General features: G+C 38.6%; 3 protein-coding genes and 1 pseudogene across 6 annotated transcripts; 2 read left to right on the top strand and 2 right to left on the bottom strand.

The window, feature by feature from the left end:
• Positions 1 to 4,535: 4,535 nt before the first annotated feature.
• LOC123633506 lies at positions 4,536 to 4,654 on the top strand (annotated as a pseudogene).
• A 47,301-nt stretch (positions 4,655 to 51,955) lies between these two features.
• Positions 51,956 to 52,178, bottom strand: LOC123633116 (SNRPN upstream reading frame protein-like). Its single transcript, XM_045544107.1, is given in 2 exon segments — positions 51,956 to 52,093; positions 52,095 to 52,178. Coding segments are annotated over 2 exon segments (216 nt in total). The 3' UTR covers positions 51,956 to 51,961.
• Positions 52,179 to 55,463: 3,285 nt separating this feature from the next.
• ATG5 (autophagy related 5) lies at positions 55,464 to 183,019 on the top strand. Of its 2 annotated transcripts, XM_045544104.1 has the most exons (8): positions 55,464 to 55,737; positions 64,748 to 64,913; positions 73,006 to 73,133; positions 87,227 to 87,305; positions 100,596 to 100,758; positions 128,150 to 128,244; positions 166,628 to 166,745; positions 182,248 to 183,019. In XM_045544104.1, exons 2-8 carry the CDS (start codon positions 64,806 to 64,808, stop codon positions 182,382 to 182,384), a joined length of 828 nt encoding a protein of 275 aa, XP_045400060.1. In that variant the 5' UTR covers positions 55,464 to 55,737; positions 64,748 to 64,805; the 3' UTR covers positions 182,385 to 183,019. The 2 variants fall into 2 exon arrangements, with proteins under 2 accessions (XP_045400060.1, XP_045400061.1); XM_045544105.1 differs by lacking the exons at positions 55,464 to 55,737; positions 73,006 to 73,133.
• A 68,413-nt stretch (positions 183,020 to 251,432) lies between these two features.
• Positions 251,433 to 273,827, bottom strand: PRDM1 (PR/SET domain 1). Of its 3 annotated transcripts, XM_045544101.1 has the most exons (7): positions 273,453 to 273,827; positions 271,611 to 271,858; positions 265,028 to 265,147; positions 261,464 to 261,716; positions 255,406 to 256,514; positions 254,825 to 254,953; positions 251,433 to 254,429 (listed from the first exon to the last, which is right to left on the bottom strand). In XM_045544101.1, the coding sequence occupies exons 2-7, from the start codon at positions 271,791 to 271,793 to the stop codon at positions 253,854 to 253,856; spliced, it is 2,370 nt and encodes a 789-aa protein (XP_045400057.1). In that variant the 5' UTR covers positions 271,794 to 271,858; positions 273,453 to 273,827; the 3' UTR covers positions 251,433 to 253,853. The 3 variants fall into 3 exon arrangements, with proteins under 3 accessions (XP_045400057.1, XP_045400058.1, XP_045400059.1); XM_045544102.1 differs by lacking the exon at positions 273,453 to 273,827 and having other exon boundaries at positions 271,611 to 271,889; XM_045544103.1 differs by lacking the exons at positions 265,028 to 265,147; positions 271,611 to 271,858; positions 273,453 to 273,827 and adding an exon at positions 261,928 to 262,311.
• Between the last annotated feature and the right edge of the window lie 14,531 nt (positions 273,828 to 288,358).

Raw genomic sequence — 288,358 nt, 5'->3', positions numbered from 1 at the left:
ATCTAAAAATTGTAGATCCAGTTTAAATTAAAAATTCTGTCACTAAAGTATTAAATAGCACTATAGCAGAAATAATAGTAAACATAATTAAGCCAGTCAATGATAAAGAAATGGGGAAGAAACCATACAGTGCACAGCATGTGAAAGAATGGCAATTATAATACTCATTTTTCATTATATAAAAGCCATAGCTAGTCAGAATTTTAAGAGCTAGAATTACTCTGTAATTCCAGTTATACAGAGAGTATACAGTTATACTCTGTATAACTGGATTTTAAAAACCAGATTTTTTAAAAAAAATAGATTTTTTAGCACTAAATATTAAGATATTTTATACTATAAATATTTTAAAAGAAAACCTTTCACAAGTGTGCTATAAAATTTTCTTGCCTTCTCAAAAATGATAATTTAAACTTTTCTTGATAATTCAGGACAAACATGAATGCGATGCACAATAATTCTCTTTAGTCAATATAATGAACAAAGATGAAACTGTGGAAATAAAAACATGCTACAGATAGAGTTGGATCATTCCAAAAAATATATACTAACAGGATTCATATATAATAATATTAATAAGATCTTCTCTCTCTCCTTTAAGTAAAATATCACCACTGTGGTACCTAAGAATTGATATAGTGAGAATTCCAAGCATTATGAAACAGATTGTTACATAATTATTCCAATCACTAAGTGCACAGTATAAATATGTATTTGTTATACTCTTTTAGCATAGTTAGAGAGACATTTAGACATCGTTCAAATAATGCCTTTATGCTGAAAGGCAAAAAGACATTCCTGGTGAGCAAAAACAAAACAAAACAAAACTTCACTTAATTTCTCTTTCAAATAACCAAAAATTCTAACAGGTCTTCACAGGGCTGTCCTTTGCACGATGGTAAAGTTTATTTCTAGAAGATCTCATTGCCGTAATCCCTTTATCCTCATCTACCTGTTTTATTTTACAGAGAAAAAATTAATCTTAGATCAATGCACTGCTCAGTTTAATTTTCAAGATTTCAAGATCATGTTCCTTCCATCTGGACACCCCCCACCCTCTCTTTCCTGTGTCCCACCCTCTCCTCTCACCTCCATCCTTCTGTCCTTCTCCACTCCTGTTTCTCCTCTGCCTTCTCAGGGCCTCCCTAGTCTCTGTCCTCTGATTATTTGCCTTGTTATTTTTCTGTGCTGACACAAGAGAGATGATGAGAACTTAGACAATGAAGAGATACTAGATCAAGGGAGAAGGAGAGTCCCATTTCTGTGGCGTTGCCTTTTCCAGAGGACGAGTGGCTGTCCTCTTTCACTGTTGTGTGCATGTCACGTAGGAGGAGCGGGCTCGAGGAGTCAAGGGAAGTCTGTCCACCAGGCAAATTAAAGAAAGGGCCGGGGTAAAGAGAACCAAGCTCACTCCAGTTCCTCAGCCTTTCCCATTCCCCATCATAACTCCCGCAGCCAAACGGATTTGTCTGGACTAAATCTCATCCCATTGAGAGCCTGGTACAAGGTGGTAATCAGCTAATACGATGAACTTAGCTGAGTGCTCACAGCTGCTCAGGCTTGCTTTCCTTCTCTTCCCAGGACACACACACACACACACACACACACACACACACACACACACACGTTTTAGACAATGGGCTTCTGGAAACAGCCCCACCTTTGTGATCCAGCCAGTTGGAGTGCCTCTAATGTTGGGAGTTTGGTGTGCTGGCAGAGCTGAGGGGAGCTCTGTCCCTTGGCTTCAGTATAGTTTATATCGGGCACCAAACCCTTTGTATATTTATTTCTCCTGGGCCCAGGGACAGCCAGGCCACCCTCACTCTCTCCTCACTTTATGTGGCCAAAAAGCACTAGATGAGTAAATGGCAGTCACTTTAACATGATCACAATGTGTAATTAAACATGGAATATTTGTATATATAATGTCTATAAATGAACAATCTAAAAAGACGACAGATGATCCATTTTCTAAAATGAGCAAAATTACTTGAACAGGTACTTCACCACAAAAGGATGTCAAATGGCCAACAAATTATGAAAAGGTGTCCAACATCATTAGTCATTAGGAAAATATAAATTAAAACCACAATGAAATACATTATCAGCCATCACTGTACATCAGAATGGCTAAAATGGAAAGAACTGACAAGCAACTGGAACTCATAAAATTATGGTCGGAGTATAAATTGGTACAATTACCTTGGAAAACAGTCTGAAAGCATCTACTAAACTAAGCATATGTTGGCCCTATGTCCCAGCAATTCAAATTCTGGGTATATAGCCAACAGAAATGACTACATACTTATGTTTACCAAAAGACACATACAAGAATGTTCATAATACTGTAGTGAAAAACCGGGAACAACCTAAACATCCAGTATAATAGAATGCATAAAATAAACTATAACACAGTCACACAATGGAATATTACATAGCACTAATTATTGCTATACAAAATATGGATGACTCTCACAGATATAGTATTGAGTGAAAGAAGCTAGACACATACCATATGATTCCAATGATATGAAAATAAAAATAGCAAAATTAGTCTGTCATGAATAGAGATCAGAATAGTAATTATTTTCATGACTTGTGCAGGTGCACAAGAAAGCCTTCTGGGGTGATGGCGATGTTCTATATTTTTATCTGAGTTGTGGTTACATGTGTGTATACATATGTAAAAATAAATTAAGTTGTACATTTAATATTTTATATTTTGCTCTGTGTAAGTTATACCACAATTAGGAAGGAAGGGAGTGGAGAGGAAAGGAAAAAAGAAAGAAGAGGAGAATGCAGGGGAGGGTAGAGAAGAGGTCAGATCTATTAATTATATCATGCCTGCGTTAGACAATGTGATTTAATAAGGAAACACCGAAGAACCTATGGTAACTTCTATGGTAACATTTTCTACTTTACCACCAAGTCCTTAAAACCCAGTAATATTTCAAAACAATACAACATTTGTTCTGTGGAACAATGTTGATCAGAACATAGCTTCTTTTATAGATCCATCTGACAAATGATTCATCATAATGCTATTTGTCATTGCACAATAATAGGGTTCATGGATAAAATTAAACTACCTAGACTTAGGGATTATTTCCAATTAAAATCAGCATAGGCAAAAGAAAATAACAATTTCTCAAAAAGTTTACGTAAAAAATGTATCATCTGCCAAAAGAATAAACACCTAAACTATTTTTATAGCTGTCATGAAATAAAGTCAATATTTAATATTAATCACGTAAATTACAGCAGCTGAAAAAACCAAAACATAGCAATGCAACAGAAACCTACCTCTCATTATTGGAGTCAACTGGACTAAAATGCACTCAAAAATATAAAAAGTGATAAAAATATGCTTTTATATTATATATAAATTTATTCATAAAACCAACTACCAAAAAAACCTCTACCATATCTTTCACACACAAAAATATCCAGCTAACGTATACTGCATAAGTTATTTCAAATTTCTGCTCAAGAAAGAAAACTCACACTTTATGTCTGAGACACAGGTAAAAATTACTATTTTTCTAAAATATGACTTGCAAAGACAAACTAAAAAAAAAGTCATTTGTCAGATGATATTTTTCTCTGCACACTGATGGCTGATGCCAGAAATTACTGTTCTGCTCTAGAACTGAAGTATGTTCCCCTTTTCAAGAAGCTTCTGTTTAATATAATTTTTTTTTTTTTATTTTTGAGACAGAGTCTTCCTCTGTTGCCTGGGCTAGAGTGCTGTGGCATCAGCCTAGCTCATAGCAACCTCAAACTCCTGGGCTTAAGGGATCCTCCCACCTCAGCCTCCCAGAGTGCTAGGATTGCAGGCATGAGCCACCGTGCTTAGCCTAAAATAAAATTTTTTCACATACATCAAATTACATATTCAAAATATTTTTAAACCACAAGAGCCTTTGCTCTTAAATTGCTAATAATAAAGCTAGAAGGAAGCAATTCAATGAAACATTTGCCAAAAATTTATGAAGAATACTTAGGTTCTGGGCTGGAGATGGAGGGAGGTTTAGGGTAGAAAGAGGATCAAAGTCCCCTTCCTCACATTTAAGTGCAGGGTCAAAATACTCATTGCTCTTGCATTAGCCCCAGGGTAGTTTAGGACCCAGAAAATTTTGGAGGTGCAAAGATGAAGACGGCAAGTGTATCCATGAAGGGATTTCAGATTTCAGGGGGAGTTTTTCAACATACATGGAAAAGAAGTGCATGTAACTTTCTCCTCTGATAATGTGGCAGCAGGAGCTTGAGTTTAAATTTAGAAAAGCAGTTACAGTGCACAGTCAGGTTCATGGTGGGTGACATAACTAATCACCCAAACAAGGATCTTTTCAGAATAAAAGGTAGTGCTAGTTACAATTATGCAGAGACAACAGGCATAAACCAGGACACTTGGCCACCTTACTAGGGCCCAGTCTAGCACCTGGCACACTTATGGCTCAATGAATGCTCTAAGAGTGGCAGGCAGGCCCTGAAATAATTGGTCCAGCAGAAGGATAAAAAATCATCAGTGATCTGTCTATAGCCATACCACTCTGATTGTGCCGGATCGCATCTGATCTCCGAAGCCAAGCATCCTTGGGCCTGGTTAGTACCTGGAAGGGAGACCAACTGGGAATACCCAGTGCCATAGACTTAAAAAACAATTATGAATAAACTTTAGAATATCTGAGAATTCATCACTAACATTCATGGATGATTATAAGTAGGAAGAAAGTATCTTGAGCTATTTTTATGGGCCTTTGTGGTGGTAACCCTGTCATTTTGTTACCACAAGAAACTATAAAGCTCCTTTCTTGCATTATGCCAAGGATAGGCTGATGGAGGCCTGTCCCCAAAAAACTTTCAAGCCAGCTGGGTTAACCCAATTGTTAACCCAATCCACTGGGGTTGAGCAGGATTCTATATAGCAATAAAAAAAAACTGTGTGGGTATCAAATGTCCTATTGCATATCAAAAACCCTTACTGGGGTAGGGGTATGACAATAAAAAAGGTAACTAACACTTATTGAACAAAAAAACACAGGAGGGAAGAGGGATGGTGCCTGCAGGGGTTGCCTGTGAATAAGGAGGGATGTACAATCGCCCTATGCTTAAGGCCCCACGAGGGAAGTGAAGCCTCTCCATCTTTCCTGGGCATGAAAGGCAGGTTATAAGATTATCTTCCTTGGCTTCTTTTTCCTTCCTCACTTTTCCCAGTATTTATATTACAATGTTCTTTCCATTCAGAGTTCGAAGCATTGTATAATTCCAATGACAGTTAATCTCATTTTGGAAATTCTGATAATTCAATATGTCCTATAAATCCCTATAATTTCATACTGCCAATTTATTAATTTGCACATCAGTTCTGAGATTGCATTGTATTGGACCCTGCAGAATTGTTTTTACTAAATTATATTCCAGGTCAATATTAGGGGCTATAAGAAACATCCCCAAGAAATTTGTTGTTTAGTCTATTTTAAGAAATTGTCAATAACATTGTTCCTTAATTCATAAAATTCTCTTAGTGAGGATGCCCAGAGAGAATTTTGTTTTGAGTACAAAGAAATGTAGTAACTCTCCTGATGGGCCCATGTTTATCTTAAGGACTGAACTTAGACCTTTTCTCTTTTGCTGACAGTGTTAGAAAACTCACAGCCACATTTGACACCTAATCATACTAGTGGGTAGGCTGTCATGATCAGCTGGTTTGGCCTTATTCCTTATTAACTTGGGTTCCACCTTTGTTTTTTTTCTTTCTTGTTTTACTATATTTATAAGTCATGCTACTTTGTCATATCTTACTCCCCTGGTAAGCCCCTTGAAATCCTTACTAGTTTAAAATACAGTTACAAGAGTAGAAGGGAAGGAAACAGAGGAGACAAAAGTAGTTATTGTCTCCAAATTCCAATTTTACTTTAATCAATGTCAAAATCAACCTTGTTTCGAAATCAACCCTGTTTTAACTATGTCTCCTCTGAAAAAGACGACCCCAGGTGCCCTAGGGGAGGTCCCTGGAGGGCCAGGGGTCACAGAGGAGTCTCTGCATCCTTGTTTGGGGTCATCCTTGTTTGAACTCACACTATTTCCCATCCTAAGCAAAGGTGGCACTGACTCCTACCATCAGCAGGAAGTGTTCTGCAAGCCGCTCCTCAGCAGAGGTGCTATGCTGTGTGAGCTCATACCTGCTCTCACCTGGTACCCGCATGGCCAGCACTGCACAACTGCAGGAAGACCTGCTTTGTTAGAAATGCCGTTTATGAACAAGGAAGCTTTTCTTTTCCTTTGTGCAGAGCTGACTGGCCACACATAGGGATGGGAACCACAATGATGCCCCACGTATTTACTAATCATGAAAATTCACCAGGCCAGATAGTCATCAACTATGTGGCTCTAAGCAGTGTATTTGCTGGTTGGAACACGTAGGAGATTGAATATGAAAAACTACAGGAGGAAGTGATCTGTGGCGAACTTGTCAAATATGAACAATAGATGTGGAAATAAAGAAGTGATCAGAGGAAAAACATGTGTGACTAATTGTATGATACATTCATATCAAGCCTTGTTAGAAATCCCTTCATACCTGCACCTTTTGTCTGTTTTGTTTCGTGGTTTTTCAGGAAATAAAGTCTAGCCTTCCAAAGCTATTCCTATTATTCTAGCCTGTGTAAATTTCATTTACATAGTTACATATATAAAGGATTGGGACTTTACACCTCTGCCATATTTGGTTCTACACACTAAATGATTACTTATTTATGCAAAGGATAAGTTTGGAACATGGGTTCAAATATTTATAAAAATTATAAGTATAATATAGAGAAATGAACATTAAACTGGAGAGAGCTGGGTTCTAGCCCCAGCTCTGCTACCAGGCAGCTGGGTGCCCTTGGGAAGTACCTTTCAGGATTTCAGTCTCGTAATCCCAACTGGGCTAGATCTGTAGTTCTCCAACTTTAATGACTACCTACAGAGGTTGATTAAGATGTAGATTCCTGGGTCCTACTTCAGACCTACCAAATTTGAGGTTTTGGAGGTGAGACAGGAATCTGACTTTTTCCCCAGGTGATTTTGATTTGAATATTTAAGTAACACATTTTGAGAAACAGTAGACTATCTGACCTGTTTATATACTTTTTAAAAAATCCATAAAATTCTGGTTCCATGACTAAATCAAGTTGAATTCACAACCTTCTTTCCCAAAAAAAGCTACCTCAAGAGTCTGTCTGCCTACTTGATTACTTATCTGCCTTTCATGGACATAGAGACATAAAAAAATGATTGCAGGATTTCCCATTAGCCCTACTTGGATAACAATAATTTTGTAGTAAGCATATTACTTAATAGTAATAAAGTCATGATGCCTTAATTATAATTTTCTTTTGCAATGTGGCTAACTCAAGGACAATGATTCAACAGGTCATATTATGATTAGTAATAATTTTTTATAATAGTCACGAGTACCTGGATTATTAAAGGTATTCTGCCAGTTTTGCATACCAATAGTACAGAAACCATCTCCAAACACTTAGCTTTTAATTCTGGCATAAATATTAAAAATAAAATCTAAGTTATTAAAAATAGAAAACAAAGGTATAATTCTAACAGAGATGACATATATTTTTTCACTATCTTAAAAGCAATTGTTAGACAGATTGACTTTTAAAAGCCAACTTCATCTAAAAAGCGAAAGAGAGTTTTGACAAAACTTTGGTGATGCTGAATGAACAAAAATGTGATGCTCATGGCAAACATTCTATTTCAAAGCCCAGATGTTTTAAAATCTGTCAGAGATGCTGCTGACAGCCGGTTTGACTTTCCATAGACCCAGACAGAATTTTCTGTATCCCTTAACATACTTCTACAACACATCAGAGAATTTGCTTTCTCTATCAAAAGAAGAGTTTCCTCAAAATAAATCATATTCCACATGTAGTGTCACCCTTTGCAACACCAAGACAAAGTCCTCATGGATGCTACTCCCTTTAAAGTACTATGTCCCAGGTGTAGCCAGTAATTAGGCCCTGCAATTTTGACTACTGACCGCACGTGTACTGTCAACATGCCTTTCTGCAACGTCCGTGGCTGGCCTCCCAGATCCGAGGGTAATAAGTGCTTAGGGGCCTGCCCCTCCCTGGCTGCTACATGCCATTGCATTTAGAGGTAGACAGGAAATTGCCACAGGTGAGGAGGTCAGCTTACTGCTTCCTGGTGTACTGCTCCACTGTCCCTTAGTGGTGTTTCCTTCTAGACGTGAGTGCCTATCTATCTTCCCTTGGTGCACCATAGTCCAGTCATTTAGGTGTACTGCTCTGGCTGTACCACTGTAACCAGGTTACGGCAGATGCTGTCTGTGCCCTTCCTATATCCCACCAAGCCTGGGACAGGGGACTTCTCGCCACCTGGGGGCTTTCTGGCCAGTAGGAGCCCAGACTGCCCAAGGCAGAATGTGTCAGAGAAACAGTGCCTGCAGGAGCAGCCCTTAACCAATGACTGGCAGAACTTGGCCTCTTAATACTTCAGTTTCTCTTCCCCAAGGATGGAATAGCTCTGAATTCTACAATGGCGTCCAGAATTTCCCAAGGGGATCAACCTCCATTTACCAACAAGGGAAACCATTACTGTAATTCCCCCTTTACTGGCTGGCTTCACTTCCTCACTTCCCACTGGTATTTCCTGGATTACACCTGTACTTGAATTCTTGACATAGAGTCTGCTTCTGGCAGAAGTCACCTAAGATGCAATCTCCTTGGGAACCTTCTCTCAGTAAAACTGTCTTTCACTGGACATGGTTTTTAGCACTTAGGATTGGCTGGCATATAAATGTTGGAGATGACATTTGCCTTTGTTTGTTAATGCCCTTCAATCTCCCCAACAGCAGGTTGGAATCTATAGACAAACAACATAAAATCCGGAAAGAGACAGAAAAAGACCACTTCATTCTTCGATTGGTTCATAGTTGAAAGAACTGAGCTCCAAAAAGGTTAAAGGATTTATTTATATAAGGTAACAGCCAGGAAATGGCTGAACCTGGAACAGAATTTAGATATTTTAGTCACAAGACACTGTGCTTCAAACCTTCAAAGAAAACCGTATGCTATTTTATTAAGTCAAAAGACTACATAGAAGCCAGAAATAGAAATTTCCTGAGTCTTTTTTTTTTGCCTGAATTTTTGTCATTAATAAGGTCTTCTAGGCTTCCAGTTGGAGTGTTTGGACATATCTCAGTTTATATTGTATGATCCTATGCTAAATTAGTAAAATGATGATCAAGACACAAATGTATAAATCTTAAGAGATTCCTCAAAACAGCATTGATATGATTTATCCTTTCATGTTATGTGTCTAAATTAAGTGCATAACTTTTGCAGTTTTCTTCTTTCCCTTTGGCAATTGTCCAGGATATACAAGGTTTCTACACAGAAGGAGTGTAGAAACACCTTAACTTTGATGGCTCTCTACTTTTCACTAAGGGCAGCCCCACTGAAAAGGGTGGAAATAATTACTTATCATTACAACCAATTCAACTTCCATATGCATTAGATATTGCTGTTTATTGTACTTATGACAAATTGTCCTGCAAAAATTATAAACTAAAATATGTAATTCAGAGAACTTTAAGACAAGAACAAACCTTATGATGAAAGACTGAATTCACCCTTCTTATTATAAATGAGGAATCAAAGCCTCAAGAAAGTCAAGTGATTTCACCATATTAATAGAGCTAATAGGTAGAGATTCAAGTCTTTGGATTTCTGGTTTAGTTCTTTCCTAAAATGGTTATCATTATTAATCTTCTTTTCTGAATTCATCTCCATTATTGGAACACAGAAGAAATCCTAAAGATTGGGCTAGGAACAGCTAACATCACCTGATCACACTCTCCTCTCTCTGCTAATAAACCATCAGAGTTATTTAAGTGACTAGTCCATCCGCCCTCTGATCCACCACCAAGCTCAGAAGCTGCAGGGAACTTGGATTTCAGCTACGCTGGGCTCTTGTCTCATGCCTAAACCCTGGCTTTTGGGCTCCAGAATCTCTTAGGAATTCAAATAATGTCCTTTACAAATCACAAGTTCCCAAAGGAAATTATTGTAATGATATTTGAAATTGTTCACTATTTGAGCTTCCCAAATACATTGTGTTCAATGCTACTTGAATTTCCACTTAAAAAAAAAACCTGAACATGCATGTTAAGACATGATCATGAACAGCTCTAATCAGAAAGGTGTCCAATGGGGTAACAACGTCTGGGTTTTGCACCACTGAAGTTGTACAAGTCAGGGCATTGTCTTTGGTTATCAAACTCCAAACATGGAAATGCCCTAGAGACAAATGCATTTCAAAAGAGCATAAAGTAGGTAACAATCAAACTGAGGATTCAATGGCCAGCCATTTATTTTCTACATGGCTGGCCATTGTAGAAAATTCTACATATAGAATTTTCTTAGAAACATTATATTAAAATTTTAATATTAATAATAGTGTGACCTTTAAATACAATGTAAAAATCATTATCTTACTTTAGCAATCAAATTAATATTTTTCAACTTCTACTTTAATATCTTTTACTCCATTAATTTTACCCACGTTAACTAAAAAAAAAGGGAAGGAGGAAGAGGAAAAGAAAGAGGAGAGACATTGCAATAAATCAGTAAAGGTACAAAACATTATTTTCTTTTTCTATATTTGTGGAAATAGCATTGGCTACAGTGCAAAGAGCATTGGCTAACATTCTGGAATCCCGGGATACAGTCCTGACTCTCATTAAACAACTTCATGCATCAATTGTTTAATCTGTGAAATGGAGACAACCAACCTAACTACCTCTCAAAATTATCTGGGAAGCCCATGTGTGCTTCCTCTGTGAAATATATCGTGTCTGGAAGAGAAAGGCAACCTGGTGGCAGTGGCTGAGGAGAAAACATGGGCATGTGCATCCAGCTACGATGATCTCCACAGGTATCAGGGTGGCAGAAGACAGAGGAGAGTGGGGTAGAACAAGGAGGGAGCCCTCCTTGCTGCAGAGTGGCAGCAACAGGATCCACAGGCCCCCACACTTCCACCTCATCGCTTTGCATGGGCAAATGGATGGGAGTGCCTTGTGCCAGCTTCAGAGCAGAATTCCAGAGATGTTTCATAAATAGGTGGAGAAGGTGGGGAGGAATGGCCAGAGAAGAGATTAGAATGGGAAAAAGTAGGGAAAAGTGAATCCTGCCAGGCTATCCACTCACCTCCGAGAACACCCCAGGAAAAGAGAAAAAAACGTTCAAGCCTTCCAGAAAAGAAGTGGCAAGAGCTGAGTGAGGGAAGAGCCAAGGGGTGATGGAGCTTTCCTGTGACTGAGGCCGCCCACTCCTTGCCACGCTTTCAACTTCATTCCGAGGGAGCCTCTCAACAGCCTCGTTAAGGGCCAGGCAGGCTGGCATCATCCCCATTGCACTGAAGGATAACTTGAGGCACAAAGAATTTATGTGATTTGCCCAAAGTCACTTAATTTGTAGACAAGAAATCAAGGATTAAAATTCAAGCCCTCTCATTTCTATACCAGTAAGTTTTTGTTTTCGTCTTTTCTTTTCTGCCATTAATGCTCATTAGTTCATTATATAGGAATTATCAGTTCATTTATATAGGAATATAAAAATTAAATTAATTAAATATAAAATATATTTTATATAAAAATTAAATATAAAAATTATTAGTTCATTTTTATAGGAATATAAAATACCTATATTGGATTTTAAGTAAAGTATCCTTATTTTGTACCTGTGGCAGAATATACTAAGGGTAATTCACATTTCTAACAGTATGAAATATAATACAAATATCAAATCAAGGAAGACATTTCTTCAAATAGAAAAAAGATTATTTTAAAAAATAAAAGGACTAGAACTTTTGAGTAACCCAGTGAGTCCTGAACTAAGTCTCAATATTCTGTCAGTCAAGGATTCTTTCAGTGATGACTTGGTAAACACAGAAGACATTATCATTTGATTTAAAAGATCTGTGAAGTATTAACAGCCTCTAGTAGGTTTGTTGATCACTTTGACATTTGTTCTGAAAAATTGTAGACTCTGAAAACTGAAGGAAAATGGAATAAAGTTAACTCCTTGCTACGTGCTTTGCGTCTCGTTTAAGGACCAAAAAGGTTATTGCTCACATATGGGAGAATGCCAAAAACCTATTCAGCTCACAAAATCCTGAGAGTGCTTTCTACAAGGGTGCAGTCCTGAGCAAACATGTGGATGAAGAAGTAATACACAAGCGTATATACAGGAATGCATATATGGATACGCACACTGCCTAAGAACAGGAGGAAAGCATAAGAGGATTAGCCACAAAAGCCTAGGATGAAAGGGAAATGAAACAATTGAACTAATGATATCCAAATGAAACAAGAGAAACTGGAAACATTGGCAGGGAAGGTATCATCCTTGTTCAACACAGCACACAGAAGAATTTACGGCTCCCTTCTCTCGGTTCCAATAACAATTTGCTTATACCTCTCTAAGAGTACTTTAATTCAGTCTTTGCCATTTTTCACTAACAGCAGCTCAGACTTTAACTAATTTAACTCCCTTACCTAATTCTTAACTGTCTTTTATCCTTCTGCAGTACAAAGCCCCAAGCCTAAGCTATAACGAATAGAGCACACCACCTAGATTTAGATGCCAGCCAGGATTTCAGCAGAGAACTTGTGGTACACACAGATGACTGAAATTTGTTTCAAGAACTGACTAATAATAAAAAAAAAAAAAAGAACTGACTAATTACATTATGTGGGCAGGTAAGGGAAACCAGAAAGGAATGGTAGAGCAGTCCAGGACTCCCAAAAGCAGGCAGCCATTGCCACCCCTAAACATAGAGGCAAGGAGAGGGAGGGAGGGAGTGCTGGAATTGGCAGGATCAGAGCCATAGAAGAGGTCCACCCAGTGAAAGCTGTATCCTTCAGTGGAGTACAAAACCACCACCAAACTCCAGCCGGACCTCCTGCACCAGCACTGTCCTCCAAAGCCTCCCACTGGCTGACTCTATCTAGAAGCCAGAGGGCAAAGAGGGCAAAGAGCTTATTCTACGCAGTTCATAAATACAGCTCTCTGTATACAGAGGAGGGTAGAGAGTGGATCTGGAAGAACAAATAGAGAATTTCTAGAGACTGAGGTTTAAGATGTGGATAAAGATTTTACACAGAGATCTTCACTACAGCATTCATTATAATAATGAAAAATTAAAAGGAACCTATATATCCAGCAATAAGGGAATGAGCAAGAAAATTATTTTACTTGTTTTAATGAAGTGGGAAGATGCATATGATATAATGTTAAGTGAAAAAGTTATATGAAAATATGTACAGAAAAGGAACAGATTGTTAATAGTGCTATCCACAGATAGTAAATTTATGGATTATTTTAACTACAGTAGTCCCCTCTTATCCATGGTTTCAGTTACTTACAGTCAACTACGATCCAAAAATACTACATACAATGAGATATTTTGAGAGAGAAACAAAGGGACCAACCACATTCACATAACCTTTACTATAGTATATTGTTATCATTGTTCTAGTTTATTATTATTGTTGTTAATCTCTTACTGTGCCTAATTTATAAACTTTATCATAGATGTGTATGTATAGGAAAAAACATAATACATATAGGGTTTGGTACTATCTGAGGTTCCAGGCATCCACAGGGAATCTTGGAATGTATCTCTCTCCAACTCTAAGGGGGCATCTACTGTATATGGTAAAGCTGCCAAAATGGCCAAGGCAAATGTAGACTACATCAATAAATAAAATTAGAGTCTCAATCATAAAAGAACAGTCCCTTGGGACGTTCACTGGTCTAACCACTTCCAGAGGACTGGAGAGGACATTTAAAAAGTGCCACCAGCCAATCAAATCTTTTCAAGGAAGACAAAGTGATACTTTTGGACCTGGAATCCAACTCACGAGGGCAACACAAGAATAAACTGGGTGCATTTTATCTACTTCTTTCCACAGTTCACATCATACTTCCCCCCAACTCTTTAAACAAGGTATATAGAGAGGTCTGTGTTATTATCTTTAAAAATTTCAACCACTAAAAATATTATGCTTCCCCCACCCCAATATGTCATTCAAAATAAAAACAATTTTAAATTCTATAACAAAATTTAATATCTTGAAATAACACAGAATTTCCAGGAATATCTTGGATTTTTCTCTTCCATCCCTGCTTTGCTGATGTTGTAAGCTACATGTTTAATTTACCAAGTGGGTAATATATGTAAATACTTAGCACTAGAATGTATGTATGTGTATATATGTGTATGTATATATACACATATGCATACTTGTATCTTTAGACTTAGATATAAATATAATAGGACCATTGATTTAGAGAATTTATATACATACACCTGATCATGTATTTTCACACATACACTGACATCATCAAGTGTTCTTTGGAATTCCTCTAGCAGTAACAGTGTTGAGAACTTTCAAGAATTATAAATCCTTCATCCCCTCTGATGTCTAAATTCCTCTATCTCTCAGCCTCTGTCTTATATAAGTTTGAATTTTTCTCTTCTTTATTATAAGGGTAAGTATAGCAACTTATTATTTTAATGGTGCAGATTGCAGCTTCTCCAGAAGATAGGCGAAAGAGACTCAGTTTCCCAACAACAGAACTTGAACTGGTTTGCCAGCCCACACCCCGGGGCTGGCACATATTGAGTATCCATGTATCTTTATTTAATAAATGAATTACCTGTGCAGTTTCACTCTCACATTTGGTTGCTTTCCTTAGTGTGACAGATACGGTCACTGAGGACCATAGAGCAAGACTGCTTTGGAGAGACCTAACATCTGTGCAGTTACTTGGGTCACAAATGAAAGAAGCAAACCTGATGCTTCAGTTACCATTATCACCAGATAATTGTTTTCAAAAGTAGAGAAAGTCTATAATAAGATAGTGTGGTTTAAGATAAAGTAACAAATGTCTGGTTGTACTCTGGAAATTGAACAGTATTAACGATTATAATCATTTATGCTTTAACTACATTAAATCTAAATACCAGAGCATATGAATTTTCAATCTAGTATAATGGAAAAAGAAACATACTCTCTTCTATGACCTACTGCCATAGAAGATAATTCTGTGTATATAATGATATAGAAATTAATTAATAATTCTAAAATGTAACTTTAAAAGTCCCTCGAATACATAAAAGCCAAAATAAAATTCAATGTTGAGAGATATGGACACTGAAGACAACTTTACTAGCTCCTATAAAAACAAAGATTATTCACAAGGTTTTCTTAATCCTTTTACATCAGTCCATCTAGATCTACACCTTTCAAGCCAACTGTATCTCCTATAAATTTGGAGTTTTGGTCACGAGCATTTTCTTTCCTCTTTTGGGGCTGTGACTAAGCTTTATACAGAGTGAAAAATCCTCAACATTTTTCACCTTAGATTCCTTTATGTACTCTGTGAATCACCCCAGCAGCAGCAGTAAGACTTTGTGGTTTTTAGGCTAGATTGGAAATCAGGTGCAACAGGTTTAGTTAACACTTCAGGGTCTGACTCACTGATTCTCATTATAGAATTGTTTCAAGTCAGGGGTTCCCAGGAACACAAGGGTGTCCCATTGACTTCACAATGTGTATAGACTCTTTGTTACTGGATATTCCCCTTCTGTACAATGGGACCAGGTAGAGTGCATATAACCAAAAAGAAGAAATACTTCCTTTCTGGTTTCTTAATGGTGATGGCTATGAGAGTAAATGGATACCTACATTTCTATTGGATACTTCTATTCCTTAGCTAGCTACTTCACATGCACACACACACTCCCTCTATCAACTACTCATTCAGTGAGCTTTAGTTTTTTTCATGGTGTGGTGAAAATATTATGAGTTTTGGTCAGAAAGAACTGGGTTCAAAGATTACTAGCTAAATCACCTCTTTCAGGTTCTGTTTTCTCAATTGTAAATATGGGGGTAAAATTATCTACTTTGCAGAACTACTATGAAGATTAAATGAGAAACACTGAATATGAAAGCAATAGTCCATAATAAGTACTCAGTAATTGTTCATGCCCCTTTTCCTGTTTATATTTAACAGAAGTTCCTTATGTTTATGAATTTAGAGGACAGATTAGGAATTATCTGGCCAAAAAGATTTTATTTTCCTCCATTCCCCCATGCCATGCCCATTTTCCTCAGTAAGCATGCCCAGAACCAACTGTTGGTGCTTTTGCTCTGTGTTGATCAGTTGTTGAGTGGCAATAAGATATAAATTGGTGCTCTTCTTTATTTAACTTCTGCTGGCATTGTGAAGTAGTGGAACTGAAGCCAGTGTGCACTTACACACAGAGAAAGGCAAGCAGGAATCCTGTAGTGAACAAGGAGGTTGATGTATAAATTCCTGAGGAGCTTCTCTGTAGGAAGAAACTACATGATGATGGAGACATAGCCTTTCTTCATCTCCAACAGTTATCGCCTAGACCTAGGATTGGTTGTCTCCTTCTGGGTGGACAAAAGAACTTTTAATAAAGGTGAAAAAACAGGATAGGGTACAATTAAGTGCCAACAATGTACTAGCTACTAAGACTTCTAGGTCGAAGTACTTGAAATCTCTTGCAGGGTGAGGTTAGGAAAAATCACAAAATGCAAATTGATAAAAGTCAAAACTTTGAGCAAATGCCAGACATTCGGTTGTACTTTGCTTTTAACTTGAAAAAAATCCAAAATCTAGTTTCAGACTAGCTTGTTTAAACATGTTTATTGATTCATGGGAATACAAATGCTCTTATTGCAAATCCAAAGTATGCTCCAATGAAAGACTCCTGGTCAATCATTGAGTTCACTCCAAACAAAATTGTTTTGGATAGCCAACACAAAAGAGAAGAGTTTTGTAATGCTACCCTTGCAGTAACTACATTTTCTTATTTTGCAGATAATAACAACAACTTCGTTCATGGAAGTGAAACAGTGTGGAAGGAAGCCAACATTTGCAAGACAGTAGAGCCAAGAATGGCTGGCAAGGCCTGAGTAAGCCTCCCCTGCACAGGCTTGAAAAGAGCCCATTCTTGGGTCTGTATTTGACATACATGATAAAGGAGATGCTATATTTCAATGTGAATGTCAACAGTTGCTTCAACTATCATATCTTTTTCTAGTAGCAGATGCAAAAACAATCAAGCCATGCTTTCATGAGATATTTATGAATCCAACAGTATCATGAAAACATTTAAATGGCAAATCATAAATAAAATATATTACATGTCACAGGACCAGCATTACTTCAAGCCCTGTAAAGGGAGCTTTTGCATGGGTACAATATAATATTGATAGATTCTATCATTTTAAGTGACATTTTGCTGTTATAAAATATGGCTTGTGCAAGCTTTAAATTTTTTTTGAAAACATAAATTAAGTTATTTTTATTTAGAGTTTTTTTTTTTTTTTTTTTTTAGGTAGTAGGTGAGGTGCTAATTACAGTAGAAACTCTTAAAGTACTCAGTATGTCAGTAACCAGATGATATTGTACATATACCAGCTGAATAACTAGTAACTCAATCTAGGAATCAGACAGTCTAAGTTGTTGTTACAAAACTAGGGGAAGATTTCAAGGGGACTAGTCATCAGGAAGTTAGATGAGTCAGTTAAAAGTCCATCAAAGGTGGGTATAGACCAAGAGCAGATGTATAGTATGCAATCCAAGAGAATCCAAAAGAACAGCTAAGCAGAAATCAGAAACCTGAGTTTTAGTCCTGCTTCCTCTATCTGCCTTAACTGCAGTGAACTTTAATTTCCTCATCCTCCAAACGAGGGTGGGCTTACTTCACAGAGCCATTATGAGCCTCCAGTGGGATAAAATCTCAGCAACAGTCTATAATCCTTGATGTGTAAGATCAACATAAGTTAGAATCCGTGTTCATAGGCAGGGAATCCTCAAGGATAAATCAGGAAGTAAAACCAAAGGATTCAAATAGCAAGGCTTTAGAAACCTAAAGTTAGAACTGCCCAAGAGCAGCTTTCCACATGAACTGTTAAAGCAACTACTTGAGAAATTCTGACATCCCTACCTAGCCTGAGCAGCAACGGTAAATTTACAGGGCCACCTAGCTACCACTTATCCTGACCTTGCATTCTACTCCCTGTCCCGAGTGACAGCAGGAGGAAGGGGGTACAAACTAGGTCTACCTCTTTATAATCCTGTGTCCTGACAGAGCTTGGGCAGAAGCCCCAAACTCAGGATCTAGACACGATACTTTCATTTATAACATATACTTTTGAATTTCTGCTTTAAAATCTTTTTTCTTCCAAGATTTTAATATTATTTATAGTTCTATGAATTTATGTATTTTTCTCTCCACTATTTAACATAGAAATTGTCTAATACCAAAAATTAACTTGATTTCTCATATGTATTTTAATTTCTGTTTGTGGGATCTAGAGCCTAAATGTAGTCATTATGGGAATATAAAGAAGGCAGCATTAACCACAGTGATTACCTTGCAGTGATTAACAAGGACTCAAGACCACCAGTCAAGGAATCCCAGCCCCACTCTCATGAGCTCTGTGATGTTGGTCAAATAATCATACCCTTCTGTGCCTCATTTTTCCTCAAAATGGGGATAATAATAGTATCCATCTCTCACAGATGTTATGAATTAACTGTAGTGAGTTAATATTTGTAAAGCACTTAGAAAAGTGTCTGATATACATAATATATGTTAAACACACTGCATCTTTCAATCCAATCTTGATGGAAAACAATGTTTTCACAGACACTGAAGTTGTTATTATAAACCAGATGCTTCCTCTGTTTTCTTATCTTATACATAGCACATATTATTTTGACCCTTGGCTATAATTATAAGAGAAATAACTATTCAATGAGAGAATCCAAAGAACTAGCAGGAACTTGTACTACTGCTTATTAACTAATTTGAAAAATTAAGAGGTATATGATGGATGGTGATTTTTTTATAACTGTTGGCCAAATCTCTTGTGTGAGCTGTTGATATTAACTTTGGGATACCCTAACCCTAACTTCTAATGAATGAGACTCAGTTAGGGTTGCTAGCTTGAAATGGCACACCACAATAATAAATACAGCCAGCAGCCAACTTTCTTCATCACAGAATATTTTGCCAAGCTTAATACCAACTGACTTTCTCCCATTTAATTGCCATTTTGGGGAGGGTGAAAAACAAAAGGCACTTATTAATTCTGTTTAATTTTTCTGTGTTAGCTACAGGTGCAACCTATATTTGCCTGCAACGTGTTGGTGAGAGTTGGGGACACCACAAAAGGACTTTGATTCTCTGCCTCATTTGTATGTCCTTGGGTCTCCTGTGCTTTGTCAAAATGATCCCCTGTTATGAGGGGTCTCTGTCATTGCTCACTTCCACTGAACAGGTCAATTCAGAAGACACACAATGCTATAAAGACAGCACTAAGTCCTCTCTCTCTAGAGTGAAACCTTCTTATATATTTGAACCCATAGAGGTATTTTGATGAAACATTTGGGTTAGCCCAATGCAGTTCTGTTTTATGGGAACTGTAAATGAGCTAATGAGATGCATAAGCCATTCATTGGCCGTTCTTGCCAAACTGCCCTCAAATATTAGACAGTCATACACACTTTACCTAGAAAATTCACTTTGGGACAAATTTTTCAAGGTCCACAGAAAAGTACACAATTCAAGTTTAAAATGATCTCATTTTGACAAGATACAGCTTTTTGAATAAATAAACCACTTTTCTTCTTCATGGACATTGTTGAAACATAACTGACCCCTTAGGTGAACTCAAACTTTAAGATAGATATGTGCTTTCAATGTTCATAGTGAGATGGACATTTTGAATGCATATTGGGAGTTGGAAATTATTTCAATATCTAATATATTCACTATAGTGATTTAATCATGGACAAATAGTAAAGCAGCAACTCACTGTCCCATCTTATAAATAAGATTTCTAATCAAAAGCTAAAGAAGAAAAAAAAGTGAACCCAAGTCCCGCGAGTCTTCTAAACATCTCCAAAAGGGTTTATGTCACTCACTACCACTTGTAAGGGATTTTGTAGATCATGACTGAAAGTATGGAAACAGAGGGTAGATAAAGTGATGCAATGACAGAGATAAGTGGCAAAGAATTACTTCAGGAGAAACTTGTGTAATGTCAAGTATACAGTTTATCTTTGGCTTCCTAAGTGAGATATATTAAGACATTTAAGTCACTGAATGCATGAAGGGCCTCCTTTTGACAGACTAACATGAATATCCAGATACTCAAAGGCACTTCAAAGCTTGACAGATCTGGTTACAACTCCTGGGCTTCTGAAGTTGTTTGACTCCATTTACAAAGTAACAATGTACTTATTAATGCTCCTACCAACACTATAAAGATAATAATTACAGCTGTCACTGCCACTATCACTCCTGCCTACCAAGCACCACCTTTCCTCTATTGAGCACCTGCTTTGGGCCAGGCCCTGTGCTGGGTGCTTTACATATATAATATCCAATCCTCATGGATCCCTGTAAGGGAAGTGTGATTACCTCCGTTTTACAGGCGATGAAACCAAGGCTTAAAGAGATTAAAAACATATCTAAGTGGCAGAGGCAAATTCGAAACTGAGTCTGCCCAACACTGAAGTCTATGGTCTTTTCACTGTGGCATGCATGCAGAACTACTATTTACTGAGCATCTGTTGTCTGCTAGGCACTGGGTTAGTCATTTAAAAAATATATTTATAACTCTCATAAACAGCATTAAGAGGAAACTGAAGTTAGATCAGTGAAGTAACTTCACAAAGAGCTCACAGCTAGCAAGTGACAGAGCTAATTTTAAATCCCTGGTTTGACCAGGCACGGTGGCTCACTCCTGCAATCCTAGCACTTTGGGAGGCCGAGATGGGAGGATTGTTTGAGGCCAGGGCTTTGAGATCAGTATGGGCAACATAGCAGGACCCCATCTCTACAAAAAATAAAAAAATTAGCTGGGCATGGTGGCATGCATCTGTAGTCCTACCTATTTGTAAGGCTGAGGTGTGAGGATCACTTAAGCCCAGAAGTTCAAGGCTACAGTGAGCTATGATGAGGCCACTGCACTCCATCCTGGGCAACAGAGTGAGACTCCATCTCTAAAATAAAATAAATAAATAAATTCGTGGTTTATCATTGGTGAAACTTATAAAACTTAAAAACTAAAACTCTTGCCTTTAGCATAAGGAACATGAGGGGGGAAACCAGTATTAAATAGTTCAAATCTGACATTAGATAAAACAAAAATACGCTTATCTGGCTATGTTCTTTATGTTAGAAAATAATTAAACCTGTTTAGAGTTCTAAACACTGAACCAACCAGCCACAAAAGACTGAAAACTACAATCAATTTTAAGTTATGAAGACTCATACTCTACAGTTCCAGAATGCTTTCAAATAACATTTTAAATGATTGTTCTTTTTCTGAAGGAAAAAAAACCCCTCCAAATAACAATAGTTTATCCTTACAACATTCTAGTGATATAAATAGGGAGTAAGTTGTCTTCTTTTTATAGAAGGGAAAGGCCTTTGAGTGCAGAAAAACTAAGGGATTGTCTACAGTCCTGAAACTTGAGCCTGTTTAGCAGGAATGGAGGGAGATCTGCCTGCCCAGTAGGATGCTATGCCCTCAGCACTGGCTATACTTTCCTTACAACTGAAACAAGGTCGGCTGATTTTCAGAGGATTATGAGGCCCATCCACCACTTGAATTGGTTCTCCCACAGAGAGCATTAATTCTTGCTTCTAGGTTTGGAGTTCGATTCAGTTCCAGGGTGATCATTTTTAATTCACTGCATTTGACCTTTAGCTAAGAGCCCACTTCTAATCGATATAACACAAGTTACTATGAATAGAAAAAATAAAAAGGAATTACTATTTCCATCATACAGCAGAAAATAAACACATAAAATTACTACCCAAAAGGAGGTCTAGGCAAGATATTAGGAAGAAAAAGAGAAACAACTCCCATTTGTTAAACACTCACTATGTGCCAGCCACTGAGCACTTGACATGCATTAACTTGTTTATTTTTACAATAACTCTTATTATTTTGTGGATGAGGAAATTGTGGCACAAAAAGGTTGGTAACTTGCCCAGGATGACAGGGCTAAGTGTTACAGTAAGTAGAAGAACAGGGATTTAAACCCAAGTAGAGAACCCACACTCTGAATAAACTGTTTACAAAACAGAGTATAATTTCAAACATGATAAATGACAGTGCCACGATTGGCTGCTAAGGGAAGTCTGGCCACAGGTCCCCATGCCCTCTCTACCATACCACTGGACCCTCTGATGGCAAGAGAATAACAGACTAGACAGGAGATAGGACTGACCCAGGAGCACAACAATTCATTTTTCTACAAATAATATCATATTAACATGTTTACCAAAACCAAGCTGAGAAAAAGTAAGGGCTTATTTTAGAAAGAGGAGCAGCCATGTTCAATTTACTTTATGTAAAACAAAGAATTGATTTTTAGAATGTCTACACCAAAAGTCACAAATATTTGCAGAATACAACTATATGACATTAACTTACTTTAAGCTATCTTTGAAATGGTAAGTTTTTCTAGGAAGAGATGCTCTTCCTAGAGCTGTTTTTCCCCTATTTTTTTTTTTGCCATTTCTTCCATTATACCATTGCTTTCAAATGATGATGACAATGATGGTGATCGTTTTACATTTACTGCATTTCTACTCTGTGCCCAGAAGTGAGAAAAGGCTTTTACATTTAATCACATGAACTTTCATTTAATATTCATGACAGCCCTATAGAGTCAGTATTACCATTTCTCCATTTTACAAATGAGAAAACTGAGACTCAGAGAGAGGTGAAGTAACTTGCCCAAGGTCACAAAGCCAAGACATAAATTCATTTTTGTCTGTCTGATCTAGGACCCATGACATTAATCATATATGCCCAGCAGATAAGTATGGCCACTTGACTGTCTCCTCCTTATTTTATAGAGACAAAGGCCACAGTGAGTGCTACACATTCCAGCCAAGTTCTACCACTTGCAAGTCCTGGGCAGAAATGAATGGGCCTGGTCAGATGGCTCAAAAAAGCCACATGGGGCAAAGACTGACTGACTAGAAATCTAAGTGTGTTTTTGCCACTCTCTCTAGACCAGAAAAAGGTACACTCCTTCAGAAATAAATGAAATATTTATAAAGATTATCTAATCAGAAAAACATCCCAAAGACAGACTAGTATGTTTAGTTTTCAGAACATTTGTGAGTACAAAGTTCATCATAGTTCTGAAGGAAAGAATGAAGTTCTTCCAGACCAAACTAAAATATAAGAAGCTCAAGTAGAGAAGTAAAAGCTCCTATTATAAGTTTTAGAATAAGATGTATTTGCATTTGAATAGACTACCTATGGATGTGTATTAGTACATTTTGATGGGAAATGATGGGACTAGATCAGATAAGAAAAATTAACATGGAGGTGTTTAAAATATTTACTGAGGTAATAAGAAAAGTACTTCAATGTTGGGTACACCATTATTAAGTAACATATTTTGTTAAACTGTACAAACCATAATTAGACACAGTGTTAGAATAGATAAAAATATATTCTATTACAACTGACTACCACTGAGGATGATAAAATATGAGAAAAAAATAAAATAAAATGCCTTCTCTCAGCGCTCACACATGCTCAGATCTCCCTGAACTACTTGTGCTTCTCAGGAAAAGCCATGTTCTTCCAAGTGTCGGTGATACACGTGGTGCAGTCCCTGCCTGGAACTCATTGTTCCTCCCCTTTTCTGTGTCATTAGGCCACTTCAGCTATCCTCCTCCAGGAAGCCTCCCTGGATCTCTTCCTCTGTGCTGGCATCATACCATTTATCTCACTGTTTACTTTGTCTCCACAAGACACTAAGAATTCTTTGATGACTGAGAATTCTTATTGTTTCTCATGGTTGTATCCCAGCACTTAGCACTCAGCTAAGGTGCTCAATAAAATTTTTATTAAATGAATGAAAATAGATTGCCAAATTAAGACATTTTTAAAAAATAAAACAAAAAATATGCCTAAAATGAAAATCTTGCACAAACAATTTTATTCTGGCCCTCACAGTTCATAAGGGTGTATTTTAAAAACACATATAGAAGGCTTTACTGGACTTTGTCAATTGTCCATCACTAAAAATATTTTACACCTCTGAACCACATAAATATGCTGTTATTTCAAATTCATTGTTATTCAACTAATGCATCAATTCTGATAGTATAATTGAGTAATTATACATGTAGAATACAACCACCACAAAATCATGATAAAAATTAAAAAGCATAATGGCAATTACATTTTAAACAACTAGGTGCTCCCTGGTTTTGCCACTGGCTCCAACGGGGACAAGCCATTTACCCTTCAGTCTCAGTGTCTCCACCGACAAAATGGGGGTAACCATTCCTGCCATTTCCTCCCGCATAAGAGTGGGGATCTTCACAATAAAAGTATTATTATCAAAAGTATTATATAATCGCAAGGTGGAGTTCCTATCATCACTCATTAAGGTAACACCCCCTCACTACCCTCCTGCTCTGTTGGCAGGTTGATGGTGACTCTTGCGAAAAGTTTTTGCCAGTCAAAATAAAGGCCACATGGGTGGGCACGAGTTCCTCTCGCTTGTGCTTGGTCTGAGCCCAAAGCTGCGAGGAACCTGGTCACTCGCAGCGGCCACGACTGCTCCCCTGGGGACCCCGTTACACTCCCGCCCGGTGAAACGGCCCCGGGGCTCTTCCCTCCTCCGCGTGGGGTCCAGGGGCTCACGGGGCAGCGTAGCCGGCGCAGACGCGGGAGGAGACGGCAGGGCTCCGGCGGGGAGCTTACCTGGCCTCGCTGACAGGCGCCGGGGCTGGGTGCGGAACGAACACCCCACAGTCAGACGGCGGAGGCTGCTGCTTCTTTTTGGAGCGCCAGATGTGGAAAGTGCTGTGCTTCTTGGGGGCCCTGGACGGGCTGGAGTCCCCGGGATCGCCCTGAGGTGGCAGCGGCCGCGGCATCTTCTTGTCCTGCTCCTCCTCGGACTGCTCGGACGCTGTCCTCTCCGCCGCCCTGCCCTTGTGGAAGAACATGCCTGGGCGCCAGCTAGCCCGCCTTTCCCAGCGCGCTTTCGGACCCCGCCCCCTTGTCACCGGTGAGGGGGACGGCAAAGGGTTAGAGGCGGAGGACAGAGCGGACCGAGAGCAGCACAGCAGCCCGAGCTCCCTGGGCGGAGGCGACGGCCCGGCCCCGGCAGAGCGTCCACGCGCGGCGCGGGCGTCCAGGGGCGCGAGCCCAGGTGAGGCGCGCGCGCCGGAGCCGCAGGTAGAGCCGACGCGCCTCGGGTCCCCGGGCTGGGGGCGCGGCGGCCGCGGGGCAGCGACACCCACTGGAAACCCTGGGAACCGCGTCTCCTGACACTGCACCCCAGGCTCTGGGTGAGAAGCCAGAGCCAGGTCGGTTCTCAACAACGCCTCAGGTGTAGTTGCCATCGGTCGCCTGCGGAATTATTGGCCGCTCTATGTCTGTGACAGGCTGGCAGGGTGCGTGGCTGCTTAGCCATGAGCCCCGCGTGGAGAAGGATGGGAGAGACACATCCCGTGGCTGGGCCGCCTGGCAATTAGGACTCTTCCACTCTGGCCTGGTGGCTTGGGCAATGCCATGCGCTGGGTGGCTTCTGTTCCCGTTTGTAAACACGGGTGCCAACTCCTCTCCTCTCAAGAATCTGAATAATTAATTTATACGCGCATCTCATAAAGCACAAAAGGATTAAAAAAAAAAAAGGAGGAGGAAATTAGCTATATTCCCTAGTTCCCAAAGGGCTTAATGGATTCCTCACAGTGAATTAAATGCCAGTCCCACGAGGTACTCATCATCTGCTTTATCGTAGATGACTTTCTTTTCTCAACCTCATAGTCATGGTTAAATAACAAAGGTAACTAGTATTTAAGTAAAGGAAGTACCATGAACAATTATTTTGGGCATATTTAGAGTATAAAAAGCTCAAGAACCGAGCACTGCTTAAAAATTCAATGCAGTACAAGTTCCTCTTACACTATAATACACTATATATCCTCTTTGAAGATCCAGCTTATTCATTCATTCGCTCATTCATTCAAGGAAAATTAGTTTTTATTTACATTTTTATCAAAGTATAGCCCACGTACAGTTAAAAGTGCACAAATCATAAGGATATAACTCAAAATTTTACATATTTATGTCACTGAGGGTGCAAAATATTATAATATTTTTAATGAAGGAGAGTTAACATAGTCCTAGAAAATCCTTCTGTATGTGGCTTTTAAATATACCATTATAAAAATACAGTGTGTTCCCAAAACTTTAGAAATCTCTTTTTTTCCCTTTCAGTGCGTTTCCCCTCCCTCTTGTACAAGTTAACCATTATTCCAACCTCTTTCACCAAAGATTAATTTTGCCTTTTTTGGAACTTCATTTAAGTGGAATCACAATATGTACTCTTTTGCATCTGGTTTCCTTTACTCAATATTAGTCTGTGAAAATCATCCATACTGTTGGGTATACTGTAGCAATTTTTCATTTTTTAAAAAAATATATTTTATAGTATTTCATGATATGAATATAGTGCAATTCTTTCCACATTCTACTCTGGATGAACATTTAGGTTGTTTCCAGTTTGGGGCTATTATGAATAGAACTTATATGAACCTTCTTAGACATAAGCATTCATTTCTGAATGTATGTATATATATATCTCCTCCCCAGAAGTTCAATCTTTGAATAATAGGGTATGCATATGTTCAGCTTTAGTGAATTCTGCCAAATGGTTTTCCAAAATGGTTGTACCAATTTGTATGCCTTCTAGGAATGTTTGAAATTCCCAGTTTTTCAATATCTTCATCAACACTTAACATTAACAATCCTTTTCATTTTTGGCCATTCTGATGGGGATGTAGTGGCATTTTATTGCTGTTTTAGTTTAGATTTCCTCAAGAAACACTCATCAAATCTATTCAGTACTGTACTAATTGTGTGCCAGGCCTTGATATGGGCAAGGCAGCCACTGACAGATCCACAGATGACATACATCAAAGGGTAAGAGAATCAGTAGAGGTATGTACAAGGCATTGTGGGAGTTTGGAAAAGTTCAGCCCGGTAGTTTGGGAAGGGGAGTGGTCAGTAAAAATTTATTATAAAGGTGGCCCCTGAGTTGAACCTTAAAGGAAAAAAGGATCAGTAAGAAAAGCCAAGAAAAGGGAAAAGAGAAGAAAAGAGGAAATAAAGAAGAAATCTTTATGCACACTCAAATATTTACACGTTCAGTAACTCTGTCCTTCACTCCTGACTCTTCCAAGCAGAATTTTTCACTCCACCCCTTCTTTGTGCCACCAATGAATCAGGAACACATTTCTGTTATTATATCTTCCCATTGCATTGAAATTATTTGTTTACATTTCTGTGTCTCCTATTAGCCTGAGAGAAACTCAAGAACATTTCTCATTTATCTTTATATTTTCAAGACACAAATGTCCATTTAATTGAAGCAATTAATCAAATGAATTAGAGTACTAACACAGCGGGACACCTAGAATGTTTTAGGCACAGATCTTTGAAACCATATACTTCATAAGAACAAAGGTCATATGTCTCTTTTTCATGATTATATCCCCAATGATTAGCACAGTACATAGCAAAAAGTAGGCACTTAACATTTATTTGTTATATGAATTATTCAAGAAATTATAACTATCCATAAAAGAATAAAACACAGTACCTGAGATTAATCTAGTGAGGGAGACAGACACTTGAGTAGATATGTATAATAAAACTCGGTAAGTATTCTAACCAGCATGTTTCAGTCATTGTTTTTCACTCACTGCAAAAGCAGATCCATTCAGACTTGCTTAAGCAGTAAATTGATTTATCGAGGGACATTAGGTAGTTCATAGAATATCCGAGAGAGCCAAAGAGCCAGACTCTGAAGCCCAAGCACTCTCAGCCACCCCAGAAAGCTGTTCCGGCAACCACCACTCTCACCGTCTCTCAGCCCTAGGGCTGCATGTCAGCAGCTCTGCCACTGGCCACCCCAAGATTCAAAGTCCTGTTCACACTGATCTTGCCAGAAGATTAGTCTCCTGCCTCACCCCCCAACACACATATTGCTCACTTCTGGGGGATGAAAGAAAGTTCTATGTAGGTACATCTGCTTAGAAGAGCCTCTGTCATTTAACCGCTTCCTAGCTGCAAGAGAAATTTGAGTTTTTTTGAGTTTTACTTTAGAGAGATGGAATTCATGTGGCTAAAAATTTTCCAAACAAAGCATAAATATTCAAAGGAGGCTAAGCAGCCAAAAGTGTGAATGATGGTCACCACCGAAGGAAAGGACAAAAGGCTATGGTACACGGAAGAAATGACTAACTCTGCCTGGATGGCTCAGAGAAGTCATCAGCAGGGAGGTGACAGGTTTATGAGTTGTGGCTAATGGATAAGAATTTACCATATGGAGAAGAGAGGGTGGACAGTCCAGGAAGAGTAAACAACATAAGCCAAGGCCCAGGATTGTGAAAGGGCGTGAGTTGTTGGTGGGGAATAATTAGGTCAGTGAAGTTGTAGAAAAGGGGGATTGGGTGGGGCAGAGTGGCAGAAGATGACTTTGGTAAAATCAGGTGGGGCCAGATTGCTAAGCACTTGGTAAGTCATGCTTTTAAGGAGTTTGAACTTAGTTTTGTAGGCAATAGAGACTCAGCTTACATTATTAAGTAGAAGAGTGACATGAACAAACTTGGGTTTTATGAAGAGTACCCTGAATGGAGTGGAGTAGGGAGAAACTAGCAAGGTGAAACTATTTAGGGAGGTTAAGTAAGAGGTTGCTGCAAGAGGCCAGGTGAGAGGTGATGGGATCCCATACCAAGGCAGTGGCGTGGGGATGGAGAGGAGGAGACGGATACTGAATACGCGTAGGAGATGGAATCACCAGGACTTGTAGTGAGTAAAGAAGCAATCAAAGATAACTATGAGCCTAGGTTTCCAGGATAGGTAAATGGATGGAAGCAAAGCCATTAATTAAAAACAGGAATACAGGAGAATGATCAGGGTCTCTGGGCATGAAAGTGAATTTGGTTTTAAATATATTGAGACTTGGAGGCTATATGGGCAGAGGTTTCTAAGAATTCATTGAAAGATATGGCTGTGGAGGTCACAGGGCAGGGCTACATATGTAGATTTGGATGTCATCACTAAATAGGTGGGAGCTGATGCCATGAAATTGGATGAGATCACCCAGGACAAATGTGTAGTATAAGGATAAAAGAGAAGCAAGCAAAGATAAAACCCCAGGTAGCACATTTAGGTGTCTTGCAGGTAAGAGAGAACCTACATACAACAGAGGCCAGACAGAGCAGCTGAGGAGGTAGGAAATAATCTGGGTGGAGTACAGCCTTTTGACCAAGGTCATGTGATTTCTATCTTCAAGCTTTTGCTCAGGCTGGATCCTCTCTCTTATATGCCTTTTTTATTCCTCTCCCTCTATCCAGCAATCTGAGGTCCATTTCAAAATTTCCCTCACTTTCTAAGAGGCCAACTTTCTCCAACCTATACCATTTTTTTTCTTTCTGTAATCTTCTATGACACTTTGTCTCTGAATTTCAGTGGACATTGTGATAGATTGTAAAAATGCCCTCAATACTCTTCTCATTGAGAAGCAGACTCTATTTTCTCACTCCTTAAATCTGGGTTAACTATAAGATTTACTTTGACAAATGAAGCATTAGCAAATGTAATGCAAGCAGAACTTGAAAAGTGTTTACACATAGGAGCTTACCTCTTTGCTTCTGTTGGAATCTTGCTGCTATATGAACATGCCTAGAGTAGGCTTCTAGATGACAAGAGATGTGTGGCCAAGTCACTCGCATCAGCCCCAGCCAAAAGAACCAACGATCAGATATGAGAGTGAGGCCATTTAGGACCAGTAAGCTCCCAGATAAGCTACAAACTGGTCCCAGACACATCAAAGAGCCCATCAGAGACCAGCTGAGACCATCCTAGACCAGAAGTGCCAAGAAGAATCATAAGATACAACTAAATGGTACTGTTTTAAGGCACTAGTTTTGTCTAAAAATATTTTTTTAAAAAAAGCAATGATCTAGCCTAACATTAATAAACAGCCGACTCAATTTTGAGCACCTTTTGTATCATAACCTCAGAGATGTATAATGGAAGGAGGCAATGGAAAACTCTGAGCTACCACATAGATTCAGCTATGTTCCAGGCATTTAATAAGAAAATGCATCTTTGCTGACATTCATTACAAAGTGTCCACTTGGGTTAGATGAATTAAAAATCTATTTTAAAATAATTTCAATAGATGTAACAGAAAAGTCTTCAACTGGTCTTAATATCATAAACATTTTTATAGTACTTTTGTGATTTATTAGACAGACAGTGTTCAAATAAGACACTAAAATTTGAGGTGGTTTGTTATGCAGCAAAAGACAATAGAAAACTAATACAGATACTAGAGGATTAAACTCTGTTCTCTTCCACTGTATTATTAAGGTCAAGTCATATTCTTGAAGTCACCGAAGTACAAATTAGCTGTACTTTATAAGTCCATTGTTTGAAATGTAGAATACAATGTTTCATAGAAACAAGTTTATGTAGTGGCTGTTAGGAATCATTTTAGCATATAATGGAGCCCAAATACCTTATTTGCAATGAAAGGCCATAGAATATAATTATCACATAAATACTGCCGACTTTGTGGGCTTGCCTGAAGACATGCCGCCACCATTTGTAAAACTGTTTCTATGAAACAATATATCATGTGGTAAGAAAGGAATTCAGTAAGACCAGGAACCCATTCTCCTTGCCCACTTGCCATCAGTCAGGACCAGAAGTGCTGAGGTACCTGGGACCATGGAGAACCCATGTTCACATTCAGTTCCCTTTTCCTTGATCCTAGGGTCTCTCCTTGTGGCTTGGAACCTTCAGAGATGGTGGCCAGCCAGGCTCTAGATCCCAAGGTCACCAGACTTAGAAACAAATATTTTATTTTGAAAAAATTCAAACATACAGAAAAGTTGCCAGAATAGAACAATGAAGGAAATTCTGCTCCTGGTCATAATAGAATAGCTGGAACAGTACAGATTCTCCACCATAAACAACTAACAACTAGAGCAAAATAAATAAAAGAAAAAACTTTTTATATAGGGAAGAAATGGGCAGCACAGGACTCTAATCCATTAGAAAAGGAAAACAAATGAGGTAGGCACAGCAGCTGCCCTTGCTTTGTGCCTGCAGGCACTTTCTGGAATATATCAAAAGGTAGACGAGTCTAAGAAGAGCAAAGTTGTCTTGCTTAGTTGATGAGACAGAGATTGAATTTTGAGGAGGCTGAAGTGGCTGGATTTTGTGGGGCAGAGAATTGTAGCAGGAGATACACAGACAAAAAAAAAATCAAGAAATATGCATAGTGGTTCCTTGAGTTTGTTGCAGAATACCAATCTATGTATGAGTGAGGGGAAACTCCTTAGGAAAGAGTGAAGAGCAAACAGCAGCCAGTCAGCTGAATAATTCTCAGAGCTCACACAAGACTGGGAGATGTTCAGATTCTGACCAAGCAGGGTAATGAGCCCTCTTTGAACACTCAGGAATTCAACAGAGATTGCAGAAGGGTCACACATAAGTAGAATGGCTAACCTAACTCAGAGAAAAGGCTACTGAAAATTCACTCTAAAACAAAGAAGCTTAAAAACAGGCCTCAAAGGCATCACACTGATCCACAGATAGTTTAACAAAACAAAGCCCAAAACTTTTTGCAGGAAGACTGATTCATAAGTAACTTAAGTGCATCCCAGAAAAGCAACCCAAAACCCTTTGAAGGAAAACAACAAAATTCAGCACTCAACAAAGTATAGGGTACAATTTCCAGCATCCAATCAAAAATTACTAGACAGGCAAAAAAGCAGGAAAATTTGACCCACAAAAAAGAGAAAAATCAGTCGATAGAAACTTACCCAGAAATAACAGAGATGATGGAACCAGCAGACATAGACTTGAAACAGTTATTATAAATATGTTCAAGGATTTAAAGGAAAGCATGAACATGAGGAGATAAAGATATAAATATGATTCAAATAAAACCTCTAAAGGTAGAAATATATAACATCTGAAATAGAAAAACATCACTAGATGGAATTAACAGCAGGTTATTTGCTGCAGAAAAAATAATCAATAAACCCTAAAAGATAGCAATAAAAACTCTCCAGATAGTTTCTGTATAAAAGAAAAGATTTTTAAAAAGAAAGAAAAGAAGAGAGAAAGAGAGAGTGGGAGGGAGAGAGAGAGAAATAAAAAAATTTTTTTTGAAGAAACAATAGCAAAATTTTTCCAAATTTAATAAATAGTATAAATCCACAGATCCAGGAAACACAGTGAATTCCAAGTAGAAAAAATGGAAACAACATCATAATAATTTTTCTGACAACCAATGATAAAAAGAAAAATTTTAAAGCTGGCAATTAAAAGACATATTGTGTATGGGGGATAAGAGATAAAAGTGAATACAATTTTTTTTGGTCAGAAACTAGACAAGCTAGAAGACAATGGCATATCTTTAAAGTGCTGACAGAAAAAAAAGGCAACCTATATCCACTAAAAATATTCTTTGAAAATGAAGACAAAAATAAAGATATACTAGGACAAAATCCAACAGACCACATCCCCAGTAGACCTACACTACAAGAAATAGAAATGTTAAAGGAAGCACTTCAGCTTCAGGGAAGTGATATCAGGCAAAACTAGGTCTACATGAAAGAATGAAAAGTGCTACAAATGGCAAATACAGACAGTCCCTGACTCATGATGGTTCAACTACTCAATTTTCTGACTTTACAATGGTGCAAAAGTGATATGCATTCAGTACCAATGGTACTTCAAGTACCCATACTACTATTCTCTTTTTCACTTTCAGTATAGTATTCCATAAATCACATGAGATATTCAACACTTTATTATACAATAGGCTTTGTGTTCGATGATTTTGCCTAACTGTAGGCTCATGGTTAAGGTAGGCTATCCTATGCTATGATGTTCAGTAGATTAGGTATATTAAATGCATTTTCAACTTATGATGGTTTATTGGGACACAAACCCCATCATAAGTCTAGGAACATGTGTATATGGGTAACTACAAAAGACTTTTTCCTCATTTGTAAAGTTCTGAAAAGATAATTGGCTGTTTAGAGTAAAAATAATAACATATTGAGGCAGTTACAACATTTAAAAGTGAAATATGTGACCACAATAGCACAAAGGAAGGGAGGTGAAAAATGGGAGTATACAAAATTAGAGAAAGAGAATAGCACAATGAAGGGTACCCATGTATCTTCTCTCTAAATCATCAATTGTTAAAAATTTGCCACTTTTATCTATCTATGTATCTATCTATAATTCAACATTGAAAGTAATATGCTGACATGAGGACACATTATCCATAAATACTTCAACATGTGTCCTCCTAAGTACAAGGATAATCTCCTACATAGCACAATACAACTACTACACTCAGAAAATGTAACATTGATACAATACCATCATCTACATCCATACAAAAATATACCCAGTTGTCCATAGACCACATGCTTTGAACTCAAAATTGAGAATCTCTCCCACAAGGAAGTTCCCCACCATTAGGATTACAGTAGTTCCTCAGTGCCCATAGGAATTAGTTCCAAGACCCCCAAGGATACCAAAATCTGAGGATGTCCAAGTTCTTGATATGAAATGGTGTAGTATTTGCATATAACCTACACGTATCTTCCCATACACTTTAAATCATCTCTAGATTACTTACAATAGCTAATGCAATGTAAATGCTGCGTAAATAGTTGTTGTATTGTATTGTTTAGGCAATAATGACGAAAAAAATAGTCTGTGCATGTTCAATACAGACACAACCATTCGTTTTTTTCCCCCCCCGAATATTTTCAAGATATAGTTGATTGAATCCACAGATTCAACCCACGGACATGTAGGGCTGACTGTGTGTCTTTCACCCTCTTATCTGCACAACAAAAGAAAAACTCTTGGTTTGTTCTCATTTCTGTGAAATTTCAGGTCAGCTACTCTTTTGTGTGAATGTTTCTAAGTCAGGTGTCCATCTGTATTTATTTTTGTTACTTTTGATTTTTTTTGTGTAATTCTTGGATAAAAGTCCATCTCCCCCACAAGACTATTTTATAAGGGCAGAGATTGTTTTTCCATAGACCCAAATGTATTCCCAGAACAAAGTAAGTGCTTGACACATAGTAGGCATTCAATAAATATTTATGGAATGAATGAATAGATAAAGGGTTTAAATTGGGGAAATGCCTATATCTCCTTTATATCTCTGCATATCATTGAATTGAGCCCTCAATGAGAGTAAAATAGATCCTTGTCAAGTAAAGGAATATTCAGCATCATAGAAATGTGCTTTGAACTGTTCCTTTTGCACTTTCCTTGGACATTTAAGGAGCAGAGGAGAACTATAGGGGATACTGGATTTTATCTTCAATTCACTGCACTGAAATGCAGGAATTTGGTAACTATGGGGAGAACTATTGATATAACTGGGAAAATAGAAGAATTAATTTTACATAATTTTCATATAGCCACACAAAACTCTCATTTATTATGCACTTACTAAGTGTCAAAACTGTGCTAAATACTTTAGGGTACATTTTAAATTTTATTTATTTTTTAAAGTCAGATTTATTGAGGTATACTTGACTCAGTAAAATTCATACTTTTTAAGTGTACAATTCTGTGCATTTTGACAAGTGCACATAGTCCTGTAACTACCATCACAATCATGATGTAGAACATTTCCTTCACCCCCCCAAAAAAATTCCCTTATGTCCCTTTACACGCATTATTTAATCCTCCTAACTACCTAAGTAGGTATCCCTATTTATTATTATTCCCATTTTTGGAGAAGAAAAACTGAAGCTAAGAGCAGTTGAGTAATTTATTGAGGGTTACATATTAAATGGCAGAGCTTAGACTCCCACCAATGTCTTCCTGACTCCAAATCCCATGACTGAAGTACTTCACCATGCCATTCTTACTTTGTAGTGCTGTATTCCATTTGTTCAACATGTTATTTCTCATTTTGTTACACAATGAAATGGCTGGGGAGCTGTAACAACAGGAGAAAATTGAAATGAACATTTCAAAACTGCTAATAAAAGGGTAAATGAATTACATGATAGATTATATGTCAGATTAGAGGTGTACACTCTCTATATCACACAAGATTAAAAGCAAATAAATACATAATTCATTGATGTGGTAGTAAATATTCCAGTAGCTTGTCAGTTTTAATTTTACTTCACCACCAAGAAACCCATTAGTCTCTTGAATCTAGAAATATTCTGGGTAAAATGTGGGAATTGGTGGCTGTCTGATGTGTCAGACACAGGTGGTCCCTGTCCTCAAGCAGCTAACCATTGAGTTTTACAGATAAAACTGCTTTATGGTTTTATTTAGAGTTCTGCCATGATGGTAGCCCTAGTTGGCCCCTGGCTCTGTTTTATTCTCCCTGATTTCCAAAAACATCTCCACCAATTGTTGCTGAAAAAGCAGCATAAGCCACAGGGTCAGCCTTATAGAGCTAACATTATCACATCCTCACCTAAAGCCTCTCTGCTGTTTCAGGCTATAGGAAACAACTAATTATTTTAGTCAACACCTAAAACCTAGTCCATTTTAGAAATATGTGTTAACAATTCTCAAAACATGTATTTTATTAAAGAAGTTGTTAACACTAAGAGTGGGAAAACATTTCCATTGCACAATCTAAAATTAAATAAGTGCTTTGAGCTAATCATATATCCATATTTCACACACTTCTTTTTACCTAGACATTTGCTTGTGTTGCATAATTTTGTTGTTCTCCTATCTATATTCAATCAGACTTCTATGGACCCTGGTGATGCTATTATTACAAACATAATTGCCATTAACCAACTTTGAGTCCTAGGAGACACGCGCTAAAAATTTTCTCCTTGTTTTTTTTTTTTTACTATTTCTTAATATCATTAATATTAATTCTTTAGCAAACTTAAGAATGCCTAGAGAGAGTGATTCATTGGTTAATTATAGACAGTCCTCACTACATAAATAAGGCCTGTGTACATAGTTTAGGATTTCTCAATATGCCAACAATGTATTAGAATGATCCTGTATCATTTTTATTTTATTATATTATGGCTGCAAATTTATCCTCCAAAGGCAATATTTTTAACACAGGGAGAGTGATCTAAAGCCAAATATGGTAAATAAAGTAGATGACTCAACATATGGCTTTTTTCCAAAGGTGGGGGAATAATTAGCTGTATTTACAAAGTAATGTGAATTGTTTCTCTTGTGTGTTTAACTGGCTTCAAAGGCACCTGCAAAGAAGTTTTGCTGATGCTTTGAGTAATTACATTATTGTTCAATATGTGTGTAGTCTTCTAGTGTTTCAATTTTGAAAAAGAACAACATATTTTATGTTCCATTATGCTAGTTTAAAAATAAATCACCTGACTTTGTAGTGTTATGTTAATTAATTTAATGGTATCACTATAAAGTTAATAGAAAGTCTCCATTCAAGGAATTCATTTTAGCTATAAAGTGAATTTACTGGCAATTGGGAGTTAACACTGGAATTTTTAATAAAATACATCCTTTAGTCAATCAATAATCATTGTTCAGAGTATAGCTATGTGCTATATAGGGTCTAAAACATCCTTTAGGAGTTTAAAATTTAGTTGGACACATAAGACTAATAAATTTTACATGATTAGAGGATAAAATAAAGAAGTTGCTGCTTTAATGTGAATTTTTTTCATTAACATTAGTTTAATAGTGTAATACATAAAAACTCATGATAAACTTTAGTCTCTTTTCTTAGCCATTCCTTAGCCCACTGTTACTCCTCTTCTCTTCCCAGCTTGGCCTAAATAGCTAACGAGGACAACACTCATGCCTGATTTGCTAACACAAATTGCTCGGATGAAGTCGTGTTCTGAAACTAAGATATGATACATCTGCATACCACACAGGCTGAGCATTGCCTACTCATAGTAAATGGAGAGCATTATATAATTCTCCCAGATGAGTGAGCAAAAGAGAGGACATAATTATTATACGAAGAAATTAAAATAACAATCTTCCTTCTCATTTGTAATACTTATTAAGGTGTATGAATTAAATATTACTGAATTATTTATTCATATTTGCCCTGTTCTGAAAAAGGATTTGTGGCTGATGAGTGAAATACAGGTAACACATAAGCAATGGGCTGTGTAGGTTGATTTAGAAAAATAGAATATAATTTCATACACTGTAGTAATGGCATAACAAAGGTAGCTTAAGTGTTTAAGCAGTCAGTTTCAAATGCTGCTTAACTTACTAGTCATCGGTAACTTAAACATGGGATAATCTAGCCCATTTGTTATTAATTATACTTATTATCTAGAAGTCCTAAGTGAATCAATCAATTCAATTCAAAAGTTTGTATAATTTATTTTCTCCTACTGAATTGACATCGGCTATGATGCACCCACCCAATTATCTAAATTATGGAATGCTAGATTCAAGCCCATAGTACCAGATTTTGGACAAAGTGTCATTTTTTTTTTTTTTTTTGAGACAGAGTCTCACTTTGTTGCCCAGGCTAGAGTGAGTGCCGTGGCATCAGCCTAGCTCACAGCAACCTCAAACTCCTGGGCTCAAGCAATCCTCTTGCCTCAGCCTCCTGAATAGCTGGGACTACAGGCATGCGCCACCATGCCCGGCTAATTTTTTCTATATATATTTTTAGCTGTCCATATAATTTCTTTCTAGTTTTAGTAGAGACAGGGTCTCGCTCTTGCTCAGGCTGGTCTCGAACTCCTGACCTCAAGCGATCCACCCGCCTCGGCCTCCCAGAGCGCTAGGACTACAGGCGTGAGCCACCGCGCCCGGCCATGATTTTTAAAAGTAGAATTAAATGAGATCATATAGCAGACATGGCTAGTTGTTCACCCAATATTCATTTCTCCTTCTTCAAGATAATGCAGGAAAGTGGACCCCAAAACTGGGAACCCAGATTTGACAGAATCTTGCTATTCCTAAAAGGATTCTTAGCTACTTTTTAGTCTGAGGAGGCTGGAGTGCCGAGATGGTCTCTTTTTGTTCCTGTGCCAAAGTTCTTGTTCCTGGGGTGAGCATGTGTCTGAAATATTTAACCCTTTGAAAAGAGATCTGTGCCTTATGGGGGGTACTCAATATCCTCTCTCTTCTCCCAAGAATTTTAGGACCTGGATGGTGTTTTTGTCAGAATCTTCTCTAGTCAGGCTAGATATTAACAAGTCATCAACCTATTGTAGAAGGTGCCCTTTGGGTAGCTGCAATTCCCTTAACTCCTCTGCCAGTGCATTCCCAAATAGATGGGGGCTGTCTCTAAAGCCTTGGCATAAAATGATTCAGGTACATTGGGACATAATATGTGTGACTGGCATCCTTGGGGACTTGGGTCAGTATGGTATAAGGGTTGGGGACTATTGGATGAACTGGGACCACTGCCTCATTGACAGCCCCCAGATCCTGGACAAATTACTACTATACTTCCCACTCAGTTTCTTTACAGGGGAATGGGGGTGTCATGCAGGGATTGACAGGGCCACAACAACCCATATTTCAAAAATTTTGTTATCGGGGATTTGACACCCCACTGGGCCTCAGATCTCAAAGGATATTGTTTCTTCCATGGGTAACTAAGATTAGGTTTTCAAGTAACCTGGAGTGTGGGTACATTAACAGCTCTACCAGAAACCTCTACATCCCAAAACAGGGGTGTACTTGAGAACCGGTATGCGGTGGAAGGGAGGTCTTTATCTATGCTAAGGCAGGTACTTAGAGCTAAAGTAGTGTCCCTCGCTGGCCTGTTACTCTTTCATGAGGTTCCCCAAATTGAACTGTGGCCTGTAATTGGGACAATGAGTAGTCTCTTCCCAGCAAGGGAGTAGGACATCCAGGCATAAGTAAGAACCTGTGGGAAAATACATGGTTCCCCATGGTGCAACCAAGAGGGTGAGTAAATCTCCTGATCCTTGACTGACCATCAATCCCCATTACTGTACAGGAACAGGAGGACAGTGGCCCTGAGAAACGGGTCAGTGCAGAGAAAGCAGCTCCTGTACCCAGTAAGAACTCAATGTACTTACTTGCCACATCAAGGGTTACCCGAAGCTCTTCTGTGGAGATGATAAGGTGTCCAGCAGGAGCCGTGGGGGCCCTCAGGCCCCATCAGTCCTCCCAGCCATGAAGGGTTCAGGTGACCCAGGCCCCTTCAAGTTCCCTTTGGAGCTTGGAACAATCTGTCTTCCAATGGCCCCCCTGCTTGCAGAAGGCACACTGATTCAGGCCCAAGGACCAGCAAGTCGGGGGCTCTTGTCTGGGTATCCCAGATGCCACCAACCTCACAACATTTCTTTCAGAGGCATAACTCAGAGGTAGCAGGGAGCTTAAAGCAGCTGCTAATGATTTTGCCTTTCGAACATTTCTTTTGGTTTTCCCTGCCTCCTCTGTCCTGTCCGTATTATTGTAAACTCCAAAGGCCATGTCTAAGAGTTGGTTCACGGGGGGTTGAGGTCCTATAGCAGCCTTTTGCAGCTGTCTCCTGATGTCAGGGGCAGATTGGGAAATAAAATGCACACCCAGAAGAGCACAGCCCTCTGAGGGGCCTGGGTCTGCATTAGGACATTTTCTGATCGCCTCAACCAAGCAGCCCTGAAACAGAGCAGCATTTTCATCCCTCCCTGGAGTCACTTCCCTAACCTTGTCATAATTAACTGGCTTAACCACACAGTTTTTCATGCCTTCTATCAAATGACTTAGCATGTGGTTTCTGTGCTCAAGATCTGAGGAGCCCCTCTGATAATTCCACTGGGGGTCCAGATGTGGAACAGCATCTTTCCCCTCCACAATAAACAGCATGACCCTGATTTTGAGTGGCCACCCCATCTGCATGTTCACAGGCAGTGCCTAGAATTCTCTGTTTCTCGTCTACTGTACAGCAAGTGGACAATAATATTTGTGAGTCATGCCAAGTCAAGTCTAAACATAGGGTCAGCTTAACAAATTCCTCAATAAACCTCCCTGGATCCTCTGAAAACCAACCAAATCTTTCTTTACATAAAGCCACATCAGATATACAAAAAGGCACGTGTACTTTGCTCATCCCCCATCTCCAGTCAGCCACTTCCCACAATGGACACAGGTTTGATTTTAGAGGTTGATATTGGGCCCCACTCCTGGTAGTACTAATAGGGCCTGCGCCCCTACTTCTTCAGGCAGCAGACGATATAGATTGGGACTGGTTGGAAAAGGAGGAGGGTTCCTGATGACCCTGGCGTGGAGTCCTATGCTGGAGAACTGGCAAAACCACCCTCAGAGTCAGGAGACTGAGAAGGCTGGGGGGTGGGGAGGGGCGTTGGCCATCTGGGGGAGCAGCCAGGAGAGGATCATCTATGATGTCCAGCACAGTGTCTTGGGGCCTGAGAGTAATATGAGCCAGACACATCCTACAATTATTTCTTAAATGTGGATCTTGGTAGAGGGCAATAAAAGCCTGTACATGGGAACTTCACCCCATTTTCCCTCTCTTTTACAGATAAGTCCAATTGTAAAATTGTGTTATAGTTCAAAGAACCATTCTCGGGCCACATTTTCTGGTCTCCCGGCTTGTACTGGGCCCAGGCAGTATTGCAATAGAATGTAAGTTTCTTTCTCTTTAGACCTTAAGCTTAAATTTATCCCTGTTGCTGAGGAGGCACCCTAGTGGGGAATCCTTCAGAATACTTGCAGATGCCCCCATATCTGACCACAGTACAGTATCAACTTGATACAGGGGTCCTCCTAAGCCTAGCAAAAAACCAGTTGTCTCTTGTAGTCCCACCTTCCCCTTTCCTCTAAGAAAATGTATAATGTGATTGTTGCTAACTCCTGCAGAGAGGGCACAGGTATAGCTAACAGTGCACCACGAAGGTGAATTGTGAGATGTATGTGAGCAAAGGAATGGTGGCTGCATCCACCCATAAAGGGGATACAATTAAAAAAAAAGATGTTTTAACAAGCAAAGTATAGAAGGAGAGTTGAAAACAAGGTGACTAAAATCAGGATTTTCAGAGCACATACAGCAATGAAACCCAGAGAAGTAACTATGGTCTGAATTCCATAGTAGGCAAAGAAAGCATCCAGGAAGCGACTATGAGGGTTCCTGTACCAAAAGCTGAGGACCCCAGAACATCTGGGGGAGCGATGTCCAACAGCGATCCCAAAGGCACACACCCTAACACAAATTGGGGTCACAGAACAATATGGGGGTTGTTCAGCGGGGCTCCCCCTCCCATATAACACATTGACTGCCACACTAGAAAAAAAATTTTCCCTGGAGCCATGGTGTTTTATTAAAACAAAAGGATGCTTTCTAAGTTGTTATTTTTTATTGTTTTCTGTGTGTGAGTTATATGCAATGCAATCCACGTTTTTAGAATTAAATTGTCAATATTAATTGTAACAATGAAAACATCAAGTAAGATTTTCACAAACCAACTGCAGAACTTTGCTTTATGAGGCCCTGGGCTCAAAACTAGCCTGAGTTAATTATTAATACAACTCACATGGCAGTCAATGTGTTAAACCAGACAGGGCAATTTCCGGGAGTTGCTATGGCATTTGTAAGCTGTCCGGACACTAGTGAGAGTTCCTTTTAGCATGCTAATGTATTATAACTAGTGTTATAATGAGCAGTGAGGGTAACCTGAGGTCATTTTTTCTGTCACCATCTGGGCTCCAACTGGTTTTGGCCGGTTTCTCTATCTCCTGTTTCATCAGAAACTTTGGTTCAGGGCTTATGACTATTTGGTAAGGCCTGCTGGTTCCCTGTCTCAAGAACATTACCCTGATTCTCTTTGCGGTAAGAAATGTGTCCAACTGAAAATACTTTATTTCCCAGTCTGCTTTCCAGATAAAGGTAGTCACTTGACACAATTTTGACCAGTGAGATGTGAGTAGATGTTCCTGGATGGGGGCAGTCAGGGGAGGGTTGCCTTCTTAAATGAAATAATAAACCTTTGAGAGGAAAAAGTCCTTGGCCTCCATCCTTTCTGTCTTCTTTTCTTTTTCCTTCCTGTCACATAGATGTTATGCCAAAGAAGCCATCTTATGGCCCAGAGGATTATGGGGCAGGAAGATAAAAGCATCCTGGAACAATGATGCCATCCTGGAGCCACTACCCAAGACCTAGACTTCTTGTAATGTGAAGAAATACGTCTCTATTTTGGTTGAGTTTTCTGCCATCTGTGTTCAGATTACATAGACTATAAAGTGCCCAAAGTGAGAGCCAAAAAATGGTACCTACTATATGTGACATTTGGTAAATAGGAAATATTTTAGGAAAGCTTTAATTAACTAATAAATTAACATGAAACAAGTGAGGGATTCTAATAGCAGGGAGGTTAAAATAATGATATTATTAATAATTATTATTATAGTTAATTTTTTGAGTGCTCACCATATACTGGGCACTGTGCTGTATTTTATATATATATATTATAAATATAACATTTAAACATATATAACATGTAACATATATAACATATATAAACAAATAGCATGTTTATGTATGTTATATATGAAATATATATAATTTGGTATTATAATAACCCAAGAGGCAGCAACTATTGTTATCCCTATTTTATAGGTGAGAAGAATGAAGGATAGACAGGTTAAATCTGCCCAGGCACAATGACTCACACCTGTAATCCTAGAACTCCAGGAGGCCGTGGTGGGAGGATTGCTTGAGGTCAGGAGTTTGAGACCAGCCTGAGCAAAAGCAAGACTCCGTCTCTACCAAAAATAGAAAAAATTAGCCAGGTGTTGTGGTATGTACCTGTAGTCCCAGCTACTTGGAAGGCTGAGGCAGGAGGATAGCTTGAGTCCAGGAGTTTGAGGTTGCAATAAGCTAGGATGATGCCACTGCACTCCAGCCGGGGCAAAAGAGCATGACTCTGCCTCAAAAGAAAAAAAAGAAAGGTTAAATCATTTGTCCAAGGTTACACAGCTAATTGATGGTAGGGCTAGGCTTCATAATGTTTTGCAGTGCTTCTCCTTAATCTTCCATCCTGCCACCACCACCACTCCATACCCAGTTGACAGGATCCAGCCAAAATATAAAAGGGACAAAATAGAAATTTGACTTAGTCTAGGCATAAACAGGCAAGGAGGAGTGGACAAATAGAGTTGCCCAAAGAGGAATAGAGGAAGAAAGTGCTCACAAAACAACATCCAGTGTCAGATTAAGACATGTAGGCAAAAAAGCAATTCAGGAGCAAGTCATTATGAATAGGTTTATCTGTTAATGCCTAAATAGCTAGTATATGAGTGTAAGGAACTATAGAGAAATCTAGAAGGGAAAAGTGATGGTCTGAAACCGTGGTCAGGAGATGCAAAGATTAGATCTTCTTGACAGCAAAGAGCAGTTTATAATATTGGACTTTCATTTACACTGATGTATATGTATTAAAAGACAGTAAGTATTTGTTAATTAAAGTGTGATGGTGGCCAGGAGACTATACCTCACAGACCATGAGTGAGAGTAAATGACCAAGGTCCCAATGGCTGCACTCTGAAATTCTTGCTTCCCACATGGAGCTCCTGGCCAGTGACTGAGCGTGGAGGAGACTTTGGCTTGAGGACTCCTCAAAATTTCTTGCTGTACCTTCCTTAGGCTACACTGGCTTCCATCCTTTGCCTTCTCCTTTTAGTTTTTATTACAAAATTTTTACAGGGGTACAAATGTTTGGGTTTGCTATTGCATTTGCACCGCCCAAGTCAGAGCTACAAGCATATCCCCCCCACACCGTGCGTACTGCACCTATTAGCTGTGAATACTTTGCCTTCTCCTTCCCTCCACTGACTGTTGGCTCTCCCAGCCCCTTCTGTCTCCCTCCCACTTTCTGTCACAGGGATTTCTCCTGATAACATCTGTGCAAGTTTAATCCCATCTTGGCTTCTGCTTCTGGGAGGACCCAGACTAATGCAAGTGATAAATGACTCCTTATGAAAATGCCTCCAGTCTAGATTTCTTTCTCAAACTCTAGATCTCTTTAGATGTTACCATAAAATTCCGTAAGAATACTTCACAGGTAATCTCATCCCACCTTTTTAATAGACTTTATTTTTTACAGCAGTTTTAGGTTCACAGCAAATCTGAACAGAAGGTACAGAGATTTCCCATGTCCTCTGCCCCCACAAATGCACAGCATCCGCCATTAACATTGCCCACCAGAGTGGTATATTTGTTACAATGGATGAAACTACATTTACACATCATTATCACCTAGTATCCACAGTTTACATAAGGGTTCATTCTTGGTGTTATACAATCCATAGGTCTGGACAAATTTATAATGACAAATATTCACCATTCTAGTATCATACAGAGTAGTTTCACTGCCCTAAGAATCCTCCATGCTCTGACTGTTCATCCCTTTCTCCTCCCAAGCCCTGGCAACCACTGATGTTTTTACTGTCTTTGTAGTTTTGCCTTCTCCAGAATGTCATATACTTGGGATCATACAGTATGTAGCCTTTTCAGACAGGCTTTTTTCACTTAGCAATGTGCATTTTAGTTTCCTTAAATCTCTTTTCATGACTTTGTGGCTCATTTTTTTTCAGCACTGAAAAATATTTCATTGTCTGGATATATCCCAGTTTATTTATCCATTCACCTACTGAAGGATGTCTTGGCTGCTTCCAGTTTTGGCATTTATGAATAAAGTTGCTACAGAAATTCATGTGGACCCAAGTTTTCAACTTCTTTGTGTAGATACCAAGGGCTCCATAGAGGGGCCTCAGGGACTGCAGGGAGAGGTAAGATGGAGGCTCAGCCAGTCCCACTCTCCTTCAGCCTGAGTAGCAGCAGCACAATCATCTTGGCATTTTACATAGAGCATTCTGGGGAAAGTGCGGAAATGGATTGGAGGAAGGCCAGACTGACAAGTGTCCCAAACTAGGAGAGTGACAGTAAGAGAGGAAGAGTACGGAAGTGGACAGAATTGAGAGTCAGGAGAAAGAAAAGACAGTATTGGGGATTAAATTCTGAACAAGTCCTCATCTTTGACAGTGTTGTATCTTTGCATATTCTGTTCCTTCTGCCTAGAGCAGGGGTTCCTGACCTTATTTATCTATCCTTTTTTTTTTTTTTTTTTTGCAATAGATCTCTTAGTCTAGTAAAGCCTTTGGAGCCTTTCTTAGAATAATGTATTTAAATGCATCCACATACATATTATTACAAAGAAACCCCATTATATTAATAACACAGTTACCAAAATATTAGGAAAACAAGTTTGTGTTATATTTCTTTATTAATGCACAAAATAATAAGGTCTCACAGTGGGCCTAATATCTACTATAATTTCAAAGTAGTGATGAGTATAAATATTTCAAGGATCTGAATCAACTAAGTTGAATATATCCATGTTTCTACTGGTGACAAGTTACACGTATTGCTCATATTACTCCAGTTTGTGCCCTGAATTTATAATGGAAGGAAATGCTAACATTCAAACTGGAGGTGAGTGAAAATAAAGATGAAATTACTTTCCCATCCAAATTCTTCAAACCCCTGCATCAGAACTATGGATCCGTTGGTTAGTGCCCCTGGCCCTAACCTTCCTTGTCTACCTGCTGTGCTCTAGTCACCCCCTAAGGGTTCTCTTATACGTTGCTACTAGTTGTTCTTGAAGGTAGATTCCGATGGCAAGTTGTATATAGTTTTATTACAGCCTGTTGGGGACGGTTGCAGTCATTTGCTTATTTGTCAGTTCTCTCCCACACTGGAATGTGAGTGCCTTGTGAGCAGAAATGATTTCTGATGCATCTTAGTGTCCTGAGCGCCTTGCACAGTATTGTGCATAAAAGCCTCTTGAATGAACAAACACACTGTTCTGTGAGAACATTAATCATTTCATCAATTGCTGGCGAAGGGTGAGGGTTGTAGAAAATGATACTTTATTTGTATGGATCTTGTAGTAATGTATAAACTTCATGTTATGGTTAGTGAATGAAAAAGAATGTTAGAAAAACTGCCTAAAATAAGGCATAAACAAAATAAAGGTGCATTAGTTGTAGATAGAAATATGTGGCAAGCAGAACATGAAAGAATCTTGTTTAAAAAGAATAGATTTAATTTTGCCTTTTGCTCTCATGGCAATTCAACCGAGATTAACTGGTTCTCTATGGAGAATTTTAGATCAGGGGCCGAGAAGCAGTCTTGGACACCTGAGAGAGGTGAAGTGTCAGGCTGCCTGAAGATTGTTTTTGACTTCAGTCTCTCAATGGTTAGAAGCATGTGAGTTTAACACAAAGCCCTTCACTTGCAGGTTCACCTAATTTTGTATTTGTGAGCAGGAATGCTTTCTAAAGAGGACCTCAAATTGTATGAGCACAGAAACTCTGGTTAGAATATTAGGAAAATGTTTCAGAATAATGCCCAGCCATACTTTGTATGTGTTTATTAAATAAATAGTGTATATGTGATGAAGTTTTCTAACTTCCCGACATAAAGTATCTTACATTTGCAGAATATACTCACAACACCCCAAGAATGAACTTGATCATTGGTTTCATCCCAGCTTTTGATCATTCTTTATTTCTTTCCCTTAATACCTAAACTCTCCCTTCTCTCTCAGCCTCTTAAATCATGCTAGTCGTTTACAGCCCATGATAATAAATGAATCATGATAATAAATGAAACATGATAATGGTTATAGAGTGTTTCTGTTGTGTTGTTTAGAGAACATGAAAAGTATACCATGGCATGCTTTTAGCAATTCCTCCAAAGGAGAAAGATAATGAGGTAAGGGCTGACTATACCATCAGATCCTGGAGGTGAGAGTAGGAAAAGATAATGATTATAAAACAGGCTTTTCAAAAATTCAGCAGTTATCCACAACAGACTTTTTAAAAAGGCAAACTGAATTCCTCAATTAAAAGAAAATTAGATGTTTTAAACTATACTGCTTGTCTCTAAAATTCAAAGAGAGCCTTTAGGAATATACTGTCTCTGCCCATTCTGACAATTAGTATATGTGGACAAATTATCCTACAGAAAGGTCTTCAGCATAATAATTGTTGAAAAAACTCTCCATTAAATTTAAAGTACATTTTAAAGTAAAAAAGAGCAATCATCTAATTATTCTCCTCTGTAATTAAATATGAATTACATTTTATTTTATTTAAAAAACACATTGTACCCTGAAAAGACACAGAGGAAACTTAAATGATGCATAGTACCAGGTAAAAAAAGTTAATTTGTAAAAGCTACATACTTTATGATTCCAATTACATGACATTCTGGAAAAAGTAAAACTATGGAGACAGTAAAATGATCAATGGTTTCCAGAGGTTGTGGGGAAGGAGGGATGAATAGGCAGAGCACAGAGGATTCTCAGGGTAGTGAAACCATTTTGTATGATACTACGATAGCGGATACATGTCATTGTAAATTGTCAGAACCTATGGAATGTACAACACCAAGAGTGAATGGTAATGTAAGCCATGGACTTTAGGTGACAATGCTGTATCAACATAGGTTCATTGATTGTACTCAATTTACCACTGTGGTGCAGAATGTCAACAGTGGGGGTGGTTGTGTGTGTGTGGGGGGGGATGTGTACAGGGTATAGGGAACTCTAGGTACTTTTTGCTCCATTTTGCTGTGAACCTAAAACTACTCTAAAAAAAGAACACATTGCCCCCTCTTTCAAGTTTAGCGTCTAATAACTTAAAAGTATGAATTATATTTTTGAAAAAGAATCCATGGAACTATGGGTTTTGATACATATAACTTACAATCTATGTGTATAATATATTAACCATTAAAAACTATGAAATGATTTTTTAAGTGCCATTTTAGTTATGACTTTTGCCTTTCTGAACTTCTATGACACTTTTTCCCTTGACCACTCCCACTTGGCATTATTGCTAAACCTCTTGTGTAATGCTCTGTTTCCCACTCTAGATTGTAAGCAATTCTAAGGGAGATCTGTGACTTAGCTTCCTGTATATTCCCTCCTTCCCTGGGGAGAGGACACTTTCAGCAAAAGGAACAGGGTGAGCAAAGGCACAGGAGGATAAGACTGAGCTCAGAGGGAGACCAGGAGCCAGACAGGTGATAGGAGATGAACCTGGAAAATGAGATTTGAGTTAGATTTGGATTTTTGTTCTGTAGGCAATGAGGGTTTGTTTCTTGTAGAAACAGGGCAGGGGCATAATGAGAACTGTGCTAAAGAAGATTGCCCTAGCCGGGCGCGGTGGCTCAGGCCTGTAATCCTAGCACTCTGGGAGGCTGAGGCGGGTGGATCGTTTGAGCTCAGGAGACCAGCCTGAGCAAGAGCGAGACCCTGTCTCTACTAAAAAAAAACTAAAAAAATAGAAAGAAATTATATGGACAACTAAAAATATATACAGAAAAAATTAGCCTGGCATGGTGGTGCATGCCTGTAATCCCAGCTACTCGGGAGGCTGAGGCAGTAGGATCGCTTAAGCCCAGGAGTTTGAGATTGCTGTGAGCTAGGCTGACGCCACGCCACTCTAGCCTGGGCAGTGAGACTCTGTACAATGGATTGGCACTGGTGAGGAGAGGCATAGAAGCCTAATGAAGGACATAAAAACAACAGCTCCCATTTATCGAGAGCTCACTATGAGCCAATTCGATAAATGTTTTATGTGCATTATTCTGCTTAATCTTTACAAGTCCATGAGGCAGGACCTATCATTATCTTTAGTTTATCTAGAGGAAAATGGGGAAGGTTTGCAGAAGTTACTTACGAGCCAGGTTCCTGGGCATATGATCGGTTCAGTTGCACAGGGCCTGGCATTTGCTTTAACGCTCTGCTGTTGCCGTATCGAAATTCTTCATTGTTAAACGAAGGGTCCTCATTTTCACTTTGCACTGGACATCACAAACTATGTGGCTAGTCCTGGTCTAATAATTTTGCCTGTGGCCACACAAGTAATAGATTTTGGAGCAGGGATTTAAGAGTCCATGTCCTCAACCACTCAGCTATGCTGCACTAGCCCATGATCCAAGAACAAACCAGTGAGAGAATGTGAAGGAGAAGGGATGGATTTGAAAGAGACTGTCAGAATTAGTACTGACGAAGTTTAGAAGGTTTTGTTTTCCAAATTAAAATAATTTTGTTGTCAAAACTTTTTTAGGATTTTACAAGATCTTTTAAAATAACCAGAGATTTGCTATTGTGAAACACCTTCTGCTGTATCATTAAGGGTGCTGTTACCTGGCCTTGCTAGCTGGGGAGCCCAGAGCTTTACCTCCGGTCGACTGCGACACCTGCTGTCAACAACGTGGTATTGCAAGAATTTATTTTGCTGTTTTAGGAATCAAGCTGCTTTTTTTTTTTTTTAAATTTTTAAATTTGCCCTTAAGTTTTACACTTGCTAAATTACTTCTTTCTGTACTCATTGAAAAAAACAGATTGAAAAACTGTCTGACTAATATGCCCTAGTTTTTAATAAGAGATTTTTATAGAAAAAATTCTTATGGGAACAGTCAAATAATTGGATTCAAATATATTTTTAGAATAATATTAATTTGTAGAGTGAAAAATTAGAACCCAGATGCATAGCAGTTATGAATGTATATGTATCTCCAAAGAAAATCTGGCATATTTCTGTAATTTACTCCTACAGAATCCGTCTGTATAGACAAGTAGTAGGTAAAGAGTACTCAAGTCTCTGGAATCACAGAATCTTATGACACAATATTTTCATAAAATCCCACATTTTATCGGTAGTAGTGATATAATTACATATGGTATTGTATAGTCCACATGGTAGTCTTAGGAAAATTGTTTCAAAATTATTATTTTAAAATATATACAGGCATACCTTGGAGATACTGCAGGTTTGGTTTCAAACCATCACAATAAAGTGAGTCACACAAATTTTTTGCTTTCCCAGTGCATATGAAAGTTATGTTTACATTATTCTGTAGTCAATTAAATGTGTAATAGCATTATATATAAAATGTACATACCTTAATTCAAAATACTTTATTGCTAAAAATGCTAATGATCATGTGAGCCTTCAGCAAGTTGTAATCTTTTTGCTGGTGGAGGGACTTGCCTCAAGGTTGATGGCTGCTGACTGATGAGGGTGGTGTGGTGGTTGCTGTAGGTTGAGGAGGCTGTGGCAATTTCCTAAAATAAGACAATGAAGTTTGCCATGTTAATTGACTCTTCCTTTCATGAAAGATTTCTCTGTAGCATGAGATGCTGTTTGATCACATTTTACTCACAGTAGATGTTTTTTCAAAATGGGAGTCAATCCTCTAAAACTCTGATGCTGCTTTATCAACAAAGTTTATGGAATATTCTAAATCCTTTGTTGTCATTTCAACAATGTTCACAGCATTGTCATCAGGATTGGATTCCATCTCAGGAAACTGCTTTCTTAGCTCAGCCATAAGAAGCAACTCCTCATCCGTTCAAGTTTTATCATGAGATTGTGGCACTCCAGTCACATCTTCAGAATTGACTTCTATTAATACTATTAACTTAATAATTCTAGTTCTCTTGCCATTTCCACCACATCCACAGGGACTTCCTCCACTGAAGGCTTGAATCTCTCAAAGTTATCCATGAGGGTTGGTATCAATTTTTTCCAAACTCCTGTTAATGTTGATATTTTGACATCCTTTCATGAATCAAATATTCTTAATGGCATCAAGAATGGTGAATCCTTTCCAGATGTTTTCAATTTCCTTCATCCAAATCCATCAGAGGAATCACTGTCTATGGCAGCTATAGCCTTACAAGATGTATTTTTTAAATATAAAACTTGAAAGTCAAAACTACGCCTGGATCCATGGGCTACAGAATGCATGTTGTATAAGCACTCATGAAAACAAGATTAATCTCCTTCTACATCTCCATCAGAGCTCTTGGATGACCAAGTGAATTATCAATGAGCAATAGTCTTTTGAAAGGAATCTTTTTTTTTCTGAGTAGTAGGTCTCAACAGTGGGCTTAAACTATTCAGTAAACCATGCTGTAAACAGATGTGCTGTCATCCAGGCTTTGTTGTTCCATTTACAGAGCATAGCAGAGTAAATTTAGCATAATTCTTAAGGGCTCTAGGATTTTCAAAATGGTAAATGAGCATTGGATTCAACTTAAACTTACCAGCTGCATTAACCCCTACCAAGAAAGTCAGTGTTCTTTGATGCTTTGACACCAGGCATTGACTTCTCCTCTCTGTGAAAGTCCTAGATGGCATCGTTTTCCATTATAAGGCTATTTCATCTACATTGAAAATCTGCTGTTTAGTGTAGCCACCTTTATCACTGATCTTAGCTAGATATTCTGGATAACTTGCTGCAGTTTCTCCATCAACAATTGCCACTTTACTTTGTACTTTTATGTTATGGAGGTGGTGTCTTTCCTTACATAGCATGAGCCAACTTCTGCTAGCTTCATACTCTTCTTCTGCAGCTTTCCCACCTCTCTTAGTCTTCACAGAATTGAAGAGAGTTAGGGCCTTGTTCTGGATTAGGCTTTGGCTTAAAGGAATATTGTGGCTGGTTTAATCTTCTATCGAGACCACTCAAACTGTCTCCATATCAACAATAAGGCTGTTTTGCTTTCTTATCATTCATGTGTTCAGTGGAGTAGTGCTTTTAATTTTTTTCAAGAACAGTTAAAATTTTGTGATCTGTAAGACCTAAGGGAAGGCTATAGATAAAGGTATGATGCAGGTTCTCCTAGAAACAATGCAAGCTGAGCAGAAGCTTCAAACAATAGATGGAGCCTAGTTTTTGTTTGGAATCATCTTCCTTGTTCCAATACTGCTTTAACCACCTCTTGGTGTCTCAGCTAAGAATGCCTGTCTCAGTTCAGCCTGGAAATCCACCATAGGTGCTTGCTGCTGCTGAGAACACCTTGGGTACAACTGACACTCTTGGTTGCTCAGTCAGTCAGTCTGTCCTGCGTTTGACTTGGACTTTCACCTGTGGCACGTGCTGTTCTGCAGTACATCTCAGGTATAAGTGATCCCTTGCTTGCTCCATCGCGTCACTGACCGCTCCTCAGGCTGAGGTGTCAGGCATCTCTGGCAGCCACCCTGCTCTCACATTTATCATATTTTCAAGCAAGCGTAAAATAAAACCCATTTCTGATATTCACTATGCTAGTTAGCAAACGTGATGTGGATCAAGATGGTGATAATAGACATCTTTGTGATAGCTGCATCTGGAGTGTGTATTGCTGATGTATTGCTACCTGACCACCATTGCAGCATAGAATTCTTGGTTTGGACAACTAGAATTGGAGCTTGAACCAGCACATGCATAATATCATACTGTGTATGCTGAAGTAGGTTAAAGTACATTACAGCAATCATACGAGTAGTCCAGTTTCAGCCTGTGGAATTTCAGTTTGCTGCTTTTGATATATAGGAAGTTATCCCTGCTTTCTAGAACTTTCCATTCTAGCAGGGGAGAGGCATCATTTGAGTAAGGATAAAAGGATAGAGGAACAGAAAGATGATTGTGTTCTGGGAAGACACCACAGAGTGTGCAGCCAGATGGAAGAAGCAGTGGTGCCTTCCCCCATACAGACCATAGAACTGGGATGGAGACAGGATGTAGTGGTGATGGAGACCTTTAACTGCCAAGTGACTGCTGGAGTCCCACTCTGCTAATGGTGGTGCATCTTAGTTACTTTCAACTTCCCTTCCTGATTTTATTCATTGGAAATTCATGAAGTATTAATAGTAAAGGAAATGACTACTTTCTACATAAACTCTAAGCTGTGAGGAAGAATATAGGTTCTGGGGTGAAAATAATGGGACTCCTAGAAGAGAGCACATGTTCAGCTTAGTTTATCTTAACAAATACTTACTGAATGCCAGGCATTGTACTGAGCATTGGGGATCCAAAAAAATTACCAAGGAAACCATGAAGACCTCCAAACTCAAATTGAATGGGTCAGATAAAGCTTCCTAAATGTAAAGAAAGTCTTAAGAATGGATGGGGTATGCCAAGTTATAGGGCACAAAAGCTATCTTTTCATATCAGAAATTCTGTCTTTTAGAAGAGGAGTTAGATATTTCTGTTTTAGATTGTACATGCGGGAGGAAAGGAGAGGAACAAGGGGAGAAAGGAAGAAAACAGGGTCAATTCAGAACAGTTACAGGAAGTTTTACCTGCTAGGGTTCTTCATACATAGATCCCCTTCCCGCCAACATTTTATTGGAAAAATTTTCAAACATACAGCAAAGTTAAAAGAATTTTATAGTGAATGTCCATTGACAGTGAACTCACCACCTAGATTCTAACATTACACTTTACTGTACTTGGTTAATCACATATTTATCCATCTATCCTTCCCTCAATCCATCTTATTTTTTGGATGCATTTCGATGTTAATGGTACATACTTTTGTCTGCCACCGGCAAGATGATGCGTCTTAATCCCAGGAGCTTTCTTATGGAGGCTAATGGCTGTTTGCTGTTTGTAGAGGAGATTTCTGCATTAGGTAGGTAAAGTGCTGGGGCATTTGAACTTTTCTGACTGCTACCTTACTAAGAAATATATTTCTCATTCCTACCTACTGAAATAAAAATTTCAGGAAACAATGTTTATCCTTGTAAACTAAAAATAAATTCTAAGCCCTCAATTGACTGAACACACTCCCTCTAGACCAAGGGAACCCCACAGAAACCTGAAAAAGCAGGTTCTTGGCTAGGACGGGATGGAAGGTCAGACACTCATCATCATACTCCTTCCTTTTTGTGGTCTAGACACAACAATTTACCAGCCTTTTTGTTAAAATAGAGATCCTAGGACTGACAGAACAGACTCTTTGTGGCAATAAGATACCAAATTACAAATAGGACCTAATACCATGCCAAGCAAGGGTTATGTCATAAACCCCTACACTTAAAGAATAAACTATGTCTTAACTGCCACAAGGTTTTTCTTTTTCTCTAGCAGCTAAGCAAGTATTGGCCTTGGTGTGAGATAAGCAATATTAAAATGATTTGCAGCTCACGGTCAGACTCCCACTTCCACAAGCCATAATGACAGCTTTGATTGGAGAAGAGACTGACTTCAGTAACTTTCTCCTCCTAAGAAGACCACGGTCCAGGGACTGGTTCTGGCAGGTTTTACAGAGGCTTCACACTTGAGTGCCTTTGCGTACTGAAAAGAAGTTTTGATGTATAGGTCCAAACTGTAATACATTTAAATGTTAAGTCTTCACCCCAAAGTGAACATAGGTTGCATGTTACATGCATGTTGTTCAATATGCATGTGGCAGGACCACCTTAATGAATATTCATAGCTCCTCCTGTAACTTGTTGAATATATATACATGACCAACCTATTTAGCATAAATCCCTGCCCCAACCCCTCCTCCTTCCAAGTGCCTATCTCTGGTCTTTGCCAGAGACTCCCCTTCCCAGCCTGACAGAATGGCCACCTTGCAGGCTGTAACTGTTTAGAAGAAATAATGCTCTCCCAAATTTATAGATTGTGTGATTTTTAAGTTGACACCCTTTATGTGTGAAACATGCTGATATTTTTCTATTTTATTTCATTTAAAAAGATGCTAGTCATGATCCACTAACTCTATTTGATGATCCACCAATGGATTGCAAGTCACCATTTGAATATCATTGTACTAGTCAACTTCCAAGATTTTTCTTTTAAAAAGAATCCCGTGGCTACTACTAAAGTTTTCCTTATCTTCTCAATTATCACCTGTTTTGAGTCTCAGCACAGTACTTACTTAGGATGTATGGCTTTAGGGCATGTGTAATTAAGAGAAAAACCTTAAATGCTTGGTAAGATTTCTGGGTAGATCCAATTACATCCTTTGGGAGTAAGTTTACTTATTTTCATTAACTGTAAAATAAAGATATGCACTCTTGGATGGGTGGGAGGGTTCAGTATTCATATAGTGTTCTGTTAAATTCGGCTATTGATGCCTGGCATGGTTCTAACAAAGTTGAGAAGAGAATCAAATGAGAAAATTGATGTAAAAGCACTTTGAAAACTTATGTTTTATTAATACTGTTACGTGATACCAGGAAGAGACGGATGCTGTGATCAAGCTTTAGAGAGGTAGTGTTTCAGAATTTTTAAAATTCTCTGTTACATTAACCTCTCAAAGCACCAACGACTATGCTTTGAAGTGAGACTCCTGTGATCTCCTAGAGGTTTGGCCCCACATTCAAGCGCTCCGCTCCGTCCGCGCATGCTCAAGAGTAGCTCCGACCTCGCGGGGTTGGGCGGGACACTGAGGGCGGAGTTCGGGCCACGTGGGGTCTCGTGACGTCATCTCCGGGCGCCGAGGGTGACTGGATTTGTGGTGGGCTTCCAGGGCGCCGCGGCGCTGCAGGTTGGTTTCGCTGCATACCGGAGGGCGGAAGTGCAGCAGGACTCGGCTCCGACCTCCGCGCCGGTGCTTTCTGCGCCTGCGCGGGCTTCCCGGAGTCCTGCTCCCGCGCCTCCGCTGGGCTGTGTCAGGCAGGCAGCCTGCCCCGCCAGCCCACAGCACCGCCGGAGCCTGGGGTTCTAGCGTCTCCACCGGCGCGGGAAGCCGGAGGCAGAGCCGGCGCTTCGGGTAGGGTACTTGTGTGTGTGTCCCCCAGTGTGAGGAAATGCCTGGAGGAGGAGGGTTGGGGAGGGAGGTAGGTGTGGTAAGGAGGGGTGAGTGGCTGGCTAGAGGAGCGCTCGACGGGTTCCGATGGCGAGCGGAGGTTGTTCCTGCGGGCAGAGATGGGGTTGGCGAGACGCCGCCCCTAGAACCCTTGGGCCGGCTGGAGGGTGTGGCCTGTGCGGTCTCTCTCGGGGAGTATGTCCGTTCCTTATTAAGGTAGGAAACCTCGAATCGAATCGCAGACTCTGGAGTTCAGTTCAGGACCCACATTTTTCGAGGAACAGTTATTTAAGCCATAATTATTATATTATACGGGGCAGTTCGATTCTGTCCGAACTCGGTGAGTATTTCCTCCAGACAATTTATTTTCTTAGGGCATTTTTTAAGTGTTATTTTAATAATATTTAATGCTAACAATGCCATTTTCTGTTGGCAAAACACTTTCACATACTTCAGCTATACTTCGGATTATTTTCAAATCATACCTGAACTCGAGGAAGCTAGGAAACTGGGTTGATTCTAGATTTTTCTGAGGTGTGAGGAAACACAGCATGTCTTGAGTAATCAGAACCTAGAGACTTTTCAAACAGCCACTGAACATGCAAGGCCTTCCACAATGCAGTTGTTAAATCTCTGAGTCCTTGAGACTGTGGGTACTTGGCTCCGAACTGAACTATTTGTGAATTCCATAGAGTGAGTTGTTGGTTGAATTTTGGATTTGAAAATAAGAATGTTGGGCTAAGGGTAGTAGTTGAGAAGAATTTTACACTGGATTTAAACATGTGCTTTGATTTTCAAAGAAATGTTACTTAAAATTGGGGGAAAATGAACAGAATGGGATTGTGGATATGGGTTTTTAGAATAGTGAACACATTTCAGGTGTGGGTGTTGATTTCATTAGTTTCACAAATACTGAGTACCTGCTGTGTGCTAGGCACTGGGTAAACAGTAAACAAAAGTGAACAGTGAACAAAACAATAAAAATCTGTACCATCATGAAGTTCACTTTGGGCATGGGAGAGAAGACATTGCTACAAAATTTAAAGTTATCCCTGTCCCTTGGTGTCCTGGGGGATTGGTTCCAGGACCTCCTTGGGATACTGCAATTCTCAAATGCCCAACTCTCTGTTATAAAATGGTATAGTATTTGCATATAATCTACACACATCCTTCCTGTATACTTTGATCTCTAGATTACTTCAACTGCTTAATACAGTGAAAATGCCATGTAAATAGTTGTTTTACTGTATTTAAGGAATAATGACAAGGAAAAAAGTCTGTACATGTTCAGTACGCTTTTTTTCCTCCAAGTATTTTCCATTGTTAATGGAAACTGTTGAGAAAGAAGTATCACATTAAGAGAGACTTTATTTCCCAGAGCAGTTTGCACACCAGGGAGATATGCTCCCAGGAGAACACAGAGAGGGGTCACTCTTTATAGAAAAAGTTCCTGTCCAGGTTCCCACTCTGGTCTGCTATGTAAATGAAGGATTCAAACTTGTTTAGTTCTGATTGATTGACATTAAGATTGACTGTAGGTCACAGTCTATTAGTTAGGGCTAGGTGGCAAATGCAACTTTCTGGCAGCCCTAGGCCAGGGGAACAGACAAGTTATGAGAGTCCCAAAGTTACACTTTCTTCCAGGAATGAAGAGTACATGTGTGACCTTTAGTCAGCAGATGGCCACTTGGCTCCATTTTGAATTTAGGCCCAGTTAGCCACTCAGGATCCATCTTGAAGGACTGGCTTTTTCAAGGTTCACACCATCCATGATTGGTTGAATTCAAAGATGGAGAACCCATGGATATGGAGGACTGACTGTACATGTCAGGTGGTGAAATAAAGCAATGAAGGAGAATGGGGAATGCTGCTTATGGGGCAGGAGATGGCACTGATGGCCGTAGAAAAGTCTGTATTTGAGCAGAGACCTGAAGGTGATAAAGAAGGGTGCCATGTGGAAAGATCCATCAGAGCTACCACACAGGCTTTGAGGCAGGAGCATACCAGCTAGTTTGATTGGAAGAGAATGAGCAGTAGTAGATACTCAGGTGGGAAAATGGGACCAGGTGATTTAGGGCCTTGTAGGACTTTGTAAGAACTTTAGGTTTTATAATATTTTGAATGAGATGGGGTTTGCTTTGAATGAAGTATGGACTAAATTTATCTAACTTGTGTTTTAAAAGGATCTGTCTCATTGCTATGTTGCCTGTGTAGCAGGGGCAGAAATAGTGAGACCTTTAGTAGGCCATTGCATTTATAAAGGTCAAGGTGACTTGGATTAGGGTGGTGATAGTGGAGGTGGTGTGACATAACCAAATTCTAGACTTGTTTTCAAGCTAGAGCATTTAGGTGGAAGAAGAGTCAAGGGTTACTCCAAGGGTTATGGTCTGAGCAACTGAAGAATAGAATTGTTATTTAGTGAAATGGGAAAAACCACAGAGTAATAGGGGAGAGGAGGAAGTAAGATTTGAAATCATTTTCAGTTTTGCACATGTTAAATTTCCAAATGGAAATGTCTGTATGCAGTGGTAATATGAAATGAGTTCAGAGAAGAAGTCTGGACTGAAGTGGGAGTTGTAAATGTATAAATCATTTAAAGCCTGGAGAAAGATCTCTAAGGGAGTGGTTCAAGGACTGAGCCTGGGGCGTTTCAGCATTTAGAGGTAGAGACTTCTCACAAAAATCCTTTAATGCCCCAAGGTGAGGCTGTTCAGTATAACCTTTGTTGAGAATAACTGATCCACAGTAACAGAGTAAAAGGAAATAGAAAGCAAGATCATTAACTGAGAGAGGATGAGGAAGGAAATGTGAAAATCTGAGGGAGGAGAAAGTGTAGAATAGTGATATTGGAAAGTGGAAGAATAAACGGACTGGGGAAATGTAGGGATGCTAGGCAGTTCTCAGGGCCCAGTTTTGAGGTTTATGTTCATGAATTTAAAGGGAAACCAGCCAGCATAGATTATTATTTTTAGAGATGTTTACTCTAGTAAGTATTTGATGTTTCTAGGTAGTTGAGGATTTTGTCAATGAAAGTACTTTCAGGTAGTAGGTTAGCCTTTCTTGGTATGTAGTGGGAAACATACCATGCCATTTGTTGAATGACTGGTTAACAGATGTTGTTGGACAGAGCCTAGTCTGTCCTAAGTCCTGTTTTAGATGCAGAAAATAGAGCACTCAAGAATAGCCCCTGTACTCAAGAAGCTTACTTCTAGTAGATTGCATCATGTATTGGGATCAGTGTAGCTAAACCATTGCCTTCAGATTGGATGGATAGTGATGATGGTGTAGTGTATGTAGGAGAGGGACGTTCTTTCTAAAATAATAAAATTTGCTGAATTTAAAGCATGACTATACTGATTTGGAAGGGATTATAGGTGGAAAAGTTTCTTAAGTAGCTGGGTTTATATATTTGTGTATTTTCCCCATCATTTAACAAAAATTCCAAAGCCTACTACTATGTGGTAATTATGGTAATATTAGAAATGAGAAGACAAATGTGACTCAATTTCTGTTGTCAAGGAGGACCTCCCAGTTCAATGTGGGGAGGGACAAGAGGCAGATAAGATAAACAGATAACTGCAATACTTGATAGTACATGCTGTTAAAGGAGTAATTAGACTGGAGGCTACTTAGGCGAAAGCTTCCCAGGGAGCAGATAGTAAACTGAGTTTTAAGAGATTAAGAGTGGCCAAGAGAGGATTAAGGAGTTGGCCCAAAGAGGAAGGAAAGAGTGTTCAAGCTGAGGGGCCATGGAAACATGGGGAAACTGTGTATTAAATGCATATACCATTTATTGAATGGTTACCCTGTGATAAAACAGCCCTGTGAAAATTAGAATTTTCATTTTACAAATACAGATTTGACATTAAAGAAATAATAATTGCTTGCATTTCTTAGCACTTATGTATCCATTACTATATCAAACACTTTATAGATTCTTTTTTTCCCAGAACAACCTTGTGACTTGGGTGTTATTAATTCTATTTCACAGGTAAGGAAGTTGAGGCTTAGTGATGTCAAGTGACTTGCCTAGGCTCACATATGATATTAAAACATGTTACAATATCAGCTTTTTCATTATTTACTACTCCTCCTAACCCAAAATTTCCTGAAAAGTTGGTACATTTATTGCTCCTGCCCACTTCCTGTCTTTATTGATGCTATTTTGCTCTATTAAAATATTTGCCTGTCTATATTCTACCCTTTCTTCAAGGTCCACATCTTCTAAAATTCTTCTTTGAGCATTATAAGATATATTAACATTTAATTCCCACTCCCTCCTTTTGAAAGCTTGCACAAAGTAACATTTAATTATACCATGGACATATAGATGTTTTGGAGTTAGAAGGACGTTGGTGATCAGTATGGTATGATGGAAAGAATATGAGATTGGAAATCTGGATAAGAATGTAGCTTCTAATTTTGGCTCTGCCATTTATTAGCCACAAGATTTTAGAAAAATCATAATATCTTTATCTCAAATTCATCATTTGTAAAATGGGAACATATAGGCTTGTGTGTGTATGAAGTGTGAGGTAATGTAAAATATATAATGTTTCTGGAGTTTCTTGATATTTATAGTAGTATAAAATCTACTGTTATCTAATTTTTGTTATTTAATCTGACCTGCTCACTTCATTTTTTGAGATTCTGTTTGGTTTTGTAATTTTGTATTCATGTACTGTCTTTCCAACAAATTCAAATTCAGTAAACATTTTTTGAGCATCTACTACATTCTAGACACTATTCCAAGTGCCAGAGGTGAAAAGATGAATGAGATATCATCCTTTTCCCCCAGAGAATGCATTACAGTGTACTGGAGGAGGCATACAAATATATAATGAATTATAAGTGCTATAGTAGAGGAAAAGTAAAGGTGCTGTGAGGAAGCAAGGAGGATTCTGCCTGAGTCATGCATAGAAGAAAGGTTATTTTGAGCTGAGTCCTAAAAGATGTTTAAGTTCGAAGACAAGGTAGAGAAGGCTGCTTTAGGGTAAGGGGACCACTAGCATGAGCAAAGGATGTGAGTGTGCACTGTATGTTTAGTAGATTTGGAGATTATAATACCTCTGGGCAATGACTGGTGTTTTTAAAAGTCTATCATTATTATTATTATTATTATTATTTTGTATTCCAGCACCTACACAGAGCTGGGCATATCAAACGAACAAATATTTGACTCAATATTAAATGTTATTGGCAGTCTTCAGTGCAAAATTTTTATCTGTTGTTTTCCTTTATTATAATTCCTATGAACAGGAATTATATAATGTTTTATAGTGATTTTGATTATTCTTAGTTCTTGAAGTCTTTGAATATTGAGTTGTAAACATTCTTTGAAACATGTTTTTGTTGGTTCTATAAATTATAATGGTAGATAACCTTTATAGTACGTATTATATGATCAACACTTTTCAAGTGCTTTACATGTATTAATTCATTTAATCATGTCTAATGTGGTAAGTGCTTTTTCAGTTTTACAGATGAGAAACCTGAGATACAGAGAATTTAAGTGACTTATTTGAGGTCACATAGTAAGTGAAGGAGCTAGGTTTTGGACCCAGGCAGTGTGACCCCACATTTTACATTTTTAACCTCTACGTTGAAGTGCCTCTCAAGAGTTAAATTTTGTTTTTCCGCCTCTTTAAAAAATAATTATGAAAAACTCACATCTTTTAATTTTATCCATGTATCACTAATTTTTCTTATGCATTTTAAAAGTTAAGTATATTTACTACAGACATGCTTTCTTATAATTCTTTAGAGGTAAACATTTATTAATGTTGAAAAGTTAACATTTTAATATTGTGTAAATGTGGGTCTGTGTATTTTGAGGCAGTAAGTAGCCTTGTTTGCAGTTTTCATAAATCTGTTTTGCAGTTTGTTTGTTTTGCACGTTTAGCTACCTTGGCTTTGTTAGTGGGGGGAAAAACCCAAATTCTATAAAACAATTTAAAGAGGTTTATTCTGAGCCAAATGTGTGTGACCAGCCCGGAGCACATGGCCTCAAGAGATTCTGAGAAAATGTATGCACAGTAGCAGGATTATGGTTTGGTTTTATACATTCATGGAGATAGGAATTACACAAAGACTCATAAGACCCTATGTCAGTACGCGGAGGGATATTTCAAAGGTTGGGGGTGGGTTTTACAGGTTATAGGTAAGTTTAAAGATTCTTTGATTTGTAATTGGCTAAAGAAAGGAAGCTTTCTCTAAAGACTTGGAATGTTTAACTTAAGATGTCTGTTAATCAGAGACCAGCTCCACTGGACATTTAGGACATTTACAGAAACTCAGGTGATATGTTAAGTAGATTGGTGGTCTGCAGGTGTGGTCTAAGCTTTGCTTTGTACAGCCTTAGGCCTGTTAATGATTTAGTATCTCTTCTCCTTACAAAGAAAGTCTCCAAAAAGGGAGCGGGGCACAACAAGGCATGTCTGACCTCCCTTCTCATGGCCAGCAACTCATCTTTAGGGTTTTCTGGGGTCCCTTTGGCCAAGAGAGGGTCCATTCAGTCAGCTAGGGAGCTTAAGATTTTATTTTTGCTTACAGCTCACTCAGTTCTTCCTTTGAGGTCCTATACGAAATATATATGTAAGAAACAATGTTATGGGAAATAAGGTACCATTTTATCTTTCACTAGTTTTTATATCTAAAATCCTTCTGTAGAACTTTGATAAACTTTTGCTGAAACACAAGACTTTCAAACCGAAGCCTGTATTGGAGTCTTGATGTGTTCTCTCTTCACCTAAGTCTATATTTGTATCACTTTTGGAAAGGGACTCTCAGAAACAAAGAGAAGAGAGACCATTGGCCATTTCTTTTTACTGTTTCTTAACACATGGAAGGGAGAAGCAGAAGAGAATGCCACAGAAAGAGCAGGATGGCCAAATATTCTCATTTGGCAGCATAGAGGGAAGAGAAGGAAGCCACACTCACATGCATGATATTTTGGTTTATGGTGATCCCTGCCTATTAATAAACACGGCTCAAATGGCGTCCTGGAATCTTACCAATCAGATTATTATTCCTTCTTGAGAGAAGGGCAGTGTACAGATGCTTTTCCTTTGGTGGCCATACGCACTTTAATATTGAATTGTCTTGGATATTTTCTACCTGCTGCTTATGAGAAGAAAATCATACAATGTGACAATATTGATGATGACTTTTCAACTTTATATTTGTAATTAAGTTTTCTTAAAGTCTCTTAGTGAAAGAGCTCTTTGCCTCAAGTTGTTTTTTCTTCATGAGCAAGAGGGGGATCTCAGTTGTAGTGTTGATTAATTGGGAGTATCATGGTTATAGAAACCACTGCTTACCACTTTTATATCAGATTCAATTTTAGATTTACTTGTCATAACCCAGATTTCATTAATTTCTGTCACTAGTGAACTTATTTTAAAAAGAGCAAACTATTATTTTAATTGGAAAGTAGTAAAGTCTTTCCTATTTTCAGTGAGTTAATTTTGTGATTTGTAAACTTGGGGATTTTCTGCTGAGTACAGAAACTCAATCGTTTGAATTTGAAGGCTATCAGTGTGGAACTATATGAAGTTTACATGGTTGTGTCATTTGTTTAAAATAGTTACTTTTATGGATATATTTTAATAAAAGTTAAAACACTGGTGGTATGCTGAAAAAAGCACTGTACTCAGTTTAAAAGTACCAGAGTTCTTATCCTGATTTGACTGTTGCGCAGTACTTTTATGATGGACAGATGTTTTCCACCTCTTTCTGTTTATTTACCTATAGTTGACATTGCATCCAGTTGACCTACAACTTTTTCTCTCTTTGACTAATTTATGGCAGTCTCAATGTACTTGGCATTGGTTAGTAAAAGAGAAAAGAAATGAAACAAGCTTCTTGAATAATTCAATGTTAATAATTAATATTTGGCTAAATTCATATGATTATTATGATTAGAATGTTTTGACAGGATACATTATGATAAATTATGAATTAGCTGCCTATGAAAGATGGGAAATATTATTTGAATAAGTATAGTTACTCAGAATCTGGGTGCCACTTTACTGAGTTACTCTAAGTATGTGTTATCAACAGTATTTATTTCAGCATTTACTCATGTAGTATATTGTGGTGTTACTTAATCATAGAATATTAGCACTGGAAGACACTTGGATATTACAGAGGTCAAAAGCCATGTCCTGTCGTACCCAGAATATTTTAGCTTGCAGAGTTAGTCCTATATTTGTGATATAGGTAATATTCTAAGAGTTCAGAGTAGAAGCAGCGTTTACTGTTTCAATAGGGCAGAGGACTGTGAGCTTTGTTTGCAGAGTGGGTAGTATTTGAATAGGTGAGAGAAGAGCATACTAGCCAGGGGAATAGTAGGACACAGAGCAAGATGTTTAGGGGGCCACTTTTGCTAGGGGGTTTATAAAAAGAAGTGCAGTAAATAAGACTGGGAATATTGGCGGGATCAAATTGTGGACAGGATGAAATTTAGAATGGAGAATAATAGGTTTATACAAAGATTTTTCCAAGATGAAAGATTATTTTTACAGGAAGAGAGAATTATCTGGAGTAAGAGAGGTTGAATATATTGGGTGGGCCAGGGGTAGTTGTGAGAATGATCCTTTGGAGTTGAGCTGTCAGGGTTCATAGGGCCTAGGTGAGTTCTCTTTAGATAAATGATGGACTCTTCTGGGCTTGAAAGGATGATGCAAATATAGTTTCATTTTGATTGTGGTTCTTTACTTAAATATGTAATGAGCGTTACTTGCACATGTAATTTTGAATTGGTTACTTCTGTGATCCCTTTATATAAATAATAGCTCTACATTTAGAATTTGTTGTACTGATTTTTTGCATTCATTCTAAAGAATGCCTATCACACAGTTTTTTGAAGTGAATGATCTTTATGACATTCATTTTTTCCCTATAATCCTTTGTTTTGTGGCATGTTCATTCATATTTACAAGGATCTGACTAATGCTCTTCATTTTATTTTCAGTTTGGCTTTGGCTGAAAAAAGAATTTAGCCTGTATGTACTGTTTTAACCACTGGAAGAATGACAGATGACAAAGACGTGCTTCGAGATGTGTGGTTTGGACGAATTCCAACTTGCTTTACTCTGTGTCAGGATGAGATAACTGAAAGGGAAGCAGAACCATACTATGTAAGTATGTTGCTGGATATTTAAATTTGTCCATGTTTGAAAATAAAGCTCTAAGAACCTGGAGGCTATTATCCAGCATTTTATATATAACTGATCTATGCTTATTTTGAAAAAAAATAGAAAACACAGATAAGCAAAAAGAAGGAAATAAAGATCACTGCTAATCCTGCCACCCAGAGGACAAAACCGCTGTTGATATATTGACTTTCTCTCTCTTATGCATATTTGCATATGTAGTATACGATATGGAATCATAAACTATGTGTTGCTTTTTAATAGGAAGCTATTTTGAAAATCATAGGTTCAGATTATATTCTTCTGTATTTAGATGATTCCATGCAACTATGAACAAAATATTTTTATGGCTCAATGAATATATGAACACTCGCACATATTCATATATGTTCACTGAGCTAATATATATATTTAGTAATATAATAAATAGTTGTATGTAGACTTGTAGGTTTGAGTTAATGGATTATCCATTCTAAAAATGAGTTTCAAATATCTTCTGATTTTAGTGTGCTTTTTTTCCTTTTCTAAGTGCATGTGTAATCTGAGTTTATCCATCTGTCTAATGATAGTATTCTTCCTGTTTATTAACTAGCCCCTAATAGGCAAATACATTCTCAGTTGTTCTAGTTTTTTCTTTTTGTGTCTCAGGTACACATACTATTGTTTGCCTGAAGAGGATGTGGAAAAGTGGAAATGTAGTTGTGATGATGGACTGTTTCTTCCATTTCACTTTAATAAAATTTGTCCTTTGCTTTCTCCCGTATCTGTTTGAAAGGCAGCACTCACTTCTCATCCTGCTCCAGCTATGAGAAGTCAGTGCTGGAGGAAGCCACTTAAGGAGCCTATTCACTCACTTTTTGGTATAGGAACTGTTTTTTTCCCTCTGTGCATCCTTAGCATCTGTTGTAGGCTGTGCAAGTGGCAGATACTCAGTGCATGAAAGCCTCCTCAGGCTCATGTTGGGGTTTTGTTGAAATTATCTCTTTGGATTTTCTTACCAGAAATGATAATTTTAGAGAAGTTGAGCAGTCTTGTTACTAGAACTCAGGCTTATATGCATTTGAGTAATTTTAACTTTGCAAATCTGTATAGTTTTCTCTCTTTAGGAAAACTTCCACAGTTAAACACAAAGTGTGATCATGGCTTATTTTTAGAAGAATTTCATTTGTTAGAGGTATTTTTCCTATTCTTTTGTAGTATGGGTTAGGATACCATTTATGTTGTTTCCAAACAAGTTTTTGCTGTTTTAATGAAAATTTTTAACTTTGGCTGGCCTTCTAATAGTATCTAAAGAATATTTATGTATAGTTGGTCAAATTTGCAACAACTGAGAAATAAATAATGTAAGTCTGTTTATTTTTAAATCAGACTCTAATGTTTGACATACTTCCTATAGTTAAAGAGTATAGTATTTTTTCTTCTTTATGTGTGAATCTGTTTAAATATGAAAAGACTATTGTGAGAACTAGAATGTAAGTTGTTTTCTAGTCTATTTCTAATAAAATCGAAAATGGCAAAGTATTGGGGTAACTGTAGGAGGAAGAGAATTGTTTCATCTTCTAGGTAATTGTTTTTTTCTTGAATTCTTCCTAATTCTTTACCCAAACAAACTCTTACATTGCCATGATTTGTGATTTTGAAGAATATTGGGTGACAGGCATATAATAAATATTAAAACCAGGGTTTAAAACCATGTAGCACAGTCCAAATTTTGTTCTTTAAATACTTATATACTTAAGTATAAGTCAATACATACAGGAAGAAAGTTTACAAAAGCATTAGTGATGACTAGTCTGGTTAGCATTTTAGTGTTAGTGTAGTTGTAGTTCAGATATGTCTCAGTTGTCAATTAAGCTTGAAAATATTTTTAATATTAAATATATTCCTGTTTATTTTTTGCATTTTCATTTGATGCCTCTGCATAAATCTTCTTTCAGCCTGTATCCTATAGGTATGCCATTGAGAATTATGTTTTATTTTGCAGGGAATATTAGGAAAGAAATTTGTTAGAAACTAGGTTACTTATTAGTTTTTGTTTCTGTTACATTCATTTAAACTGTTGCTTTCCATTTAGTTTATCCAATATAAAAACACACATGCTAATTTTTATTCATACTTTGTGACTTGTTAGTAGAGAAAATTACACGATTAGACATCAGTCTCATTGGACCCTTAACATTACCCAGCAATCCTTTTATGTTTTCTTAGTTGTCTCTGTCTTTTCAACTGTCACTATTTCTCTTAGCTCTGACCTCATCCTTCACTCTTAAGAGTCTCATTGGACCCTTAACATTACCCAGCAGTCCTTTTATGTTTTCTCAGTTGTCTCTGTCTTTTCAACTGTCACTATTTCTCTTAGCTCTGACCTCATCCTTCACTCTTAAGAGGTGACCTCGCTTCTACTTCACAAAGGAAATAGAAATCATCTGATGGGACCTCCCTTAACTTACTGCTACCAAATCTGCAAAAACTATCTGCATTCACACACATTTACTTCTTCCCTCCTGTTACAATGGAAGAAATGTTTTACCTCCTAAGCAAGGCCTAACCCTCCATCTATGTTCTGGATCCTACGTCCTACATTCTCAGGAAGCTGGTAGTATCTAATATTCTCCCACATCTACCTCTGCCTTCTCTATTTATTTTACTTTCAACTTATCTACAGGCTCCTTCATACTAGGTTATTAAGTATGGAATGTCTGATTTCCTTAAGTACTAAGTTTGACAGTTGATATCTCTGAGATTTCACTTTGACACTTCTTGGTTTTTTGTGTTGTTTTTTATTGTGAAGGTACATCCTCATTCTTTCAAATGCATGTTTTGGCTTGTGATTATTTTTTTAATTTTTAGAGCAATTTTTCTGAAACCATGGGTAAGTCAACAATCCATGTCATTTTTGAATATGAGGTCTGTTGTGGAACCAATGCAGCATTAATATCCTCGAAATATCAATGAAGGATGTGGCTAATGAACGCATAGTATGTTGATGTTTTGAGAAGTTCTGTTCTGGTGATTTTAATCTTGAAAATGAGCCACATGGGTGACTGGAGACCAAGGTGGATAATGATGAGCTGAAAGCTATAGTGGAAACAAATCCATCTCAACCTATATGTGAATTAGCAGCAAGGTTTGACATTCCAATTCCAACAATGTTGGACCATTTGTAACAAATGGGCAAGGTAAAGAAGCTGGATAGATAGGTTCCACTTGAATTAAACGAGTGTCAGAAGAGAAATCGTCTGGAAGCTTGCCTTTCTTTGCTGTCATGACATAAAGGTGAACCATTTCTACACCATATTGTTACATGTAATGAAAATGGACTCTTTTTGACAATTGCAAGTGTTCGGCACAATAGTTGGAGAAAGATGAAGTCTGAAACACAGTCCCAAGCTGAATATTCATCAAAAAAAGCTAATGGTGTCTGGTGTTCCAGAGCTGGTATTATCTACTACAGCTTCATGAAACCTGGTCAGTTGATTACAGTGGATGCCTACTGCAACCAGTTGAATGAAATGATGAGGATGCTTGCAATTAAGTAGCTGATTATTGGTCAATAGAGACAGGCCAATCTTCTTGCAAGACCACATGTTGCTAAAAACAATACTGCTCAAACTACAGAAGCTGGACTTGGAAACTCTCTGTCATCCACAGTATTCACCAGACCTTGCACCAGCTGACTACGACCTCTTCCAGGCTTTGGACTACTTCTTGCAAGGAAAAATATTCAGTTCTCAACAAGCTGTGGAAAACGCCTTTTGCAATTTCATCACCATTTGCTCTCTAGGCTCTTTGCTTCTGCCATAAGCAAGCTCCCATTAAGATGGCAAAATTGTGTCGATAGTTTAGGCACATACTTTGATTAATTGTACTGCTTGTTTGAAATATAATATATTAAATAATAAACTAAACTTTTGCTTCAAAATCGGACATTTCATATTTAATGACCTAATAGTATTTATATTGTCATGAACCTTTCCTGTCCTAAAACAGCAATTCTTTGTTGACCCCCATATCCCTCCCAACTTCTTGCTTTTCCTTCCCAACCAAACTTTTTAAAAGGTCTATATTCATTGTCTCCCTGCAACCTCCTATCACTTAGTTCTCTGTAGCCACATTTTCTTACTATTCCAACAAAAACTATTCTTGCCGAAGTCTTTTTTTTGCCAAACTTGGAGTCTGTTTTTGAATTTTCATTTGCTTGATCTTTCAGCAGTGTTTGATATTGTTGATAGTTTTCTCCATCCTGTGGCACTGTCCTGTCTTGTTCTACAATGCCCCATATTCTTGGTTTTGCTTCGGCCTCTCTGGGATGCGTTTTTTTGTTTTTGTTGTTTTTTTTTTTTGTGGTTGTCTTTGTGAGATCTCTCTCGTTTGCTTATTCTTTAATGTTGACATTTCTTAGGGCTTTGCCTTCTTTTTTACCTTCACTTTTTTTCTCCCCTGGAGTTCTCATCCATTTTTATGTCTTTGTCAAGCATTTATATTTTGACAGCTCCCAGTGTTTTTCTCCTGAACTCCAAATCCGTTTGTCTGCTGGAGATCTTCATGTAGATGTCTTGAAGGAACTCAAACTGTGTGTGTTTGAAACTGGACTTTCCCCACAGAAAACCTGGTCATTTGCCATTATTCCCTTTCTGTTTTGGCAAATAGACCTATCAGTCAAATAATTAATCTTATCAGAAACCTGGGGCTCATCCTTTGATGCTTCCTTCTCCTGTATCTGTGATACTTGGTCAGTAACTTAGTCCAGCTGGTTTTATGTCTCAATATTTCTCAGATTTGCCTGATTGCCTTCATCTCCACTGCTACTCCAGACCATCATTTAAAAACTGATCAATTGCATAGCAGTAACCAATTTCTGTGCTTTCAGTTTTCCCTTCTTCTCTCCATTTTCTAGTCTGTAGTTGGAGTGATCTTTTCAAAACACGTATCTGATCTTGTCACCTGCTTGCCTAAAATCTCTAATGGATTTTCATCATTTTTAGGATCTTTAATGTAGTTTACAAGGTTCTCCACGATCTGGCCCTTTGCTTCCTCGGTACTACTTTGTCCTAACTCTCTACATTCTTGTCATATTCAACTTCTTAATAGTTTCCTCAAATGTGCTAATCTTTGCCTTTCTGTATTCACTCCATTCCTTTTGTCTTCCAGTGTTCTCGTCTGAAATAGGCAGAAATATCTCCCACACCTACATATACCCAAACATCCACACCCACCCATGTTTAGTTTACTCCTGTTTGTCATGTAACTCTTACCTTAAAATATACTTCCTGTCAAGGCTCCACTGGGCCTCTAGATTAGGTTAAATTCCTTTGCTACTTGCTCTTGTAACATTCCTTACTTCTTGCATTTGTCACATTTGTACTTTGTGTATGTTTTTGTTCCTGTCTAAGCTGTATGCTCTGTGAGGGGAAGGACTCTTCTTTCTCATTCAGCACTGTATCTTCCTTGCCTAGTATGCTGACTTACACATTGGAGTAGAACAGAATTTTAGTATATTTTGTGTCTATTTTTGTCTTAGATAAGTTTTATTATTGAAAATTGTTGGACAGAATAGGATATAGTATGAAAAAATAAAAATTATGGGCACCTTTTCAGAAACATAAGCATTTCATGTAAGTATATAAAACATGTATTCCTTGTAAGCTGTATAGATAAAAATAAATCACTTGTGTCATACCCACTGAGTAGTTTATGCCAGTGCTAAATGACGAATAAGAATAATAGATTCCGTAATAGCTGACAGTATCCCCAAATGGGTTAATCCTGTTCATATTAGATTATGCTAAGTGAAATAAGCCAGACACAAAAAGACAAATATTATATGGTTCCACTTACATGAGGTACCTAAAATAGCCAAATTCATTGAGATAGAAAGTAAAATGGTGGCTACCAGGAGCTGGGGGAAGTGGGCAATAGGGAGTTATCGTTTAATGAGTAGAATTTCCATTTGGAATGATGAAAAAGTTCTGGAGATGAATAGTGAATGTACGTAGTGTTACTGAATGCTTAGAAATGGTTAAAGTGGTAAATTTTATGCTAGGTATATTTTATCACGTTTTGAATGAGTAATATAATTCGGAGTAAAAGGTAGGATGATGTCTTTTCACTATTACTTCCTTTTCATTTTTACCTGTTTATATATTTCCTAGATAAATTGTATCTATAGATACTCTAGTCGTTATTAAATCTTAGAGTTATTTCTTAGTGTTACTATGGATATTTTTATTAGTTGTAGATTACTCAGACAGGCCAATGTGAAACAAGGTTACAACTACATTTCGGTGTGGATTCTGCCTTGAGAATGGGTATTCTTTTTTAATTTTAGATTTTGGCTCTTTGCCCATTTAACCTTTGGCATCTCTGATTCTTTGAGTAAATATTTATTGTATGCTTTCTATAAAGCAGGCACTATTTTGGGCAGTGGGAATATAGCATTGAACAAAATAGGCAAAAATTCCTGTCTTAATGAAGGTTACATTCTAAGGTTCTACATTCCTTACTGCAAAGAAGTTTTTATTTCACAAAAATCATTTGTAAGTTCTTTAGCAACTTTGATTGAAGCCTAGGTGTGCTCTCCAAAATCAGGAGCTGATACCCATACTCATTAGTTGTGGTGTGTCTTCCTTCTTACCATCTCACTAGGTTAATATTATTCTCTGCAGAATAGAGTATTATATGATGCCTGATAGTCATTTTAAGTTAAAGCTCTGAATTTATTAATATAGACCTTATTAGACTAATAGATTATACTTATTTTTCAAAAATTACCATCCTGTTTTGATTTCCTAGAGACTTCCGTGTCACATCTGTATTCTGTCATTTCTGAAAAACTCCAGTTAATCTATTCTTTGCCATTTATTTAATAGCATATGATTTTGGCAAGTTATTTAAATAACACAGAGGTGATAATACTTCCTGTAAAAAAAACTAACGCTTTTCAGTGCTTTTCCTTATTCATTGTAAGCATTAGTTCTTTTTCTTTTTTTCACTAATTACAGTTATTTCTTTATAAAAGAAGAACTTATGTTTTGTTGAATCCATAGTGCTATCCACAGCTTGTTCATAGTATTTAGTACCTTCTGTTCCACACTGGAGCGTGCCAACTGCATCCTTCCCATTCCCCTGGGAATGGTTCCCATTCTAGGACCACTGTCATGTTCTCCTACATAGTTGGGGCCTGTTATCTTAGACATCCGTAGTTAAATAACAATTCCTTCAACCAGAATATTTCTCTTTCTATATATATTTTCCAGCTCAATAGTTCTATTTCATGTACTGATCAAAAGACATTACCTTAAATAAGCAGCATGAAAGATGGTGCAGTTACAGTCATAAAAGCAGCCGAAAGACAGTAACAAAGCAATTTTACCAGCAAAAGAAAGTAGAAGCTTAGGAAAGCAAGAAATGGCTAGAGTGTCTATTGCAAAGGAGGAAAAACATGAATTTTTGCAAACCTCCTTTTATCTACTTCGGGTTCTTTATGTAAATCATAACCAATTTTCCAAAATGCTTTCCTGTATTCTTTCTGGGTAATTTTTCTGGGGAAAAAACACTGACCAGGTCCTTCGTACTCTTTAAGTCGAAGCTTTACCTAGCCCAGCATTCGCTCCCAGCTTCAAAACACGATGGACCAATTTAGAAGTCCTGATTGATGGTCAAAATGTACATTAGGACTGAGTTGAGTTTCTTCGCAGAACAATTATTAAGTCAGATGAATCATGTTAATTTTTAAGTTAAATTTGATAGAACTAATAAGTATCCTAAATAGTATGACATCTAATTTTATCATATTTTTATTTAAAGTGTTACAGAAAGATTGTAGATAGATTTGTGTTAATTATTCTAGGCATTTATGCTGTAGGCTGTGCTTAAAGTAATGACCCCATAAGAAATATTAAAACATTTTAACCTTTAGGTTTTGCTTTTCTATAAAAAGCACTTGACTTTGTGTGAGATATTCAAAATAATGCAAAGAACATGGCTATTTTTCCTTAAAATTCAAAAACCTACTTAGTTTATTTTTTTGGAAAAAATAACTAGTAAATAAATATGGTTTTACAAATTTTCATTTCAGTTGCTTTTGCCAAGAGTAAGTTATTTGACGTTGGTAACTGACAAAGTGAAAAAGCACTTTCAGAAGGTTATGAGACAAGAAGACATTAGTGAGATATGGTTTGAATATGAAGGCATACCACTGAAATGGTGAGTGAATTTTTCTGCATTATTAAGCATTAAGTATATGCTAGCTCTAAAAAGGTATAGTGCCCTGAAAAATTGTTAAAAAAAAAAGTTCTATAAAGAAAGAAATCACTAGTCTAGCTCATATAATAAGTGAGGTTTAAACCATTATTAGAATATTTTGTTGAAAATATTTCTGCCTTCTGTTTGGATGCATGGATGACTGGAAGATTCATATATTCTCAGCAGTAGATTTTTATATGGTACAATAAGAATCTATTTGGTTATGAGCTTTTTTCCCAGATAGATTTAAAACTCCCTTCTGAATAAATCATCTATGTAACACTATTTAATTTTATTTCTCTCTCCAAAATACTTATAATAGATCTTTTTATATATATGATTACCTAAAGTGGCCTTGTTCAAACTGACTGCCATGTTTAGTTGACCACTATACCATATATACATTTTGACTAGACTTGGTTTAGAATATTTAAAATGTATTGATTTCCATTTAATGTGAAAAATAATTTTGATATTGTGCATTTTTAAGAAGTGTTGAAAATCCTAAATCTGGGCTTTTCCTTGTACAGGTGATTTTTTTTTTTTTTTTTTTGTACTTCCTCTGTTGTTGAGAGTGTTGTTCATTGTGCTTGCAAAAAAATTTTAATGAAACTGTAGAAATTACAGAGAGAATATTAAAAATATTAATAATTCAAGGTATGTTGGGATGTTGGTGTTGAAGTGCTGCCATTTGAATGCAGCTGAATGAAAAAGATACAGACTAAGATTTAAATGAAATATGAAAAATATAAATAGGGTAAAAATGAACTTGCCCTCTGAATCTGGGAATATTAAATGAAGAGTTTTTTAAAGAGACTTAGGACAAATAAAGGGAAGTGAGTGAGGTGTTTAGTAAATGCAGCTGATGTGAATCTAAGGACTACTTATTAGCACAGAGTGAACTTTTGGAACTCATCTTGTGCTGATGAGATCTCAAGAGTGAGTTGATTTTTCATAGTGGTTTAGAAATATATAAGGTTGTATTTTGTTTTGAGTTGTAGGTCAAGTCTCTAATCTTTTGAGGTGGTTCTGGGAAGAGGTGACAAAGTTGTCTTGTTATAGCATTCATTTTAAAATCAAAACAATACTGCACTTTGTTATCATATATCAGACACCTTATGACTCTTTAATAGTTTTAGACCTCAGGCTGCATAGATAATGTCAGGGGCAGGTGTAGGTGGGCAGTGTTAACCACAGGAAAAGCAGAGGGGGACAAAAATGAGGAGGCCAGTGAGCATTTAGAACCTAATAAGGTAATGTTTTCTCTTTTTTTTTTATTTCTCAGAAGAATTTGAGGTTTTGGAATAGGAAGGTGGCTTAAAAGAAGTGTAAAAGGAGCAATAATGATCAAGAGAGTAGAAGGAAAGGAAGGAGGAGGAAAGATCGTGGGCGAGTAGCAATAGGATATATCTGTGCACTTGACAGTTCCGTCTATATTATAGTTATTTAAATTGTATTGCTTTATGTCTTAGCTATAGATTGTCATAAGAATTTCTGTGACTAACAGGTTTTCTATTTTGTCATTGTAAAGCAGGGTTTCTCAATAGGGTCACTATTGACATTTTGAGTCCAATAATTCTTTATTGTGGGGGGCTACCCTGTACATTGTAGGATATTTAGCAGCAGCTCTAGCTTCTACCCGCAAGTGCCAGCAGCATTCCCTCCAGTCATGATGATAAAAAATGTTGCCAAATGTCCCTGGATGGAGGCAGAACCGCCTTCAGTTGAGAAACTCTAGAAAAGTTGGGAATCCTTAATTTAGCTTATAAAGTAAGTGATTGCTGAGTCATCCTCTTTCAGTTGCTGTTTTATTCTATCTTGTGTGGTGGTTATTCTCGTATTTGATATGGCTTATATTTTATAAGTTTGTATCCTAGATATGATGCCAGTAAAGAATGTTTGGACGCATTTCTCTCTGTTACTGCAGAACATGATTTTGGCTTAAATATACCATGTTCTTACTTTGCTAGTATTTATCCTTTTGGAAAGTCTTTTATTAAAAAGTGAAATTCTTTTCTTGTTTAGAGAGCTTATGTGAAGGTAATTATATTCAAAGATCTTCATTTTAGTTTTGGGGGTATTGACTTTTTATTATGTGATATCACTTTCATAGTTATGTCATGCTATAAATTCATTATATCTAATGAATTTTGATGCATGTTTTCCTTTAGTATTCTTAGGTATTCCATATAAATGAGGAGTGAGTAACTTCCAGAGGTATAAACGCAATCCAGGGTCTCTGGGCTAAGTCTTGATCTTCTCTTTTTTGCTTCTAACATTAGCAGTTTTCTCCTATGTTAAAAAAAAAAGACATTTTCCGAGAAATAGGATATCAATATAAGAATCTACCTGGCATTTAAGGAGTGGACTTTATAGGATGGTATAATGCTATGAATTCCTGTCAGTGTAGGAAAGCTGCTACCACTGAAGCTTTGTAAGAAGACATGGACTTTTGAGACCACAATACAAGTGCCTTAAGGGTAAAGGAGCGTTTATTTGAGTAGATAGATGTATATGATAATGTCTTTCCTATATTTGATTCTTTGGTCTTTTAAATAAATTCAAGCAGGTGAGAAAATCAAACACCAGTCTAGACAATTCATAAAAGATGGAAGAGCATAAATTGATATTCCTTCTCTCTTTATAACCTTGTTCCTGGTTCTGTCCCTAATTTAATTACTTAAGCTTGTCTTTTCATATAAGGTGACAGTTTTCAAAGGTAAGAAAAACAAACTGAAATCCTGGACAAATCATGACTTTTATCCTACTCAGATGGTAAAATATGATTTTATCTTCCTTTTGGGAGGATGTAGAATAAGAGTATCGGGGCTTTTTTAAAAAAATAAATGCTTGGTTTTAAAGATTTTTAAGAAATAGTGTATATAGTCAAATTAGCAGTAGTAGATAATAGCAGAATGGAGTATTCTTAAAGTAGGTTGTGTTTTCCCTCTACTGTTAATTCTTTCTTACTATTCTTTGTTCTTCTACTTGGCTAACAGATTCTGTGTGAGAAGGAAAAAATAATCCCAAACATATAATTTACATGGAGTAAAACTCATCTTTTTTGGAGTATGGTTTGATAAGGGTTTTCTTTTTCTTTTCTTTTTTTTTTGAGACAGAGTCTCACTTTGTTGCCTGGGCTAGAGTGAGTGCCGTGGCGTCAGCCTAGCTCACAGCAACCTCAAACTCCTGAGCTTCAGCGATCCTACTGCCTCAGCCTCCCGAGTAGCTGGGACTATAGGCATGCGCCACCATGCCCAGCTAATTTTTTCTATATATATATATTTTTAGTTGTCCAGATAATTTTTATTTCTATTTTTAGTAGAGACGGGGTCTCGCTCAGGCTGGTCTCGAACTCCTGACCTCGAGCGATCCACCTGCCTCAGCCTCCCAGAGTGCTAGGATTACAGGCGTGAGCCACCGCGCCCAGCCTGATAAGGTTTTTTGTATACAGTTGTGTGGCAACTACCATAATCAAGATACTAGGATATTTCTTTTCTTTTTTTGAGACGGAGTCTCAGTCTGTTGCCCTGAGTAGAGTGATGTGGTGTCAGCCTGGCTCACAGCAACTTCAAACTCCTGGGTTCAAGTAATCTTCCTACCTCAGCCTCCCGAGTAGCTGGGACTACCGGTGTGTGCTACCATGCCCAGCTAATTATTTTCTATTTTTAGTAGAGATGGGATCTTGCTCTTGCTCAGGCTGGTCTCGAACTCCTGACCTCAAGCAATCCTCCTACCTCGGTCTCCTAGAGTGCTAGGATTACAGACATGAGCCCCAGGATATTTCTATTATCTCACAAATTGCCTGATGCTCCTTTATGGTTGGTCCCTCATCCTATCTCTAACTCTTGGCAATTACTGATCTGATTTCTGTCCCAGTAGTTCTGTTTTTTCCAGAATGCCATATATGTGGAATCATGTAGTATATATAGCCTTTTGTGTCTGACTTCTTTCACCTCCAGTAATGCTTTTGAGACTCATACTTGTTATTGCATGTATCAGTGTTTTCTTTCTTTTTACTGATGAAATAGTATCCCGTTGTGAGGTTGTATCACAAATTGTTTATTTGTTCATTAACATGGACATTGCATTGTTTCCATTTTAAGGCTATTACGAAAAAAGCTACTGCAAATACTCATCTACAGGTCTTTGTGTGCCAAACCCTATGCATTTTAAAAGAGAAATTGTGTTCTGTGACCTTGCTGAACTCACATATTAGTCCTAGGAGTTTTTTTTTGTAGATCCCTTGGGATTTTCTGTGTAGACAATCATGTTACCTACAAATAGAAATAATTTTTATTTATTTCTTTCCAATCTGTAGACCTTTTATTTCTTTTTCTTGCCTTATTAAAGTAGTTAGAACTTCTAGTACTGTGTTTGAGTAAGAGTGGTGAGAATGGACATATTGTGATGCTCTTCATTTCAGTAGGAATATATTAGTCTTTCACAGCTAAGTATGCTCTTAGCTGCAGGTTTTTTGTAGATGCTTTTTATGAAGTTAAGGTCATTTTCTGCCTAACTTGCTGAGGGTTTTTTTTTTTAAATCATGAATTAGGTGTTAGATTTTGTCAATTGCTTCTTCTGTTCTAATTATGATTGCTTCTTCTGTTCTAATTATGATTGCATTTTCTTCTTTAGCTTGTTGCTGTATGGATTTTTGATGTTGCACCAGTCTGGTGTACCTTTAATAAATCACATTTGGTCATGGTATATAATTAATTACTTTTATACACTATTGAATTTGGTTTGCTAATATTTTGTAGAGGATTTTTGTGTCTTAAGTTTGGGAGAGATTGTAGTTCTCTATTTTTTGTACTATCTTTGTCTGATTTGGTATTAGGGTAATACTGGCCTTATAAAATGAGTTGAGAAGTGTTCTGTCCTCTTGTATTTTTTGGAAAAGATTGTATAAAAATGCTGTTAATTTTTTAAATGATAGACATCTCCAGTGAAACCATCTGGGCCTGGAGATTTCTTTTTTGGGAGATTTTTAATTACAAATTCAATTTCTTTGCTATGTATAGGTCTATTCAGCTATCTGTTTCATTTTGGTTAAGTATTGGTAGTTTATGGTTTTTCAGGAATTGGTCCTTTTCTTCTAAGTTATTGGATTTATGAACATAAAGTTGTTATAGTATTTCCTTATTATCTTTGAATGACTACAGGATCTGTAGTGATAGCCTCTTTCATTCTTGATATTGGTGATTTGTGCCTTCTCCCTTTATTTTTGTCAGTTTTGATAGAGGTTTATCAATTTATTTATTTTTGAAGAATCAGCTTTTTGTTTCATTAATTTTTCTCTATTTTTTATTTTTAATTTTATTGATTTCTGTTTTTCATAATTTTCTTCCTTCTGCTTGCTTTGGATTTATTTTACTCTCTTTTTTTTTCTAGTTTCTTAAAAGTAGAAACTTAGGTTATTGATTTGAGATCTTACCTTTTTAAGACTTTTAATTGTGATAAAATACACATAACATGAAATTTACCATCTTAATCATTTTAAGTTTACCTTTCAGTAGTGTTAATTACATTTACAATGTTGCATAACCAATTTCCACAACTCTTTAGACTTACCTTGTTTATAAATATAAGCATTTAGTGTTATAAATAATTGTTCTGTTTCAGCAGTGCTTTAGTGCACCCCATAAACTTTGATATGTTGTGGTTTTGTTTTCATTCAGATCTATGTATTTTTAAAAAATTTCTTTTGAAATTTGTTTTTGGACCCATGGAATTTTTTTAGAAGTATGTTGTTTAATTGTTACATGTTTAGAGGTTTTTGTGTTGTCTTTCTGTTACTGATTTCTAGTTTGATTCTATTGTGGTCAAAGAATCCACTGTAATTTTGAATCTTTTAAATTTGTTGATATTCATCTGTCACTTTTGATTCCCTCATCATCTAGTCTCTAGATTCTGATTCTGCCTTCTAAATATGTCTTAAATTTCCTAGTCTGAGTTCAGACCCATCTAATTTCTCATAAATGGATTATTTAACAGCCTCTGAACTTGTCTCCTTCCCTCTAATACTTTTACTTTCAGTTTATCTTCCCCAGTACCATAAGTGATCTTTCTGAAATGAAGAACTAACATTGTTACTCTCTTTCTTAAGAACCCTTTCCTGACTTCTAGTCATCTACAGTGTAAAGCCAAACAGGATAGCATGATAAGGTTGTCCATGAGCCCACTCTTTATTATTATAACTGTTTAAACATCTATGTGGGATATTTGTGCAGAAGCTTTGTACCTTAAGCAATAGCACATAAAAAATGCTAAATAAATGTTTGTTTAGTGAATGAATGATTAACCTCTTTTATTTCGAAAACGGAGGCTCAAATTGTTGAAATAATTTGTCAAATAAGCAGTAGGATGGACCCAGGTTTTGAGAGTTTGGATTCAGGGTTCTTTCCACCACACCTGCTAACCCTCTATTTTTAAATCTTTCCCCCATTCTTTCTGTTCTAATTGCTTGTGTTAATTTGTCCAAATTAGAATGGAAAAATATTTAAGAACAGTGGTGTACTCATAATGAATACTCAGTAAGTATGTTGTTGATTTGTAGAGTGCTTCCAAGGAGATATATCTGATTAGAGCTTTATCCTCTGTAGTCCTTTATATCTTTAACTTTAAAAAATTACGTGAGAAAAGGAAAGTGCTGATCTAAATAACTCAAAATATGAGAATCTCTTTTTTTAGGCTGATTTGATTAGTCAGCAGAGGGTGCTCTAAGCTTGCATTTAAGTGGTGAACTTTCTTGCTAATACAACTTCAGTGTTCACAATTTATACTTATTACTTTTATGTTGGAAATATTTTAAGAGAACAGTTCTTGGACCCTCTAAAGGATACTTTTTTAGTAAACCCTAATTTTTATTAAAGATCTTAGATCTTTAGGCATAAAATTTAGAAAAAACTTCTTGTTTTGTCAACTGTAAAAAAAGTATGTCGGCCGGGCGCAGTGGCTCACGCCTGTAATCCTAGCCCTCTGGGAGGCCGAGGCGGGTAGATCGCTCGAGATCAGGAGTTCGAGACCAGCCTGAGCAAGAGTGAGACCCCATCTCTACTAAAAATAGAAAGAAATTATATGGCCAACTAAAAATCTATATAGAAAAATTAGCCGGGCATGGTGGCACATGCCTGTAGTTCTAGCTACTCGGGAGGTTGAGGCAGTAGGATTGCTTGAGCCCAGGAGTCTGAGGTTGCCGTGAGCAAGGCTGACACCACAGCACTCTAGACCGGGCAACAGAGTGAGACTCTGTCTCAATTAAAAAAAAAAAAAAGTATCTCTAGTGGGAAATTTTATTTTGTGTAAATTGTGTTATTTTTAGGTTGAGTTGTAAAAATAAGAAGTTGAAACTACTTTTTGAATTGGAAAAAAATATATAGTCATGTGCAGCATAATGATTTTTTTGGTCAGTTATGGACTGCATTTACAATGGTGGTCCCAGTCAATTCTGTGTTTTTACTGTTCCCTTTCTATGTTTAGATGTGTTTAGATAACACACATAAGTATCACTGTGTTACAGTTGCCCACAGTATTCAGTACTAACAGCCTTGGAGCAATGCCATATAACCTAGGTGTATAGTAGGCTATACCATCTAGATTTGTGTAAGTACATTCTGTGATGTTTGCACCATGAACAAAATTACCTAATGACACAGTTCTCAGAACATATCCCCATCCTTAAGTGATGCATGGCTGTACTGATGTTGATCTTAAACATAAACATAATAGAATGACTCAATTTAAACTGTGTGTGATTTCAAAAGTAAATTTTAGCAAAATGCTTTAGTGAAAATTTGTGTACAGTTTTTTTAAATGTAATACTTTAACATTTTAATCATAAATACTGTGCAGATTTTTCTCTTTTATTTCCAGTCTTTTTTAAGGTTGTGAATTTCTGGAATATTATACATTATTCTGTAAACTAAATTTTTGAAATGTGGTTTAATGACATTTTGCGTATGTGGTATCCCCTTATTTTTATACTTTCCAGACATAAGAATAGGCTGAGAAAGCTGTGAAACATGTTCCTACTCTACAATTTGTAGTTTGTGTTTGTGTCACATATAGAGTAGGGTACAGTTGATTGTAATCATCAAATTACTTTGGTTTGCATTTGTAGTTGCACTCTTATTCAGTGAAATGTAATCCTGTTTCCAGTGAATTGCTAATGTAGCCAATTTCTGAATAGGAGGCATTTATTTCAGTGAAATGGACTTGGGCAGTAGTTTTCTCCTATGGGGAAAATCCTTTCAATGCTGATCTTAGAACATTTGTACTGGTTTGCTATCTGAATGCTGATGTTTAGACTATAGTGATCTCCTTTCTGAAAATATCCATTATTGATGCACCATGTGCCAATATGTGTGTGTATGTATCTTAGCAGTAATTTAAAGGATAAAGAAGAAAGAAATTAAGCAAAGAAATATTAAAATACAGTCATTTTGAGAATTGAATCTGGAAAAGGCTAGAGGAACATAAAAAAGAGAAAGAAAAAGAATAAAATTTGAAAATAGATGTAACACTAAATATTCTGGTGGTCATTTTTTGTAGGGCAATAGATTAAGCCTTTTTAGCTCGTTGGGTTGTCTTGTAGGATATACAGTCAGCCGTCTGTATCTGTTGGTTCTGCATCCATGGATTTAGGGAACCACCGACTGAAAATGTTCAGGAAAAAAAACAATAAAAAATAAAATACAACAATAAAAAAATCCAACACAGTTTAACAACTATTTTTACATGGCATTTACATTAGGTAGTAACAGTAATCTAGAGATAATTTAAAGTATATGGGAGGATGTACATAGGTTATATGCAAATATTATACCATTTTATATCAGGTATTGAGCATCTGCAGATTTTGGTATCCAAGGGAGTCCTGGAACCAATCCCCCATGGATACCAAGGGATGACTATATTCCAGATTCAAATGCTTACCACTTCCTTTTCTATTAAATTTAGGTTAGATGGCAGGAGTGGCAACATAATTGCCAAATGGTTACATTTACTTATAGTTATGGCTTATGTGGTTTCTGTTTTGTGGGTTAGGAACCTTCTGACAAAACTGTATAGAATATCTGTTTAGAGTTGAGCAAATTAGTACTTTTAAAATCCTTGATGTATATCAGATTATAGTGTAAGAGAGATTCAGTACCTTTAATTTTTGTCAGTTCTGTTTTCTTTTTGATTTTCTTGAATATTAATAGATTCATCAGAAATAAGCAATCTGGGAACCAGTTAATTCAGATAGCATATTTGTTTTCAATTAATATCCTTGCATTAAAATAATTCTAACATAAGCATCCACATTGAACCACATATGATTTATAGAAATAAGTAAATGGTTATTTTACTCCTAAGTTTTATTTTTAGAGATCATTACAGGATAATTATTATATCATTTAGAATGTTTTCATGTTAATACTTTATATATATTTAAATTTAAATATTATTCAAGGAACCATATATTTAAATTTCTCTCCTGATGCTTAGTATACCAGGAAAAAGAGTTACCGTCATTTAGTGTCTGGGACCAATGAACTTTTTAAAAAACATATCTATTTTTAGGTCATTTTGTAAATGTAGAGAAGTTAAAATAAAGGAATAGTGTATAACAGCTTTATTAGAAATTTTAATAAGCATGTAAGTACAGCAAATTCAAATTTTCATCCCATATTTTCTTGGTTTTGAAGGTACCTAAAATGGGCAACTTGCTCTGAGTGCAACTAACTGCTCATCAGTTGTAAAACATTCAATTAGGCCTCAGAGAGGTTCTAGCTTATTATTACTTCTGGTACTTTGTGCACCTAACCAGCTATACTTGAAGAAAATTTGTTAAAACCATTGACAGCTCATGATTTTGTTATAAAATATTTTTTCCATTAATAAGCACCAATTGGAATGATTAGTCCAATTTTTTTTTTCATTTCTACATCATCTAATTCTTTCCTTGTTATACAGATCTACCTTTGCCTTTTTCCCACTGTCTAGTAAATTGTGGTGTGCAAATGGCATAAAAGATGAAAGAATATTGTCATACATCCTTTTAATAAAATGGAATGGTCCAGGTTTTTGTCATAAAATACCATGTGATTAAGTCCCTTCTGTTGAATGACTAAGCTGATAAGAGCACCATCCTTTTGTCCTTAGAAGTATATTGTTCTTCTAATAGTTTTTGAGTTCTATAAAATTTATCTAGGATATCATCATCTAAAAGACTTATCTGAGATTTTATCTAAACAATCAGTTTCACTGTTGTTATTAAAGCCTAGAGTACTGCTGTTTCTTTGCATTCATCTTCTGCTTTGTCTAATAATTGTGAAATATCTTTGTCAGTTTTCATCTTTTTGCCATTATAGGTGGAAAATGAAAAATTTAGGATTTTCAACTGTGTTAATGATAGCTAAAAGTAGGTTCCAAAGGTGGGGTCTGAATTCTTATTTTACACTTTCTTAAAAGATGTTGTAGTACTTTAGGCAACATAATAAGAAAATGAAAGAAGGGTGTATTCTTGTATCGTCTTTCCAGGCATCCCATTATTCTTTCAAATTCTTATTATTCTAGTCTTTTTTAGTATAATTGGGAATAATTGATGAATAATGATGAAATAATTCCTAGAACGATGAACTAGCAAAATGTTTCAAGATATAGGATACAAAATAAGATCCCTAAGATACTATAATAATATATCTTATATTTATAAAAAGATCCTGTGGATCCATATAGCAATTATTAGATAGAATATTTTTTCATCTTTCTTTTTTATAAGTTTTTTTCTGTTGTTAGAAGACATTTATTTATTTATTTTCCTTGACAGAGTCTCCCTCTATTGTCCAGCCTAGAGTCCAGTGGTGTCATCATAGCTCATAGCTCACTGCAATCTCTGACTGCTGGGCTAAAGCGATCCTCTGGCCTCAGACTCCTGAGTAGGTGTGACTACAGGCACAGGGCACCATGCCTGGCTACTTTTTGTACTTTTTGTGGAGATGGTGTCTTGCTGTGTTGCTCAGGCTGGTCTCAAACTCCTGGCCTCCAGCCATCCTCCATCCTCGGCCTCCCAAAGTACTAGGATTACAAGTGTAAGCCACTGCTCCTAGCCTTGGATTACCTTTTAAGAAAGAACAAAAGTCATGAAGTATCAATCATTAAAATAGTTCAAACTGCTCAAAAAAGAAACTCAGAACCTAACATTGGGTCCATTGGATCTTTATGTTGTGCCGAGGGGTAAATATTCTGTGGATCTTTATTGATTTATACATTCAGCAGGTATTTATTGTTTACTTTGTTTGAGATTCTGTGCACTTACAGTTTTCTTATTTTTTTTATATTGAGGTAAAAATAGTTGCTGATTTTGTCTTATATGTAACTCCTATTCTGACCCAATTTTTTTTATTTTAAAATTTATTTGATTTTATATGACATTATAGATTGCTTTGAGAAATAGTATTTGATTTAACTTTAGAATTTGCTTACAATTCCATTTGTGAATGTCAGCAAATGTGTGAAACACTGGATTGCTAGTCATTTTATGTGATAGCAGGTAAATCTTAGAATCTAATAGATCACCTACTGAATTTGCTTAAAGGGATTCCGTATAATTTCCAGTGCAATTTAGAATTTGGAAAGCAATATGCTCTGTCATTTTGAAATTTTGAGTCTTTAGTATGAATACTAAGTAAATCAAACCTTATTAAGTACCCACATTCATTCTTAACCTAGTTGCAGATACCTAAGAGAGACATTCTAAAAAATAGATTGAAGACTTAAAAATGTCTCTTTTGCAAAAGTACAAGACGTTATTTAAAGCATGCACAATTTTAATACTTCAGAGAGAAAGACCAGAATTGGACAGAATCTATAACTTGTCTATAGAACAATATATATTTTTTAATTTTTATTTTAGTTTTTGGCTGAGGCCAGAGTTTTTCCTTGTTCCAAAAACTTTCCTTCAGTATTATTTTCTAGTTTGGAAGGGTTAGTGTTAGATGCTGACTTCTGATTAGAGAGAAATTTAAGGGCTATTAATAAGAGACAGAATACATATAAGACTGAAACTACCCTGCTGTTTTATTTTTTACTGACAGGGCATTCATCCTGAATTCATTCTAAATAAATATATGATCTCTAGTAACTTATGACTTCTCATAATTATATTATATAGAAGTAAGCAAACAAATAATATTAACCAATATTTAATCTTGGTCAGAGTTACTCATTTGAGAGAAATTAGATGTGGTTTCCAATTTTGCCCCTCTTAAATCTAGAAGTAACTCACTAATAGATTATACAGATAAAAACATAACTGTATATAACATGAAGTAGTCCTCTTTTTTCCTTTGTTGGGAGTATAGGTTGAACATCTCAAATCTAAAAATCCATAATTCAAAATGTCCCCAAACTTTTTAAATACTGACATGACACTCAGAGGAAATGCTCATTGGAGCATTTCAGATTTCTGGATTTGGGCTACTTAAGCAGTAAGTATATAATGCAAATATTGTAAAATTTGAAAAAATCCAAAATTTGAAACACTTCTGGTCCCAAGCATTTTGGATAAGGTGTGCTCAACCTGTATTATTTAATTCTGATTCACTAATAAAGCTGTCTTACTTTAGATTCTTTAAAACAGTGGTCTCCAACCTTTTTGGCACTAGGGACTGTTTTATGAAAGATAATTTTTCTACAGACTGGAGAGGAGGAGGGGATGGTTTTAGGATGATTCAAGTGCATTGCATTTATTGTGCACTTTATTTCTATTATTACATTGTAATATATAATGAAATAATCATACAACTCACCATAGGTTGGGGACCTCTACTTTAAAAGAATGACTTAGAAAATAAAATTTGTCCATTGAAATCTGTAAGGTCTGTATTAGTCATGTTTGTTTATTGGTAAGTAATTTATTTCACTATGAGTAGTGGTTATATTAGGAAAAGTTCTCTTTTTAGGAAGTCAAACTTTTAAAAGAAAACTTTTAGAATTAGGTTTCAGTAGAATATTCAATGGCTTGGGAAAATGTTGGCATTATATTATTATTTGAAGAAAACAGGTTATAGTACAGTTTGTAAAGGTTATTTCTAATCTATATTTAGGTATGTATGCATAGGAAAACACTGGAAATTTATATGCTAGAGTGTTTGTAGTAATAACCACAAAATAGGTGATCTGAATGCTTTTTAGGTACTCGTCTTGGTTCTTACAATTTTCTAAAATTTTAAGTTGTTTTAAAAATCAAAAATATGTTTAAATAAACTTTAAAAAAATGATTGCCTATTATGAATACTGAGATGATAATTATGTGATATAACAGTACATATGGCTGGTAGAGAATGCCTCAGCTCAGCAGTCCCCAACCTTTTTGGCACCAGGGACAGGTTTCATGGAAGGCAGGGGATGGAGGGGGAAACAGTTTCAGGATGATTGAAATGCATTATATTTATTGTACAGTCAAACCTCTCTGCTAATGATAATCTGTATTTGCAGCTGCTCCCCAGCACTGGCATCACTGCCTCAGCTCTACCTCAGATCATCAGGCATTAGATTCTCATAAGGACTGTGCAACCTAGATCTGCAGCATGCACAGTTAACAGTAGGTTCATGCTCTTTTGGGAATCCAAAGCCACTGCTGATCTGACAGGAGGTGGAGCTTATGCAGTGACGTGAGTCATGGGGAATGGCTGTAAATACAGATGAAGCATTGCTGGCTGGCCCACCACTCACCTCCTGCTGTGCAAATCACTTCCTAACAGGCCATGGACTGGTACCAGTCTGCAGCCCAAGGGGTTGAGGCCTCAGGGGTTCGGGACCTCAGCCTAGCACAATACCATTGTGTATTTTGAGGAATGAAATAGTTAAAAGGAAAACACATGATGCCTAGAAAGTATATCTTACTAGGCCCAGGCATGTAACTGTATAAAATGTTACCTTCCTATTATTTCTGATTAAAGCCCTGACATTTGGTGTTAAAACATGTGGTGGAAATTTATTTTGAAGTTTTGTAGTTATAACTTTACATATTTATTCTCTTTTAAAATATACTCTTTCATTTTTAGGCATTATCCAATTGGTTTGCTATTTGATCTTCTTGCATCAAGTTCACCTCTTCCTTGGAACATCACAGTACATTTTAAGGTATAGTTTAAATAGCATTTCCCATTTGTCCCACTTGTGATACTTAATAAATAGATTTGGAGTAGAATTTTTTTGTTAAAGTGAAGTTATTTATTTCCTTTCCCATGACACTTTTTTTAGTTTCTAAGCTTCTGTTAGTGTTTATCTATAAAATGCATCTCAGTTTCTTTCTAACTCTTGACAGAAACATTTAAACTTCTAACGTTTTCTTTTAGAATGTAATATACTATGTTTAAAATTTAATAATTTTAATTGATGGGTGTAAATATGGGCATGCGAGTAAAGAGGGGGATAACCTAGTACTATTGAGCAATTCTAGGGCTATTTTGATTGAATTAAGAGAAGGGGTAGGAGATGGAAGTCAAAAGATTTGATCTGCCTCTAAGACCAGGCAAATTTAGTATGCCCTAATTTTGTCTCAATATGTTATAAAATACTGGTCCCTCATTTCGCCAATCACCTTGCTTCTGCTGCATTCCCCACTTCCAATTCACAAACACCATTGATGGATTGGAAACACTTCTATTAGTTGGTCACCAGCAGTGATTCTCAAATGGCAATGAGTAGTGGGAGGGAAGTATGTAGAGTTTGGAAAAGGTGTCTGATTTTCGTTGCCATTAGGTGTACCCATTCAAAGTTACTACCCAAGTTACTGCTGCTCATTTATTCTTCATACAATGTTTTTCCTTCCTGTTTTACTGAAATTGAGTTCGTGGGTCATTAGAGCTTATTTCCATGTACATTTGCACTAATGTACTTTGCAAATACTATGTTATTATAGATCTTAGTAACTGCAGAACTGTGTGGATCAAGCACATGTGTCGCGCCCGCCTCGCCAGCAAGGATGACGCGGCAACAGGAGTTCTTCTAACAGTGCTTTATTGGGGATCCCTCTAAGCTTCAAGATGCGGAAGACCCTGAGCACAAGCTTTCACACAGTAATATACCCTCAGGGAAACAGGAAGTAACAGAGATAGGTCAAAGTCAATCACAAGCGGTCACCAATAGGCCGAGCCAGAAAACCTCATATGCATACTTATATAACAGATCTACAGACGTACTACGCATGCGCCACACTTGTTTACCTCAGCCAGGCCACCAGAAATCGGCGCCATCTTGCAATGGCGTCCGCGCTCCCCACACACATGGATCTGATATACATTAGTTTCAGTTACCATGGTACCTGCAAAGCAAGGAATTCTTGTATATACAACAATTTAAGTTTAGAGTGGTATGAAGATAAAACTATTTCAGACGTACTAAGGGTAGCGGTTTTATATTGCCTAACAAGTCTTTCCTGTTAATGTTGGAAAATAATAAAATAATCCCAATTAGATTGTTTTTGTGTGTGTGAGAAAGACACTCTGAAAGACTTTGAAATCTAGGTTAAAATATATCATAGCTATCCACTTATTTATTTATTCGTTCATTCAACAAATATTGAGATCCTGCTGTGCCAGCCAGGTACTATTCTAGGAGCTTGGGATACATGAGTGAATGACACAAACACATTCAAACTCTCAGATGCTTTATCCTACCCTCACTACAGAATAAGTCCACTGTAATTATTGGTTAAATGTGTAAGTGGACTATTATATAATAATGATAAGAAAGACTAAGGATTGTTTTGGTTGATATAATATGTTAGGTCTCAAAATGATCTGTGGACCACTGAGGGTTCCTGAAACCCTTTCAGTTGATCCATCAGGTCAAATCTACTTCCATGATAATATTAAGAAGTTATTTACCCTTCTCACTGTGTTAATATTTGCACTGATCTGTGAAAACTACAGTGGTTAAAACTGTGGACACTTTAGCATAGTCGAAAGCAGTGCTCCAAAGTATAGTCATTGCATTCTTCACAACTATACGTTTGCAGTGAAAAGAATACTGGTTCACTTAAGACTGTTCTGATTTTAGTTGGCCAGATAATTTCTTTCTATTTTTTAGTAGAGATGGGGGTCTCGCTCTTGCGGAGGCTGGTCTCGAACTCCTGACCTCGAGCAATCCACCCGCCTCGGCCTCCCAGAGTGCTAGAATTACAGGCGTGAGCCACCGCGCCTGGCTCCCTAATTTTTTATATTGAAACAATTCAAACTCGTATTAGAAAAGTTGAGTGTGGTCCAGTGAACACCCATATACCTTTCACCTGGATTTGCCACCTGTTAACACTTTTTCACCTTTGTTTTATTTCTCTTTCTCTGTGTTCCTTTTTTTTCTCTCTGATTTTTTTTTCCCATTAATCCTATAAGCATGCTACTTGCAGAGGTACATTATAATGGAAAGGTTGCTAATAGTGTGTGGAATTTTTAAAAAGGGAGTTAGTGTGATTCAAAAATTTAGTGACATCAAGTGAAGGCAGTGCGCTCTTTTAAATGCCCAGTTACGGTGCATATCCTAAATAAAGTTTGTTTCATAGAGCAAACAAATTCAGTAATGCCTTGGTATTTCTCTTTCTTTCTCTCACAGTAACCTGGTGCTGATTTGTTGCATTTTGGTTTTGATAAGAGCAGGCATTTTAATTTTGAATTTTGGCAGGAATTATTAGGGGTAAGAGCTCACATATATTAAGCAGCATAGCATTGGCGTTAAGATAAGTGTTTATGTGCCAAACTCTGCTGAATGCCAGGGATAAGACAAGTTAGGTGTTTGGACCAAGGCAACCCTGTCTTTTATACTGTGCTTTAAAAAGGCCTGCCATTGGTCCTGACTGTTCTTCGAGTATGCTTATATGAATGACCAAGCCTCTTTTCTGATGGACAAGTTCTTTCTTGCTAGGCCAAGAACCACTGTGTTTCTATGAAGGAATTTACCATATGCCTGCATCTTCCGTTGTATGTTGTTGACACAGGTCTGAGGTGGCTTTCCTTGTTGAGTGTACTTCATGGTCTCTCCTCCTTTGCTTCTATCACTGACTGCACTTCCCAGCTATAAATATTGCTGGCTGTTTTGTAGTATCTGTCAATAGTGTGTTATATTAGTTATCTGTTATAGCTTAAAACAACATACATTTATTCTCATAGTTTCTGTGGGTTAGGAGTCTGGGCATGGCTCACCTGGATCTTTTACCTAGGGCCTCATGAGGCTTACAATCAAACTGTTGGCCAGGCTGCATTCTTATCTTGAAGCTTGACTGAGGAAGAACCTCCTTCCAGGCTCACTCAGGTTGCTGGCAGAATTCATTTCCATGTGGTTGTAGGATTGAGGGCCCTATCTTCACATTGGCTGTCAGCTGTCAGTGCACTCAGAATCTAAAGACTGCTCAAAGTTCCTTGTCACGTGGACTTTCCCAACATGACCACTTACTTCAAGTCCACGGAGAGAGTGAGTCTAGAGGTAATCTGGTAGCAAGATATAATCTTATATAAAATGACTGAATCACAGAAGTAACATCCCATCACCTTTGCCATATTCTTTTGGTTAGAAATAAGTCACAGGTTATGCCCACACTCAAGGAGGAAGGGATTATAGAAAGATCTGAACACCAGGTAGTGGAGATCATGGAGGGTCACGGAGGGTCATACAAACTTAGGACTTTATGAAATAAGGCTTGTTTAGTTATTAATTTATTCATCAAATATTTATTGAAGTTAACTTCTGCTTTTAGCTGTGACAGAGCAACTGGCACTGGGTTTTTCCTCTAGCCATAAACAGCTATAAAACAGGACAAAATATCTGAAGTACAGGTGTTCTTAGCACAGAACATTAGAAAGAAAGGGAACAAACAAGGTGAGCCTTATGTTTAGCCCATCTCTGTGCTTTGGGACAATTTCCTGATTGTGGCATGGGGAGCAGAACTCATGCAGAACAAGGAAGTTCTGCTGAGCTGAGGATGCAGAGATTGGAGTTCTGGGCTGCAAAAGTAGCTGGAACTTGCTAGGCCAGAGTATCAGAGAAGAAGAGCCAAAGTATGTGTTTAAGTTCTCCAAGGGTACTTGGCAAAGGGCTGGGGTGCACATATATAGGGGATATTCTGCAAGGCCTAGTCGAAAGTGGATGTTACGGAGTTATGAGTGGAAAAAGATACGGAAGTCTTAAGATGCTAGGAATTGTTGGAGTCCAACCCATCCAAAGTGGAGAGACATCTAGTTAACACACTGGGCAGTTAACCGGAGATGCCAGAAAAGCCATCATTTGGGAGTAAGGATTGTACCTCAGAGTGGGAGTTGGGAAACTATGGCCTGTGTGCCAAATCTGGCGCATTGACTCTTTTTGCATGGCCTGTGATGTATGGGTCATTTTTACATTTTTACATGCTTGAAAAAAATTTAAAAAAGAATGTTTTGTGACATATGAAAATTATTCTAGTGCCCTTAAATAAAGCTGTATTGAAATGCAGCCATCCATGGAAATTCATATACATATTGTGTATGGCTGCATTTGGGCTATAACAGCAGAGTTCAGTATTTGCAATAGAGACTGTATGACCTGCGCAGTCTAAAATATTTACTGTCTCATCCTTTACAGAATGTTTGCCAACTCCTCTTGTAGAGTAAATGTTGCTGTGAACCTGCCTTTTTAGGACTAAGGAGAGGTGCCAGTAAACTAACTGCCAGTCAGAACAAAACTCAACACCTTAAAGGAAGATAGTATAATCTAGAATCCTTACAGCATATTCACAATGTCTATAAAATAGTCAACAATTTCTAGACTTACAATAAGCAGGAAAATGTGGTCCATATTAAGTAAATTTTTTACTCTCAATAGAAACTGACATAAGATAACCCATATCTTAGTATTAGCAAAAAGTGAATTAAAAGCAAATATAACAAATTTAATGACTTAAAGGAAAAAAATCACAAAATTATAGAACTGCATAGAACATTGTCTGAGATGAAAAATTTACTACATGGGCTTAACAGCAAATTGAAGATGGCAGAAGAAAGGTTCTTTGAACTCAAAGACAGATCCATAGAAATTATCTAATATGGAAAACAGAGAGTTGGAAATTGAGGAAGAGAAAAAAACAGCCTTTGAGATAATATCAGGCAGTCTAAATACATGTAATTAGAGTTTAAGGAGAGGAGAGAGAATGGGTCAGAAGAAATATTTTTAAGAAATAATGGTTATACTCCTCAATTTCAAAGCTATATTAATAGTAATCAAGACTATTCTGTAGGGGTACCTACAGAATAGGAGAAAATATTTGCAAATCATATACTACCTAATAAGTGTCTAGTACAGAATATAGAAATAACTGAATAAAAGACAAATAACCGAATTGGTCAAATTATTTGAATAAACATTTCTCTAAAGAAGATATATAAATGGCCAGTAAACACATGAATGATGCTCAGCATCATTAGTCAGGGAAATGGAAAGAAAAAACAAAAGACCACAATGTGTTACTCCTTCATACCCACTAGATTGATTATAATCAAAAAGAGGGACAATAACACATGTTGGAGAAGGTGTAGACTAATTAAAACCTTCATACATTGCTGATGAGATTGTAAAATGGTGCAACCTCTTTAAAATACAGTCTGGCACGTCCTCAAATAATTCAGCATAGACTTACTGTGTTCCCTAGTAATTCCACTCTTAGTCATAGTCCCAAGACAATTGAAAATATATGTCTACACAAAAACTTGTACATGAATGTTTACAGCAGCATTATTCATAATAGACAAAAAGTGGAAACAGCCCAAATGCCCATCAGCTGATGACGGGTAAACAAAATACTGTATATATCCATATAATGGAGTATAAGCCAGTCATGATAAGGGAAGAATTACTGATACATGCTACAACCTTGAAACTAAGTGTAAAAAGAAAAACACAAAAGACTGCATATGGTTTAATTCATTTATATGGATTAAATGAATAACTTTATGACAATAATTTTGACAAATAGGTAAATTAAATAAAAACACAAGTTACCAAAACTGACAGGAAAAGAAATAACAGAAATGAATAGCTCCTTAATCTATAAAGAAATAGAATTTGTAATTTTAAAAACCTCACAAAGTAAAACTCCTTGCACAAATAGTTCATGGGTGAAGTCTGGGAGATATTTAAGAAATAACTAATGTTAATCTTTATGAACTTTTTTCAGAAAAGAGAAGGGGAGGAAACACTTCCCAATTTGTTTTAGAGGCCAAAATAACTCTGATACTAAAACCCGTTAAAGACATTAAAAGAGAATTGCAAACCAGTATCTTTCATGAATGTGGATAAAAAAACGTTCACCATAACACTAGCAAATTGAATCTAGCAATTTATAAGAAAGACAATATACTCCATGACAGAGTTGAGTTTATCCCAGGAATACAAGATTGAATCAACATTCAAATATCAATCAATGTAATAACTGCATTGACAGAATAAAGTAGAAAAATCATATGATCAAGTCAATAGATACAGAAAAAAACATTGACAGAATTCAGTACCTGTTTGTCATAAAAACTCTTGGCAAACTTAGGAATAGAAGGAAATTTTCTCAATTTGACAAAGGGTATATATAAAAGGCCACAGCTAAAGTCATGCTACATGGTGGTTTATTGAATATTTTACTCTAAGATCTGGAAAAAGGCAGGGATGCCTGCTCCCCCTACTAGGCAGTTCTGCTATAATGCAACATATGTGTTCTTAAAAATCACTGTGCTATTAAAAATTGTACAGCGAAAACCCTAGGACTTATAGGGAAAAGGATTACTTAGGGGAAAAGGGTTAGGAACACAGTATCTAAAAACTTGCAGTGACAAATGAAAAGACAGGAACCTAGTGAAAACCATAACACAGTTTTATATAGGTAAAATGGTTGAAGAATCCATAAATAGTACAATAAGTTTGGCATTTCATATTGTAAAAGACTGGAAGTTTGCTTGTGGAAATGGGCATTGGAAGAGTTGCAGCTTGTCACTTGTGAAGTAGAAGGAGTGTTATATTAAATCAGACAGAAAATTGTAACACCTGATCTGAATGAGTATAGCTCATAACATGAATTGAAGTAGCTGTTTTGAGATGTGTGCATGTATGCTTTGTGTGTATTCCTATGCAAATTGGTTTAGCTGGGTGCAGTTTTCTGTGTTCACCTAAGTGTTTTTTGTGGACAATGTCTACATATGTAAATGTAAAATTCACTTTGTGCTCGACTTGTTCCCTAATATAGCAGTTGCTCTGGAACATATGCTAAAGCCTAGAACAGATAGTTTACAGAACATATATGAATTTACCAATAAGCACATGAAAAGGTACTTAACATCTTTAGTCATCAGGGAAATGTAAATTAAAACCACAATGAGATACTACTTTATACTTAGTAGAATGACTGAAATGAAGAATACTGACAGTACAAAGTTTAAGGTCATGGAGTAACCAGATCTCTCATACATTGCTGATGGGAGTTTAAAATTGTACTAACACTTTGAGAAACAATTTGGCAGTTTTTAAGTAAACATATGCTTACTGACTCTGTGACCCAGCATTTCTATTTCCAGCTGTATACCCAAGAAAGATGAAAACATATGTCTACAAAGAAAGATTTGTATATCAGTGTTCCTAGCAGCTTTGTTAATGATAGCCAATATCTGGAAACAATCCCAGTGTCTATTAACAAGTTTTTGGATAAGCAGATTGTGGTGTATTCATTCACTGGCATACTACTCAGCAACAAAAAGAAACCAATCACTGATATGTGCAAAACCATTAATGAATCTCAAAAGTATTATGCTAAGTCAAAGATGCTAGATCACACAATACTACATATCATACGATTCTATTTATATGAGATTTTATTACAGGAAAAACTAATCTCTGGTATTAAACATCATATAAGAGATTACTTGGCATGGGAATGTGGAACTGACTCAAAGAGCACAAAGGAACTTTGGGGCCAGGGGTAATGATAATGTTCTATACCCTGTTTGGGCTGACAGTGTCAAAACTCACCTAACTATATTCTTAAAATTTCTGTGTTTCATTTTATGTGAATCATACCTCAATAAATTTGACTTATTTTAAAAAACTTATTGACAGGTGAGGAAAAGTCATGGCCCCTAACTTGTGGAGTTTTCAGAGTACTGTGACATAAGGATATGCCAATAGGCATTATAATACTGGCAAATAAATGTTATTACAGAGTCAAGTATAGAGACTTTGTAAACTTAACCCAGACTTGGTGGAGTAAGGGAAAGTTTCCTGGGAGAAGTGATGTAGAAGTTTAACCTGAAGATTGAGGAGGATTTTTTGGCCAGATATGTAAGTAGCTGGGTGATAGGAAGAAGAAAATATTCTAGGCAGAGGAAATAGTCTGTATAAAGACACAGAAATAAGTGAGTATGGCTGAAAGAACTGAAAGAATGTTTAAGGATGTGAGAGATATTCACGATAGTTGGAGCAGGGAATGTTGGTGGGGGCAGTGGTGGAATAATAGAGTGAGTAAAATGGTAGTGAGAGTTTATGCTGGATAGGTTGCAGAGACCTAAGTCATTTAGAATCTTGAATGCTTTAGAAGTAGTTTGATTTTATCCTAAAAGTAGAACTAAGCAGTGGAATGAGAAGATCACTTTTGCTCCAAATATTAAAAAATGAATTTAAAGGGAGGAGACTACAGGCATGGGACCAGGTTACAAGGTTTTTCAGAAACCATACCATCAATAGATGTTAGTTTGTTTGTTCTAGGAAAGTGGCACTGGGGATGTTGAAAAGTGAATGAATTCAGGTCTATTTAGGATATAGATTGAACAGACCTGAATTGGATGTGGTTAATGGGGAGGAGAAGGAGTAAAGGAGGAATATCATTAGTTTATTTTTGGATTTGTTGAGTTTCACATGCTTTTGGGACATTCTATGAGATAATTCTACTAGATTAGTATGGGTCTGAAGTTTATGAGAACGATCTTGGCAGAAGACAAACATTGAGATTCAGTCTCAATACGTGGTATGGAAATAGGTAATTTGTTTTTTTGTTATTTTAAAATGAATACTCCTGCAGGTATTAAATGAATACCTGCAGAAAGTAGGTAATTTTAAAAAGTAAAGAGGTCCTAGGCTAGAAACTTGAAAAATACCAATATTTAAGGAATGGCGGAGGAAGAAGCAAAAGAGATTGAGATGCGTTAACACAGAAACTTGTGGATGACCACTTCACGGAGAACAAAGGTGTTGGATGTTTAGTAAGGGCTTAGAACAGTTAAGGATTGAAAAGTATCATTGTTGACCTTGAAAAGAGCAGTCACAGTGGAGTGGTGAGGGTAGCAGACAGATTGCAGTGGACTGATGAGAGCCAAAGAGAAGTTGAGGTTGAGGGAAGGGGTTCTTTTTTGTTTTAGGGTAGTTGTTTTGTTTTAAGATTCAAGAACAGTGATGGAAAACAGGAATTAGAGAGAAAATGGTTAAAGATAGTTTATAGAAAGGTGGAGGAATAATTAATTGATCTGGGTTCTGTAGACTAAACAAATGGGATCTAGAAAGCAGGATGGGAGATATTCCTAGATTGTAACAGGAAGAAAAGAGATAATTCATTGCAGTTAAGTTTGTAGATTGCATCTTGGTAGAATTAGAAAATTTAAAAGAATCAAGAAAGGCTAACAAATTTTGGCACATTGATTTTAGCCTTGACTCAGTTAACTTCTATTAACTTCTTTTTTGTAATATACTCTTCTCTAATCCTGAAAATGATACTTTGGAATAAATATTTGAAAAATCCCCTCCCTTCCCATCCCTATGTGTACAGATACCAAAATAATGTTGGAAAGAATATTTTAAGATTTTATCAAAGCAAGCTTTTTGCTGAGTCTGTTATCAGAGGTGACTCAGTAGTAAAATAACATTGCTGTGTATTGGTAACTCCTGTGTGTCTGATCAGATGTTAGATTCTTTATTGATCATATTGGAAAATACATTTTTTGCTTTGCTTTAGTGTCTTAATAGAGTACTTTGAGCTTACAATATTACTAATAGATTGAAAGGTTTTTTTCCCTTTTTTTACTTAGCTTGTAAATAGTTTTAGTTTAGTGTTCAGTTATCTCTTATGTGTCTGGACACATTGTAGATGGTTTGGATTAATATTTTAAAGGACACAGGTAATATTTAAGTAAGTGAACCTTTCTAATTACTTTTATAAAAGTGAAATAAGGTTTAGTTTATCAGGCATCTTACTTGGAAGATTAATGAAAACAAATAAACATGGTATCAAAATCATCACCTTTATTTGCAAGCATTTGTTTTGACTGAACGATACACACTTATATACAACTGCTAATGTATGCTAGATTAAAAATGTAATCAATCAAGCATCCGTTTGTAAGTTTATTGTGAAGCATTGAAAAAGATATTTCCCACTGCCACTTCAAGCTAATCGTGGAAAGGAGTATTTTCTGAGTAGGAGCTGAGGGGGCTTTGGCTGAGACATCTGTCATTTTCTTTGTTGCACAATTATTTCAACTGCTTTACTGCTTAAGCAGATCTCTCCTTTTTCTGTTATTGCTCTCCTGTTTCCTCTGAGTTCATATCATTAAGGAGTTCACCTTCTTCCTAGATAGAGGTAGAGCATTCTCTGTTGAATGGTGAGTATATACAAATATCTTCGTTATCTTGATACACCCCTCTTTTGCTCTAAAGACTAGTTATTTGTAATTGTCAGCTGTCAGTTATAGGTGTAAGCATTTGTTCAGCTTAGGAACCTGCAAAGCAATGAAAGTATGGGAAAGTAAAACTTAAGCACTTTCTAGTTTTAGGAGCCATTGGGATTAGTAGCCTAGGCTGAAGCAAAAGTGACATCAAAATGGGATTTTTCTTCAGACTGCATAATCAGCTTGTATGTAGTTTTTAGAAATTCACATAGTACTTAAGTTCAATAGGTGAAAAATGCAAACTACTTAAAAAGAATATTTTTTTGAAATATGAATGTTCACATTTTCATCTAGTCATTTATAACCAAACTGCATAAATCAGTAGTATAGAGAATTGCATAATATCTGAAAATCCATCTTAAACTTTATTTTTTAATTGACAAATAAAAATAATATATATTTATTGTTTACTACATGTTTTGAAATTGAAAAGCCATTTTAAATTTGTAGATTAATTATACCAAAGTCAAAATTTTCTAGAAATTATTAAAGTTGTGTTCTATATTTACAGAACATTAGAATTTATCTGTCTCTTTTTAGATTTTTTTTTTTTTTTTTTTTTTGAGATAGCATCTCACTCTGTTGCCCAGGCTGCAGTACAGTGGTACAGTCCATGCAGCCTTCCAACTTGGGAGTGATCCTCCTGCCTCAGCCTCCCTAATAGCTAAGACTACAGGCATGCACCACTACACCCCGCTTATTTTTTTAAATTTTCTTATAGAGATGGGGTCTTGCTATGTTGCCCAGGCTGGTTTTGAATTCCTAGTCTCAAGCGATCCTCCTTCCTCATCCTCCCAAAGTGTTAAGATTACAGGCATGAGCCACTATGCCCAGCTGAGGAACTTCTCTTTTTGAATTCAGTGAACTTTTATATTTTAGAAGTTGATTTATAGACCTGAAATGGAAAATAGTTGAATATAGATAGAAATAATCATCATAATGCTAATCCAGTTGAATATAATAGAATTGATGTACAGCAGTATGTACACATAAATCTCAATGTCGTGTAAGCAAAGCAAATATAGCCGACTGGAAAGTTGATTAAGGCAGTGACCCTGTCTCTTTGCATATCCATCTCCCCCATCTTTCAGATCTGCCTTTCTATCTCTTATATTTTCCCTTTGCCTTTTTATATTTTATGAAATATTATGTTTTCTCATATTCTATGCCTTGTGTGCCTATATCTGAAAACATCTACCTCAGTTCTTGTGGACTATTAGGTCAAGAGCTCCACAAACCTGGAATCCCTTTGTACCTGGGAATTTGATGGGCTCAGCTTAGATTAGGTGCTCACTTCTTTAGGCTGCTGTAGCCAATGGGTAGTTACATAGCTACTCAGCATTTGCTCAGCAGAAACTATGGGATCAGGTTCTCAGAGAATAGAGGGGTCTGAGCAGGGCAGGCAGATTAAATCTGACGTCTTGATGATTTGCATTTTAAAATCTACTTAAGGGAATGTCAATAGGAAGATACCTGCTTACTGTTGTCATTGAGGGGCTTTTTTTCTTTTCATTCTCTGTATCAAAGCTTCATGACATGGATAACAGAATGATGTTTATGAATACAGCAGCCTTAGTAACTGTAACTAAATGCTGGTTTTTGTCGTTATTTTTTAGCTCTATTTTTATTGAAGGATGTATAGAATAATAACTTTGTAAAATGGTGTTCAAATGTAACAATTAAACATTTAGGTCTTATGGGGAAAGTGATATTGTACAGTGGTTAAGAGCTAGGACTCTTGAGTCAGATAGCCTTAAATCCTAGCTCTACCAGTTGCAGTCTGTGCGATGCAATGGGCTTAAGCCACTCCCTAAGCTTTAATTTTTTTCATCTGTAAAATAGGAATAATAATGTTTACCTCAGTATTGTTATGAAGATTAAATTAGATAATCCATATAAAAAGTCTTAGTATAGTGTCTGCCACATACTAAATGTTTCAATAAGTGTTAGCTATTATTGTTAATCTTTCTTTTTTTAATGAAAAGTACATTAGTCGTTTCATTTATGTAACTGCTTATTTGTCCAAATGATCATTGCCTAAGCCGCCAAAAAGATTTAGTAAAGATAGAGGATGTAAATATAGCCATTTGACTTTAAAAGCCACTTTTAAACAGCTTTATTGAGGTCTAATTGATTTAATAGTAAGCTTTATATATTAAAAATGTACACGTTAAGAAGTTTCTACTATAATTTATATATTCATTTGCGTATTGTATGATATTTAGGTTGTTTCCTGTTTTGGGCTATTACAAATAAAGCTGTTGTCAACGTTCAGGTACAAGTCTTTGAATGGACATAAGCCTTCATGTCTCTTAGGTAGATACCTAGTTGTGGAATGACTAGGTTAGATGGTAGGTGTGTGTTTGTTTACCCTTTTCAGAAACTACCAAACTGTTTTCCAAAGTGGTTGTACCGTTTTACATTTCCACCAGCAGTGTGTGAGTTCCATTGCACTTCTTTACCAACAATTAGTATAGTCAGTTGAAAAGCTATTTTTATAATAATTACCCTTTAATGCTTTTTTTCATGTTGTTTTTAAGTTAGTAGTTTTCTTTTTTTCTTTTTTTTTAAGTTAATTTAAAAAGTATTTAGAGTTATTGCAATAATAAGATGGTTTGCTAAAAATATTGGAAAACTAGGGAGTACATTTCTCCCTTAAGCTAATTTTGTAATGTGTGTGCCTCTTTTATTATGTGTATTTTTTTTCCTTTGATAGAGTTTTCCTGAAAAGGACCTTCTGCACTGTCCATCTAAGGATGTAATTGAAGCTCATTTTATGTCCTGTATGAAAGAAGCTGATGCTTTAAAGCATAAAAGTCAAGTAATCAATGAAATGCAGAAGAAAGATCACAAGCAGCTCTGGATGGGATTACAAAATGGTAATTATAGCAGGGTTTAATTTTAGAACACCACTTTATAAAATATACAGCCATAACTCTGTGAGTCATTGATACATTTCAGAATTAGCGGTACAAGTTTAAATTCTAGTCTTCATGCCCAGATTTGCACAGAAGCTACTTTTAGTCATACCTTACATTATACCCTTCCAATGTCCCTCTGTTCGTGGATTCTCTAGCATTAGACTGATCACTTAGTCCCTACATATAATGTATGTCATGGAAACTTTATGTTTAGCTTCTGAAGAAAGTGCTATTAATTTTAGGGTATGGTCCTTATTCCTCAGGCATGACCTTTCTGGGATCACAGCTGATAACCACGGGTGTATACCAAGATACCTCCACTTGGGCAGGGATTACACACCTACTTCTGCTTTCTCAAGACAGTAGACTTGCTTTGTGCTTCTGTTTTCTCTCTCCTTACTGTGGTTTAGAAAATTCCCCCAAGGAAAAAGCTGAGGGGAACATGGTGCTCATCTCTGTATTCCCCATGTTTTCGAGATCATAGCTCCTTAATCTTGCCTGCATTGATGCCCTGCAGTGCCTTCAAAGAGTTGTTTTATATACAGACAATCCTTTCTTTACATGGTTCCAGTATGCATGAATTTCAATTACCATGGTTTAGTTAACACCAGTTCCTCAACTGTATGGTTCAAATTTCAATTACCATGGCATATTAATGGTAAATAATTACATGAGGCTAGACATAGTGGCTCATGCCTGTAATCTTACCACTTTGGGAGGCTGAAGTGGGAGGATTGCTTGAGGCCAGGCATTTGACACCAGCTTGAGCAAAATAGCGAGACCCCCATCTCTACAAAAAATAGAAAAAAATTAGCTGGGTGTGGTGGTTTGCACCTGTGGTCCCAGCTACTCAGGAAGCTGAGGCGGGAGAATCGCTTGAGCCAAGGAGTTTGAGATTGCAGTGAGCAATGATGATGCCACTGCACTCTAGCCTGGGCAACAGAGTGAGACCCTGTCTCCAAAAAATAATAATAATAAAATAATTACGTGAAATGCAAACTTTAGGAATCATTATATAACAACATGTGCTCATGGTCAGTGACAAATTATGTCACTTTTTTCAGTGTCTGTCAGTGACTGGTTTCTCTACATGTTATTCATTTCACCCACAGACAGCATAACCTGTAGTTGTGTTGTCTTGTTGTCTTCAGCAATAAGCCCATGTAACGTTCTATAAAAATGTATAATTAAAAAAGGGAATTGGCCAAGAAAGATGAAAATGCAACAAGGAAACAGTGATAATGTGGGAAGTGAAACTTGAATAGAAGATAATGGAGTTATAGAAGAAATAGCTGACTTTGGGAATGTTGACATGGTTACCCTTCAAGAGACTAGATATGCAGCCAGAGGAACTTAGTGAGGTTAAATTTATTTACATAAATAAGGAAAGTAGTTGTGATAAAAAGTATGAAGATGTCGCAGAGGAAGTGATGCTGTAAAAAAACTTCATATTAAAGGAACTCTCAGAGATGTTTTATGACATTAAAAGCATAAATAATAAAATGTTGGAACTTGATTAAAACGTAGAAACACTTCAATTCACCGAAGCATAGGAAAGATACTTGCTTATAAGTTAAACATCAAGAAACAAGCACTCGGCCGGGCGCGGTGGCTCACGCCTGTAATCTTAGCACTCTGGGAGGCCGAGGCGGGTAGATCGCTTGAGGTCAGGAGTTCGAGACCAGCCTGAGCAAGAGCGAGACCCCATCTCTACTAAAAATAGAAAGAAATTATCTGGCCAACTAAAAAAATATATAGAAAAAATTAGCCGGGCATGGTGGTGCATGCCTGTAGTCCCAGCTACCCGGGAGGCTGAGGCAGTAGGATCCCTTAAGCTTAGGAGTTTGAGGTTGCTGTGAGCTAGGCTGACACCACGGCACTCACTCTAGCTGGGCAACAGAGCCAGACTCTGTCTCAAAAAAAAAAAAAAGAAAAAAACAAGCACTCTTCAAACTAACTTACTAAGTTTTTACAAAGAAATAAAACATTTTAATTCTCAGTGTTTCTAGTGTTTTAAACTACAGCATACTAAAGAAATATTAGTTTTATTTACATTTTATTTTCCAGTATACCTTTACAACCAACAGTAAGAGTTTTTAATGTTTTGACCAAACTTTTTAAAGACTACAGAATAATCATAATTTTCACCATTAATTATTAAGATGACTTTGCAGTTTCAGTTTGCATGCTCACTTTTCCAGTCCCACACTACCACACAAAGTGAGGGTGTGTCTTATACTTTGTCTATCTTCAGTAGTTGTTTTTGACTAGGAAGTTAGTCTGATATAACTTCATGGCAATAACTAGAATAAAATAGAAAAAAACCCCAGCTCCTATAGTTTTTAAAAAATGTGATCCAATTTAACTTTTGGACTATATTATTACCATGTCAAAGGGGTCTTTATAGTTAGTTTTTATTAGAACTTTCATTACACAAAATTTAGGGCATTATTGTCGCCTCAGTAGCATGTAAGGCACATATTTTATGACACTGTATACTGTAAATTACATTTTCTCACTTCTTTTTCTTTGTTTTAAATTTCTTAGAGTTGACCTAGATAGGTTACATGGAAATGCCTTAGTTTCATGTTTATGTATCTGGTATTTCTCAACTAGATTATAAGCTTTGCAAAGGCAGCCACCAGGCCTTTTACCTCATATTACTGAGTACAGAAATCCTTACTAGATGATTACAATAATTTACAACTCCTTAAGAAGGTGTACTGCCTTTCTTCCTGTGGCTATTTGAAGATTAAGTGATATTTTAGGAGACTTTTGAATAAGAAGATAGCTCAAATAGAAGAAGGTGGGAATCATGTGAAGAGAGAAAGCATTTGAGAATAATTTGGCTTCATAAGTGAAGTTAATAAGTTGATAAGTAAATGTTCTTGATATCTTATTGGTTTTTTTTTTTGTTTCTTTTTGTTTTTTTTTTGAGACAGAGTCTCGCTTTGTTACCTGGGCTAGAGTGAGTGCTGTGGCATCAGCCTAGCTCACAGCAACCTCAAACTCCTGGGCTTAAGCGATCCTACTGCCTCAGCCTCCCAAGTAGCTGGGACTACAGGCATGCGCCACCATGCCCAGCTAATTTTTTTTTTTCTATATAGATTTTTAGCTGTCCAAATCATTTCTTTCTATTTTTGGTAGAGACGGGGTCTCACTCTTGCTCAGGCTGGTCTTGAACTCCTGACCTTGAGCGATCCACCCGCCTCGGCCTCCCAGAGTGCTAGGATTACAGGCGTGAGCCACTGCACCCAGCCTTGATATCTTATTGTTAATGGCTGAACCTGCTCCAAAGAACTCAGAGATTCAGCAGAAGATTCTAAAAATGATCCATATGTTTCAACAGGGGCATTGGAGGATTGGATATGGAGGATGATGGTTAAGAGTTATGAGAAGAGCAAAGGCCTGTTTTTTTGTCTGGCTCTACTAGTAGTCCTTAGGTCAAGTCACTCCATCCCTTTGAGCTTCAGTTTCTTAATCTATAAAACAAGAGAATAAATGTCAAGTGGCCTTATAGGTGTCTGTAGGGGCTTTAATGAAAGACTAGTACAGTTTATGTGAAAGCGTTTGGAAGGAAATAAAGCTGTTTAGATGAAAAGAATTATTGAAAAGTCACTTTGAGACTCTAGGACAGGGTTGGCAAATAATGGTCATGGGCCAACCACCTGTTTTTATAAATAAAGATTTACTAGAACCCAGCCACACTCATTCATTTATGTGTTGTCTGTGGCTGCTTTCATGCTACAGGAGCAGAACTAAATATTAATAATTGTAACAGAGACTGTGTGGCCCACAATCCTAGCATATTTATTATCTGCTTGTCAACCCGTAGAAGGTTGACCACACCTCTTGTTTATCATTGATCTAAAGCTTAACTCAAAATGTCACACATTCAGAACTGGGTATAACTTAATGTATCATACTTAGTCTAATAACTGCCTTCATTACTACTTTTTATTCATAAAATTCCTTCTTTCTATTTTTACCTTAGCTCATATTCTTTCTTGAGTATGTGACTATAGTAAAGTCACCTTCATTAAGTTACACTTTATTAAATTAATTTTAAGGTGGCGTTTGATTAACTTAAAATTATTCCATTTTTATTTTTGGTTATAAATTATTTTTGTAACTATTATGCTTGGTTTTGTCTGTGATGGTTGTGATTGAGCTTATTACATTACTCAAAGTCTTATGAGAGCTATGTTGTAGATACTGGAATCCTTGGTATTTTATTTTCTATTTGTTGAAAATTAAAATACTCATTTAGGAAATCTTCACCTGAGTAAATGTTGCTTATAGAAAATATATTTTGGAGTGAAGTGCTGAATGTTTATTACATTAAGGTAACTTGATGAAAGGTGGGTGATGTCCATTCTGTTCCTTCTGTCTGGAATGCTCTTTCTCTCTTTTTTTTGTCTATTTAACTCCTACTCATATTTTAATGTTCATCTGTATTGTTACCTTCTATATGTAGCCTTCCTTTTATTTTTTCAGTCAACAAACATTTATTGAACACCTACTATGAAACTGACACTATGCTAGCTAAGAGCTAATGATCGTCTAGCACTGATGAAACAAACATGGCCCCTGTCTTCACAGAGCTTACAGACACGTAGCGACATAACTGTTAATGCTTTTATGCTGTAATGGCTCCTTGTCCATTTATATGCATTTTCTGCTCTTGATTTTATCACACTCTGGTATAGTATATGGTTTGTGTTTTTTGCTAGCATATAAATTCTCTTGATTGGAGTGTATCTTTTTGTATCGCCAGCACCTAGTATGGTCTTAGGAGAGAATAGAGAAAATTTATATTAGCTGAATGTATTTTATTCCCTTCTAATACTATCAGGAAATAATATTAACAGCTTTGCATAAATAGTTTAGTATTAGTATAAAGTAGAGGAAGTGCCTTGTTTGAATTTATTTATGGAAATGAATTTTATGTTTAAGAATTTTTTCTTCCAAAAGAAGTTTCTATTAATTTGTGAAGTCAAAGATATTTCACCTTTTTATAGTATAATGGTAAATCTGTCAAAGTTAAGACATAATAAATTTATTTCATTTAGAACCACACCTGTAGCCCATAACAACTCAATAGCTATTTAAAACAATTTTTGAATACTTTCAAATGCTAATTTTAATTTTCCGGATCTCTGTGAAAGAGAAATAAGAAAAGCTTATGAAACCAAGAAAACTCAGTTAAGACATACTGTGCCTTTCAGTGTTTTTTATGGGTTTTCATTTTAGATATAAAAATATTTAACCTCCCTGTGAAACAAAGTTAATGACCACAAAAAAGAAAAAGTAGCATTTTTATTTATGAGACAGTTGTCACTACATGTGCAGTCTGTTTTCTATTTAATGTCAAGCTGTTATTCTTTCAAGCTAGAGATTTGTGGAAATCTCTAAAAAATATATTTTTAACATAATATATGACTTAGTTTTCAGCCTTGGTTTTCTGGGTATATTTTAAATTCTAAGAAAAAAAAAAAGGGATGACATTAAGTAAGTTCCATAGGCCTTTAAGTAAAGGCAAGGTTTAACTGCTAAATATATTAAAAATCTATATTATTTCGGAAGTGTAGTTAGGCTTTTTCAGCTAATTAATTTTTTAGAGAAATTACTTGATAGTGTGCCATTTTAACTTCAAACTGGTTTCCAAGAGGAAATAATGACTAGCTAATGGTGATTTTATAACAGGTCACAACATTTGGGAAATACTTTTGTTTGGTAGGTAATATAAAAGATATTAGTAAATATAGTGGTTCCAGATTTTTGGATGCTTGTATGATAGAAACAGATGGGTTGTAATTGAATTGCCTTATTTTTATTAGTTGTAAATGGTAGAATAAGCATTGGACTGAGAATCTGTTGGCCTGAGACAGAGTGCTGGACCTGATCTGTTCATTACCCTATTTTTTATCAGTTGTGTGATCACGGTAGATCTGGTGTGCTTGTACCTCACAAGTCTCCAATTCAAGAACTGTAAAGCAGTACTCACATATACCTTAATTCTGATGATAGATTTTTTCAGTTGATTTCAGAAGGACTTCCTGGATGAATAATTATTGTTGTTCAATCTTCGTCTCCCCCTCCCCCTCCCCTCTCCCCCTCCCTTCTGTTTTTAAGGAGGACTTAGGTAGCTTTCCAGAAATAATTTGGTAACATAGAAAGACTACTAAAACAGACAAAAGTTTTTAGATTTAATGCAGCTACTACCTATTTGTGTATCTTGAAGCTATGGTTTTGTTACAGTATCAGGTACTGTTCTTGTTGAAGGTGATATAGAAGGAGATTCCTAAGTAGAACTGTCAATAGGAAGCAAAAGTACTCTTGAACCTTTTGTCTCAATGAAAGGTTGATACTGGGTAAGCTTCCTTTTTAACACATTGACTGCCACACTAGAAAAAAAAAATTTCCCTGGGGTCATGGTGTTTTATTCAAATAAAATGATCCTTTCTAATTTATTATTTTTTATTGTTTTCTATGTGTGAGTTATATGCAACACAATCCATGTTTTTAGAATTAAATTGTCAATATTAATTGTAACAATAAGAACATCAACAAATAAGATTTGCACAAACCAACCACAGGGTTTTGCTTCATGAGGCCCCAGACTTAAAACTAGCCTGAGTTAAATACAACCCACATGGCAGTCAATGTGTTGAAGTCTTTCTTTAGCATAATTCATATTTTTTACTAGTCTTGAGAACACTGGGATTAGATTGTATGAATAAGAACAGAGAAAAGAGTGCTGTGAATCTCTACATACCAATCGCTCAGCCTCAGTAGTTTTTAGTAGCCAGTTTTGTTTCATCTATTATTTCTCATCTCTCTTTGGCTTTGAATTTTTAGAAATCTTTATTCTTTCTTTCATTGCCACCAGTATTTCTCACAGATTTATATTCTTTCCAGATTTTAAATTCTGGTGTTTAATCAAGTCTTGGAAATAGCATTCATTATTTGTAATCTTCATGGCCATGAATTCAATCTTCATTATAGGATAGAGTCATCATTATAGGATATATATATGCCGAGATCATAGTAGTATGGATTAGCTAAACAATAACAAGAATCTACCATGTGCCAGGCACAGGAGACACTGGGTGACTATGACAGGTACAGTCCCTTCCCTCCAAATGTACAGTCTAGCAGGAGAGATAGACATTAAACAGATAGCCTTTAGGAAGGAGGAAGGCATAGAGAGCAGGGGTGGTTGTGATGAAGGTGTTCTAGGCTGAGGAAATAGATCTGGGCTAGGCTCAGAAGCAAAGAGCTTACTAAGTTCTGGGAGCTGAAAGAAGGCCGTTCTGACTAGAGTACACTCATCAAGCTTGAGAATGGCGGGAAGGTAAACTGGAAATTAGGCAGAGACTCTGTCTGTTCAAGGACTCTTATATAGACCATTTTAATGATATTGAACTTAATTCCTGGGGAATGGGATTGGATGGTAGGAGCCCAGTGAAAGATTTTAAACAAGACTATCTATCACAGAATCAGTTTTCGTTTTTAAGACCTTCCCGTAGCTACAGTGTGGTTAATGGATTAGAAAGTAGCAAATTGGGGTTTAAAAGACCAAGTAGGAGTCTATACTAGTAGTCAGATGAGGGGTGGTAACTATTCACATTATAATGGTGGCTTGGGTAGAGAGAAGTGGATAGATTTGAGAAATATTTGAGGTGTAGAATTATAGAAATTTAGTATTTGGTTGAATGTGGTGGGTAATAGAATGAGAACTGTCAAGGTTGATTCCCAGATGTTTGCGAAACAATTTAGTATGCCTGACTGTATTGTCATCCACCTTACATGTTATCAAGAAATCTTTGTTATATTGATACATCTAAGTTTCTACTAATTACTAGCTTACTTTCTAAATGCTCAAAAACATATTCTAAAATTTTGCTAGAAATTGAAGTCAGACTTACCGGTTGATAAAATCCATTTGTATTTTTAAGTTGAAATATTTGCCTATCTCCTGACCTTAGGCACCTCTCCCATCTTCCATTGAATTATGTGATTGATGTTGGTTTTGTAATTCTATCTTTAAGTTCTTTCGGTGTCCTCTAAAGTAATTGCTGTTTATCTGAAGACTTGCATTAATTTAAAGCAGTGTATCTACCAAAGCAGGTATCTCTGAGTCTATGGAAAGATTGTTTTTACTTTAGTTGTTTGTTGTCACCCTTTCCTCTTAAAAGACCATTTTGTTTTGGGGGAAAATGGAAGCTAAGCAGAAGTTGCATAGTTGAGTTTTCCGTCTTCCCCAATAATGTTCTCTGTGTGTTCCTTCTTTCTTTGCCAAATAGATTGTAAAACTCACTTTGTTTTCCTTACTTCTTTTTATAAGCTTCATCTCATGCTTGGTGTTGACCTTCCTGCCATTCTTCTCTGACATATATTCCTGTTATAATTTGGTTCTTCTTTTATGGGTGTTATTTTAATGTTAATTAAACAAGTAGTTACTGAGTGCTAACTATGTGATTTGTGTTTTAGGTACTACAGACACAGCAGTGAGCAAAATAGGCAGAAATTCCTATCCTTAGGCAGCCTAAATTCTAGTGGAGGAGGCAGACAATAAGTATATATGTATATACACACACATATATATGTGAAATACATATGTGTCATATGATGATGAGTGCTATGAGAGAAAAAGCAGGGAAAAATGAGAAAGGACTGTGTTGGAAGAGGGTATTACTATTTTATATAGTATGGTCAGGGGAGTACTCACAATTAAGACATTAAATGAAGACCTGAAGCAGTTTAAGGGATCATGCATTTACCTGTCGTTAAGAGCTTCCTAGGCAAAGGGAACAGCAAAGGTAAAAGCACTGAGGTGGGAATAGGAAAGGCACTTTGAGAGAACATAACCCTACATGTAGCTTTTAAAAATGTAGGTAACATAGGTTTTTTCTCCTGTGATATCCTTCTCTTCTAATGTACTTCGTCATATTTTTTTCTCTACCTGCTGAGGCCAATCTGTAGTATTGCCCACCACTTTTTTTTTTTTTAAAGATTTCTGTGTCGCAAAAATGACACTTGTCTATATCTAGTTTTTTTTATAAGCCTTGTGGAACACAAAACATTCTTTTGGCAGTTGGTTTTATGCTATTTTCAATTAGCAATAATAGCACCTTGGATAAACCTCATTGTCTACAGTATACCACTGGGCAAAGCTTGGTTTTACACTGTTTTGAAAGCATTGAATAAGCTTCTGAACATAGTGACCAGTAGGGATTGGACCTGTTTATATTAGTGTGGTTAGAGAAGACCTCTTTGAGGAGATGATATTTAAGCTGAAATCTTAGGATGAGAGGGAGGCACTCATGTTAGAGAACAGCAGGTTTCAAGAACATAAGGCAAAAAAGTTTGATTTCTTAGTCTGTTCAGACTGTTATAACAAAAATACCTTCAACTGGGTGATTTAAACAACAAACATTTATTTTTAACAGTTCTGAAAGCTGGGGAGTCCAAGATGAAAGTGCTAGTATATTTGGTATCTGGTGAGGGCCCACTTCCTAGTTCATAGCCATCTTCTCTGTGTCCTCACATAGTGGAAAAGAGTGAGAGTGCTCTGTGGGGTCTCTTTTATAAGGGCATTAATCCCATTCACAAGAACTCACCCTTAAGACCCAATCACCTTCCAAAGGCCCCACCACCTAATACCATCATGTTGGGGGTTGGAATTTCAACATGAATTTTTGGAGGACATAAACATTCAGTCCATAACAGGTGTGTTTTGAGAAATTGAAAGAAGACCACCATGTGTTAGATGTAGTGACCAAGAAGGAAGGATGGCCTGAGATGACTTTGGAGAGATGGGAAAGAACCAAATTATGTAGGGCCTTGTAGGTGAAAGAAAATAATTTGGATTTAAGCCATCAGAGGATTTTTAGGCAGGGGAGTGATAGATGCAGAATATGATGTAAGAATACTCTGACTACTGAATGTAGAATGGAATAAGAGTCAAGAGTGGAAGTGGAGAAGCTCTGGGAGTAGTCCAGGTGTAAGAAATATGGTGATGTTTAGGGCAATGATTGTAGAGATGTAGAAAAGTCAATAAATTTGGGGTTTATTTTGGAGGTAGTATTGACAGAACCTATTGTTAGGCTAGATCAGGGGTAGGGAACCTGCAGCCTCAAGGCTACATGTGGCCCTCCAGATACCCAAGTGTGGCCCCTCAACCAAATCTAAACTTTTGACCAAATTTGGCTTTGGTCAAAAGGCCATATTCAAGGATATAGAAGGTCGCATATGGCCCCAAGGCCACAGGTAGCTGCTAGATGTAGAGGTTGGGGTGAAAGAAAGGAAAAAATTATTCATTGGTTCTGACTTGGGCAGCTACATGAATAGAAGATTTCTACTGAGCTATGAAATACTATTAATAGATAGAGAATACGTATGGGATGGGGAACAAAGCCTATTTGAGAGGTCAGCTTTGAGGCCGAAAGTTTGAGATGTCTATGAGATGTTTATATGGCGATGTACTGAGTAAGATGTTGCTAGAATTAAATATGAATATGTGACAGTAGATGGAGAAGGCTTAATAGATTAGAATTTAATGCTACAGCTTCTGATTTTATACTCACAGTAAGTGCCATCTCTTTTTTATTTTAGCTTCAAGGATATGACAGTTAACGTGTCCCAGTGATAGAAGGCAATGAAATACGGAGCAAATGGAGCAATCTCATTTATTTGGGATGTTTGGCATTTCTGTTTCCACTAACCATAGTGTGCTTTTCTTTCTACATACAGCTGAGCTAATTAAGTCTTTTTTTTTTTTTTGCCTGCAATACTTTTTGCAGGAAGGTGAATAAGTTCAGGCTGAAACTGTGTGTGGCATTCAAGAGTCTACAACTTTGTGAGAAAGTTGCTTAGAGCAACTTGTAACCTGCTTGAGCATTCAATTAAGTTTTACTATGGAACAAGTAAGCATTTTATTATATATATTACATGTTTTAAATCAATCTCTTGGTGTTCTACTTTCTGTAATTAAGAATAGCGGTGGGAATTTTAAAAGTTTATGCATTTGCTTTTTATATAAAGCCATAAAAATAGTTTGCTAGGCTTCTGGAGAAAGATTCCTCTTGAAATTACATGATTTAAATACATTTTGTAATAATTTGGGTCATAGCCTCTTGTAGTGCTTTGGGTAGACTTGGCAGTGAACATCATGGGTAATAAAATGTGGTGAAAACATTTAGATAGTTATTTCACAATACACTACAGATTATACTAACATAGATTTGTTGGAAGGAATCCATTAATAACAGTGTATGGTCATATGTCCCGGAGTTCATGAATGATAGGGAATGCATTTTTCCATATGAGATTCAGTTGATATATGTGTAAATCTACACTCTGATTAGTAATTAAAAATCTTTTTTTTTTTTTTTTTTTGAGACAGAGTCTCGTTCTGTTGCCCAGCTAGAGTGAGTGCCGTGGCATCAGCCTAGCTCACAGCAACCTCAAACTCCTGGGCTTAAGCGATCCTACTGCCTCAGCCTCTCGAGTAGCTGGGACTACAGGCATGCGCCACCATGCCTGGCTAATTTTTTCTATATATATTTTTAGTTGGCCAGATAATTTCTTTCTATTTTTAGTAGAGATGGGGTCTCACTCTTGCTCAGGCTGGTGTCGAACTCCTGACCTCGAGCGATCCAGCTGCCTTGGCCTCCCAGAGTGCTAGGATTACAGGCGTGAGCCACCGCACCCGGCCTGAAAATCATTTGTGAACAGTTAGTTTTACAGGAATACAAAGGCTTAATTTGTATATCTTTTATATTTGGTCTGGTTAAAGAATTTTTAAAAAATTTATGACTTCTAAGATACTATCTTTCATTTTTTTATAAGTTTGGGAAAGTACAGGAAACCTTTCCTTATGAATGTTGATAAACTGCATAGAGGAAATGCAGACAAATGTCTGTCTGATCAGTGGTTCTCACTCTTGTAGTCTTGAGTATGATCTTTAGCAGCGCTCTTGGCCTCTACCCACTAGATACCAGTAGCACACTGCCCCCTCCCCCACACCTCACCTCCAGTCCTGACAATCAAAAATGTTTTCAGAATTGCCAAATATTCCCTCAGGGACAAAATCACCCCAGTTGAGAACCATTGCTAGAGAGAAGTAATGTGGAGTTAATGGCTAAAACTGCTTCTCATTTAAAGTAGCAATGACTACTTACTGAGTACCTTTAACTCAGTTCAAGTTCTTATGTGGGTACTTTACAGTTTACATGAATTATCACTGCCATCACAACAGCTGTACAAGATGTATTTTAAATTCTCAAGCCGGGGCCATACCATTTATGAAATTTCTCAACTATTCCATTAGCTCAGCCTTTGGGAACTAGTATGTCCAGTTTTTTTAATGACTCATTTGTCTGTATTTGGAATTATATCCTTCTTTAAACAAAAGAAACTTGACATACAAACAGTTACTTTAATCAGTTACCTCATATTAATATATAAACTTCACCATGTAAACCTCTTACTGTAAACTTAATCACAACTGGCTCTAGATGATGGTGATTAATTTAATTTTGCTGAGGTGACTGTTATGTGACAAATGAATCAGTAGCATGCTGTCTTTGCAGCAAGACTAATTCTACTTACATTTTTGAAGTAACGTGTTCTATGTATTTTCGTTTTTACATCCTTTCATCTCCTTCTCCAGCTCACTTGATCTAGTTCTGCATATCTTAACACTTCTTTCTCTCTCTCTCACACACCTCTTATTCAAACTTCCTGAATTATCTTTCTAGGGCATGGATGGCCAGATAACATATTTTAGCTCAAAAATCAGTAATTAATGCTAGTTCATGTATTACTTATTCCTAGCCTCATGTGCTTTTAAACAAAGACCTAGAAATTACTTGTATTGAGAATTCCAGAATTTCAAGCCCCCATACTCAACTCCTGTGATAATCCACTTACTTCATCTTTTCTGGGTAGACCAATCCTGATTAGTGGCTATAGTGATAATGAATTCTGGCTGTCAGAATTCTGTTTATTAATGATAATGTTTACTGAACCAAAGAAATCAGTATAGCAGTGCTAATTTCTTATTACTCATCACATGCATTTTCTCTTTTACTACTTTAGAAACTGTAGAAGGTTCGGAAATCCTTTTATGTTAAAATCACATTTAAAAATTTTGAAACTATCTATGCCAGTATTTTAATTAGCTTTCAGAGAATTGCAGGATTTTTACCCAAACACTAGAAAAGATAAACAGCCAATTTAAAAAAAGTACAAAATAAACAAGTTCATCTAAGATGCTGTGTGTTCAGTCAAGTCCTGATTATTATCTTCAACGTGGCTTTCTTCTTAAGAAGCATTTCTTCCCACAGGGTTCCTTTTAGAATCCAGACTATCTTTGAGTTCCTGGAGCACTTTTACATTTAGCTTACTTCTATTTTTTTCATTATTAGGATATCAAAATATCCCAAGCAATGTTTGTAATTGGAGTTAGTTTCCATAATTCCAATTGTAGTTAAATTACCAATCATCATAAGCCACACCCAAAATGTCAAGATTTTGTGACTTTTTCTTAAACTGGCCTTTTGTTTTTTGTTAATATATTTGTTAGACTTTGTTCTACAGGTATATTAACCTGCTTTTACTTTTCATATATTTTGAAGTCATTATTTTTATGTAGGATTTAAAAACTCTATTACATATTTTTTGAAAAATGGAAAGTATTAACTAATATTTGTCCACCTAGAATATAAGGAAAGAGCGGAAGAGAGAAGACAATAAGTGGGAATATGGGAAGTGGGAAGAGAAGGGAGACAACTTCATAGGCTTGTTAAGTTATAGGGAAAGGCTTTACCTTTGTAATAGAGGTTATTCTCCCCAGTATTTTTATCATTTATTTTTAGGCGTTAGTACTCAAAAGAACACAGTATTAGATTCAGACATTTGAGTTGTAAATGAATAATTTGAGAACACTGGTATATCTTACCTAATATCAAATTATAATAATTTTATTCTAATTTTATGATTAGGATTGTTGGACATCCAGATTGAATTTTTGTGCCTTATAAGATGTATATATATCACATATCACTCAAGTTACTGAATATATTTAAAACAATACTGTTGAACACAAGCTGATTATAGGAAGTGATAAAGTATAATTTGTAAATTCTGGATGGGCTATATTATTTTTTGAGGTACGTACATAGTTTTCAGAACCAACTTTGTTTTACACTGAATGAGCTGTTATAACAAATAGTATTGTAGAAAATGCCACTCAGATATTCCTAGCAGCTAAAAATTGAACTGTGAATTTTTCAGTTTTACTTATCATAGACCTTGCCTTTTTTAAAAGAGTAGTTCCTAATTGAATCAGTGTTTTCAGTTGATTGTCATAGTGCATTTCTCCATGTACTCATTGAAAAATTATGCCTTAATGGACATGTTGAAGTAAGTAGTATTTATTTATGCAGAAGCAGCTACTGCTAGCTGTTCCATTTTGTCATCTCTAAATACTAGATGAGATTTGTTAAATTACTAGACCAGATGCTACCATGAATTTTGAAGCATAGAATCTGGGAATTTTTGGTAATAACATGCCCGCATTAATAGTTTTCCAGATCCCTGTTAATCATAGTTCATTATTAAATTGACTGAATATTGAGTTTTAGCAAACAAGCAGTGTTTTATTTATAGACATGTAACTGAAAATTTTCTGTGGTATGGTAGCACCACTACCAGCTACTGGTCTGATGACCTTGGGCAAATCATTTATCATTCTGAGCCACAATTTTTCATCTCTCTGAAATGAGGAGAGCTACATCAGTAAATTGTGTGAAAATTAAACAATTTAAAACCTTATAGTTTTAAAAATGGCAAAATTCTGTGCAGATGTATAATTTATTAATAAAAGTTATCACTCTGGTCCTATTGTAATGGAAACCCCCAGCTTTTCCGTTTCTCACTCTAGCATCACTTTAGTGTTACTTTCTTTAATACCACTTTTTATCAGCCTAAACTCTGATGTGCTTTTTACTTAAGCCAGCTGTTCCTTGGTCATCTGCCATTTGAGGAGATGGGGAGGACTTGAGCCAAAGGATTAATAAGATCTATTAGAAATTGTGACAATTTTAGGTGTCACTTTGGCTTCCCCAATTACATATTAAGTGACAGAAAGAACCTGTTGTGTGCTTCTTTTGTTTTTGTTTTTTGATTCTCTGCAGCTCCTAATATCCAATTACATGCATAATAGGGCAAAGTTTGGTAGATTTCACTCTACATGAATCCTACAAAATAAAAACTTGTTTGAGCACGCTGTTCCTTCTGTCTGTTGTTTGAATTAAATTGCAGCTTCATAATGTGAATTGTTTGCAAATTGGAAACTTTTTTTAAAGGGATATTTTTCATGTAGCCACCATGAACAGATTAGATAGATTTAAAATAGAATAGAATTTACCTGAAGTTTTTCATATTGACTAAATTCTTGTGGTATTCCAGGCCTAGGAACCTTTATGTACCTTAGCTCAGTGATAAAATAATATAAAAATTATGTAAATATTATCAACTTTACAAATGAGGAAATGAATTTACAGAACTACTAAGATGTGAGACCAGAATTTAACTAGATCTCTGATTCTAAAGTAAAGGTACAGTCATATGCTGAATAACATTTCAGTCAACAATGGACCGCATGCATGATGGTGGTCCTATAAGATCATAATGGAACTGAAAAATTCCTATTGTCTCATGACGTCTTAGCTGTCATAATACAATTCATTACTCATGTGTTTGTGTTTCCAGTTCTATACAGACCTGCTGCCCTGCCAGTCATGTGAAAGTCTAGCATGTGCAATTAGGCACAGTACATTATACTCGATGATAAAAGACTGTTACTGGTTTATGTATTTTTTATACTTTTTATCATTAGTTTAGAGTGTATTCCTTCTACTTGTATGTTTAAAAAATAGTTAACTGTAAAACAGCCTCAGGCAGGTCCTTCAGGAGGTATTCCTGAAGAAGGCATTGTTATCATAGGAGATGACAGCCCCATGTGTGTTATTGCCCATGGAGACCTTCCAGTGGGACAAGATGTGGAGGTGGAAGACAGTGATATTGATGATCCTGACCCTATATAGGCCTAGGCTTATGTGTAAGTTTGTATCTTAGTTTTAAGCAAAAAAGCTTAAAAAGTTAAAAAAAATTTAATGCAAAAAATGATAAGAATAAGCATAATTACAGAATAAGAATATAAATTTTTTGTACGTCTGTACAGTGTGGTTTGTGTTTTAAGCTAAGTGTTATTACAAGAGTCAAAAAGTTAACTTTATGCAGTAAAAATTATAGTGAGCTAATGTTAATTTATTATTGAAGAAAGAAAAATAATTTTTTATAAATTTAGTGTAACCTAAGTGTGCAGTATTTATAAAGTCTACAGTAGTGTACAGTAATATCCTAGGCCTTCACATTCACTCACTGACTCACCCAAGCAACTTTCAGTCCTATAAGCTCCATTCATGGCAAGTGCCCTATACAAGTGTACCATTTTTTATCTTTTATATTGTTTTTTTACTGTGCCTTTTCTATGGTTAGATATACAAATACTTATCGTTTTGTTGCAGTTACCTACATATTCAGTATAATAACATGCTGTACACGTTTGTAGCATAGGAGCAATAGGCTATACTATTGATGTGTAGGTTGTACCATCTAGGTTTGTATTAGTACGCTCTGTGAGGTTCACATAGTGACGAAATTGCCTCATGACACATTTCTCAGAATGTATCCCTGTTGTTAAGCGATGTATGACTGTATTTTCCATTGCATCTGGAGGTTGTTAACTCTGGCAGAATATTAGAATCATCTGGGGAGCTTTCAAACAGTACAGATGCCAGGTAATTCAGGTAATTGGTCTGGGGTGGGTCCCGCACATTAGTATTTTTTTAAAGTTCCTCAGGTGATCCTGGTGAGCAGCTAGAGTTGAGAAATACTGCATTACACACTGCATCTCCAGCTTCTGTTGTTTGTCAGTGGGTGATCATTAATAGTGCTTCCAAATTTATATTTTCTCACCAGAAGAATGAAGGATTTGTCTTAGAATAAAGAAAGAATAATCTACATAATAAACATTGCAAAGATTACAGTAAACGTAATGGAGTATCTTTCTCTCTGTAGGACTTTAAAAAATTAATATAAGATTTTTGTTTTTGTCTTTGAAGTGCTTTCTGAGTGAAGTGAAAAGGAACGTCATTACTTGTTTGTTGTTTTTTTTTTTGAGACAGGGTTTCACCCTGTTGTCCTGAGTAGCGTGCAGTGACGTCATCATAGCTCACTGCAGCCTCAAACTTGTGTGCTCAAGTGATCCTCCTGCCTCAGCTTCCCTAGTAGCTGGGACTACAGGCGCATGCCACTATGCTGGGCTAATTTTTCTATTTTTAGTAGAGACAGGGTCTCGCTCTTGCTCAGGCTGGTCTCGAACTGCTGACCTCAAGCAATCGTCCTGCCTCAGCCTCCCTGAGTGCTAAGATTACAGGCCTGAGCTACTGCACCCAGCCTTGATCACTTGTTTCAGGCCCTCTGAACCTCGGAAAATGATAAACTAGGCTAAGAGTAAGAACATTTTCTCCATTAACAGTAGTTTTGAAAAGTAATAAAGCAGATTATTGATTATAAATCCATAGATGCTTTAAATGGGAATACATTTAGATAATTAGTCCTGGCCTACAACTGTACTATAACTCTATAAATCTCTTTTTGACAAGCAAGCTACTTTAAAGATTATCTTTCAGATTAAGGGAATATGGGAGTATAATTAAAGACCATTCTTGTAAAATTTTTAACCTGATCACATAGAAAAACAGAATAAGTTGGTTTTTTTACATTATGAAAGTTTTGAATTTTGAATCTTTTATGTTGTTACCCAGCTTTAAAATAAATTTGCAATAAACTCTTCCTAATTGATCAGAATACAGTAATTGAATCATGCCTACTTAAAAATAGAGGCAGTTACTAGGATTGGCTCTTGGAATGCATTTAAAGATGTTGTAACTTGTAGTTATGGTTTATTGGTGGGTAATGTTGAAATTAAAACTTACAGTGTGCTTTTTTCAATACTTAGTAAGATTAGTGTTCTTCAAATTTTCAGCAGTAGTTTTTAACTATTTATAAAGTTTTCATAGGTAACTAGTTTTTACTGGCAGCATTTATAGACCTATGCTGTAATAAGGTATAATAGTTGTGAGCCTTTTACCTTCCCTGATTAACATGAAACCTCTTTTTTCCCCTCATCATGCTTATCTCCTCTCCCCTAATTTTTTTTTTTTTTTTTTTTTTAACAAGTTACAGTCTCACTGTGTTGCCCAGGCTGGTCTCAAACTCCTAGTCTCAAGTGATCCCCCTGCCTCAGCCTCCCAAGTAGCTGGGACTAAAAACTTGCCCCACTGTACCCAGCTATTCCCCTAGTATTTTCAGAAATGTTAGGAGTGGAAGGAGTTGGGAAGGAATGGTTATCTAGGTCTTAAGGGTAGTAGAGGTGGAACTCAGACTTGCCTGCCAGGACTGGAGGACTCGTCAGGTGTTGGCCTTGATGTTCTTGCACAACCATTCCTGTTCCAACCATTACTTCATGATACAACTAGAGATGAATGCAGTTGAAATTAATAGAAAGTAAATGGCAACTAATTTGTGCCCACAGAGTGAAGAGATAGAATCTTATATGGTAGTTGAAAGGGTTGGAAGAAGCAAAAACGGGACATGAAGTGCATTTGGTGTTGTGAAGTATTGGAGCTGGATTGTGTTATGGCTCTTACTTTCCCCACCATGGCTGGCAAAGGCCGCTCAGTTGCATAACTCTAGCAGTCAGTGTTCACATAGAATTTGATGTGAGTGGTGCAAACTCTCTGGCCCTGACCCAGAGTGAATACTGCAGCAGTCCTGTGACAGTGGGGTTTTAGCAGGGCTACTTTTGCATACTGGTCCTGACACTTCTTACCTTGTGAAATCTAGCTCAGTATCTTCTCTTGTTGAATCTGAGACAGTCTCAAAGATAATGATAATAGCAAACACTTATATAGCACTTAATTTGCTTCAGGTGTGGTTGTAAGCATTTTGTATCTTTTAACTCATTTATTCCTTTCAATGACTTTATGAATATGTACTAATATCTTCACTTTATAGATGAAGAAATTAAAGCACTGTTTTAGAAGTGCCTTGTTCAAACCCACACAGCTATTAAATGGCAACGCTGGGAAGCAAACCCAGGCAGCATGGCTCCAGAGTGTCTGCTTTTTCCACTATGCTATGCTATGCTTGGGATTCCTTCTTTTTCTTGTCCCCAGTTGCCCAAACTAGTCATTCATTTAGTTACTTAGTCACTAACCTTCATTGAGTATGTACTGTGTACATTGATCTTTCTAGGGCTGAAGATAGAAGACAAAGTCCTTGCCCTCGTGGAACTTAGAGTTTAGGTGAGGGAAAGAAATAATACATAATTAAACATGTAAATACAGCAATTTCAAATTATGATAAATGCTTAGAAGAGAATAGGGTAATGGCATAGGGAATGATTAGAGAGTGGGCTGCTTTAGCTGTGATTGTGAGGAAAATCTCTAAGGAGGTGACGGTATGTTGAGACTTGAATGATGAGAAGGAAACATCTATGTGAAGATTAGAAAAGTGGAAATTCCAGGCTGCTAAAACTGTGAGATGGGACAAGCTTGCCCTTTTCTAGGGACAGAAAAGAAAAATAGTGTGATTTGGAGCTTAGTAAGTAAGCAAGGTAGTAACTTAGTAAGGTAGGCCGTGAGATCTCAGAGGAATGCAGGAGCAACAGCATTCCTAGGGAGTGGGAAGGGGCTGGTGGGAGTCTGCTTCTGCAGGAAGAGGTTTTTTTTATTACTGACATAATTTATGGTTGCCTGTGTACAGTTTGGGCAGAGAGCATTCTGCCCCAGAGCAATAAAGAGTGCAGTGGGTTTCATTTTTTTCTAAAAAAATGATTCAAGTATTTAAAATAATCATATTGTTAAAATGCATCGTAAAACTTTATTCCTTATGACCCAATAGAGAAATATTTGAAAATTTATTCATTAGTGATGATTTGATTTGTGCTTAAAAAGAGCATTCTGGATGCTGTGTGGAGGGGATAAACATGGAAGGACAGCCACCAATTAGGAGGCTATTGCAGTGGTTCAAATGAGAGATGATAGTGATTTATTTAGATGAAAGTGGTAGCATGAACACAGAAATAATTGCATTGGATATTTAGATTACCATTCTTGATGCCAATTTTCTGAGACTGTAGCACGTATTCTGTAGGGCAAAGGAGTAAATGTCTTCTCGCAGTTTATTCTCAGACAATAATAGTCCAGGTCAAAGTTCTCCTGGGATCTGGGTTTTACTGCTCTTCTGATTAACTTAAACCACAGATTTCCCAGGCTGCAATCCTACTGCCAAGATATGTGTACAGGATTTAGGATTAGCCTCCTCCAGGACTAGTACTCCTCAGTCTTGATGCAGAGGCCAGCCCACTGGTCCTGCCTACTTCCACGTTCATGATGAATTTTTAGGGGCTTTGAAGCGTTTTCAAGGCAATTTGCTTTGTTTAGGACCTCCCCATCAGATGTATCTCAATAACTTTAAACCTAAAACAGTAAAGCTGAACTCCTTTGTGGCTCATATATAAATGTATAGGTTTGGTTCTGTTGAGCAGTATCCAAGCACTGATGAATGTGCCGAAGAAAAGAGAATTACTCATGCCCCTAGTTCAGCCCAAGTCCCCTATTATTAGGTAATTAAGTGTGAAATGTCTGATTTTCATAAGTACTAAATTTGAGCTTGATCTCCAGCATTTCACTTTGACACTTCTTGTTTTATTTTTATTGTGAAGGTACATCCTCAGTCTTTCAAATGTTTGTTTTGGCTTGTGATTCTCTTTCACATTTTTTTCTTTACGGCAATTTTTGTGAAACCATGGATAAGTCAAAAATTCATGTTATTTTCTAATGTGAGTTCCATCATGGAACCAGTGCAGTGCAGACAGCTCAAAATATCAGCAAAGTGTTTGGGAAGGATGTGGCTAATGAACACACAGTACATCAGTGGTTTGGGAAGTTCCATTCTGGTGATTTTAATCTTGAAAATGAGCCACATGGGTGACCTGAGACCAAGGTGGATAATGATGAGCTGAAAGCGATAGTGGAAGTGAATCCATCTCAACCTACACATGAATTAGCAGCAAGGTTTGATGTTACTATTGTAACAATATTGGAGCATTTGAAATAAATGGGTAAGGTAAAGAAGCTGGACAGATGGGTTCTGCATGAATTAAATGCGTGTCAGAAGGGAACTCTTAACGAAGCTTACCTTTTCTACATTGTATTGTTACACGTGATGAAAATGGACTCTTTTTGACAATTGGCAAGTGTTTGGCACAATGGTTGGATAAAGATGAAGTGCTGAAACAGTCCCAAACCAAAATTCATCAGAAAAAGCTAATGGTGTCTGTTTGGTGGTCCAGCGCTGGTATTATCCACTACAGCGTCATGAAACCTGGTCAGTGGATTACAGTGGATGTCTACTGCAATCAACTGGACGAAATGATGAGGATGCTTGTGCTAAGCAGCCGAGATTGGTCAATAGAGACAGACCAATCCTCTTGCAAGACAGCACTCTACCACATGTTGCACAAACAACGCTGCTTAAACTACAGAAGCTGTACTTGGAAACTCTCTGTCATCCACCATATTCACCAAACCTTGTACCAATTGACTACCACTTCCAGGCTTTGGGCCACTTCTTGCAAGGAAAAAGATTCCATTCTCCACAAGCTATGGAAAATGCCTTTTGTGATTTCACGGCCACTGGCTCTCCAGTCTTCTTCGCTGCCAGCATAAACAAGTTACCATTAAGATGGCAAAACTGTGTCAATAGTTTAGGTGCATACTTTGATTAATTGTACTGCTTCTTGTTTGAGATATAATAAACTACACTTTTGATTCAAAATCAGACAGTTGGTATTTAATGACCTAATAACATATGATTGTCATAATTTGACCTGACTCAGAAGACAAATGAGTTTGAAGATACATCACTTATTTAACACCTGCTTCTGGCAACCTACCAGTAAATTACTATTTTTCTTTTTTTCCTCCTATTTTGTCTTATGAAGATGTTTAACGTGTTCTATATGAGGAAATTAATTCAAATAAGTCTATATTTGGATATGTTTTCTGTTACCTTGAAAGCATCTAGTTAAAACAGTACATATATTACATGACCATGTGTAGTAATGATTTGAATAATATTGTTGATACAAAACTTTGTAGAGGGTGGGTTCCCTTTAGTATTGATTTTCAGCCATTTGCTTTTTTCTTCAAAGAAAATCTTAGAGTCTATCTTTTGTGTGCTGTCAAAATCTGACATTTATTTGGGATGCTGTGACTGTGTTCTCTTTGGCATCATAGGTGTTAAAGACCAGGAGGTGGATAGTGTATACATGTGGAGGCCACTTTATCCCTTTCCTGTTGTTTGAGGTTTCTAGCCCACTGAAATGAGTCTGACTAGCAGTCTCCTTCCATGTCCTCCATGTCTCCTGTGGGGGATTTTAGACACATTATTTGTGGCATAAGAATGTAAAAAAATTATTTTGCAAGGAGTTCTTACCTCCCATAAAATTTAAGTGGAAGTATAGATAAATCCTTTTCTGCTGTTTTTCCATGTAAGGGACAAAGAATAAAAAATTGAGCAACTTTATGTCTTAGATATGTTATTTAGAGAGATCTGAAATTAAAAAAAAGTTTTCTGGATGTTTTAAAAATTTGTAATATGGAAGTGTAACTCAGAGAATGAGGAGAAAATGGTGGCTGTGAGGGTTTTGAGAAATTCTGTTTTTAATCTTTTTAAAAAAAATAGATTGAATATTTCCGTAGAACAGGCCTTTAATTTTATGATCCTTGATTTGGTAGCCTTCTTAAACCAATGTTAAGTTTTTAAAAACCAACTTCTTAGTCATATTGCTAATAGCACTGGCAAGAAGTATGTATGTATTAATATCTTCCTTTCTACCATTGTATGAATAAACTAAATGACTGCCAGTTTTAATTTTCTCCTACTTAGTTCTTTGTTTTGTTTTAGAATTAGAACCAAGTAAATCTGAAAGTTGTTGAAGTTGATGTACATTTATCTACAATTATAGTTTGTAAAATGAACAGCCAAAGACCATTATGCTTTTGTTTCTTATAACTACTGTTCCTGGTGGCTGATAGAACAAATAACCAATTTTATGACATAATTATAATAATAGCATAGTTCCAATCAATATCTAAACTATATTCAGAAACAGTTCAGTATTCATTATTGGATTCATTAGTATTTAAGGAGATAGTAAAACATCCTTTCTTCAATTTTATTTTAACTATCAATTAGGGTATGGAAGGAGGTACTAATATAAAATTTAGTATAAAGAACACTTGGTTATACATTCAATCTCAGCACTGATTTCCTTTTACTTCTATTTTTATCTCTCTTGTTAATAACTTTGACCTATAAAGCTTAGTTTATTCTTGGCTGGGGTATTTTTACTTATTGCTGAGAAAATGTTCTTTTCATATAAGAATATAACATTTTTATGAAATTAAAAAGTAATATTAATTAATATAGATCTTTTGTGTGTCTCTTTTCCTTTTAAACATAGTTGTATCTGTCTGGGTCCAATCAGGAGATAGAAACCACAGAGTGGTTTAAACAGGGTAAGTTTTATATAAAAAATCGTTAAACTCTGATAAAAGAGTGGCTATAAGATATAAGAAAACCGCATGTGGTATTCGAACTTGCAAGGGGCCCCTTCCCCAAGCTCAGACCTTGCTGGAGAAGTTCACCGTTTTGCCCAGGCTGGAGTTGGTCTGTAGTCCACAGACAGTCATGGCAATCTGGAATGCAGGTGATGAGCAATAGGTGGTATAGATATGCAAAGGTGTGGGAAACTGCGGATGAGCAGCCCGTGTGGTCCTGCAGAGGAAACTGAGGTGTTGATAAGGTCAAGGGGTCTTCAGTGTACCTATGCAGGCAGTATTCTGTATTTCAGAGTTCTGGATTCTGTGTTGAGAGGGTTATCCCTGGGTCAGGCAAGGCTGCAAAGTTACTGAGAGGCTTGGTATCTGCTCATGTGCCTGCGACAGGATTCCACCTGATGTCCACACCCCCATGCCACTGATCCACCAGGCAACATTTGAAAATCTCCAGAGAGCCCTTTGATCCACAATCTTATTTTAGCACTCTCTGCTGAGAAATCTTAAAGTGGTTGTCACAGTAGAGATGCTTAAAGGATTAGTGTCCATATGACAGTGCATATTTTGAAGAGTGAATTTGGAACTTAGATTAATTAAATTGATAACTGGCACAATATTGTTCCTTTTTCCAGTTTACCTTTTTGCCATGCAGGTATGTAAAAACTTTTTACTGATTATCTCTCTGTACTCTCTATTGCTTGTGTTTATTCTCCTTCCTATAGCCCTGTTGACATTTTGGGTCAGACAATTGTTTTAGGGAGCTGTCCTATGCATTATAGTATGTTTAACAGCATCCCTGGCCTCTGTCCACTATATGCTAGTAATATACACGCATAGAATCATGACAACCAAAAATGGCTCTGGACAATACCAAATGTCTGCCTAGGGAGCAAAATCTTCACCGTGGTTGAGAACCACTGTTATAGCACTTGTTTTTTTCTCTGTTAGAACCAGTATAAGTCTCTCATTTAATAAGGGTTTGCTCGTATTTTTAAACAGGTTTTATTTTAATAAAGAGGAAATCTTAATTATAAAATTTTATTTTTAGATGAGGCATTAGAAACAATTTAACTCGTTTTTCATCTAACAGGAATCAAGTCTGAATTTTCAATAGGTTTTGTTTCTAGTTACCTTGCTATTTAATTGCAAATAGGATTAGAACCCAAAATTTTCTAAATGAAAAGCTATGTTCATAGTGTTCTATTACATTCATTCTTTGATTCAAGAGCATATACTATGCATGCACCATACTAGGTGCTTAAGATTTAATTTAATGATGAGGCAGTGAATAAAATTTGAAGTATGCATGAAGAATCATTTTATTTAGCTATCACGTTCTTGATATTTAATGGAAGATATTTTTAAAAGTATTAGAAGAGTAATTTTTTCATATATAAAAGGACTATGTCAAAGAAGCTACTCTTAGCATTAAGATAAAGTATCTTTTTGTGAATGCAACTGTTGTAACAGTATTGAATCAGAAGACAAAGATTCTGGTCTTGGTTCTTAAACATGTAACAATGTGGGCCTCAAGTTATTATCTGTGAAAGTGTACTGGACTAACTGGATTCAAAATTCCCTATCCTACTAGTTCTAATATAGTACAAGTCTTCCCCTAGATTGGAGTTGAAAACAGGAATAGGGAAGGCCTAAAGTTTCTCGCAGTCTTCTAGGACTGGGGGTATAAGAAACAACTAAATTTTCTTTTTTTAAATATAGTTAAGATGGTTTAAGCAGAATCAATAATAGATTGCTAGTAAATTGGATTGAGACAAGTCCAGTAGTAGAGAATGTGCTTTTAATACCAAGCTGAACTGAATTTCTGGATCTATTTACTTGTTTTACAGAAATTTGATTCTGATAAAAATTTCTAAGCATAAAAAATATTTTATTATAAGGTAGGATCTAGGTAAGTTAAAAAGGAGTTGCTTGTTGGCTGTGGTGGCATGCACTGATAGTCCTAGCTACTTAGGAGGCTGAGGTGGGAGGACTGCTTGAGCCCAGGAGTTTGAGAGCAACCTGGGCAACATAGTGAGACCATGTTTCTAAATAAATAGATAGATAGATAGATAGGTAGATAGATAGATGGATGGAGAAATAAATGGAGAAATAAATAAATAAAAGGAGTTGCTTAAAAAACAATATGGAAAAATATTTGTAAATCCCATATCAGATAAGGAGCTTGTATCCAGAATACATAAAGAACTCTCACAACTCAAAAATAAAAAAGACAACCTAGTTTTAAAAGGGGCAAAGGATTTGATAGATATTTCTTCGGAGAAGTTGTGTATATGTCCAGTAAGCACATGAGAAGGTGCTCAGCACAATTAGTCATTAGAGAAATGCAAATCGAAACCACAATGAAATACTACTTCATGTCCACTAGGCCGATTATAATTAAAAAGGCCAACAGTAACAAGCATTGGCAAAGATGTGGGCAAATTGGAACCCTCTTACCTTGCTAGTAGAAATAGTTTGGCATTTCCTCAAAATATAGTTACCATGTATCAGTTAAACAGAGTACCTTATGACCCATCAATTCCAGTCCTAGGTACATACCCAAGAGAATTGAAAACTTAAGTCCACACAAAAATTTGTGCACAAATGTTTATAGTAGCATTATTTACAGTAGCCAAAAAGTTGAAACAACTCATATGTCCATCAACTGATGGATAACCAAAATCGGATAACTTCATATGATGGAATATTATTCAGCTGGAAAGCAAATGAAGTTCTGATACATACTACAACTTCAGTGAACCTTGAAAATATTATGCCAAGTGAACAAATGAGGCAAATGCAAAAGACCACATATTTTATGATTCCATTTATATAAAATGTTCAGAATAGGCAAACCATAGAGATAGTGATTGCCGGTGATTTTCAAGGGCAGGGGAAAGGGGTGTATGGGAGTGGCTGTTAATAGTTATAGGTTTCTTTTTGGGATAATGAAAATGTTCTGAGCTCTGACTGTACTAAAAATGACTGAATTGTATACTTTAAAAGGGTGAATTTTATGGTATGCAAATTGTATTTCAATAAGGTTTTTTTTTTAATTAAACTTGAAAAATTTAAGGAGTTTATTCAGTCTGGGGGTAAGCTGCACTTGACAGTTCATAAGTGTCAGTTCCGTGTTTCCTTCGAAGCCTTTCCTATAATTTTATCCTCTTTGATGTTTAATATTTTGACTTTGTTTCTTTACACAAGTTCTGGTTAACATTTAGGTTACTTGAAGCTGGACCTTTATAGGTTAGCAGTAGGAGTAGGATCAGGAGAGTCAAGACATCTATTCCCTACATGGTATTTTTTGCCTTGATAACATAAATAGTCATGTATCTGTTTAGGATTTCTCTTAATAAGGAAAAAAATGTCTATGTGAATATCTAGGAAGAGGAAGCAATATGTAGAAAAATTAATTTTATTTCTCGTTTTATGTTTAGTTATGAGAAGATAAGTTAAAAAATGCTATATAAATGAAGTACTTTCAGAAACTTGTAGGAGGATGTTTGAAACTTTTATCTTGTCATATGTGATATTTCATTATAACGTTCATTTTTAATAACAAATAATTTATATCATTACAGACAGATTTGACCAGTTTTGGGCCATCAATCGGAAACTCATGGAATATCCTGCAGAAGAAAATGGATTTCGTTATATCCCCTTTAGAATATATCAGGTAGGAAGTAACATTTTAAAAACTCTCCATTTCTGAAAGCCTTAGATATCTTATTTCTTGAAGCACTCTAGTCCAAAACTCTTAAGTTTTTATAGTAACTGAACAATATTAGGGTTTTTCAGATCTGTGTCTTTTGGTGGCAATCAGATCAGAGACTGTACTGAAATATTTGACTCATGTAGTTGATATTCATTATTTATAGATTTTCTATTGACAGATTCACCTACTTGCTAAAATTTATTTGTAGCCTCAAAGTTTCTACTTGGAGTACTTCTGCGATCATTCACAGACATGTGCAGAGTAGTGAAAAATTCAATTCACCCAACATGTGTATTCTCAGCTCAGGTTGAACAAAGTGATACTCTGCCTTCTTGTTTTATCTGTCATACTGTAAACAAGTGTTCTTTTCACAGCCTGTTTAGTGCCATGTTGTTCACATTTTTGTGCTTTTTGTTGGTGATTTTGCTGTTTAAAATGGACACTAAGCATATGCTGGTGTGCTGCCTTTAAACAGAAACACAAAACAAGATTATGTTTTGATTGGTTGACGAACATGTGACTAAGGCTCACAGAAACATAACCCCCTATTTCCCCTAGGAGCAATGGTTCAGTATTTGCCAATTCAGTGTTTGCAGTGACTTTATAGAACATAACTAATGCAAATAACAAGAACCAACTGTATTTATTTGTTTTAGGTGGTGAGTCCTCAGTATTGTACAAAAAAGTAGACAGTAAGCTCTCAATTCTTTCTTATAGCACATTTCTATGAGGTAAAGAAACTTCGTGTTCTGTAGAGTACTTTAAAAATCCTGTGTGCTTGGCATATAGCAAATATTGAATGTATGGCATTCCTGGAAGCAAGTTACTTACAATTGTGAAAAAAGCATTTAAGAACACGAATTGGAAACATAATTTCACAGGCATAGACTAATCTGGGATTTCCATGTAGACTTAAAAAGATCTTGGTATAACTTCCTTTTATAGCCATTTTCAGTGTCCCACAATCTTTATTGATAATTACGTCTATAGTTATTTTTTAATTTTTTATAGAACCATCACAGAACTGTGTGTTCAAAGAGGAAAACAAATTATCTAATTGAAAAGAAGCAAACAAACAAAAATTTCAATATAATGGAAGAACGATGAGTATTTCTAATTTGGTGATGCAGGCATAATTTTCAAGTGCTTCATATTTATCACAGAGGCAGGGTTATTGTTGTATGTTCGTGCTGTTAGTCCAGGGTTTAGAAAAGTACCTGGCATGTGAATTTTTGTTAATTCATTAAATCACGTATTATTAATCAATTTATTTTCATTATTTATGTTCTTTTTATTGTACTATGTGCTCCATAGTAACATACCATAAGGCATTCCCACAGCCTAGTAAAATATCTTACTTGTGGACTTTAGCTGAATAAAACATATCATAGACTCTGAAGACATTTCCAAAACAAGAGTTCCAAAACTGTTTTGAGATTTATGCCTCCCAGCACTTAACTGGGGTAAGTTCTGGCATGTATATGTAACTACACTGTAGTTTCTTTATTATAATACTTTAAGCTCCTGTAGGGAAAGTGTATTATACTTATTATAGGGATTATTATTATCAGAATAATAAATAGTACAGGTATACGAGGAAAGGTTTTCCTTTTTGAATTTATCATTCTGTTCCAGGGGGAAATTGTCAGATTAATCCATACCTCTTTATTGTGGTATCATAATACAGAAGGATTCAGATAAAGAGAGAGGGGGAGGGAGGGAGGGAGGTAAGGAGGAAGAAAGAGAATATGTGTGTAAGAGAGAATGGTTTTTATAAAGTTCTATAATTAGATAGAAAGTGGTAAGGTAGAGAGTTCTCAAAATTTGCTTGACAAAACCTGGCTGCCAGATGGGGACTCTTCTAAGGACAGAGCCTCCTTCCTGATGGTTCCTGTGTCAAAGCAGTTGGGCGGTTTTTCCTTAAACAGAAAGAGACAAAGAGCCTGCCTGAGGACTTTATTGGTTCTACTTGACCTGCTTAACTTTCCTTTTGCCTTTATCCTGTTTCCATATTAGTTCTTAATTGAATTTGATTAAAATGTTAGAAGCGAGATATGGAAGTGAATATAAAAATTTAGGAGTCTTAATTTTTGCTAATTTATCATTTCCTGGTTTTTCCCATTTCCCTATTTTGTATTTTTGAATATTCTTTTATGCCTTGATTAAAGGAAGATGGAGCTCTACTTTCCATTTTCCTAGTTATATTAATATGATTTAAAGGTGTCATCAGATTTCTGTTGCTGACTTCTTTATCTGATTAGTTTTTATGGTTTTGTTACTCTATAGCTTTCATTTATGTAGCATTTTGATTAATTAGCACCTTTTATTTTTTAAACATACTATATGTAAATTTCTTACTATTTGAGACCTTAAATTAGTAAATGAATTTAAAACCTGAAAATCTAGGTTTATTTAGATAAACAAAGAGCATAATTTTTACTAAAATATTTATTTTACCTTGCAGAATCGTAGAATAGAATAGAATTCCTGTATAGAAAGGAGGAGATGAAGGGACACTAGGCATGCTTGAGCGAAGCCTATTTTATCCTGTTGAAGCCTCAAAACCATCTTAAAGACAAAGGAATTATTATCTGATTTTACATATGAGGAATCTGAAGCTCAGGGATTTTAAGTCAGTTGCTCAGGATCACACAAATGAAAAATGGAAGAACTGGAATCCAGACCTAGGTCTCATTTATGAACAAAATATGATTTTTTGTTTATAAATTAAGTTTATAGAATTTTCAGAATACAATTATCACAAAAAGTGAAATCTACCTTCACCAATTGAGTTGATAGAAACCTAGAAAACCTGTGACTGATGGTGTTCTTTAAAGACTTTAATAAAGATTATTGTCAAATTATTTCTTTTTCATCTGTAATTCATTTATCATGAGCTCAAAATGACTATAATCAAGTGACAGAATTTTAGTGGTAAAAGTTAAATTGGTTCAAAAGCCGTCTAGAGATGTCATGGACCAAAATGTGTCATTTCTGTCATTTACATAACAGTTTAGTTTGGTGTGTGAGTTTCGGGTTTGTGTTCGTGAAATCCAGGTGTGGCATATTAGCTAGTATTCTAGAGATGAGGTTAATGACAGAGGAAATGTTTCAGAAATGTAACCAAAATGTTATTTAGAATAACACACAAACACATGGTGATTAATGAAGGTATTTGTCAAAAAGATTTGAAAAAAAAAAAAGACTGTGAGGTCCTTAGGCACTGGTATTTATATTATAGAATGAAAATCAGGCACATCCTTTCTCTTTTTCAAGAAGCAATGGATTTATAAATGTTATCCTGTGATTATACTTTGAGTAAGAAAAATTCATCTCATTCATTCATTTAACAAGTTCATTTACTCAAATATTCACATCCCTTGCCCTGTACTATGCACAGGTGATACAAGTGGTGCTTAGTATCATACAACACCCCTTAGAGAGCTTGTCATCTAAAGGTAGAAAGACACTAATTGACTAAATATGCAAGCAGATATAAAATCAGAACTGTGATTGCTGTGAAGAGCTATATAGTGCAATAAAAACCTAATGCCCCTAGCAGCCATTTGTTTGAGAGATCAGAAAAGGCTGCCCTGAGGAAGTGTTGCATCCCCAGAGATCTGACAGATGGATGGACTTAAGGTAGGCAGACAGTCATGAAAAGAACTTTGTAGGGAAAGAGGACATTGTATGAGGGCAGCCTGTTTTGTCTTGAGCACAGAGAGATGGGGCAGTAACGCTGTGAAGGTAAGCATCAGACCGTATTAAGGAGTTTCTCTTTATCCTGTAAAAAATGGGAAATCCTCAGGGATTTTTAGTAATATGAATATCCATTCATTCAACAAAGATCATTTAGTCACCTACTTTGTTCTACATGTTATTCTTGAGGTTATAAATAAATTTAGAGAATCCTTAAGAAAAATCTAGCGATGTCATTTTTAGTTTTAAACAAGAACACACAAAGCTGATAAAAATGCCAGTTTACTAATAAAGTTAAAATGGTTCCTACTTATCTTTAGAAGAAGTTGTTCATCAGTTATATAATAGTAAAATAAAGTAGAATTTGAACTTAATTTTGTTCCCTTTCATAATCCTCAGAACTCTGCTCCCTTTCCCATTTATTATTTTGATGTAAAATAGTTCATTTATGTCATTAACGCTCCATTAATATCTTAATTCTTTGGGGAGGTTTACTAGCCATTTTACTTAAGCAAACTATTTAACTTGTATTATAACGTGCTAAAAATACTTAATCTAGATACTTAGGGGTTTGCAGGGAAAAAGAGTACATTTTTTTAAATGGAAACTAGGATGTCAGGAGTTAACTTGGCACTTCCTAAAATGAAGAAGGAGCCAAATTTTAGACTGTTTTGTTCCCAGATGTTGAGTTATGAATTTTGAAAAGTGAGGACAATAGAAATGTGTGGCAAATTATGGCCATGTTTGTTAGGATTCCTCCCTTCAGGGTTGTGGCAATATTAGTGAGAAATTACAATTCTCCTCTTCCATTGTTTTCCATTTTAGTAGGTATCTTGCAATAACTTCTAACAGAAAAGCCAGAGGCCAAGAAGACGGACTAATTTAGTGAACTGAATATTATTGCTTTTAATTTAGTTTTTAGTCACTTCAAAAAGATCCACTGCATAATTTGTAAAACATTTTGAATTTTGCAGAGATATTTAATATCTTTAGCAGAATAAACTGTAAATATCCTCTCTTCCACACCTGATGATACGTTACTTTTTTTTTTTTTTTTACTTTATGGTACCTTTTCTTTTTAAACAAATTTTTAATCATGGTAAAATATACGTAACGTAAAATTTACTATCTTAACCATTTTCAAGTGTGTAGTTCAGAGCATTAATTACATTCACATTGTTGTACATTCATTCTCCTAAACTCTTTTCATCTTGCAGAACTGAAACCCTATGCCTATTAAACAACAACTCCCTTTTTCTCCATTCTACTTTCTCTGAGTTTGACTACTCTAAGTACTTCATATAAGAGGAATCGTACACTGTCTTTTTTGACAGACTGGTTTATTTTAGCATAATGTCCACATTGTTCATCTATGTTGTATCATGTGTCAGGATGTCCTTCTTTTTAAAGGCTTAATAATAATATTGTATGTATATACTACATTTTAATTATTCATTGAAACTTCAGTTACTTCCACCTTTTGGCTATTATGAGTAATGCTGCTATGAACATAGTGTATTAATCTGTGTCCTCCAGAGAAACAAAACCAACATGATGTTTGTATGTGTGTAGTGGGGGAGGGGGAGAGATTTATTTTAAGACATTGACTCACACATTTGTGGAGGCTTGGTGAGTCCAAGATGTGATAGGGTAGGCTGGAGGAGAGTCAAGAAAGAGTTGTAGTTTAGGTCAAAGACAAGTCTGTTGGCTGAATTCCTTCTTGCTCAAGGGAGATCCATCATTGTTCTGTAAGGCCTTCAGCTGATTAGATGAGCCTCTTTCACATTATGGAGGGTAATCTGCTTTAATCAGAGTCCATCAATTTAAATGTTAATCTCTTCCAAAAAAGCACCTACATAGAGACATTTAGAAAAATTTTTGAACAAATATATAGGCCCAGCCAAATTGTCATTTAAAATTAACCATCGTAGGCCAGGCGCAGTGGCTCACGCCTGTAATCCTAGCACTCTGGGAGGCCGAGGCAGGTGGATCGCTCAAGGTCAGGAGTTCAAGACCAGCCTGAGCAAGAGCGAGACCCCGTCTCTACTAAAAATAGAAAGAAATTATCTGGCCAACTAAAATATATATAGAAAAAATTAGCCGGGCATGGTGGCGCATGCCTGTAGTTCGAGCTACCCAGGAGGCTGAGGCAGTAGGATCACTTAAGCCCAGGAGTTTGAGGTTGCTGTGAGCTAGACTGATGCCACGGCACTCACTCTAACCCGGGCAACAAAGCGAGACTCTGTCTCAAAAAAAAAAAAGAAATTAACCATCGTAATGGATGTATGAATATCTCTTGGAGACCTTGCTTTCAATTCTTTAGAGTATTTACCCAGAAATAGAATTTATGTATCATATGATAATTTTATTTTTAGTTTCTAAAGAAATGGGCATACTGTTTTTCCATAATAGCTACATGATTTTACATTCCCACCAACAGTACACAAAGGGTTTCAGTTTTTCTACATCTTCATCAACACTTGTTATTTCCTACTTGTTTTTTATATTAACTATCCTAATGGATGTAGGGTGTAATCACCAATGAATAGTGGTGTTGAGCATCTTTTCATGTGTTTGTTGTATATCTTCTTTGGAAAAAAAAAGCTGTTTAACTCCTTTGCCCATTTTTGAATCTAGTTTGGATTTTTTTGTTGTTCTTGAGTTGTAGGACCTAATATATTTTTAATGGCTAATCATATTCAGTCTGTGAGTGTACTATAATGTGTTTAGTATTCTCTATCAAGTTTTCTTTTTGTTTCTAGTTTTTGCTGTTACAAACAGTGCTGCAGTAAACAGCATTATATATGTATTCTTTGAGGTATGGAATAGGTACCAAGAATGGGGTTTGGAGTCAAAAGGTAGAGATTCAAAAAAATCAATTTGCCAGATTACTTTTAAAAAATGTACCAATATAAATTTCAGCCAGCAATATTTAGGGGTATGCTTCTCACCTTACATCTCCACCTCCAGTAGGGCATTATAACTCTCACTTTCAGTAGTAGTATCAGTATTAAAGAGATATATCATTGTCACTTCAATTAACGTTTCTCTCATACTTAGTTTATAAATCTATTTATCTTTTTTGGCCATTTGGATTTGTTTTTCTGTAAATTGCCTTATATTTTGTTTTGCCTATTTTTCTTCTGTTATTTCTTTTTATTTTGTAAAAGGTTAATTTTTATAAGTATTAAGCTTTTTGTATCAAACACATTGTAAAAAAATTATAACTGTACAATTTTTATGATATATTTGTATAAGAAATTTTAAATTTTTATATAACAAATATATAAAATTTTGGCTTGCAGGCCATAGTTTGCTGACTCCTAATATAAACTATCCCTTTTCACTGGTCAAATATGCTAACTCTGCTTTATATTAAAAGTAGTTTGTCTACTAGAATCTATTTTTGTATTCTCTATTCCAGTCTATTAGTATATTTATTTATTCTTGTGCTAGTATTATTTTTATTAAATTTTAGTGTTCTTATATCTGCTAGAACAATTCAATCCTTTTCCTTGGTTCATACTTTTCATGATTATTCTCTCAGTCATTAATTTTTCCATATGACTTTCAAAATCATTCAATTCCTCATACTATCCTATTTGATTATAAATGAAAATACCTTAAATTTCTTCTTATGTTATTATATTAAGTCTTCCCAGACAACATGATACACCTTTCTCATTCAGATTTTGTTTTACATTCTGTGTAGATTTTAAGGTTCTCTTCAATTAGGTCCTGTGCTTTTCTTTTTATTTATAGGTGTCTTGTAGATTTCACTTTTCTTTATTTCCATTTCTAGGTGTTTATGATGTCAGCAAAACAAACAAAATCCTCTTCCCACTGTTTTTTTACCAACCATTTTTTTTTCTTGCTTTCTTGTATTGCCAATACTGTATTGAATGATGATGGTCCTAGCAGACATTTCTGTTTGGTATCTGTTATTAATTGGTATGGTTTTAATGTTTCATCATTTAGAATGATAGCATAGTCTTTAATTTCCTTCTAGAGTTTATAATTAGAAATGATGCTAAATTATTTGCTAGTTTAAGTTGCTACTTTCCCCTTTTTATCCTTTTAAATTTGATACTTGTTTTCATTCCATTAATGTGGACCCTCCCTTACCTGAAGCTCATAATCATGTTATTATAAGATAGTACCCATTTTACTCACCAACACACTATTTTACTGCTTTTCCTTCCCATACGAAGAAATCTTTAGCCTACTTTCTCTTCACTCCTCCGGTCTTCTTCCACTTTGCAGAGAGACCTATGTAACACTTGTTGGCTCCCTAAGGCCTAGGTTTTTGCTAAAATAGTTTAGGATCTTCAGTTCTAGGCTAACTTTGGATTTTTCTTTACAGATTGTGTCTCCTATTTCAAGGATACTTAGCAGTTGTATTTGATATCCCAGAGAGTCTGTCAATGTTAAAGGTGTCAGGGCTCTTGGTAGACGTCTCTGTTCCCTGGTCATCTCTTTCTTTTTCTGCCTCAGGAGAAGAAAGGATTCAGTCTCTTATTCAACTTTTCCTCAGCTTTTGGTGATGATATGCTTGCTGGTTCTTAGGCTCATGTCCACCCAGAGAGGAGAACACTGCAGAGATTTCTAGCTCTCTCCATGTAGGTCCTGGCCTAATCCCAGCAGCTTCTTAGCTCAGGAAAACTGGTGTGTTGAATAGCAGATGGAATTGAGAGAAAAAGGGAGAGAGGGGAACAGTAGTCCCCAGAATCTCCTCCAATAATTGTTGTTAATGTGTTATTAATATTTTTCATTTAAATAATTATATAACAGTAATACTTGGGGGATGGTATCTTTAGTACTTAATTCACATCCTAGTTATGTATGCTAAGCTATATATGCTAGATATATGTTGAGAATCTGCGCTTAAAAATATGATTTGTATCTCACATGTAAAGAAAGCCAAGAAAGTATAGAATGGATGAATGCTCAGTGCTTAAAAGAACTTTACATCTGATTCAAGTAATGGTAACAGTTATAAAAAGACCAATACTGGTATATTGAAGACAACTTCAGTTAGTATTGAAATACATCACACAAAAAGGAAATTTTAAATAAAAGCAAAACTCAAGATCATTCATTTTCATCTTTTTATAATGATAGTAATCTAAGGCAAGTCTGTGAAGTAAATGTCATTTTTTTCCCAAAGTGCTTTAAATATTTATTAACCACCCCAGGAGAATTCTTCTTCAGTGAACATAGAGAAGCTAAGCCTCTGTACTGTACTTATGTTTTTGTGCTCTTTACAATGCCTTAGGTGTAATAGGTTCTGCGTAAGTATGTAAACAGTATGAACAAACTAAAGAAGTTCTAATCACCTGTGAAAGTTGTGGTTATTCCTGTCTCGTAATGTAATAGACTCTAATGTTCATACCATACATTATTTCTATAGAATTCTGGGCTGGGTTTTAAGTTAGGCAATAACTGTCATTTTCTACTATTGCTCTAAAGTTGTAGAACAAAGCATTATGGGATGTAAAATAATTTTTTAAATCTTATATTTTTATAGGGCTTTATATTTTGTAAAATTTTTTCATACTACTTCATTTGATCTTCCCAACAGCCCTATTGGGTAGACAAGGCAAGTATTACTTTTTTAAAGGTGAAGGTCAATGACCAGAGGACAAACAGTGAGCAGTGGAACAGGGACTAGAGTGTACATCTGTCTCAATGTATGCAGCATATGCATATTATGAAAGAATATCTTTTTTGCATGAAGATGAATGTGTTTATTGAGGCTTTAGAGGTATGTATGAGATTAATGTTTTATGGGCATAAGTTGGTTCAATTAATGAAGATTTCCTTGGAGCATTATGATTTAAATTTTAAAGGATTAAAGAAATAGAGCCCAATTTCTTTTATTTGGTTGAGTTTGCTTTTATTTAAAATTTCCTTTTTGTGTGATGTATTTCAATACTAACTGAAGTTGTTTTCTGAAATTAGTTGGAATTGTAATTATTTAAAAAATGTATGATTTAGCAAAGTAGCACAGTAGGGCTATTCAGGCACAGTGGATGTGAAGTGGAACATAAGATAAGACTATAGTAATAATTTAAGGATTTTTTTAAATCAAAGGCTCAAGAATTGGTTTCCTTAGATTTGTGGGTCTGACAATTAATATATGTGTATAAGTGTGTACGTATATACATGTATGTGCATGTATACACTTTAACAGTTATTTATTGAATTCATGCTTTGGACAAGCACAGTTCTGTGTGCTAGTGATATTAATTAGTGAAACAGGCACTGTGTTTGCTTTCAAGGGGCTTATAATAATAGACTGAACATACTACATATACACAGAGTAAAGTGACTTATATAACAAATATCACCACTGTGTTAAATTTTTCATTCGAGGACTATATATTTACTCACTTGAGGAGAATAGGTTTACTACCTGACACCCAGGAAAGTACCTTTAGTTACAAATTTAGATTAAATATTTCACAAAAGAAGATATGAGAATGGCTAATAAGCACATGAAAAGATAGACAATATCATTACTCATCAGGAAAATGAAAATTAGTAGCACAGTGAGATACCACTTCGCATTCACTAGATTAGGTAAATTAAAAAGACTGACAATGCAAAACACTTCAAAAGGCTGTGGAGCAAGTGGAAGGCTCATACATTATTAATAGGAATGTAAAATGGTACAAACCACTTTAGACCAGAGTTTGCCAGTTTCTTACTAAATTATACATATACTTATTTTCTGATCCAGTAGTTCCAACAGCTCCACTCAAGAAAAATGAAAATATATGTCCATGACAACACTTGTACACAAGTGTCCATAGCAAAGTTATTCATAATATCTCATCATCATAATAGTTCAAATGTCTATCAACAAGTAAAAATCTCATTGCATATAACGGAATACTGTTCAGAATAAAAGGGAATGATATATGTGACAACTTGGATAAATCTCACAGAACATTGTTAAGTGAAAAGAGGCAGACACAAAAGAGAATATACTCTATGATTCTATTTTTATGAAGTTCTAGAATAGACAGAACTAATCTGTAGCAAAAAGTAGTTTTCCTGGGGCCCAGGTCTGGGGCAGGTGGGGAGGATGGGGTAGAGACTGACCAGACCAATAAGAGGCAAGAAAGAACTCTAGAGGGTGATGGAAATGTCCTCTATCTGGTTGGAGTGGTGGTCTTAAAACTGTAATGCTTTGTAACAATTTGAACTGTTTACTTAAAATGTATCTGTTTGTAATTTATACCTCAATAACCTGATTGAAGTCATTGATTACCTGAAAATTAGGTGATCAATTAGATTACAGACTATGGAAATTCCTGGGAGTTTCTTGTGTAATAACTACCAAAACTGTAAATCATCTTAAGTAAGCCCTTCTTCCTTGTTCAATTAGGTTCTTGTGATATGCTTAGGTTTTGAGTTGGTTTTTCTAATTATTGTTTTTGTTTATGTCTTTGTTTTTACCTTAACCTTTTTTACAACTCTTTGCTGCTTGGTTTGAGTTGATTCCTTATCCCCTCCTCCTCAGGTTAAATTATAACGTAATTGCTTTCTTGACTAATTTTTACTTGACAGGATTTTGTATCCTATTCTGTACTTCAGTCATCAATTTGTGTTTATCTTAACAATAATCAGAATAGTACAAGAACAGTCACAGTGTTATGTATAGTTAGACAAACCTCTTTTAATTATCTTGTGTTCTTAAATGTTAAATTATTTTCTACAGGTTGTATTTCTATAATCTTAAGCAGCTTCAGAGCTGCAGGGTACTGATTAGGAACTGAAAAGAAGTTACTACAAATAGCAATGAATAGCTGGAATGGCATAGTGTAAGGTATGAGCTTAAAAATTTCTGAAGAATGTGAGATACTTGACACTAGACAGAAAGAATTGCCATATAATCTTAAATGTAAAAGTTCTGTATAATTTACTCAAATATTCTACAGTGTAGATCACCACTATCAAAATGTTGTGCAACAATAGATCACCACTCTGAATTTTAAAACATTTTCATCGTTCCCAGAAGAAACCCCATACCCATAAGCAGTCACCCCCCCACCCCCTCCACTGACCCCTGACCCAACTACTAATCTACTTTATATCTCTATGGATATGCTATTATGGAATTTCATATAAATAGAATCATGTGTGCCCTTTCATATCTGCCTTCATTTGACATAATATTTTCAAGGTTTTTCCTTGTCATACCATGTATCAGTACATCATTCTTTTTATGATTGAATAGCATTCTGTTGTATGGATATACAGCATTTTGTTTATTCATTCATTAGTTGATGAACATTTGGGTGGTTTCCACTTTTTAGCTATTATGAATAATACTGCTATGAACATTTGTGTGCAAGTTTTTGGGTGGACCTGTGTTTTCAGTTCTCCTTCATATATACCTAGGAGTGGGATTAGGGGGTCATGGTAACTCTATGTTTAACCTTTTGAGGAACTGTCAAACTATTTCCCTAAGTTGCTGCATCATTTTACATTTTCACAAACAGTGTGTGTGGGTTCCACTTACTCCGTATCCCCTCCCAACACTTGTTATTGTGCCTCATTTTGATTATAGCTATTCTAAGTGTGTGTGAAAAGCTATCTCATTGTGATTTTGCTGGGCATTTCCCTAATCACTGATGATATTGAGCACCTTCTTTGTTTGAGATGGGATCTCACTCTGTTACCCAGGCTAGAGTGCATTGACGTGATCATAGCTCACTGCAACCTGGAACTCCTGGGCTCAAGCAATCCTCCTTCCTCAGCCTTATGAGTAGCTGGGACTACAGGCATGTGCCACTATGCCTGGCTAATTTTTTTTTTTTTTTTTAGAGATGGGATCTTGCTATCTTGCCCAGGCTAATCTTGAAACTAGCCTAGTCTCAAGCAATTCTCCAACCTTGGCCTTCCAAAGTGCTGGGATTATAGGCGTGAGCCACTGTACCCATCCTGAGCATCTTTTTTCTTGCTCACTGGTCATTTGTATATTATCTTAGGGAAAATGTCTCTTCAAATTTTTTAATTGGGTTGTCTTTTCTTTGTTGATTTGAGAGTATGCCTTGTATGTTCTGGATACTATAGACACTTACTAGATACAAGCTTTACAAATATTTTTTCCCATTCTGTGGGATGTCTTGTCACTTGGTGATGTCCTTTGAAGCACAAAAGTTTTTAATTTTTCTAAAGTCCAGTTCATTTTCCTTTGGTTATTTACACTCTTGTATTGTCATTTTCAAGAAACTATTGCCTAATCCAAGGGAATGTAGATTTCCTCCTATGTTTTCTTCTAAAGTTGTATAGTTTTAGTTCTTCCATTTAGGTCTTTGATCTACTTTGAGTTGATTTTTGTATATGGTATGAGATAGAAATCCAACCTCATTCCTTTGCATATGGATATTCCAGTTCTCTCAGCACCATTTGTTAAAAAGGCTTGTCTTTCCCTCATTAAATTTTGTTGGCACCCTTGTTGAAAATTGATTGCCGGTAAACATATGGGTTTATATCTAGACTTTCAGTTGTATTCCATTGATCTGTATGTCTTACCTTTGCCAAACCCACACTGTCTTGACTCTTTAGGTTTGTAGTAAGTTTTGAAATGGAGAAATATTTTTTATTTGATTATTTGATTTTATTATACTATTAATTTATTATTTTTAATATTTATTTTTTATTTTTTTTATTATTTTGGCTTTTCTGAATTCCTTGTATTTCCATATGAATGTTAGGATCAGCTTCTCAGTTTCTGTAAAAAAGGCAGCTGGCATTTTGATAGTGATTGTATTGAATATGTAGATTAATTTGGGAAGTATTGTCATCTTAAACAATATTGAGTCTCCCAGTCCTTGACCACAGGATTTCTTTCCACTTATTTAGATTTTCTTTAGTTCATTTTAATGGTGTTTTATAATTTTTAACATATAAGTCTTAAACTTGTTTTGTTAAATTTATTCCTAAGGATTTTTTCTTTTTGATGGTGTGGTAAATGAATTTGTTTTTTATGTCATTTTTGGATTGTTCATTTCTAGTGTATATAAATAATACTGATTTTGGTATATTGATCTTGGGTCCCGCAACCCTGTTGAATTCCTTTAGTAGCTCTAATAGGCTTTTTTTGTTGATTCCTTAGAATATATTCTATGTATTCTAAGAATTTATCATTAGAATACATAGACCACGTCACTGCAAAGAGAAATAGTTCTACTTCATTTTCAATCAGAATGCCTTTTATTTCTTTTTCTTGCTTAATTTCCCCAGCTAGAACTTCTAGTATGGCATCAAAATAGAAGTGGCAAAAGCACATGTTCTTATCATGTTCCTGATCTTAGAGACAAAGGTTAAATTCTTTCATCATTAACTATGATGTTAGCTGTAAGTTTTTCATAGATGTGCTAAAAGTGATTAAGTTCTCTTCCATTCCTAGTTGAGTATTTTTTTAATCATGAAAGGGTATTTGATTTTGTAAATGCTTTTCTGTGTCTATTCAGGTGATCGTGTGGGATTTTTTTCCTTTATTCTGTTATTATGGTGCATTAATTCATTTTTCTTTTTCGAACTCACCTTGGATTCCTGGGGTAGATCCCATTTGGTCATGATATATAATCCCTTTCACATGTTGCTGGGTTTGGTTTGCTTGTTTTTCATTGAGGATTTTGTGTCTATATTTATAAGGAATATTAGTCTCTAGTATTCTTTTCTTGTGTTGTCTTTGTCTGGTTTTGCTATTAACTATTGAGCTCCTTAAGTAAATTTCTTAATTTCAGTTCTTATATTTTTCAACTCCAGAATTTTTGTTTGGTATTTTTTATAACTTCTATTTCTTTACCTCTATAATTTCTATTTGGTGAAAGATTGTTCTCATACTTTCTTTCAGTTCTTTAGACATGGTTTTTTTTTTAGTTCTTTGTACATATTTAAAATACCTCTCAAGTCTTCTTAACTGTTCCTGATCTTCGTCAGGAACAGTTTCTGTTGCTTTTCCCCCTAGTATGGCCCATGCTTTCTTGTATCTTTGCATGTCTTATAATTTTTTGTTGAAAACTGGACATTTTATATGATATAACTCTGGAAACTAGGTGCTCCCCTTCCCAAGGTTGGTTTTTGTGGTTGTTACTGCTGTTGTTTAGTTATACTTTCCTGAAGTAATTCTTCCCTGCTTGGTTAGCTTAGTGATCATCTATTGATTAGAAGAGATTTTCTTAAATGACTGAAACCAATATATCCCCCAGCCTTTGCTGAGGGGCTGTATGTGAATGTTGGCACATGCCTCCAACACTCAGGCCAGCAGTTTACAACTAGGTTTTACTTTCTTCTTGTACAAAGCCTCAAGGTTTGCCATAGGTGAGAGTTTAGGGCCTTCACAGATTTTGTCTGAGTATGTGCACAGCTCTATACATGTGTCTGGCCTCCTAGATTACCAGGAAGATGGAACTTTTCAGAGCCCTCTTGGAATTCTCATTTCCCAGATTTTTCTTTTAATTTTTTTGGTCAGCCCTAACTGTTACTGCTGCCTCAGCATAGCTGTGCTGTTTAACTATTGCCACTCATTTTTTCCATGAACACTCCTGGAAATAAGGTTGTTTGCACTAAGTGAGCTCTGAGTCAGGTGAAATAAGGTCTTTCGAGTTGGGTGTTCTAGGGAACTTGAAAGATCAAATAATGACAGTTTTTTAAGAATGGGGCTTTGAAAGGGCTCCAGCCCCTTTCTGACCCCTCCAGTGGCTGCTAGGCTGCTGTGGGGGCGGCTGTGTTGGCTTTTAAGGCCACCATGAAACTGGAGAGAGAAGGTGGGATTAGGGCAAGTTAAAACACAACAATTCTGTTGTTCTTACCAATATGCAACTGTTGTCCTTGAGTAAGTACTCTCTAGGTTGTTGCAAACTTTTGGTTAATATTTAGAGTTCAGAAAATGTTTATTTTGAGAATTTTCGCAAGTGTTCTTGTTGCTTTTATGGAGGAGAGTATTTTGAGGTCCTCTGCTGTTACTGATGACATCAGCACCTCTAATGATTCTTAAGTTTTGCATTTAGATGTGTGGACTTTGTTGAAATTTGGGAAAGAGAATAAAGACTAAGATGTTTTCTAAGTTTTTTTTTTTAAATGTGTTCTTTCTAATTATTTCTAAAATACAAAAAATTTTAACTCAGTATAAGTATTGCAGTAGATGATCAATGATTGCTTTCTATAAAAGTTGCGTATTTTTGATTATTTTGGAAATTTTTTTCCACATAGGTTTTCTGGTGAAGAACCTTGAAAAATATGAAAGAATTTAATTCCTCACATGCATTAATATACCAAGTGGTTAAAATGGAGAGCTTTTGATTTCGGCAGTTATATTCTAACTAGCTGTGTGATTTGGGACATTCACCTCACATCTCTGGGCCTCTATTTTATTATCTATAAAATAGAGATTAATAATATTTCTTAAGGTTTTTATGAAGATTAAATGTAATGCTTTTAATGAACTACTGTGCCTGGTACATAGTAAATAATTTGCAAATTATAGCTGGGATTATTAGATATTACTGACTTAAATCATAACAATTTTGCTGTGAATTATTTTGAAAACAATGATGACAGTTTGTCATATGTTCTATATTCTTTTATTTTATGACCAGTGGAGCATATCTGACAAATAGCTCACTCCATTTATCAGTGTATTTCTAGTCTTAACACAGTCTTCTCTGTGAGGTTTTAACAGTCCCAAGAATCTACTTCTAGTCAGTACCAGATACATAAACTACTTTTTCTTTTTCAGTTTCCAATTTCCTCTTTCTTTACCAGTTCAAGTCACCAGGCTCATACCTAGGAATAACTCTTTTGATCACTGTCTTTGAATTACAAATTCTCATGGACCAGAACCATTCACATTTATCCCCTTCTTGCTATTTGTACTGACTAACTTACTTCACGGCCCCAATCTCCTAGAGGAACTGATTTAGTGGTTCTTAGATTTTTCTACCTCCTTTCCCTCTCTCTCCAGGGTATTGATTTTTACGCTAATGTTAGTTGAATATTCCTAAAATATAGCTAGACTGCAACCAAATAATATCACATGCTATTCCCCAAAACATCTTTGATCTTTTATTATCTTACTCTGTTAACTCCTCCTAGGAATAGCTCCCACTCCAGAGTGCTTCTAAACTCACCTCAAATGTTACCTCCCATAGGAAGTCTTTCTTGATTTCTCCACACATGCCCCAGCCCTTCATACCATGTAGAAATTATTTCTTTTCTCTCTGAATTCTGTTTTAAAACATTTCATTCTACCTTTTTCTTTCTTTCTTTCTTTCTTTTTGGAGACAGAGTCTCCCTCTGTCTCCCAAGGTAGAGTGCAGTGTCATGGTAGCTCACCGCAACTTCAAACTCCTGGGCTCAAGCAATCCTCCTGCTTCAGCCTCCTGAGTAGCTGGGACTACAGGTGCATGCCATGATTCCTGGCTAATTTTTCCATTTTTTAGTAGAGAACAGGGTATTGCTCTTGCTCAGGCTGGTCTCAAACTCCTGAGCTCAAGCGATCCTCCTGCCTCAGCCTCCTAGAGTGCTAGAATTACAGGCATGTGCCCGAACCTTCTACCTTTTTTTATGACAAATGTAACTTTGGAAAATTAGAGCACAGCAGCTGGAAGAATCATCCATTTTACCCCCCTAATTTTGAGAATAAGACAACTTAAACAAAATTGACTTGCCCAGTATTCAACTGGATTTTGATAGCAGAGCCAGGAGTAGAACTTGGGTCTTAGATCTTCAGTCTAGTTCTTTTTTATACTAAACATTATAATATAATTCAGACATACAAGCTATTTTTTAAGTATTTCACCATGGTTCCATTGAAGTGTATGTAGTTTCTTTGTAAGCAATAAACTATGAATTCCTCAAGGACAAAGATTGTTTCATTTCTTTCTGTATCTTTATACGTAATTGTCAGAGACTATTTCCTGCTTCACTGAATGAATGAATAATAACAATTTTCTTTAGTATTAACATTCTTAATGTAAACCTTGAATCATATTCCCTATTTACACATCTTTTAAAAGAAATAGGTAAATCGAGGCCTGTAGGGGGCAGCCCAACACAACAAGTTTTAATTGCTCTTAATAAGATACCTGCTATCCTCTGAGATCTTCTTAGACTTAAATTGCTTCCTATGTGGTTTTTTGAAAAATGAAAACAACTGTTAATTATAAGCTTATTTCACAGGTATATTTTTAAACAATTGTCACGTATAGAAATGGGAAGTTTTTGTGTGTGGTTTTTTTTTTTTTTTTTTGGTGCACACTTGATCACAATTGATGGCCTTGAAAGGGAACAGGAACTATTTGATGCAGATAGTTTACCATTTTGATGAGAGCAAAGGTTATTTATTAGAGCTTTTTAAAATTTTGCTTTATTTATTAATTTCAAAATAACACAGCTAATCAGATAGCAAATGTTCCTAATTTATAGCTAGAGAAATTAAAATATGCAAAGTTAATGGCATTATCCCAAACTACTAAAGTTACTAAGTGAAGTAAACATTTTCTCATTACTAATTTGTTTTACTAAGCTAGGCCATTGTTGCATTTGGTATTTTTAAGATTAAAAAATATTAGAGTAACTTATAGGTGAATAATAACAATAGCATTAACATTTATTAAGTACTTTACTGAGTGCCAGATACTGCTTCCTGCCTTCAGCCCATTTTCTTCTACTAGAGAAAATAATGTGGACAGAACGTAAAAATGTAGTATCTTCCCTTTAGTGTGAAGAGCTTGAAACAACTAAAATCTTGGGGCTTTTTTGCCTTTTATTTACATAAAGTTCTTTTTCTCTAATTATCAATAAGAAAATTTTAGTGATCAAATTAAGAATGAACTCTCAAATTTAGGAATAAAATAAACTTCATTCTCCATGTTTATGCATATATTAATATGGGGTAACTTTAGAAACCAAAATAGTTAACACCTCATTTTAAAAGATTGTGAATGAGATAGTTTTAATTGTTGCATTAAAAATGGTTTTTTAAGCTATCTGTGCAAAGAAATTCTTATTTCCAATAAGATAGTATTTTTAGGCCGGGCGTGGTGGCTCACGCCTGTAATCCTAGCACTCTGGGAGGCCGAGGCGGGCGGATCATTGGAGCTCAGGAGTTCGAAACCAGCCTGAGCAAGAGCAAGACCCCATCTCTACTAAAAATAGAAAGAAATTATATGGACAGCTAAAAATACATATATAGAAAAAATTAGCCAGGCATGGTGGCGCATGCCTGTAGTCCCAGCTACTCGGGAGGCTGAGGCAGAAGGATTGCTTGAGCCCAGGAGTTTGAGGTTGCTGTGAGCTAGGCTGATGCCATGGCACTCATTCTAGCCTGGGCAACAGAGTGAGACTCTGTCTCAAAAAAAAAAAAAAAAGATAGTATTTTTATTATGCTAGTCTAATCTAACACATGTAAAAATTAACCTTACTGTCTTTTTTTTTTTTTTTTGAGACAGAGTCTCACTTTCTTGCCTGGGCTAGAGTGCCATGGCATCAGCGTATCTCTCAGCAACCTCAAACTCCTGGGCTCAAGCGATCCTCCTGCCTCAGCCTCCCAAGTAGCTGGGACTACAGGCACGCGCCACCACTCTGGCCAATTTCTTTTTTCTTTCTATTTTTAGTTGTTTGGCTAATTTCTTTCTATTTTTAGTAGAGACGGGGTCTCGCTCTTGCTCAGGCTGGTCTCGAACTCCTGACCTCAAGCAATCCTCCCACCTGGCCTCCCAGAGTGGTATAACCTTACTGTCTTAACTGTTTTCTTTTTCATTCTCACCTTTTGATAATTTTACTTCTCCTTAATAACTCTTTGAGAATATGAGTAGATATAGTAAAAATACATTAGACTTCCATTGGTCAGTTTTGAAGTTTGGTAAAAGCTTGTGTTAAATGCAAGATGACTTAAAATGTTATAACTGTTGAAAATAGAGCTATTCTATAGCTTTTCAATAGTATTTATATCACAAAATAACATCTTAATGTATAACTTCTAGAAGAAAATATTTTAAAATTAAGCTTACTCCCTGGTTTGTTTATTTTTTGAAGCACCTCAGATTACAGTTACTGTTACAGAGTTTCTTGGAAGAATTGTCACCCTGATAGTACATGCTGGAGGTAACTTATACCTTAGGACAGTTAGAGTCTTGTTGCTGCTTTAATGATTGGCTGCAGTCCTTCCAGTTTTCACTGACTAAGATGAGTTTTAGTTTCTCAGTTTACTGCTGGCCTAATACAGTCTTGGCAGTTAAAAACCTAAGCTTAGTCCCTGTCCAAAGAATGTTTATTCCTTCAAATTTACTACTCAAAAAAAATCTCTAAGACCCAAATTGGTTTCTTTGTATCACTATCACATTTTTCTTTCAGCCCCTTTTCTTTCCGTCACAGGAGAATGCCAACATCCAGAGTGATGCCCCTTGGGGTGACTGTCTACTGACAATTTCATGCTGTAAGAAAAATCTGCTTAATCACTTACCTATTCCAATAGTGAAAACTACCTTCTCATTTTTTTTTTTCTGTTCTTCTCATAAATGATTTTCATATAACATGCCAGAACACACAACACCTGTCTGTTAATAACAGAATTACTAGGCTTTGATTCTTAGCAGTGGTTTCTTCTTTGGGTAAATATGAGAGTTGCTTTTTGGTCTAATTCTCATACTTTTAAAATAACTACTTGCTAATAATTTCAGGTAGGTAATAGGGTGATCATTCAGGAATATTATAAGGAAAAATCAATTTAAAAATGCAAAGTTCTTTATTTCTGATCTGAGCCTGGACAATTTTGTTTGACATTCCATATCAGGGTATCATACTCTGATAAAGTATGTGCCTCAACTCTTGGGTGATACCTGTTTTTTTTTATTTTGTTTTTAATGTTCAAGGTTTTGTGGGATATTATGTGATACTTTTTCTTTGTGATCCGTGCAGACTGTTTATAATAATAAGTACTAAGGAGATGATATAAGTACAGATACATTTATAGATATACTGATGTGTGCACTGATTTATTGATACTACGTATAGAAACAGATATTGACATATGCATATTTGAAACCCCTGAAATCATTAAGTAGGCAAGTTGCTTCTTTTGCAAATTGATTATGATGTATTAAAATGTTAATTCTCTGCTAAGAAGTATAATCTAATATAAACATTCAATTGTATTATCTGACTTTGATGCCTTAAGAGCATTTTACAAAATATATTCTGTCCTGAATAGTATGTACTTTGCAACAGTCTGCTTTAACAAAAGCTGTCAATTTAAAGGAGGGTCATTGTTGGTTCAAAGAGCCACTGTTTGAGTGTATTGCTTAGAGGGGTAGAGAGAGGTCTCTATCAATGAAATGATGAGTCTGATTATAATTAAGTTCAACAGGATTTGAACACATCTTTGGAAATCATATTTGAGTAGACCATATTTCTGCCTTGGGTATGATCTTCTCATGAAAGTCACCATATATATGTTGTTACACAATTATGTACACAACATAAATTAATTAAAATTGTACCATTAGGTCATTAAATATGACATGTCCGATTTCCAGTCAGAAGTTTATTACATCTCAAACAGGAAGCAGTACAATTAATCAAAGTATGTGCCTAAACTATCGACACAGTTTTGCCATCTTAATGGGAGCTTGCTTATGGCAGAAGCAAAGAAGCCTGGAGAGCAAATGGTGATGAAATTGCAAAAGGCGTTTTCCACAGCTTGTTGAGAACTGAATATTTTTCCTTGCAAGAAGTGGTCCAAAGCCTGGAAGAAGTGGTAGTCAGTTGGTGCAAGATCTGGTGAATACGGTGGATGACAGAGAGTTTCCAAGTCCAGCTTCTGTAGTTTGAGCAGTATTGTTTTTAGCAACATGTGGTCTTGCAAGAGGATTGGCCTGTCTCTATTGACCAATCTCAGCTGTTTAATCACAAGTATCCTCATCATTTCATCCAATTGGTTGCAGTAGACATCCGCTGTAATCAGTTGACCAGGTTTCATGAAGCTGTAGTGGATAATACCAGCACTGGACCACCAAACAGACACCATTAGCTTTTTTTGATGAATATTTGATTTTGGGCTGTGTTTTGACACTTCATGTTTATCTAACCATGGTTCTAAATTCTTGCAGTTGTCAAAAAGAATCTATTTTTTATCACACGTAACAATATGGTGTAGAAATGGTTTGCCTTTAAGTTGTAACAGCAAAGAAAGGCAAGCTTCGAGATGATTTCTCTTCTGATGCTCATTTAATTCATGTAATACCCATCTGTCCAGGTTCTTTACCTTGCCACTTGTTTCAAATGGTCCAATATCGTTGGAATAGTAATGTCAAATGTTCCTACTAAATCACGAATAGGTTGAGATGGATTCGCTTCCACTACAGCTTTCAGCTCATCATTATCCACTTTGGTATTAGGTCACCCACGTGGCTCGCTTTCAAAATTAAAATCACCAGAATGGAACTTCTCAAACCATCGACGTATTGTGTGTTCATTAGCCACGTCATTCCCAAACACTTCACTGATATTTCGAGTCTGCGCTGCATTGGTTCCATGATGGAACTCATATTCAAAAATAACACAAATTTTTGACTTATCCATGGTTTCACAGAATTGCTCTAAGGAAAAAAATGTGAAAGATAATCACAAGCCAAAACACACATTTGAAAGACTGAGGATATACCATCACAGTAGGAAAAAACTCAAGAAATGTCAAAGTGATATGTCAGAGATACCAACTGTCAAACTTAGTACTTAAGGAAATCAGGCATTTCATACTTAAAGACCTAATAGTTGTGAAATTATATGAATTGGTAAGCTGAGGGTTTCAAATGATTATTGAATTCACTGAAGAGTGATTTATATACAGTTGTCTCTCAATATCCATGGAGGAGTTGTTTCGGGACTTCCCTTGGATACCAAAATCCGCAGATGCTTGAGTCCCTTATATAAAATGACACAGTTATTTGCATATAACCTACGCACATCCTCCTGTAATCATCTCTAGATTACGAGTAAGACCTAGTACAATGTAAATGCTACATAAATAGTTATTATAGTGTATTTAGGAAATAATGACAAGAAAAAAATCCTGTACATGTTTAGTGAAGTCACAGATTTTTTTCTGAAATGTTTTTGATCTGCACTTGGTTGAATCCACAGATGCAGAACCCACAAATATGGAGGGCTGACTGTATTAGATATGTGGCAGAATTAATGTGCATGAAATTTTGAGAAGCCAAAGTAATGTATGTTACTTATTATTGAACTTCATTTAACTATGTTTTGTATCATATTAAACTTGTCTTCATAGCATTTGTAAATAGAAATTACATATGAAATGTAGAAAAACATATATTAAGAAATAGCATGTTGTCAATGCTAAAGACCCAGAAATCCAATGTAGTACTTACTCTTAACATTTTGTCTACAGGTTTTTCAATGCATAGATAAGAGGAACTAGGTTATTTCATATATACAAAAGGAAGGAATTTATTCTGCTTGTTTAATATTTGAAAGAAATAATGTATTTCAGTAGGCCTTTCTTTCCTCTTTGTCTTTCCTTCTTTTTTCTTTCCTTTCTCTTCTTCCTGTTTCTTTTTTCATCACGTTTTTGTCTCACCTTTCTTCCCTTGCAGAATCCTCCCTTTTCTGCCTCACTAATCTGAAAAGTGTTTTTGTACTACACAGTAAAGCATTTCCTATTTTAATTAAACTTTTGAAGTTTACTTTTAAAAGCAGAGCTTTGCTAAAGGAAAAATACCTCGATTAGCTTACATTTAAAATCCTTTTCATCGTGATGAGGGTAATTATCTGTTACTTCTAAGAATAAGCCATAGCTAATTTCTGACTCTGTGTACATGTTTAAAGTAACTTAGAATCAGCTTGGGACAGTTCTGACGTCTGCTTATGTAATGCAGCATCCGTACTCTTCACTAGGTGTTCATTTTAGCTATAGATGCTTCATATAAAACAGGGTAGAGTAGCTTTCAAAAGGATCTACACATCAAAGTGTAACTTGAACTGGTTTTTACATTCCTTGAGGAATAATGTCACAGAACTAACAAATTTGCTTTTTCCACAACACATTATCATTTTAGAGTTTTTAATACTTTTGACATACATGCCTTTCTAAGCCGTATCACATATAATTGAATAGTTTTATTACTTTGGAGTGTTTTAACAACGTTCCCATTAAATATTATAATTCAGTTTTTGGTTAATAAGGAAGGTTTCATTTCATCGTATTAATTCTGGGGCATGATGATTCCACTTTTGAAGCCTTAAATAAAATTCTTTGAATAAAGCACCATGTTTACAGTTGGAACACCGCACTCTTCCACTCATTTCTGTAGTTTGATTGGTAATTATTCATGAGACCAAGTTTATCATCTTTTAAGACCTGGTTCCTGAGAGGGCTTTAAAATAAGTGCATTGATGATAGCTTTTAGCTACAACGTGTATCCTCTTTTGTGAGTGAATTCTTTGAAACCGAATGCCTCTTACTCAAGCCCTCACCACAGTCTCTTTTCTATTTCTCAGATGGATAAACTCACTTAAATTACACAGAATTACATTAATCTTTGATGTATACTGCCTTCTTAGAACGCTATTTAAAAATCATCACTTCAGTGTACTAAATAACAAAATGTTTATACTAAAATAGTTTTAAAATAAAACTTCTGTTTTGGGAAAGAAACCTGTAATTTGACTTGCTGAATTGGTGGTACTAGATTATTATTATCTTGAAATGAAAATTAGGGTACATCAACCTACTTTGTAGACAGTCCCCTCTTCATATACTGTCCCAAAAACATGAATTTTTTTTTTTTTTTTGAGGAGGTAGGTACTTAAATAACAGTTAACTTCCTAGGATAGGCCATGTAAGTAATAGTGAAATGGAACTATGATATCAGTTTTGTAAACCCTAACTTACATTTATAGCTCTGTTCTTTTGTTATTTCCAGATTCTAATTTAAGGATCTGCAAGGGGGAAAGTTCCCTCTTACTGTACTATAGAGTTTCTCTTCCCTAGTCATTTTACAGCAGTGTGGGTAGGAATCAGCTAGGAAGGAAGGAAGGAAGAAGAAGAAGAGTTCCTTGGCTACCCTAACTGTGGATAGGGTTGTGGGAAAGCTCAGAAACAGTAGGCATAGTGAGTCCACAATCGGGGGAACAGTTTTTTAATAAGGATGTTTTTGATGATCCAGGCACTATATTTGATACTTCTATTTCATATTACCCCTTATAATGAAATTATGTATATATTTTAGTAAAGCTTCCTTTTTTAACTAGTGTTTTATAATTCTGAAAGTTACTATCTTCATTTTAAGCATCCAGAACATGAATATTACATGAGTTTTGGTAAAGAATTAGGGCAGTTTTTTAAATTCCCTCAAATAGCTTGAAATTGCCATAATGCTATGCAACTTTTTTAAGGAAAAAAACCTGTTATTTTTCTGAATTGATGAGGGTGGGAATATATCCTGTTGTTTTGGGACTCTTGACCTCCTTTAAATTTTTTAAAAATTTATTTTGAAATATAATTATTGTTTTTAAAAACTCACACATAAAAGAAACATATGGCATGATGCATAGCTATAAATTAAACACCGATGAAGCTGAGCCATGACCTCAGAAGGACTCCCCCTTACGACCTATATGAGGACTTTTAAAAAAATAAATAACAGGTTTTTTTTTTTTGAGATAGAGTCTCACTTTGTTGCCCGGGCTAGAGTGAGTGCTGTGGCGTCAGCCTAGCTCACAGCAACCTCAAACTCCTGGGCTTAAGCGATCCTACTGCCTCAGCCTCCCGAGTAGCTGGGACTACAGGCATGCGCCACCATGCCCGGCTAATTTTTTCTATATATATTTTTAGTTGGCCAGATAATTTCTTTCTATTTTTAGTAGAGACGGGGTCTCGCTCTTGCTCAGGCTGGTCTCGAACTCCTGACCTTGAGCAATCCACCCGCCTCGGCCTCCCAGAGTGCTAGGATTACAGGCGTGAGCTACCACGCCCGGCCAACAGTTTTATTAAAGTTTAATTCCAGTACCGTAAAGGTCACCGTTTTATTTATTTATTCATTTTTTTAGAGATGGGGTCTCCCTTGTTGTCCAGGCTGGAGTGCAGTGGCTATTCACAGGCACAATCTTAGCATGGTATGGCCTCGAACTCCTGGGCTCAGTCATCCTGCTGCTTCAGCCTCTTGAGTAGCTGGGATTATAGGCGTGTGCCACCACACCCAGTTAAGATCACTCTTTGAAAGAATACTTTGATTTTTTAGAATATTCACAGAGTTGTGCATCCATCAACAATATAAAGTTCCAGAACATTTTCATCACTTCTCAGTTCCCCCTCCCTCCAGCCCCTGACAACTACTAATTTATTTTCTGTCTGTTTATTTGCCTATTCTGGACATTTTATGCAGTTAGAAATATATATAGCCTTTTGTATCTGGCTTCTTTTACTGCATAGTACTTTCAAGGCACATTCATGTTGTAGCATGTATCAGTACATCATTCTTTTTATGACCTAGTAATATTCCATTGTGTGGCAATGTCATATTTTGCTTATCCATTCACCAATTGATGGACAGTGTATTGTTTCCACTTTTTGGCCATTATGAAGAAATGCTACAATAAATATCTATGTACAAATTTTTTGGTGGCATAATATTTTCAGTTCTCTTTTCGTGTGCTTAACTGGCCATTTATTTACATATCTTCTTAGAGGAAATATCTTCAAATCCTTTGCTCATTTTTAAATTGGGTTTTTTTTTCTTTATTGTTAAGTTGTAAGAATTCTTTATATATTATAGACACTGGTACCTTATCAGATACATGGTTTGCCGATATTTTCTCTCATTCTGTGTGGTTTCTTTTCTTTTCATTTTCTTGATGTCCTTGAAAAACAAAAATTTTAGCTTTTGATGAAGTTCAGTTTGTCTCTTTTTTCTTTGGTTGCTTTTGCTTTGGAGTTGTCCTGTCTGTGATTACTATTTCCTAATCTAAGGCCACAAAGATTTCCTTTTATGTTTTCTTTTTAGAGTTGTAAAGTTTTGCTACATTGTTTTTTTCATACATTTTGCATAGTAATCAAGTGCTGTGTTTTTTAAATTTCTCAATCAGCAGATTACATAAGCAGTGGAAATATATAAAATATCACTTGCCTTTATTTGCTACTTCTAAAAATTTCACAAGAATTTTAATAAACGTTCTTACGTTATAAACTTTAGCATTCACTGTAAAACCCCTAGACCGTGTTCAGAGGGGTGAGGGTTTCTTTGTAGAGCTTCACTAGTTCCTAGCCCAGGTTTAGAATCACTTTTCTCCTGGGTAGGACAGTTGACTGGGCATCAAGAGAACAGAATTTCACTTTTGAGGTCAGCACAGCTGCTTTTACTCAGACATTTCTTGCTACTTTGATTTCTTTATTTGTACTAATGAAAAGTGCTTAATTATTTTGTATAAGTATACCATAAAGATAGAACACATTCATATGCAAAAGTACCCTTTGATTCTTCACAAGTTTTCTTAGTTTATTAATTATATTATTCTTGTATTAGCCTTTTTAGTGTGGCTTTAGGTAAAATTAGCGAAGACATTTTAGAGCTTTTATATATAATGAAATTTAAACTGTGATTCCCTTGGTATGATTTTGAAATCTTTTGGGAGAAATTTTAGAAAAACTAACATAATTATTACTAAAACCGTCAATCCTGGTACTTTTTTTTTTTTTTTTTTTTTTTTTTGAGACAGAGTCTAACTTTGTTGTCCAGGTTAGAGTGCTGTGGCGTCAGCCTAGCTCAAACTCCTGAGCTCAAGCAATTCTCTTGCCCCAGCCTCCCGAGTAGCTGGGACTACAGGCATGTGCCACCACACCCGACTAATTTTTTTCTATATATGTTTTTAGTTGTCCATATAATTTCTTTCTATTTTAGTAGAGATGGGGTCTCGCTCTTGCTGAGGCTGGTCTTGAACTCCTGAGCTCAAACAATCCTCCCGCCTTGGCCTCCCAGAGTGCTAGGATTACAGGCATGAGCCACCACGCCTGGCCACAATCCTAGTACTTTTATATGAAGCTTCTCCTTTGGCCACTCTACTGATAATTTCATATAAAAAATTAAAAGCAATATAATTTGTTCTATAGATGGATTTATAAACAGCATCAAAGTGATCCCAATCTTAAGGTAGGGAAATAGTGCTTCCCCATAACACGTGTTATTCAGTCACAGGATATGAGGAGGACAAAAACTGTTGCCTGTATTAAAATTTGCCTCGACTTTTTATAGGATAGGATATATTTGGCATTGTCTAGACAAAATTATAATAAATACAACGATTTAAATGAGACAAAATGTGAACTTCAAACCAGATTGTGGATATAATTCTTATGGGTGCTTTCATTTAATCATAGTGTCAATTAAGACACTTCTGCTTTGGGGATTAAGTGTCCTGACTAAAATAATGACAGCTTTTCAAATGTTAATTATTATTTTTTAGTGTTGTCAAGAATATTAAAAGTGGGCTCAGACGCTGGTAGCATAACTGCAGAAGTGCTTATTTTCAAGTCTCCTATTTCTTTATATATAAGGGATAAAAGTAGTCTGGTGAAGTGGCACAGACTCACCCACCCACTCCCTGCTCCCCACTTCCCACCACCAAAAAACTGTTTACTGCGAAGGTTTAAAAGCATTCATTTGAAAATGGTCTGTTCTTTTTATTTAATGAGGTATTATAATTGTGTATATTCTTAAACTAATTTTAATAAGAGCCTTCTTTTGAAAAGCATGTGATGTAAAATTTGACATGCATGAATATGTTTTAAGCCAAGTATGCATGTGACAGTCTGAAGCACATATCATGTCATTGTTGGTAAAGTCTGGCAGCATATCCTGTGTAACCGTGTTTTCTGTTTCCTTGTGCCACCTAGTATTTATTCTAATTAACAAAACTTCAAAGGAAACTGAAGGTTGAATACTAGCTATTTTTCATTCTTTCTCTAATTGGTTCTGTGACAACTAAATACTGTTACCTTTCTTTGGTTCCACGTTTAACGATGGTTTAAAAGAGAAAAATGAAAAGCAATCATTAAGCACCTGTTACATTGTTTTATATATTTCATCTCATTTAATTATCACAGCAATCATTCAAAGATATAAATTCCCCCATTTTTCAGATTCAGAAACAAATTCTCAAAGGTTGATATAATTTGCCCTAGATACACAGTAAGTTGTTTTGGGAGTTGGGATTCCAACCAAGCCTTTGTTATTAATAATTTCACTGCATTTGACATTCCAAGCCCTATACTCTGTGGCCTGTAGCTCACTTTTCTTATCCACTAATTTCACACAAATGCTATTATATTCCAGCTGCCCTCTGAATACTGAAATAGACATATCTCTTTTTCTATTTTAAAAATATTATCTATTTCGAGTTATAGTCCCTCCTTTGTTTTCATCTTTTGAAACTCCCTACTGCTTTAATATTTACATCCAACCACAATTAGCATATTTTATTTTGTACCTACTGGTATATCTTCAACTCCTGGAAAATGAAATTATGTAATTGGTTATGATTTTTTTTGTTGTTTTGTTTTTGCTCTACCTGCCAAGAAGTACAGAGTTAAATTTTGGTTCAGGCTTTGTAATTTTCTCTCATAGTGCTTTCTATATATTTATGTTATCACTTTAACACTGTATCAGTTATTTTTTAATGTGTGTCATTCATCTTTTTATCACCTAGCACAGTGATACCCTAGTAAATGCATATTAAATCTTTAATGAATGAAGATTTCTGGCATAATTTATCCCTGCCTTCTGGTCATTAGTCAGAGATCCTGGACCTAACTACTGTTAGAATAAGTCCATCCAAGCTGCTTGTGTGTTAGGTTTTTTGTTGCTGTTATACCTATACTTTTGTTAGAAGCAATCTCAAAGCTCTTCTTAAATATAGGCAGAGAATAAAAACAGTATTCTTCATTGTAGTTTATGTATCTTTATATCATTGTAGTGTCTATTAATGGAATTTCAGCAATTACATGATTCTCTAAAGTAATGTACTGTATTACATTGTGAGTTTTTTTTACGAAGGATCTATAAGAAAACTTTTATCAGTATTCATCCTTGTCACCATTTCAGTTATGAAGCTTCACTACTTATTTAGCTTTTTCAAAAATAGTAAATTTGGTTCATTATTTTAAAAGTGTGTGTCAAGTGAAAATATACTGATTTGATGGCCCTAGTAATTGATAAATGGGGTTTTTAATTTGGAGAGGTAGCTTTTGTACATAAATACTTATGGTTATTTGTGTTTTATTAGAGTTGTTAATTGTAAAACCTAGTTTTTTTTAATGCCTTTCAGTTCAATTTATGTTACCTTTTAATATATTAATTTTTATATAAAAAGCAATTTTTATACTTTTTGATATTTCTAAGATCCATCCCTTTTCCAGATTTAATTTTAACATAATCAATAGACATTGATAATTCCAGTTATAGTTTGATATAACTGATTCTATTTAAACACCTGCAAATCTAATAGGTAAAATCCTCTGATTTACTTAAGTAACCCTTGTAAATCAAATAAATTTTACAATAAATGTTGTAAATCACCATCCAATTTCAAAGGGCTTAAAGCATACACACACAAAGTAGCTGATGATATCAAAACTTGTTGCTACACCTTGAAAAATGCAGCATGTATGAACTATCAATATAATACTTCTTTCTTCAGTTCAACCAAGGAGACTAGAATGTCCATCTGAGGCTCACTGGAGCAGATGATATTACGGATTCAGTTTACAGTGATTCAGGTCATTGGGAGATCCTGAACCTGGGTACTATTACTAGAGTAATTCTGTCCAAGCTCTGTTTTAATAAACCGGGCCCCTCTCATCATTAGATTCTGCCTGCTGTGTCAGTAGGAGACCTCCCAACACCCTCATCCCTGTCTACTTTTTAATTAAGGCATTTCAAGTTTTATAGCCCAGTGCACCATGCATCTACTGGGCATCTGTTAAGTTTCACTCCTTTTGGTTTTTTGTTTTTCTCTTTCATAACTTTTTATCACTGTTTTAGTAAATAAAATCTCCTTTTACTCTAATGGTATTCTTCTTCTCTTTATGATACTTTACTCCATAGTCAGTGAGCCAGATATATACCCTTTTGGCTATAAATTAACATTTTTAACAAACCAACATTTTTAATTTATATTATATGTTAATAGAATGTATATGACCAAAACAACAAAATTAACACTAGTGTAAACATAGTAACAGAGTAGACTATAAAATTAGTATATGTTGTTATGATCATCCTTTTTTTATGACTCTATACAAAATACATATTATTATTCAATAAAGTTCTATTGAGTGTCACGTCACGTTTAGTAAAAACAATTACAGCATATATTGAGCTTTTACTGTGTGCCTAGGCATTGTTATAAATGTTTTACATGAGTTAACAGTATAATCGTGACAAAAAACCTTTGAGGTACATACTGTTAACATCCTCATTTTACAGATGAAACAACTAAGGCACAAGAAGGTTTAAGTACTTGCATAGGGTCGCATAACCACTAACTGACAGAGCTGGGATTTGAACCCTAAACTGAATCTAACCAATCAAGTGCCAAATCCAGGGCTAGAACTTATGTCTTCTGACTGACTTTAAGTATCATGTTCTTATCATTGTCCCATTATTTGAAATATGAAGGGTCAGTTTTGAACATATTAAGTTCATGACTATGAGATGTCAAGTGTAGAAGATTCTAGAGTGGTTTCTCACTGTAACTCCTATTATTAGTAGCTACTTAGACTACATTTATTTGGTGATTTTAATTCTGATACATTTCTTTCTTATAAGATTTTAAAATAGTAATAATTACTTTTGCTCTGTCACAATGTATATTTTCTGTCTTTTAAAGATCTCAGATATTATACACATTCCTTTTGTTTTGAGCTTTAATTGTGTGCTGATTTTTTTGGCCAGGGTGAAGGAAGCATTTCATCAGAATCACCTAAGGGGCTTTTCCTCCTACCTGAGTCTTCACTCCCCACTTTTCTTCACTCATTCTTAGTTGAGAATCACTCCCCAAGGTTTTTTCAATTGTCACTGGCTTGAAGCTCAAAGATCAACTGTTTGTGATGGGATTTTTTTATGGCCTTCAGATGTGTTGGAATAGAAAAAAGGTTAGAAGTCAGTGCTGTAAATCAGTGCTTCTCAAACTTTAAATATGAATCACTTGGACATCTTGTTGAAATGCAGATATTCTGATTTAGAAATTCCCAGGTGTGGCCTGAGAATCTGCATTTTTTAATAAGCTCCAGGTGATATCCAGGATGCTGCAGGCCCTCAGAGCACATTTTGATTAGCAAAGCTCTAGACTAGTTAGTTTTGTGGGGTTGTCTTTTTTAAAAAAACTTTTTCATTTTGAGATAATTGTAAATTTATATGCAGTTGTAAGAAATAATACAGAGAGATCTACCTATCGTTCACCCAGTTTCTCCCATTGCTAACATCTCACATACTGTAGTACGTTCTCACAACCAGGAAATTACCATTGATCTAATCCAAAAACCTTACCCAGATTTCCTTGGTTTTACATACTGTGTGTGTGTGTGTGTGTGTGTGTGTGTGTGTGTGTGTGTGTGTGTATGTGTGTACGTACTTAGTTCTGTGCATCTTTGTCAAATATGTAAATGCAGAGTGGTGTGTGTGTGTGTGTGTGTGTGTGTGTGTACGTACTTAGTTCTGTGCATCTTTGTCAAATATGTAAATGCAAAGTATAGACCAGTTCCAATACAAGGATCTCTCATACTACCCTTTTATAGTCGTGGCTACCTGCCTCGTTCCTTCTCCTCCCTAACCTCTGACAACCACTAATTTGTTCTCCATTTCTAAAATTTTGTCATTTCACTAATGTTCTGTCAGTGGAATCATATAGTATGTAGCCTTTCAAGATTGACTTTTTTCTCTTAAAATCCATCCAGGTTGTTGCATGTACCAATAGTTTGTTCCCCTTTTTTGCTGAGTAGTATTCCATGGTGTGGATGTGCCACAGTTAGTTTAAGCATTCATCCATTTCAGCTGGTAACCCTGGGATTGCTTCCAGTTTTGACTTTTATGAATAAAGCAGCTATCAACATTTGTGTACAAATTTTTTTGAGAACATAAGTTCTCATTTCTCTGGAAATGCTCAAGAGTACAATTGCTAGGATATATGGTAACAACATGTTTAATTTTGTAAGAAAAAGCCATACTCTTTTCCTGAGGGACTGTACCATTTTACATTTGTACCAGCAATATATGAGTGACCTAGTTTCTCCACATGCTCACCAGCATTTGATGTTACCACTAATTTTTATTTTAGACATTTTAGAGGTATGTAATGATATCACATAATGATTTTAATTTGCATTTTCTTAATGGCTAATGATATATTGAACATCTTTTCATGTGATTATTTGTCATCTGTATATCCTCTTTGATAAAATATCTGTTTATGGTTTTTTGCCCATTTTGTAATTGGATTCTTTGCTTTTTTTGGTTTTTGGGGTTTTTTTTTTTTTTTTTTACTGTTGAATTTTGGGTCTTATATAAAGACAGAAGACCTTTGTTGGAAACGTGGTTTGCAAATATTTTCTCCCTGTCTGTGGCTTACGTTTTCATTCTTTTCACAGGATCTTTTCCAAAGCAAAAGTTTTTTTATTTTGATGAAGTTTAATTTTTCAGTGTTGCCTTTTATGGGTCATGCCTTTGGTATTAAGTTCTAGACTAGTTTTGAATGTAGTCCTAAAGTGACTTTGCCTTTTTTCCCCTTGCCATTTAAGCATTCAAACATAAGCTTCTGAATTTCATGATTCTGGAGTTTTTATTAGTAAGTAGCATACAAACAAGTGAACTTAGAGAAAATGAATTGAAACTAAAAGGAAATAAAACCTTGAGTCTACTAAATTTGGATAATACTAAGTTAAAATGTACATGACTGTGTTAAAACTGTGGTGGTCCTGGTGATAGTATGTGTTTTAAGTTACAAATTATTACGTGCCAGGATTGTGCTGTGCATTTTATTATATCAAAAACTCTGCAGTATAGATATTATCTCTATTTACACATATGCATATTTGTGTGTACATATGTATGTTGTTATTCCTATTTAACAGTTGAGGAAACTAAGGTTCATGGAAGTTAGATAATTGTGCCCATGGTCTCATGATAAATGACAAAGCCACAACTGGAAGCCAGTTATTTCTGGCTTCAAAGCCTAACTGCCTCGCATTTTGTGTTGCAATATGTACCTTATGTAACTCTTAAGACTCAAACCTGATTTTGGTTTTGATATGGTTGTGCCTGCTACTCTTAAAGTCCATACATTGTCTGATTTTTCAGCTTCTTAGAGAAAGCCACTATTTTTTCTTTTATCAACATTAATGTTAATACCAGTTAACCTATTTTGTTGTAATTGAAATGACTTTTTCTTTGCATTTCATTTCTTGAATATAAATTTTAAATATGATTAGCCAGCAATTTACAATATACTATAACACACAGCATTTATAAGAATTTAAGTTTTACTCTTTAACACCTGTAATCCTAGCACCCTGGGAGGCCAAGGCGAGAGGATCCTTTGAGCTCAAGAGTTTGAGACCAACCTGAGGAGCAAGAGCGAGATCCTGTCTCTACTAAAAAAATATAGAAAGAAATTAGCTGGACAACTAAAAATATATATAGAAAAAATTAGCCGGGCATGGTGGTACATGCCTGTAGTCCCAGCTACTTGGGAGGCTGAGGCAGTAGGATTGCTTGCCCCCAGGAGTTTGAGGTTGCTGTGAGCTAGGCTGACACCACGGCACTCTACCCTGGGCAACAGAGTGAGACTGTCTCGAAAAAAGAAAAAGAAAAAATGTAAATTCACTAAAATTTCACAAATTTAGCTTAAAATTTTTTTACAAATTTGGTTCTTCGCTTTTGTTCAATATATCTCCAGGGTAAATCAATAACATAACTTTTCCATATAGGAAAAAGTTATTGTTGTATTGGTGAAGGTATATGAGTAGAGGAGGGCTGGGAAGCAGCAGTAGCACATCAGTTTTGCATTCCATTTGGTGTACTTAAGAAATGACTAACTTATATACTTGTAAAAGTAACAAGGACAATTTCAAAGATGACTTTACCAAGTCATGTTATTTTTCATGAGAGAGTAATACTGTTTCTTGGAAGTTACTGAAATAGTTTGCATATTTATATTTACATATCTATATTTACAAATAGGTCAGGTATTTTACTGTATTCCCGTTGTAATGGCATTCTTGTCTGTCAAGCTAAAAATTTAGATTGCTATGGATTCAGATTGCCGCAGATACTGTTAGTGTTGTCTAATTTCATGTATGCTAAGTCAGAGTTTACAGAATTCATATTTCTGGAACTTTTATAATATTTTTTAGTATAATTTAGTCTTCTCTGCAGAACTCCAACATAGGGTTAATGAAATCTGTTGAAAAATTTGCAGGAATCTATCCTCTATTTTTGTTACCCTCAAGAATTTCTGGAGAATACTTGAATGCATGATCTGCCTGTTGAGGGCTTTTGTTTTCAGGGTAATTGTCTTAGTCCATCCAGGCTGCTATAACAAAATACTTCAGGCTGGGTAATCTATAAACTACAGAAATTTATTTCTCACAGTTCTGGAGGCTGGGAAGTCAAAGGTCAAGGCTCTAGCAGATTGGGTGTTTGGTGAGGGCTGCTCTCTGCTTCAAAGATGGCGCCTATTGCTGCATCTTTACATGGCTCAAGCAGAAAAAGGCTGACAAGGTCTCTGGGGCTTCTTTTTTAAGGGCACTGATCTGTGCTTATGCCCTGATTACCTCCCAAATGCCCCATCTCTTAATAACATTACCATGATTGGGATTAGGTTTTAATATGAATTTTGGAGGGATGCAAGCATTCAAACCTTAGCAGTAACTCCCCAAATTGAGTATTTTCTATAATCCTTGTTGCCTTACTCAGGTACTTAATTGCTATTTGGTAGCATACTAAATTTTTAAGAAAAGAATATTAAGTTTTTAGAGGTACTCTATAATAAATATTAAACAGGAAATGTTCATTAGATTTTTGGTTGGGGTATTTTGGGTCTTTGTCTTAAAATAAGGGTTTCATTATATGAGAAACAGCACTTTGCTGAGGGTTTTCTTGGTTATCATTCTACAGAATTTAGTTACTATAAAGTTAATGTAGTTAATAATACTGGGGGGGGGTTCTCTCCCCACTAAGCAAATACCACAGTATAAAAGTTTATTGAAGGTTCTACCTTTATAATTCCTGCTCAGATTTGGGAGAAAGTGGAAAAAAGAGAAATAACAAGGCATTTTTCCAATAGTGGGGCTAGAGGAAAATTTCTATTGTTTAATATGTAACTGAGACTAGCTGGCCTTTCCTGCTTAACATACTGTTTTCAGGTAATTATTGCTAAGCCACCTCAGAGTTCTTTCTCTAATTAAGGTATAAACGAGATCTCCAACTTGAAAAGATTTCTTTGACTTTGTCATTTTCAGGTCAGACTATGGGAGGTACATTTTGACTTTTTTCTTTAAATTGGGGCTACAGTCTTCCCTCTCCTTTTCTACTGTCCCAGTCCCAGTTGTCATCACATAGGCTTGCTTTATTCTCTCATTCTCTCACCAGTCATCCTGATTGTACCTCTTAACCAAGTCATCACACACAGCGCTGCTTTCCATTAGCCTTCAGAAAAAAGCCTCTTTCATCAACGTCACTTCCTTTGCTAAAAAGTTTTAAAAGCCTCTTCATGGCCTGGAAGATAGAAAGCTCTAAGTGGGTGGTGGCTATTTTAAATTATTACTACAGTCCCGTATTCATTTCTTTCTTCCTCTGAACTCCCCTAACCCTTATTATTAATACCTCTACATATTTAATCACTTGACTGTGTATGATATTGTTCTTGGTTTCAACTTGTGTGAAAAAGTGTAGATTCTTAAATTGAAGGATATTGATCATGTTTTTTTTTTAAAAATCCCTTAAAGAGTTCAATTAGTGAAGTGAATTGAATTATATTCAATGTATATTAATTATTCAAGACTTTAGTTATTTTCTACAGTTCATTTTCATAATTGCCATAAGCACTTAAGTTTATTATTGGAGTACCATTTTTAAAATGTATTCTGTATCCACTGAACACGCAGTATAGAGGTAGCTCACAAGCTTACTTACACATTAATTTTTTTTTTATATTTTAGTTTATGTTAGCACTTTATATCAAATCTATAGCAGTCATGTAAAAGATGTTGAGGTATACCTCTGTGATTTAAAAACAAAATTTGTCTTTGGCTGTTTGGAATCATCTTCTTATAAAATATAAGACATTATTCTTATAAGTTTTTATGATTTTTCATTTCAGGAAGCTTAAAATTAAAACTTAACGTCTTGAAATAACAGTTAAGAGGGAGAGAGGAGGAAAAAATGTTTTTATTCTCTTTAATATTTATTTATTTACTTTGTACTTGACACGGTTCCTCATGTATTTCCACAATGAACTTAAGAGAGATGGAATGTCCTAAATTAACAGATAAAGGAAAGCGGGTGCAAGATCATAGAGCAATAAACAATAGTGATCTTCATAGACACTGGCTGATTCCAGAGCCTCTTTTCTCTGTCATGAAAAAGCCTTTATCATTTTTGCGGTAGTTTAGGAAAATGAAACAATATTGAGAGTGGATAAAACAATGGAATTATTAGCAATCGATTATAACAGTAGTGCTAGTAACAATATTTGTCAGAAGAAATGGCTGTGTCTACTATTTTGGAAATCTCCAACCTATAGAAAAGTTAAAATAAGGCTGAGGCAGGAGAATCGCTTGAGCCTAGGAGTCGGAGGTGAGGTTGCAGTGAGCTATGATGACGCCATTGCACTCTCTGCCTGTGGCAACAGAGTGAGACTCTGTCTCAAAAGGAAAAATAAAAAGAAAAGTTAAAATAATAAAACTAAGATCATATACCCTCTACCTAGATTCACCAGTAGTTAACATTTTTCTACATTTACTCTCTGCGCGCACGCACGCACGCGCACACACACACACACGCTTTTTTTTTAACCATTTGAAGGTAAGTTTCATACAAATTGGCACTTCATCCCTAAATTCTTGAGCATAAATTTCTTAAAAATAAGGATTGTCAAAAAAAAAAAAAAAAGTAAGGATTGTCCTTTTAACAATTATCATACCGAAGCAATTTGACATTAACTCAATAATATTATCAAATGTCCATTCCATATTTCCCAGTTGTCCCCAAGTTGTCTTTTATATCTAAATTGTTATTTGCTTCTCCAATCCAGTATTCAGCCAGGGTTTATTTGTTTATTTTTGTAATGCCTTTGATTTTTTTGAAGAATCCCAGCTAGTTGTCTTTAGAATTTCCCACATTCTGGATTTGTCTGATTATTTCCTAAAGATTAGATTTACCTGAATTTATCATGTTAAACATTTTTCACAGTGGTAGTATATGTATGATGTTATGTACTTCTGATTACACCATATCAGAAATCACCTAATGACAACATAAAATTTATGATTTATTAATTTGTAATTAGCAGCAATGACTTAATTGCCTGAATCATTTTTTCATTTTTCAAATAGACAACAACTGAACGACCTTTCATTCAGAAGTTGTTTCGTCCTGTGGCTGCAGATGGACAATTACATACACTAGGAGATCTCCTCAAAGAAGTTTGTCCTTCTGCTATTGCTCCTGAAGGTAATATAATCAGCAACATTAAAACTTTTATTTCCTATTCTAAACCCTTTGTTACTAAGGTAACGCAAGCATTCTGCATTTATAAATAACACAGGTTATTTCAGGAAGATATTTTCATTACCTTAAAGGGAAAAATCTTTTGGAACAGAAACACTTAATATTTATAAACTATTCCAAAATAAGGAATTGACTCTCTTTGGCAAAATAAAATACAGTTTTTGAATTACCTTCTTAACACATCTCTGGTGCTCTGGATCTTTAATTTGTAAATTTATTTCTGGTAAATATTATTTTTAATCTTTCATTTTATTTCTTAATTATAACGAAGTCAGAGATGGTAAAAAGGATTTTCTTATCTTTGATATTTCAAAGTTGAAAACACTGAATAATAGGTATTTTATTTGAACTTTCTACTTTTTTCTGCTTGGTTCTTTTTTACTCAACATTTTTCTTTCATGCTTTGACATTGTATAACTCTGTTCAAGAACTTGACCTGTTTGTTTGATGGTCCTCATTTTGTAACTTAGGTTAAGGTTATTTTCCTGTAGGCAAAGGAGAAGTATAAAAATTGGTGAATTCTGTTTTTCTTCATTGCAACATTAGGAATACTAAGAAAGTGCAGAACACAGTGAAAGACAAAAGTGCTCAAAATCTCATAGCTCACAGTTACCATTTTTGACAAACATGCGTGTGTATATACAGTCAGCCTTCTGTATCCATGGGTTCCCCAGATATGGTTTCAACCAATAGCAGATCAAAAATATGCGGGAAAATGGATGGTTGCATCTGTACTGAAAATATACAGACTTTTTTTTCTTGTCATTAGTCCCTAATTAATACAGCATGACAACTATTTACATAGCATTTACGTTGTATTACATATCATAAGTAATGTAGAGATGATTTAAAGTATACAAGAGAATGTGTGTAGGTCATATGCAAATACTGTACCATTTTATATTAGAAGATTGAACATCCATAGATATTGGTATACACAGGGTTCCTGGAAGCAATGCCCCACAGATACTAAGGGATGGCTCTGTGTGTGTGTGTGTGTGTGTGTGTGTGTGTGTGTGTGTGTGTGTGTGTGTGTGTGTGTGTGTGTGTAAAACATCCTGCTGCTGCTTTCACCTAATCTTTGCCCTGTTACTGAATGACTTGATTCCCAGCCCTATTACTGATTACTGGCATGTTACTGTAGCATATTGCTGTATTCATTAGTATATTGCATAGACTTGTATTTATTATATACAGAAAAATTTTATAACTTAACTACTTTAAATCTTGGATGGAAATAGGTAAGGCATTAATAAATATGAAGGTAATACTCTAATATATAATGCTGTTTTTCTTATGAATATATTCTAAATTGGAGGATTGCAGGATTATTTGCATGACTTGTGATTATACCACCCAGTTAAAAAAGTATGTCAAGTCTAAGGAAATGGTTTATCTAAAAAGTAGAATTAGAAACAGTGGGTTTGGGGTTAATGTTGATACTCCAACTTGAATGACTCTCAACAAAGAATATGGAGCTCAAAATACGTGTCATTCGGTCTGTGGATATAATGATTTTCTTTAGTCAAGTATGCTTGCCTATACTGATTGGCATTCCTCTGTGTATGTAGCACTTTTAAAATGAACAAAGGTTCAATAGGAAGGAAGAAGAGGGACATCTAAAATGCCATCGGAACTAATACCAGAAGGGATTGAAGGAACAGACCATTGACCACTACCCAAAATTATTTAAAATCAAACAGGATTTTTTTTATTTGTTTGAGGTTGCAATACATTTCTATAAAGTCTTACTGTATCGTTTATCTTCACTGAACTTTACTAGACTATATAGTCAAGGTTTCTGATGATGTCTTACACATATCCTCATGTCTCCAGTGTTAGGGGAAATGTTTGCTGAACATTCCAATTACTGAATTCTTTCTTTGTATCATTATCACCCTAAAAGATGTTACTTATGATCATTAAATCATGGAGTAATTAACATTAAATTGGTTATAATACTCTCTTAGAATCCTAATTCATCTTTACTGCTGTGTAATTTTAGTTTTCTGTAAGAGTTTCAGTTAAATAATTTTTTTGACAATTCAGTGATATTTAGTAAATATATAGAGTTATGCAACTATCACCACAATCTAGTTTTAGAGCATTTGCATCACCTCGGAATGTTCACTTGTACTTATTTGAAGTTAATCTCCGATCCTGCTGCCAGCCATAAATAACCACTGGTTTGCTTTCTGTCTATAATTTCTTTTCTGGACATTTCACATAAATGAAATCATACAATATGTTATCTTTTGCAACTGGGGTTTTTCACTTAGTATGATGGTTTTGAGTTTCATCTATTTTGTAGCAAGTATCAGTTGTTTGTTCCTTTTTATTGGTGAATAATGTTCCATTGAGTGGATATATCATGTTTTGTTTTTCCATGTACCAATTGATGGGCATTTGGATTGTTTCCAGCTTTTCATTTTTATGAACAGTACTGCTATGAACATTTGCATATGGGTCTTTGTGTAGACATATATTTTTATTTTTATTGGCTAGATTCCTAGGAGTGGAAATGTGTATGTAAAGGAACTCAGTAAAAAATCTCTCTCCCAACTCCTGTCCACCAAACTCTAACCCAGTTCCCCTCTCTAGAGACAACTAGTGTTGCCATTTTCCTGTGTATCTTTAGAGATGATTAAGTAAACATTTATTTTTGAACTCAAGTTACAGAAATTTTGACTGGGAAATTCCCAGTAACTTTGGGGAATAATCTTACTGTTATAGTTCACTTTCTCCATGTTGCAAGGATGTTTGTTTTTAATCTATTTAATGTTTCTTTTTTTGAGGATTTTGTAATATAGACAAGTTTTTTCACTTGAAGGGTAATTCAGAGGCTAATAATGTTTATTGCTGGTAGAGATGAGATCCATATGCCTTATACCTGGCCATGGCAGCATTGGTTTTCACTTATTCATTTCTCTGTACTTGATTTTTCTCTCTTTTTGAGTACTTTTAATAGTATTTTGAACACTGAAAAAAAAACTGTCTTAATACATTTGTGTTGCCATAAAGGAATACCTGAGGCTTGATAATTTAATAAAGAAAAAAGGTTTATGTGGCTCACGATTTTGATGGCTGGAAAATTGGGCCCCTGGTGAAAGCCTCAGGCTGCTTCCAGTCATGGTAGAAGGCAAAGGGGAGCCTGTGTACAGAGGTCACATGACGAGAGGGGACACAAGAGGCAGGGAGAGACTCCTTTAACAACCAGCTGTCATGGGAATTAATAGAGCAAGAACTTACTCACTCCCCACATCCAAGTGTATTAATATATTCAGGAGCCCCCATGACCAAATACTTCCATTATGCCCCACCTCTGCCATTGGGGATCTAATTTCAACAGGAGGGGGGACCAGCATCCAAACGATAGCAAATGCTTTTATCAGTTAAGAGTAATTGAAATTTAAACGAAAGTTTAATATTCAACTTTATTACACTTCCCTAGATTTTTTTTGACAATCTACTTTCAAAAATATGTCATTTTAAATTTACTTCTTCATAAGATCCTTAATTATTGAGAACATCACAATGAAACTCAAAAACTTGGAAGAAAAATATTCTGTAATGATCTGTCCCCTAACCAACAGCATAATTGTCACATACACTGATTGATTCACATTTGCTAGTACCAGATCTCTCTTGATTCACATCTTATAGAATTGTATAACTGTAGAACCTTCAAGTTAATTTAGTTCAGTCTCTTAATTTTTTAGATGATTTACCAATGGTCTCTTAACTACTTAATTGCAGAACTAGGTGTAGAACTCAGGTCTCCACCTCCTGGTCCATTGGTTTTTCCACTGTACTGTGCTACCATTTGTTTCATTTCTTTCTTTTCTTTCTTTTTTACCTTTTAGTTTAGTTTAAAATAACATTCTGAAATGCTTGCCTTTACCTAACTCTTTATTCTATGGCTTGTGTTTAGTATCTAATCACCTACATGCTGTTGTCTCAGATAGTATTTCCTGATATGATCGTAGGAACCTGAGCTTCTACTGTTTTTATTTTGTTCACTTTGTTATTTTAGTGTTCCTATATATAATTCCGGCCCCTCTTCTTGTTGAAGTTATTAAAATGGTGACTGTGAACATTATAGGCATGTAAATGAAAAGGAGTCACAGACTTTGAACTGACACCCTTTAATAGAGTACATTTTTGTGCTCACTTTTGCCATTCCTACACCCAGGTCACAACAACATGTACAAGATTATCATTATCATGGCTCTGCATAAGAATGGCACACAAATTTGTGAGGCTGTTTATTCTTTTAAAGACTCTTTGTTCTCCTAAATTTCTAGTGTGCCCTACCTGTACAGGCTTTCCTGGGGAATACACAGTGTGACTTCTCTTTTATTTTTTTGAAGAGGGGAGTCAGTAAGGTGACCATACAATTTTAATCCACAAACCTGCCTCTTAGGTGATTTCAGATGTTACAGGTGAGTACCTTTGTGTGACAAACTTCTCCCCTCCCCACCTGTTAAATGCTTATATTCACTGGAGGACACACACTTCATGGAAATGACATAAATACTACCTTTTGTTTTGAGGTACTTTTGTTGTTACCTTTCATACCAAGAAGAGGCCACATCTCTTTCTCTCTGACATCAATATCTTTTGTTTTTGTTTTTTGTTGTTTTGTTGTTGTTGTTGCTGTTGTTGTTAGAGAGAGGGTCTCACTCTGTCACGCAGGTTGGAGTGTAGTGGCATGATCACAGCTCACTGCAACCTCAAACTCCTGGGCTCAAGCAATCCTCGTGCCTCAGCCTACTGAGTAGCTGGGACTACAGGTGTACAACGCCATGCCTAGCTAATTTTTAAAATTTTTTGTAGAAATAAAGTCTCACTGTGTTGCCCAGGCTGGTCTCAAGCAATCCTTATTCCTTGGTCTCCCAAATTGCTGGGATTACAGATGTGAGCCATTGTGCCCCTGTATCTTTTCCTTAGAAAAACCTTTATCTTTGCCTCATCCTTTTGTCACCTCATATTGGGAAATAACTGTCATTTTAACATCCGTATTGAGTATCCAAAACATCAAGTCACTGTTTCAGTAAAAAACTGCTTACTGTCTGGTTCAGTACACCTGTAGTATTGTCAAATGTGAAGCATTTTGACACACCTGCTCTCAACTTAAGGTGAAAGCGAAAAACTTTAAGATTGGGTGTGCATGGGTAAGAACTTGCTGTCATCACATGATAAAAAGAGAAAGTAGTTCATAAAAGCTATGTGGCACCATTGTCTACTACTACCTACAATAAGTGATTCTGGCACAGAGGAATTTTGTCTTGTTTCATCATATGAAAATAGAATGTACTAATATTTATGAAGATGTGCTTTAGGTCATTATTCTCTTGGAGTAACTAATGATGAGCTGTTTGGTATGTTTCTTTCTTTCCTTTTTTTTTTTTTTTGGTAAGTGGCTAGGGGAGTTAGTCAAGTTAAAGGTAACAGGAAATGACCAAAGGTGAGCTCAGGTAAATTGTTTTTGTGGTTTCAGGTGTAGTTAAGATGACTCGGAGATCTAAGCTTCTGTGTCAGACCTGAAGTGAAGTATTTTTTACTTTGGATAATAAAAAAACACCTACCTATAAGCTTTGCCCAATCACTTTATTTCCCACTCTTCTAGATTCTGTTGATTAGTCCTCTGTAAGAATTGGGCTGTTCTTTATCCTGAATTCATATTTGATATTGTACAAATAAAGCACATTTGTAAGGAAAGGCTCACATTCCATTGCAAATCAGTAAAGGTTCTCTGTATCTCTCCCACCAACAAATACAACCCCATAGCCACTTGCCTTTTCCCATTTCCATTTCTGTCCAGCTTCCTGAGAATTTATTTACTCCTGTTACCCTTCCCAACTACAGCATTTAACTTTTGATTTCCACTTGATGTTATGTATCTCATCATTTATCAATCATTTTCTTTGAATTATACTATCTTCTGGCACTGGGGAGACGGAAATATGTAAGACATAGTCTGCCCTTAAGACATATTTAGTCCAGTAGGAGGGGACAGAAAGGTATACAGTTTGCTTTGTATGGGAATAGAGCATGCAAAGAATATTAAGAAGCACCTAGACTTGCTATCTTATGCACCCTGAAGGAAAGAGTGGAGACTAAGCTAAGTCTTAAATAAAAGATGAACAGAAATTAGACAGTTGAATAAAAGGGTTCAGGTCACATATGCTACACGCCCACCGTAGAATCCCTAACCAGCTATCCAAGGGCTGGTTGTTAGTGGGTAATATATGGTCTAAAATGTCCCTACTCTATTTGCTGAGGAAGTAGTTATGTTTTTCTACCTTTCCCCCATACGTGCGCATGAATTCTTCAGAGAGATCAAAAGTGTTAAAAAGGCACTGAGTAAGTGGCTGAGAGATTGATTTATTATTTGTTTGGCTAGTACATTGAAAGATAATTTTAACAAATGAGGCAGGGAAATTAGAATACCCCATTTAAATAGTCTAACTTAAAAATTATATTGCTTCATAAAAAAAGGATGTTTTCCTGCTACCACCTCACAGGATGGGTATAAAGTTTAAATGAACCAAAAGTGTTTTGAAGTGAGCCTTCATAGTCTTTTGTGTTTTTCCAAAGCTTTACAATTAGACTATTTTTGTTTTTGTTTCTTACAGGTTTGTTTATATTTTTCACAAATAAAAGCACTGTACTTATAAGAAATTTACAAAGTAAAATAATAAAGAAGCAGTTTTATTTTTTCTGTTCATTGGTTGTTAATCCCACCATGCAAAGATAAGTATTTGTTGATGTTCGACATATACACAGAAGTTAAAAGTATGTGATGCTCTAAATGTAGAACAGTATAGCTGCTTATAAAGATAAAATGCTACAAATTATGACGAGTTCCATGCCATATTTACATTTTTAGAACTTAAGAATTTAGAAATTTAGAATTGAACTTCTGGACATGATTAGAAATGCCAGAAGTAAGGTTCTGGTAAGGAAGAAATAAGCTTATTTTACTAAGGCATCTCCATAGTCACTGCATCTTCTGCAGCCAGCTTGATTAGCATCATATACTTGTTAAAATGTATTAAAACTCTAAGGCAAGAGGTCCAAAAGCAGACTGCAATAGGTAGTTGCTGCTAGTGAAAGTTTTTCATTGAGGAAAACTATAAACAGCAGATTGCAAATTATTTGGTGTTTGATCTCTTCACAAATAACCCTGGAAGGTCCATTTATAACTTTGCTGGGATACCGGGAGCCTGACATATAGGGTGGGGTCACTTGGCTGTAGTGGGAGCTTCTCTTTTCATTTTTAACACTCTCTGCTCTTCATTGTTCTCTGTTCCTCATTGGATACGTATTTTATGGAAGAAATGATATAATGTCATTTACAGAGGAAATTCCAAAAGTTCTTCAAGTGTAGCCCTGGTGAGCAAAGATCTGCTGTACGTATATTTAAATAAACTGTTAGGCTCAGTTTAAACTTGCTAAGTACAATATATTTTCTTTTCATAAATTTATTGTTGTACTATCAAACTCTAAGTTTAAATGAGCTGAATTCTTTGCCCTGATTGCTTCATTCTCCCTCCACCTCTGCACTTTGTCACAACACATGGGCAATGGTGAATAATCTTGGTGATACAGAATCTCTTTATGTCTAAGTCCATTGACCTATGTCTTTCCTAAAATCAAAGAAATAGTGTTGATTATTTTCATTCTTTATTACTGGAAATGATGAAATTACTGGACTTGACAGAAGATGCATCTGATTTCCCTTCCTTAATTATTGTTCTCTACCTTAATCTCAAGAAATTAAGTGAATTAAGCTGACTTTCCCAAAAGTAAGATACATACGCTAGCACAACTATTAATAATATTTCATCCTTAGCACAAGAAAATAAAATTCTTTTACCAAAATAATAATATATACAAACAGAAAGCAAGTCATCTCTTTATTAAAACAAATTCTGTGGGACTTCAGTCTTACTTTATATATATACACACACAATATAATTATTGTCTATATTTTAGGTATTATTAAAACAATTAAGTTTGAACTATTCTATAATTCATACTTAACAAATATTAATGGACCCTATTACACTCAACTGGAATTACTGGGCCATTTTATGAAAGCAGATCAAAAACATTTGAACCTATGTTTTCAAAATTTCAACAAGGTTGAATTTCTAACTTTTACCAGATTTTTATGTTATGTCAGGAAGCTTTTAATCAGTTTATTAAAATGGTCTTGCAATCAATCACTTAATACAATTTTCTCTTTATAATTATAGCTAGTTATATGGAATTTTTTGGAACTTACATTTTGGATTATGTCTTCCTCACTAAAATATAAAGATTATAAGCAAAAGTCAATGAAAAAATTAATGTGGATGTGTTTTGAAATTGTTTAAAATGTTCAGAGGCAAGGCTCTGGAAATATTTGAGGCAGAAATAATTAAAAATGTGAAAAATGAAAAATGTATACATGGAAAGATATGTGGTATATATTAACTGGGATATTATATGTTCATTAAGACCTGTACTGCTAAGCAAGTATAGATCCGGAAGAAGTTAATGTAAGTATTTTTAAATGGGTTTGTATTTCTCTGATAAACAGCACTCTCCGTCTGTTTGTGATCATAGGATAAAAGCCCTGTAAGCTTGTATATGTTCATTTTTACTGCTACATCATGTAGTGTGCTCTTAAGATTGAGATCTCATTCCCCAGGAAGCATTTCTGTCTAAGATTAATTGCCCTTTTAAAATCAGCGTTTGATGTATTCCTTTGGCTATATCCTGGCTTGGTTTAACCCTCTTTGACCTGACCTCGCTGACTATTACCGCCATGGCTGAGTCAAAATCCTTCAGCATGATGTATGCACTTCAGATTTCAGCCTGTGGTTTTTCATGTCGATGGATTCAATTAGTTGGCGTTTTACTAATGAACATATCAGAGGTTAAAGAATTTGTCACACAGAACAAAATTGTTCAGACTAGTTGTAATCATAAAGCTCATCTCTCTGTTTAAAACTTTTTCAGAAGTGTTAAGTATTTTTCAGAAGTTTTACCTGAAATGTCACACATCCCCTGAAAACAAATCAAGTAGTTTTCTGCTGAATTATAAAATAAAATTATGAAGCCACAAAGCCAAACACAATGGTTATGTCACTTGACCTTAGATTTATATTATTCCATATTTATTTATAAGTGTGAACTTTTAAAAACTTAATTAATTAAACTGAAATTTTCTTACTAAAGCAAGTATGGATGTCCTTTGAATATATATCATCCATTTCATTAGCCTCCTTTTAAGAGTCTTCACATATTTAGTATATTTATTAATAGTAAGAAGGACACTAAAGCATCTCACTAGAATCTCAAGTAATAAGTTTTAAAGACATTTGGGTCCTATTCCTTTTTCAAATTGGCTTAGAAATAAGGACTAAAATCCAGGTTGAGATGGGGAAGGTTATTAGTAGCCATTAATAATAGAAATTTAAAAGGCAGATTCACACATACTGAGAGTTCTCAAATAATGATATATTTTAAATGTATAACATAAAGATTTTGAAAGGGGATTTTTTTTCTACCTGAATGTTTTTATCTTTTTTAAAAAATAAAGAACCTTACCTAAGGTCTGTTAAACAATATAACTCTAGTACATTAGCGCCCATTTGACTTATAGATGATGTGCTATGCTGACTATATATGTTGAGAGTACTATTAAATTAATCCAAAGGGTTTACTTAAGGAATTTTTTTTTTTTTTTTTTTTTTAAAGACAAAGTCTCACTCTGTCACCCACGCTGCATGCAGTAGCACAATCATAGCTCGCTGCAGCCTCAAACTCCTGGACTCAAGCAGTCGTCCTTCCACAGCCTCCTGAGTAGCTAGGACTACAGGTGCGTGCCACTGTGCCCAGCTATTTCTTAAATTTTTTGTAGAGATGAGTTCTTGCTCTGTTTCCCAGACTGGTCTTGAACTCCTGGGCTCAAGCAATCCTTCTGCTTCGGCCTCCCAAAGTGCTGGGATTACAGGCATGAGCCAGTGCACCCAGCCTCCAGGAATTTTTTAAATGTCATTTAATTTGCATAATTATTTAGTCTGGGTTTTTGTCTTTTTTAAAAATACATTCATTAAAGTCATATGCCACACTGCATAAAAATGGGACTGAGTAATGCAGAGTATATTAACACGAGGCCAAATTCTTGCAGCCCTTTGCATGCCAATCACATAATTGAATCCATGGTTTTTATATATCTTTTGGTATATCTAGTAGTAAAAGAATTAACTTATTTTCATAACTTTATGTATAGGAAGAGTTGTTCTTTACTTTTTGTTACTAAACCATGACCTTTTTTAAACTGGCCTTCTGTCCTCACTTTAAAGTAATATTTTTGACACTTGTATTTACTTATTTATTTTTAGAGAGAGAGCAAGAGGGAGAGGTGGAGAAGAAAGTCACTCACTTCATTGAATACCTACTATGTCTAAGCCCTGTGCTGTTCTCTGCTGGGTGCTTTGCTTGGATATCCCATTTAATCCTCCATGCAGCCCTGGAGATCAGAATTCTTTGTCCCCACTATAAAATGAAGAAATGGAGACTAGGAACTTTAAGTGATTTGAATAAGAATCATAACTAGTGAATTATGATGATTTGAACTCTGAAAGAAATATTTTGCTGCTTAGGCATAAAAGATTCAGACAGTAGAAGTAGAAGACATGCTAGTGATCCTATACTCCAGACCAGAGGTTTACAAACTGTGGCCGACAGACTTAAATCAGAAGCTACCACTGGTTGTAAATCTGGGACTTGGGAGACAGTCTCAATCCTACATCAACCAAAACTGCCCTATCTTTACCTGTGTTATATATTGGGTTTCTGCATAAAATTTTGTTTGAAGAAAAATTCTACAATATAATTGTCAGGGTTAGTCTAGGGAAAATTTAAAAACAGACGTTACCACAAAGATTGATTCAGAAAGCTTATGTATTTTTTTTAATTTCCCACATGATTCTGATGGTTAGCCAGATTTGCAAACCATGAATCTATATAGACACCTTCTTTTTATATATAAGGAAACAGCCTCAAAGAGTTATGAGACCTGCCCAGAGTCCTTCATTACTAGCATTGGAGTTCAAGTTGCCTCGCAATTTCTTTCAGTAGTACTTTGTTAACTATCAGTGCATGGTTGGTTCTCTCTCCTTTATGTCTTTTTTATATTATTGTATATTGTTATTATACATTCATTGCATATAAACCTTTACATAGGCATCATTTTTTTATATATACATAAGAACTTACCATTGTTTTAACTTTGTGACTTTCATTAATGACTTGTGGCTAATGTGATTTTTCTTTTTTTCTTCTTTTTTTACTTCTCAGTGTAATTCCCACCATTCTACTCATATAAGCAAAGTCTATATGAATATATTTTTCTTAAAATGTAACACAATTATAAAAATGTTCATTTTAAAGTAGATGCTAGTTTTTAAAAGTGCTGTGTGGACATTCTACAAAATAATGAGATGCACTCTTTAAAATTGTCAAGGTTAAGATTTGCAAAGAAGGGCTACAAACTGTTGCAGATTAAAAGAGACTAGAGAGACATGAAAATTATGTGCAATGTGTGAATCCTTGCTATGGTCTGATGAATGTGTTAGAAGCTGAATTATCAGTGCAACAGTGTTGGGAGGTGTGGGGCCTTTTGGGATTTATTTAGGTGGATTAATGCCAGTATAAAAAGGGCTTGCAGGAGTGGGTTCGCTCTTTCTTGCCCTTCCACTTTCTGCCATATGAGAATGCAGCAAGAAGGTCCGTGTCAGGTGCCAGCACCCAGACCTTGGACTTCCCAACCCAGAATTGTGAGAGATAAATTTTTGTTCTTTATAAATTAGCCAGTCTCAGATATTCTGTTATAACAGTGCAAACGGACCAAGACAAACCTGGACTGGATCCTAGATGGGATAAAAATATATTATTGGGATAGTTGATAAATTTGAATATGGACTGCATAATAGTATTGAGTCAATATTAATTTTAAAAATTTTGATATTTATACTGTGGTTATATGAAAGAATATCTTTATATACTACAAGTTTGAAATTATATCAAAATCAAAGTTATATTCTAGCACAGTGGGTCATGTCTGTAATCTGAGCACCTCAGGAGGCCAAGGTGGGAGGATCACTTGAGCCGAGGAGTTCAAGACAAGCCTGAGAAACACAGCAAGACCCCATCTCTACAAAAAGTAAAAATTATTAGCCAGGCATGTTGGTGTGAGCCTGTGGTCCTGGCTACTCGTGAGGCAGAGGTGGGAGAATCACTTGAGCCCAGGAGTTCGAGGTTACAATGAGCTATGATTGTGCCACTGTACCCCAACCTAAGTGACAGAGCAAGATCCTCTTTAAAAAAAAAAAAATCAATTATCCCAAAAACATGCGCTGTATGAAAGAAGTTCATAGAGAATTAGTTCAGTTGGTTACTATCTCAATTGTTTGCCTAATTTAAAGCTTCAAACTAAGTTTTTAAAAAACCTGAGTGGGAGAAATATGTAGTAACATTTTTCTCCTGAATCATTTGCTTTGTAGTGACATAATTCTCATTCCAAATATTGAGTTCTAGATTCCCATTTTGAAACACAGAGACATATTTACCAAAAACATGGTTTACTTTAGCAATATCACCAAGTGTTTCCTTTCTACTGTTAGAAAAAAAGATACATCTAATTTTTTACTGTTCTCTTTTTTTAGCCTTGATATTGCCAAAATGTCTAGTCATCTTTTGTTATTATTTATGGTAGCATGAATTAAGGTAATAGCATATATACTTGGCTTATCTGTAAACATTTTTTACTTTTCGTCTTTTAATAATCAAAGCAGTCTTTTGTAGAGCTCTTCTACATAGTAAGGCTAGCTATCAGAAACTCTTCTCAAAACATTAATTTTGGCACTATGTTCTACCAGCAACAGAATTACCCAAGCTATGAAAATATGTATTGACTAATTACTATATGGCAGGTGCTAGGCTAGGCACTGGGGACATGGTGATGAATAAGACAGAAACTTTAATTAATATTTCCAAAGGAACTACTGCCCCATTCTGAGAATCCCTCTGGTTATAATTGTGTTGTTGGTGGAAGTCATAAAGCAAAAAAAAAAAAAAAGAAAAGAAAAGCTAGTGTATATATTGGACAGATGTGTAGGCAGTGACAAAATAATATGTTTAAAACCTTAAACTGTTCTATTGAGGGATATGACAGCCCTACATTCTCTTCTTTAGTTATCTAAATTTAGTTAGCGATACCTTTATGTTGTAGATTAAAGTGGCCCCAGCTTCTAAACCAGAGAATCAGTGCTGCCTGCCTATTCAGGGGTCTGGTGGTGATTTATTAGGTTTATTCACAAAGTGTTTGAATAGTGCTTATGTTCTCCAGCTTCTGTTATACAACTCATAAACTTGCAACTATCCTTTTGTTGTAGCAGGGTTGGTCTTTGGATTGTGTGCCGTATTATATTTGCTCCTCCTTTTTTTTTTTTCCTTGGCACAATGTTTGAACTAATTGCTCCCATGTTTAAACATTGTTTGGGGCTCAGTGTTTTGTATATTGAGCCGTGACTTGTTTCTTCTGCTGTTTCATAGTATATAAAGGTGATTTTGGCTTAAGGAAAAACCTTATGATAAGGAACTTTTACTCTTACACCACTACTCTTTCATTTTTTGACTCAGTGCTAAGTAGGAGGACGATTCTGAGAATATTAAAATATTTCAAAGAAATATATAATAAGAATATGAAGAGAACTATACCGGAAATGTTTTCAAATATTCTAAGAAAGATTGAATACAGTAAAACCTTGGCAATCTAGAACTTACAAAGAGTGAATCATTCCAGATAGCTGAGGGTTTATCCTTTTGAATACTAACATTTAAAAAAATCTTCCCAAAGTACTAACACCATGCTTTCTACAGTATTCTTTATATAGCTTAATCTTCTATTTATAGGTGATTGGTACCATTCTTATGAAAACCAATTATTTTATTAACACTGTGATCACAACTGTGTAAAAAAGTATATATAGATGCAAAAAAGATTGACAGGAAAATCAAACCAGTGAAAGCATTTTTTAGGTTAATAGTATTAACCTATTACAAAGTGGTATCATTTTCCAAAATTGGTTTAAACTATGACACAGTGGTTCGGATGTTTGTTTGGGACATTTTACTTGGTTGTCTTTAGAATTGGTAGTATATTTGTCAGGTTTTTATTTTTGGCATTCTTTTATCAACTGTAGTGTTTTTGTGTCCTTTGTTGACTGTCATCTCCCAGGACTGTGCTGCTTCTAACAGGAAGTCTAAGTATTTCTTTAAAAGGGTCTCTTGTTTCAGGTGCCAGCCAAGTCATTATCACCATACATCATCAGTCCATTTTGCCCAGACATTGGAACCTAGGGATTTGAAAGTTATTTTGAACAGAGCAGAAAAGAAAAAGTAGGATATTTCCCCTTCATAGAGTTCCATGAATTTCCTGTTTCCTTGTTGTCTTCTGTCTCCAGGAAGCTGAGAGGTTTAGACATTGTATTTTGAAGAGACAATAAAGGAGACAAACCAAGAATTGTGCTAAAGGAGTAACACAAATAGATAGTTCTATTTTTCTTCTTTTTCATCAGAGTTTCGTTTTGCTTTCTTTGTTTTCCTGTAACAACCAAGATTGTTGATACATCACACCAAAATCATGAAAAACACAAAATTAAGCTTAAATTTAATTTGGAATAAAATTTGAATTTAAAAGAAGTTTGAATTGCAGCACCCTGTTAATTAGCAAATGGTCATTAATAAGTATCAATCAGGTTTCATGACTCTAAAACAGGAATCCCTGAGTCAGATTCTTAGTTCCTTCTGATTTAAAACTTTAACTAATATTCTAATAGTATCTTAAAACTTTTTGATATATACTTGAACACTTTACTAAAAATGAACCAAAGCTCCCATTTGTTTTATTACACATCTTCTCAAGTACTGATCTGATTCTTGATGATTTCTAGTCACATTTGTATTTTAGATTTTTAAAATATGTATGGACCTATTTCATGTATTTGTCATTTTTAATAACTGTATAGTACAGTTTTTAATGTACAACTAAAATAAATTTTGGTCATTGGGTACAGTGGGCTGTTTTCGCCACCATAGTTTCATTAACGTCAATCTTAGGTGAGCACAGTAATTAAGAAAGAATGAATACTTTCACATATAGCAACAGAATTTTTATCAGAATTCATTGTAACCCTCAGGTTTCTGTTTTGGATGATACATATTGCAACATTTGAACTTTCTCCATGTCCACATTTCCTGTTCAGGGGAGAAAACAGGTTTAAAATCCATTTAATTCACTAAGGATTCTCAAAAGGCAACAGATTATTTTTTCTTCAGCTGTTTGACTCCTAATGCCCATTGTTGGATTTCTATCTTGGAATAGATGGGGAAAAAAAGAATCAAGTGATGATTCATGGAATTGAGCCAATGTTGGAAACGCCTCTGCAGTGGCTGAGTGAACATCTGAGCTACCCGGATAATTTTCTTCATATTAGTATCATCCCGCAACCAACAGATTGAAGGCTCAACTATTTGCCTGAAGGGAATCGCCCTTAAACGAGAATTACCAGAGCATGTCACCCTTCTGCTTCAATCAGGTTTGGTGGAGGCAACCTGACCAGAAACATTGCGCCTGCTGCAAGCCAAACAGGAACAAGATTCCATGTCAGATAAGGCAATTGAGTTGGTCTTACTTTGCATCACCACTGCTTTCCTCCACTGCCGTCAGTAAACCTCAGCCGTGACTTGAAAGACTTTACAGGACCACTGCAAGTCTTCTGTTTTCTTGTAAAATATAATGAAGCCGAAACCTTTGGCCCAAGAAGATGTGCCACTTGGTTTGTATTTCTGATTAACAAATAAACAGAGGTATTTCCTAAGGTGACCATGGTTGAACTTTAGCTTGAGAGAGTGGAAACATTGGTTTAATTTTCAAGAGAATTAGACTTAAGAAAGTAAAAGAGAAATTCTGTTATCAATAACTTGCAGTAATTTTTTTGTAAACGATCGAATTACAGTAAACCCATCTTTCCTTAATGAAAATTTCCTATGTTTACAGTCTGTCTATTGGTATGCAAACAATCTTGTAACTTTGATAATGAACAGTGAGAGATTTTTAAATAAAGCCTCTAAATATGTTTTGTCATTTAATAACATACAGTTTTGTCACTTTTCAAGTACATTCTGCCTCACATACAGTAGATCACTTTTTACTCTTGTGTGCTACCATTTTGATTGGTGGTCATTGGCATGGGGTGGATATAGGGTATAGGATTACATGTCTCAGGAGCTGCCATGGAATTTCTCGCTGCTGACTTTAAAATCTGTGTTCTTTACACACTAAAGGTATAAATAATATAACTGTTTATCTTTGCTGTTCATCATCGTAAACCTGTCAAATCATAGTATGCTAAGCACCTGTATAAGATAATTTTGCATTTTTGGAAAATGCCGTTCCTTTCCAAGCTAGTGTTTTTCACTGGTTCCAGGTCTAATTTTTCACTGTGGTCCCCTGGCAGCCAGTCTTGGAAGTTTGAATATTACGTATCTTCCAACTGCAGTAGCTTTTCCTAAATTTAACCAAAAATTGTCCAGAGGTTACTGGAGTTCTTACTCAATATAAGGAAGGTTTACTGCACTTTCTTACCAAGCTGCTGGGATTTTACCAGTTGAACATATTTGTGCATTACAGTTGGCTTCTTGTGAGCTAGCTTGCTGTCCATATTGAATGTTGACCCATTTGAGTATGCTAAGAGACTTACAGTATCATATGATAATGGTTTTAGATTCCATAATAAAAATGAATGTTTTTCTTAAAAAAATTATACCAATGTTGAAGTGAGATCCTCCTAGCGCTCATTTCTTCCTTTTCTTTGTCCTGTTGTGATTTTTCACTGAATAATGGTAAATTTATTCACAGAATGAGATGAAGTTGGTCAAAGATCAAATATTCTGGAATGGAAATTATAAGGCTCAATCAAGATGAATAACATAGGGCACCAATCACAGAAAAAGAGAAGCAAGTAGAAAATAATTGGCCAATGTAAATAAAACGAAAAGTGCCATCTTAGTAAAGGCAGGAAAAAAATAGCAATATTTGAGTTATGTAAGGATAAAAAAATCCACTGACTTGTATTTTTGCAAAGGAGGTTGGTCTGAATATGATTGTTCACATTAAAAGTGTTTATTCCTCTGTTCGGTTTGGGGATTTTCCCCCTCGATGTTTTGACAGACTGAAGTGAGCTTCAGTGAGCAAAAGGATCAGAATGCCAGGGAGTGCTGAACTGTGATGCAGAAAGGGCGGTAAGGATGGTAAACCAGGGTAGTTTTCCACAGACGAGACCAGAGCAAGGTCTTTGCAGTGGGCTCAAGTGAGCTACTGATCTCTACTTCCAGGTTTGAAAGTAAATTCAATCAACATTGCCCATTTTTACTTATTCATTATTACACCAGCATCATAATTTTATTACTCTAATACCAGGTAAGTCAAGCCTACAATACACCAGAAGAAGAAGAAAACAAGACATTAGTGCTGGCTTAGATATCTATTTTTGTTTCTTTTTATTTGAGTATTTAAATTTAATGCTTTATTAAAAAGTTAAATAAATGTTGTGTCTGTCTTTATTTCTGAAAGTTGGGAATGAAATTTATGTAAGTTACCTATTGGTGGAATCATTAAAATTTCCTTCATCTTAAACCTGTTTTAAAACTTTCTCAGAGAAATAAAAAGGATGAGGGGTAAAGAAGAGCATATGAAAGAAAACTGGAGAGGGCTACAAATCTCAATATTGTCATTTAACTTATCCTTGGTAAATAGTGACCCCCTAGAAAAATAAAAATATGTTTTTAAATTATTGGCAGTATAAACTAGGAAGGAATAAACTCAGACCAGTTAAAGTAAGTCATTATTTGTCTTTCATAATGTTTATTTTCATTTGGATGACCTCAGTTTGACCATGGATAGAGTTGAATTGATAAGCACCATGATTTTGTTATCTAAGTGCCCAAAGTAACCTGTTCATAATTCAAAGTTGACCTATCAGTCTTCATAGTATGTTTATGTATAGACCATATTCCAATCTGAGTGTGAGGTGAATCCGTTTTGTGAACTAATCTTGTTATGTTTGTCCTGTTCACTGGAAACTAGACAGGAGTTGATCATTTTCTAAGAAAACATTGTACAAGATCTGACACTGAGTGAGTGACAGTAGCTTTTAATGGTTATCTTTGTAGGGTGTGTTTATTTTTTTATACACTATTTGAGGTAACTTTTTGTCCAATTTTCAGAAATTTGGTTTATGTGGGTCATGCCAGAGGATGACAGACTCACTTTTTATTTATCATACTATTGATATTTAGGTCTAAGTTGAGCTTCCTGTTAAACATGTGCCAACATAATTGAAATACAAGTGTAGAATCTTAGAGTATGATAGGAAAACCAAGTGTGACCATATTCAGGAATGTTTGGACCCATTCATTGTCAATCACTGGGATGGAGTCAAAGTACCAATTGTCTCTTCTGAGTTATGTCATCCTCTTAAGTGCTTTCTAAATATATTTATCTCCTGCTCTGAAAGCATTAAAAATTACAGAGGTGGTAGGGAAAAGAGAAGAGGGGCATGCCTCTTTTCAGATCATTTGAGAATAAATGACACTTCCTAATTATAAAAATGTATTATGTAGCTTCATTTGACAAAAGGATCTTTTAAATTCTCTCAAACATGAATTATAAATTTGATTCTTATTAGCAAATACAGTACTACTGTGGAATCTAGCAGGTCCAATGTAGAAACCAATAGAGTAAAAGACCCAGTTTTTAAATCCTTTAGATAGTTCATTTAGTATTTAGGTTTTTAAACACTTATCATTTTTGTTAGCTGTGTTAATGTGTTAGTATGATAAACAGTGAGTTAAAGACGAATCTGATGACAAATTTAGGGATGTCAGTGTGCTTTGCCATGTCAGTTGATTCCTTTGAAAGTGACTAGTTTGGCTTTCTCTCTAGCTTCCCCACCTCCAAAGATAAAGTACCACCAGGCTTTTTCCTTTGTTTTCCTCAGTTCTTGGTGGAGTGTCTAGCACATATTTGGTGCTTAGCAAATGTATATAAAATTAAAAAAGGATTGCTTAATGACATCTTAAAATCAGTGTTGCATTTTCCTGGTAAAACACCAGCTATAAAAGTAGGAAGAACCTTATCATTTAGAAATCAGTATACAAAGTGCAGTTGGTTTGGGTTGGCATTAGTAATCAAGACTTGCTTACTCAAATTGGCTACTTTCAGTAGGAACCACTGTGGACCAGATCCTTGCGTCAGTTCACATTCATTTTAGTTGTAGTGTAGACCACAGCACATATCTTGTGTTTCAACATCATTCTAATTTAAGCAGCCCCCAGAGCTGGAGCTATTCTCACCAAGCATCTGGAGGTATTAATTCTGACCTTTCATAAATGAGTAGTTTGTGTCTTGCCTCTGCTTCTAAAACTACTTCTGAAAAATGAGAGCTATTTAATCCAGCATTTCCCAAACTTTCTTGACTATAGGATCATTTTTCTCCTAGTATCTCAACATCCTATTGAACTCTAGCTTGGGAAATGCTACATTAAATCAGCAGATCCTAATGGCCTAGAATTTATAGCATAAATCTTATTCTTCCCTTTGCGACAACTCTGGCTATGTAGAAGTTTGCAAGCTTCTGACTCATCTCCAGACAAAATAGCTCTAGTCTGTTCATTCCTTCCTCCAGATATGTCCCATTTTGTCAGTGTCACTCTTGAAGTTTCATTCACCAAGTGTATGCTGAGTATGTAATACATGCCAAGTAATGTGCTATGTGCAGGGAATGCAGTAGTTTAGATTTTTGTAATGCCAATATTGGGTACACAGTCTGGCTGCTTAGCAGTGCCATAATCTGATGGACCACATCCAGAGTGAGATTTAGTGAGAGGGCTGGGAACTAACCACAAGTTCTCTTTACGAAACATCAGTACAAATATAAAAACTAGGGCAAGTGGTCAATGGATTGGCAAAAACCCCTTTTCAATCCTTAGGTATGACAGTTAGTAGGAGTTAAAGGTGAATATTTGCTCTCAGGGAGTCACCTTAAAGCTAGCCAAGAGAGCCATGGAGCTGAAATATGACATTCTATGAAAATTATCACCAAGAGCCCCAAATGGAGTGCAGCTAAGGTCAAGCAGAGGGTCTGACTTCACAGGTAGGCGGTTTTCTGTGGCACTGACACATGCAGCAGGTATTTATGATCTCTGGCTGGATACTATACTTGTTTAGCTGTGATAGCTTTGTCTTTTTGTGTTGTCTAATGCATATTTTCCAAATAAGTTAATGTTGCTAAAAGTTTACATCCGTAAGTTGTGGTTTGATATTCTTATTACTTAAAACTTGGGTTTTAGCTTTCTTTTACAGAGATGATAACTAACTGAACTGTATGTGAACTCTATGATTTTGTACAAGCCTAGGGAAAATTTTTATCCCCTCAACACCAGTCTTTTTCTTGGTATGCCATCTCAACCACATCTCCCTGAAGAGTTTGGTCATTCTCAGTGCCTATGTTTCTGTAGCTCCTTCTGTCATTGTTTTGAAATTCATTATCATGTAATATGAAATGTCAGCTTATCTTGATGTCTCTGATGTACTGTAATGATGCTGATATTCAAGTGTGACAGAGAAAGTTATTGATGATGTCTGAAGGTATCATCATGTCCTGGAACCAACACTGAAAGGTGAGGGAGCAAATCAGGTAAAACCTAAGTAATTGTTAGACTGGATAGTGCATGAGACATTGGAGTAAAAAGAATAGAAATGCCAGATGGGTTTGATTAACAATAGTCCAACTCAGATGTATGGTGGACATCTTTCATTCCAGGCAGAACAAAACCCACACATTAGTCTGGAGAACGTTTTAGAACATCTCAATAATTGCTAGTACTGTATTAAATTCTCCTAGATTTTAGTAGAATCCCACATGATCCATTTGTTCTTTCAAACATTATTTGAGCAAATAAGATAGTGGTGGTTCTGGGAGGAACAAGACACAGTCTCTGACCTTAACGACCTCTATAAGAGAAAGGAAGACACAATAACTATACAACCCAAAACTTGGAAATTGCAATGAGAAAGGTATAAATAAAGCACTGTGAGGAAATAGAGCCGAGAGAACAATTTACTTTGAACTTACTTAGATGATACCTTGCTTGGCCTCTCAGCAGCATTTGACAGTTGATCACACCTTGTTTCATTTTTGAAACATTTTCTTCACTGGACACCACACCCTCCTGATTTTCCTCCTGCCTCAGCACCTTTCTCAGTTTCCTGTGATTCTTTTCTGCTTTACTCCTAAATGTTGAAATGTCCCAGGGCTCAGTCTTTGCTTCCTTTTCTCTCACTGCATTCAGTACATGAGCTCATCCCATGGCTTTTAACATCATCCATGTGTTATCTCCAATATTAACCTCTCTCCTGAGCTGCAAACTTAATACCCAGCCACCTACTTGACATCCATTTCAAATGTGTTATAGTTCAAATTTTTTTTTTGTCAAGGCAGAACTCGACTCCCCCCCCCATACACACCTGTACCTCTCCCATTCCATCCCATCTTAATAAATGCTATCCAGTCCCAAAACCTAGGAGTACTCTTTAATTCTTCTTCCCTTCTCACCCACACCATATCCATCAGCGAGTCCTGATGACTCTGCCTTAAAATATACCCTGAATATCACTACTTGTTACCACCTTCGCTGCTACCACGTTTAAGTCTAGGCAGCCAACCATCGTCTCTCACCTGGACTACTACAGTAGCCTCTTACCTGGTCTTCCTGCCTCCATTCTCGTTCCCCTTCAGTCTTCAAAGTATAGTGCGTTTTCTAAAATAAATGATGTCGTGGCAGTTCCTTGATCAAAACATTTCAGTGTCTTTCCATCCCACCCAAGATTGATCTGAACTCCTCACCACGTTCTGCTTCACCTGGTCTTTGTGTCTGCTACTTTATTATATCTGCATTGGCCTTCTTGCCTGTCTTGTCCCTTGAATATGTCAGATCATTCTCCCTCCAGAGACCTTGCATTTGAGACCATCTCTCCCTGGGACTTTGCCTGGCTTGTTTTCTTACTTCATCCAGGTATCTGCTGACATGTCACCCTGTCACAGAGGCCTTTCCTGACCACATGATCTAAAGTCCTACCCCCGCCCCACTCTCAGCCCATCTCACTGCATCACTCTATTCCCTTCATTGCATTCTAGCTCCTCTTCACAGCACATCTCACTCTAAAATTATATACTTACTTGTTTAGGGTTATATGGCTAACAGTTATTGAATGTTTCCAATGTCCCAGGCACTGTTCTAAGTGCTTTTCAAGTGTTAACTCATTTAATCTCAGAACTATATGAGATAGTTCTAATATTGACCTCATGGAGAATCTGAGGCACCAGGCAGTTAAGTAACTTTCCCAGCATCATGGGATAAATGATAGAGCCAGGATTTAAACCCAGGCAGAATGAGTCCGGAGTGTCCACACTCTTGCTCACTTCCTGCAGTTGCCTTCGCTTACTTTTGGTCTCACAACAGACTATACAGTACATGAGGGCAGGGACATTCTTCTCTTTATCCCTGTACTTCTGACAGTGCCTGGCACAGCACAGGGGCTTATTAAATATTTGTTGAATGAATAAGTTTCCATAACTTATGAGGTTAGGAACAGCTTCATTGAAGAAATGGCTTTTGAACTGGAGCTTGAGGAAAGGGTGAAATGGGGGAAAGAGAGAAGAAAAATGAAGGACGGTGAGCTGTATATAGAGCCGCATGAACACAAGCTCAGAGAGAAGGTTGTCCAGTTGGACTGGCACCTGAGTCACTTGGAGAGGGAAAGATGACAGGAGAGGTATATTCTGACAAGATTATGGAAAGCCTTGAGTGTCAGGCTAACAACATGAGATTTTATTTGATGTGCAAAAAGAGCCACTGAATATTTTTAGTAGTTAGATCAGAGGTTCAGGACAACCTTTTAAGATGCTGACTCTGGTGGCAGCGTGGAGGGAGGTGTAGGACAGGCTGAGTCTGGGAGACCGATGAGGGAAAGCTACTGCACTTGGCTGAGCCAGTGGTTTTCCAACCTTTTTTTTTTTTTTTTTTTGGCTGCTGCAGCAGCAGAATGCATGCTTCAATAAAGGCTTTCTCAAATGTCCAGTAAAACAAGTCAAGGAGGAGCTTCTCTGGTTGAAGCAGAGTGACCAGCTCACAAGCTGACCTGCCCTCCCCCTTGGCTGCTGGACCCGCCAGGCAGGCTGTTGTCGGGATCTCTGTGCTCCTCACACAACTGGTTGAACACCTCTGGCCTGTTGGTAATAAAATCTGGTGAATTTCAAACCAAAAGCAATATAGTGTTGAGAGTGGAAAGGGACATTGAAGAGAAAATAGAGGAAGAATCAACTGAATAATATGGGAGACCTGGTAGGAAGAAATCAAAGGTAATGAGAATCTACAAAATTGGGAGGTTAGTTACCCAAATGAGGATTTTGTTGGGAAAAACAGATGTGTTTAGTTTTGAACCAGGGTTAAGTACTCAGACTTGAGGTGTTAAGACAAACATTGGTTCTGATGGTGCCTGCAAGTCCCGATCACCTGTGGAGCTGCTTTTACAACATGTTCCTGTACCCCGCCCCAGTTGGTTCAGTCAGTTTGGGCAGGTATCAACATTTGCTTAACACTCCACAAATGATTCCAATTTGCACTACTAAAAGATCCTTGGTATAGGACCGTCAGTGAGCATTATCAATGTGAGGCTGCAGCTTGTGAGAGATCTGGGCTGGAAATAGGGGTGGCAGTCATCCACCTGCGAGTGTGGGTTGGAATCGAGAGTTTGGCATGGAATTTAATCAATCACACATGCCAGGTAGCTTTCCCATCTACCCAGCTCTCTTCATCCTCACTACAAATTCTCTCCTTCAAGCCACTAACATCTCCTGCCTATCACAACAGCCTCAGAACTGGAGTCCCTGTGTCATCCACTCCTGCCCCTTCAATTCTTTTCTCCATCTGGCAGCCAGAAAGATCATTTAAAATTTCAGGTTACATTCACTTTCTTCTCTGCTTAAAATCTTTAAATGGTTTCCTATTTTCTTTGGGATAAAATCCAAAACCCTTACTATGATAAAAGCTTTGCAAGATCTGACTTCTCCCCACTAGATTTTTTCTTCCAATTCTCCTCCTCTTCTTGAGATTCAGCATTCTATACCTCTTTCAGGTTCTCAAGCACATGAAGAGTCTTCTTATTACAAACTCTTGCCTCTGCTATTTTTTCTCCCTGGAATGCCTCCCCTCTCCCTTCCGTCCCCTTTAGCTTGCTAATTGCTACTCAGCCTTTCTCTCAATTCCTCAGGACTTTCCAACTGACCAACACCTTCCTGATACAGTTGCCAGATGTAGCAGATAAAAATACGAAAAACCCAGTTATAGTTGAATTTCAGATAAACAAGAAATCATTTTTTAGTATGAGTATATCCTATGCAATATTTGGGACATACCTATACTGAAAAGAATTTTAGTATGAGTTGTTTATCTGAAATGCAACTTTAACGGGGTGTTCTGTATTTTATCTGGAAACCCTGCTTTCTGAACTGGATTTGATTGTATCCTCCCCTAGCTTGTTCCCATTTGTATTAACTGCTCCGTAACTATGTTCCCTGGTGGGCTGTAAGTTCTGTGAGGACAGGGATTGGGCCTATTTTGTTCACCAGTGCCTAACCCATGCAATGGTATATCATAAGCCTTCAATAAATATTTATAAAATGAATGAAAACAGTATGAGAGTGTTGGCATTCTAGAGAGAGACCAGGGCTGAAGATACTTTTTCTGGAAAGTTTTCTGCATGGAGGTGACCTTTGAAATGGAAGGGAGGAGGGCTCATAGTAAAAGTATAGAGCAGAAAGAGAAGTCCCTTCGGGCTACCTGTGGGGACTACCGTGCTTGGATGGCAGGAAGAGGAAGAAGGGCAGTGCTGGAGACAAGAATGCTAAAGAAAGAATTCGCAAACTACACAGGGATCTAGGGAAATAACTGAGACCAGGCCTTTGGGTTTGGCAAGTGAGTACTTGGGACCTTAGAGAGAGCTGTTTTGAGTCTGATAGCTATCAGGTTGCTGATGATTCTTGAGAAATTTAGTCATTAAAAAAAAAAAAAAGATCTTAGCCAAGCTGTTAGCATGGTGGAGAGAAATGTGTGTACACGTTTGATATGTAAGGGAGCCCTACCTCAGTGTGTCTGTGAAAGGGAAGGGCCAGTGGAAAGAGAGGGTGCTTTTCCTGGGGAAAGGGGCGACAGAGGGTCGGGGAAGAATTGGAGAATGGCGCCTGCAAATCCCGATCACCTGTGGAACTGCCTTTATAACAACATGTTCCCGTACTGCACCCCCTCCCCTTTAAGAAAAGAAGGAGGATGTGAACAATGATTATTACAGTCATTTCTGATAAGTACGACTCTGGTAGGTCTCAAAAAAAGTCATATTGTCCTTATTACTGAAGATTATATACAGTGTTCACTAAGGAGTACAACCTGAATATAAACGTAGTTAACGATTTCTTAGCCCAGAGATTCTCAAACTTTAGGAGGCCCTTGTTTAAAGGCAGATTTGATTGATTAGGGGGGCAGGGGCTAAGATTCTACATTTCCAACAAACACCCAGATGATATTGTTGCTGCTGGTCTTAGATATTCCATCCTTACTTCCATGAAGCTTTTTTCCCTCGTTTGTTTAAATAACAGGTGCCTGTAAATGTTTTACATTTGGCTTAACCTTGTAGTGAAATCTATGAGAAAAATTGAACATCCTTTCTCCTGAAGTTAGCTGAAATGTGATTGAAATACGTCTCACAAATGCATTCTAGTTTTAAATAACTCAAAATGTTTATGTGAGCCAGCTGTGGCGGCATGTGCCTGTAATCCCAGCTACTCAGGAAGCTGAGGTGGAAGGATCGGTTGAGCCCAGAAGTTTGAGGCCAGCCTGGGCAACATAGGTTCCATCACTAAAGGAAAAACAAAATAAATTTTAAAATGCTTACGTGCATCTCAAGCATTAATTCCCCCAGTACTAAACAAGGAGTTATCTCTGGAATTTGATGTATTGCTTTGGAATGTGAGAAAATAGAAAACTGCTTAAAAGCAGAATGTGATCTTGATAAAATACTTACCTGTAGTGAATTACTGATCAGTTATTTATTTGAGGGATCTATTTGCTGATTCAAAGGGAATTTAAAAAAAGAGAAATCTTTTCCTAAAATATTTTGTGTATATTAGTGTGATTTGTTATTAATGATTTAGAGGGATGCTTTTTTAAATGTTTACATTTAACAAAGTAATGCTTTTTAACAGAAAACCACAATGATGTCATGCGTCACTTCGCAATGGGAGTATGTTCGGAGAAATGCATCCTTAGACAGTTTCGTCATTGTGGGAACATCACATAGTGTACTTACACAAAAAACCTGGATGACACAGCCTACTATCCACTCAGGCTATATAGTACAGCCTGTTGCTCCTAGGCTACAAACCCGCACCGCGTGTTACTGCACTGAACACCTCAGGCAACTGTAACACAATGATAAGTACTTGTGTCTCTAAACACACCTAAACATGGAAAAGGTACAGTAATAATATGGTATTATAATCTTAATGGGACCAAGGTCATAAATGCGGTTTGTCATTGACCAAAACATTGTTAAACAGTACATGACTGTATAATAAAAGTATGCTATTTACAAAATAAATTGGGATTTATTTTTTAATTCATTCTTGAGTTAGCATATATAAACAGTGATGAATGTCTTTCTTTTTCAATCTCACCAATGTATTCCTGCCACTTCATCTAAAGCCTCATTTGAAGATGATATCAAAGCAAGGCCTTGCCAGGCTCGGTGGCCCGGCCATCTATCACCCAGCCATGTGCTCAATCCCACAGAAAGCAACAGGCTCAAAGAGAATCCAAGCATAAAGCAGAAAAAGGTTTATAGTAACCCCTAGCCAAAATTCAAATTTTTATTCCTTTTGAATCATTCTTTTTGGTTTTTAGTTTCAAATTGGTAGTATATGTACAAAATTCAAAATGTTCCAAGAGTGAACAGTGAAAGTCTCTCTCTCTCTCTCTCTCTTCCATCCTATGCATCCTTCAGAGAACTCCCCTCTGTTAACCAGTTTCTTGTGTATTTTTCAGAGAGCTGCCAGGCATTTATGACATGTGTGTGCATGTGTGCATGTGCACATACACCCACAGAGAGTATAGCATGCTGCTATACTCACTGCTCTATAATTCCTCTTTGCATTTTATATATTTTGGAGATTATTTCATATTAATATATATAGTCTGCCCTGTTCTTGCTAATAGATGAATAATTGGGCATGGTTGTCCATAATTTTCCAAAATTTGAATTTTTTCATAAACAAAATAGTATGAAAGTGAATATGTTTAGTGTTTAGGACCATTAGGGAGGGATGTCTGTGGATGCCTACAGGGCAATTCAACATCCCTCTGAACTTACACCATGTGGAAAGCTTTGAGGCCCCTGCTAACTATCCCACAGTGCTATGAGGCACTGCTGAGTTTCACAGGACACTAGAACAGAGCTAGGAGAAGATGCCATTCACTCCTGCTTGTGATCAGACCTACCATATTAACACCATTAGGATATGCATCAAGAAACTAAGTTTATGTCCTAGCACTTCCATGCTTGTGAATGAACATTAGGGCAATTCACAGCCAATGTTAGCATCTGCATGCTTCCCAGAAGATCTCTAATGATGCAAACATAATCACCATGTACAAAAATGCAAATCCAGCTGGCATCTCAGAGACCTCACACAACAGAAATGGCTCTGAGGTTCCAGTGGGGCTTCCAGCAGACACCCCATGTCCATTTACTCAGTCACTCATCTATCCAACACACATTTTTAACCATCTAGGCACAGGGCTAGACAGTAGAGATACAATGATTAAAAGACAGACAAGGGCCCTGCCTTCATGCAGCTTATATTCAGTGGGGAATATCAGACTCCACCTTCCCAAAACCAACCAGTCCTTGTCTTTCTCATTCTTGTCATCACTTTGTCTCATCCCCCCTCCTCCTTCCTTCCTTCTTTCTCTCTCATTCTCTATCTTTCCTCAGCCTGTAAAGCTCTATGCTTCCCTCAACTGGAAGGTGCATATCTACTCGTCTTCCAAGATGTTTTAGGAGTCTTTGTGCCCAGCAGGATTTGAAGTGCTTTGTGAGTTCTCCGCAAAACCAATTGAATGAAGGCCCTGCTCTTGGCAATAAGGCAAAACTTTTTTAAGGTAAATTTTTAATTTTAGAACAGTTTTATATTCACAGAAAAGTTGCAAAGACAGTACAGAGAGTTCCTATACCTCTCACCCAGTTCCCTCTGTTGCTAGCATCTTACATTACTATGGTACGTTTGTCTCAATGAACTAATACTGATGCATTATTATTAACTAAAGTCCATATTTTATTCTGATTATCTTAGTTTTTCCATGGATTTCCTTTTTCTCTTCCGCAGACCAATCTAGGACACCACACTGGGTGTAGTTGTCATGTCTCCTTAGTCACTCCATTCTGTGACAGTTTCTAGTTGTTTTTCATCAAATTTTGACAGATTCAAGGAGTACTAGTCAGACATTTTGTAGAATGTCCCTCTATTTGAATTTGTCTAATGCCTGTTTCATGTTACACTGGATATGGGTTATTGGGAGGAAGACCACAGAGGTGACGTGCCCTTCTCATCACATCGTATTGGTGGGTACATGCTATCCACATGACATCACTGGGGAGGTGAACCTTGAAAACCTGGCCAAGATACTGTTTGCCAGGTTTCCCCACTGTAAAGTTACCTTCTTCCTCTTTTCCCTCCTCTATTGCTTGGAAGCAATCACTAAGTGCAGCACTTCCTCACCTCAGAGGGGGTTGGCATGGGGTGGGGAGAATTAAGCTCTACATCCTTGAGGGTGGGACAGGTTGAGTATGCCTTATCCAAAATGCTTGGGAGTAGAAGTGTTTCAGATTTTGGAATTTTTTTGGATTTTGGAATATTTGCACATACGTGATGAGATACCTTGGGGATGGGACCCAAGGCTAAATGCAAAATTCATTTATTTCATAATACACCTTATATACATAGCCTGAAGGTAATTGTATACAATATTTTTAATAATTTTGTGTATTAAAGTTTTGACTGCATTTCGACTGTGCCTCATCACTTAAGGTCAGGTGTGGAATTTACCACTTGTGGTGTCATGTTGGTGCTCAAAAAGTTTGGGTTTTGAAGCGTCTTGAATTTTGGATTTTCAGATTAAGGATGCTCACCCTGTGTCTATATAAATTATTTAAATTATCCTGTAATGAAGATTTATCTCTTCTTCAGTTATTTATTTAGAAAACCATTCCTTTATATTAATATGGACTCTCATGGATATTTAATGCTTTGGGTTATAGTCTGATATTTATTCAGTTGTTGAAATTATGCTAGCTTTAGTCATTGGGAGCTTTCAGGTTGACTCCTGTGTCCCTTTGACATGCCTCCATCCTCTTGCTTTTTGAGCACTTTCTTAACTTTCTAGCCCTACTTGTATATTTTTTGCCCCAGCCCTAGAATTAGCCATTTCTCTAAGGAGCCCTGGTTCCTTTTATTGGGGAGGCTTTTATTCAAATCCATGTCTCAGCATCACCTACTCCCCAACTCCCTCACTCACTCAGTTAATGAATATTTATTTATATTCTACCCTGATGCTAATCATTGAACCAGACGCTGGATATACAATGGGGAACAAAGCAAAGTCCCTGCCTTCAAAAGCTAACCATGTTGTTTGTGAGGGAGACAATCAGTGAGTCTCAACAATGAAGTATTTAATTACAACTCTGATATGTTCTCTGAAGAGAAGGGACAAGGGGCTGAGTTTAAAACTAACCAAGGCGGGGGCCTGGTTTCGACCAGCTGGTTGGAGAAAGCCCCTGTGAGTGGCTGACGTTAGGTAGGAAGCTGAAAGGTGAGAAGGAACCAGCCATTTAAAGAGCTGAGGGAGGAGTGTTTTCAAACTGTAGGTTAGTGGGTCATAACTAACTTTAAAGAAAAAAAAAAGGAATAAAAAGTAACAGAATTATTACCTTACAAAACATGTGTTCCCTTTATGTATAGCTGTGTGTTGATGTATTTACTGGTTCATTATATAAAATGCATTCCTTAATGGGAATTATGGTCCAAAAAAGTTTGAAAGCCACTGTTTTAGGTAGAAATAAGAGTAGATTCAAAGCTCTGGGGAAAACAAAAAAAAAAAAAAGCTTTTACATGTTAAGGATCTGAAAGGAGGCCAGTGCACTTGTGAGGAACAAAATGGGATGTGAGAAGAGGCTAAAGGTGGAAGGAGGCATGCAGGTGCCCAGCAAAGCCTGGGAGGCCATGTGTTGTTTAATTTAAGGAGGGCTGGGAAGCCACTGGAAGGTCTTAAACAGGGAAGTACTGATGTTTGAAAAGACCTTTCAGGGACTCTGTGGAGCATGGAAGGGGAGAACACGAGGAAGCAGCGGCAGTCAGTGAGAAGGCCCGCAGGGTGGTCAAGCAAGGAGAGTCCCTAGAATGTGCCGCTCACATTCCTTGTCAGTCTTGTTCTCCCAGCCACTCCAGCACGGCCTGAACACAGCACACCTCCAATGTACACATTGGCTGAATGACAAAACTTCGTGATTGTAGTAAAGACAGAGAGAAATGGATGAGTTTAGACATTTGGAAAATGGCAAGTCTTGCTGAGAGATCAGGGGTGGAGGGAACAGAGAAGGGAAGAGGGAGCCCCCTCTACACGTGACCCCACCACACTCACTTGTGCTTTCTCTCTCACTGCTGGACGGCAGAGGTTAGTTACAGGGTTCTTTTAACTGTTAAGATTGTGTTTCTACCTCTGCGCTTAGTCATACTGGCCAGAAGTGGAAATAACAGAATTTTTCAAGAGAAACCGAGATTGAGTAGAATCACAAAACCCAGTTCTTATCACAGATTTGCAAACTCATGTGACTCTACAATCTTTGGTGCTAAATCTCTGAACCTCTGTGAGAGTCGACCACCAGCAAATAAAGAACCTCACAGTGGTCCCCAACCTCTTTGGGAGTCGATATTCTGACAGGGAGCTGGTGAGATGATCATGTATTTGGCTATGTTGTTCCAAAGAACTTTTTCCCACCTGCTTTTACATTATATTAAAAGTATATTGTGGCAAAATCCTTCCTCGGCACCACTTTTCCTGTCACTGCTGATGCCTGGGACCCGCGGCTAGCTGCCTGCGCGCCTGCTCACGTCCTCGGCAGAGTGCAGCCCTCGCTCGTCACTGCGGGGAACTCGCAAGAGGACTGGCCTAGACTGAGCTGCAGTGGAGCAGAAAACCAAAGACGCCAGGCCTCAGGAAAAGAGAAACGACTCTGCAAAGTCAGGTGGGCATCAGGGATGAGTGTGCCCCATAAATGCTGGGGATTTTTGAGGGATTGGTCATTTTGATCACACGAGTTTTATGCTGTTGGTTGGGAAACCGAAGCAATAATCAGATGTTACCAAGAGTGGCACCAGCAGTGTTTGCATTGGTTAAGAATCTCCACGTGACAGAAAATCAAACTCAAACCGCTTAAGCAAACCAAAGGGTCGCATTGGCTCATAGCCCGAAAACTCCAGCGCTTGACCTAGAATTTGCACCCTCCTTATGACACCAGCGTCACGTCTGTTTTGTTCCTAAGTGCTGCCTCTTCTGCGTGCTGGCTTCACGCTCAGGCTGGCCCTTCTCCTGGTGGCACAAATGGCTGACGGAGTTTTGGATTGTCTACTCCAATACACCTTGTAGGAAAAGAGGGATTGTCCCCTCGGGTAATACGGCAAAGGACTCAGGAAGCTTTTTCCCGGAAGCTCCAGCAAACATTTCCTCAAGCCTCACCTGCCTGAATCAAGCCACGTGCCCGCCCCTGAGCCATTCACCGGCCAGATGTCGGGCGCTCTGATTGGCCGGTGCAGACGAGGGCCCGCCCCCGGAGCTGGCTGTTGCCACCCGCCAGAGACAGGGCCGGCGGCGGGAGGCGGTGGGTGCTGCGGCAGGAGAAGGGGAGACGGGTGCTGAGGGGCAACCTGTTAATATTTACTACGTCATCATTACTGTGATCCAGGCCAAACTGGACGCAGTGCCCATGTAGATTAGAAAAATTTTGTTCAGAACACCAGTTTGGCCTGCTCCTAGCTAAGGCACTCAGATCTTCAAGTCTCCTCTTCTTCATCTGAAAAAATGTGGATAATACCTCAGGGAAGGTCAAATTCATATGCCAAAATGTATGTTGCATATGTCAAAATACATAAGGCTATATGTTTGAAAAAATAAAAATCAAGCATGAGGTACTGTTTGTTGGATTTTCCTAAAGTACCAAATACAGTGAGTCCCATGGAAGCCCAGCCGGAGCCCACGGTCCCAGCTGGCAGGACAGCAGATGGAAGGAGGACTTCCCCGGCCACCGTGAGTGCTGGGCAAGTCGGGGCCCATCCCATGTCTTCATGACAAGAAAGAGGTTTCACTGGTTCAGAACCAACTTAAACAGCAGGTGTTCAGGGCTGGGGTGTTGAAGTTTCAGCTTTGATTTTTCTATGAAATCGTTCGCATTATTAAAATGTCTGCCCTATTCTCTTGTTTAAGAACTGGTTTCATTTCTAATGACACAGCACCATCATGCCATTCCTTGATTTAGTCACAAGAACCAAAACTAATGTGTGGCTAGTTTCATGTCATTTTTATAGCAGTTAGTACAGAGAACAACAGGCTCTTGTGAAAACAGATGTATTTGCTATCTATTTCTCTATCTGCTGCCTGTCAGATTCAAAACTCCATTTCTGAGATGGCTTGGTCCTCTGGTTGGGCCCCCTGTGGGAGAAGCTCCTGAGAGGACAAGATCCCTGCTATTCTTCCCAGTGGGAAACCTTTTTATAGGAAAGAAAAGTGCGATCCCTAAACCCTTAAGAGAATTGTAAGAGGGTGCAGAAAGAGGCCTTTCTTCTTTTGAGAGATGATTCCTTTGGCGTTATTGTCCATTTTGAGCACACAGTAGGGTTCCTGACTTGATGAGCAGCCTCTGTAAATTTCTTAAAAGACTTGTGGTATTACATGGGAATGTGAGTATATATTTAGTGTTTCTGGGAAAAGCATTGCCTTAATAATAATGCTAATACTTTCGTAATGACAAAACAGTCAATCTCTTCACAAAGGTTTTATCATCTGCAATATCTCTGTAAGCAGATTAGATAACAAATGTTTACAGATAAAGACACAGAGACATTGACTTTTCCATAGCTTCAGAAAAAGTCGTAGAATTTAATTAGAGTCCTGGGCTAACTTCTGTGTAACTGCCTGATCTCTCTGTGTCTGGGTTTCCTTGTGAATAAATGCAAATAATAATAATAATAATACCTCATGGTGTGGTAATGAAAATTATATAAACTCATGTATGTAAAGTGCTTAGAACAGCACCTGGCACACAGTCTGCAGTCCGTAAATGTTAGTTGTTGTAATTATCATCATCTTCACTAACCATTTTTCTCAGCTGCAAGTTGAATGCTCTTACCTCTTTGACACACACAACCAGCTCCACTCCCCACCTGGCCTCCTGCCAACCTTAGTTACTCACCTGATCTTTGATCTCAAGCTGCCTTCCAAGGTCTGTCTCTGTCCAGACCAACAGACTGAGGCAAACCTTGCTTCCATGCATGGAAGCCAGCCTCCTCTAGGGTCATCTAACCAGTCTTTCCTTGTTGCCTTTTAATGCTAATTATGACACGTAGGGGTACAAATCTCTTAAAAAAGTGTTGAATGTCATGTCTAGGTAGATCCAACTCACCCTGAAGACTGTATTTGACAGTTAGGCCTCCTGTCCTTTGCTTTGATTTGGAACCTGCGCTATGTCATTGTCAAGCGCAGATACTGGACCTTCTTGGTCCGGTTTTACATTTTTCATCCAATTTGATCACCATTGTTTAACTTAATTTCTACATTTTTTAAAAATGGCAAGTGACATTAAGAAAGCCTTTCTGCATTTCATTTCTTTAATTCTCTCATTCATTCATTCTTTCAAACAATATTCTCTTACTGTGTTGATCTGAGCAGTCCCAATAATATCGCTACTGTTTAGTACTTTGTGTATGTTCATCTTATCCCCTCTCCTAGGTTGTGAATTTCGTGAGGCCAAAAGCCAGGGCTCCTATTTCTTTGCATCACCCACAAGACCACAGGCAGATTCTGCTTGAGATCAATTCATCAAAGAGCTGTGACTGCATATATGAGTCTCTCTGGTCTTTTCCCTCTGCTTAGGTCCCCTTTTCTTCTGAGAGTCTCATAGGCCCTTTCTGCCTGAATTTAGTTAGGCCTTCAGCAAGCAGAGACACAGATGCTGTGGTCAGGGGCTGCTCTGTCCTGAGCTAGGGGCTCCGGGCTCTGAAGATGATGCCCCCGGGGTGTTCTTGGTCTGGGCCTCCAACACCGTCTGTTGGTGTATGTGTTGGCAGAGTACCTGCCATTTCCTCACACAGATGATCCTGTCTTCTCTCCACCTCTCATGTGCTTCCCTTGGTCTAACGTCTCTCCTCCTACCCTTAGTCTCCTTCGTCCGTCTTGCCCTGACTGCCTTCCAGGCCAGCCCTGCCCCTGGCCTCTCTTCGTGCCTCGGCCGTTACTCTGGCTTGGTCCCTCTGTATGTCTCACTTTGGTTTCTGTTCCCCCTTATTCTTTTTCTTTCACTTTCCCCCACCCACCAGTCGTTTTTAACAGTGTCATCACGACTCACAGTGTGGGAACATGGTACTCGCCGTCTCCCACATTACACAGCTGCCCTTTCCCGACATGTGGCCAACATCCCTTTCCCAAGCCAACGGGCAGGAGAGAAGCTGCACACGGCCTCGCTCTCCTCGTGAGTCCTGCTTCCTGTCCACTTCGGGATGCCAGGGCAGGGCAGGAGATGGGGGCCAAGCCCACAGAGGATCACCCCGGACCTCGTGGCAGATTCTGTGGGGTAGTGAGCGCTGAGTGCGACCCCAGGCAACACTGGGAAAGCTGGAAACAGGGAGGGTCCTCTGAAAGGAGTAGTACGAGCTGCAGGAAGCAGTGGGCCGGCACCGTGATTGCAGCCGGGGGTTTCTAGTGCTGGCATGACTGGCCTCCTACTCCACAAAAGTCGGCTGAAACACTCCAGCCCAATGAATAGCAGGGACCCAGTCATAAGCAGAAACCTCTCTTCCCTGTTTCTTCCCTCAACCTCACACACGCTGGCTTGTGCAATCTGTTTTTGTGTAACGGTTTGCAGAATTGTCCAAGTGAAGGACAGATCTGGGGTTTTGGGGGCACACCTCCCTTCCCCAGGGTCAGTCATCAGCCAGGGCAGCCGGAAGCACCCAGACTGTCACAGCAGGAGCAAGAGGGGGTGTCAAGTCTGCTGGGAATGGGGCCTTCTAGCACTCACCTTCAGAGAGCAAGAACTGTGGTTCTTATTTCAAACGTGCAAACCGGATTTGGTCAAACACTCTCCCTGTGAGGCAGCTACCCTTTGAAGCTGTGGACCAGGGTGGAAATGAAGCTCCTATCTGAGAAAGGGTAGGTTTCTTTTTTACCCTTTCTGCCGATCATTCTATTTCCTGCTGGTTTGCTGCGCTGACCCTTTGTCAGCAGTGCTGGGGCCGCCTGCTGCAGTTGGAGCAGCAGCAGCAGCAGCAGCAGCAGGGTGAAAGTGATCAGCACCCCGAGCTCTGCAGGCTCATGGGGGGTTCTGCGGGCGTGGGTCCCCTGCTTGCTTTCTGCTGCTGTATGTGAGCCAGGCTCTAGGGCCAGGCGGGACAGGCTGGTTGAGGAAAGGAGTGAGCCAGGTCTCTTGGCATCTTCTCAAGTTCCAGAAAGGAGGTGCAGACCTATGTCCAGCACCCTCTTTTCTCTTCAGGTGCAGGTGGTTAAAGCCCACCTGCGATGGTTTGAATGTGTCCCCCCAAAACCATGTGTTGGAAGCTTAATCCCCAGTGCAGCCGTATTGGGAGGTGGGACCTGATGAGAGATGATTGGGCCATGAGGGTGGAGCGAATGGATTAGTGTATCACAGGAGGGGTTCATTACAGAAAGGGGAGTTTGGCCCCCTTTCTCTCTCTTTATCTCTCCCTCTCTTGCCCTTCCACCATGGAATGACATAGCAAAAATGTGCTCACGAGATGCTGGCCCCTTGATCTTAGACTTCCTAGCCTCCAGAACTGTAGGCCAATAAATTTATGTTTATTGTAAATTACCGAGTCTGTGCTATTCTGTTATAGCAGTATGAAATGAACTAAGACACCATGACACCGGCAAGAAAGCAAATATAGCTAAACTCAAGATGGATATTTGTATTCAAAGATCTTTTGCATTTCCCCACATTGCATAGTATATGGTATTGAGAATACATTTAATATTTATGACCATTTTGACATTTAAATAAGGCCTGACCAAGGTAAAGGGAAATGATAATGGGAATTTTGCCAAATAGGATCAAAGAATGCAATTTTGGGGGGAACGCTATTTTTAAAGAACTGTTTTTATAGAACCTTAGCTTTAGTTTGTATCAGCCGAAGTGTGCCAATCTCCTGTTTCTGACTGTCTTATTTTAGGAATAAATGTATAGTATTACCCATACCAAATATCTTGGATAACTTTTTCAACCAATTTTGAAAGTTCACAGAGCTGGACTTCCTGAGGGCTTTGGCCCTGGACTTGTGGATATAGAGATGATCCATTGAAGTGCAAGAAAGAAATATTTTAACTTGTATTTATATGTATGTTTTAATAGAAAAAACAAGAAAAAATTAAGCTTTACTATTGCTTATAGTAATAAATATGACCACTGTTTATATAGTCACAAGTGTACATGTATAAAATTAGTAAATAAATGTAAATACAATGGGGATGTGCACTCAATTTTCTCTTATTAGTGTGTGATCAAAAATGTTTGGTGCAACCTCTGCTTCTGGCCAATATGGAGCAACGGAGACCAAATTTACCTTCCTGTCTGACCCCCTCACACACACACACACACACACACACAAATATATATGAACCAACAGTTTTCAAGACCCTGGACATCAGGCAATGAAGAGAAGTGATCCCTGAGGATCAGGAAACAAACAAGGTGGCCCTACAATTGCCCCAGCTTACTCCACTGAGTTCACATTGTTTAATAAACAGTTCTATCTGTTTAAAGAAAGTTTGGTGACTTTTTTGGTAAACTGTAAACTCCTTGAGGACAGTGGCCACAGCTCATTCATGGTATATCCCCAGGACCTCGCACAGAAGTTGTCATGTGAGAGTTGCTGAATAAACATTTGTTGAGTGGATAACTGAAGCTCTCCAGGAAAGCTCCAGAATGGTAAGATCATAGACAATGGGATGTGGGAGACTAAATGCACCTTAGGGATTATCTAATCTGGTTTCCTCTTTATATAGATGAGGAAATCGAGGTCCAAAAGCACTGTAGTGACTTGGCCAAAGTCACACAGCCCCTTAGTGGTAGAGTTAGTGGGAATATTCTTCCTTATAAACCAACCCTTGTGGTTAAGGAAGTCAGTAAACCAGAGCCTCAAGCTGTACAAGCCCCCTTCTTTGAAAGGCTGATTGCTGCTACTCACAGAGCAGGGGCGTGATGGGGGTTCTAGATCTAGAGGTTACAGTGGTGTGTTCAGGAACAAAAACAGTCACCAAGAATTACCGTGGGCAAAGCCACCCAGAGTTGAAAATATGGCCAGACCCTACTCAATTCTAGAAAGACACTAAAAGAACCTTTCAAGTCAAGCAGAGGGACCAAAGGAGGATCATTTTTAACATAAACCCAGGCTCCCCAGAGACTTCTTGCTACTGCAGGAGTACTTGGGTCTTGGATCAAGACAAGCCCGTCCACCTGGAAACTATGGAAGGCTCCTCACCTGACGCAGACCAACCTGGGAGTGATCACAGGGCCCAACGGCCTGTCTCAGAGCAGTCAGAATAGCCCTGCCGGCCCACACTTGTCCTGGGAGAAGGGGAAGCAAGGTGGGCCCAGAGCAGCAGTTGGGAGCCTCCCCCACAGCCCAACCGCCCACCCGACTGTGCGCTGGGACCCCACACCGAGAAGACCCAGCCCCTAGGGGATGCTTGTCAGTCACTAGAGCACCTTCAGGCCACAGGATGTGTCCTGGAAGGAAGACGCTTCCTGCTCAGGCTTGAAGGAGCCCCTGACACAGCTTCCGCAGGAGGCTGGAACCGAAGCCCGAGGGTGGAGGGTCGGTTCCGATTGCTCTCTAGTCCCGCTGTGTCGCTTCTCTGCCAAAGTTTATCCTGCCTTCCACGGGGAAGTGGTTCCCTTTGGGTCTCTCCCCAGTTCAAACTACTGCTTGCATCTTAAAGTACTTGATGAAGCCTCCCAGCTCTTTCTAAGTACTTAGTTGGGGGCTGGAAAATTCTAGGACATGCCAATGACTGCCTGATATTGTCTTAAGAGTTTTAAGACTTGGTCCAGGTGCAGGGTAGGAAACGGACTTATACCTGCCTAGAGTCCTGCGTCCACCACCCAGAGGCTGTCTATGGGATTTAACGCTTGGATTCTTGTTTCAAAGCCTTACATAGTAGCCTCATTGTTTGATACAGTTCTCAACAGTGGCATTTGGGCTTCACGTGGCAAAATGAATGACAAGGCTGAAAGTGAATGGTGATTTAAATGTGGCTTATGGAAACTTCTTCAGCCTGGAAGCCCCAGGAAAGTTCTTCTGGAAAAGAATCTATCAGGAGATTATATAGTTTCAAGGGAGAGTCTCCCCAACAAGAACTGTTATTTGATTTACACACAATTTGGCTGTGAATCTCCTCAGGCCCGGCCCCAGTTTGGGAAGGACGGGATCTCTGAGCAGCCCAATCCAGGGCTGGGCCATGACAGGGTGTGCTGCACTCCCCATCCCTCCCCAGGACTGAGTTGTTAATTTGAGTCATAGGCAAAAGCCACAATGCAGAGTCCTGGAATAGGAAAAGGCATATTCCTGGCAGTGGGTGACTGCAAAGTATTTTCTATGCACTGATTAGACTGAGCAGTAGCAGAGTTATTGTTAGTCTCCATGTTATAGATCAGGAAACAAAGGCATTGAGAGGTCAGGTAAGGTGCCCATAGTCACAGGGTGAGTCAGTAGTAAAACTGGGCCCAAGATGCAACCTCGTGTCCCCTGGGCTAGCATTCAGCTCTGCCTGCAACTCTGTGGTCTCGCCGGGAATGTTTCCTGCTTTATCCACAGCAAGAGTTCTTTGCAGGACATTCGTCTTGGGAATCTTGCCCTAACACCATCTGCTCTGCCCTAGCCTTCCTCAGCCCCTCCCGCCACACACCCCTGCCGCCCTGCAGGCTGTCAGCTTCGCTCCTGTGGAAGTCTCCAGCACGCCCATCCCGGTGAGCCCCTCTGCCCTCAGCCTTGGCAGTGACAGCAACTTGCACACACACTCTGGGTCAGAACACAGCCCTGACTTGGGTCCCAGACACCTTCCTTCCTTACGGCTTCTGCTGCTCACGCCAGTCTGTGGTTCCTTCGGCTTCGGCAATGTCTTCATCCACGCCCTGTTCCCTCTCCCTCATCTCCATTCTTCTCCTGGAAAACCCTCCCCTTCCCAGACCATCAAGTCTCCTTCAGGAATCCCAGGCCTATCCCCACTTGCCAAGAACTCCTAAGCTTTCCCTTCTCTTGGATGTCTTTCTAGACTCATTGAAGAAACACAGTGGCCTCTTCAGCCACCATGTGTTCATAAACGTGATTTGTCCTTAACTCTCACCATTGCCTCAAATTTATATTTCAGAAGATGTGGCAGGCAGAGTTTTCATATGGACCCCAGATCCCCTGCATTCCCACTGTGTACACCCTGAGAATATGACGGACTTGATTCCTGGGATTAGGTGACATCTTATGGCACAGTGACCTTAGGAAGGAGATAGTGCCCTGGTGTGCCTGACGTAACCATAATGAGGACTCTAGTCCTGTGACCACAGGGAACTAAGTTCCATCAACAACAAGGAGGAGCTGAAAGTGGGTTATTTCCCCAGTGCCTCCAGACAAGAACTCAGTGAGGCCAGCACCTTGGTTTCAACCTTGTGATGCCCTGGGTGGAGGCCCCAGGCACACCGTTCTGGACTTCTGACTTACAGAATTGAGAACTAATAAATGGGTGTTTTAAGACACAACAGAAAACTAACACAGGAGGATATTTAATCATATTGGAGTTTGGGATTTTTCCATGTTTTTCCTGGTCCCAGCGTCTCAGATGAGGAGCCGCAGTCACACCCGTGTGGCCCGTCAGATCGCAGACTCCCACAGGAGGAGCGTGGGCCACCTGCTTCACTCGACAGGATTCAGCTGCAAGCAGGATTGCAGCTTGAAGGCAAAGATGAACTTGGCCCTCCTGCCCACAGGGGCTTCTAATCGGGTAATGAAACCAGCACACAAAGAGCCTAAAACAAAGGGAGGAGAAGACATGGGGCAGAATGCTAAGTGCAAATCCAGAGACGGGAAATCATATCCAATAGGTGAAATAAAAAACTTCTCAGAGGAGGTGGCATTTGACATGAATTTTGGTCTGAGTAGGGTTTTATTTCGGGGATGAAGGTTGGGAAATGAAGAGCAAGTCAGAGGAACAGCGGCGTGCTGCTTGACTGCACAGGATGTAGGACGTTCTCGACATTGGGGTTAGTGTGAGTTAGGATGGAAACATATTCTGGTCCACAACGTGAAGGCTCTTGACTTGCAGGCAGTAGTATGTCTGGGTTATTCGGCAAGGGACGAGGGGCCACAGAAAGTCTGGAAACTGGAGCAGGACAGAGTCCAGGTGAACTGAGTGTGTGGGGTGGATTAAAGGCAGGTAGGAGATGAGATTATTTGCAGATCATGAGAGTAGAATAGGCAAAAATTAATCAGAGCCTGTATTGTAGCTCTGGCAATGAGAACAAAAAAAGGGGAACAAATGTCACAGTCAGTCGAGGATATAGAACTTTGAGCAACAGAAAGAACACAGCATGCGGCCAGGCCCATCCTCGGTCCTACCTCCCTCCACACACCCCAGTATTAGACATGTGCCGAGTGTCTGCTCTCGCCAATCATTTGTGCCAGGCACCACCCAAAAGGCAAAAGGCACTGCATTTGAGGCGGTGAGAGCGACTTGGCGTGGGCCATACATGAGCAGCCCATGAGAGCAGCCCATGAGAGAAGTGTGGCTACAGGACGACAGGCTCAGGAGACAGAGAAGAGGCACCACCCTGCGGGAAAGAACGACCGTAAGTCATTGTTTCGCATATAGGTGGCAGATTTTGAAAAGGAAAAGGGGTCCGTGCATTTCTCTTCTGAACTGCCAGTAAAACTGTACCTCATCCTGGCATCTCTGCACACACACACACACTCTCACTCCCTCAGCTATGGTCCGCTGACTCCAGCCCAGATGCCTTTCACAATGACAAACAGGGAGAAACAGTTATCCCTGCAAATGTTTAGTTGGTTCGTTCTTGAAGACAACTTGGTAGCCATAAAATAGTCCTTTGGGCAATTCCTGAGACACCGGCTCTCTTTGGCTCCCTCCCTGACCAAGTGCCCGAGCCGTGGTTGTTACTTCCTAGTCATGAGTTTACAGGGTAAGAGGCATACAACATTGTCTTTGTTCAACCACCACCAGACCCGTCAAGGGCAGACTAGGCCAACAGGGCTGTTTCTCCTTCCCCTTCGGTTCTGGGTAAGCACACATCTTCCACCCTTACTTTAAAGGCAGACAATTTGTTTTTATCATTTGCCAACACAGCTGAGGATGATTATTAATTAATCAAAAACACTGACTTTTAACTTCCCACGCTCTCTCCAGAGATGCTCCAGTGACAGCTTGCATCTGGACTTCAGAGCTGTTTAGATAGAAGTGGGCACCATGCAGCAAAGACTTGTGTTTTTTTTTCTGGTTTATTCTTTTTCAAACACAACTCTGCCTTAATCCCATTTAGCCAGTAAACTTGATTTTAAGGTGGTCTCATTTTGTGAGGTTTCTGTTGGTCTTTTTATACAGCTTCCTTTGAAACCAGAAATGCTATGTCAGGATTTCACAAAAAGGAGAATAAGTTCAGAGCACATTTTCTGTTCATCAAAAGCTCAAACCAAAGCGCGGCAGCCGCATGTTTCCATGAATAATGAAACACCATTGTCTCCCTCTGCGTGCAGTCCTGTGTTCTGGTAGTACCCTCAGCGATGCCTACCCAACAGTTTCTGAAAGCAGGTTGGAAATGCTACGTTTGAAAGATCCCCACAGAGGATTATCTGATTCAATTGGCTGAGGTTTAGGCAACTGCATCCTTTCCCCCCTGAGATGGTGCTGCTAGGCAGCCACCCTCATCTCTGCACTCATCTTTGTGGCCATGCGGTAGCTTTCAATGCAGAAGGAAAAGGAGGCAGAAGACAGCGCGCCTTAAGTTACACTCCAAAGCTGAATGGCTACTCTCTAAAGTGAGATGGGGTGTGCGGGGCTGGCTTCACTACCTGACAGAGGTGAGAAGAAGAAATCCAATGGCATTAGGGGCTGTACACACTGATAAAAGATTTTAGGCAAAACCAAACTTAGGAGGAAAGCGTGTTTCACTTCCATTTAGTGTGGGCCACATCTTCAGAACCTCAGGAACCTGAAGGGAGTGTGTTGTCTTGTAAATGCAGCCACAGAAACTCTGGAAAAGGGTTTTGTGAAATGTGGAGCAAGACCGCAAGGCATCACCACGCTCTGCCTCCTGTTTCTCTTCCCCACCTTCCAGTAACACGTGCTCCCCAAAACCCCAGGCGCTTCCCGGCAGCTCCTGGAGCTGTCTAGCCAGTGCTCAAGCCACCCAGGCTTTGCTTCCCCCCTTTGCCCTCCTGCCACCTGCCTCGGCTTCCTTGTCCTTGTCCAATGGCATCTCCACTGGAGGAGTGTCGGGACATAGAAGGAGACACAAACTCCGCTTGTTACAGTCCATTTGCCTCTTGTCAACAGCTCTGCTAAAAGGCAAAAGAGGAAGCTATTGGCCAAGATAAGAGTTTAGATAAGGTTTGGAGATTATCTGTTAAATTTATTTCTATGCGGTTACACACCCAATCACCTCAGGATACTGGGGCGTAATTTTTATCATGCATTTTTGCAGGAAATTAAAAGCAAAATCCAGCCATTTCTAAGAGCTGGTCAAAATAACTTGATGAGATAAAACTACTATAGCTAACATATCTTGGTGACCTGGGACTGGTGTAGCAGCTGGAAACAGCTAAAATCCACTCCATTGTGTAATTCTCTAAAGCCAACTGCCTCTGGAAATGGAGAATTTCCTCTCTCTAGTTAGGAAGGGAAAGGATTTAACCCATTCTTGGGTTAACAGGTGTCCCTGGACATCTCCACAGTTCTTCTGAATGGGTGAGAAGCAGCAAACTGAACTGATGAGTAGAGTCTTTGATGACAAGTCACAGAAACAATGCAAGCTAATTTAGAGACCCAGCAGGTGCATCTCAGGGGACCCAAGGCTGGGGCAGAGAGCTGGAGGGCTTTCAGGACTCTTCTGCTCCCCGCCGCTTTTAAAAAATCTCTATCCTCTTCAGTCCTCTCATTTATACACCACCCCTCTCCCTGTCCTCCCCTTCCCCTCTATGCACAGGGTAAGGGAAACACAGCTGACCCAGATCCCAAATTTCTACTTTTACGGGGCCAACCACAAAGAAACAGAGATGATTCTTTTTTAGGTAGAGTTTAAAATTCTCAAGCCAACGTCCGATTGGCCTAGCTTGAGTCAGGTGTCTGCCTCTGGCCCACTCAGCTCTGGTGGGAGGGTGGGATCACGGGCATAGACACGGCTGCGGGTCAGAGCGGTGCTCAGAACAAGTGTGTGGGCGATGAGGTAAGCCCACTCTGAGGTTTATTAACCCAACGAAAGAGAAGAGTTGGAACCTGCTCCCGTTTTGCTCACAATCTGAAGACAAAACCTACACATGTAGGGAGACAGGCAATTAAAATCATTTAGTGCCAATGACTGGGAAGGAGAAAACCCTGATTAGAGTGAACTGTTAGCAAACACCAAAAGGCCCATCTTCAGTACAATAGATCTGTACATCTAGGACATGCATAAATGCAACCACAACACAGCAGTGAAAATGAATGAGCTACAGCTACACATTTCAGCATGGATAAGTCTCAAAAGTATAATGATGCGTGAAAAAAGCAAGTCACAGAAAAATATATACCAGATGATTCTACTGAAACATGCAAAATTGGACAATGTAATATTTACGCATATATATGTATGTGATACAACCATAAAGAAAAACAAGGGAATGGTAGACTAAATTCAGAATAGTGGTTACATGTGAGGTAGGCAAGAAAAATGTGAACAGGAAGACAGAGACAGAGAGTTTCAAACATGTGGTAAGGGTCTACTTCTTAAGCTGAGTGGTAGATTTGATGGCATTAATTTTTTTATTATTGAATCTATACTTACGTACTCTTTTTGTTTATACAATGTAGTTTGTGAGTTTTAGAAAAATACATTAATATCATTAAGCAAGCGTTCAGTCTCATGAAACCATTTCCCTGTCCTGGGTGGTGGCCAACCATGTTGTGCTCACTTGGCCAGGAGGTGATAGTAATTCTGTTCATCAAATGATTTTCTGGTTTCTGTCCACCTGACAACTACCCTGACACCAAGGAAAGTGTCCTTGGTGACCTGACAGCACTGTGGGCAGAAGAGTGCCTGAGGTATAACCAGGCTTTTCTGGGGTCCTTTGGTCTGATGTCAAATTGTAGCAATTTTCCATCTCTATTCCCAGCTCAAACATCCCAACTATCTCCCCCCAAGAAAGCTCACTAACTCTCAGCATTTTCATCAAAACAGAAACTGCCTGGCAGTTTCTTAAAAGGTTAGACATAGAACTACCATATGACCCAGGAATTCTATTCATACATACACATCCAAAAGAATTGAAAGCAGAGATTTGAATGGATATTTGTGCACCATTTTTCATAGCAGCATTATTCATGATAGCCACAAGTTAAACACAACCCAAGTGACCACTAACAGACAAATATATAAACAAAAATAGTATATCTGTACAGGGGAATATTATTCACCCATAAAAAAGATAAAATTCTGATACATGCTACAACACGGATAGACCTTGAAAATATTATGCTTAGTAAAATAAGCCAGACACAAAAGGACAGATATTGTATGATTCCATTTACGTGAGATACATAGAATAGGAAGATTCAGAAAGACAGAGAGAATGGTTACCATGTGGGTTACCAAGAGACGGGGAAAGGAGAGGTATTGTTGAATGCATGCAGAGTGTTGAGGATGATGAAAAAGTTTTGGGTATAGATAGTTTTGGGAAAAAGTGAGAGCACCTTGAAGGACACACAGCTGGATGGAGGATGGTGCTGAGGGAAGGTAGAGGAGTTCGTAGCATCCTTTTTCTTTCTGAGATTTCTTCCTAAATTATCCTTGCTAATTCCCAAAATAGTATCTAAACATCAGTTTATTTCCAATCCAATCCTGCAGTCTGGGAACATCATTTCCAGCAATATTTTCAATGCAACAGAACGAGAACATGTGAATACCTCATGGAGTTCAATATCATGGTGTCTCCATAGTGGGAAGGTGGGAAAAAGGCTTGGGTACAGGCTAAGCAAGTGCCCGGCTGTCCTCCGGCCTGGACATTGGTCTTGGGGGTGGGGTGAGGGGACTGGAAGGCATTAGGACTGCGAAGGCTACTTCAGAGTTGGGTTGAGCAGCTGCAATTCTACATTCTTTGCTAGTAAAGGCTTCATTAGGTGGCCTGTTGTCTTTCACTATTTCAGAGGAAGAGAAAGAGAAGAGAAAATGTATTAGGTTTTCAGTTTTCGTTTAGTCTGCTTAGACAAATCAATTGCTTCTGACATGGAAAATGTCCTGTCTTTGTTTAAATGGGCAAAGATCATCCCCAGATCCACAGAATGAGTGAGAAGAAAGTGTCATGGCCAGGTAGGTCAGGAGTGTGGGTTACAGCAATGACAGCTAGAGCTGGCCTAAGCCAGAAGGAAATCCCTGTGGAGCCAAGAGTGTGGAGCAGCCGGGCCTTATGTAGGAGCCAGAGCCACACTGTGACCTCCAGGGCACTGGCAGCTATTGCCTCTGTGGGCCCCTCCTGCCATACTAATAGCAATATAAAAATTATATTTAATGTAACTTAAAATACTTCAACATTTTTTTCTCCCTAGCCAACATTTAATTGATTTTTGTGGGCCCTAAAAATTTCTTTTTTTTCTGATGTGGGGGGGTAAAAATTAAAACAGTTTTGTAGGCCTGTGGCCCGGGGCACTGTGCCAATGTATGTAATGGTCAGCCCTGGGACGAGCTGGGACACACCGTCTTTTATCTCCACTTCTATAGCTCATTCTCCTGGGGTAGGAAGGACTTTGAGACCATCTTGTGCCACCCCCTACACAAGCAGGAATCCCACCAAGGCCCCCTCGACATGGGATCATGCCGCCTCTGCCTCTAGGAGGAGGATCCAAGCGGCGCCTGCTGTTTGCCCCCATTCTCAGTGTAAAAGCAAGTTCTCAATGTGGAGCTATTGGGCTAAAATCTGCATCCCTGTATCTTTCACTAACTGCTCCACATTCTGCCCAGCTGGAACAGCAGAGAGCAAGTTTTAAGTCCTGGAAATATTTGAAGACAACTATTATGTGTCATCTCTACCCCTCAATACAAGTTCTCTGCTCCAGATTAAGCACCCCAAGATTTTGTGATGGGATTTGTACACCCCTCGTCCTGCTGAGTGCCCTTCTCCAGACAAGGGCCCGTGTCCCCCTGGATGTGATCTGACCTGACCACAGCTGTTACCTCTGCTGCAATATCATCCTTCTACCAGTGTCATTTATGAGTAGGTAGATCACATAGTTGGTATACACCAACCTGTGATCAGTTAGGCCCTATAGTTCTTTTTTTTCCCCTCCCAAACTGAAGTCAAGCCAATCCCTCTCCATCTCTATTCAAGCTGTTGGTTTTGTTCAGCGTGGAGTCATAGTGTGTCCTCTTTGACTTGGGTCATCACAGTCACATCAAGATCCTTATTCTGTCATCCAGGACAGAGGTTGTCCTTCTGTGCTTGGCCATCTACAGATTTGACAAGCATGCTTTCTTTGTCTTCATCCTGGAGTGGCAGGGACCAAAAATCCTATTTTCAAAGTTGCCAGCAGTTTTTTTCCTGTTACCCAAAGTCGCGTCTGGACCCTGAAATGGTTGAAACTGAGAAACATCCACTTTGGCTTTGTGAATGATTTTCGAATTCTAGGGAAGAAGGAAATTAGCCATTGGCGTTCATGTGTCCTTTGGTCTGGAAGGAACCCCTTTGATAACAGTTTTCTGGTTAGTTGGTTGGTTGGTTGGTTTTTATGTCATCAAGTGTAAGGCTAGATGCTGTGGGACAACCTTCCAGGAGAGATGACCCGTCCTGGCCACGCGTTGGGGGACCAGGGCATCGGTGAGGGGTAGCTAGGATGGTGATGAGGAAGCCAGCACAGCCTGCGGGGGAACCGATACCTACTTGAAGTTTCTTTTTCTGCTCTGTAACTCCCTCCTGTTTCACTGGAGCCCTCAGTAGATGCTGGTAAACTGTCTCCTGTGTTTACTGTGCTTTAAGGAACCACATCGTCGCTTGTCCTGGTGGCAGCATGAGCAATGGGGAGCGTGGGACATCCAGGTTCATGAGCATTGCTCTGTGCACTGGCAGGGACGCAGACACTGTCAGTTGACAGACTAAATGCCCTGGGTGTGGCTTCATCCCCACATCCCTTTAGCGCTATGGTTATCGTACTGCACAGTCCTGAATAACTGGAGCTGCTCACACTAGGAGAACCACATTGGCTTTTAAGTTGCTAACAGTGGTATTGTCCCTCAGCGATAGTACTGAGGGCCAAACTAGAGTTTTATGAGTGGGAATGGAAAAAGCATTTAGAAGAATATTCTGTTAGTGTATATGATAAAATGTTGACTTTTAAATTCCTGCACATGAGGTAGTAGAGTCTGTTGCATCCTTTCCCTCTTCTTTTGCAAACAGCACCCTGGTTTCTCTCAGGGAACCACTCCTCTGCCATATTGAGCCCAGTGGCCTGTGAGGGGCCACTCGCATGCCCTGCCTCCAGGGGCCTAGACCACAAGAGTGACACATCCTCCTTTCACAGGGACCTCAGAGAGGGGCAGGGGGTTCGGGGGCCAGGACGTCGTGCCTCTGCTGTCAGTAGGGAAGGGCTGTGCACCCACAGGGCGCTGCCGCCCTGGAGGGAGTCAGCCTGAATTTAAGGGGCCACTTTCACCCCCACACAGGAGCCCTGACTGAGGACAGTGCCTGGTGGAAAGATGGAGAGACCCGGGCGCCAACAACACCGTTTGCTCACGGGACACCCAAAAAGAGGCTGGAATAAGGTTATCCTTTTAACAACTGCACTAAAAATTATCTTCCTAGAAAAAATAATTGACTCGGAAATTGTATTTTGTTTCTTCTATGCTGCAATTTATTGATTATTAAATACATGAAAATGTAAGTGGGATAGTTCAAGTGAGGCTGCTTTGAATGATTATGCAGGCAGTATGGGGAGGTTTAAGTTAATGCAAGTTTTTTAATACTCAAGCAAACGACTGGGCAAGGTAAACAGGAGGAAAGCTGATTGCCAGGTAGTGTTTAAGGCAAGGAGAAAACGTCTTCAGTTTTTAGTATATAAGATGTTTGGGCAGTAAACTAAATCTATCAACTCCTTACATCAAACTACAAAAATGAAGGTGGAAAAGAAAGGAAGTCTGCATGCTGATTACATTTACATTTAAGTTGCAGTGATTAGGAATCCTGTCTCTCCTTGCAGAGAGAGGACCAGCTCACCATTGCCTGTCTGGCTTAGAGGTTGCCCACTAGCACTAGGTGACCGGCTCGGTCTGGACTGCAAGGCCAGTGCCACCCTTCACCTACCATTTTTTCTGGAACTCCTGAAGAAATGTCTTTTTTGGGAAATGTGGGTAACTGTTGTTATTCTTACGTCTTTGTTGACAGATGTTATCCAAGCCTCAGACCAGGAGGGAGGGAAGCCCAAACCTTAATTTCAGGTGTGATCCTGAGTCCCTGTGGGGCCTTGAAAAAGCCACTTAACCTCCTGGCCTCAGTTTCCCTGTCTGCAAAATAAGGCTCATAATCCAAACTTAGATGCCTCATTGGGCTGCTGCGTGCATTAATTACTGTTTATAGCGCAAGTGGAAGTTGAGCTGTGTTAATTATTATTATCACTCCTGGGTCTTCCAGCCAAGTTTAAGCCAAGCCCTTGCCTTACTTTTAGTTCCTGAGATCTGACAAGATACAGCCCAAGGCCATGAGGAGGGCCATAAATTGAGGCTAATCAGCAGATTGTGCTAACCTCCCCCTGGACAAGGCAACTGGCCTCAAAAGGCTCTGCCCTCCACAGGCCTGGCTCTGTGCCGCTGGGGCAGCCCAGAGACCTACCCAGGGCTTTATTAGAGCCCCATCCTAACAGAGCAAGAGTTCTGAAGCTGCTGCCACACTCCTGTCCCTCGCCTCTTTGTGTACCTGCCATTTAATTTACTAAGAAGTCTGGAGATCAATAAGAGGAACTCACCCTGTCATTAGACAAGGCCCTAAATTGCAAGTTACAGCTGGGGAAGCTTCAGAAGTATTGTGATCACTCATGAAGAAAGATGACTAATCGCTTTCTTCTGGTCACTTATTTGGCTTATGACATTGGTTTCCACTCTCTAAGTACAACAGTTATCAGATTTCCATGTAACTAGGTAGTGACAATTGACACAACCAGTTTCATTGAATGCATTTGTGGGTTCTGCCGCCTCCCGTTGTCCAAGTTGCTTAGCTGTATTTTCCTGCACCATTTTAAAGTTCAGGACGCAGGTGAAGGAGAGAAGCTCACCTCACCTCACCAGTCCCCAAGGGCAGCAGGGTCGCTGTTCTGTGTCTGCAAGAGACTGTGTTTACCCCTTTGCAGTGAAGTTCATCTCCAGGAATCCAGGATAAGTTAGGCAAACAGTTCCAGCAGGTTTGGATCTTGGCTGTATGCAGAGAGTTTTTCTATAGTTTAGAAAAACAACACCCAATACACCGTCATTCCGGAGAGCGGGGGAATTCATCTTCCGCCAGAGTTTGGAGCCACCTGCCCAGGCACAGGTGCAGCTGATCTCCTGCACTAGCCTGCTGGGCAGGGACCCGAGCAGTCAGTTTTTAGGGAACTCCTAAGCCCCTGTGAGGCACCATCCTTCCCCACTCCGGACAGAAGCCGGTTGTCCGAGCCCAGACCTTGCACTGACTTGTAATTGGTGTTCACACCTATTCCCCTCCCCACGCCCCAGCCCTGCAGTCCCGGGCAAACAGGCAGCTCCTGCCTGGCTCTTTTGTCTGCTCAGCACAGCAGGCAGACGTCGGGGTGGTGGTGAGTGCTAGTTAACTAATTAATGATTGTAAAGCACTTTGAAAACATAAAGAACTAGATAAATGCCAAGTATTATTGTTATTAATGATGAGGAGGCTGTTTAGTCATCCTTCGCCCTGAACTCAGCTCACTGCCCCCACTGTGGCCGCAGGCTGATTTGTGAACTAGGATGAGAACTCTCCTCCTCCCTGCGGGCGCTGTTTCACACTGACTCAGTGACCAAGGTGAAGGGCAGGGGCCAGGAAACCTTCTCTCCTCATCTCCCACCTGCTCTCAGAGCACTGCCTACTTTGCGGCTGTCAGGCTAACATTTACCGAAAGCCAGGCTCTGAAACTGCCTCTCTGTTTCCCATTCACCTGTTTAGCAAGTTCACTGACGTTTACTTGAGTTCTTGATTATGGTGATTAGACTGCTGTCCTATTTGAGGACAGGATGGAGCCCAAAATGAGGCCCCACTTTCTATTTAGTGAAATTCCTTAAGGATGGACTCACTTCTACAGATGATATTATCTCTTTGACATGTTTTTAGGGCTTTATTTTTATCCTAAATGCTTCTTTATACATTTCTGCCTTTGCTATAGCAACTCTGCTGGCCAGAGAAGGCAGACATTATTTACCCCATTTTACAGATGGGAAGCCTGAGGCCCAGGGACATTATAAGCCTTGTATAAGGCCCCAGGGCATCTAGAATCCAGTGACAAGGCCAGAGTTCACCCCAGCTCTCCTGAGCCCCAAGCTGAGCGGTGCCCTCTGACACATGAGGTGGTTGCAACAGACTCCAGACACCTGGCAGGATGTGCAAGGAAATGCTAAGCAGCTCCTCGATGTGTTCAAGCAAAGCAAACACTTTCAAGAGCACCCTGGTCTCTGCACGGGCATCCGACCTGAAGCCCCAGCCACTGGCTAGCATGTTCTCTGTGTCCTGCCTGAGGCTGTGGTCCTGGAGTCTGACACTCTGTAGAATGCTAGGGTGGGAAAGACCTTAGACTCCAGCCATGTAACTCCCCCCCCCACACACAAATGACAAAACCGAGGTCCAGAGAAGTCAGATTACTCGCCAGTGATGACGAGGCAGTTGAGGGGTGAGCCCTGCTGCCTGCTTCTCCCGCACAGCATCCTGCTCGGTATCAGCCATAGCTCAGCATCCAGTTCTCTGCTGCCAGATGGGAAGGTTTTTAGGTGGCTTCATGTTCTTTGTACTTTTCTATATTTTCCAAAATTTCTTCACTGAATGTTCCCAAAATTTTTTCTGCAATAAATTATAGAAGTAATCAGAAAAAAATCATTGTTATATATGTATAAATGTGAGTATCCATGCAGGTGTGGACTAGTGTAATTCTCTTCCCAAAACACATAGCTCTCTCAGATTGCTAGATAGTCTCTAAGTGGAGGCTCCTTTGAAGGTTCAGACGTTGCTGGTTACCTGCTCTCATTTTAGTTCCCCAAAGAAGTATTACAACAGACCTAAGCCCCTACGGGTGGAGCTATAGGGCCTGGGAGCGGTGGGGGCAGCCTCTCTGGGTGGGGGACGCTGCTGCAGTGAGGAGCCCATCTCATGGGTTCCCTCCAGTGACCCTGAGATTATGCTGTGTTTCTGCCAACACCACATGCTGCGCACTCTTTAGACCAAGATCTGTGGCCTAGTGCTGTGGCCTGAGGTGCTGTGAGATTTCTTTTTTAAGTAGCAAGTTTATGATGTGGCTTCGTTTTTAAAAACTGCAGCTTCAGAATACATTGAAATGCAAACGTGCATGAAAAATGCTGCTTGGCAGGGGTGGAACCCTGCAGCAGAGGGCCTGGCTGTGGGTTCTGCCCTCTCTTGCCCCTCCCCTCCCTTCTCAGTTCAGAGCAGCTCCCTGAGCTGGTGGGGCCCTGGCCCTGCTCACAGGGGCAAAGAAGGTGGCATAGCCAGATTCGATTCTTTTCACTTGCTCTCCACTTACACAGATGCTTTATCCTAAAGAATTCTGGAGTGTCTGGAGAGAGCAGGAGAGAAACAACATCCAGGGGAGAAGTACCACCGACCAGGCTGACCCAGCCAGAGGCATCAGACCCCCCCGGTCAAGTGGAAAGTAAGGCAAGCATGTTCCAGAAAAATCAACACCCTCTTTGGGGTTTTCTGGCATGGGCATAACATAATTCACATGGCTGGCTCAGTGATTTAAAAAAAAGAAAAGAAGCTTCCAAAAGCTAGAATCATCACCTGTCACAGATATCCCTCTCTTCCTTGCTCAGCATAGCTAATGTGAACTGAGCGCTTCATGTGCCAGGCACTATTACATACAATCTCTCATTTAACCCTCATATCAACCTAGGAGCTCAATTTTACAGACGAGGAAACTAATGCACAGAGAGGTTAAGAGGCTTGCCCAAGGACACACAGCTAATGCACGGCGAACTGGGATTTGGACTGCGTCTTCCTGGCTCCAAAGCCTATGCTGTTCACTTCTTTGGTCCTTGGAGACCATAATCCCATCAGAATCTTTCTGATCACATCAGCCCTCTCAGTCTGAAGGCTGAATGAACGTGGAAAATACTCTGGGATCTCTTGTAGGCCTGGAGACAGGCCTCAGACATGCTCAGAAGGCAGGGTGCTAGTGCTGTTTTTTTTGCATATTGAGTCACATTACGGGGATTTCTTGCCAGGGATGGTGTCCTCCATGCATGAAGGAAGCTGAGGAGCTTTGCTGCGGGAAGAGCAGGATGTGGTGCGTGTCTGTGTGTGTGACCCCATGTGCCCGGGCTCAGAGGGGAGGAAGCCAGGCTCTTTCAGCAGGTGGACAGGCAGGTTCAGTTGCCCATAATCTGAGCGCCTCCGCACCATTTCCACTTCCATCCAAATCCATTTACATGCATCACTTTCATCAAACTTCATAAGCATAAGGGCAGAGATGCTAGAAGAAAAGGATTTCTGGGAGACTCCCCACACATTTGAAAGGCTTTGTGTAGGCTGCTGTGCCTTTGTTTGCCTTTACCTGGCTGCACCTCCAAGGACCGACTCCTGCCCAACCATGCCTTGCTCTTGCATGTGCTATCAGCAGAAAATGCAGCTCTGAATCATTCACCTTAAGTCTTTTGGACTCAGCTCTGAATATTGGTCCTATTTCACACCTGCCTCGTTGACGTGAGGACATTCTTCTCCCTTAAAGGTGACTTTGGTGGGGGCTGGCGAGCAGGGAAGCTGAGAGCTGAAGAGAACAGTCATGCTCAGAATCATATTTACCTGGAGAAGGCCTTTCATCTGGCCGACTCTCAAAGCACTGATGGACAGTAATTAATCCTCACAACACCTCTGCTTGGTGGGTAAGTGTCATTGCCTCGTTTTTATAGATGGGGACATGGAGGTATGGTACTATTAAATGACTTTCTTCAGGCAGCACGTCCCTCAAAGAGCTGGGGTTGGGTCGTGGGGTGATTCTACTTCTGAAGCAGTGGGGAGAACAGAGAGTGACGCCAGGCTCAGTGAGCAGAAGTAGGGCCCTTGTCCCCTGGCCACCTTTCCCTCCCCATCACACATGTTCCCCAGGACACCCTAAGTGTGGCTACTAGCAAGGGGTTTCAAGAAGAGTCTCAAAGATTCAAGAAGTCAAAGGGAGGGTGAGGAGTAGAAGAGAAAGAGAATGAAAAGCAATAAATAGACCAAGCAGAGGTTAGAGGTTCTCTTTGACTTCCTGTAAGTATAATCCGACCAGCCACATGTGAGAGAAACCAAATGTCATGCAAAGCAGTGAAATTGTCACCCTCGGGAGGGGGGCCCTGAAGCAAAAGGTCAGAATAATCCCTTCTCTAGCAAAGCTGAAGTCCAATACTATTTTTAGAAACTCCTAGAACTTGCCACCTATTTTTAGACACTCTTAGAATCTGCCACCTTGCCAAGATATGAGAAGAGCCAGAGAATTACATTTCATCACCTGGAGTGCAGAGTCACACGTCTCTCCACCTTAGCTGATGGGCTTCTGAGAAGTGTGCTTAGAACAGATGTTAGTCAAGTGAATCACACCGTGAACACACCGGGGCTCCTAATGCTTGAAGGATCAGGGTGGAGAATCCAGGCAAACAGCTGGCCATTGCTGCACCTGTGCAGGCGAAGCCTAGCAAAGTGGGGAGGAGTGTGGGCGTGGAAGTCACACAGACCTGAGCTCCCATCCCAGCCCCATCTCCCACCGTGGCCCTGTTACCTGGGCAAGTGGCTTGACCTTTTTGAATCTCAGTCTCCTTATCTGTTAATTAGAGCTTGCCATGCCCTCCGTTCCAGGATGGTTGTCAAGATCACACTAGTTCCCAGTAAGCATTCAATAAACAGCAGCCATCATTACATTCTTAAGTTTTATATATTGATTATTCTTTATTAAAAGGATATCTCTTCTATCTGACTGGAACCAGTGATCAGAAAGCTTAGTTTCCTTGGATTCTAAAACATACCATTCCTCCGAGCTGGTGTGGAGTGCCCTCTAAATCCAAGTGCATGAAACATGACTGATTTTGCTTGGCCTAAAAGGCCCTTGTTGTTCACTTCCCTCAGGATGAGCGCAGACCAACATGGCAGCCAGTGTGGTCACCAGGCTGGGCCATCCAGTCACTGAGCCCACTCCTATGGGTTTTCAAAAGGACCAGCATATTTTTCTTAAAATAAAAGGTCTGGAGCAATGATTTAACCTTTTTCAGTGGCCCTTGAGAATTTGATAAACATTATAGCCCTCCCCCTTTCAAAAAATGCACATGTACACAAAGTTTATACCATTGCTTGTCATTATCCACACTAGTTATATTCTATAACGTCAGTAGGAACACTAATTAGCAAATACTGAACCATTGCTCCCAGGGGAAACACAGGGTTAAGTTCCTGGGAGCCTCAGGTTATATTTTCATCAGTTGATCAATATATAAACTTGTTTCATGTGTGTTTCTGTTTAAAGACTCCTCGTTTTATATATAGCATCGATTCATTAACATAGAACTCACAGCCAACAGCCCTGTAACTCATGCCTGAACGAAGCTTATCTAACACATGGACTTCCTCTGTAAGGCACTTCACAGTCTTGCACTTAGGAACATTAGACAACACTTCGGCACTATACTTGGAGGTCATTGTAAACAGTGAAATCACTAACAAAAATCATGCAGAGGCAAAAAACACAACAGTAAATAGACTGAAAAGTCACTTGTTTACAGTGTGAGAGCAGAATGCAGAGCGTTGCCTCGTTCAACCTCAGCTGGGAATGACTGAAGTAACTTCCCCTCTTTGTTGCTCTGCACATGTGCATCGCTGCAAATGACTGCAAACCCTCCGCGAGTATTGATTTGGGGGGTATAAATAAATTTGAGCAGGCAAATAAATTTGCAGATATGCAATCTATAAATAATGAGGGTTGACTGTATATATTCAGGGCATTCAAAATTTATGGAAGCTGATTCTATGGGCATTGGGGCAGAGAGAAGTGGTTTATCTTTTGCCACTCATGGGAACCTGTCTGAAACAGGAACAAGTAAAAATGTCTTTCTGTAAGGTGTGGATATTCTTTCCTAAGCATTCCCATTTTTTTCCCCTTGATATTTAATACCTCTGGACTTTGCTCAAGGTCTAGTAATTCAAAACAGTCATTTGAAAAAAAATGAGCATTCCATTATAAAAGCTAAGAATATTTGGTGTTTTCCTGCATTTATTATTATTGGCCTTAGCAGTCAAATGTTTATCTATCTCAGATCAGTCTGATTGTAACTATGAAAAATATGCATTTGCATAAAAATATTGGAAGGAAACATGAAAAATGAACAGTTAGTGGAGTGGCAGAATATGAAATAATTTTTTTTCCTTCATAATATGCTCTTCAATGTTGATGTTATGTGATTGCAGATATAAATAAACTTAAGAAACAATTTCAATAAAAATATGTCTGGGAGTAGAAAAATGACTAATGAAAATATATTCAAACATAAGAGAATTAATCTGTCAGCATTTCTCCCTTGGAAATTCATCCACATTGACCAAAAAAAAAAAAAAAAAATTGAGCTCTCCATCTTACCCATTGTGTCTGATCTGCGGGATTCTTTGAGGCCATGTTATTCCTTTGCAGGGTAAATTTTAACATTCTAAGCCCTGAAGATGCGTTTGTAGAGGCAGGAAGCTAAAACAGAAAGTAGAAAACTGTAACACTGTAGCCAAGATGCAAATGGCACAAATAACTAGTATATCACCAGTGTGGCTCTGAGAACATGTGATTTTATGAAAATTACCAAGGAGAAGGTCCAGAGAGAAATTGCCAGCAGGAGTGCAAAGTGGCCTGTAACAGAGCAGGTTGGACACAGTGTTGCCTACAGCCTTTGAGCGCCAAACATGATGCAGTTCGTGGGCCCAAGTACCTTAGCAAGATGCCCCCGGAAGGCCCCATTAATCAGCCAATCCAGGTTTTATTGTGCACATTCTGTACGCCAGGCTGGACTACGCGTGGCAGGTGCTAATAAAAATCAAACCCAATCCCTGGCTTCAAGTCACAGTCTGCTTGGGAAGACAGAACTCAGTCATCAAAAAAGCACCCACTGCGCGGGAGGCCTACGGGAGTGGGACATCGAGCTCCGCTGGTGCCGCGGTCCGGGCTCCGCGACACGCCGGTCAACAAGAGAAAGTTCCTGTCTTCAGGGGCTCAGGCAGTCTGTGGGAGAGACAGATAAGAAATGTGAAAACAAATAAATAAACAGAATCACTTCAGACAGAAGTGAAGTGTTAGGAAGGAGAGAAACAGCAGTGTGATCGAGAGCGCTCGGCCTGTTTGGGGAGACGCACTTGAGCGCCGGTGGAGACCCCCGCGCAGGGGCTCGACAGCGCGCGGGCAGATCAGCCCAGAGGGAGAAATCCTCCCAGGCGGCAGAACGGGGCAAGTAATGCTGGACTTTGTGCTGCGGGTGGGGTGGGAGTCGGGGGAGGGGTGGGGGATGGGGGCATACTGCTACTCCCACCTCTGCCCCCACAGCAGACATTGCTAATCGAACCTCGCATTCTCTACCACCAGCCCCAGCAGCGCCCCTCAGGCAGGCACTACCAATCCACTGGAGTTGATGTGTGAGTGGAAGAGTATTTGCCATTGTACTGCGAACAGTGGGAAGAAGTCTTTTAAGATTTAGAGCAAGAGATTATCAAAATAAAAACAGTGTTTTAAGAAAGATTAATCTAACCATGGTATGCAAGCTAACTTGGAGGGAACTGAAGCAGGTGTTCCTAAGGCCACTTAAAAGAGAACATTAATTGTAGACATTTATTAAGCACCTACCTTGTGCCAACCCTTTCTTCATTTTCATCAACCTCAAAAGGTAGACACTAGACCAGACACCGTGGCTCACACCTGTAATCCTAGCACTTTTGAAGGTTGAGGCAAGCACATCGCTTGAGGCCAGGAGTTTGAGACCTCATCTCTACAAAAACTAAAAAACAATTAGCCGAGCATGGTGATGTTTGCTTGTAGCCCCAGCTACTCAGGAGACTGAGGCAGGAGGATCACTTGAGCCCAGGAGTTTGAGACTGCAGTGAGCTATGATGACACCATTGGCCAGGCAACAGAGCAAGACCCTAACTCAAAAAAAAAAAAAAAAAAAGGTAGACACTATAATACCCTTTGAGTGGATAAAGAAACTGAGGCTCAAAGAAGGTGTCACTTGCCTACATGGAGAAACCAACAGTTCAACCTAAGTCTTTGGATTCCAAGCCCCTTGCTCATCATGCAACACTGACACTCTAAGTACAAGGTGATAAGAATTTGGGGAGGAAATGGAAAGATTGGACAGACACGAGAAACATAAAAAAAAAATAAATGGGAATTGATGACTGATTAGACATTGGAAGAAAATCAAGGGTAGGGTCGAAGATAATAACGAAAGAAAATGTGTCTTGGTTTATGCATAGAAAAAAGTCTTTAATGGTACACACCAAACTGTTGTTAACAGTGGCTGCCTCTGAGGAGTGGGATGAAGAGTTGTGGAGAAGGAGGGGAGACATTTTTACTTGTTAACTTTATAAACTTCTGCATTTTTTTCAATATTTAATTTTTTCCAATAATTTAATAAAATAATCATTTAAAAATTAAATTTATTGTTAAATTCTAAGGTTTTATTTTTTTTCCTCCTGAGTGACTGAGAGATGCCACTGACAGAATTCAGTAGATGCCAAGTTTAGGCTTGAGGTAAAGACACACACTTGGTTTTAGACAGAGTCGAGTGAGGCGATGGTGGGAAAGCCATGTGGCAATGGCCCATAGAGTTTTAGTTCTAGTTTAGGATTCGGGCACATTCGTGGCTCCAAGCACTGACTCTTCGTTTTGGGTTGCAGCCAACCCAGGCCATCCTGTCTGTCACTAGACTGTGCCTACCAGGCAGGTCCCTAAAACTAAGAGCACCAGGGACCCATGGCGAAACTTCAGCACCAGCTCGATGTGGCACACAGGACCAGATCTGGACCCAGAGCTCGGTGGACACCCTGGGCATGTCATTTCTGTTCATTTACTCACAGTGCCCCCGACTGGGCCCGGCACGGTGGTTGGTGAGGGGAAGCAGAGGAACCCCCAGCATCCTGGCCCTCAGACAGACCTTACGGGGGTGCTTGACCTCTCTGTGCCCTGTTGGGCATCACCTCATATCTGTTTATCTCAGAGCAATGGGGTTGTGAGCAATGGCTAATAAAAAGAGCTATTTGACAACTAGCAGTTTACATAATCACAACCATAACAAAAAGCAATAATAATAATATGTCCAGGAAAAACAACAGTTCTCTGAAAATTTGAGAGTAGATTCCTGAGGCGGGAATACGATGCCCCCATAATCATCTTACTCAAGATGCTTTTTAATAGAAGGTAATAACCAGAAATGAAACCATCAACATAATGTATGCCGTGTCATAAAAAATAATTGTTGAGTCGGCCAGGCTCCCCGGAGCAAGGCTTCCTCGGCCCTCCTCCTTCCCTGCCAGCCGCAGACTTAATTTTTCCCCCTCGGCTAGGAGGGTCGGAGCCACCTGTCTTCGGTGTGGGAATCTGAGCAGAGAGAGACCATTCAGTGACAAGCCCTGCCCCGTTCCCGGCCGAGGGGAAGCTTTGAACTCCAAGAGTGGCCCGTTTCCTCTGTGGGAGGGAAGTGAGTGGGGCAGACCCAGGATGAACACATTTCCCCCTGTTTGTTTGCCACATGTGTGCCTTTCAAGCAGTCTGGTCTGGGGTGGGGAAGTGGCTAGCACAGCCGGGGTGGGTGGGCCTCTGCGCGGGACCCCCAGCGCTGCAAGACTTGAGAACCTCCCTTGGGCTCTCAAGATGTCAGTCACATGGTCATTTCCCAGCCCCAACGCCTAGAAATGTGTGATTTCTTTAGAAATCGGCCTGAAAACAGAGAGTTATCTAAACGTACCGACCAAATGAGTCATACCCTGCCAGGCCTGCACCACGTGTCATCTTGACAGTTTATGGCCTGGCATTTGCCCCGCAGTATCTCTGTCCCCATGGTTGATGCCTCATGACCCTGAAACTCTACTTTCATTTTAAAAGGCGTTGCTCTAAAGCATCGTTTCACACTTGTGACCTCTGACAGGGAAATTCCTCCCGAGCAGCACAAGGCAAATCTTGTGGTCGCCAGGCATGATGCAGCACTTTTACCTGTGTCGGGATCCTGTACAATTGCGGGAAGATCCCGGTTCCCTCCAGGAAACAGCCGCCCGCGTGCGGGGGCCCTGCCCTGCCCTCTTCGGAGTCTCCAGGTTGATTCATTTCAGTGACACAGACAGCGGGGATCCCGCAGCCACCCCTGCTTACACACCCCTTTGTCACATTTAATCACTTAGAATCAGCTGGCATGATTTGGATTATTTCACAGTGTGTTGTTTCACATTTTCTTTGTTGTTTCACAAAAGCTGAAGGGACGACCAGGTTCCCCCGGGAGGCCTCCCCGCTGGAGAGAGGGCACTGGGGGCTTTGGCGTGGGCCGCTTGCGTCATAGCGTGACACCCGGCTCTGCTCCTCCCCCGGGCTGGCCAGTGCCATTCATTCCTTTCATCTCCCAGGCGAGTCCCTCTCTGGGGCTCCTCCCTCCCTTGGCAAGCCTCTGAGCAGAGGTAGGCAGGCTGCCTCTCAGGGAGGCTGCGCTCCACTCGGTACTCCGGGGACCAGATTTGGGTGTAGCCAGGTCCCTCTTACCTGCCTCATTTCCTCTTCCTCTCCTGGCTCTGCCTGGGCTGTCACCGCTCTTGCTTGACTGCCCAGAGTCCTAGTAGCAAGACTTAGATTCACCAAATCTCACAGACCCTCTGAATGTCAGCAGCGACACGGGGCCTCCCCCCTCTTCTTCCCTTGCTCTGCTCCAAGTCTTCCTCGTCGTTGACTCTTCTCTACAAGAAGAGCATTTGTTCCACGTAGCAGACAATAGGAGATCCCATATTTTCCCTCACTTTGCTTCCCAGCACTAAATTCCCGTGGGTATTTCTGGGAAGGGGCCTGCTTAGGCAGCTGGCCCACAAGAGTTTCCAGCTGAGCGACACACCAGTGTCTTCCCAGAGGCTCTCACCCTGCACTGTCATCTACGGCGGCTGGGAGCCACACTTGCAATTCAGCTGCTTCGAACTGAAACGTAAAATATATACCAGATTTCTAAAACAACAGAAAGAATCTCAAATATCTCATTAATATATATATGTATATTTTGAGACAGGGTCTTGCTCTGTTGCCCTGGCTGGGGCACAGTGGTATCATCATAGCTCACTGCAACCTCGAACACCTGGGCTCAAATTATCCTCTCCCCTTAGCCTCCCAAGTAGCTGGGACTACAGGCATGCACCATCACAACTGGCTACTTTTTCTTATTTTTTTTAGACATGGGGTCTCACTTTGTTGCCCAGGCTGGTCTCAAACTCCTGGCCTCAAGCGATTCTCCCACCTCGGCCTCCCAAAGCATTGGGATTACAGGCATGAGTCACCACACCTGGCCTTATATTGATTATATGTTAAAATAATAATATGTGGGATATATCAGGTTAAATGAAATGTATTTTTAAGATTACTTGCCCTGTTTCCTTTTAGTTTTTTTAATGTGGCTACTAGAAAATTTGAAATGACATCTGTGGCTCTCATTATGCTTCTATTGGACAAGCTGGTCTAGGATGAAACACCAGCCATTACTTCACAGAGCTCCAGGGACTACAGTGCCACACCTTCGCCTTTTTGAAAGAGCTCCAGAATGTGGCCTTAATGCTGATCCCTCAAGTGGTGATTTCCACCCACACAATGAAGATGGGATTAAGGGGGAAAAGATTTTTTTAAAAAATGCTTCCTAACTGCCCGATTAGCTTATATTATAGGTCCCTGGGGACTATGTTCTTTTAGGCTTTAATTGCTATTGATGTAATGTAGTGATCCCCAAGAAACATATTTATTACTGTTGCTATTATGAGGACCAATATTAATAATAACCACAAGAATCATCTGTTGAGCCAGGGCAAGTGAAATATTCCACGAGAGTGAGATACACATCTATGGACTCAGGGCACTGGGGTGTGTGTTTGGAAAATTAGCTCTTCTGGAAACTAAATGACACACTGAAATCTTGACAGAGTTAATGGGGAAAGGCTGTAAGGCCAGGCAATGTTTTCCTTAACTCCAGGTGGATGTGCACAAGCACACATACATGTTATAAAGATTGCTCTAAATCTGACTGTGTAACCCCCTTTCTTTGGTTGTATTGAGAACTGCTCTGGTGGCGTCATGCCTTCTAATGACGAAATGGCTGAAAAGCCACCTGTGTGGCTCATGACTCTGTGACAGTTCCGTGGAAGGGTCCAGCAGGACCTTCGCTACTGGAGTGGCCTCCTACAGGCCACTCTGTCCCCAGGCCCTCCTGTCTCCCATCTCTCAGCCTTGCTGCATGTTCCTCTTCCTGAAACATAGAAGGCTCCATGTGACTGCCCTGATCAGAAACTTCCAGCAAGCCTCTGTCATGTGAAGGACAGACCCCAAACTCCCAGGGACTCGAGGCCCTCGTTAGGCTGGTCTCTGGCACCTTTTGTCGCTTCATTTCCCTCCACTGCACACGGTTCCACCCAGCTGATGGTCACACGATCATTTCGTAGACATGGAGTGAAGCCCGACGGCGTGTCTTGCAGTGCCCCGGGCCTTGCAGACACCATTCTCACCCTCTGGCGTCCACTGTCCAGTGGGGAAATAACTACACAAATCATTCTTTCCTTGGTAACTGCGGCAAAGGTGTACAGGTGGCTGGAGAAGCATCCTTAGCTCTCCTGAAGCCTTTGGTCTCCACCTCGAGAGATGTTCCTTGATGACAGAGACATGTCATCACCTCCCCCAGAGGAACCAACACAGAGTTCAGCTAGGGGTGGGTGCCCCGGGAATTGCTGGCAGAGATTATTGGTGAAAAAGTATCAGAAGTAAACGGGATCTTCCAAGCCACATCATCACTGGTTTTACAACTCGTGCCTAGCAAGTCAGGGCTCAGAAGTGCCCGGCAAGGGAGGGCTGGGGGACAGTGCCCTCACCTTGGGCCACCCTGCAGGCTTCGTGTGAGGCATTCACTGCGAGCCGCTGCCTGTGACTCTACCCGGTACTGTGGAGGATGCACCAACCTGCTGGCTCGGGCGCTTTTTCACAGAATATGACCTAACTCGGTAGGGTGCTTTGAGGAGCAGGACTCACCCTGCGCCCCCACCACAGGGAGGGCACCAAAAGGGAATCACGGTGCCTCCCCTTGCCTGGCTCTGACACCACCAGGAAGGCGGCCTGATGGTGGCGCGTCCCCAGGCAGAACGCGGCCGGGCCGAGAGCCCTGCCCTCAGGTTGTTGCCCAGGAGCCTGGGAGGCAGGAACCAAGGTGACTCCATCGGCCCGTCGGACCCAGCATTTCATCACCCACGTCCACGAGGAGTTTCGGGAACTCAGAGCAGTTGAGTTTCTTGCGAGTTGCAGTGAAGTATTGAACAAGTTGAAGTGAGCATGGATCTTCCGAAATCATAACTTGCCTTTCTTCTTTGCATGGGACTCACTGGCCACGCAGCCGCTTTTAAGGAGAGGCCCTAGGCTACCTGGCAGAATCACCTGGAAATTCCTGTGCCTCCTCCCCAATCTTCCAGCCCAGGTCCCCTGGGGAGAGACGGAAATGCGCACTCTGCCTCAGCTCCCCGAGGGGCCCGTGCAGACTCACGCTGACCAGCACAGCTGGGTGTGTCCGGCCGGCCTTGGCCTCCGCCCCCCCCCCCTTCCCTCACTGTCGCTCTCGCCTCCCGACCTGCCATCGGAGCTGGTGTGTTCCCTTCCCTGTCCCGCAGAGCTTACTGTCTGCCATCAGAACTGCCCACCCTGCTGTCACCCCAAACCTTCCAGAGCTGTTAGAATTGGTGGCGGGTGTCCCACCTCTGACAGGGACCATGCTGGGAGAGGGGGGATTCAACAGTAGCAGGGCACTTTGGGATAAGAAAACAATACTCCCCTCCACCCCCCGTTGTCCTTACATTTCCTAAGTAGAAAATAATACATTTTTATAGTAGAAAAGGTCAACTTAAAAGTTCCAAAAAAGAATAAGGAAGAAAACAAAACTCTACCACAAAGTGACACTATAGATCTAATAATTAACATATGAATGAACTTCCCTAAAATCTTTTTCCTTTTCATACATTTTGTGGCCCTCATGTCTGTTTTACCAGTACAAGCTACAAAATGCTCACACCTCTTTTGAGGTTAAAATTAATAAGATTTGAGCCCTCATCCCACCTGTGAGTCTATCCTTCCTTCCCAGGGCTCCTCTTCTCATGACAATTTTAAGAACCAAGAGGCTCACTCAGTCCAAACATTGTTGCTCTGGTCTTGCTTCTTGATACAGAGCTGTTGGGACATGTTTTTGCTGCCTGTGGTCCCCATGACTTTAAAAGGTGGCCTTTCTCCCTTTTCTGGGACTAAAGCTCAGACATGGCTCTTTGAGGCTGGAGAGGCTGGAGGACCCCTTGGCACACCTCTGGGAAGCCAGTTACTCCACACCAAGGCTGAGTGCCTTCTCTGGCACTCGACCCGCAGTCACACACACACACACACACACACACACCCACACACACACCCCATCACTACCCCTCCCCCACCTCGACGCATGCTAGGGCGAGGTGGGGCTCTGGGGCCACTACAAAGTCTGTCCAGGTGACTTGTCCCCCAAAGAGGACAGGCCCAAGTCTGGGTGACCAGTTCAGACTCCTCATTCCTGGTAAGTTCTTATGGCCACAGGTGGAGTGGCCATGGGGCAGATTCTAGAATGGTTTTTTATCACCTGACCTTAGTTGGGTTCATATTGGTCCATTAGAGATGCTCTTATCATACTGAACCTCAAAGAATAACCAGCAAGAGCACAACCTCTTTCCTCTGGCAGTTCTGATAATATGTCCACTCCCTGTGGTGGCACTTCCCAAAACACATGCAGAGGGGCCACCTTTGTCAAGCCAGGGAAAACATGTCCTGCTGTACCCCTGTTACAGAACCGAACTGAGAAGTTCCACCCAAATGATTCTTCCTAAGGTGATGGTGGTTGTCATGGCTGCTCAAAATAAAGTTAACTGGCAACTGTTGGATGTCATCTCATCTCAACTAAAAAGTAAAAAACAAAGTAAGACTCTTTTTTACTAGCTTTCCTGCTTCCTAAAGTCACATAATTGAATTCCAGAATATTTTCTCCCTGTTAAAAAATGATGAAGATTTAAGCTATTTTTTAAAAAATGGTAAAAAGGGCTTTCTACCTTATCCCTTCTACTACTCCCAAATCCCAATTACTGGTAATAAGAATGTTTCAAATATAAAATTTTTCTAAGACAGCCTCTTAAAGGAAATACTACCCGGGCTAATCCAGAACAACACTGAATTTGGCTTCTCATCTCACAGCATCCTGTCCTCTTTCTCCCTCCGGGGCTCTCCCTTGTCCATCCCCAGGATACAGGAGTGTTAGGCTGTCCCTCCCAAGTATTCTGTTCTTGAACAAAATCATTTGATAAAAACCAACTTACTCTGATGAAGCCAACCTTAACAAGGCTTTAGGAATTTCAGTAATGCCCCCAGCAGGAGCATCTGTATTTTGAGAGAGAATGAGAGAGACAGCGCACACAGAAGAGAGCATGCGAGAACATGAGTGTGATAGCACCAAGGAAGAATCGCAACTGACGGCATCCATCATCTGAGGGGTAAAGAGCCTTTGACAGCCTTATAACCACACCTCGTGGTTGGATGCCTGGCTGCTCTGCTCTGCTGGAGGCCAGCCCCAGATATTTCCAGCCTTCTGGAAAATTAAAGCAGGAGTTTTATGTAGATACTCTAAGACACAATGTTTAAGACTGACAAAATATTGATAACAGTTGAAGCTGGGTGATGGGTACATGGAAGTTCATTATGTTATTGTCTCTACTTTTGTGGATGCTTGGAAATATTCATAATATGAAGTTAAAAAATGTTCTTTAACCAAAAACTGGGGTGGTAATTATGTTGGAATTTTGAATGTGTGTGCATTAGAAGAGTGAGTAAAAAGATCTTGTTGAATTAAAAATATTAGGTTACTAAATATGGAATGTTCGATTTTCTTAAGTACTAAGTTTGACAGTTGATGTCTCTGACATTTCACTTTGATGCTTCCTTTTTTTTTTATCGTGAAAGTACATCCTCATTCTTTGAAATGCATGTTTTGGCTTGTGATCATCTTTCAAAATTTTTTTAGAGCAATTTTTGTAACCATGGATAAGTCAAAAATTCGTGTTATTTTTGAATATGAGTTCCATCATGGAATCAGTGCAGTGAAGACAGCTCAAAATATTTATGAGGTGTTTGGGAAGGATGTGGCTAATGAATGCGTAGCACTTCAATGGTTTGAGAAGTTCCATTCTGGTGATTTTAATCTGGAAAATGAGCTATGTCGGTGACCTGAGACCAAGGTGGATAATGATGAGCTGAAAGCTTTAGTGGAAGTGAATCCATCTCAACCTACACATGAATTAGCAGCAAGGTTTGACATTACTATCCCAACAATATCGGACCATTTTAAACAAATGGGAAAGGCAAAGAAGCTGGACAGATGGGTTCTGCATGAATTAAACGAGCATCAGAAGAGAAATCATCTTGAAGCTTGCCTTTCTTTGCTGTCACAACATAAAGGTGAACCATTTCTATACTATATTGATACGTGTGATGAAAATGGATTCTTTTTGACAATTGCAAGCATTTGGCACAATGGTTGGATGAAGATGAAGTGCTGAAACACAGTCCAAAACTGAATATTCATCGAAAAAAGCTACTGGTGTCTGTTTGATGGTCTAGCGCTGGTATTATCCACCACAGCTTCAGGAAACATGGTCAGTTGATTACAGCGATGTCTTCTGTTGGATGAAATGATGAGGATGCTTGTGATTAAGCAGCCGAGATTGGTCCATAGAGACAGGCCAATCCTCTTGCAAGACAGCACTCAGCCACATGTCACACAAACAACGCTGCTCAAACTACAGCAGCTGTACTTGGAAATTCTCTGTCATCCACCATATTCACCAGACCTTGCACCAACTGACTACCACTTCTTCCAGGCTTTGGACCACGTCTTGCAAGGAAAAATATTCAATTCTTAACAAGCTGTGGACAACGCCTTTCACGATTTCATCACCATTCGCTCTCCAGGCTTCTTTGCTGCTGGCATAAGCAAGCTACTGTTAGGATGGCAAAACTATGTCAATAGTTTAGGTGCATACTTTGATTAATTGTACTGTTTCTCATTTTAGATATAATAAAGTATGCTTTTGATTCAAAATTGGGCGTTTCGTAATTAATGACCTAATCTATTGCTTCGTTTGGTCAGGTTATAACTGAGAGATTCATTTTGAATACAGTGAATTAACATAAATCATTGCACAAAAATGTGCCACAAATCCAGTTCCTTTCTCTCTAATAAAATAATATTTTTATAATCCAGGAAGTAAAGTACCATTATGCCAACAAGGAGGGATCTTTGTACACAGTCCAGGCCCTCCAAAGAGATTACCAGACTTTTTGTGTATGCAAAATAACCACAGTCCCAGGTTGACTCCAGCTCTTGCCAGAATCAGTCATGAAAGCTGCACTAGCAGAAATGCAGAGTCCCCTGGGATAGTCATACGTGCTTTACAGACTCATGAAGTTAAGGCTAATTATTGTTTCATAATCTGAGAACTTGTCACTCGATGATATAAAATTATGATCATCCAAACCTAGTTTAATAGATGACAGTGTGCCTTATCTCTAGGATAACTTGCATGCAAATACACAAAGTAAAACTCAGCCACCCAGAAATCTTAGGGAATGAGTCATTTTTACTCTTGGTGTTACTGATACCCTTCAGGAAATAAAACTTTAGACATTATGTATAGGAATTCCTTTTAAAAACTGTGAACCTGTTCATGGTGTTATAGTTGATCGTGGCCTGTCCTTGTCTTGGTGACTTGGGGACGTGACGATGAACACAGTGACTGTCTTTCTTACGTCAGGAAAGCCGAGGATGGAGCCATTGTCTCCTACACTAAATGCCCTGGCAGCGAGGCCTTTGCAGAGCTCTTGTTCCAGCTGCTAGGTGTCAGCTGGTGCAGCCACCCACTCTCAGGGCACTGGTTTCTAACTTCTTTCCTCTGGCTCTGCCTTTTGATTTGTTGTTTTTCTAGTCTTCTCTGGACTGGAAAGCAGATCCTTGGCCCTTTTAGAATTGTGTATAAAGGAGAAGTAAATAGTCCAAATGACTCAGCATGAGGGCCTCAGTTCACCGGTGGATCAGAGGTCAGTCTTCTGACAGGATAAGGTCTTATCATCAGAATAACATATGTGATTCTGTTAAGTAGGACGTTTCTATGTTATATTGTGAACTCTATATTGCTTTTCTTATTTATCAACATTCTAGTGTTTTCCACACCAGTCTTCACCACAGCAAACAATGGTGACTCAAGGAAAGATCAAATTATTGAAGGAAGTTAATATCCATGAACCCACATTCCACAGATGAATTACTTTTAAATTTAAGGATGTGTGTGCATTTTCATTGGTCAAGAGGTGATTAGGCAGCACAGAGCTGGCGTCAGAGTATCACGAGCCAGGTTGTCTCCTTGGTGAAATGGGTCAAGGCTGTGATTGTTGGGTATCATAGGCCTTAGTGTTCGTAGAGCATTTGGTAAGCACTGACTCTCATTTTAGGTGAGGAGAAGAATGAGCCAGGTCTGAAGATCAGTTTTGGATCAGAACAAGAGTAAATCTTCCCCCTACCCTTTCTTTCTGCTTCAAGGAAGGGGGGGGAGGTAGGGAAAGAAGAAAGATATAGTAAATATGAATAGTTGTACTATATAATAATTTTTTATTTATTAAAATATTAAGAATATTTTTTACTAAATAATGATAATTTACTACTAATAATTTTACGAAATAATAGGATAGTGAAAATGGAGGAGGAAAGAAACCCTGGGGTTACTTTGTAGCTGTGTGTCTATTTATATAATAACCATTGCCTAAAACAGAACTCTAATACTGATAGCAACTCAATAATCTGCCAACATACAAGTAAAATGCAGAAAAAAGAAAGGAAAAGGAAAAGGAGAGTGAAAATAGTCACGGGAATAGAATCAATAAGAAAGCACGTGAAATGTGACTTAAGCAGCAGGGAGAACACTGCCCCTCCGGGATATTTCTTAATGTGTATAGGGAAGTCCTGCAAAGAAAGCGTAAGAAATGAAAGTGATCGTGTTCAGGCCAGGGACAAGGACTCCTGGAGGAGCAGTGAGCTTGGTTGGCTTTTTCTTTAGTTTTATGATCTCCTGAAATGCAAACTCACTGCAAGGAAGTGCAGTCTTGAGCTGTTAATTAAACACAGGTTTGGTAAATGAAAGGACAAAGCCATGAAGATGTGGCATAATCGATTTAGTGGTGCAGTTTCCCTCACCCCAACTGTTGGTTGAGTCATTTCCAAAGACAGACTGCAAACCCCTGGAGCTGTGGCTGGCAATGAAGAATGAAGATTAGCTCAGGTGCCGACACTTTCTTATTCATCAAGACCTGGGACCGTGGACATAGGGCAGGACTTTCGAAGTATTCACTGCAAGCCAAACAGTCAAGAAAAGTTAAGAAATAAGAAGGTCCGTCTCCTCTACACAGGGATGAAGACACCCTATCCCTCCTTCTAAGCTTCTGGGCTGTTGAGACATGAAAAAACGAGATGGTTGGTGGTTTTCCTTGTAAACATTCAGCTCCAAACAAATACCTCAGTTCCTTAAGCAGTTGGATGAGGAGGCTGGTCCTGTTTGACTCATGCTGCCTAGGTGGCAGAAATCCCACTGAAAACAGCAGGAGGAATTAGACGAGACTAAATTAACTCAGGTGTTTGGGGAAATGGGTGGGAAGAGGCAGTGATTCATGGCAGCTCGAAGATAGGCTGGTCTTTACGAACTCCAAGTGGTCCAGAGTCCATTTTCTGAAGTCATTATAATAGAGGAAGTTCATTCTAGTAAATAGAAAGTAAACTGCGTCAGAGCTGCACAGCCTGTGGGAGTCTGAGCCAGATGCCAGCTCTCAGCACTTGGCGGGTGGGGAGGGGGCCGCCGACCAACAGTGGCCCCAATGCCTGCGGACTGACTACACAGACAGGGGGACTCCCACGAATAGCAAAAACAGAAATGATGTCCAAGTGGGGAGGGCTTTGGCCTTTATTATGTTTTTAAAAATTGGTTCAATTACTGAGGTTTTATTTTTTTTTCTACATAAAAATGAGGCAAAAATTATCAATTTTTCTTATTGCTTTAGTCCTATCATGTGGTTTCCAGATCTGAGACTGTAGGGAGGTTTTATGTAACCCATTGCTGATACAAATTGATATAAGATACATTTTGGGGTTTTGATGCTGAAGCTTCTAGGTTGGACTTGATCCACAACGGGGAGCTCAAGTACCCTGAAGACTCCCTGTCCTGGCTGTTTGCTGGGTGGTCTGTGTGATCACTCACCTTCTCTCCACCCCAAAACCTGTCTCAGCAGTCCGGCCTCAGGGAAGCCCGAGCCTGACTTGTTGAATTTGCCCTCACGATGTTCAATCAGTTTTGGAAAAATAACTGTCATGCCCTTAGCATCACCCCTGTGAAAATCCCAGGGGAATGTGCCTACGTGGTAGCATTGTAAAAAGGGCACTAGACGCAGAGTTAGAAGACTTAGGGTCTAGTCCCAGCTTTGCACCTCATGTCTGATGCGTCCATGGGAAGGCCACTTGTCCCTGAGGGCCTGACTGTAAGATGAGGAAATTTGGGAAAATCTCCATGATCCCTCCTACCTTTGAGATTCTACTAGTCTATGCAGTGCTGTCATCAATGGTAGTAAAGATCTGATAAGCTGAAATGTACCAGGAAGAACTTAGAACCCTTAAGACAGGAGGCAGGCCTGCCCAGTCCCCTTCTTGGCCACACGTGTCAGGTGACAAGTGACAGAGGACACCCACAAGCATGACAGCTGGCATAGGTTCTGAGGGAAAAAAGAATCTTCCAGCTGGTTCTCCTGTGTTCTCCAAATCCCCTCCCTTTGGAATAATCATGTTGAACTGATGCCCTAAAACTCTGCATCATGTAGTATTAGGTTATCAGAACCCCTCCTTCTGTCCTACTCTACGTGCCAGAAGCATTGGCTCAGAACCAGCTGGAAGGAGACAGCTCAGATAACCCCCACCATTTCCTCCAGTAGAACTATTTCAAAACCTTCTGCAGAGAATTCACTCCATTCTTCAGCCCTCTGTGAAAAAATTCTCTATTTGTCCCTCATTGGATGTTTATTAGTCCTCGATATTGAGAGCTGGCCAGAGGATTAGGACACAGTTTAAATATTATTTTAAAATTTGATAATATATGTACCTGGTACAAAATTCAAAACATACACAAGGATATTCAAGGTGAAGTGAGTCTTCCCCCCACTCCGTACCCCAGCCTCCTGGCTTTTCCCTGGAGGCATCCACTTTTTGCAGATTGTTGTATAGCTGTTCAAAGATATTCAATGCATGTATAAGAGTTTGTATATACATTGCTAATTTTTCTTTTCACAAATGGTAGCACAGTAAACACTGTTACATGTTTGCTTTTTTATTTCCTCTTAAAGATATACTTTGGAGCTTTTCTATTTTAGCACATGAAGAGCTGCCTTATTCTTCCTTATAGCTGCATAGTATTGCCTCACAGAGAGGATCATAATTTATTTAACCAGTCTTTATTAATGGACATTTAGATGTTTTCCAAAATGTTGTTATAACAAACAATGCTGTAACGAATATCCTTGTACATACAACATTGTCTTATCATGCACGGCTTTGTACTGTTAGTGTTATTTGCATGTGTGAATGCCTATCTTCTCAATGAGATTGTAAATTGCCTACAGAACAGGCACAGACATTGTGTTGTCCTGAAATTCCCAATACAAAATGTTGCATTATGTACATGGTCTGGGTTTCATAAATATAAGGTGAATGAATTAAAGCTCCTCAACCGTGCCAGTGATACGTTAGAGAGAAACAAATGGTATTTCAAAGGTCAGATGACTTGCCTAAATTGCAGAGAACCAGATAGTCAAAGGAAACATTAATAAAATAAATAGATGAAACTGAAAGCAGATATTTAGAATATGTTTCAAACGTTGAACATTTTCCTGACATTTACACACACTTAGGAGAGGTAACTCCATTGGCTGGCCCAGCAAGGAAAGTAAACAACTCCTCTGGAATGATCGGTCACCTTGGGAGGCAGGCAGATGTCTCCAGCCATTTGGATTCCATTTAGCACATGTTGACTCCCGTTCACGAAACAATGTCCTAGTGACCTGGAAAAGTTAAGTGTCACTCAGAGGGCCTGACTGGCCAGGAGGGAGACATTCCCTCCCTTGAGGGAATCTAGTTCAGTTCAAAGGAAGATAAAAATGAAGAAGGAGGAGAAAAAAACAGGAGGAGGAAGGATATACTCTGACCATATGACAGCTCTGGGAGAAATCAGGAAAAAGAGGGAATGAGTCCTGACTTTAATTGTCCCACATCAGCTGTCATCGGTGATACATGAAGAGAATGCGCCTTTGTTAACAAACAAGGAAGGTGTTGTTATCATGATGTGTAATGAACACTCATTATAACCTGGTAGTATGAAATGTGTGGTCTGATTGGTTGATCTCAAAACAATTATGTCGACATCTCATAGCTTAACGATCATACAGCTTTGTGGTTTCACAATGTATTACCCCTTTAAAACAAGAATAGTTTCCATACACATAAGTGTTGTATTAATCTTTATAAAACTTTTGTAGGATTTCCAAGACCCCTACCTAGAATGACGCTAGTAGTGACACCGATTTTTTGAGGTAGTTGGCTTTCTTTGCCCTCAAGGCAGAGGGAAGAGGGAGAATTGGGGAATGCTTGCTTTCTTTGCTCTTTCTCTCTTTTCTCTTTGATGGCCTGAAGGAGCAGGCCCATTTGGTCTAGGAAGAATATCCCAATTCATCCTTGTACCTACCACTGCTCAACCAGTAAAAGCCCTGTCATTGGGTTTATGGGTTGGAAAACAACAAGCAATCTCCACAACGCCAGAGAATACGAATTGTGGATACCACACAGCGCTGAGATTCAAGAGTAATTGGAAAAACGTAATTATCCCAGGTGGCAGTTTGTTGAAGGGATGAAGGTTGACACTCCTAAGCCTGAGTAAAGTGCCCTGGAATCTGAGTGGCTATATTTCAGGTCCGAATTTCAAGTTCCTGCCTCACCCCAAAGTGCTGGCAGCTCCCTCATAACAAGGCCCACTTGGGCACCTGCAGGCCTGACCCACAGGGCAGAGAGCCACGTGCTGAGTCATCAGTACCTCCCAAAGGTCTGAGCCAAGAGCTACAGGGCGACACTACCCTGTTTTCCTCTGCCATTGTGACCAAAACACCATGCTGGGCAGTGTTAGAAGAGTGCATCACCAACTAATGTTTCAACAAGACTTTTTCACGTTAATATACCTTTGTTAAAACGAGCAACAAGCTGTACTTCATTGATTTGCAGAGTTGGACCCAGAAGTCATCTGGTTTAACTGCTCCATTTCACAGTTGTGGAAACACATGTAGAGAAGTTACATGTCTTCCTGAAGTCGCTAAGCTGGCCACACAAGGAATAAACCCAGGTCCCCTAATCCCCAACGGCCCCCCAGTATAGCACCCTTTTCTCTCACGACACCAATGCACCCCTCGCCCCAGCACTGCTGTTGTCCTGGGAGTGCTTGCTTGTAAAATAAAATACTGGCTGGCCTAAAATGATTTTATGCTTCCCTATGAGACGCTGAGATGGTTGAAGCAAAACCTAAGACGTCTCAGTAGAGAGTGATTTATATAATGTTTTTTAAAAAACAACTTAGAGCTTTTTTTGTTAATGTCTTATTCAGAAACTCATGTTTCTGAAGATCTACATAGAAATGATACTGTAGTCCTATTTCAAGGAACCAACCACCTACTCATAAACTATCACTAATCTATAACAACCCAAATTTTCATTGTGGGTCATAGCCAGGTTCAAATAATGGTTTTTGCTGATATTCTGTTCTAGCATTGCCCCGTGGGGGTTAGTACAAATATAACAAGTGGTATATCAAACTTTCTGTTAGACATCTCGCTCAGATAGAGTCAGAATGTACACTGTTCTTACTTAGCCTTTTGAACCAAAGGTGAATGTGTCACAGGATACCTGAACACTTGTCGAATTAAATGCTACAAAATGAGAGTTGAGTATTAGTATTTCTAATATAATTTGATCCCTCTCATCAGATATTAATAGAGCTAATTTATTTAAAAGAGGCCAGTAATGTTAATCAAATTGTCCATTGTTCTCTTCCCTCCTGAGGCCAGGAATTCTTTGAGGTCAGGGTTCCGATCATGTTCATACCTGACCCTCACCCCCAGCCAGACCCACATTTGAAGTACAATAGGCAGGCAATATGCGTTTGTTGAATGAATAAATGAGTGAATGAATAAATAAAAATGCCGGACTTATCTTTCATTATTACAATGACTCCCCCACAACTTGAGACACAAAAAATAAATTAAGAATCTCAGAATTCAAGGCCGAGCGCAGTGGCTCACGCCTGTAATCCTAGCCCTCTGGGAGGCTGAGGCGGGTGGATCGCTCAAGGTCAGGAGTTCGAGACCAGCCTGAGCGAGACCCCGTCTCTACTAAAAATAGAAAGAAATTATCTGGCCAACTAAAATATATATATAGAAAAAATTAGCCGGGCATGGTGGCGCATGCCTGTAGTCCCAGCTACTTGGGAGGCTGAGGCAGTAGGATTGCTTAAGCCCAGGAGTTTGAGGTTGCTGTGAGCTAGGCTGACGCCACGGCACTCACTCTAGCCCGGGCAACAGAGTGAGATTCTGTCTCAAAAAAAAAAAAAAAAAATCTCAGGATTCATGTATTAGGTCAGCCTGTCTGATGAAAGGGCTTGAAAATAAGACGGACAGGAGGAAGGATTTTTCTAAGCATTTTTTCTTGGGGGAAATGGGTCAAGGGAATACAAGACTATGTGAATTACATTTAGTGCATCCTCCACAAACCCTCTAACTTGATAGCTAGTGCATAATAAAGTATAGGCTCCAGAGTCTGTTTAAAACTACATCTCTCTGTAAAGATCTATGATTTTGTGGACTATGGCTGCTCTGCGGAGGTGGAGAAAGTAGTGGCCATGGTATAGGAAGGTCCTGGCCCTAGTTACTAGCTGCGTGATGTTAAGCAAGTTACTTAATAATTACTGTTCATGGAATATTTTCTATGAGCATTGGATTAAGATTTTTTTCCTGCTTGATCTAATTTATTTGAGCTCTCTGAGGCTCTGTTTCCTTGTAAAATAGGGGTAGTAAAGTTACCTCAAAGGGTATGTGTGAGAATAAAAATGAATTAATGACTGCAGCAGACCATAGTAACTTACACAGTAGAAATCAAATGTGAGGCATTATTTTCATAATTATTGTTGTATTACAGAAACATCAAAAGCAGTATTTAAGGTTCATTTTTACTTTCTATTTCTTCTACTGGAATGATGCCATTTTCAATGAATACTATAGAGAAAAAATAGGCGTGACTCATGAATCATATGTTCTTTGGAACCTTAATCTCTTGCCCTCTTCACTTATCTCATGAAGGAAATGAACCAGAGAAGGAAGACTCAAGGCAAGAATCAGAGAAGACAAAAAGTTACTCTCCGAAGTGCCCAGCTGATTTCCAGAAAGCTTATCTGCAAATAGTACAGTCACATTGCTTAGTGTGTTTTAAAGGTTCTGTATGATTATTGCCTTGTGATTTGTAAATCTGTTCCTGAATTTTGTTTCCCTAGCATTTCCATTCTCTTAGGAGTCTCAGAATAAGAAGGACATTGTAAAAGCCTGGAAGCTTTGTTTTGGGCGGGTCTATGGTCTATTGAAAAACAAGACAACTTCGTTCTGGGCCTTGAAGCTTGACAGTGTCATTTACAGAGTGACACAGTCACGCTGTAAATGACCAGAGACATTCCAGAGTTCATGACTGTTGTGTAACAACAACACTTCAAGGGTGGCTGCAGGCACGAGGCACAACACGCCCAAGTGTGCGGTGAATGTGGAGGAACCACTCCCCCTGGAATGTGGCATTGCTCAAAGACAGCCCGGCCTTCCTCTCCAGCCCCACCGACCTGGACAGACTGGAGGAACCACTCTATTTTCAGGGAATGACAAATTGATTGTGCTGATTGGGTGAGAGTACTTACCTGCCTCCCGCTCTGGTTCTAAGGACAACCTACAGGAAAGATTTGTTTAGTAGTGATTTGCATGAGGAAGTGATGCAGAGAACCCAAACAACTTGCTACCAAAGAAAGAGGACTTCAACTAAGCCTTGACTAGAAAAGAAAGGCAAGAGGCCTTCTCCTCCCCGTGTTCCTACATCCACCAGGTTGCTGGAGAGGACATTCCATTCCCCTGAGAGAAAGAAGGAGACAATATGGCAGCTCTAAATTACATGTGCAATAGCCCAGGAGGCTTGTAAACATTTAAAGAGTTGATTGTTATTTTCATTCCTAACTGGTTTGGTGGTACAAATAACAACTCCATAAACTGCTGAAGCCCAGCTGGAGTGCTGAGGACATGCATTTGAGACCATGGTCCACAGTGAGTGATGAATATTCATAACAGAGTGAATCTGAGCTGCTCCCAAAGCAGGTTGGCTGATTATGTGAACTCAAAACAGGCCTTGGTATGGAAATCAAATCTATAGACTTAACTGAAGAAAAGCACTCATGATTAGTAGCAAGACCAAGAAATGTCACTACACAGGAGCTGATGGGGAAGGGAAATAGGGGGCTGTTCAGTGGGTGTAGAGTTTCAGTTTTGCAAGATGAAAAAGTTCCAGAGATCTGTAGCACAACAATGTGTGTATAGCTAACACTACTGCACAGTACACTTAAAAATGGCAAAGATGGTAAATCTTATGTTATGTGTTTTCTACCACAATAAAAAAAGAGGGAAAAAAATGTCACTACAGTGTCTGCCCTAAAACAGTTCAAACCAAATACTTAGCTGTGCTCATACCTTATATTTCCAATCCACTATCAGGTAATTTCTGTGCTAAGGAGGCAGGTATAAGCTATTCTCAGGCTACACACAGGTCATTGTGGCCACTCTTCAGGCTTCCCAGAACCATGGCGCTCTTGAAGTGAATGTTCTTTCCTTTGTTTAATGATCTAGTCCCCCATCATCCCGACATAATCAGGAGACTATCAAAGAGATACGCTTGGCTGCTCTGAGGATTGGCGAGTCCAGCAGGGTGGGGACGTAGTCTAGGCCAGAGAGGCGAGCTCAATGACCTCTTTTCTCCCCCCTCATCCCCACCTTCTCCTGGCCCCCAACACCCTCTACCCCCACATGCACCATCGAAAGGGACTTTCCCTCTCTAACCACCAGGGTCTCCAGTGGTGAGCAAAGATGATGACAGAAGACGTGATGTGGTTTCTGCTCAGATAGAAGCACAAGAAAAACTTTCAAACAGCTCTTAGAAGGGAGAAAAACCCAAGTACGGAAGGAAGTCTGTGAACCTTCAGCAAGACTTTACCCTGCCTTTTTTTTTTTTTTTTAATCTTTCAGAAATATATGCCTTTCTTTTGGAGAAGCCCACCAAGTGCCCAGTGGCCTTCATCAGAACTCAGAGAGAGATGGGGTTGAAGGTTCCTTCTAGCAAATGTTCATTTTCATTCTATCACTTTCAAACCCTCATCTCTCTGATGTGAACAAGCTTCAGACCTGAATTTGTAAGACACTTCTCTCATTTCTAAGTTATATAGCTAGTTTTAGAATATTTCTTCCTTCCTCCCTTTTCTTTCTTTTCAGCCAGTTCTTTTAAGAGCACATAATTCTTCAGGCTATAGATGAGCAATAATATATTATGCTATTACATTCAAGTTGGAGGAAGGGTTGAAACAGCTGTAATCTATCTAAGATGGGTTGAATGATTTGCTTTGGATAATGTAATTTTCAGTCTGGAATCCACGTGTAGGTCAAACTAGAGGAGACAAAAATGACCAATTTGAAGCAATCTGACTATAAATCTTCTAGGGTTTCTATTGGTTGCAAAAGCTGTATAACAGGTGGGCATACTGAAACTCTTCAAATAATTCTTAGTGGAATCGTGCCTTTTGGGATTACATTGTCCCGGAACAAAAAGGTAGAACGGACTGCTCTTTCTCAACTTTCATCTCTGCCTCCAGGTACATTAGTTAACTATGTATGGGCAATATTTAAAACAGAGAGCATATCTCCTTAAACTTAGGAGCAACAGTTTTTTAAATGTGCACTTGAAGCAGAAAATATGTCCGTTTATACATTTCCTTTTCTTTGTAGAAAACACACAGCCTTCATACTCTAAAGTGGAATGAACTTTAAAGCCAGTTTATCCAAAACAGCATCTGAATTTTTGCCATTGCTCAATGCCTTCTACATGAGGATCACTGTGCCCTTTTACTTGCAGTTGCCATGTCTCTGAACTATGCTCTGATGGGGTGGGGTTAGCTCTTGCCTCAGTTTCCTCTTTGGAACACTGTTGACCTGAGACTGATGTTGAACTGCCTTCAGCAGCCTGACACCCACCCCTCTGCTAAAGCACTGGAAATGTCAACTTTCTCTAGCACTTTGCAGGGGAATTGGCCACCCCCAGAGGAAGGGCAGCCTTTCAGTAAAAGGGGTGTGTGGAATGAGCCCAGCTTCAGAGACATGAACGGTTGTGCGGAGGTAGAAGAGAGGTGGATTCAGAATAACGGTGGGCCCTAGTAGGCTATAGTTTCCCAAGACTCTCTGTCTCCTCCTTCCTTACTGAAATGTCTATAGAACTAGTGAAGCTCCTGACAAGGCAAAAGACAATCATTTAACACTATAAAACTCTGCTGTTTTGGCAAGTCTTCCCTAGGTACAAACAATACCAGTGACTCTTTTGGGTCCTGCCCAGCTCTGCAATGGGAGACCTTCCATGCCTTGATTTTCCTATTTCTGGGTTGGAGAAAGCCCAACCCCACCTACCTCCTTCATGGAAAAACTCAAGGAGGAAATCACATTGCCTTAAACCTTCCCGGCAGCACAAGGTCAGGTACCTCTTGTAGCAACAGCAAGAGCAGATACCAAGATCTGTGTGGGCCTTTGAGGAAAAACTCAGCCCCTATGGCCAGATGTACAGAACTATAGTCTTGCCCGGTTATCAAAAATGGAACAGTTCGTTAGAACTGGGCCTCACTCTTTGATTACACACCCAGCTGTGTGCATGGGTCAGCTGCTCCGTGGGTCATCTGGGTCCGGGCTGCCCTGGGCTGGCCTCCCCAGGCCACCTGCCTCCCGGAGTCTGTCACAGAGATGAGGGTGTGCTCAGGGAGGGGAGATGCTTGCCAACAAAGCACGCAAAAGCACTCCCACACAAATTGTCTCAGAATTTGTGACCACCCATTTCCCTCCTTTCTGTTAAGCAGATAGTGAAAAACTAGCTGCTCGTAGGCAGTTCTGCTAGAGACGTGTGTTCTGCACCCAGAATGAGAAGGAGAGCAAGCCTGCAGCCTTGGAAATGGCCTGTGGCACCGGGTACCAGCCACTGTGCGTGCAGCTTGGCCTGTCTTCTGGCGGCTGCCTGAGCTCTTCCACTCACATCCTCTTCCTGGAGGCGCGGGGAGGGCAGGGTCACACCGGTCCAACCAGTCCACTTCCCGCCGCTGCCCATACTTCCTCAAGCATGCAAAGGGGTGGAGGGAGGGCAGCTATGACTGGCATCTCATGCGCTACGCCCGGGCCCAGGTGTGTTCCTGGGTGATCTGTCGGCTCTCAGCACAGAAGAGACTTTTCCCAGGGCCGCCAAGTCACCAGGAACGACACGGAGCACTGGGTTTTCAGGAAACGGCAGAGGCAGGCGGCGGCTGCTCTTTCTCCCAGAGGGTCTCCTGGCCTTCCCCTCGCCCCCTCCCCTCGGTTTGTCTGTGTGCCGTGTCCTCCGGAGGACATCGCCTGCCTTGTAGTGTCAGCAGGTTGGAGAGACGACCAAGGCATGTTTTTTGTGTTCAGGGCGGTAAAATGGCCCACAGGCCTGTGAGCCGGGGGTAATCACAGTGAAACTGAACACTCAAGTAGAAAACAGTGTCCGCCCACGGGAACCGCCGCGCACCAACTGCTGCGATGGAGGTTAGGTGTGGAATCGCTGCTGGGGTCAGCCTCTGGCTTCCACGAGCTTGTGATTCAGTAATAACTGGAAGCACAATTGCTTTTTCACTCACTATTTTTTAACGGTTTATTCATAAAGCAATTTTTCACTTTTCACTTATTTTCAACCCCTTTCACATCTACTCACAGTTTCTGTCTTGGCTTAACTTTTCCCTCTCTCCTCCTCCCTCTCTTTTTCTTTATTCCCTTTTTAAAACTTTGAACCGTTACAACAGTATCGGGGCCCTTGACTGCTTTGCTAACTGAAATGTTTCCTTTCAACGTCTTCTGAGGTTCTCTTGGTTGGGTTCTCATTCTCTTCTTTAGCTGCCAGTATTTTCGTCCCCTTTCCTTTTCGTGGCAATAAACTTAAATCGTTCTCAGTCATCTTACAAGTAGGCCTTTGCTTAAAAAAAAAGAAAAAAAAGACGAAGAAGAAAAAACAAAAACCCACTAAACTAAACATCCTAGAATTCATGGTCCTTAAGTCAAGCAGAGGTTTGATTTAAGCACAACCCATTATTTCCATTAAGAGGATCTTGATTCCTTTCAGATGAGCATATTAATTCCTGAGGAAAGTTCACAGCTCTCACAAATTAGCGGGACCTTTGTGAGCCCACTCTCCTTCGCCAGAAGAAGCCACAACAGTTGTTTCCATACGGGCTTGCTCCTATTTCCATTTTCTCTGACATCTGCTCTCTAAATTACAAATATCTGCCTATAGCAACAATCACAGTTCCAAGGAAAACAAACCAAAAGGAAATAAGAGAAAACGATGGAATCTTAGCATATTAAGAGATGTAATACTTCCGAAAGAGCAGGAAGATAATCCAGGAATGACCCTTCTATTTTAAGGATCAGGAAACTGAGGCCCAGGGAGGTTCCAGAACTTTCTTGAGAGCACAAAGTTAACAAAGGGCTGAACCAGGATGAGAACGAAGCTTCTAAACTGCTGGTTCACTGCTTTTTCTGTGAGGGTAGGAGCTCGTATCTCGGCTCCCACCTTGAGTGTATTTTTTAGACTCTGGCCCTGTGAGTTTTGGAAGAAAGAATAAGTGGCCCCATCAGTGATCCTCAGTGGGTTGGTCTCACAGCAAATCACTATCAGGTTACCTGTACCAAATCCAGAGAGGCAAGAAAGGGTTACATGGAAGGGGATGAGGGTGTGACTCACTTCCTGTGCCTGTGTGGATGGGAAATAGCACTCAAGGGAAGTGGTGCTGATGCCGGAGAGAAGGCGGAGGAGGTCCCTTCTCTTCTTCAGTAAACACTGCACTGAAAGGCTACTGGCCCGGAAGTTTCCTCACAGTGCCAAGTGCAATGCTGGGTGAGAGTGGTACCATGTCTCTTTCACCATCCCTTTTCAGAATCCCAGGGAACTCAAATATGAAATGGCTTTTAAAATATTTTACAAAATAGCATAGTTCATTTCATAGTATCATAGACTCTTCCTCAGAATTAGAAAGGCTGTCCAGATGTGTTTATGTATATATATATAGCATTTCCTAGGAGGCCTCAGGAACATGAAAGAAACTTAAGTTCTCTACCAAAGCCTTGTATCTATCTTGTCCCAGGTACATGATCATTCATAAGGTAGATAGAAACCTTTGAATTGTAGACCCAAGAAGCGCTCACCAGAGGATCTTGTTCATCCTGAGCTTTCAAACAGACTCTTCTTTAACCCTGTAAGGAAGGAGACTCCTCTCCCACCGTGGGAAGGAATCTATTGTGTTACAAACACTCAAGGTAACATTAGTCTTGGTGATTTAAATCCAAGTCCATTCTCCTACGGGTTCATTTCATTCCCTTTGCTCTCCTCACCTGCAACAGAGAACAGCTAGTTGCCAGCACCCACAGATGAGTCCTTAAGACATCTAAAGTTGAGGAATTTTCCACAATTCCATGAGAAGAATACCTTTTGTTAACACACTGAGGAATTTCTTACCAAAATAATCCATTGATACTTATCTGTCACTTCTCCTTTCTTTCTTGATGGGGGTAGGGGAAAACCACAAGATGACTATGCTGAATAAAAACCTTCTACCTTAAATTCAGAGAAAGAGAGATGTGTACATGGCTAACTCTGGTTCATTACTTGTTAAACCTAGAAGGAAGAGCAAACTAGGAGAGGGTCAGTTAGGTTATAGTATTCTGTGAAACTGGGCAGGGAGTATGTACTTGCATAAATCTTTTGAAATCTTGCTGCGTTTTCGCCTGAATGACACTATTATGGTTATATGGAGATTAAAATCACTTCTCCCTTATTTAAGGAGACGCTATCAGCAGCACTTTGAGCAAATGAACTTGGGGTTCTGAGGACCGGAAGCTTGAAAAAGAATGTTAGGGAGGCTTATCCCTGGGTCCGTTGCCTTTAGCCACTGCATACCCAGAAGTGGACTCCAAAGAGGTAGCCAATGCTTGTAATGACCTGATTTCTTCTGGCCAGAAGCTGATAATGAAATGACAAGTTATGGACAAAGAACTCTTGAAGGAAATAGAAGTGTCTTCTGGATTGGTTCAATGACCACATTCTAACTTTTCTCCTATTCATCAATGCTTTTAGCTGCTGCTCTTTGTGGTACAACCTTTCTTTCTAGACTAGATTATTCTAGAAGCCTGGTTATACATGAGAAATCCTCTGCCATGTGCCTCTAATTACTTTCATTCCTCTGTTCTGGCCTTTTCTCAGTATCTCATTTTAGAGATGGCATCACACACACACAGGCACACAAAGGAATAAGCTTACTTCTACCAACTTATGGATCCTAAATTGATTTTATTTCTCCTAAGAAAAAAATATACCTAGAAATGTACTGGTACTGTATATTCTGTATACTGCCTTACGGTAGGGAATTGAATGCATCATTTCTGCACAGAGCTTTTAGTTTGTTAATGAAAAACCAGAAAAAGGTGACTTCTTGTCTTCCTCTGTCCTGCAAACAGCTTCATGAAGTCTCAGTCCAATAGTGTGGACTTTGCCCGGGTGGACTTGGACTTGGGCTCATTAGTGAATATTATCTTTCCATGTGATGTTTCATTAAACAGCCCAGTCCACAAATGTCCCCAACATATGCAACTCTCAAGAAAAAAAGACATTATTTGCCAAGTAAAGAACTATGATTTATGGTAGTTAACTGTTACACTCTAGACCTTATTAAGCTTTGTTTTGAAAAATTATTACCACAATGGTTCTGTAGAATTGAGGAGTATAACCAGCACCATTTGGCACGTTTATGACAATAGGGTTCTGGTTTTCTTAACTCCACAGTTACATGTTGGCAGCATTTCAAATTCTTGGCACAGATGTTTAAGTGAATTTAAAGAACATTAAAAACAAAACAAAACATCGGGTAGTTTTGCATCTCCAAATGTAAGGAGGAGCATTATTTTCTTAACATGCAGTTAGCATGGGCATGAAACCATAAACTTGGTAATGGATAGAATGGGAAGCATGAAAACCATTTGCAAAGGGCTTTTAGATTTTTTTCCCCCACTGAGGATGCTATCACTTTTCTAGAAGCACTTCTTACTCATATCCATCAAATGAGACTCAAATGTCTCTGTGCCTTTGCTCTGGAGACAAGTTAGTTTCTAGAGCATCAATGGATAAAACAAGTAGACTCATTCTCTGCACACGGGGCAGCATCACCATGCCACCATAATCCCTGGGTTTCACACTAACATTGCCAGGATTCTGGTAAAACAGCTTTCTGGAAATTTGTTTTAAATGCACAAGTTAAATTCCCAGTTTAACATGTGAAGGGGAAAAAATGGGACATAAGGTACTCCCTGTGGCCTGCTCAGTGTTAGCGTCTGAAGCAAAACTGACATCAGCAATGGGCAACGAGTTCTTGGACTCAGCTTTCCCGGGCTCCTTCCTCGTAGGAGGCAGAGTCTCCTCACACAATACTGGCACAAGCTAGGAAGGCATTTCTGGAATTAATCCAAGTCTTCCTTACCCCCTCACCACCCCATGCCCATCAGCAAAATAAAACAGTCCAACAAAAGCAAACAAATCTTCCCCCACTCACTGGCTAATGCTTGAAATGCCTTTCTTAGAGAACACTTTCATAGTTCAAATTAAAGAAAAATCTTACACTGTTATGAGACAACAGATGAATGGTGTTAGGTCCCTCACAAGCACAGTCCCGAGGGAGGCGGGGGACAGCAGGGCGTCATAGCTGGTGCTGCCGGCCACACAACAGGGGTGGGGGCGGGGGGGGGGCCGCAAATGATGTCCTGCTGGAAATCTGGCACCTCACGGGATGGACAAGATGCTGCTCACTGGCCCTTCACGCAAGACACTAGACAGCGTTGGTAAAGCATGAACATTTATATTTAATTTACATTTTGACAATTTGCACATAAATAACAATGTAAACCAGTATGTAAACATAAGATAGTTTGTTGTTCTAGCAAAGTAAAAAGCCAATAACTTTGGTCAGTTTTAACTTTGAGTAGAGGAAAAAAAATAAAACCACTGTTGATTGTGGGCTCAACATTCACATGTAAGAGGCTGAAAAGGGAAAGACAGACAGTGAGAGAAGCAAGAAGTCTTTATAAAAACTCTCCAGTACGGTGTACAAAAGCACAAACGGAGAAAAAGAACAGATGAGTAGTTGGGAATAAAAACTGGTGTCAGCGTTGATGGGATGCTTTGGTTTCCCTACAATTAAGGACTTATTATCAAACACTGATACCTAAAAAGTTGTCAGTCTCGCTAGTAACAGATCAGTAAGGCTCTCAGGTTTCCCTGGATGATTCGAATTTGTTCTCTTCTGCAGGTGATTATTAGTTGACATGAATAAAATGTCAAATACAGTTATAACATAGATTGAATCATGAGGCATCAGTATTTAGGAAGGAGAGAGAGGAAGAGAGCAAAGTTACAGTGGTAAAGGAATTAATAATGAGATTTTTATGTCTGTGACTTGGGTGTGACCACATAATCATCGTGTGGCAAAACAAAAATAAAGCTGTCTTAGATGGTCCTTAATAATAAAGAACAATGTATCTCTTTCTCCCTGGTTGTCATGTGATCCCCACCTTTGCACCAAGGTTTTAGGGTCTCTTACAAGAGGCGAGGAGTGCCCAAGCACACCGATGTGATGGTGAAGTCATCAAGTATTAAGCAAAGTCTCAGAAAAAAAATTTTTTTTTTTTGCCCTTAGGAAAAGTAGGTTCTTTTACATGGCTTGGCTCACAATTTAAGTGGTTATAAATATATTATATATACACATGGTATAGTGGTATAAATAGATTTATAAATATACATCATTCTTTGCTACACATTACACGCCAACATGTAATCTTTGGGCTAAGCAGAGTAAAAGATAGAATGACACGCAATCTATCTTTCCAGAGCACACTTACTTGGTTTCTCCTCTAGAGTAGCAAGTCATTAGGTAAGACATCATTTCCTGCACTACTGGACATACTCAATGAGGTAACTGTTGTTGAACAACTTTGCAATGCCCCTTCAACTTCAATTAAATTAACCAGAAAATGTAAAAACACAAATACTGAGGAAAATCCGAGTTTTACAGAAAAAAATACAATTGATGTGTCGGGGATAGGAATGTTCATTACCTGCTTTTACCCCAAGATGACCAGAATACCCGTTTTTTATTTTTAAAGTGTGGCCTGAGCTGATCTACCTCAAATCCTTCCTGGTAGAGCACCATGTTTGTGCAATTTTGACATTAAAAAAACAAAAACCAACAACAAAACAATACCCAGACTCAAGCCCCCAAACCTCACACATACAAAACCACCTGTGCTTTGGGAAAGGCTGGCACAGCGGTTTCAAACATGGCATTTTGTGTTCTTCACATTTTCAGATAATACATTGGGAAGCAAAAGTCATGTGGCCGCTCTGAATGGTCACAGGACTTTGGGGTTGGGTGGGAGGACCCTGCTCTTTTGGAGAGAGAGAGAGACAGGTTGGCAGAGCCTTCCTGTCACCTTTCTGGTAAAATTGTGGCTGGGGGAAAATATCAACTATCAACAGAAATATTCAGGATTCCTTTTCTAGTTTCTTCTACTCGTTATTATTGGGTAATTCTGCACACATACCCCCAAGTTACATACAATGCTGTTCAAATGATATGATCCTATGAATTAACACATCAACTGTCTAACTTTGGCAATACCAAAACCTGATTTTCAAACCATTATTATAGAGAAAGGTTGACTGGAGTCACATGTTTGTTTCCTAAATCTTAGGTACTTCAACAGATGGGCAGAAATTATCTACAAAGAATGGCCACAAGACAAAAATACAACAATTTATACTCAAATTACAAGGAATCTTTCCAGTCATTGTAAACTTTTTTTAATTATTGCTTTTTGAATGATAAATTGTATAATAAATTATGAAGGATTACCATTGAAAAAATAATTATGGCTAGGCAATAGTCTTAGTAATGGGAAGGCTATGCAAACATATCCACACAAATATTCAAAATACACAGGTTCAAATATATAGACATGGGTGTAAATAAGCATATATAATATGTATATATATATGTATATATATATATAGTCTTTGCCTCGTTCATGCCCTGAGATTTCAGTAACTTTGGAGTTCCTTCTTTAATTCCAGAGAGGTGAGGGGAAACCATTTGCTGTCAGGAGAGCTTTGCAGAACTGGAATTATGTACAAGTAATTTGCTACTGGCACCCTGACTCGCCAAGTCCTAACTTAAGAAACAAAACACTTGTTGTCTGAAAATCTTAAGGATCCATTGGTTCTACTGTTTCTTGTTTGACCTTTACAGGTACCAGAGGTAGTGGGTGGCTGGGAGGCAGCTTCGTGAGGGACAGGTCTGATGACTCATAAAGGCTACACCCCGAGGAGAGGAGTCCATTCCCCACGTTTCTTTGCAAAGAAACTTTTAGGCCAGTTTCTTCTTTCTCTTTTCTGACCACGGCCAGAATTTCTTTCTCTACCACAGAGGTTACACTGATGTCGTCCTCCACATCATCCAGCCGGTCAGCATTGTCGCTGATGTCAAACTTCTCGATTTCTTCATTAATTCGAGTCAGGTCCTCCAAGGGCAGCCCGGTGGCCGGGGCCACGGGGCAGTTCCCCTTCAGGTGGACCTTGAGGCTGCAGAGATGGATGTAGCTCTTGTGGCACTGGGCACACTTGTGGGGCCGCTCCCGGGTGTGGAGACGCTTGTGCAGTTTCAGGTGCACAAACTGGGTGAACTTGGCAGGGCACATCTTGCATTGGTAAGGTTTCTCTCCAGAGTGGAGTCGCAGGTGGGTCTTAAGATTGCTGGTGCTGCTGAATCGCTTGTGGCAGACCTACAGGGTTGGGGAGGGACAGGGCACAGAAGGGAGACAGGAAGACCAGAAGATTAAGAGTTGCTGACGGGTGGGACAGGCTTACAGGCCAATGCCCAGCAACCTGGGAGGCGAGGTGGCTCCTAAGGTGTGGTACTAAGCAAACCTCAGGGATGTGGGCTGCACATGAGGAGCTGTTTATTTCCCCCATCATCTTCCCACCCACTGGAACCTGGCTGTGTCATCATCTCTGCTTGTCAGCAGATGCAGAGTGCCGGGAAGGCCACAGTGCCATCAGCCCATGCCAAGGCTGAATTCTTGTGATGGTTTAAACTACAGGTTGTGTGACAAGGGAGGGCAACTCCACAGGCATTGTCTATACATGTCCAAAGTTCTACCCAGAAAATACTGCCCACCTGGCATTCGTGTGGCTTTTCTCCCGTGTGTACCAGGTAGTGTTTCTGGAGGTGGGCGAGCTGAGTAAAGCCCTTGTTGCAAGTCTGACATTTGAACGGCCGTTCTCCACTGTGCACTCGCAGGTGGACCTGGGAAGAAGCCACATATGTTAGCTCTGCTCTCATGTCAGCTCTGAGACCTAACGGTTCTGCTCAAAGATGCAGGTGTTTATGATGCAAACATCTTAAGGAAAGCATCAAGACAAAGTCTTAAACAGAATAAACAAACCCCAGTGTTTTCAGAATGTGTTGTTTTGCTTGAGCTAAAAGGACAAAAATCACAGGCTAGCAGGGACTTGAAACTGATCTTCTAGCCCAAACTCCACATTTTTATTTTTCAGAAGAAACTCGGGAGAGGGAAAGGAACTCACCCAAAGCCACAGAGCTAGATAGTGGCAAAAGCAAAGTAGAAGCCACACTTATTATTCCCAGCCTGGGTCTCATGCTGATGACAATGCAATTTATAACCCAAGGAAAGTGAGCTAAGTATAGGCATGCACAGATCCTAACAGACGACCGGACTGCTCTCCCCAGAGGCCTACCTTCAGATTGGAGAGCTGGCCAAAAGTCTTGGCGCAAACATTGCATTCATACTTAATCTTGCCATTCTGCTTCTTCAGTGGGTAGGGAAGCGTCTTGTAGCCCGTCATGTTTCTTTTGTTTTTAATGAGATTCATGGCTTCGTCGCTGCTGGGGGCTGCCATCACTGCTGAGGTAGCTTTGGGCTGCACCACGTGTTCTGCCGTGGCGGCTGTGCCCGCCGTGGGAGACCCGCTCGTGGGGCTGCAGGTCTTATCCTTCATGCTGGCAGCAGCCCCGGTAAGGGAAAAGGCACTGTGCGGCGCCGGGACAAGCACCTCCCTCGGATGCTCTGGCTGCAGCAACCTCCGGGCTCCATCCGAGGGCAGCGAACTTGGGAGAGCAGCTGGGTTGAGCATGGGGTGAGGCAGGCTGCCCCCTCCAAGGAGGTTACTGTAGACAGGGCACAGCCTCGGGAAGAGGCTGAAGTTGTTGATGCCATTCATGTTGCCCATCGTGCTCAGGCTGTTACAGTTCATGCCATAGGGGGGCAAAAGGAACTTGGGGTAGTGAGCATTGTAAGAGGGGATGAAAGCTGGCGGGAGGTGGGGCAGGGGTGCGTATCCGGGGTAGGAGCCCAAACCTTCCGGGCTGTAGGGCGTGTTCAAGTAAGTGTAGGCTTCCCGGTGATCTTGAGAGCCAGGAGCCACAGGGGACATCGTGTTCCCCGGGCTGCTGTGTGGGCTGGAGCTTTTTAGGCTTTGGTCAGGGCTGCTTCTTGCCGAGGGACTGGGAGTGGTGGAGGACGGGAGGGAGGGGTGAGTGATGTAAGTTGGTCTCTCCATCCCATAGGGCAGAGAAGCTTTCAAAAAGTCTTCAGGCAGAGGGGCCCGGATGGGATAAACAACCCGAGGGTAGAAGGGCATTTCAGGGCTCCCGTTTTTTCTAAAGTCATCCATGTCCTTTTCCAAAGTGAGGGGTGAAATGTTAGAAGAGTAGAAGTCCTTTCCTTTGGAGGTGTTGGAGTCCAATCTTAGGATTTCTTTCACACTGTGCTCTCTTTTTGGGACATTCTTTGGGCAAAGTTCATTTTTCTCAGTGCTCTGTTGCTTTGTGTTGCTCTGTGTTTCTGCTGAAATAAAGAAGAAAGGGCGATTACTCAGAAGGCTAGAGAGGACTGAAGCAAAGCGCCAACGTTGCTTGCACTTCTTGAGAAAACGTGGGCACCGGCTGGCAACATGAAGGCCAAGCATCCGGCCCTAACGCCCTCATTCTGGAGGGCTCTGGGCCGCTCGCTCAAAGGTGCTGCTCCGCTTCTTCCTCAGCCCAACAGGGCAATGGCAGCATCAACAGAACGAACAGCACCATTTGGAGGATTTTGTTTCCATCAGTACAGACTTTATGATAGAAAAGTGCTGTTCGAGCTGGAACAAGAGAGCTTCCATTAAAATGAGGTGGAAAATTACTGGGGTGGGGGAGTCTCATAGGTTAATAAAAGCTGTTCCGATGCTCACAGTTTACCTGAAGGAAATCAGCACACCCTGCAAAGGCAATGTGAAACACTAAGACTCATTTCAAGTATTAAACAGTCATCAATTTTCGCCTCGATTTTTGTTTAATACAAATTTGATGAAACCCTGTTCAAACTGCCTATGCCAAGGAGATTAGTGACAGGGACGCCCGCCCTGACCCACAATTTGCAGGCAGGCAGCTCGAGCATTCCACCACGGCTGTCTGGTCTAACCGGGCTCCCAGCAGTGCTGGCCCCTGGAATCACAAGGCGTGACAGTCACCTCTGCCAAACCACAACAGGTACTTCCTGAGCCAGTTCAATTACTAAGAGCACCAAAGAAAACAGAGGAAGCTCAGAGGAAAGCATTTATTCCCAAAGACGGCGTATTATTACTTGGTAAATGTACTATTTAGGAACAGCAGCAATGAGGACAGTTGCAGACTCTCTCTGCCACTGCCAGCCCTCCCTGCCAAACACACAGAACAAATGGTGCCTTTGGGAAAATACGGGTCTGAGCAGGGAAAACCGAAAACTCCCTGCTCAGCTTTGCCTGGAAACCAAAAGTAAAACACGTGACACTTAGTTTGAACTCTGGTTGTAGCAGAGCAATCGCCGGGAGCCAGGACACCTGCCTGGCAGTGGGCTGAAGGCATCAGCTGTGGGTGCGTGCAGGTGCCTCAGAGGCAGAGGAGCCCTCGGCCGGCATGAGGAGACCTGGCAGGTTCAGGGATCACGCTGAAGCCTTTGCACAAGTATCTGTCATCGTCTTAAAAAATGTCCCTGCTTGACTTAATGGAGAAGGAACTCCAGGCTTGCTATCTGATAGGTCTAGAAATGAACCCTGTGAAACTCCAGGGCTGAGCTCTTCAAATCCATTCTCAGGCTGACAGGCTTGAGGGATTCGATTCCAGGTTGAGAGGCCCTGAGAGAATGTTATCTCCTGCTGGCCGTTATCAGCGACTCTCCCGCCAGCCAGAAGGCCCAGAATAAACACAGGGAGCAACACTATCAGGGAAGATGCCGATCAGGGGGCAGTGATGGAAAGCTTGTTGAGGGAGAGGGATTTCTGAAGCCACTAAACCAAAATAAATATCTCCTTATCAGGCCAATATCAGTCTTTCAGTGAGGCCCAGCAGGCAGGAAGTTCAAATTGTCACTTTTGTTTTTTAAAGCTGAAATGGTAAAGGAAGAGAGAGACAACTTAGCTGGAAAAGCTGATAGGCAAGGCATCTCACAGCCACAGGAAGGAATTTTGTGAAGGATTTGGAAACATCCACACAGGCTCAAATTAATAATGACTGTTTAAAAAGATGCCACCCTAATAAAATAAAAATACAGGAACTTTACCCTCATAACTTTGTGCCCTTTTTATGTGGCAAATTACATCTAAGTCTCATCATTTTTCCAGTGACTTCAATACTCCCTTGGCTCTAAAATTCAACAAACTAAAGCTGCAAGCGTAAAAGTTTAAGTCCATCCACACACCGCCCCTCACACTTAGCCAAGTCAGTATTCCTCCCAAGCACCTTAATATAATTTGATTATTGTGCTGATATAAAGCTAATGATTAGGCCAACAAACAGTACGGTCAGAATTTTAAATTTTCTAAGCAAAATACTTAGCACGGTGCCCGGCGTGTATAGTAAATCCACAATACATGTTTGCCATCTCTAATGCCTTCAGAAAAATAGATTTACATCTTATTGTAAAAGGATATCCAGAGCGAAACAGAATCTCCCTAAGATGTTCTACATGTGGAATTTATAGAGTCTGTACACAGTAAAGGTACATTGTCAAAAACCATCCTTCGGCAGCTGAGTGATCAGTGGAGCTGGTGCGGTGTCGTTTCTGACTCTCCACCTCAGCAGCAACTTGAGTTAACATGAAAAAGAAAATCAAGATCTGTTTTTGTTCTTAAATCTTAAATGGCTGTAGGCGGACGGAGTCATTTCAAGAGTGAACTGCTTCTGAACGCTCTGAATGGCTTAATTATGCCGACTCACATTTTCGATCTATAATAAGAACCCCAAGACTACAAGAAAGAACCTAGAAGTTCTGCAGTAGGCAAAACAAAGTCTGTTTTCAACTGAAACTGAGAAAGCAGATTAACATTTAGAAGTCTATAATTTGGTCAACTGTTTTCTAGATGGGTTAGTTAGATAGATAGACAAAAAAAAAAATACCCCCAAAATTGGGAGGGGAAGGGTTTAACGTAATAGTTCTTTTACTCCTTGTTCTGGTTTGTTTTGTTTTTAGAAAAAGGCCATTTTGTGATTTCTGGCTACTTGCTTTTCTTTACTTCAGTTGCTTCAAATCCCTTCCTCTTAAAACTCTACCAGTTGAACCGTCACTGCCATTTAAGCCTTCACAGGTTCTGGCACAAACCTCTACTGTGCTTTAAGCACGGAAACCCACCAGAACTCATCTGCAGACACAATCTACCTACTGGGCCTGATGAAATGGTAGAAATTTTCCTGATCAGAGTCTCAGTCATCAGTTGCCATACCTAAGACAACTGGTTTCACAATCGGCAGCAGGAGTCTTGTTCTAATGTGACTGGTTATTGTAAACTCTCCTTTACTGAGACTATTGGACAATGAAAGGGTACGTGAACATGGTGAACCACGATTTAGAAAAAATGTTGCATAAATAAAACGGGATATTTGAGGGAGCAAAGGTGTCATTTCATAGTATACATGAAAGTTGCTTCTGAACACAAAGAGTAAACACTTGAAACTTTAAATACTGTGCAAAGCCTTTCCTTGGGGAATAAAAATGCCAGGCTTTTAAAACTTTCTTTGATTGGCATAGGGTGGGGGAAGCACGTGAAAAAGTTTCTTAGTGGTTAGTGCAAAGTCACTGGGGTGGGTCATCTCAAATGGACATACTGTTTAAAGAAAAACAAAAATCAAAGACTTTCTCTGAATCTGTGAGCGATTAAACTCAAAAAATGTAAGGAGATGCTCAAGAGGAAGTGGCTCACTATGCTGAGAAAAGTTAGAAAGGAGCAGTGTGTCTTCCCATGAGATGCCCTGCTGGAATGTAAGTTCCACAAAAATGTAACTATGCCTTTGTGTCTTTTACCACCAGGCCCTTAGCGCTGGGCCTGGCACATACAGATGCCAAAATAGCGAGTGCCTCCTGGGATGCTGGGCCCTAGGGACATGACAGAGAGTCTCAGGGAGTGCCAAAGAGACACTGGAAAGAACTGCCACCTTTGGTTGCGACCTGATTATACCCATATCATGCTCAAACTGGAAACCAGTTTGCTTCTGAACATTCCTTTTCCTGAAGTTCAAGGGTGCACTGTGTGTGTAAGGACCATGCACACAAACCATAAAAAAGGATCCAAGAGGGAGGTCCTGAAGCTTTTATAATCCCAGATTTTTTAGAAAACTGCAAATACAGTCTATTTCAAGTAAGGTGAACAGGGTAGTTAGATTATAAATGACTAAGGTAAGTACTTGCTTTGTTACTTGGTCCTAAATTTGAAGTCAAAATTCCAATTTATGTTAAAATTAATATTTATTCCAACTGTCTGAAGGGGGAAAATGTGAACTAAAACAATTTGGCTTATAACAATTTAGCTTCAGATAAAGCAAATGGACAACAGAGCAACAGTTGGTGAATCTAGATAAAGGGTAACTGGGAATTCTTTGTACTTTTCTTACAACGTTTCCTTGAAGTTTGAAATGATATCAAAACAAAAAGTTACAAAAATTTTAGCATTTAGTTTTAACTTTTAAATGAAAAGGAGCTAATTTTTAAAACTGCTATAAAATTGACCAGACTAACCAAGAACACACAACCATAGTCCCAACAGAGGTTAGAATTTCATGGTAATTCTTAAATCACTCATAGAGATCACTTAAGAATGACTAAAATGAAGCAGCCCTTTGCAGGGAGAGGTCACGACAGCATATTTAACCAAATTAAAAAAGTAAAAGCATCTAAACCTAAGGAACTGAGACTCTGTTAAGATAAAGTGATAGGTGGCTACTGTAATATGATCAGAAGATCAGTTAAGTAGTTTACCATAAGGAAGGAAGCTAAGATAGGAAATCTTTAGAGTTATTCATTTAGAGTAATATCTGAGAAATTATAACAAGAGTTTTTCTAGCAACAATCCCATAATGTTCCATATCACACCATAACTTTAGATTCAAATGCACATGTCTACAATATTTTAATGCACGTTCTAAGCAGCGAGAAAGTACCACAAACGAGGGGCTATGCTTTGCATACTCAGTATGTCTGGCCCAACCCCTATTATACTCTCAACCACGCCCTTTCAGATAAATTAGAAGTGGACATATATTTCTTCCTGTAACTTTCTGAATTAAATACTCAAAGTAGCTCTTAGTATATATATATATTTTATGATCAAGTTTCATAATAGAGAATGAGGATTGAAAAAAATGTTTTTCCTCTTCCTAGTCCCTAGTTTAAGCCTCCTACTTGGGCCAACAGATGATGAAGCCATATAATTAAACAACATGTTATTAGCTCATAGGGGCAGAACTGACATTACTGGCATTTTAGATTTTTTTATTCTGTAATCCACTTACTGAGACTCATCATTGTCAGCTCTCCGGGATAAGGGTAGTGAAGCCTTTCTGCAAAGTCCCGACAATACCACACAAGAAGTTCCTGGTTGGCAGGGATAGGCTTAATGGTGTAGAAATAGATGTTCATGCCGTTCTGACACGCAGCCAGGTTTTGCTCGCGGGCAGAGTGTGCTGGGTTCACATAGCGCATCCAGTTGCTTTTCTCCTCATTAAAGCCATCAATGAAGTGGTGAAGCTCCCCTCTGGAATAGATCTGTCCAAAAGAGAAGACAGGCATGTAAAAGGAAGTCAGCCCCAACGCAACGGAAAGCTTTCCCAGCACCTCTCAGAATAAACACCGCCTGTCCCGTGTGTGCTTTCTGATCCCCTACTGCCTAGTCAGCAAGAGAATCAGATCAGTTTAGCCAGAGTGGTCTTGAATCAGCAGAAGGGTGGAAACAGGTAAGGCACACTTTGTCAGTTACCTTTTCCATTTCAGCTTTATCGTCTTTTCACATTCGGGAAAAGTAACAGAAGAATGAAACACAAATTCTCATTTAAGGAGCTGCCTCAAACCGATCAAACCACCACAGAGTACTACTTTGGCTACAGCAGTGAATGGCAAGCGGGCGATGCTGCTAACTTCAGTTCCGATGATGATTACTTTTAGTGCTTTGAGTCACTGGGTAGAAGACCAAGGTGACTGACTACGTCAAACTGAGTCTCTCAACTTTTTCTACGGCCTCTGTACTTGCCATTTCCTACACCCCCGCCCAAGGCTTAAACTATGCAAACATCCTCCACCCCCAACCCTGTGAGTCCTACTGTAACACTTGTTCATATGAATACTTGGAACCTTGCCTTTTTGTGGAAACACTGGGTGGGGCAAAGGTGAACTTCACCTGCCATAACAAAGCGAACACCGGGACAGCAGCCAGAATCGACAGTCTACTGAGCAGTCACTTTTCCTCGTGATAAACATGTTCAGCCTTGTGCTTTTCTTTCAAGCCAAAGGAGGGAGGAGAGAGCCCTCTTATCTGTGAGGAGGTTGGCTAAAACACCACACTCAGAGCCACAGGCGTGTGCTTTTGGAAAAAGAACAGGAAGAAAGTATGTCCTTCCTTAAAGGCAACGCATAAGGAAGAATTCAAATTTGAAAATTGTCTTAGAGTCACACTACTTCTGCTTAACAGATGCATTCAGGCCACTTGGTCAAAAAGCAGAGTTAAGAAAGGAATAGGAAAAAATTAAAATGTATACTCTTTCTAGTAGAAACTACTAACCCCTTATCCTTCCACAGAAGTTTCTCTCTCCCTCTTTTAGGAGGCACCACCTTTTAAGAGCCTCAGATTTAAGACATTTCCTTACACATATACAACACCTGGTTATCTGAAACTTGTAGTCTCCAAGTAGGGCACTGTTTGTAGCAGAAATTTTGCTCTAACAAGACAGCAGGTTATTGCTTTATTCCTACTCACATGCTGACTATGTCAGTCTACAAATCGTTTCTGCATTTCGCTCAAACATTATCAGAAATAAAAAGGAACTCTGTCCCTTTAACACAGGCAGTAAACACCAGAATCACTTTCTTTTAAGAGTAACTTCCTGTAAATTGTGAAGGGGGAAATACATGTGGCTTCATCAAAGCAGCTTGTGAGAGCTTTTGCGGTGTGTTTTGTTAAGAGAAAATGGAACAAGGCTGGGTAAATTCTGCTATCAAGAGGGGTTTTCAAGTTTGTTTACTCTGATGTGCAAACTTCCAGGAACATGGGGTTCCATCGCTCTTGCACTCTTCGCTGGGGCGGAAACTGCTTTCTAAAGCTACGGGTATGTTGATTCCAGTCAGTCTTCCACGGACTACAATTTACTGTATCCTCATTTAAAAACAGAAATGTCGATGGCATGAAGTCACACACACATACACACACCCACAAGAAAATAAAATAATGCATACGTACAATGAACACTGTTCTCTACCACCTCACTGCATTTCCATATAATATCAAGAAGATAAAAAATGTGCTGACTCATAGTACAGTTACAAGAAACGTCACTGGTTTCTCAACTTGAACATCCCTTCTCCTCTTTGACTGTGTAATTTGCATGAAACTTTTTCTTTCCTCACAACAGATGTTCACATTCCTGCCAGCAAAATCAGGATGCTTTTAACAACATGTGGGAAGTTATCTCCTACAATATCCTTTGCATGTGAAGGAGTGATTCAAATAAATCCTCCCAAGGAAAGACTTTCAGTTACTTACGGTGAATCTTTAAATGAAACAGGGAACTGGGACAGTGAGGGGAGATTCTTAGGTGTTTCTTGCCTTTTTTCAAAATGACCATACATTAACGAGACTTATGCTGCATCATCTTAATTCAGACCTTTGACTGCAAGAATTATACACCTTTATAGCTCACTTCCAAGAAAAATTTATGGGCAATAAAGGCAAAAATACGCTTATGTTTTCTCCATTATAAGTCACATGGTGAATATATTTTAAGCATGAGCAAATATTAAATAAAAATTTTGAGAGCATGATTCTTAGTGAATCTATAACTGCTCTCTGCTTGGTAATAGTAAAATAGATTTCTAAAAGCACAAAACTTACTGGGTTAAAGAAATCGTTTCTTAGAAATAGCTTCTGAGTGATTCACCAGCAGAAGTCTTTTATGATACTTGTCCAAATGATATCAGTGTTTTAGGCAAAAAGACCAGCCGAAGCAAGCATAATACAATTTTTGTTGTTACCAGGCAGCTGTGTACATTTTATGTAAGTATGTGTTAAAATGCTTACTAAACTTAAGTAAGCACACCTTCATTTCCTGAGAAAACTGAATATCCCAGAGACACCTATGGGGAAGGGGAAAGCAGTCTGACTTTACTCTGTTCACTCTTTACTCAAGGATTCCATCTAATTAGCTCACCTCTGGGGTCCTGTCCAACCCTGATATTCCAAAGGAAATTGTACTGGCCAGAACTTTTGGCTGAATGTTACAGGAAAACTTATCATCTCACATGATTGTGAGCATTTTTCCTAATACTGTCAAACGTTGTAGTTTTCATAGCGCAGATGCATTTAAATAGGACTAGTCCTGTGGTCCTTGTCCATTCCCCAGCCCCATCTTCCACCCATCCTTCCCTAATGGCATTAACTTTCAAGATAATTAATTTGTGATAACTCTTCTGTTCAATTAAAGTTAACTCAGCAAGAAACCAAGAAGGGGTGAAATCTAAGGCTTGGTGACTCATTACTACTTCCTTGCAGAGAAATGTAAATGAACCTACCCTTGAAGCAAGCAGCAAACTGTTTCCTTTCATCACAAAGTTCTAATGAGTTGCTAAATCAAGATTCACATGTAGTCCATATCTCCATCACTAACCACCTACAGGCTGTATTTCCAGGGCCAAATATTTAACCAGTTTCATCACATTTGCTCAGAATTCCCTGTGTCCATGGGGACCCTGGACACTTGTGGGTGAGCCTCAGCATTTCTCAGCACAGGTAGAAAAAGGAAGTGACCCAACTCTTCTAGCTCCATTTTTTCCTAATACTTAATAAGTTTGGAAAAATTTTCTTTACTTACCCGCCAAAAGTATTTCCTGTTGGCATTCTTAGGAACTGTATCATTGGTGTAGATTTCACCTATTAGGGGTCCAAAACGTGTTCCCTTTGGTATGTATTCTTTACTCACCACTCCAATAACCTAAAGAGGGTACATCATATGAAACAATTACTTAAACTGTAAAAAGTTAACCAATCTTTTTATTTCAATGAATTGTCAAATGGTAATACAACCAATAATGATAAAATTTTGATATGGAGAACGTATTAATATTAATGGTGGCTACATACTTAACAACAAGCTTCACCTTAGGGGAGGACCATCTTTTAAAGTCTGAGATCATAAGCAAATTCTCAACCAAGCATTAAAATAATCTAGAGGGTCCTTTATTTTTATTAATCCTTTTTATGCTAGAAGCATAGAGAGGAAGATCATCCTGTTTAAGAATGAGAATAAGATACTGCAGAATTAGATAGTCAAGATTAGACCATTTCAGGCTGTTCCTAGTTTCCTATTTCTCATTTTTCCTTAAACCATAAACACAGTGTGCTTGAGGGGAATAAAACAGTTTTAACCTCAGAAACCAAAATAATGTTCTTTGGTTGTTCCACCGTGGCCTATGGAACCAGAAACCAAACGCATTATGTTTTTTTCATTCCAGATGAGGGTGGTTTTTTTTTTTTTTTTTTTTTTAAGAGCTTGTAAGTTCTCTTTAATAGAATAAAGATCTTTCAAGTAACTTTGTTCTTCTCTAGCATATTCTCCTCAACAGTGGTCAAAAGTCCTCCTTTGAAACAGCATTTATACTGAGGAGAGCTGCGGGTACTGATATCTGAGGAAATGACCTTTTCAGACTGGCTGCATCACACATTTTGACTTTTAGTGCCTTGCTAAAGAAGCACTCTAACTATGCCAGTTCATCTTTAATCAGAAATGTCTTTTTCTGAGGGGGTAAAATAATCACCAACCATGAATCAGGAAACAATTCATCACCATTCAAAAGAACTCCTCTGTGAGTTGTCCTTTACAATATTTTGCAGTTACAGTTTTGTTTGGGTTTTTATTCTCTAGCTTGCCCATTTTTATTTTCTTCTTGTTCAAAACAGCCTACAAAAAACTTACTGAATACCTTACTGAAATGGACCAAGGGGGAGAGAAGGGTAAACGATATTTCTTCTCCAGTTTTTATGATCCTTGGTGGCTCCTGTGCTCCTACCTGAAATGGTAGCCCCAAATATGTGAATCAATAAATGTTCACAGAGGAATCTAAGATTCTGGTTGTTATGTATACCAGTTCCTCATTAAATCTCACCAAGAATTTAAACCTCTGTTTAAATGGATATGGAATAAGCACATCTATACGGTTATGAAGACCAGTCTTTCACATGTAAATTTTTAATCTGCAAATTTTTTTTCTAAAACAATTTAGTATTCAATACACAAGTCAATGGAGCATACTCAGACTGAAAAGAGAAAAAAAGAAAATTTCCTACACCCAACATAAGTTGAAACAAGAGTGTTATTTTTGGTTCTTTATGAATTTCTGTCAGAGCTGAAAAAAGCAGATGTTCATTTCATCCTCCTCCTCTGCCTTCATTTACATCTATCTGTCCTTTTAATAACAGTTCATAATTTTTGGTATTTGTTGGCAGCACAACAATTGAGGACAGAGTATTTCAGAGCAGTCTTGAGATAAAAATACATACTTAAAGTTTAAGTAGACTTACTTATTCAGAGGCTCATTGTCTTGGACATATTATTTAACCTGATTAATTTGGAAGATTCATGGAATTGTATGGCATGCAAATCATTTGATAGTCCTATTTGAGTGATTATTCTATACTATTAAAATGACAGACAGGAAAAACAAATAATGCCATTTGTTGGTGAGCCAATAATTAGCAGTTGATATTTTCAACATATCCACTTTACAGCAGTAATTTTAAGAAAGGCACTCAACTGGTTCATCAACTTTGTTTTAAATTATAGTCTTTTGCAGACAGTGTCTTGGGAGTCAGAGCTAGATTACCAACAAGTAGCATTACATTGAGGTCATGGTTTTTCTTCCAAATTGCCATTCTTCTACAGAATGGGCCTCTTGGTTTTCAGCTATCAATCTTACACTAAAAAAAAACAACATTTTCTTGTGGCCGAAAAGAAGACACTAGAGTCTTGTTCCTACAAAGGAATTTAAGGAAGGCACAAGCTACCCAACACCTATGTGAGCACAACTATGGACCAGTAACTGGGAAGATACAAAGCAGTACTGGAAGCAGCTCTCGCCATCGCTAACCTTACAAATGCAATTCAACAAACAAGACATGAGAACAATTAAAAACAGGAGAATTTGTGGTGGATGAGAGGTCTATAAAAATCCTCAAGCCCCAGACAAATTAAAAGGGCCTCAATATTATATTATCTTTAGGAATGCGACAGAGCCCTAATATCTTAAATTCCTAATAGGTACAGAGCTATAGGGTCCATATAAACTCACACCTATAGATAATAAAGACACAAAATCATAGAATTTAAAATTTGGAAGGAGTCCTGTAGCTTGTAAACCATCTACACTCATTCCAAGTCCAGCACTCTAACATATAATAAACACCTTCATCTCAAATCCATGTCAGAGACATTATTCAAAGAGGACATAAAAGCTGAAACTCTAAGATGATAGTGCTTGTTAAGGTAACTTTGGAGAGGGTTGTTTTTAATGGGAAGTGGACAGTCAAGTCAGAGTTCTCCCTCTGGTACTGGAAAGCTGCAGATGTGGGATCTGAGCCAGCCCTGTCTCCCTGACCCATCGTGTACAACATGCTTAAACGTCATTTACAGAGGAGCCTGGCGTATGCCTTAAACTTCACAGTGCTAAAAAGACTAATAATGTATTCACCTAATTCAGGAAGGAAACTTCACTGGAACTGACCAGGGTCCTAAAGAATTACTGCTGGGGACAGGCCACTGTGTGCCTTCCATAAACCCATCAGCGAGAGGACTCTGGGCTTTCATACTTCCCTGCTTCATCTGCCCCCACGGGAGCTCTTCATGTGTGGTGCACATCCCTCTGCCACTTGGGCAGACCTGTCTCTGCCAGTGGCCTCAGTTACAAAACACACCCTGACATCCACAGCTTCCAGACAAAAAACAGGGCTTCTTTTCAATTTTATAAAACAAAGGTGACTTTACAAAGGTATGGGTTGAGTTGGGGTGCTGAATGAAATTCTGATAGCAAGGACAATATAGGTTTGGGTTTTTTTGTGTCTTGTTTTTTAAAAGAGCAAATCCCTTCTTTAGAGAATATACAAATACACACACACGCACACACACACAGAGCAGTGGGTATTAAGCAGAAACATTATTCAGGTCTAAATGTGGTCTGAGCAACCTCACCCCAAATTACATTAAGATCATTTTAATTACTAGCTATTTCTTTTCCCTCCCCAAATCCCACCCCATAAAAATGACTCATTTGATTAAAATTCTGTTTTGACTATAAGAATATTTGCAGTGAGAGGACTAGAACTCAGCAGTGGACCAAAACCTTCAGCCTGTAATTCACCCCATTTTTAAAAGGAGTGGAGTGAATGATGGTGTTTTTGGAATGTTTCCTCCTTCATTATGTTTATATTAAAGGAAACATAGTGATGCCTTGGTACATCATCTCCCAAATAAAAGACAGTATGAAGAGGGAATTGCATGTTATGGTGAGATACTTTTTACAGATGGCTTCAGTTAATAATGGACTTCAATCAAAGTGGACACTGAGGGAGTCCCCATGATCAGTCTGATGTTTATCAGCACACGACTTTGGCAGCCAGACTCAGAGCCACAGTGCCTCTGAGTGAGTGCAAGCAACCTCAGCTGAGGGCAGAAACGCTGCAGGCTACTGCTTCTAAAATATAAATGTTTAAATTGATTTTTCTGTAGTCAGGTAGTCATAAAAGATTATTTCAGGGGGACAGGGGAAAATCCCCATAAAAGAATAACCCTAAGTTTAAAAAGTTTTCAAAGTTTTGAATAGTATGTCTATATCTGGTTTTAGTTCTGGAAATAGGAAGTAAGAACAGCCTCATTAAAGGTGCAGAATGATTCTAAACCAAATCTAAAAATGAAGGTCAAGATCAGAAACGTAGTTTGTATGTTTTGTTTTTAAACCAAAAAGGTGCTGACACATAGCACAAATTCATAATGAAAAATGGTCTTGTTAAAAAAAAATTCCCCAGTATGTCAGCACAATAGTACATAATGTAACATCTTTTGCTATTTAAATGAAAACATTTAAAGAAGGGCAAGATAAATCAGTCAGATAAAAACTACATTTAGAAAGGCTTTTTTCCTATTTCAACGGCTCATGGAACAAAGAACTAACTGAATAATGATAATGTAAACATTTCGTCAATGCTCAATGTTTCTGCCCTAGAATTGGTTTGCGGCTATCATGCCTTCATGGCTCAATTCCACCATCCTCTTTCACCACCTAAAGGGAGCTGTCCTTTCCCAAAGTCCAAAAACAAAGGAGAGAGAAACAGAAAAATAGGCATAAATTCTAGAGTAAGCTTAAGACAGTATTACATTCAAATTTATTTCCTGGTTGCTTGTATGATTAGAAACCAAAGAGTATCCCCTATTCAAGTGTTTTAGTTAAATAAAGTATGGATACAGAGGATAAGAGAAACCTGACTTTCTACGTTAATTTTGAAGAAGACCCTCTTTAGGACCACATGCACTGCCTATTTTTTGGTTGCTTAACGTACCGAAATAAGAAGTTATATGCTCAAAGGGGGAAAAAAATAGCTTAACAAAGGATCGGTCTGAAATATGTTAAGATGATAAATAAAACCACAGTGACACCAAGAGGGGCCAGTGTAGCATAATCTAGAAGTACTTGCTGGAGAAGTTAGAAGAACTTTGCTCCAAGTCCCGGGCCTGGTTTTACCCATATGCCTTTGGGTAAGTGACTATCTTTCTGAACCTTGAACTAAATGATCTAAGAGCATTACTTGACTTAGCTATGATTTTAACTAGAATGACAGAAATTGAAAAACTCAAGGTTAAGAGCTGAACTGAGGATAGAACATTATAGAATTAAAAGGCAAAGATGACCCACAGAATGGAGATCTTTATTTGAGTCCCAAAGGACTGGACAGGGCAATGTGGCACAAATGAACCTTGGGAACTGACCAGTCAAATTTGACATGGTCAAATCTGATATGGCAAAAAACCACACTACACCTTTTAAAGCCACAGCCAAACCTTAAATACCCAAACAAATCCTACATTGATTCCAAAGGCCACATTTTAAGAGACTTTCTATTGAGAAGAACATTATTTTCAGGAAGAGTTATAATTAAGGCCAACCTCTGAGGTTAGAGTTTTTGGTACTGTTCACGCACAACTACAATTTAAATTTTGCTTTTTATAAAATCTGCCTCCATTCTCCCAGCAGTGGAAAAAAAAAAAAAAAGATTGAGCAGAGTTGCTCTATTTAATTTTAGACAGCTGTGTCTCCCCCTTACCAAAAACATTGGACTCAGACACACAAACAGGAAAGAGACAAAGTGTTTCCCAAACAGGCTCCCAGATTCCTTCAAATACTGTTCCTTAGGGAAAGGGGAAAGTGATTTGACATGGCTGTAATGAATAGTCCCAGTAGCAAATTCTAGATTCCTACAGCAAATGATTGCCTTTTCACTATTTTCTGAAGGCAGTAATAGAATTGACAGCGCTCTGTGGGAATGGTGGTGGTAGAAAGTCCGCTGAGGGCTTCATTCAACTCAACCCAGCAATAGACTAGTGAGAGCAACTGCAGTAGCCAAATTCTCAAAACAAGAGGTGGTTCTGCAAGTTATTTCACAGCTAAACATCACGCCTAGCTATAATCTTTATATAAAAGGGTAAACACAAATCAGTTGCTCATTCCAAGTTTGGCTTTTCAGCCCCTTTGAAACAACAAAGAGTGTACCCACTTCAGAGACCAGTGAGGAATCGGCCTGCCAGCCCAGCCAGAGCAAAGGAGCTGCCTCAGATAAACAGTGGTTAGCTCTGAAGTCATCCGGGCAGAGGACACTTTAACATGACCCTCTTCTCAGTTTATATACCAGCACTTCAGTTCATAAACACGTCAAGGTTTTGAGAATAATTTTAGAAACCCAGCTAATAAAGCTGGCTCGTTAAAAAGAATAAAGCCATCTAATTACCGAAGGGAGACAAAAGAAACATTAAAAACTTTTTTTCTAAGAAAAAGTTTTCTCCCTCAAAAGATATTGTAAAACAGCGAGACCAAGGCCACCGGGTCCAGAGCCTTCTCAAAGCTCTCTGACAATTTTACCCACCCCATGCTGCAAGCCAGCTTTTCTAAGACATGTCAATTTGCCAAAAGATTTAACTGTTTACTAATTAGTATGAAACAGTTGAAGGCTGGAGGAAATGAGAAGGGACTGACTTAGGGAAAGAGAAAGCCAGGAGAGAAGAGAATGGAGAGATCAATTATTTACTGATACTTACAGATTCCCAGAGATTCTCAGAGATTTGGGAGGCCTCATGGGCAAGTAGGGAGATTTGGCGCCAGGTGCCAATCTTTGTCAGCAATAAACCAGAGGCTTACCTCTTTGTTGTTTGTGGCATATTTGAAAAGCAGATTCCTTGGTAAGGATGCCTCTGCCTGAACTGAAGTCCCTCCATCAATGCCGGAATCCCAGGGGTGGTCGTTCACAATGTATGTACACTTCTCTTCAAACTCGGCCTCTGTCCACAGAGTCATATCTGCATCCTCCATGTCCATTTTCATGGTCCCCTCCGTCTCCTCTGTCAATCCTTGAAACCTCACAGCACTGGAGCTACACTGGGGGCAGCCTGGAACAGAAGGGAAAGGCCTTTAATCCCCATTGTCCTGCCGTTCCTGCGGCTCCCTCCGAGAGGCTATGACTAATACAGTAGTCTGAAGACTTTAAAAGCAGATGCAGAGTGCTTGGTACAGTTGAGTAAGAGCCAAAAAGCCGTATAAATAAATTGCCTTGAATAAGCAAAGTTTTTAAATGCTACTTAGTCCAAAAAAAAAAAAATGTGGCAACCTCACTGGGGGGAAAAGAAAAAAGAAGCACCTCTGAACAATTCCTGGCTTTACCTCTCACGGCAGAAAAATGTTGTGGGCAAACAGTACTGTGTCCCAGAACGCCTGGGGTCATGGCCGTCAGACCCTCAGCACCGTGGAAAAGCTGCCTCAGAAAAGTGTCACAAACAAGGAGAGGAAGAGGAAGGAGCTCTGTCTGCCTCTGAATGAAGCTAAAAATGGAAAGCGCGTGTGGTGCAGGAGCGGAACCCAGCCTGCCTTTTCCAAATGGGGAAGACTGAACTTTCCCACCAGCTCCCAACGCAAAACAACTTTCAAAACAACTGCCTCCCCCCTCTGCTGCATGCTCTCTTTCATCCTCTCACATGTATGACTGAAAAGAGCTGCATCCTGCCAGCATCTGAGCTACAGCCTTTCAGAGATCATTTGGACCACAGGAAAGGAGGAAAAATGGGTGAAGGGGAAAACAGGGTGCCCTTTCTTTTGACTTGTGGGCACCTCACACCAAATTGAAAAAGCAAAAACAAAACATAAAACTGTTCAATAAAATTCCCTGGAGAGAATTCCTTTAGGAGCCCTCAGCTACAAATAGCACTTTCCATTTAAATCTGAAAGTATACGAATTCCCAGAAGTCACTGATGTATCACAGTTTACTGTAACTAAAGTTGTAGCAAATATAGAAGACTCAGAGGATAAACTCTGCTTCCACTTGCACATAGAGAAGGATATCCCAGAAAATTCTCCTTCACACTCAGAAAAAGTGTTTTCCAAAGGCAAAAGGGAAACCACTTTTGCAATGTTTCCCCAAGTAGACATGTTTGATAAAAATTAGGGGTATAGGTATCATTTCCATGTAAGAACGTGTACTTGTTAAAATGTAAACAACACTCCGTGGAAGTCCTTCAAGATAGCTTTCACATTCTCCCACTTCTCTAAATATGATGCTCTTTTGTAAAAAAGGTCGGATGCAAAGTTGTCTTTCTCCCAGTTATGATTTAAATAAACTTGCTTATTTTTATTAAGTTCCAGCATGTAGAGTCATGATGCCAAATACATGTCAAAATAAAATAAAATTGAAAACTTAAGTCAAGCCGGAATAGTTACTTTGATGGATGTGAGCAGTAACCACCACTGAAATTTCAATGAATTGACAATTATGTCTAGAACTGAAAGGGTTAATGATTCATAAGGAAAAAGTCTTTATAAATGTTTGACAGTACCAAAAGCACTTTACTAAAGCAGAAGCATTTCTGGTTTCTACTGCCACCACGTTAGCAAAAAAAAAAAAAAAAGAAAGAAAGAAAAAAGAAAGGAGAAAAAGAAGAAAAGAAAAGAAAGTTTTCAGACCAATTTCAGAATAAAATCAAGTTCCTTACCAAGGTCGTACCCACACGTTTTTCCAAGCAAATATCCAACATCTGAAACAAGTCTCGCTCATCTCTACCCAGTGCCCATGCTCCCCGCGTCCCCAGGCCGGGCTGAGCCGCACTGACGCGCCCCTCGGCGGTCCCTGCTTCCCCGCGGACTCCCGCCCGGGCGCCGCGTCCGGCTCTCCGCGGACAGGTGCCGCGCGCTGCTCTTGCCTCTCCGCAACACTGGAGGGCCGAGTGTCACGGCAGCACTTACCAGACCGCGGCTTTTTTCCCCTCCCTGAAGATTTCATTAGCCACTCAGCCGCCTGAAGTGGGGGCGTGGCGTGGCCACACCTGCGAGCCGGGTTCAGGGCTTTCCCCCAGATCGCGAGCGGCCGAGAGAGCTTCCTCTCTTCGCCTGTGAATTTCAACATTTACTTGGAATCTTCTCACTTCCCTCGGACGGCGCTCACCCTCAGCGTCTACTTGGGCTGTATTGTATTCTACATACTCCAGATCGCCCTCCTCCCTGACGGCGGCAGAATCAGGGGGCGCACATTCCTTCAACGAAGGAAACTTGAAATTCCCTAAACACTTTGTAGTTTCTCAGCTCAAAGCCCCAGTTACGGAATACACAGAACTTACTTGAAAAGAGCACGTTAAATTGCTTTTGCATCTAATGGAATACAATGGAGCTGTCTAGTCCACAAGCTATGGCGTATGAAATACACGGTTCCCCCCAAAATGGGTAAGATTACATTTCTCCTGCTAACTGAAATATATTCAAATTTGGCAGAACTTTCCTCTTTCAACTATTTAGTAAACAGGGAAATAGAAAAAAGTTATAATCCTACAGATTAATTTTTGTTTTCCTTTCCTCTCCTCCCAAAGCCCACAGGCAAACTTCCCTGGAGTGTAAGTAAAATGTAGAGCACTAATCGCTTCACAGTTAAGGGGAATATTGAATTGATCACTGCAAGTGGACAGCAGTCGGAGGCAGTAATTAGTGGGGCTCATTCTGAGCCTGGGCTGGCTTTTCCTCCAGCCCCAGTCAGTCCTCTGTTGAAGGAAGGACATCCTGTGATGATGGCATACAATGTCCTGTTTGTTTATTATTAAGAGCGTGGACCTTGCATTCCTGCTTCTCATTACAAAACAAACCAGATGCTTTACTTCCTTCAATGGTCTTGTGCCTTCAGCAAGGAGTCCTTTAATTCAGAGAAACAATGATGCAAAGGGTCCGTTTATAGCAAACACCCCATTTCAATTACTTTTAGATAGCTGAAATACAAGTCTTCCACTTTTCCTGCTTGCCTCATCATAGGTAGTTTTTTTTTTTCCATCTCTCCTTAGACCTTAGCCTCAACGTCTTTTCTAACATTTTAAATACGAGTGTGCATACACACACCCCCACACACTCCCACATACACACACCCAGTCTCAACCTAATGATACCAACTTAGTCATACAATGAAATGGACATTTGAATATTTGTTTACAAGAAGAAATGAAACAAAGCAAAACAAAAGCCCAACTCAATCCTAAAACTGTTTGTTTATATTTAAAATGTCTTTTCTCTCTTTTAGAAAATTTCTAGAATCTTTTTTTGGGGGGAGGGGAGGAAACAGTTTTTGTGTCTAAAGTCCTTCTACACTCTCTGTAGTACAGAACAAAAAAATTCCCACTAGGGGACATAAGTAGCACATACTCCCTGCTTGCTGCATGGTCCACCTGTTATTGCTATGTTATGCCAGAGGGGATGCTAGCACCAAGAGGAAACAGGACTTTTAGAAGGCAGATATACTAGGGGTATAAAACTGAATGAACAATTCCTAAGAGTTCTCAGAAAGCTCCAAGATGATAATTAAATAAGAGAAATCTAGCCTTCTCAAGAGGGTTTATTAACTGATGCTGAGTCAGCGCCACAATGGACAGAAAAACAATGTAGTCATACTGAAGGCTGGCCTGCTGTTCAAACTGTCTCACTTGCAGATGTTAGAGTATTTCACTTCCCTTTTAGAATCAAACTCTGCTCTGAGGCCACTTATACCATCATGCAAGCGCCGGTGAGTCAGCCATGATGGAGTAAGGGAACAGGCAAAAAGTTGGATATTTGAGGTGGGAAGAGGGCTATTTTAAGCCAAATATTTGCTTTAATGACTGGAAGATGCCAGTGAATCAACTCACTGTTAATTAATATCAGCCTGCACTCACCTTCAGAGGTGGTGAAATGGGCTTGAGTCTAAGGAGGACGCAAACTTCAAATACCAGTGTGGGGCTTAGCCAGGCAACCCTAAAATTAGTTCCAGGTGTTCCAGCTGAGCTGGACAAGGCCACGGGTGGAACTTCAGGAAAGTAAATTTTGGGACACAGAGTGTTGGAATATGAAATCCTTCAAATGTTTGCTTCTTATCTCAAAGTGATAGGAAAAAAACCTCCAAACCAACTTCTGAGTATGATTATAGTAGTCAAGGGTAGGCAATAATATCATTTAAAATGAGACACAAAAAAGGAAGAAGGAATAAATGAAAGGAAGTATGTTCCCTATTAGGAAAAGACCTGTTCATATTGTAATATTTAGGTATTGTCCAGCACAAAACAGCCAAGGAGGAAGAAAAGGGACTGACTTCTGAATTTCACTCAGTCCTTCCAGAAGACCCGGGCGGTGCCCATTTTAATGCTACCTCAAGCTGGGAGACACTGGCAGTGATACAGCTGTGCAGAAAGAGCTATCTGAGGCTGCCACTGTCTGGACTCTTCTGTCTCAAAATGTTTGTTTCTAAGTAATAACTTGGTGCATTTTTAGTCACTATATTATTTCCCTCTCTGTTAGAACGCCAAAAGGAACCTCAGTTATCTTTATTAATCAGCATTTCTCAGGCACAGTTCTCTCATGAAGCGTGTTTGCAATGGCAGCAAAGCATGAATGATCCAAACAAGTCTGTTCTCAGAAATTCTCATCTGTTCCCTTTGATGGCACCATCACAACAGCTCAACAAGCCAATGTTAATTTGGTTTCAGCTACCGGGCCAGGTTTTTTTTTCTTTCAGTCCTAGGATAGGTTGGGAATTGCAATGTAGGGGACCAGATGACTCTATAGGGAAAGGACTGTTGTAGAATAAAGGGAAATTAAGTACCAAATCTGGAGACCTGAACTCTACTCGGGAAAAAAATTTTTTTTTCCCTAAGGAAAGTAAAAAATGGGATGAAATGTACCCAAGATGAAACATGTTTTCATTTTCTAATTCAACTCCTGCTATGCCCAAACAAGGTCAATGACAGGCTAACCACATCAAGAGAACACCCCCCCACCCTCTTCTCCCCACTCCCTACCCACCCACCCACCCTCACCCCCACACCCATTTCCCACTTCCTGTTAAGTTAGGCATCTTCATGCTGGTAAACATTTGGGGACCAACTGTAAGCCCGAGCCTAAAAGAGGGGCGCTGAGGCTTTGAAACCCTCCCACATGTCTCAAAGCCAGGCTAAGAACCAGAGGGACACTTGGTTTTTAAACTTTAACAGCCTTTTCAACTCAAATCACTGAGCTTGGCTTTCTGGCTGCCTTCCTTTTAAAATGCCGGACAAGAAGAGCAAGTGTGTGTGTATGAGTGAGAGAGAATCTATGTATGACACATGCTATGTTACAATGCAGCGTGTGTGTGTCACTGGTATGAGATGTGTATGATATGTTTCAATGATGTGTGAAATCAATTTAAAAATAGCATAAGCTTCCTTCTCATGACTCAGCTCACCTCCCCAAAACTTCTGACAAACATATTCATGGCCTAAACTTTGGGACGGTGATGTTCGGGGCTGTCGTCAGACGTTTTGAAATGAGGTCAGCGTTTTGACTTCTTACATAAGGGAAACAAAAATTAAGTAAACTGAAGAACCAAGGCAGAGCTCCCTTCCCTCCCTAGGAATGAAGATATGAGAAGTGCTACCCAGAGGTCTTTCTAAAACCCACATATGTCTGAGGCCACAGAGTATTTACAGAGTCATTACACCTAAGTATCTTTTTAGCCCTCCCTTCAGACAGAGGGTTGTGCTATTATCAAAGCATTTATATGTTTTAATTATTCATTTAGTTCAACATCCATGAACTTAATAAATAACAATAGCAATAATAATCACTTCCATATGATTTGTGGGGAAACCAAGGTGGGTTTCCAATATTTGTTTTTCCCCCAATTATGTTTTTATTATAGTGAATATTCAGACATGAGAGGAATTTTAATTTCTGAAAAGTCTGTGGGAAAGGAAAGGGGGAGAAAGATCATTTTCGAGCCCAGAAGACATTGCCTAATCTTACAATTGGTAGGAAAAAGGAATAAATGTAAACTAACAGAAGGCAAAACATAGACTGTAAGAGAGACAGAGCAACAGGAAAGGCGTTCATTCTGAAACTCTCTTTTCTCTTCTCTTCATTTGGCGGAGAAGAACAGTAGCTTCCACACAAATGAGAAAGCAAGACCGAATGTTTGCTTTTCTCACCTTATGGTGGGAGGAGAGGCCGCTGGAAGAGGGGAGGACCCAAGGAGGAAATAGAGAAGGAAGGTGGGAGATAGGAGGTTTTCCTAGAGAAAGATTAAAGAGGGCCAGGCGGCTTAAAAACGAAGGTGAAAGGAGGCTCAGAAGGAGAAGCAGGAACCCTAGTGGAAGGGCTGGTGTAGGACGGAGCAGTCGCCACAGAACAGGGAACAGGGCCCCAGGTGTGCCTGCCACAGTGTGCTTCCCTGAAACCACAGAATACGAACCAAAGGATGAAGACGCTTTATTGAGTATGGGATTGATGATTTCTTCTTGTTTTTTTTCTAAAGGGAGATTAAGGACTATTAAGGCTTGATTTTTATGTGCCAGGGTGAGTTAGGAGAGGAAATGAGACAGAATTATAAAAGTTAATAATGAAATCATTTGAATCGTCCCCCGGCCCCCTACAAATTCTGCTTCAAAGGGGAGTTAGTATCTGACCTTTAGAGTTGAGAACCGCAGATCCAGTCTAATACCTCATGTTCTTGCTGAGGAAACTGAGGACCAGACGTCAGGAAGCAGAAAGGGCATCTCTTCCAGACTTCCGGGTAACTAGGTCTTACAGACAACTGTGCACCTGGAGATGTCAGCCCACAGAGGGGCTGCTGCTCAGACAGTGCAAACGCAGCCGAAGGCCCCGTGTTCTGTACTGGATCCCAGGTATTATTAAGCACCTACTGGGCCTAAGGTACAGGTGGGCTAGGAAAGGGGGAGGGAGAGGTGCACCTATTGTAGAATCTTTTAAATGTTACACTGGTGGTGACATTAAAACAAATTGAACCCCCTAATTTAGTGCCTGGGTTTGGAGGAAGGTGACTGTCCCTTAAATGCCTCCTTCTCCACCTGAGGGGTGGAGAGGTGAAGGAGCAAAAGAGAAGGCAGAGGCAATACAATAACAAACCTTGTTTGATAGACACCTTATCTTTTGGAAAACTCTCTTATGTTGACTAAGAATAAGCTGGGAAACCTTTTAACATGAAGATAGTGTGGCCATTCTGAAGCCATCAGCCCTGATTTATCTGGTCTCCATCTAGAGCCCATTGTTTCTTCAAAGTACACACCCGGGAAGCAGGGCTGAGAAGTTAATGTTCAATAGGCATGTTCCCCCTTAAGGTGCGCCTCTGGGGACTAAAGGGCAACACCGCATTACCCTAGAATGGGAGCAATCACAGAGAAAGCAACAGCTCTGGTGTTTTCCAGGCAGGCTCCCCAACAGCTCCTTTTAAAAGAACAGGCACTGTCTTTAGGAGAGATAATCCCACAATGGAGGTCCATTAAAAGTATTAGGATGTAGACTGCCACCATGATCCTCGGGAGGAGAGCTCTGTCCTGACAATAGACAATTAAAGCTGATAAATCCAAGCTACTTGTTGCTGTTCTAATTCCTTCTAATTGTATGCTACTTGTCCCTGGCTCCCGCAGGGATGAAGCAAGCTACTCTAATCTCCAAAGTACCTGACCTACTTCCTATAGGATCTTTTCAGCATTCTTTTCTTCCCATCTGGACCTTTTTTCCTCTTTTACTTCTCCGCTCTTCCTCATAGATGGAGGGGAAGAGAAGGAAGGATGTTGGGGGTTGGGGAGCTGTGGAACAGAAGGCTGCATCCAAATCAATAACTCCAGGGCCTCAGACAGTTCACTAATCAGTAACAGCTAATCATGCTCACGGGCACATCAGTGATTAAACTGAACTTTGCATTAGGCTCAACAAGTGGCATGGGGCACACTTAGGATCCAACTGCTAGATCACTGCTAGCTGCCAAATCTGCCTGTGCTTATGTGTGCGGAGTACATGCCTCAGTGATTCTATTTGTAGTTGACATCTCACTAATTACACTGCCACCACCAGCTAGGCAGAGTAAAGCGTTCATTCTCACCCAACACCCCAAAGGATATAATTCTGTCTAAACAACATAGCTTTAAATGCCAGTTTGGTGCCTGCCTGCGTGTGCGTGCTCTCCTTTCAGAATCTTCTAGAATCCATGAAAGGAGCAAAATCATTTTTGTAATGCAATCTTGGCCCTTGGGGTATATTTTTAATGCTAAAAAAAATCTTCATAGAGACATCTCTTCCAACTCTTCCCTGCTCAGTAGCCTAGAGAGTGTATGATAATCTGTCCTAAAAATATATAGCTTTGGAATCGCAGTAAAACCAAAAATCAAGAATCATGTGTTGTTGGTTGTTTTTTTTTTTAAAGACATCCTTGTATTTCAGGTATATATACTGAAATATTTACAGATGAAATTATATGGGTTTTGGCATTTGCTTTAAAATCATCAGGGGTAGGGCTGAGGTACAGATGAAACTACCCAGGGTCTTAAGTTGTTAATTGTTGAATGGGGTATAAGGTACATTATATTATTCTCTTTAGCTTTTTAAAAATGTGTTATAATAAAAAGTTTAAAAAATAAAACTTTAAATTCCAGAGATCCCAAATGACCCATTCGAGGCCCTCATGCTGTTTAACTCAAGTCTATGCCTTCACTTTAATGTGAATGAATGTTAAACTGGGAAGCACTGGTATTACACAGAGAAGGCATCTCCCTGCTGTCTTGCCCCAACAAAAGCAGCAATCCCTGGGATTGCAGTCATTTTGGGGGGCATGTTTTTTCAGTGTTCCACAAATGTAAGGCACTTTCAGTGCCCTTTTTCATCAGAGATATGAAAGCATATTTAATTTTGCCCTTCTGATAAAATAAAAAAATGTGTCCCATTTGATTCGATTTTACAGTGACCTTAGCAGGAAATGATCAAGAGCTCATTTGGGGCTGAAAACTTATGTGCTAGTAGAGGTAAAACTCCTCACAGCCATTTGAATCTGTCCCAGCGCAATGCACCCTCCTCTAGACAGAGGGACAATGACCAAAAAATTGCAGATAGCTCACTTTTTCCTCTACAGTAGTCTGAGCAAGCCGCTGGCAGCACCCAGCAGGGGCTCAGCTGATAAACTGTGTCAAACTCAAACCATTTGTCAGCTCCAAAGAGAGGAGGACAAGCTGAAAGATGGACTCAGGAAGTAGATTTATCTGAAGCAACACATTAACTAGTATAAATACCAGTGAAAAAAGTAAACACATTGACTCAGCAAGAAAGAACACATCACAGGTACCTTACTGCTTAACTCAGTGTTCTCCCAAAGCTTTCCCCTCATCAGACAGGTGACACCAATTCTTCTTGACGTTCTGCCCAGGATCTATTTAAACAAATCAAAGATTTATTTCCTTATTGCCCTCTATTTCATTAACAACTAGTTTACATTAATATGAAAAGGTTCTGTCAGACTTGAAGAAAAGGTTTCTCTGGTAACAATGTTCCTCCATTCTTTAGAAGACAAAAGGTTTTCCAAAATGCCATTACAAATGAACACACAGCCTGTGAAATTATTCTTCAAATTGTTATGCATATTAAACTTCCACACTCAATCATATGATTTTGAACATTCTTGGAAACATCTTTAATTTCAGAAGCCCCAAGAAGCAAAGATACGGCACAGAAGTCCATATACATTAATAGTACTGGGTTGTTGAAATACATTATTGCTCCAGAACTGCCGGGTCATGGTAATAGAGCAAGGCATGGCCCCAGATGCCTGGCTTCCAGTCCAGACTGTGCCTCAGGGCCCTTGGGCTCCATTTCCTCATCTTGAACCACTTTTTGCTTATGCTCTACCAGTGAATCCACCTGAACAAGATCTATCTCTGTGTCTACTGGGCTATAAGCAATCATGGGTGTCTTTGAAAACCCAGCCCTTAGCACAGTGCCCGACGTGTGTTAGATGGTTGATTAATGTGTGCTAAATGAATGGCTCAAAAATGGTTCTCAGGTCCCACCTGCGAATGAAGCATTGCAGAGGCTCTCAAGATACTTTCTCTTTCTAGAGAAAGTACACTGCTGCTCAGCCCTTGTTTATGGAACTTAAAAAATGTTCCAGAGCAGAAGCCACAGACATAAAAATGAGCATGCTTATGGGAAAGTGAAGAACCTACCTCTGACAACAGCACTTGAAAATAAGTTCATCCACCGAAAACAAACAGAATAGATTTTCCAAGCGAAAGTGATTTACACAGTTCTTGTGGGGTGTGCTTTTGTCCGCTCAGCCATCTGCACACGCTGGCCCTGGACTTCTTCCTAAAATTTCCTCCTGCCAGTCTTAGGGCCTTGCTCCCCTACACAGGCACTCCACCCCACAGTAATTAGGGTTAACTAGAGCAATTAACAAAACAAACTCCTTGCTGCTTAGTGGGCTGATAATTCTGATTGCAAAATTGTTTTAGGATGCGCAGTGCAGTTTAAAACAAAGATAAATAAGTCATGCAACCATTTTGCATATAATCCATTTGTGTGTAGGAAACAGAGTTCCATGTCTTAAATAATGCAGTCTAAAATTACATTACATTTTGCTAAGTATTTGCCTTCCTCACACAATATTCATTGAGATCTAATGAATTTAATTTGGGATTATTTTTTCTAGTGCTACAGTTTTAAATGATTCAGAAACAAATGTCTCATTTTTCTCCTAATAAGTAAAGTAACAGCTCTTGTGTGTTTTTTAAAAGGAAGACTGATATAAACATAATCAACACCATTCACTTTTCTGAATGCCTTCTACACAAAATACTGATTTCAAGTCTAATTTTTTCACAGCCACTATCACTCCAAATTCTTCCTTCTGTACACAAAACAATGTACAATGTAATATTTTGCTTATTATTCAATACTAATGCCACATGAGATTTCAACCATGGACTTTTCTATAATTTGATTTTACCTGTAGTGATTTTTATGATAGTCTTATTTCAACTCCCTTGACTTTTGGAATATGACTTTAGGTGATGACAGAAAAAGAAACTTTCTAGCCAGGCACTGTAGCAAGTGCCTATAGTCCTGGCTTCTTGAGAGGCTGAGGCAGGAGGATTGCTCGAGGCCAGGAGTCTTAAGTCTAGCCTGGGCAATACAGCAAGACCCTGTCTCTTAAAAAAGTAAAAGAAGCTTGCTGCAACTCTACCTGAAAAGGAAAGTCTGCCTTCAGTTAAAATTATGGTCTCCTTTGTGCTAGAAGTCCTAATGAGCATCTATTAATAATATAATTCTCAGTGTGTTAAAAATTGGGGTAATCCTACAGAAAAACAAATACGATAGCTTCTGAGGGCCAGGGAAGAAACATCAGAACCAGGGGCATTTAATGGTTAAGGAAAGGCTATGTAAAGATTTTTTTTCTCTTTTGGATTTCTCAAGAAGCTATTGCTGCTATGTATTAATGTTCTTATTCTGAACGACACAGATTACTGGAAGTAAAAATCCAATTGTCTCAAAATATACAAAACAGGTTAAGAGTCAGAGCTCAAACCATGGCTCCTAGAAATCTAATTTAGTACAGAAAAATGAGGAATATTTGAAAATTTTTCCCTTGGAAATGAAGCCACTGAAGATGAATAGCAAACTGTCCTTGCTTTAAAAATATGACTCCATTTATAAAAATGTGGTTTTAGAGAAATTTTTAAATGAGGTATGTTGCTATATTAAGATATATTTATAACACAAATCAAGTTCTGTTATGGTAGGCAAAATTAACTTTTTTTTTCAGTTTTATTGGTAATCAATATGGTTGATGCATTCTTATCCAATGCAATTGGAACCAATAGTTTTTAAATTATACAAACAGTTAAATTACAGACTCTTAAAAACGATAAATGCTAACCTTAAACATTGTACAGTATTTAAAACTTATATCAATGAATGTTAATATGCCCATTTTTTTTTTATGCAGGGCCAAGTAAGGCCTTCTGGTTGAGAATGAACCTCTTCCTATTCACAATTCATAATTTCTTTATAGCATAAACCCTCCCATAATGCATTGCCTTTCATTACAAGTAAACTGAGTGCAAAATCTTCCTATATTTATAGTCCTATGCCCCCCAATATTTTATAGTTGCTTCACTCGCACCATTTAAATTACAGGATTTTTTTTTATTATTCTTATTTTAGCATATCGTAGGGGTACAAAAGTTTAGGTTATGTATATTGCCCTTGCCCTCCCCCTCGAGTCAGAGCTTCAAACATGTCCGTCCCCTAGACAGTGCGCATCGCACTCATTGTGTATGTATACACCAATCCCCTCCCCCACTCACATCTGCCCGACACCCGATCAGTGTTATTCCTAAATGTGCTCTTAGGTGATGATCAGTGAAACCAATTTGATGGTGAGTACATGTGGTGCTTATTTTTCCATTCTTGGGATACTTCACTTAGTAGTATGGGTTCCAACTCTTTCCAGGAAAATACAAGAGGTGCTACATCACCATTGTTTTTTGTGGCTGAGTAGAACTTCATGGTATACACATACCACATTTTATTAATCCACTCCTCATGTATTGATGGGCACTTGGGTTGTTTCCACATCTTCGCAATTGTGAATTGTGCTGCTATAAACATTCGGGTGCAGATATCTTTGTTATAGAATAAATTACAGGATTTTTCAACCAGTATTTATCAAGTCTTTCCAAAGAGTTCTACTTGTAATGGAAACAACTCTTAATGCTCATATTTCATTTGTTTGTATCATATTAAATTAAATTACATATTACAACTGTCATCAAGTTTGGCAACAAATACAAACAACTCTTGGCTAAGTATGCAAATGAGAAAATGCACAGAGGAAAGGCTCAGGGATACTGGAGAAGTGCCTGCTACAGAGACATCATAGCTAAAAAGTCAGCAATTAGTTATACAGAGGGTGTGGAGAATATTAAAAATCACTACAAGTTGCTTATATAAATGTTAGTTAAGAACATTTCTAGGGGATCAGTCAGTAATTCTTAAATTCAAGCCATCCCACTTGGGTCAATTCATCACTTTAAAGCAGCTAATAATGTAAAGAAGGAGTTATGATTTTAAAATGATGTAATTTTTTTTGTATTGTCCACATTTCTTCTGAACTATGAAAAATGATTTTTAATAGCTAGTAAATTTGAAAGATTGACTTTATAAAATATACATTCTGATCAAAAAGGTAAAAGGGCATAGTACAAAACTATAAAACCTATGCTTCATTAGGAGGGTATCACACAAAAATATGTACTTTTTTTCACATGTAAATATATCTGAGACAAGCTCATTGAATTTAACAAAAATTAGTTAGTAGCAAACCAGAAGCAAGGTGTTTCTAAGGTTCTACTTTGATTGCTAGTGATGCTGATAAAGGAAATATTCAGCTGGCAGTTAGGATTTTTTAAAAATTTACATTTAAAAATAAATTACGAGCAACGGTGATGGCGCACCCCTTATAGTCCCAGCTACTCAGCAGGTTGAGGTGGCAGGATCGCTTGAGGCCAGTAGTTTAAGGCTGTAGTGTGTTATGGTCACGCCTGTGAATAGATAGCCACTGCACTCCAGCCTGGGCAGCATGGCGACACCCCGTCTCTTAAAAAAAACTTTAAAAAATTTAAATAAATTACTCTTTTATTTTAAATACACAAGTAATCAGTGTTTATGGTAAAAATTTCTATAAGTAAGGAAGAAATGAACATTTCCTAAAATATCACCACCTAGATATAACACAGGCAGGTGATGGTGGTGGTGGTGCTATGGAGAAAGTATCCCGAGGTAAACCGTGCTGATCAGATTTTTAAGAATTCAAAATGAGAAGCAAAACCTGTTGGTACATTGTGGTGATCCTGGAGCTCAGAGGTTTTGATCATAAAAGTGTCAGGTCTGGTGGCCACACTGAGCTAATGAAAAATGAACAGACGGGGAAAAGTAACTCAGAGAGGAGTCAAAGGAAACTCAAAATGAAGCCCTTGAATGAGGGAGAAAATAATCGTGGTTTTTGATTTTCTGCTCCTCACTTCAGACCCCAGGAGGCAACTTTACTGCATTTGCATTTAGATGTCTATGCAATTATCTAGTGTGCCCTATTCATAAATCCCCAACAAAAGGCTTTATACCCGAGATGGTCTGTAAAGTTCCAAGTGAACATCAACAAAACACCACTGTTAACCATTTGGTGTAGATTCTTGCATCTAAGTATCACTTTTTAAATGGAATCATATTATAAATCATGTCTTATAAACTACTTTTTCCCCTTACTATTGTGAACATCTTCCCATTCTGCATCATTTTTAACAGCTACAGAGTATTCCAAAGTGCATATACCATGTTTATTCAATCAATGATCAAACATACATTACTAATGCATTTTAAAACTATTATACAGAATTCTGTGAGCAATTGACTATTTGAGTGGTTCGTTCAGAAGTGTTCAGTCCATGGAAAACTACAATCCCTAGAAATCTTACCTAATTTCTTAATTTCACAGAGGAAGAAATTGACTCCCAGACAGAGAAAGTAATTTTCTTTTGGTTACCCACTTACTTACTAGTAGAGGCCCAAAATATCTTATCTGCAATTCCCAAAGCCAAAAGCTCTGGAAATGAAAAGTTGTTTGACTTTTTATTCCCACTTCTGTAGATCAACTCTCATCACTAAGATACAACAGTGGTCTTATAATTACTTTCTCCATTTCCAGTTTCACTCCTCTGCAGTTTTCATCACCCCCACTGTCACCAGAATTACCACAGCCTTCTCGCACTCCTTCCCTTCCCCCAAACCCTGCATAGCTCTCACTGATGCTAGATGGAGACTGTAGTCTTTCTCTCCACTAGTGAGAATTTTTATGTTGTTTTCTGCTGCAGAAACACTAATGTTTGAATAAGAACACTGCGCTGAGGATGTAATCATCCATATTACATCTCTAAAATCTGAAAAATTGTGAATTCAACGTCCCATCTGGCTTCCAAGGGATGCAGATGAGGATGTGGGACCTGCATCAGGGTCAATGCCAGAACTAGGCCTCTTCCTCAGTTGAACACTGGGCCTGCGATTCCATGTGCAGTGACTGCTCATGGCCCCAACAAGTATACTTATTGAAATCAGTTACTAAGTTTACTGACTCCTTTCTCTTTTCACACAAATTTTAAAAATCACAAATAGGCCAGGCATGGTGGCTCATGCCAGTACTTAGGGAGGGTTACTTGAGCCCAGACTGGGCAACATAGTAAGACCCCATCTCTGCAAAAAACAAAAAATATTAGCTGAGTGTAGCGGCACGGATCTGTAGTCCTAGCTACTCAGGAGGCTGAGGCAGGAGGATCCCTTTAGCCCAGGAATTCAAGGATACAGTGAGCAATGATGGCACCACTGCACTCCAGCCTGAGTGACAGAGTGAGACCTTATCTCAAAAGAAAGAAAGAAAGAGAGAGAGAGAGAAAGAAAAAGAAAGAAAAAATAACTTTTAAACAATAAAATACTTAGCTACATATTATCTAGGGAAAACAATAAATAAAAATAATAGTTCCCAAGGCCGGGCGCGGTGGCTCACGCCTGTAATCCTAGCACTCTGGGAGGCCGAGGCGGGTGGATCGCTCGAGGTCAGGAGTTTGAGACCAGCCTGAGCAACAGCGAGACCCCGTCTTTACTAAAAATAGAAAGAAATTAGCTGGCCAACTAAAAATATATATAGAAAAAATTAGCCGGGCATGGTGGCGCATGCCTGTAGTCCCAGCTACTTGGGAGGCTGAGGCAGGAGGATCGCTTGAGCCCAGGAGTTTAAGGTTGCTATGAGCTAGGCTGATGCCACGGCACTCGCTCTAGCCCGGGCAACAAAGCGAGACTCTGTCTCAAAAAAAAAAAAAAAAAAAAAAGTTCCTTAACACTGTCCAGCTGACGAGAGAACATGGACAATATAAAATGGCTTAATCATTTTTAGAATGTTTTTTAAACTGAAGAAATAATATAATATACTATGATACTGCCCTTAACACCTGGAATCAAAAGGAATTAGATACTCTGGGTTTAGAATGATATATATGCACACAGGCACACATTTCTTACCAGGATTTTGGGCATCTCTGTCCCGTTAGTTGCTGCATGGTAAAGAGAATAAGCAGCAACCAGTTCTCACCTCTTTTTCTACTCCCTTGTGACATCCCTACTTCCCCTCCCCCAGCCCACCAGAGTCAAATCTGCACACAACACAGGCCACATCTTCCGGGGAAGCTCAAAGGCCTGCTGGCATAAGGGTCCCCTTCAAAGCACCCCTGGAAGTCTGTGTGGGACGAGGAGTATTGAAACCATCCTCTTTCCAGAGAAGAGCTAAATCCACCCCACCATGTTTCTGTTCTCATTTACCCGGGGCTCCGACACAAAGGGTTAGAGGGTTGTCGTGCAGCTCCCCGACACAGGCAGCGCCACACACCGCAAGAGAAGCCACACACATATCTGGGCGCAGTCTCCCAGTGGGACGTGCTGAAATCTGGTTATCGGGTCTTGAGTTTTATTAGCACTGGGTCACAGAGAAAAGACTAACTGTGGAACTAACTAATTGCAGGAATGAAGAGTT

The sequence above is a fragment of the Lemur catta genome, chromosome 2, assembly GCF_020740605.2.
Source record: "Lemur catta isolate mLemCat1 chromosome 2, mLemCat1.pri, whole genome shotgun sequence".
In the NCBI taxonomy this organism is placed as follows: domain Eukaryota; kingdom Metazoa; phylum Chordata; class Mammalia; order Primates; family Lemuridae; genus Lemur; species Lemur catta.
The sequence above is the reverse complement of the archived record's forward strand: the minus strand, read 5'-3'. Positions and strand labels throughout refer to the sequence as shown.

What these genes read in the sequence shown, in the direction of transcription:
- ATG5 (XM_045544104.1), top strand. Translation starts at nt 64,806, where the DNA reads ATGACAGATGACAAAGACGTGCTTCGAGATGTGTGGTTTGGACGAATT. An exon ending in ACATCACAGTACATTTTAAG is followed by an intron (nt 87,306 to 100,595) that starts GTATAGTTTAAA and finishes TTCCTTTGATAG; the next exon opens with AGTTTTCCTGAAAAGGACCT. An exon ending in TTCTGCTATTGCTCCTGAAG is followed by an intron (nt 166,746 to 182,247) that starts GTAATATAATCA and finishes ATCTTGGAATAG; the next exon opens with ATGGGGAAAAAAAGAATCAA.
- PRDM1 (XM_045544101.1), bottom strand. Translation starts at nt 271,793, where the DNA reads ATGAAAATGGACATGGAGGATGCAGATATGACTCTGTGGACAGAGGCC. An exon ending in ATGCCACAAACAACAAAGAG is followed by an intron (nt 265,148 to 271,610) that starts GTAAGCCTCTGG and finishes TACCCTCTTTAG; the next exon opens with GTTATTGGAGTGGTGAGTAA. An exon ending in GCCAGCTCTCCAATCTGAAG is followed by an intron (nt 254,954 to 255,405) that starts GTAGGCCTCTGG and finishes GCTTCTTCCCAG; the next exon opens with GTCCACCTGCGAGTGCACAG.